The sequence below is a fragment of the Engystomops pustulosus genome, chromosome 1 (assembly GCF_040894005.1).
Source record: "Engystomops pustulosus chromosome 1, aEngPut4.maternal, whole genome shotgun sequence".
In the NCBI taxonomy this organism is placed as follows: domain Eukaryota; kingdom Metazoa; phylum Chordata; class Amphibia; order Anura; family Leptodactylidae; genus Engystomops; species Engystomops pustulosus.
The window spans coordinates 184,055,541-184,343,898 of record NC_092411.1 but is presented as its reverse complement, the minus strand read 5'-3'; the positions used below and the strand labels follow the sequence as shown (position 1 = coordinate 184,343,898).

General features: G+C 41.1%; 2 protein-coding genes across 8 annotated transcripts in view; one reads left to right on the top strand and one right to left on the bottom strand.

Moving 5' to 3' along the window:
• The first annotated feature begins 112,211 nt into the window (after nt 1–112,211).
• On the top strand, nt 112,212–251,175 carry TMEM150C (transmembrane protein 150C). 7 transcript variants are annotated; one of them, XM_072114711.1, is made up of 11 exons: nt 112,217–112,476; nt 196,733–196,850; nt 198,236–198,392; nt 231,363–231,420; nt 235,731–235,812; nt 241,131–241,181; nt 241,859–241,894; nt 243,455–243,522; nt 244,769–244,896; nt 246,156–246,333; nt 247,967–251,175. In XM_072114711.1, the coding sequence occupies exons 5-11, from the start codon at nt 235,733–235,735 to the stop codon at nt 248,182–248,184; spliced, it is 759 nt and encodes a 252-aa protein (XP_071970812.1). In that variant the 5' UTR covers nt 112,217–112,476; nt 196,733–196,850; nt 198,236–198,392; nt 231,363–231,420; nt 235,731–235,732; the 3' UTR covers nt 248,185–251,175. The 7 variants fall into 7 exon arrangements, with proteins under 7 accessions (XP_071970838.1, XP_071970835.1, XP_071970812.1 ...); XM_072114718.1 differs by lacking the exon at nt 198,236–198,392 and adding an exon at nt 158,659–158,745; XM_072114737.1 differs by lacking the exon at nt 198,236–198,392 and having other exon boundaries at nt 112,212–112,476; nt 241,862–241,894.
• A 26,429-nt stretch (nt 251,176–277,604) lies between these two features.
• The window catches only part of ENOPH1 (enolase-phosphatase 1), a 15,715-nt gene continuing 4,961 nt past the window's right edge, over nt 277,605–288,358 (bottom strand). Inside the window, 5 exon segments of the mRNA XM_072114682.1 lie at nt 277,605–277,835; nt 278,819–278,942; nt 281,172–281,304; nt 281,985–282,175; nt 282,403–282,504. Of these exon segments, the coding sequence (XP_071970783.1) occupies nt 277,696–277,835; nt 278,819–278,942; nt 281,172–281,304; nt 281,985–282,175; nt 282,403–282,504 (690 nt within the window). The 3' untranslated portion in view covers nt 277,605–277,695.

The following is a 288,358-nucleotide window of genomic DNA, read 5'->3' as shown; positions in this document are numbered from 1 at the left end:
TTGTGTTTTAATCTATCAAATAAAACTTTACACATGGGGGCAAATTTACTTACCCGGTCCATTCGCGTTCCAGCGGCGGCTTCTCCGCTCTGGATTCGGGTCCGGCCGGGATTTAATAAGGTAGTTCTTCCGCCGTCCACCAGGTGGCGCTGCTGCGCTGAAAGTAAACTCATCGCGCCGGAATGCACCGAGCTGGACCAGGTGAAGGTAAGCGGTCCTTATGCGACACATTTTCGGTTTTTAAATGCGGCGGTTTTTCCGAATACGTCGGGTTTTCGTTCGGCCACGCCCCCCGATTTCCGTCGCGCGCATGCCAGCGCCGATGCGCCACAATCCGATCGCGTGCGCCAAAATCCCGGGGCAATTTAAGTACAAGCGGCGCAAAACGGAAATATTCGGGTAACACGTCGGGAAAACGCGAATCGGGCCCTTAATAAATGACCCCCATGGTTTGCAAAAAAAAAAAGTCTCTAAAAAGAGAAGACTATATATAATGATTTTTGATATTGCCTTTGATATTACCATTGAATGCAGTAAAACTTCTCAATCTTTTGTAAAAAACGTAAATTGTTCTTCTTCAGCAATTTGCAAGTTTAATATGAGTTTTGCAAATAGCAGCAGCTTCTGTCATGAAATGTGTTCTATGTTTTTAGATTTGTGTTCTGCCCTTATCTGCAATATATTTTGATCGAAAACACTTTTTATTACTGAATTAAAAAAAGTAGTCGGTGCCTATATTGAAGGAACAGAAAGCAGCTTTTGATTGCAGAAATGTCTGTGGCAAAATAAAACATCCATTTTATGTCTGCATATAGAAATAATGTTACTTCTCTCATACACACTTCATTTCTGTTTTTTACATTTGGTTAAAAGGTTAGTTATACTTCTAGAGTTCTAGAATAATAATGTCTTGTGCGCCCAATGAACCCCAATATCCAACATCCTAATTAGGGCAAATTCACATCTTTGTTAGATCTTCAGTTACTTTAAACCAAAACCAGGTGATGCAGAACACACGGAATAGGTGCAACTACTTACAGAGGTAAGGTATGATATAAACTTGTTCTGTGGTTTTGGCTTAAAATACCTTAAGAATATAACTGAAGACCTAGCAAAGATATGAATGGACCCTTACTAGTCATGAAATTGGGTGCCAGCCATCTCTTGGCTACTATGAACTAATATGCATTAAAACAAACAAACAAACAAACAAAATAAATTTCTCAGTAGCACAGTGCGAGTAATATAGAGTATGTAATTCAATATTTTGGGATGACCGCCATGTATTTTTTTTGTTGCTGCACCATATTTATTTTATGCCTGCACCACTTTGGGCCAGCTTTTCAATCCCGACACTTTTCCTGCAAAAAATTCACAAATAAACTCCAGTCCTGGGTAGATCTAGGCTATAGAATGGTTTGAGCAGCTCAAAACTTTGCAACTGTTGTGGCACTCAAATGGCAAATATATTACCCTATAAGATAAATTAAACAAGGCCAATACAAAAAAATTAGATAAACACAATTTGGTAATCCCAACACTTTTCTTACGCTTCTAGGTCCCAACACTTTGCAATATTTAGAAAAATAGATGAGCTAAAATCGGGTTTACCAAGTTCTATTTCACCTTAATGGAGACAGTTCAGAACCTTTTGGTCATACTCCAACTCATTTAGCCCTTGTGCCAAAATCTAACATCCCAGTGGAAATTAAAGCATGATTTGTGCACCAAACACAAGAAATCTCCACCACTATTGATGAATGTTCTTCAATGTGTTCAAACCTTAAATAAATAATAGTATCTTCAGGCTAGAAAAGCTCAATATTTATTTTTCTGTGTGAAATATGTAAATGAGAAAGTCTTTGTCTTTTGTTTTGGATTTGTTTTTGTTAGTTAACCCCTTAACGCTCTGCGCCATAATTTAATGAGATTGTTGTTCCCCCGAACGTCATTGGTGGGGCGGCGATCTGTTGCCATGACAGCCTTGGATCTCCGTCAGACCCGAGGCTGCATGGTTTCTGGAGATTCGTTACAATGAGCCAGTGGCTCATTTTAATGAATCCTATGCAAAAACATCATACACTGCAATACAGAAGTATTGCAGTATATGGTAGGAACGATCAGACCATATAGTGTTAATGTACCCTAGATGGTCTAAGAAATAGTAAAAAAAAAAATGTAAAAAATTTATAAAGTATTAAAAATTCAAATCCCCCCACTTTCCATAGAACTGATATAAAACATAATAAACCGTAAAAATCACAAACACATCAGGTATCACCGCGTCCCAAAATGCCTGATCTATCAAAATATAAAACCGTTATTGACGGCGGTGGCCCCCATAATGGAAAATGGCGCCCAAATGTCCAAAATGCGACTTTTACACCATTTTACATCACAAAAAAATTAAAAGTGATCAAAATTTTGCACAGACCTCAAAATTATAGCAATGAAAATGTCGGCTCATTTTGAAAAAAATTACACCTAACACAGCTCCGTACACCGAAGTATGAAAAAAGTTATTAGCATCAGAAGATGGCAAAAATTTTTGTACACATTCGATTAAATTTAGAAAATGTATTAAAACCCAATAAAATGTGTGTAAATTGGGTATCACCGTGATCATCCCGAACAAAAGAATAAAGCAGAGGTGTTGTTTGGAGCGCAGAGTGAAAGTCGTAAAAACTGAGCCCACAAGAACGTAATGGATATGCAGTTTTTTTTCAATTTTTCCACATCTGGAATAATAAATAACATCACTGAAAAGTAAAACTTATTATGCACAAAATAAGCCATCACACAGCTCTTTACACGGAAAATTTTAAATGTTATGGATTTTTGAAGGTGGAGAGTGAGAAAAAACCCTGCATCCTTAATGGGTTAAAAGCAAATATTTCAAAATATTTGTGAAATCCTTGGTCAAAAATTCTTTACGGTAATCAAACATTGTTATACATAATGCTTCAGTAGCATCAAAACCTCTACAAAAATGTTTTACATACTGTAGGTTTGTAGTTTCTTGTTGCCATGCAACAGAGATGAACACATTTTGAAGAGTGATTGTCTTTTCTTCAGAATCATAAAAGCAGTAGTACATTTAAACTTCACAAAAAGAGACATGAATTCTTTTAGGATACACACATTTGGTTTCCATTGGTGCATAAAACACTTCAAGAGAAATTGATGAAATTTTACAACAACTTTTATTTCCCCATTGAGTGGCCTCCAGCTGAAGACATTATGTAGCTTTCTGCTGAAGCAAAACAACAGAATAAATCAGGTTTGTATTCACGGAGACCTCGAATATTTCTGCAGGTGTCGGATGCAAAGCTAAAAATTCATTTACAGACCTAAAATAAATTGATGAAAGCAACATGAACTGTTAATATGCAGTAAGGACATAAGGTCAGGAATGAGATTTAGCCTTTGTAAAGGCTGTGTTCCCTCTTATGATCGCATCACTAGTCCATAGGTTATCCACTGTCTAGCATTATTTCAAGCTGTACCTAGTAAGTGTTGGACAAGAATGCCTATAAACCCAGCCCCCAGGACTTCAGGGGGGGTGTTGGCAGGGAGCCAGGTATTATAGTATAATCCCTATATTATATGATCTATGTATCCCACCAACATGACAAAAGCACATTTACGTTTGTCATGTTATGGTCTTTTGGAACATGTGATAACCATAAAATAGTGCATTGGTGACAGGTTCCCTTTAAGGGTTTAAATAACCCTTATCTACCTGGTCCTTTTTTGTTACAGCTATAGGTGGACACAATCACACGATTAACAGATAAAAATCTGTACAAATATAAGATATCAACTGAAGATACACACCATTAAACACTGTTTTCATCTGTGTGAAAACAAATGTAGTGTGACACAACTCGGAAACCACTGTTCCACGGACACATTCATGTCTACACTTTGCATACTTCTCACAAGCATAGCCCATCATTCACAATCTTACCATGCACATGCATGCACCTCACCACACACACTCTCAACATGAACTCCCACACACAATTTTCCCATGCACAGCTACCTTAGTCAAATACACAAATATCCATACATGACTAAAACACACTCCACAAACACATGGATGTGACCAGTACAAACACAAAGCAAACACGGTTTTAGGCAACACTTATGTGCTGAAATCTCCCTAGCTTACGGAATCTAAGATTAAGTTTTCTAGCCATAGCGACAACTTGGTTTTGGTTGAAACATTACAGAACTGGGAAATACAGCATGAGCAATGTTGTGGTGATGTAATGAGCAGTGATGGCTGGGAGGGACACACTGCAATAGTAGCAGAAAAATCTGCTACTCTTTTAGATTATTCCTCAGAAATCCCTGGCAGCTGCATCGTATAAAACGAAGAGAGCTATAACTCAAAACTGGGGGCTTATGTAAATTGTAGTATTCAGCCTCAGCCATCTTGGAAATTACTCCTTCTAGTTTGGTAAATTCATAAAGTTTTGTGTATCATAAAAACAAACTGAGCATGCCTACCATGCCAGATCCAGCAGGAAAGTTAGGGGTCTGCCCCATTGCCCAGGGCACTGAGAGCTGTGGCCCGAGCTTTTACTTTATAGAGTTTAATGCAATGGTGATGGAGGGAGCCGATTACTCACCATATCAGCATTGAGCTTCTGCTGCAGAGTAATAGGCAGGACTGCTGTTGGCCACAAGACAGGAGGCATTATGCCGTGTGAGCCAGAGGGGAGAATGTATTATGCATGGGAGGGAGGGGGGTCACAGGAAGGAGTCACTACATTTTACATGGTGGGGTGTCACAAAAAGGGAGCATTATACTATGTGAGTCACTATTCTGTGTCGGAATACTAGAGGTGGAGGTGGAACAAGGAGTGTAGTTTAAAAATTTCCATTTTGTCTCCCTCTTTAGTTGGGAGGTATAGGCGGTCCCCTGCTTAAGAACACCAGACCAGTACAAACACAAATGGACCTCTAGTTACAAACAGACCTCTGGATGTTGGTAATTTACTGAAGTTAGGCCTCAGGCTACAATAAACAGCTTTAATAAATGTGTCTACAGTTAAGTTTATTGTTAATCCTGGTTCTTATGACAACCCAACATTTTTAAAATCCAATTGTCACAGAGACCAAAAATAATTTGGTTGGGGTTACAATTATGAAATATACAGTTCTGACTTACATACAAATTCAACTTAAGAACAAACCTACATAACCTATCTTGTAAGTAACCCGGGGACTGTCTGTTTAATCTTTAAGCAACATTTTGTGATTATTGATGTATTAATTTATTTATAGGTTTCATATTCATGTATTTATTAAGGATCCTATGAATAAAATAACAGCATATGAACACTATGAAAGGCAGCTATTGCAGGACAGGATACTGCATATGCCAAACCAGCTCTTCCTGCTCACTGCACAACTGCTGAGGGAGAAGGGGCAGGGTGAAAGGGTGTAACAGTCTGTAAAGCCAGATCACAGATTGGCTAGGCTTCATGCACATTAGCATCATTTTAAAAGTTTACTTTAGAAGGAATGAGGCCATGGATAACAAATATAAGAATATTACCACAGTCACAGAGCCTGCATCTATGAATAAGTGTCCCTAGTGTAATGTGCTTGATTTTGTTGGTAGATTTCCTTTTACAGAACTATGGTAAAATGTAGCCCCATGATCATGGCAAGAAAATAAACTTGGTAAAACATTCCTTGTAATACGTGATTTGTGTGTAAGAAACAAAAATATGTTGGCGCCAGAAGCAAAATTATAGATGGAATTTGAGTGCACAGAAAAAAAAGCTGTCATACAGCAATGCTTACACTTTATGTAAAAAGGAGCAATGTGTGCCATTTAAGAGTCTATACACATTGCAAAGGCAGTGTTATTAAAGTGAACCTGTCACCAGGAATGTCATTTTTAGCTGGTTATAGGTTCCAATAGCCTATGCTATGCTGATTTTGAAAAATGCCTTTTTCAGCATTCTGAATTATTTCACTAATTTAAATAAGTTCAATTCACATTACCTGGCGTGCGATGCTAGCAGCATGAGGTGAGTCCCGGGGGAGGGACGGCTGCAGCCTATGTGCCTGTGTCTCCTCATACATTCTTCATGCATTCCATATCATTTACCTACCCCCTGTCTGCTCAATGTACATGAAAGGAAGTGGGGAGGGGGCAGAGAGCTGCATGAGTGTGGAGGAGAGGAGATTCACACAGGCACACACAGGCTGCAGCTGCACCCTCCGCAGGGACTGCTGGCAGGTAATGTGAATTGAACTCATTAAGTACTGAAATGATTCATAACGCTAACAAAGGCATTTTTAAAATGATCATAGCATAGGTTATTGGAACCTTTCACCAGTAGAGATGAGAGGATCTGATCTTTAAGTTTATCTTTAGGGGGTTCCGGTGCATCCCATGTGAACCAGCCAATCCAGCAAATTGATGCCACTAGCTACTAGCCATGATTGTGATTGGCTAGGAGTGTCTACCTGACCGATTACAGCTATGGCTAGTAGCTAGGGGAGTATGTCACTAGCTAAAAATTACATTCCTGGTGACAGGTTCACTTTAAAGACATTCATTTCCATCCTGACTGATGTCTATGGACTCTCACTTTGCCAATCCCTCTAGCTTCAGTGATGAGGACCAATGACTGGCAATAATTTGGTGTCTTTTGGTTTGGTTATTATTCCAAGTCATTTGATAAAGCCAGTTGATAAAGGCTTGAGGACCGGCTGAAACGCGCCCTGCTTAATAAGATGAAAACTCTATGAATAATGAAAAAAGAGTGATTTATTCATCAGCCGTGAGTGCCGGGAATTATTCTCTGTCTTGTGTTTGACCCTTGGTCTATCCTCGTGCAGCACCTCCATCAGAGTGCCATCCAAGAGCGTTTGTGATTATTGGAAGTCATGTCACAAAGTTTCTGAAATACTATTGTTAATTGAAAACGAAAATGCTCAAAGATGAATTATCCTTGATAATAATATACGATGTAATAAAATTTTTTATGTACATCACATTACATTATATCTCATAATTCCTGTGAACTATACATCTTTTTTTTCTGTAATGTTAATAAAGTGCTCTTCATCAGAGGATGATTATTGGATTTCTGTCTTTCAGCATACTTGTGCTTTCTGGTGACAGCTTTGGGTGTACCTGCAGGAGATCATGGCTTATGGAGCCACAAATCTTACAAAGCAACACTAATGCTATGGATATTCTTAGCTATTGCAAATTCTATGGCATTCCAGATAAATCATAGGATGATATCAGATTATTTTATGATGTTCATCAGTTCTTCTTAATAATTTATGACTCTTCATGTCATGACTCTTTATTTTCTTTCAGTTGCCATGATTTATTTGCTTGCCAGCATCTTGCCATCCTATACTATGAATACCCACTAGGTACATTAATGTTTCTGCACAGCCCAACTAATGTGGCAGAAGTACAACACACGCCAATTAAGGCAAACTTCAGCTCCAACCACATGTTTTTTTACCTCATTCCAACCACGCGGATCCTCATTCCATTTTGAGCAATTCCCTACAGCATTGCAATGAAAGCCTTAGAGTTCCATTTGAATTTATACAGTAAATACACTGAAGATTTAAAGGATTCATTATGCAGGTTACCCACCATCTCATGTCACATAACTATTTCATGTTCTCCAACAAATTCTTTCTCCAAATCCAGGGAGTTCCCATGGGGGCGAAGTATTCGCCCTCATTGGCTAACCTGGTAATGTCCTGGTGGGAGTTGCAGTACATCTATACAGAGGAAAACCCATTTTTACAAAATGTCGAGTGGTATGGCAGATACATCAATGATCTTCTCCTCATTTGGAGGGGAGACTTGTCTGCCATACCCTCGTTCATTCAATGCATTAATCAAAATGACTGTAACTTACAGTTCACAAACTACTCCCACAACTCTGAGGTCACGTTTTTAGACCTGAGATTACGGGGGGTGGCAGGTGAACTTATTAATACCAGCACATTTAGGAAACCGATGGCTGGCAACACCATTCTGCATTTTAAGAGCCAACATCCCAAACACACATTGAAGGCGATACCTGTAGGTGAGATGATTAGAAGCAGGAGGAACTGCAATTCAGATATAGATTTCCAACAGGAAACAAAGGATATCTCCAAACGATTATCACATAGGGGTTATCCCCGATGGACTCTGAATAGAGGAAACAATATTGCTACTCACAAAGATCGCAATTCCCTGCTTTCCAAAACAATCCACCCAGATAACATAATTTTGAAGCCGGAAATTCCCACATTGTCTCTTCAATATAGTTCAGAATTTTATAAGATCAAACGAATAGTTAACAAGCATTTACCCATTTTATGTGAGAATAACAAATTAGAACATATTCTCAGGGATGGATGCAGAGTGGTTGCTAGGAGAGGACGAACATTGGGCAACATGCTGTCCCCTTCCATGGTTAAGGACAGCAATCAATCACCCAGTTGGTTACATCACCAGGGATTTTTTAGATGTGGTTCTAGACAGTGTAGAACATGTTCTTTTATAACACCACTCAAATCATTTAAAAGTACCCTAGGTGATAAAACCTTTCATATCAAATACCATCTTACGTGTAATAGCCACAATGTCATTTATGTTGTTCGATGTACTGCGTGTAGAGATGAGCGAACATGCTCGTCCGAGCTTGATGCTCGGTCGAGCATTAGGGTACTCGAAACTGCTCGTTACTCGGACGAATACTTCGCCCGCTCGAGAAAATGGCAGCTCCCGCCGTTTTGCTTTTTGGCGGCCAGAAACAGAGCCAATCACAAGCCAGGAGACTCTGCACTCCACCCAGCATGACGTGGTACCCTTACACGTCGATAGCAGTGGTTGGCTGGCCAGATCAGGTGACCCTGGGATAGACTAGCCGCTGGCCGCGCTGCTCGGATCATTCTGTCTCTGGATGCCGCTAGGGAGAGAGCTGCTGCTGCTCAGGGAAAGCGTTAGGGTGTTCTATTAGCTTACTGTTAGGCAGGAGTGATTCTCAAAGAACCCAACAGCCCTTCTTAGGGCTACAATAACGTTCTACTTTTTTTATTTTAATTTGCATCTTTTACCATTTTGTGAGGAATTAGCAGGGGGACTTGCTACCGTTGTGTTTAGCTCTTAGTGGCACACATATCCATAGCAAAGACCGAAGTGGGAAAATTCAGTAGGGGTTGGATTTCTATTAGGCAATAACTCAGTGTCATCTCATCTGGCATAGTACTGTGCTTCCTTTGATACTTGGCTAGAAAATAGCCATAGGAGAATACAAACAGCTTCTTGAAGCCTACAGTAGCGTTCTATATATTTGATTTCTGGTTGATCTGCTGGTGACTGTAGTTTCTGCAGTGCATGTACTTGCCAATTCTGAGCAATTTGTAGTGGGACTTGCGACCGCTGTGTTCTGCGCTTAGTGGCGCACATATCCATAGCAAAGGCTGAAGTGGCAAAATTCAGTAGGGGTTGGATTTCTATTAGGCAATAACTCAGTGTCATCTCATCTGGCATAGTACTGTGCTTCCTTTGATACTTGGCTAGAAAATAGCCATAGGAGAATACAAACAGCTTCTTGAAGCCTACAGTAGCGTTCTATATATTTGATTTCTGGTTGATCTGCTGGTGACTGTAGTTTCTGCAGTGCATGTACTTGCCAATTCTGAGCAATTTGTAGTGAGACTTGCGACCGCTGTGTTCTGCGCTTAGTGGCGCACATATCCATAGCAAAGGCTGAAGTGGCAAAATTCAGTAGGGGTTGGATTTCTATTAGGCAATAACTCAGTGTCATCTCATCTGGCATAGTACTGTGCTTCCTTTGATACTTGGCTAGAAAATAGCCATAGGAGAATACAAACAGCTTCTTGAAGCCTACAGTAGCGTTCTATATATTTGATTTCTGGTTGATCTGCTGGTGACTGTAGTTTCTGCAGTGCATGTACTTGCCAATTCTGAGCAATTTGTAGTGGGACTTGCGACCGCTGTGTTCTGCGCTTAGTGGCGCACATATCCATAGCAAAGGCCGAAGTGGCAAAATTCAGTAGGGGTTGGATTTCTATTAGGCAATAACTCAGTGTCATCTCATCCGGCATAGTACTGTGCTTCCTTTGATACTTGGCTAGAAAATAGCCATAGGAGAATACAAACAGCTTCTTGATCTTGAAGCCTACAGTAGCGTTCTATATATTTGATTTCTGGTTGATCTGCTGGTGGCTGTAGTTTCTGCAGTGCATGTATTTGCCAATTCTGAGCAATTTGTAGTGGGACTTGCGACCGCTGTGTTCTGCGCTTAGTGGCGCACATATCCATAGCAAAGGCCGAAGTGGCAAAATTCAGTAGGGGTTGGATTTCTATTAGGCAATAACTCAGTGTCATCTCATCTGGCATAGTACTGTGCTTCCTTTGATACTTGGCTAGAAAATAGCCATAGCAATAGGATAGCATTGTTTGGTTTTAAAAACTCAAAAAAAAACAAAAAACACAAAAAAAAATAAAAAAACACAAAAAAAAACAAAAAAAAGTAAAAAAAAAAATAAAGTTATAACTCTCATTTTAAAAATGTTTAACCCGAGGGCTAGGGGTAGAGGACGAGGGCGGGGACGTGGGCGTCCAACTACTGCAGGGGTCAGAGGCCGTGGTCCTGGGCGGGGTGAGACACCACCTGCTGATGAGGGAGCAGGGGAACGCCGCAGAGCTACACTCCCTAGGTTCATGTCTGAAGTTACTGGGACTCGTGGTAGAGCACTGTTGAGGCCAGAACAGTGCGAACAGGTGATGTCGTGGATTGCTGACAATGCTTCGAGCAATTTGTCCACCACCAGTCAGTCTTCCACGCAGTCCACCCATGTCACCGAAATCGCCACTCCTCCAGCTCCTGCACCTCAGCCTCCTCCCCCCCAGTCTGCCCCCTCCCAGGAAAATTTGGCATTTGAACCGGCATACTCTGAGGAACTGTTTTCTGGACCCTTCCCACAGTCACAAACCACTTGTCCGGTTGCTGCTGAGCAATTTTCCGATGCCCAGGTTTTCCACCAGTCACAGTCTGTGGGTGATGATGACCTTCTTGACGTAGTGGAAGTGTGTAAAGAGGTGTCCGACGATGAGGAGACACGGTTGTCAGACAGTGGGGAAGTTGTTGTCAGGGCAGGAAGTCCGAGGGGGGAGCAGACTGAGGGATCGGAGGATGATGAGGTGACAGACCCAAGCTGGGTTGAGAGGCCGGGTGAACACAGTGCTTCTGAGACGGAGGAGAGTCCTCGACCTGAACAGGTTGGAAGAGGCAGTGGTGGGGCCAGACGGAGAGGCAGGGCCAGAGCTGGTGCATCAGCGCCACTGTCAACTAGTGAAGCTCCCGTGGTGAGGGCTCTTGCGGCGAGGGCTAGATCTTCAGAAGTGTGGAGGTTCTTTAAGGAAACACCGGATGACCGACGGACTGTGGTGTGCAACATTTGCCAAACCAGGCTCAGCAGGGGTTCCACCACTACTAGCTTAACTACCACCAGTATGCGCAGGCATATGAATGCTAAGCACCCCACTCAGTGGCAACAAGCCCGTTCACCTCCGGCCGTGCACACCACTGCTCCTTCCCCTGTGTCAGCTGCTAGTCAGCCCCCTGCCCAGGACCCTGCCACAAAAACCCCATCGTCGCCTCCACGATCCTCCACAGCATCCACCAGCGTTCAGCTCTCCATACCCCAGACGCTGGAGCGGAAACGCAAATATAGTGCAACCCACCCGCACGCCCAAGCCCTTAATGTGCACATCTCCAGATTGCTTAGCCTGGAGATGCTGCCCTATAGGCTAGTAGAGACCGAGGCCTTTCGCAACCTCATGGCGGCGGCCGCCCCTCGGTATTCGGTCCCCAGCCGCCACTACTTTTCCCGATGTGCCGTCCCAGCCCTGCACCAGCACGTGTCAGACAACATCATCCGTGCCCTGACCAACGCCGTTTCTGACAAGGTCCACCTGACCACGGACACGTGGACGAGTGCTGCCGGGCAGGGCCACTATATATCGCTGACGGCACATTGGGTTAACTTGGTGGAGGCTGGGACCGAGTCTGACCCTGGGGCTGCTCATATACTGCCGACGCCGAGGATTGCGGGGCCTACCTCGGTCCAGGTGTTTCAGGCCTACTATGCCTCCTCCTCCTCCCACCCCTCCTCCACCTCCTCCTCCGAACTACCATCCGTGGGCACGGCGCCATCAGTCGGTAGCTCTAGGCACAGCAGCAGTGCCGTCGCTAAGCGACAGCAGGCGGTGCTCAAACTGCTGAGCCTAGGCGACAAAAGGCACACCGCCCAAGAGCTATTACAGGGCATCACGGCGCAGACTGATCTGTGGCTGGCACCGCTGAACCTCAAGCCGGGAATGGTTGTGTGTGACAACGGCCGTAACCTGGTGGCGGCTCTGCAACTCGGCAGACTGACACATGTGCCATGCCTGGCCCATGTGTTAAATCTGATAGTGCAGCGTTTCCTCAAGACATACCCCAATCTGTCTGATTTGCTCACGAAGGTGCGCCGCATCTGTGCGCATTTCAGGAAGTCCAGCCCAGATGCTGCCACTCTCAGGGCAGCGCAGCGCCGCCTCCAACTGCCCGCTCACCGACTGTTGTGCGACGTGCCCACGAGGTGGAATTCAACACTGACCATGTTATCCAGAGTTTACCAGCAGCGCAGAGCGATTGTAGACTGCCAGATGTCAACTTCCACCAGAACTGGTAGTCAGGTCAGTCAGCTTCCTCAAGTCTACAATGAGGAGTGGACGTGGATGTCTGATATCTGTCAGGTGCTGAGTAACTTTGAGGAGTCAACACAGATGGTCAGTGGCGATGCCGCCATCATCAGCCTCACCATCCCGCTGCTTGGCCTGTTGAAAAACTCTCTGGTCAGCATGAAGTCGGAAGCTTTGCGCTCGTCACAAGAGACGGGGGAAGAATATTCCCTTGTTGATAGCCAAAGCACCCTGAGGTCTGTTTCTCAGCGCATATCGGAGGAGGTGGAGGTGGAGGAGGATGAGGAGGAAGAGGAGGAGAATGTTGGCGAGACACAAGAGGGGACCATTGTTGAGTCCTTCACTGTTCAGCGTGTATGGGCAGAAGAAGAGGAGTTGGAGGAGTTGGAGGAGGAGGAAATGGACAGTCAGGCCAGTGAGGGGAGTGAATTCTTACGCGTTGGTACTCTGGCGCATATGGCAGATTTCATGCTAGGCTGCCTATCCCGTGACCCTCGCATTCAAAGAATTTATTCCAGCACCGATTACTGGGTGTTCACTCTCCTGGACCCACGGTACAAGCAAAATCTTCCCACTCTCATCCCTGGAGAGGAAAGGAGTGTGAGAATGCATGAATACCAGCAGGCCCTGGTGCACAAGCTGAAACAGTATTTCCCTTCTGACAGCGCTAGCGGCAGAGTGCGTAGTTCTGCGGGACAAGTAGCGAGGGAGAGTAGGCGAGCAGGCAGCTTGTCCAGCACTGGCAAGGGTACGCTTTACAAGGCTTTTGCCAGCTTTATGTCACCCCAGCAAGACACTGTCACCTGTCCCCAGTCTCGGCAGAGTAGGGCTGATCTTTACAGAAAGATGGTGAGGGAGTACGTAGCTGACCATACCATCGTCCTAAATGATCACACAGCTCCCTACAACTACTGGGTTTCAAAGCTGGACATGTGGCACGAACTGGCGCTCTACGCCTTGGAGGTTCTTGCCTGCCCTGCCGCTAGCGTCTTGTCCGAGCGGGTTTTCAGTGCAGCTGGTGGCATCATCACCGATAAGCGTACACGCCTGTCGACTGACAGCGCTGACAGGCTGACGCTTATTAAAATGAATAAAGGCTGGATTTCTCAGAATTTCCAATCTCCACCAGGTGAAGGAAGCTCAACCTGAATAATTGATCCACTCCTCCTCCTCCTCCTCATTTTCCTCCTTCTCCTCCTCTTTGTACAGTAAAGCAAAGGAAAATGGCTATTTTTTGACAGGGCCCACTGGCTCTTGCTATAGTACTTCATGCATTTAATTTTTCTGGAGGGCCACCTACCCGGTCCTCTGTTTGAAACAATTTTTGTGAGTGCCACATACAGGCACTCAATCTATTCCATTTTTCTGGAGGGCCACCTACCCGGTCCTCTGTTTTAAAAAATTTTTGGGACTGCCACATACAGGCACTCAATCTATTCCATTTTACTGGAGGGCCACCTACCTGCTCCTCTGGTTTGAAACATTTTTGGGACTGCCACATACAGGCACTCAATCTATTCCATTTTACTGGAGGGCCACCTACCTGCTCCTCTGGTTTGAAACATTTTTGGGACTGCCACATACAGGCACTCAATCTATTACATTTTACTGCAGGGCCACCTACCTGCTCCTCTGGTTTGAACAATTTTTGGGACTGCCACATACAGGCACTCAATCTATTCCATTTTACTGGAGGGCCACCTACCTGCTCCTCTGGTTTGAAACATTTTTGGGACCGCCACATACAGGCACTCAATCTATTCCATTTTACTGCAGGGCCACCTACCTGCTCCTCTGGTTTGAACAATTTTTGGGACTGCCACATACAGGCACTCAATCTATTCCATTTTACTGCAGGGCCACCTACCTGCTCCTCTGGTTTGAACAATTTTTGGGACTGCCACATACAGGCACTCAATCTATTCCATTTTACTGCAGGGCCACCTACCTGCTCCTCAGGTTTGAACAATTTTTGGGACTGCCACATACAGGCACTCAATCTATTCCATTTTACTGGAGGGCCACCTACCTGCTCCTCTGGTTTGAAACATTTTTGGGACTGCCACATACAGGCACTCAATCTATCCCATTTTACTGGAGGGCCACCTACCTGCTCCTCTGGTTTGAAAAATGTTTGGGACTGCCACATACAGGCACTATCCAAATTAAATTGTCTCCATAGCAGCCTCCACACGTTGTCTCCATTGCTACCTCCAAAAGTCGTCCATATAGCTGCCTCCATACATCGTCCCTTTATCAAACGAGGTGTGTCAGGCAGAAATTTGGGTTGTTTTCATGGATTCCACATCAAAGTTGTTAACTTTGTCGCCACCCTGCTGTGTAATCCCCAAAATATACTGGCAAACTTTTACCATTTAGGGATATTATTTCAGCGCTTCTTGCGCATCTGTTTACATTCCCCTCACCCGGCATATCCTAAACTTATAAGAACGCTACTACACTTGATCTTATACAAAAGGTTCTTAGAAGTGCTGTTTGGGGAGTAGCCTAGAGACAGGGGCTTGGATTGGCGAAAGCTCGCCTGGCAGCGGAACGCCAGCTCCATGCGCATCATGCGCTTCTTGCGCATCTGTTTACATTCCCCTCACCCGCCATATCCCAAACTTATAAGAACGCTACTACACTTAACTTGGTGCAGGCTGGGACCGAGTCTGACCCTGGGGCTGGTCATATACTGCCGACGCAGAGAATTGCGGGGCCTACCTCGGTCCAGGTCTCAAAGGCCTACTATACCTCCTCCCACCCCTCCTCCACCTCCTCCTCCTCCTCCGAATTACCATCCGTGGGCATGGCGCCATCAGTCGGTAGCTCTAGGCACAGCAGCAGTGCCGTCGCTAAGCGACAGCAGGCGGTGCTGAAACTGCTGAGCCTAGGCGATAAAAGGCACACCGCCCAAGAGCTATTACAGGGCATTCCACATCAAAGTTGTTAACTTTGTCGCCACCCTGCTGTGTAATCCCCAAAATATACTTGCAAACTTTTACCATTTAGGGATATTATTTCAGCGCTTCTTGCGCATCTGTTTACATTCCCCTCACCCGGCATATCCTAAACTTATAAGAACGCTACTACACTTGATCTTATACAAAAGGTTCTTAGAAGTGCTGTTTGGGGAGTAGCCTAGAGACAGGGGCTTGGATTGGCGAAAGCTCGCCTGGCAGCGGAGCGCCAGCTCCATGCCAAGATCCAACTAACATAGTTTTAACTGCAGCACCTTTAATCTACTACTAGTTCACTGCCTCCATACATCGTCCCCTTATCAAACGAGCTGTGTCAGGCAGAATTTTGGGTTGTTTTCATGGCTTCCATGTTAACTTTGTCGCCACCCTGCTGTGTAATCCACAAAATATACTGGCAAACTTTTATCATGTACCGATATTATTTGAGCGCTTCTTGCTCACCTCCTTTGGTTCCTCTCTGCCACCCATTGGTTTGAAGCCTGAGTCCATTTAGGGTATGTCGCCATGACACTCTCTAGCCTGCTGCCGCTGCCTCTGCATGCCGTCCCCTATAGTGTCAGGGTCAATTATTGGATGTTTTAGATGCTATCTAGCTTCATTCTGTCACTCTGTCATGGCCATGCTGTTGCCCATAATTTTGGCATAATGGTGCGATTATGCAGCCTCAGAGGCATCCATGCATGCTGCCCCTGCTGTTTCCTGTCCATTTCCGTGGTGTTTCCATCCTTTTCTGAGGTTCCCAGGTGTTTGGCCAAGCTTCCCTGTGCAGAGCCTTGGTCCCCTTGAAAAATGCTCGAGTCTCCCATTGACTTCAATGGGGTTCGTTATTCGAGACGAGCACTCGAGCATCGGGAAAAGTTCGTCTCGAATAACGAGTACCCGAGCATTTTAGTGTTCGCTCATCTCTAACTGCGTGTAATATGCTATATGTTGGCTGCACTACTCGTAAGTTTAAAACAAGAATACTCGAGCACCTAAATGACATTACAGGTAATGAAACTAGAAGCATTAGCGGAGCAGCCGCTCATTTTCGCAATTTTCATAATAAACAGATTAGTAATTTTACTGCATTTATCATTGAAAAGGTGTTTGTTTCTAAAAGAGGCGGGGACACTAGGAGGCTTCTCTTAGATCGAGAAGCATATTGGATTATGCTATTAGATACCATGACACCATCAGGTATGAATATAAGAAATTAATTGATGCTACATTATCATTAAATTCATTTTCAATATAACTGTCTAAACTACATTGTCCCCCCCTTTCCTCATCTGCATTCATGGCATGTCCTTAAACCCATGGTAATAATGATATTGACGTACACACAGCACAAATTTTTCTTTTAATGTTATTGTTATGTCTTAATTCCTTTTTTCTGCTATGATGTAATCTTTTTAAAATAAGTGAACAGCTTCCCATGTTTTGGGTTACATATTGTCTGTGTATCATACAACTGCGGACATTATTTCTATGCACACTTACCTTGCCAAGATTGCTTCATGTCTATTTAGATGTAAACTTTACTTTTTGCGATCTAATGTCCACAGCATGACACTTTAGCCTGATGTTTACCCACATGATGTGATTTCCATGGAAGCGCTGTGCTCACGTGACGGACCTGGACACTCCTCTTGGGAGGTTTTCCCTAGTAACCTAGGAGACGTTGCTCTCACCATGACGCACACACACCCCCTATGGGGGAGTGCCCAGCCTGTCACGTGTCGTTCACAAATAATTTAAATAGCAAGTTACGTTATAAGAATGTTATCCATGACTAAGGACGCACACAGCATCCGAAACGCGTTGGAACCGCGGAGTGTTCATATGTCTTTTAATGAAGCTTGACTAAAGAAAAAGTTTTTAATCAACTCCTTGATCTGTGGGATTCGAGCTGGAACATATTGTTTGTAGGCCTAAAAGAGAACATTATTAGCACAAAATGGCAGTAATTGATTGAGGAAAGAAGAACCTTTACTGACTAGATGTCATACAGAATATGTTTTTCAGGACTATGATAAATATGTTCTCATAAATTATATTATTAATACATTATATTGGAGTATGTTGTCAATATTAGTCTGATTGCAGTGGTGTAGCTGGGGGTTAAGTATAAGATGGGAAAAACACAGCGAGTGGGCCCCAACCACTGGTATACCAACATTACCACAGTAACCATACAGTGGTAGGTACTGGTTCTACTTAGTGCTCAGTGCATCTTCTACATGATCACATAATAATGTAGAGACTTATGCAACATCCCCCACCGGGGCCTAGCCATCTCTTGGTGGCAGCTGGGAGGCAGCCGGGGCCCAGAATACCCAAGTGGCTGCTTAGTATGGCCTTGGGAACACTGTGGTCATGGTGCTTGGTATGGGGACTGGAGGGCTGTCCTACAGCCTGGCAGGTCTCCAGCAGGTGGTGTGTGCAAGAAATAAGGAGGGAGAGGCTGAAGTACTTGTTTCTCTCTGGGGCAACCCCTAAAGTGTCTGTAGGATGAATCCCTGGGTAAATGATTGGGAAGCCCATCGTGGTAAGCAGCCTGTATCCAGGGAACAGATGCACTGTTGTGCATCAACTTACAGTTCTTTATGGTTAAATGATTAACAGCAGATTCTCAAGCTGGAAGAGTCATGGAGAGCCGGTCCACAGGAAGGTTACATGCAGCCTGGTAGTAGATTCAGGCTGGGCTGGTAGAGAGGGAGCTGAGTTGGGTGGTGGATCTCAGTTCTGGGCTTAAGTCTCTGGACTTGCCCTGGGTGCTAGGCAGGGTCCTGAGGCACCTGTAGTTCCTGGAATTAGGACAGTGGCTGTGGCAGACAGACACTGAGTTCTGGTTCTGTCTGCAGACTCTATGCTCTGATCAAGACTGACAGACTAAGACCCTGTGCTTCCGCACAACAGGGGTATACATAGTCCCCTTGTCAGGTGGGAGCACTCCTCCAAGCTTCCAGCTTGTATTAAAAGAACATAATTGGACAGTCACATATCACTGTGTTAACTGTTGCCTTACCTTACATTTAATTTCAAAAAACAATGGGAAAGGGATATTAATTATTACACTGTTATTCACTGGTCACAAGTATATCGTAAAATCGTTTATTCCTCCTTAAATATGAATTATAGGTTGATACAGTTTAACTTTGATTAGACGCCATCTTACCCCTGGCCGAATGGCTAAGATGGGATATAGTTCCGCATGTCTCAAGTGTAACGAAAGACAGGTCGACTCTTTGCATATGAGTTGGGGGTGTCCAACCCTAGAATGAGGGAATAGTAAAAATCACCAAACAACAAAAAATAACAATCTGTAGGTTATCCCTAATAGCTAAAGTATTAATTGCAAGGACTTGGATGAAGTCCTTACCCCCAACTATTGGGGAATGGAGAGTCCTGATGGGAAAAACGGGAATTACGGAAGAATACATTTCATGAAAATGGGGTCTCTGGACAGGTGGGAACAAATCTGGAAGATGGCTACGTAGTTTTGTAAATCTGTTGATGTTGACAATTATTGAGGGAGGTTTTTTTTTCTCTTTCTTCCCCCTTGGCAAATATGGGGTGGGGTTGGGTTATATAGTACTACTAAGAGATGTGTATGTGAATTAAGAGATATATTTGAGCACACCGCTAACTTGGAAAAGTTGAGAAAAGGGGGAATCCTTGTCATTCTGTGATAAGCTTTTTAATGTGTTGTTTTATTATGTAAAATTTGTAAACTTATTTTGTATGGAAAAGAAAATGTAATAAAAATGTAAAAAAAAAAAAAAAAAAGAAACCGAAAGCCTGCAGTAGCAATTTAACGTCAAATTTAATGTTGAAATCCATGCTGATATATATTCTCTCTGCAGCCAAGTTCCAATAGTGTAATAGTATACTGAGGAAGCCCGCTTGACGGGCGATACGCGTGGGGCATCTGTGATCCCCCCTTTCCCCAGGTCCGACTTCCAGTGGTAATGTAGTTATTTTTTCGTTGATACATAATAGCCTGTCTATTTGTAGGTATTTACCATTTGTAACACTTTGCACTTTATATTGCACTGGGAGCTGCGGTCATTATTATACAGCCTTACCTTTAACCTGTATTCATTATTCCATCTGTTTACATGGGCACAGGGGGATCTTCTTGTTTGTCGCTCCCTTCAATGGGATGTTTTAATTGGTTTTAACTTGTGATTGTATACTTAATAAAGGTTTATATTTTTCCATATCACATCCGCTCTCTTCTTTTTTGTATTTATGGTTTCCAATTGGATGTGTTAAGTTTTCTCTCATTAGTACAACACTTGCTTTTCTTTTGTAGTATACATTTTTGACATGATATAGTAAATAGTTGGAAAAGAAAAAACACTGTTGCTTTACCAGGCAGTGGCTACTGCTGTAATCCCTAAGTTCTCCTGGAGCTAGCATCTGGATGAGTTGCTCAGGTTCACCAGATAGTTCCTGACCAGGAGAGGGTGCTATTAGCAACAACCACCTTGCCTATGCATTAGCAATGGTGTTGCAGTTACATGTGACATCTCAGTCTGTATTTATCTACATTTACTGCCTCTTCCATCAGACCACATCTACCAGCTTCATTGGGGATTTGCGACAATTTATAATTGGTGACATATTTGGATCCACAATACAAAAAGGCAGAAATACATCATGTATACACTGTATATCAGAATTCAAGTGGACCCTCATTTCCCTAGAACACATACAAATAATATATACTCCAAACAATACATTTAAAAAAACAAACACATTATGCCTTCACACAGTGTCAGAATATAGTGATACTATTTTTTTTCTCCAAAAGTTTAAATTAAAAACTAAATATATGGAACTAAACTGATGACTGGAATACAAATTTATGGCTAAAATGTTTTCCAATTTATTTTGAAAAAAAAAAAGCTCACTATTTGTACAGAAGACAGTTTTAATGAGTTTGTTACTACAATGATACAGTGATAATATAGATGAGTATAGAACTTTCTTATGTTATTTCTATTTTTTCTGTAACTTTTCATGGCATAACGAATGTCACGGGTGCTCCCACGACCCATATCTCGGGTCGCAGGGTCACCCGTGCCTCTCAGTGTATGCTGGCGTGGCGCCCGCGCTTCTTACCTGTCCCCAATTCTGATCCCGGTTCTCCGGCTGTGAGCGTGTGCCCAGTCTCCTAGGGCACGTGCATGCCAGCTTCAGAAAATTTAAAGGGCCAGCGCACCATTAATTGGAGCTGACCATTTCCCAGAATTATATATACATATATAAATATATATCTGCCTCTGCCTGCACACCCTGTTGGATCTTTGTGCCAAGTGCCCCTGAGAAAGCTATTTCATGCGATTTGCTGTGTTTCCGAATTCCTGTTGTGACCCTGGTTCCGTTATTGACTCTGATCCCGTGCTGCCTCTCCTGACCACAATGTCCCTGACTCCAATCCTGTGCTGCCTTTTTCGACCTCCTACCTGTCCCAACCACGAGTTTGCCTCATGATTCTGTACTTCGCCTTGGCCGCCACCGTGGACAAAGTCACGCCTGTGGAACGACCTGTTGGTACCACCCTGCAACAAGTCCAACCTGCGGTGGGCTCTGGTGAAAACCGGGTACCACTTAGCCTCCAGTCCCAGGCGTCGGATTTCATCATTACCCACAGTGGTACAGAGGATCCAATACCACTGATCCTCACACAGAACCATTTAATCAATTAGGGATGTGTACTATAAGGGTTGACACACAGGTATTTTACTGGCTTGGTCAGTATATCTACTGTTCGACCCTTTTTTTCCCCGGAACAATTAGGTGCCTGTATTTTTGTGTTTTGCAAACAACTTAATGAAATTACCCCAAAGCATTCCCCTGTAATTTCTTTTAATTTGGAACCCTTTACAGTATTTGATGGCAAATTTATGTGCCAGTTTGGTGTTGGCTTCAAAAGGTGAGCCTACAGAATATATGATTTGTGCCCCATATGTTATACAATAGAAACCCATCTTTAGCTTCTGAGATCAATTTTAACCTTTAAAAGGGTTATTAACTTTAAAGGGGTTTTCCCATGAAAGAAAACTCTCAAATCTGAATCCCCTAGTGATGTTAACACAATAAAGATAATTTTTTATCCCTTTACTTTACAATTTTAATGCTGGTTTAGCTCCTATCACTCCCTAGGCTGGTCAGTGCAAAATTTCAGTGTGGAAGGGGACTTCCTAAGCAGACATATTATGATCCATCTAGTTCTGGGAGCAAAAAAAGTAGTTTTTGAACATTGTACGAGTATTTGAGACATAGAAAGAGAGCTGAGACAGATCAGAGATGATGAGATACATGAGATGCCTATTACACACAGTCAGCTCTCCTACTACATCTCTGCTATTCAACAACACACTAGATCTGCTGTGCCTTCCTGCTGTGTCTCCCCAGATAAACAACTTATCTGTTTGTAGTTTCTAGTTGTCCCCATGCTGCTGCCTCAGGAACTGAGATTCTGGGAAATCAGTGTGCCGCAATAAATGAGGTCTGACCTGCAATGCAGGGGCGGGGCTACAGTGCAGATAGCAGCGAGGTACAGACAAGTCTTACACACCCCTTATGTGTTCCTGTGCCTCTGCAAGGTCCTCCTGCCTTTACTTGCCAAGGGACTACTTTTTTTTTTAATTAAAACTTTATTTCCATTTTTCATATACATAACATAGTCATTAGTACATCATCATTTCATAGTATTTAATTCTTATATACCAAAAAAGATTTTTTTATCCAAATATCATATAGCCACCTCTTTATAGAATACTCCCCCCCCCCCTCCCACATCTGTGAGAGCAGAAAAAAAGAGATTTTTTTTTTTACAACTCCTAAACAATATTATTTTACTATTACAGCTTCTGAAACTGAATATGGCCAGCCTTCCATATTCTAGCCCACTTTCTTGATGCGTCTCTTCCTTTAGCTGAGATTTTTTCAAAACCTTTCACTCAACTCACCAGTCTTAACCAATCTGAGCATTCTGGCATGTCACTACTTCCCCATTTCCTGGCAATTCTCAATCTCAACAAGAATAGTATTTTTTCCAAAACCGACCTCTTGTAAGCTTCCTCATCATTTAGCCTTATCATACCTAATATGCCCACTTCGATGTTCCTATCCAGGACCACTGCCATAGAATCTTCAATGAAAGCAAAGATAGCCTCCCAGTATTTTTTTATTCTGTTACATCCCCAAATATTATGTAAAAAATCTGCCTCTTCAATCGAGCATCTATTACATCTCGAGTCTCCCCTAATCTTCATTCTTTAGAGTAATACCGGAGTGTAATATAGCTGGTTAACCATATTAAATTGCACTATTCTATGATTCCATGAAATTGATGATAAACTGATTCCCTTACAACATTCTTTCCACTTCTCTAGATTCCAATCTTCCACCACCTCTCCCCATTACTGTGGTGCTCTAGAGAACTCGTTTTGGCTCCATGCTTCAATCAGAAATTTGTAAATTCTCAAAGTATTTTTATTAACAGTGCCTGAAAACCTATTTTTGTTAATAGCACAAAACATGTGATAAATCTGAAAAAATCTAAACCCTTCTGACTCCGGAATCCTATAAATCCTCCTCATGTCCTCAAAGTCATATAATTAACTATTACTACATAAGTGGTTAAAGTACTTAACACCCCTAGTCACCCAATATTTATTATCAGGAATACTCCTGAAATCTTCAAAATTAAAATTATTCCTAATTGGTATACAGGAAAAAATTCCTGTTAATCTCAAAATCTGTGTCAGTGAATTCCAACAATTATTCAACAATACACTAACATAAAATATATCCCTTTATTTAATTCCCCACTCTCTATTAACTCACCCATTAATAATAATAATAATAATAATTCTTTGTGTCCCTCTCCCCTAAACCAAGTTTCAACAATCTACTAAAGGCACTACAGTTCCTCCGGGATACTAAAAGGGCTGCCTGGGAAGCAATAAAGTATCCAAACATCCAAGTAATGTTTAGTCCACTGTTATCCAATGGGCAATACAAACGTGTCAATTTCACTCTGGCATTTTTATTCCCCCAGATCAATCTGTCAGCATGCCCTCAATCTTATCAAACTATTTCTTAGGAATCCACACTGGAGATGCAGATACAACAAAAAGAAGTTGGGGAAAGACAACCATTTTCAGTAAGGGGATTCTGTCTGCCCTAGAGAAAGGCATCTTCAACCAATTCTGTTTTTTTTGTCCTGATTTTCTCTAATAAAGGAAATAAATTAAGGTCTAGAAATCGCCTCACATAAGCTGATATAAAAACCTCCAGATTCTTTTCTAAGACCATAAAATATTTTATGCTAATAGCCATATCACTTTTCAGGCTCCCTAATCATCAGTAGAGCGTCATCCGCGTACAGGAATATCTTATCCCCCCCCCACTCCCCCATCCGCGTATCCAATTAGACTCTCTGATCAAAATAGCCAAGGGTTCTATAAATGTAGCAAAGAGTAGGGGGGAAGAGAGGACATCCCTGCTGTGTACCCCTAGACAATGAGAAGGGCTCCAAAAAAACCCCATTCACATTGATCCGTGCCACTGGCGCAGCATATAGAGTCTTCATCCATTTTAGAAATTTTTGTCCAAAGCAAAAACGTTCTATGATCTTGCACAAGAAGTGCCACTCCACCCTGTCAAATGCTTTAGCAGCATCTAATGATAGGATGGAGCGCCCCCCTCTTTCCAGTTGAATATCCATGAACAATCTATGGAGATTAGCTCTCAAATTTCTACCTGGAATAAAGCCGTTCTGATCTGGGTGAATTATTGAAGATATAATACCACTCAATCTCCTTGCTAAAATCTTTGCAATACATTCGTATTCAGTAATGAAATTGGTCTATAAGAACCTATTTCCAAAGGGTCATTCTCTTTCTTCAAAATTAATGCAATTGTGGCTTCTGACATCGATCCTATTATCAGACCACTACTCAACACCTCTCTATGATTTTTCCCCAACCCCATGTTTCACCACAGACTGTCATGATGTTGACTCATGCTTTAATTCTGGTCTGGGAGGAGATCCCTCTGGAGAACATCCGCTTCCTCATCAGGAACATCAGGCATTGTAGGGAGGTTATACAGGTATATGGAGGCCACACACGCTACTAAGCCTCATTTCCATTTCTTGAAGCATTTTCACGGTAAGTTGAAAGTCAGTTGAAAGTCAGCCTGAAATAGCTTTTCCACTTTGGTTTTGAGTATCATTCCAACTACAGATTCAATTAATTTTGATTTAATTGATCATTTTTATGTTTTATTGCTGACAACACATTCCATTACTGCAAAATGCCATTCATTGAGATCTAGGATGAGGTATTTTAGTGCCCCCTTTATTTTTTTTTAGCAGTATCTTTATCTTTCTATATGTACATAATTTTTCCTTATTAGTCATAATCTATATAGGGCCTCTTTTATTCATTATTTTATTTTTATTATTTAATTATTGGAAATAACTTTATGTTGGTACCAGGATTCTAGCCTTTTTGCTTTTTGTGGTGAAAATTGAAAATGCTGCCTCCCCCGATGATCTCACACACATGCAGTTATTTAATGACACAGAAATTAGCTGCATCTAGCATCTAGTAGCTTTCTGGTGATGGTCTGCTGAATCAGGAAGAGGACTTCTTTAGGATTTTTCCTGGCCATGGATTATCTCTGCTGAATTCACAGTCAAAAATGTCTTCAGCTCCATGCAGTACAACTCCACACGGCACCCCTGAAAAACCACAGTCACTTACAGTATAATTGAGCGTAATCCTAAATATACATTATCCTCACAACAGGACTGAACACACTATTCCCCACATAAAACATCCTCTATATAGTCACCCGAATAAATAATAGTATCTACAGCACCCAAAATGTATTATATATACCACACCCCCAGAACTACAGCACCCTGCTCATTTATATACATACCTAATTTATATACAATTCCCCAAATTCACTTACAGCCCCGGATACATACTCCTAAAATAAATTATATACAGTACTCTTCCAGCAGCTCACAGCCTCCTCCAGTGGTACACAGTCTCCTCCAGTATACACAGCCTCTCCCCAAGTATACACAGCCTCCCCCCAGTATACACAGCCTCCCCCCAGTATACACAGCCTCCCCCCAGTATACACATCCTACCCCCAGTATACCCATCCTACCCCCAGTATACCCATCCTACCCCCAGTATACCCATCCTACCCCCAGTATACACTGCCCTCTCTGGTATATAAAGCCAACCCCCAGTATACACAGCCTCCCCCAGTAATACACAGCTTCATCCCTGCCTCCCCAAGTATACACAACCTCCCCAGGAGTATAAATAGCCTAAGGATACATAGGTTTACTGGGGAGCTCAGGAAAAATTGGAGCAAGAAAAAGGCTTAGGATATCCAAGTGGTAAATTAATAAGGTGCAACTGTTTTTTATTTGCCAAATGACAAATTAGCTTTATATAAAAGTGATGAAAATAACACCAGATTTCTTTCTTTCGAAACATCAAACAATAACATACACCTAAGTTTATCTAAAAGTAATTACCTAGGGAGAAGTCAATCTTCTGTTGTCTGAGAAAAGACATCATGCTAATTTTTTCTGTGAAATATTTTAATTACCTCTCTTTCTACTATGCCTAATGTCATTATGAGTGGCACTTTTCATGGAGGATAGTTAACAGAAATGTAAAGAGAAAGCTTTAAAATATAGCAATCATAGAGAAGCAAGGAGACCTGTGGTGCTCAAAGAACCTTCATGAACCATATCAAAGAATGTGTCAACATTTCCCAAAATAGCAGTTTCAATTCAAGATCGACATGTTTCCTTTAATCAAATTTTCAAGCTTTGAACATAGCATTGGTATATATGATACACTTGGATGTACAATTACCATATATTATGCTCATGAGTCAAGCGTTTTCTTTACTTTGACCTAAAACAGTTTGACTTAGATTGTCATAAGAACCAGGATTAACAATAAAGCTTAATTGTAGACACGTTTGATTACTCGTATATCTAGCTGTTTATTGTAGCCTAGGGCTACAGTACAGTAAATTACCAAAATCCAGAGGTCCGATTGTAACTAGGGGTCATCCGTAAGTCGAGTGTTCTTAAGTCGGGGGCTATCTGTAATAACTTTTATGAGGCTTCATATTAATCAGAAATGAATGTAGGTGGAATTTAAAATGTTTAATTTTGTTGGTAATACAAACCCTTACATTTACATATTCACAGATTACAGAGACACCCCTACATGTGCGCCCCACATTTTTATGTATATTTTCTATAATTTATTTCCAAGTGTTGTACTTGGAAATAAATTATAGAAACTATGGGGCAGATTTATCAAGTGTCTGAAATTCAGAATATTTCACAGCTCCCCTTTAAAATATTCATGAGCACCGGTAAAATGAAAGCTGAGCTCTGATTGGTTGCCATGGGCAACTAGAAATATTCTGACTTTCAGACAGCTTGATAAATCTGCCCCTATAGGTCCGACCGATAAGTGGTTTTAGGATTATCTAACTCTTATAGTTTGTTCCACAGTTGTGTGAGCACAAAGTGGGGCTCAGAAGGGAGGGAGGGACATGCAGCAGCCACTTTTGCCCTACAGGATTTTTTGTTTTTTGGTGCACTTTTGTGAGCTATAAAATATTTGTTTATCTATTTATCCCCTTAAGCACCAAGCTCATTTTCACCATTAAGACCAATCTTGCTTTTTTAAAATCTGTCATGTGTCACTATATTTCCTGAAATGATGTACTTCACTTGATTGGAATATTGAGGTTGGTACCTTTTTTAATTTATATACGGAAAAAATGGAAATTTGGTGATATTTTGGAAAAAAAATCCCATTTTCAGAATTATAAATGTTATGCTATTCAGACAGATAGTCAATTAACATATCATGCTATTTTACAGGGGTCCTACTTATTAGAAACCCAGACAAATGACCCCATTTCTAAATCTGCACCACTCGAACTATTCAAAACCGCTGTATTTTTTTTAAGGTTTTTTAACCCTTCAGGCTTCTGACATGTTTTGAAACAAAATGGATGTTCTATTTGGAATGTTTACAATAAAGTGTTTATCTGGTCCTAAAATTTACACATTTATGCTGGATAAAAGTGAGAAACTGCACAACAAATTTTGAGACTATTTTTCTCCAAATATGGCAATGCCCAACATGTGGATTATGTGAATGCTACCTGTTGTATGGGCCTATACCAGGGCAAAGAAGGGAAGGAGCGCTATTAAGATTTTGAAAGGGAGATTTTGATGGAGTTGTTTTATGGTGCCTTAAGGCACCAGCGCAGTTAAACCCCCCACAAATGATGTCATTTTGGATACTATATAAAGAATACACTTTTACTCATATATCTGAAAAATTATTTTTTTTCCAAAGAACGTTGCTTTAGCCCCAAAATGTTAATTTTTTCAAGGAAATAAACAATACACCCTAGTATGAGTCCAAAAGTATGTGTTCTGTAAACTTTATGGGGCTTTGCACCAGTTTGCCCATTATTTTAGGTGCAAACTGCTTGCGCAGGTATTTAACTAGTGCCTGCGCCACTCTGGTTGCGCAGGCAATCCTTTTGTGGCGCCACTGCACTGTTCTTCATACAACTGAAATGCACTGAAATGGGCGTTGCGGTGCTCACTGCCACTTTTATTATGCAAAGTCCGGCACCTATGTTAAAGGTGCACCAAAAATCTGGCGCACCCTGCACACAACACAGGAAAACTGCACGTTGTACAGACTGTACTGTCTTTAGTAAATGTGGGCCTGGAATGTTTATACTGATCGCATTTGTGCTCTGTTCCTACTTATTGCCTGAACAGAAATAAATATCTATTCATTTTTTACAACTCTAACTGGTATATCAATACCAAAAGGACTTGAGCTAAAGAAATTCTAGTACTTCAGTGAGAAATTGTACATTGAATAAGGTTGCTATTAGTCAATTTGCTGCTCTTGCCAAAACACAGACTGGGAATGGTACAAGTGACAGTTAAGTTCTCACTATGCAAAATAATATTGTCTTTAAATGATCCCTAGGCATTAACTAACCACAGGCCTATGTAAAAGCTTATGTAAAAGGTACATACAGTACTACATTAGACTAAAAATGTAATTGTATCATAAAGTTAAAACACAGAGAGACACAGCTTAACAGCATGTTCCTTAAACACACAGCATGCTGGCTTCGTTTTACCTTTTTTTTCACGGCCAGAACAACAATTATCTTCCATTCCTTGAACTTTTAACATTTTGATTTAGAAAGTACAATAACAATGATTACATTTTATATGCATGTTTACCTTCGGAATAATGTTTCCATAAGCATCTAAAAGTAGCTTGACAATAGCTGAAAAGTGTGCTAATCCAGTCTGAATAAGGGAGAAAATGAAAGGTCTAAATATGGATGACAAACTAATAAATTGGATATTTGACTACCTAAGGAACAATCCCCAACATGTCCAGATGGGTAATGAGCACTCTGAAATAGAAGTCAGCAGCAAGGGGTAATCGAAAGGGACCATACTCTCTTTGTTCCTATTTACCCACTACACATCTGACTTTTGGCCCCACTTGGAGAACTGCCACTTGCAAAAATTCTAAATTCTCAGTTGGCCGTATCAACAATGTTGACACAGACGAGGATGGGGAGGTAATCCACAGGTTTGTGTGATTGAGCAAAAATGATGACTTGGTTCTGAATGTGGATAAAACTAAGGAAATGGTGGTTGACATGAGAAGGAAACCAAAAGGGCAAGTTATCAAAGGGAAAGCTGTCGACAATGTCAATACATACATTTAATTATTAATGTTAATGAATTATTCTTTGGATAAACCATAAACAGGTTTAAGCCCAGAAAATCTGTTTAAGGACTATTGCTCTGAATTATAACATGTGTCCATTTTCAGATGTTTGACTTCAGTTAGCTTACAGTCTTGAGTTGAAAAGCAAAACATTACCTTAGTTGACCTGATTCCATTTTATAATTTCCTGATCCTATGTTATGGCTTATTCAGATAAACAATATCCAACATCCATGTCCTTATTATTTAAAAAACACAATTTTCCTCATATTTATATTTTTAGTCTATTTTACTCTAATAACATCAGTTATTTAATTGCTTTACACATCAATCAAAAAATGTGATTTTCATAGTTCCTAATGACCATCCATGAAAAATATATTGCACATGGATGAAGTTTGTGTACTCTCAGTTTTCCTTTTCTGACTCAATTATAAGATTGGATGAGCATATGAAAATTGTTCAAACTGTTATCTGTAATGAACAAACCAAAGGTTTATGAGGAAAACCATTCATGCGATGTTAAAAAACAATTTACCTATACAGGCAGTCCCCGGGTTACATACAAGATAGGGTCTGTAGGTTTGTTCTTAAGTTGAGTTTGTATGTAAGTCGGAACTGTATATTTTATCATTGTAATCCCAGCAAGAACTTTTTTGGTCTCTGTGACAATCAGATTTTAAAAATGTTGGGTTGTCATAAGAATCAATATTAACACTAAAGCTTCATTACAGACACATTTGATAACTGTTACAGCTGATCATTGTAGCCTAGGACTAAAGTACAATAAATTACCAATATATAGAGGTTCGTTTGTAACTAGGGGTCGTATGTAAGTTGAGTGTTCTTAAGTAGGGGACCACCTGTATATGTATTTGCTATTAATACTACAACCCTATCTTTCTTCCACCAACATGACAAATCCTGGCCACATCCTACATAAACTGGACTAATAATAATAATATGGTTGTGATTTTGGCCCTGGAATCCAATGTCCTCATGTATTTGTTCTTAAACAAAACACAATTCACTGAAAAGACATCATTATTATTCATTTATGCTATAATTTATAAGAAAGCCTTTTCATCTAGATTATTTTTTAAAAGAGATTCTGAAGACATTTTCCCTAAAGCAATAAAATAGCTCAGAAAACTAAAAAACTATACTAAAATATCAAACTCCCTCAAGCTAAGGAAATACCCATGACCATTAATGACCTTACTGTATATAATATATGCATAAAACAAAGAATTATCTTTAAGTCAGATCCAGGGTCGCTTTTAAAAGAAACTGTGGTCTTTTAAGTTGGAGAAATAGGAACTCTGCTATGATAAGATATATTACAAAGTTTCTTGTACTATTCATTTATACATACATTTTTAGTTCATTTCTGAAAAGGGAAATTGAAAGTAGACATCAGATACTTGGGAAGATTACATTGTCTTAATGTGTAAGTGAACTGTACTTCTGCTGCAAGCTTGAGCTTGTAAACAAAATAATTCATAAGGGCAGATTTACTAATCCCATTAAGATTTGCACTGTTGATACGATATCAGTGTCTATAACTGCAACATAAAATCCTGGTCATACTAAGGAAGCTCTCAGCTGTCACTATACTGATATAATTACCGTACATGTTTTTTTACATTCACATCTCATTTTTGGCTTACATTGTAATTATACATTCGGATGATTCCTGGTATGTCCTTACAGTGCGTGCACAGATGTAAACATTGCTTGGTGCCTCCTCGGCACATGGGCAGCAGGTAAACCCGGCACAGAGATGAACTGAGGTGTAGTAAGCAGCCGTGCAAGTAAAAATGTAGATAACAGCAGGGATTATACATGTAGGATGGAACAGTATGGGGAATCAAGTTCTGGGAGCAGGAGATTAGAACTAAGTCACAATACTCAGGCAATGTTAGTATCATGGAGTTCAAATAGACCCTGCGAACAAGATGGCCTCCATAACACACACAATCTGCCATTTTACGTAAAGCCACATTCAAGGGCAATCACATCAACCTCCAGTTGTGAGGATCAGAAGTGAGCACAATAAGAATAAGAATAAGCAGCCGCTAGTGGTCAAGAATAAAAAATACATCAGGATCCTGAAAGAGTCTGTGATTAGCTGCTGCTGAAGTTTGGAGGAAACAACCCAAACTTTGTTTTATGGACAGTGAAGTCATTTGTGTCCTGCTGAGTGTTGAATATGCTCTGCGTATACATAAAATGTGGTTTGAACCTAGTCTTGTGGAGAATAAAAGATATTTCACAATTTATATCTTTTGGCTGTAAAGATCACAATAGATATAGTGGCACAGCTAGTCAGGATACGTTCACATGAAGCATTTGCATTGTGTTTAGAAACACAATTCAAGCACAGCAAGGAGGTGTTTATCCAGAACATAGATGCGGTTAGATCTCAACGTATCAGGAACTATCAACACATTTTTTGCATTATTACAAACACAAGTAAGATAATTTGTAATTACTCAGGGTTTAAATGTCTTTGTATTTACTATGATTGTAATATATAACGTTTTTCTTATCTCCTTTTTATAATATCATATGATGCTTTTAATAAAATCATGAGAAATAAATTCTTTCTAACTAAAAACATGTGTTTGAGAAAATCACAAGATATGAGAACAAAACAATAGTGTATATTGAGATGTAATTGGGATGCTTAGAAGTTCTTCCTCTTTCACAAGGCTTGTCTATGTTGCTTGTTTAAAAATAATTCAAGACAAACTAATATATTAGCTTACATTATGTTGATAACAATCGAGAAAAAGATACTAATGTAGGAAAAAATACCTTAGTTGTCTTGGTTATAGCACATATAACTTTGCAGACAGCAATGATAAGGCAGACCGTGAACTGATTCATAGGGGGCACATTTACTAAGAATGTGGGATACTGTACTGTAAGTGCTATGCCTGTGTATAATAATCGGTTATGAACGTGTGCCAGAAATCATGAATCTGGGGCTTCCCTGCACTGACCCAACAGAGTTCACCAACTTTTTTATGATGCAGCTTTAACTTAGGGCGTGGACACTTCTTAAATACCTGTGCAAGAAGTTTGCACTAGAAAGAACATGCAAAGTTCGATGGAAAACTTGTGCAAAGCCCTTAGTAAATGTTTCCCACAATTTTTTCCTGATATAGTGGTATACCTGCTATGAACTTCTAAATACTTCATTAAATAACATCATAATGCTGTAGTGCAGTACCGGATAGTCTACTAGATTTAAGAATTCAGAAAAAGTAAAGTTCTAAAATAAAATAAAAAATATCAATAGTTTACCTTGATCTTTATTCCTAACTAGGTTTAGTGTGCTAACCTGTGGAGAGAGGTTTAAGAGGTATAGTTAGACTTAACAACCTTGATTTGTCTGAAAAGAATATTCAAAAAACGCGGATAGTGACTTTTTTTACTGACATAATAGAAAACCATAAAGATAACATAGGTATTTAAATGAACTGTAAAGTTATCATTATATACTAAGAACAGCGTGTGACAACCGAAAAAATAAGACTGACCTGTAATTCATTACAAACAAGTCCCACCTGTCCCCACATGACTTTAACCCCTTAAGGGCGCAGCCATTTTACAGCTTAAGGCTCAGTCCCATTTTTTAGATTCTGACCTGCGTCTCTTTATATGGTTATAACTTTTGAACACTGTTACTTATCAAAGCGATTCTGATATTGTTTTTTCCCCACACGTTGTACTTCATTTTAGTGGTAAATTTTGGCTGATGAATTTTTAGAAAAATTTGCCATTTTCGAAATTCAAAATCATTGCGTTTTCAGGCAGATCGATTTACCACCTAAATAACTTGCAGAATAACATTTCCCATTTGTCTACTTTACATTTTCATAATTTTTGAAATGTTTGGATAATTTATTTTGACGTCACGCGGCCTACAAATCGAATAGCGATTTTCCGTATTTTCAGAATTGACTATTTTGGGGATAAATACTGTTTGAAATCAAATTTTAGATATTTAGCAACAAAAAACCCCTATATAACCAACCCATTTTCAAATCTGCACCCCTCAAACTATCAGAAACAGCATTTACAAAGATTGTTAACCTCTTGAGATCTTCATAGTAATTGAATCAAAATGGTGGTGAAATTTAGAATGGTCAAATTTTGTCGGTTATACGTTCATTTAGCCTTAAAATTTACACATTTCCAAAATATAAAAAGAGAAAACTCACCATAAAATGTGTTCTACAATTTCTCCTGAGTGCAGAGACCCCCCACATGTGGACATTACTTGTGTTATGGGGGCACAGCGAGGCGCAGAAGGGAAGGAGCACCCTGCAGCTGCCAGGATTTTAGTTTTCTCGTTGCCCCCTTTTGAAGGCTATAACATTTTTGCTTTTCCGTTATTTGGGTCATGTGACGGCATTTTTTTTGCGGGATGAGATGCTTTTTCCAGTGTTACCATTTTGGGGTTGGTATCACCTATTGTTGAAAATTTAGGAACTTTTTTTGAGGTCATGAGTAGAAAAGCATCAATTCTGTACTGGATTTTTTACTTTTTTTTTTTTGTGTTCACCGTATAGCCTAATAATCATGTTATCTTTATTCTATGGGTCGATACGATTACGGGGATACCAGACATGAATATTTTTTCTTATGTTTTACTAAATTTGCCAAATAAAACCCTAATGTGGGGAAAAATCTATCATTTTTGCATCAACGGCTTCCATGTGGCATAACATTGTTACGTTTTTGGCTACAGAGCTGGTTGATGGCTTGTTTTTTGCGGGACATGTTGTTCTTTGCAACAGTATCATTCTGGAGTACATATGTTTTGTTGATCACTTTTTATTGCATTTTTAGTGGGATATAATAGGTAAAAATCATAATTTTTGGCGGGTTTTTAACGTTTTTTTTACGGCGTTCATCGTATGGGTTCAATAGTTATTTAGTTTTATTCTATGGATTGTTACGGACGCGATGATACTATATATGTGGGGTTTGTGTTATGATTTAGACTTTTTTGAGCGTTTTATGTCTCTTTATATGTTTTGGGGCTTATGGGCATTTTTAGTGATTTATAAAGTAATTTTTTATTGAAAAACATTTTTTTTTACATTTTTTTACATGATCCACCATGGGATATGAACAAGCAATCATCTGATTGCTTGTTCTTGATAATACTCTGCAATACTAATGTATTGCAGGGTATTAGTAGTGCCAGCCTATGCAGATGCATAGGCTGACACTTTGCCTTTAAGATGACGTCACAGACGCCATCTTAAAGGCAATCCCTCCAGACTTCTCTGGGGTCCCGATCGGACCCCAGAGGTGCCAAAACAGCGATCGCTCCCCCCCCCGAAAACGGTGCGGGGGGGGGGGGGGGCGATCGTGGGGTAAAGACCCCCAGAAGGCATGTTAAATGCCGCGGTCGCATTGACCGCGGCATTTAACGGGTTAAACACCCGCGATCGGAGCCCACTCCGGCCGCGGGTGTTAGCCGGGGATGTCAGCGGTAGATTACCACTGAAATCCCGCGGCTAACGATGCCGGTTCGGCTGCTGTGCAGCGCTGAACCGGCCTCGTCTCTGCGCCGTAGCTCTACTGCGCTGAGCGCTAATCGTCGGAAGCTGTGCAGTACAGCTACGGCGCAGAGCGCTAAGGGGTTAATTAGCCAACGACTGGATGCTTCCTAGGGGTTCCAATCAGTTTTTAAAGAGGACCTATCCAAGTGGGCATTTTTAGCAGGGGACAGGTTCCCGCAGACATACTAATAATACATAATGCAAACATGTTTTTAAAAATCTCTATGGTTTTTGCAATATACTATATTAAACTTTACCAGGCTCCCCGCCAGTTTTCACAGTGGCGTGTGGGCAAATATATTCATATTCTCCTTTCTTTCCCTGTCAAACCCCCCCCCCCTCTTTTTTCTTTCTCTTGTTTTGTTTCCTAATATGATGCAGTAGTTGGCTATGTGTCAGATAACATTGATTTCTGATGTTCCCCCTGCGAGGGGGTTATGTTTTGCCTGTTCAATTGTAAGGCATTTGCTTGCTTTTCAAACATTGAAATTAGTTAAAACTTAAAAAAAAATAGAATCCTTTTGTGGTGCAGCAGCACTAGCCTACATGCGACACAAATTAGGTAGCGTAACAGTGCTCAGTCGGACCAGGCGCTGTATTTAACATGCAAAGTCTATCGCACGCCCTATGTTAAAGGTGCCCCACAAAAAAGTTAGTCGCACCCAGCATTATACACAGGCAGAGCACTTTTAGTAAAGTTTCTGACTTTCTTAGTAAATGGGTCCCAATATGTCATGTTACTCTACCGATTTAGAAATCATTCTGGTTATTTATTTCTATTTATTTATTCTATGTATCAAGATAGCATGGAAGCTTATTTTACTTGTCCAAGTCCACATAAAACTGTAATGCTTTTAACAGAACATGCCATCAGTCATCCCCTGTCAATACGCATTCTTCATTATGTATAAAAGCATTCAGCTCAGCTGACGAAAAATAAAAGCATTGAATATTTTATCTGTCATTTGACATTCATTGAATAAAAGTACATAATCAAGAGCAAATTCAATATCTTTAATCAGTTTTATGTAGCAGTGAAAATTATGCCTGTTTAGGATATGTTTGCTATAGAGTACCAGGCAGCATATATAAGTAAATTCAGGGCCGATTCTAGCCTTTTTGCTGCCTGAGGCAAAATTTTAAATCATGCCCTTCCCCATCCCCCCAGCTTACTACTTATCGCCTGCTACATTGGTTCACTGAATTTTTAGACAAGTTTTTACAAAACATCTACAACAGTGCCCAGAGTTTCATTAAAATCCTGTCCCTATATACACCACTATCCCCCAAGTTTAATAATATAGTACTGCAACATCCCCCACCGGGACCTAGCCCTTTGAGGTGAGGCCTGGAAATAGCCGGGGCCCGCGGTACCGGAGTGGCTGGCGGTTGCGGCCTAAGCACGCTATTGTCACGGTGCTTGGTACGGGGGAACCGGAGGGCTGTCCTACAGCCTGGCAGGTCTCCAGCAGGGTGGTGTTGGCAAGAAAAGATGAGGGAGAGGCTGCTATAGCGGATCTCCCTGGGGCAACCCCTTAATGTCCCGAGTGTGAGTCTCTGGGTGATGGACAGGGTGCCGGTGATGAAGGCAGCCGTATTAGCAGGGACCAGACGGAGACAGAAGTTGAAGAAAACAACTTACAGTTCTTTATTTGAACCGCAGGAACCGCAGCAAACGTGCCTTTAACAGGTAGGTAGGGTGCTGAGATGTGAGTTGGAGGGAGCCTCAGGAGATAGTTCACCAGCCTGGAAGTAGAGGGCAGGCTGGGAGGCAGCTGTGTCCTGGTAGGAAGCTTCAGCTTGTCCTGTAGGGCTTCAGGTATCACCTTCAAAGGTAAGATGATACCCCTTTTCCTCACTACACTAACTCTAGTCTGCTTCTCCACTCTTCAGAGGCAGGGGCTAGGCTCTTCCTGCTCTGGTATGGGCTAGACAGAGATTACTCACTCACTCACTGATTCTCCTAGGATTCCACACTAGAATAATCATCTCTCTAATTCCTTACTAGAATAATCTCCAGAACATTCCTGGCCAGGGGGTTTTATTACCTCCCTTTGGTCAGGTGGTGGCTGCTCCTCCAATCACATCTCAGCTTACAGAGCACAGGATGTAACACATATCATTGGATAACAGCATCTTGCATTATACAAAATACTTAACCTCTGCCTTGCCAGGCAGTATTCACCACTGCAATATCCCTATGTCCTATCAGAACCATGTTGTGTAATGGGATTACATGCAGGTGGGACGTATTCGCAAACCCTACCTCGCCATTGCATCGGCGAGGGTGTTGCATACCCCGGGGGCAATTGAAAGAGCCGCCCTCGGCTCGACTACAGATGTTTTGGGGCACAGAGGGGGCTAAGGGCACTTCTAGGAAGTGCAGGCTATGTGAGGTGTAGGGACAAACCGCCCATGGTCCTGGAGACAGGCACCTGGGTTGGTGTCGGACTAAGACAAAACATGTAGCTGTATGACAGTTGGTCGCTGACGCCATTAAACCGAACTGTACAGTAGGAAAGGTGTGGTGTCATGTCCTGTAATCCACTCCTTGCACCAAGGCCTGTATATTTGTTTTATCAACACTTCTTCCCTGGCGGCAATTATATAAGGTGTCTATCTGCATTGCGTTAGCATATGCGACACAAGTACCTCCTGACTGGTATCCTTACCCATGTATGGGTGGTATCCAGGTGCTATCTTTGTAACACCCCCGGTCCCCTAAAGACCCGCAGTTTACGGACTACCCCCACGTGCAAACCTCAGTTTGAGGGATCAGGTAGCGGTCAGTGTTTTACACAAAAAGACGGTCCGACACAGCCACACTACAACCTGAAAAGCCTATGAAAGGGTTAATGCAGACTACTGGCAGATATGACAGTGTGCAAATATTTGGCAAAATCACATTGGCTTAGGAGCCCAATGGGTACACATCTTATAACATTGCAAACGTTACAGAGGTGGATAGGCTACTCAGGGTAGCACGGTAGTAAATGTCTCTTTTCCTGCAAAGAAAAGGCATGGAAGTGCAAACATAATGTCCGTACCTAAAAAGGAAGGCATCAAGTGCAATATAATAGTCAATAGACATAGCAACTTTTCCTTGGAGTATCTGGCAAAAGTCTCACAGAAGGTCTCTAATGACAAAGTCCATCTTCTGGGTACAGCCCTTGATGTGGGGAAAAATGCACTGAGAAGCAAAGGGTCTCCTCTATGTGTAGAGGGACAGAGTCCTTTGAAGAAATCTCTGCTGTGGCAGAGGAAGGGTGCTATCATAGCTCATGACAATGTATAATCTCTTGACTGAGATAAATAAGGGTAAGAGTCTCAGGAAGGTCTCTGGCTCTTTGGGGAAAATGGAGATAAATATACACAATATGTACAAAGTACCTGGAGAGGGCTACAGCCCTTCAGGGGTTAGTCTGATGCACCTTCACTGGGTTCAGCAGGGACAGGATCCAAAGTCAGCAGGGAATCCTGTGCATCCTCAGCGGGAGTAGGTGCCGGCTGGGGACACCCGGTGGCAGTAGTGGGTACTGCAGGTGCAGCAACATCCTCCGGACCTTCAGGGGGAGGAGCGCTGTCGCCCGGGGTGTCGGCTGTTCCAGCCGGGGGCTCAACTGAGCCAGGGACCACAGAGGGGTCCATGAAGAAATAGACAGAGCCCAGCGGCCGCGCCGCGGCTCCTTCCAGCTCCGGTTCTTCCGGGGCCGGGTCATCACCCCATTGGTAACCAGCCAGGGGAGATGGGGGCCTAGATGGAACCTCCGGACAAGGTTCGCTAGCCGAGATGTCTTCTCCCACAGAAGAGCCGCGGGACCTGGCAATGCTCCCGGCAGGGGAGCCGGTGGGGGTGGCGCCCTGGATCATGCCCGGCCCATGGATAGCGATGGGACCCGTACTCACGATCACCGTGGATGGGGCATTCACGTGGGTCACCGCCCGGGGACTTGCAGCCGAGGAAGAAGAGGTGTTCGGAGATTCCGGCCACTCGTCGTCCTCATACCAGTCATCCTGCGGGAAGTAACGGTCCTCATCGGAGTCGGGGATCCGGATCACACCAGCCGCCCAGGGTCCTCGAGGTCCTTCCTGCAGGGAGAACTCGATACACTCTCCCGGCTTCAGGTTGCACAGGCTCTCGGGCAGATCAGGCCTCTTGACTGACCGGCGGGGAATAAATACCTCCCGTCCTGTGTAGTCCTGGGTGGCGAAGCCATAGCCCTTCCGCTTGTCGAAGAACCGGACCATGCCGGTGGTGCGGTTCTTCTCGACCCAAGCTCCCGCTGTGGATCTGCCGGCCATATACCGCTGGGCCTCCTTCTCTCGGCGTCGCTGGTCTGAGACAGCGTCTCGGAGTCGCCGGCGGGCGGCCTCACCTCGGCCTTGAGGCTGCGGAGGTTTCGGTGCTGGGGCTCGTGGCTCCGGTTCAGGCTCGGATCTCCTTGGGCGACAGGTAGGTGCCGGAACAGGAGCAGGAACCACCGGAGGATCAGGAACCACCACCGCGGGGCTAGCAGGCCGCGCAGCAGGAGTAGTAGGCCTCGGAGCAGGTGGAGCGGCAACACTAGGCCCAGGCGTTGGCTCGACAGGAGTCGGGGCCTCCCCACGTGGCGCCCCCACGTGGGCCCGCGGTACAGGGATGGTAGCCGGGATAGGGACGAGGAACCGCCCGGGTGGGATTTGGTACTGCGTCACCGTTTGGTAACATGTCCTGGTGACGAAGGCCCGAGTCAATCCTCGGTGCAGCCGATGTCCAGCGGAGGGTCTTCGGACGGGCTGCGCAGAGACCACCACCATAGTCTCTAGGACCTCGTAAAATTCCGGACGCTCCACAGGAGGGAAGGGCGGAGGACCCCACATGGTGTTGTCCTCACTGTCCAAAGTTCACTCCAGTTCTGGCGCTTCTCTGAGGCGGGCAGGAAGTCCGCCTCGAGCCAGTGGGAGGAGTCCAAGTCCTTCCCGCCAAGAGCTGTGGCGGGCTCTAATTTTTCCTGCGCCACAGGAGGCGGGGTTCGCGCCCTTCGCGCGTGGGTGGAGCTTGATGCGTCATCTGGGTTTCCCGCCAGTGAAGGTTTTGGCGGGCTTGAATTATTTGCTGCGCCACAGTTTCTGAGGTAAAAATCTTCAGGCGCGGCAGCGCCGGATGTAGCAGAGCTGGTACAGTTCTTGCCAGGATTAACCTCTGGAGTGCGGGAGCGGCGCTCGACAGCACGTGGCAGCAGTATAACACAGTTCATTCCAGAAGCACACAAGTACTTGGGCCTAAACCCGAATGGCAGCAGGGTTAGGCAGCACAGTCTTTTCAATAAAGGAAAGTCTTTAATGCCGTGATAAGGCACAGAAGTATATATCCTGTTCGTGACGCCACTTGCAACATCCCCCACCGGGACCTAGCCCTTTGAGGTGAGGCCTGGAAATAGCCGGGGCCCGCGGTACCGGAGTGGCTGGCGGTTGCGGCCTAAGCACGCTATTGTCACGGTGCTTGGTACGGGGGAACCGGAGGGCTGTCCTACAGCCTGGCAGGTCTCCAGCAGGGTGGTGTTGGCAAGAAAAGATGAGGGAGAGGCTGCTATAGCGGATCTCCCTGGGGCAACCCCTTAATGTCCCGAGTGTGAGTCTCTGGGTGATGGACAGGGTGCCGGTGATGAAGGCAGCCGTATTAGCAGGGACCAGACGGAGACAGAAGTTGAAGAAAACAACTTACAGTTCTTTATTTGAACCGCAGGAACCGCAGCAAACGTGCCTTTAACAGGTAGGTAGGGTGCTGAGATGTGAGTTGGAGGGAGCCTCAGGAGATAGTTCACCAGCCTGGAAGTAGAGGGCAGGCTGGGAGGCAGCTGTGTCCTGGTAGGAAGCTTCAGCTTGTCCTGTAGGGCTTCAGGTATCACCTTCAAAGGTAAGATGATACCCCTTTTCCTCACTACACTAACTCTAGTCTGCTTCTCCACTCTTCAGAGGCTCTTCCTGCTCTGGTATGGGCTAGACAGAGATTACTCACTCACTCACTGATTCTCCTAGGATTCCACACTAGAATAATCATCTCTCTAATTCCTTACTAGAATAATCTCCAGAACATTCCTGGCCAGGGGGTTTTATTACCTCCCTTTGGTCAGGTGGTGGCTGCTCCTCCAATCACATCTCAGCTTACAGAGCACAGGATGTAACACATATCATTGGATAACAGCATCTTGCATTATACAAAATACTTAACCTCTGCCTTGCCAGGCAGGATTCACCACTGCAATATCCCTATGTCCTATCAGAACCATGTTGTGTAATGGGATTACATGCAGGTGGGACGTATTCGCAAACCCTACCTCGCCATTGCATCGGCGAGGGTGTTGCAGTACCATACATAGACACCCCTAGTTTAACTAAATCTATCCCCTATATACAGCCCCCAACAAGGTTAATTACATACAGTACTCCATATGCAGTGTCAGGAATCGGAATCAGTGGATCCTCTGGACCACTGTGTGAGGTGGTACTAGCCGACATCTGGAAACGGAATCTAAAGGCATCTGGTCTTCGGGTACCATCAGGTCGTTCCACAGGTGCGCCTAGCCCGCGGTGGCAGCCAAGGTCAATGTACCTTATAGGTCTTGTGGTCAGGCTCAGGGTCAGGGCAGGCAGCAGAGATGCAAGGTGAAGTCCAATTCGGTGTCAGCAATGGCAGGTCCAGGCAGATGGGAACGGGAACACAGGAACGGACAGGAACACACAAAAGCACGGGAACAGGAACGCAGGAACATGGGACACCGTGACACAGAAACGCAGGAACACAGGAACTCAGGAGCAGGAAGACACAGGAACGCAGGAATATCGCAGAGGAGCTTTCACTATGGCGTAAGCACAAAGATCTGGCAGGGTTTGCAGGAAGAGGCAGGCTTAAATAGATTTCCTAAAAATGGCCAGCATCAATTAGTGGTGTGCTGGCCCTTTAAATCCTAGAGTGCCAACGCACATGCCCTAGGAAGCGGGATTGCGCACGACCAGAGCAGGAGCGTGGATAGGTTAAGTATTGAGGGGAGCCAGGGGCCGCAAGGAGGCACGGCTGCACCCGCGACCTGGGTTGTGGGTCGCAGGGGCACCCACACACTGAGGGGCAAGTACTAATGCAAGTACAAATACAAAACTACAGTAATAAGGAGACAAGTGGAAGGAGGACCCTACCCCTGAGGGCTCACAATCTATATGGTGGGAAGATGAAGACATGAAGTGAGGGAGCAGTGCAGTTGTAAGCAAACCTGAACAGGTAGGTTTTCAGAATATGGAGGTATGGAAAGTGGGGGGACAGTCTGGCACATTTTGGTAGAGAGTTCCAGAGTATGGGAGATGCACGGGAGAAGTCCTGGATGAGGTTGTGAAAAGAGCAGATGGTAATAGAGTGAAGCTGAAGGTCCTGTGATGAACGGGATTACGTGTGGGGCGGTATTGGCTGATGACTTCAGAGATATATGGAGGGACCAGGCTGTGGATAAAATATATATTTTATTTTAGCTCAGCCAACTGCTTTCAATGAAGATTGGGTGATTCTTAGTCACTAGAGATATATGTAAAGGTCATTAGTCATTACTATAGCATTGGCATTTCACTCTATAAACTGAAGCCTTGCATTTATCCATAAAAGCTGCTTTCAGTAAAAAAAAGGTATATATATCTCCTTTCAAGCTAAATCATAAATGATTTCCGGGCTTCAGAATAGTTTTGTGTATGATCTAAATACAGGCAATTATTTTTGTTCTCGCATGAAGAAGCTTTACAAAACCAATGCAAACAGTAATTTAAACATGTATCTGTGAGATACACACAATCAGTATAATTACCACTCCAATGTAATTGCTACATATTGCTACTTGACAACATCTTGGCTACCAGTCAGCAATTCAAACAAAGTCTGCATTTAATAAAGAATATGGCTAAAATATACAATTTTAAACTAATAAGCAGCAGTTTCACATGTTTATGGCATTTTGATGATATTAGAGAATACGCCATAAAGAGGGGCTCTACGTAGAAAACTCACATTTTCTTGCTTCCTTGTTCTTTACTACAAATATGAGGGTGACACAAGACACAAAGAGCACCAAATAACGTGAGAAAAAGACTCGCTCACAACCCTGAAAGGCTGAGAGTGAAACCAGTTAAACAGTATGCAGCTTGCTGGTCTGCAGTGGGATTCTAGTGGGCCAGCTACGATCCCAGGTACAATATTTAAAGTAAGAGAACAAGGACATGCGGATTTGTTGATCAATAGAAAAAAAAAGCAACCCAGTTTAAATTGAGATATTTAATTGCTTTAAGGGTACACTAACCACAACACTATATACACAAGGAAGTCAGAGACAGTAGATAGAAATGCTAAACACAGCAACACATGCAAATTCAGCAACCGTGATGCTGTACCAACTGTGGAAGGTTAGCCAGCACAATGTGCAACACCCCTGCCAATGCATAAGCAAGGTAATTGTTGTGAATAGCGCCCCCTCCATGTTAGGAACTGTTAGGGAGACTGATCACCTCTCTAGGAGGTCTCAAAATGGTGGAGAACTTTGTAATTGCAGCTGTTGCTGGTAAGGCAGGAGTTAACAATGTGAAATGTTGTTATCCAATAAGAATCTTTATTCTATTGTAAAGCAAAGTGGAAGCTGGTTCGAAGGTGATGCCAACTGACCAGGGAAGTATAAGAATCCCTGCTGGGAGGGAGCACATGATCAGAGGAGAGCATTAGACCTCATGGTCAGAAGTGAGTCAGCACACCAATCAATATACAACACCCCTAATTTATTAATACAACCCCCCCCCCAACATTGGGTTTACATGATGCAAAGTAATCTATTATATGCTATAACTAATATATGCCACCCTGTTATTATGTTACATATGAATTTATATACAGTGCTCCCCTGACCATGTAAATATATAGCACCCCTAATGAATATATACTATGTATATATATATATATACAGGCAGTCCCCGGGTTACATACAAGATAGGGTCTGTAGGTTTGTTCTTAAGTTGAATTTGTATGTAAGTCGGAACTGTATATTTTATCATTGTAATCCCACTCAGGACTTTTTTGGTCTCTGTGACAATTGGATTTTAAAAATGTTGGATTGTCATAAGAATCAGGATTAACAATAAAGCTTCATTACAGACACCTGTGATAACTGTTACAGCTGTTTATTGTAGCCTAGGACTAAAGTACAATAAATTACCAATATCCAGAGGTCCCTTTGTAACTAGGGGTCGTATGTAAGTCGAGTGTTCTTAAGTAGGGGACCGCCTGTATATATAATTTATATTTTTATAAAGCCCTGCACTCATATATTAAAAGGCCTCATTATTCAACCCCATCGAATTATATACAGCTCCCATATACAGATCCCCTCCAGCTTAAATAAAATCTGGCCCCACATATACAGTAATCTTAGTAATATACTGTATCCATATACAGCCCCCCAGCTTAGAAATATACCATATCCCATGATTTTCATGAGTTTCATCTTGCCTCTTGGCAGATGCGGCCCTGATTGTAGCCATAATTTTGCTTGTTGCCTTTGCTTTTTCTGTAATTTGCAGTCAGACATGTGACAAGCCAGTATCCTTTTAGAGACTGAGTACTCAAAAAACAACCAAACCGCAATTTTAGCAGCAATTTATTCCTAACTGCTCTGACACATTTTGAATCATATCTACTTCCTGAGGTTACCAATACAGTGGTATGGGATACAATCAGGGTCGGACTAGGGTAGGCATTGGAGGGGGAAGTAGCAGAATATAATGTAAAATTATGCTTTCTCCTTTCTGCTACTGCACAGCTCTTGGTTTGTAATCTGAGGCTACGGGGATGACACTAAAGGAAATCAACCATTTGATTTGATGCATTATGAGCCAAACATACCTTGGTGTAGCTACACTGATGCAAAAACATATCTTGTTAAATCCCTGAACTGAGTGGTCCCAGTAATCAATCTCTGCACAATCCCCCAGCTGTTTTGTATGAGTCACCCAGTCAGACTTGGCTTACTGACTCTATGGATAAAGCACTACACATGATAAGAGCTTTCTCATGATAAAATGCTAGTCAGTGACTACAGGAATAATCAGAAAGAAGCAGAAGTTTCATCCTTACCTGACAAAATACAGGACTTCTACTTTATGTCCAGAAATGCCATGACTTACTGCTGCTAAATTTTCCAATAGATTTTTACAGATTCTGGTAGCACATCTCCACACTGTGAAACTAAGAATACCACAGTCACTTACAGTATATATAATGTCACCTGGCTAACAGAAATGTCCCACACTGTGCTCCTAGATAATATTTATCCCCATAACCAAATTGACCACACTGCCCCCCCCCATTATCAAATGTACTCCCATAATAAAACCACTCTGTGCCGCCTGCATATATCAAAAATTATATTGCGATCCTGAATTTATTATTACTCTATAGCCCTTAAATAAATGATACTGTACCCCTAATTAAAATGTGGTGCCCTCCAATCACCTACGTATTAATTTATACATAATTTCCTTACATTATTTGATTCTATTATTACATAGAGCCCTCAAAATTATGAAAGGTATTTTGACTTGACATGCTGCAACAACGCACTGCATTAATGAGTACATGTAAGGCATGGGGATTACACTGTACAAGGTAATGAAGCTTGTTTACTATGACACTCCCTGCTGCCAGGTTCCCTTTAACTCCTTAACACTCACTGATGGATATTTCAGCCAGCAAACTTTTAAAGGGAACCTACCACCATGAATCTACCTATAAAGGTAGATCGGGTGGTAGGTGGATCAATAGGACGTGAGGATAGCCCTTTTAAGGGATAATCCTCACTAGAGATGAGCGAACATACTCGTCCGAGCATGATGCTCGTTCGAGCATTAGCGTACTCGAAACTGCTCGTTGCTCGGACGAATACTTCGCCCGCTCGAGAAAATGGCAGCTCCCGCCGTTTTGCTTTTTGGCGGCCAGAAACAGAGCCAATCACAAGCCAGGAGACTCTGCACTCCACCCAGCATGACGTGGTACCCTTACACGTCGATAGCAGTGGTTGGCTGGCCAGATCAGGTGACCCTGGGATAGACTAGCCGCTGCCCGCGCTGCTCGGATCATTCTGTGTCTGGATGCCGCTAGGGAGAGAGCTGCTGCTGGTCAGGGAAAGCGTTAGGGTGTTCTATTAGAATAGTGTTAGGCAGGAGTGATTCAACAAGAACCCAACAGCCCTTCTTAGGGCTACAATAACGTTATACGTTTTTGTTTGTTTGCTTGTGGCTGGGCTTGCTGGCACTAGTAGTGCAGCTAGTACCATATTGTGAGGAATTTGCAGGGGGACTTGCTACCGTTGTGTTTAGCTCTTAGTGACACACATATCCACCAAAGTGGGAAAATTTATTAGGGGTTTGATTTCAATTAGGCACAGTCTGGCAGTTTCTTTTTATTTTACGTTTATTTTTTCATAACTCAGCGTCATCTCATCAGTGTGCTTTCATACTTGGCTAGAAAATAGCCAAAGGAGAATCCAAACGGCTTACTTACGCCTACAATAGCGTTATATATATTTTATTTCTGGTTGATCTGCTGGTGGCTGTCCTTGCTGCAGTGCATATACTAGCCAATTGTCAGGAATTTGAAGTGAGACTTGCGACCGCTGTGTTTAGCGCTTAGTGACGCACATATCCATCGCAAAGACCGAAGTGGGAAAATTTATTAGGGGTTGGATTTCAATTAGGCACAGTCTGGCAGTTTCTTTTTATTTTACGTTTATTTTTTCATAACTCAGCGTCATCTCATCAGTGTGCTTTCATACTTGGCTAGAAAATAGCCAAAGGAGAATCCAAACGGCTTACTTACGCCTACAATAGCGTTATATATATTTTATTTATGGTTGATCTGCTGGTGGCTGTCCTTGCTGCAGTGCATATACTAGCCAATTGTCAGGAATTTGGAGTGAGACTTGCGACCGCTTTGTTTAGCGCTTAGTGACGCACATATCCATCGCAAAGACCGAAGTGGGAAAATTTATTAGGGGTTGGATTTCAATTAGGCACAGTCTGGCAGTTTCTTTTTATTTTACGTTTATTTTTTCATAACTCAGCGTCATCTCATCAGTGTGCTTTCATACTTGGCTAGAAAATAGCCAAAGGAGAATCCAAACGGCTTACTTACGCCTACAATAGCGTTATATATATTTTATTTCTGGTTGATCTGCTGGTGGCTGTCCTTGCTGCAGTGCATATACTAGCCAATTGTCAGGAATTTGGAGTGAGACTTGCGACCGCTGTGTTTAGCGCTTAGTGACGCACATATGCATCGCAAAGACCGAAGTGGGAAAATTTATTAGGGGTTGGATTTCAATTAGGCACAGTCTGGCAGTTTCTTTTTATTTTACGTTTATTTTTTCATAACTCAGCGTCATCTCATCAGTGTGCTTTCATACTTGGCTAGAAAATAGCCAAAGGAGAATCCAAACGGCTTACTTACGCCTACAATAGCGTTATATATATTTTATTTCTGGTTGATCTGCTGGTGGCTGTCCTTGCTGCAGTGCATATACTAGCCAATTGTCAGGAATTTGGAGTGAGACTTGCAACCGCTGTGTTTAGCGCTTAGTGACGCACATATCCAACGCAAAGACCGAAGTGGGAAAATTTATTAGGGGTTGGATTTCAATTAGGCACAGTCTGGCAGTTTCTTTTTATTTTACGTTTATTTTTTCATAACTCAGCGTCATCTCATCAGTGTGCTTTCATAGTTGGCTAGAAAATAGCCAAAGGAGAATCCAAACGGCTTACTTACGCCTACAATAGCGTTATATATATTTTATTTCTGGTTGATCTGCTGGTGGCTGTCCTTGCTGCAGTGCATATACTAGCCAATTGTCAGGAATTTGGAGTGAGACTTGCGACCGCTGTGTTTAGCGCTTAGTGACGCACATATCCATCGCAAAGACCGAAGTGGGAAAATTTATTAGGGGTTGGATTTCAATTAGGCACAGTCTGCCATTTCCTTTTTATTTTACGTTTATTTTTTCATAACTCAGCGTCATCTCATCTGGCATAGCAGTGTGCTTTCATACTTGGCTAGAAAATAGCCATAGCAATAGGATAGCATTGTTTGGTTTTAAAAACTAAAAAACACAAAAAAAAACTAAAAAACACAAAACAAAGTTAAAAAAAAATTAAAGTTATAACTTTCATTTTCAAAATGTTTAACCCGAGGGCTAGGGGTAGAGGACGAGGGCGGGGACGTGGGCGTCCAACTACTGCAGGGGTCAGAGGCCGTGGTCCTGGGCGGGGTGAGACACCACCTGCTGATGAGGGAGCAGGGGAACGCCGCAGAGCTACACTCCCTAGGTTCATGTCTGAAGTTACTGGGACTCGTGGTAGAGCACTGTTGAGGCCAGAACAGTGCGAACAGGTGATGTCGTGGATTGCCGACAATGCTTCGAGCAATTTGTCCACCAGTCAGTCTTCCACGCAGTCCACCCATGTCACCGAAATCGGCACTCCTCCAGCTCCTGCACCTCAGCCTCCTCCCCCCCAGTATGCCCCCTCCCAGGAAAATTTGGCATTTGAACTGGCATACTCTGAGGAACTGTTTTCTGGACCCTTCCCACAGTCACAAACCACTTGTCCGGTTGCTGCTGAGCAATTTTCCGATGCCCAGGTTTTCCACCGGTCGCAGTCTGTGGGTGATGATGACCTTCTTGACGTAGTGGAAGAAGTGTGTAAAGAGGTGTCCGACGATGAGGAGACACGGTTGTCAGACAGTGGTGAAGTTGTTGTCAGGGCAGGAAGTCCGAGGGGGGAGCAGACTGAGAGATCGGAGGATGATGAGGTGACAGACCCAAGCTGGGTTGAGAGGCCGGGTGAACACAGTGCTTCTGAGACGGAGGAGAGTCCTCGACCAGAACAGGTTGGAAGAGGCAGTGGTGGGGCCAGATGGAGAGGCAGGGCCAGAGCAGGTGCATCAGCGCCACGTTTATTTTTTCATAACTCAGCGTCATCTCATCAGTGTGCTTTCATACTTGGCTAGAAAATAGCCAAAGGAGAATCCAAACGGCTTACTTACGCCTACAATAGCGTTATATATATTTTATTTCTGGTTGATCTGCTGGTGGCTGTCCTTGCTGCAGTGCATATACTAGCCAATTGTCAGGAATTTGAAGTGAGACTTGCGACCGCTGTGTTTAGCGCTTAGTGATGCACATATCCATCGCAAAGACCGAAGTAGGAAAATTTATTAGGGGTTGGATTTCAATTAGGCACAGTCTGGCAGTTTCTTTTTATTTTACGTTTATTTTTTCATAACTCAGCGTCATCTCATCAGTGTGCTTTCATACTTGGCTAGAAAATAGCCAAAGGAGAATCCAAACGGCTTATTTACGCCTACAATAGCGTTATATATATTTTATTTATGGTTGATCTGCTGGTGGCTGTCCTTGCTGCAGTGCATATACTAGCCAATTGTCAGGAATTTGGAGTGAGACTTGCGACCGCTGTGTTTAGCGCTTAGTGACGCACATATCCATCGCAAAGACCGAAGTGGGAAAATTTATTAGGGGTTGGATTTCAATTAGGCACAGTCTGGCAGTTTCTTTTTATTTTACGTTTATTTTTTCATAACTCAGCGTCATCTCATCAGTGTGCTTTCATACTTGGCTAGAAAATAGCCAAAGGAGAATCCAAACGGCTTACTTACGCCTACAATAGCGTTATATATATTTTATTTCTGGTTGATCTGCTGGTGGCTGTCCTTGCTGCAGTGCATATACTAGCCAATTGTCAGGAATTTGGAGTGAGACTTGCGACCGCTGTGTTTAGCGCTTAGTGACGCACATATCCATCGCAAAGACCGAAGTGGGAAAATTTATTAGGGGTTGGATTTCAATTAGGCACAGTCTGGCAGTTTCTTTTTATTTTACGTTTATTTTTTCATAACTCAGCGTCATCTCATCAGTGTGCTTTCATAGTTGGCTAGAAAATAGCCAAAGGAGAATCCAAACGGCTTACTTACGCCTACAATAGCGTTATATATATTTTATTTATGGTTGATCTGCTGGTGGCTGTCCTTGCTGCAGTGCATATACTAGCCAATTGTCAAGAATTTGGAGTGAGACTTGCAACCGCTGTGTTTAGCGCTTAGTGACGCACATATCCATCGCAAAGACCGAAGTGGGAAAATTTATTAGGGGTTGGATTTCAATTAGGCACAGTCTGGCAGTTTCTTTTTATTTTACGTTTATTTTTTCATAACTCAGCGTCATCTCATCAGTGTGCTTTCATACTTGGCTAGAAAATAGCCAAAGGAGAATCCAAACGGCTTACTTACGCCTACAATAGCGTTATATATATTTTATTTCTGGTTGATCTGCTGGTGGCTGTCCTTGCTGCAGTGCATATACTAGCCAATTGTCAGGAATTTGGAGTGAGACTTGCGACCGCTGTGTTTAGCGCTTAGTGACGCACATATCCATCGCAAAGACCGAAGTGGGAAAATTTATTAGGGGTTGGATTTCAATTAGGCACAGTCTGGCAGTTTCTTTTTATTTTACGTTTATTTTTTCATAACTCAGCGTCATCTGATCAGTGTGCTTTCATACTTGGCTAGAAAATAGCCAAAGGAGAATCCAAACGGCTTACTTACGCCTACAATAGCGTTATATATATTTTATTTCTGGTTGATCTGCTGGTGGCTGTTCTTGCTGCAGTGCATATACTAGCCAATTGTCAGGAATTTGGAGTGAGACTTGCGACCGCTGTGTTTAGCGCTTAGTGACGCACATATCCATCGCAAAGACCGAAGTGGGAAAATTTATTAGGGGTTGGATTTCAATTAGGCACAGTCTGGCAGTTTCTTTTTATTTTACGTTTATTTTTTCATAACTCAGCGTCATCTCATCAGTGTGCTTTCATAGTTGGCTAGAAAATAGCCAAAGGAGAATCCAAACGGCTTACTTACGCCTACAATAGCGTTATATATATTTTATTTATGGTTGATCTGCTGGTGGCTGTCCTTGCTGCAGTGCATATACTAGCCAATTGTCAGGAATTTGGAGTGAGACTTGCGACCGCTGTGTTTAGCGCTTAGTGACGCACATATCCATCGCAAAGACCGAAGTGGGAAAATTTATTAGGGGTTGGATTTCAATTAGGCACAGTCTGGCAGTTTCTTTTTATTTTACGTTTATTTTTTCATAACTCAGCGTCATCTCATCAGTGTGCTTTCATACTTGGCTAGAAAATAGCCAAAGGAGAATCCAAACGGCTTACTTACGCCTACAATAGCGTTATATATATTTTATTTCTGGTTGATCTGCTGGTGGCTGTCCTTGCTGCAGTGCATATACTAGCCAATTGTCAGGAATTTGGAGTGAGACTTGCGACCGCTGTGTTTAGCGCTTAGTGACGCACATATCCATCGCAAAGACCGAAGTGGGAAAATTTATTAGGGGTTGGATTTCAATTAGGCACAGTCTGCCATTTCCTTTTTATTTTACGTTTATTTTTTCATAACTCAGCGTCATCTCATCTGGCATAGCAGTGTGCTTTCATACTTGGCTAGAAAATAGCCATAGCAATAGGATAGCATTGTTTGGTTTTAAAAACTAAAAAACTCAAAAAAACCTAAAAAACACAAAAAAAAGTTAAAAAAAAATTATAACTTTCATTTTCAAAATGTTTAACCCGAGGGCTAGGGGTAGAGGACGAGGGCGGGGACGTGGGCGTCCAACTACTGCAGGGGTCAGAGGCCGTGGTCCTGGGCGGGGTGAGACACCACCTGCTGATGAGGGAGCAGGGGAACACCGCAGAGCTACACTCCCTAGGTTCATGTCTGAAGTTACTGGGACTCGTGGTAGAGCACTGTTGAGGCCAGAACAGTGCGAACAGGTGATGTCGTGGATTGCCGACAATGCTTCGAGCAATTTGTCCACCAGTCAGTCTTCCACGCAGTCCACCCATGTCACCGAAATCGGCACTCCTCCAGCTCCTGCACCTCAGCCTCCTCCCCCCCAGTATGTCCCCTCCAAGGAAAATTTGGCATTTGAACTGGCATACTCTGAGGAACTGTTTTCTGGACCCTTCCCACAGTCACAAACCACTTGTCCGGTTGCTGCTGAGCAATTTTCCGATGCCCAGGTTTTCCACCGGTCGCAGTCTGTGGGTGATGATGACCTTCTTGACGTAGTGGAAGAAGTGTGTAAAGAGGTGTCCGACGATGAGGAGACACGGTTGTCAGACAGTGGTGAAGTTGTTGTCAGGGCAGGAAGTCCGAGGGGGGAGCAGACTGAGGGATCGGAGGATGATGAGGTGACAGACCCAAGCTGGGTTGAGAGGCCGGGTGAACACAGTGCTTCTGAGACGGAGGAGAGTCCTCGACCAGAACAGGTTGGAAGAGGCAGTGGTGGGGCCAGACGGAGAGGCAGGGCCAGAGCTGGTGCATCAGCGCCAAATGTGTCACGTAGTGAAGCTCCCATGGCGAGGGCTCCCGCGGCGAGGGCTAGATTTTCAGAAGTCTGGAGGTTCTTTAAGGAAACACCGGATGACCGACGGACTGTGGTGTGCAACCTTTGCCAAACCAGGATCAGCAGGGGTTCCACCACTACTAGCTTAACTACCACCAGTATGCGCAGGCATATGAATGCTAAACACCCCACTCAGTGGCACCAAGCCCGTTCACCTCCGGCCGTGCACACCACTGCTCCTTCCCCTGTTTCAGCTGATAGTCAGCCCCCTGCCCAGGACCCTGGCACAAAAACCCCATCGTCGCCTCCACGATCCTCCACAGCATCCACCAGCGTTCAGCTCTCCATACCCCAGACGCTGGAGCGGAAACGGAAATATAGTGCAACCCACCCACACGCCCAAGCCCTTAATGTCCACATCTCCAGATTGCTTAGCCTGGAGATGCTGCCCTATAGGCTAGTAGAGACCGAGGCCTTTCGCAACCTCATGGCGGCGGCCGCCCCTCGGTATTCGGTCCCCAGCCGCCACTACTTTTCCCGATGTGCCGTCCCAGCCCTGCACCAGCACGAGTCAGACAACATCATCCGTGCCCTAACCAACGCCGTTTCTGACAAGGTCCACCTGACCACGGACACGTGGACGAGTGCTGCCGGGCAGGGCCACTATATATCGCTGACGGCACATTGGGTTAACTTGGTGGAGGCTGGGACCGAGTCTGACCCTGCGGCTGGTCATATACTGCCGACGACGAGGATTGCGGGGCCTACCTCGGTCCAGGTCTTTCAGGCCTACTATGCCTCCTCCTCCTCCCACCCCTCCTCCACCTCCTCCTCCGAACTACCATCCGTGGGCATGCCGCCATCAGTCGGTAGCTCTAGGCACAGCAGCAGTGCCGTCGCTAAGCGACAGCAGGCGGTGCTCAAACTGCTGAGCCTAGGCGATAAAAGGCACACCGCCCAAGAGCTATTACAGGGCATCACGGCGCAGACTGATCTGTGGCTGGCACCGCTGAACCTGAAGCCAGGCATGGTTGTGTGTGACAACGGCCGTAACCTGGTGACGGCTCTGCAACTCGGCAGACTGATACATGTGCCATGCCTGGCCCATGTGTTAAATATGATAGTTCAGCGTTTCCTCAAGACATACCCCAATCTGTCTGATTTGCTCACGAAGGTGCGCTGCATCTGTGCGCATTTCAGGAAGTCCAGCACAGATGCTGCCACTCTCAGGGCAGCGCAGCGCCGCCTCCAACTGCCCGCTCACCGACTGTTGTGCGACGTGCCCACGAGGTGGAATTCAACATTAACCATGTTATCCAGAGTTTACCAGCAGCGCAGAGCGATTGTAGACTGCCAGATGTCAACTTCCACCAGAACTGGTAGTCAGGTCAGTCAGCTCCCTCAAGTCTACAATGAGGAGTGGACGTGGATGTCTGATATCTGTCAGGTGCTGAGTAACTTCGAGGAGTCAACACAGATGGTCAGTGGCGATGCCGCCATCATCAGCCTCACCATCCCGCTGCTTGGCCTGTTGAAAAACTCTCTGATCAGCATGAAGTCGGAAGCTTTGCGCTCGTCACAAGAGACGGGGGAAGAAGATTTCCTTGTTGATAGCCAAAGCACCCTTAGGTCTGTTTCTCAGCGCATATCGGAGGAGGTGGAGGTGGAGGAGGATGAGGAGGAAGAGGAGGAGAATGTTGGCGAGACACAAGAGGGGACCATTGTTGAGTCCTTCACTGTTCAGCGTGTATGGGCAGAAGAAGAGGAGTTGGAGGAGTTGGAGGAGGAGGAAATGGACAGTCAGGCCAGTGAGGGGAGTGAATTCTTACACGTTGGTACTCTGGCGCATATGGCAGATTTCATGCTAGGCTGCCTATCCCGTGACCCTCGCGTTCAAAGAATTTATTCCAGCACCGATTACTGGGTATTCACTCTCCTGGACCCACGGTAAAAGCAAAATCTTTCCACTCTCATCCCTGGAGAGGAAATGAGTGTGAGAATGCATGAATACCAGCAGGCCCTGGTGCACAAGCTGAAACACTATTTCCCTTCTGACAGCGCTAGCGGCAGAGTGCGTAGTTCTGCGGGACAAGTAGCGAGGGAGAGTAGGCGAGCAGGCAGCTTGTCCAGCACTGGCAAGGGTACGCTTTACAAGGCTTTTGCCAGCTTTATGTCACCCCAGCAAGACACTGTCACCTGTCCCCAGTCTCGTCAGAGTAGGGCTGATCTTTACAGAAAGATGGTGAGGGAGTACGTAGCTGACCATACCATCGTCCTAAATGATCACACAGCTCCCTACAACTACTGGGTTTCAAAGCTGGACATGTGGCACGAACTGGCGCTGTACGCCTTGGAGGTTCTTGCCTGCCCTGCCGCTAGCGTCTTGTCCGAGCGGGTTTTCAGTGCAGCTGGTGGCATCATCACCGATAAGCGTACACGCCTGTCGACTGACAGCGCTGACAGGCTGACGCTTATTAAGATGAATAAAGCCTGGATTTCTCATAATTTCCAATCTCCACCAGGTGAAGGAAGCTCAACCTGAATAATTTATCCACTCCTCCTCCTCCTCATTTTCCTCCTTCTCCTCCTCTTTGTACACTAAAGCAGAGGAAACTGGCTATTTTTTGACAGGGCCCACTGGCTCTAGCTATAGTACTTTATGCATTTAATTTTTCTGGAGGGCCACCTACCCGGTCCTCTGTTTTAAACAATTTTTGGGAGTGCCACATACAGGCACTCAATCTATTCAATTTTTCTGGAGGGCCACCTACCTGCTCCTCTGGTTTGAAAACTTTTTTGGACTGCCACATACAGGCACTCAATCTATTTCATTTTTCTGGAGGGCCACCTACCTGCTCCTCTGGTTTGAAAACTTTTTTGGACTGCCACATACAGGCACTAGTACTATTATAGTATAGAGTTAGGGGATATGGGCAATACAAATAGTGCAAATATGCATTATCCCCACTCAGGATACCATAAAACACACCATTATCAATAAAGATAAAAGAGAAAAACAAATATAAGCTATATAGAACAATATAGTCTTTATTAATACATATACAAACAGTATAAAATGGCACAACAATGGATGAAAGTTAAAAACAAGAGAGCAGTGCATGAAACCATGAAATAAATATGTAAAGCAATATAGATTAGCAGTGGAGAGGTAGTAATAACAACGGCAGACAGAGAAACAGTAAATAGCACAAAAAAAGTGTGCTCTAATACAGAATATAAGTCCTAAGCCAAATACCATACCACAACTAGGAACATGCACTGCCAGACCCCGACACGTGTTTCGCATAAGGCTTTTTCAAGGGCATAAGGCTTTTTACAGGCACTATCCAAATTAAATTGTCTCCATAGCAGCCTCCACACGTTGTCTCCATTGCTACCTCCAAAAGTCGTCCATATAGCTGCCTCCATACATCGTCCCCTTATCAAACGAGGTGTGTCAGGCAGAAATTTGGGTTGTTTTCATGGATTCCACATCAAAGTTGTTAACTTTGTCGCCACCCTGCTGTGTTATCCACAAAATATACTGGCAAACTTTTATCATTTACCAATATTATTTCAGCGCTTCTTGCGCATCTGTTTACATTCCCCTCACCCGCCATATCCTAAACTTATAAGAACGCTACTACACTTGATCTTATACAAAAGGTTCTCTTAGAAGTGCTGTTTGGGGAGTAGCCTAGAGACAGGGGCTTGGATTGGCGAAAGCTCGCCTGGCAGCGGAGCGCCAGCTCCATGCGCATCATGCGCTTCTTGCGCATCTGTTTACATTCCCCTCACCCGCCATATCCCAAACTTATAAGAACGCTACTACACTTAACTTGGTGCAGGCTGGGACCGAGTCTGACCCTGGGGCTGGTCATATACTGCCGACGCAGAGGATTGCGGGGCCTACCTCGGTCCAGGTCTCAAAGGCCTACTATACCTCCTCCTCCTCCCACCCCTCCTCCACCTCCTCCTCCTCCGAATTACCATCCGTGGCCAAGGCGCCATCAGTCGGTAGCTCTAGGCACAGCAGCAGTGCCGTCGCTAAGCGACAGCAGGCGGTGCTCAAACTGCTGAGCCTAGGCGATAAAAGGCACACCGCCCAAGAGCTATTACAGGGCATTCCACATCAAACTTGTTAACTTTGTCGCCACCCTGCTGTGTAATCCACAAAATATACTGGCAAACTTTTATCATTTACCGATATTATTTCAGCGCTTCTTGCGCATCTGTTTACATTCCCCTCACCCGCCATATCCCAAACTTATAAGAACGCTACTACACTTGATCTTATACAAAAGGTTCTTAGAAGTGCTGTTTGGGGAGTAGCCTAGAGACAGGGGCTTGGATTGGCGAAAGCTCGCCTGGAAGCGGAGCGCCAGCTCCATGCCAAGATCCAACTAACATAGTTTTAACTGCAGCACCTTTAATCTACTACTAGTTCACTGCCTCCATACATGGTCCCCTTATCAAACGAGCTGTGTCAGGCAGAATTTTGGGTTGTTTTCATGGCTTCCATGTTAACTTTGTCGCCACCCTGCTGTGTAATCCACAAAATATACTGGCAAACTTTTATCATGTACCGATATTATTTGAGCGCTTCTTGCTCAACTCCTTTGGTTCCTCTCTGCCACCCATTGGTTTGAAGCCTGAGTCCATTTAGGGTATGTCGCCATGCCACTCTCTAGCCTGCCGCTGCTGCCTCTGCCTCTGCATGCCGTCCCCTATAGTGTCAGGGTCAATTATTGGATGTTTTAGATGCTATCTTGCTTTATTCTGTCACTCTGTCATGGCCATGCTGTTGCCCATAATTTTGGCATAATGGTGCGTTTAAGCAGCCTCAGAGGCATCCATGCATGCTGCCCCTGCTGTTTCCTGTCCATTTCTGTGGTGTTTCCATCCTTTTCTGAGGTTCCCAGGTGTTTGGCCAAGCTTCCCTGTGCAGAGCCTTGGTCCCCTTGAAAAATGCTCGAGTCTCCCATTGACTTCAATGGGGCTCGTTATTCGAGACGAGCACTCGAGCATCGGGAAAAGTTCGTCTCGAATAACGAGTACCCGAGCATTTTAGTGCTCGCTCATCTCTAATCCTCATGTCCCCGCAATGTTTTAAAAAATTTTATTGCCCCAAAATTCAAATTTCCTTATGCGGCTACTGGGGCGTGGAGTAGCCGCATCTGAGGTTACACGGGGCGGCTACTCCACGCCCTGGTAGCCTTTTTTCTCCTCCTACCGAAAATCTTTGGAGCGCAGCTACGAGGAGCTGTGTGCCCTCGTCCGACGAATCTGCTGTCTGCGCATGCGCAGAACAGCAGGCCCGTGCCTGTGCAGCTCTGGCTTCACAGACAGCAGATACGTCGGACGAGGGCGCACAGCTCCTCGTAGCTGTGCGCCGAAGATTTTCGGTAGGAGGAGAAAAGAGGCTACCAGGGCGTGGAGTAGCCGCCCCGTGTAACCTCAGATGCGGCTACTCCACGTCCCAGTAGCCGCATAAGGAAATTTGAATATTGGGGCAATAAAACTTTTCAAAACAATGCGGGGACTTGAGGATTAGCCCTTAAAAGGGCTATCCTCACGTCCTATTGATCCACCTACCACCCGATCTACCTTTATAGGTAGATTCGTGGTGGTAGGTTCCCTTTAAGGATTTATGAAGAGGGCTCACAGGGTGAGCCTTCTTCATAAAGACATGGGATTTGCTGCATATTGCAGCAAACAACCATCGCTATCAACATTAACCCCTTGATTGCTGCCAGCATCTTTGCATGGTCGCTACCATCTTGGTTGAGATTTCCGCTCCCCCTGATGTCATAAGGAAGCGGTGATCGATTGCTCAGGCTGTATGGATTTTAAATGACATAAAAAATGTAAGAACAAGTGATCAAAAGGTCGTACAATCCTCAAAACGATAGCAATGAAAATCAAATGAGCTGATCATCTCACAAAAAAGACGCCTAAAACAGCTCTGTACACCAAAGTAAGAAAACGTTAATAGCATCACATTGGGGTAGATTTACTTACCCGGTCCATTCGCGATCCAGCGGCGCGTTCTCTGCGCTGGATTCAGGTCTGGCCAGGATTCACTAAGGCGGTTCCTCTGACGTCCACCAGGTGTCGCTGCTGCACTGAAGACCATCGGAATGCACTGAAGTTCACCGTCCTATCGTGGGTGAAGGTTAGCGCATGTCGAGCTGCACTTTTTTTTTTTTTTTTTAAGATGCGGCGGTTTTTCCGAATACATCGGGCTTTCGTACGGCAACGCCCCCCGATTTCTGTCGCGTGCATGCCACAATCCGATCGCGTGTGCCAAAATCCGGGGGAAATTCAGGAAAAATAGGCGCAAATCGGAAATATTCGGTAACACGTCGGGAAAACGTGGATCGGGCCCTTAGTAAATGACCCCCATTGTTTGAATTTTTTAAAATGTATTTAAACAAAATAAATCTTATATTTACTTGGTATCACCGTGATCGTACCAAACCAAAGAATAAAGCACATGTGTTATTTGGAGCGCACTGTTAAAGTCGTAAAAATTGAGCCCACAAGAAAGTGACGCAAATGCGTTTTTTTGTCAATTTCACCACATTTGGAATTTTTTTCCAGCTCTCCCGGCCACATCTTACTCACAGACGTTGACTCACAGACGGTGGTTCCCGGCTGCATTGAGTTCTATTACGATCGCCGGCAGGGGCCTCCTATAGAGAGGAACGGAGGCCCTGGACATGATGGCAGGTGTCGGGATCCATCAGGGGATTCACCGGTCCACCTGTGGGCCAGTCCGATGCTGGATACAATACTGAGGAGGGTAAGCGTTCTCTACAGCGGGGAAGAGTTCTCTACAGCGTACAGACTTGGGCTCAATAGAGCAAAGTCAGAGGTTTTGCACTGCAACATGCAGAAGCATACAAGACAGCTGATAGCCCTAAATTTTGGCTTTCCAGATACGCCTGATCCTCTCTCTTATTAAGGGGTTCGCATTCCAGACAATTTAGATAATTTATATGCCCTATAATTATATGCTCTACCTTTTTCATTCTTTCCCCATTCCCATGAAAACCTCGAACCTGTCGGCCCTTCAACGTGATGTGTTTAGATGTACATGGAGGGCAAAGAGGCCAAGAATAGCCAAAAATATTATGTATATACACAAGTCCCATGGGGGTTTGTCGGTGCCTTGTTTTATTAAGTATTATAGGGCAGCTAGGATCTCGTAGCACTTGTCCATACATGGGCTGCACTGAAGTCGGCTCTGGTTACGCCTTACTTAACTTACTTACCTAAAATCACTGATGTGGCCAAGTGTCCCGGTCATTGCTCTGCTACCCAAATCTGCACTAATTACACTCTATGTATTGAAGCTTTGGCGGGCGGTGCTATTTAAATTTCAATCCCCTTGTTCCCCAGCCCTACCTATATGGGCCAGTCCAATGTTCACCCTGGGACTTTTGGTAACTTCCTTTAAATGGTGGATGGACAACGAGCTTTTTTTCCGGGCACACAATTTCTTGGTGGGGAAGAGATTAATGACTTCGACTAGTTTCTATGTCAAGTTTTAACCACCACCATCTGAATCTTTTAGAATTCAACAGGTATTTTCCTTCTTAAAGTCACTTATTCCCATGGGTATAAAATTATCATACACTGCAGTGGAGTTGATAATAATAGTGACAGTAGTTGATAGTGGTGTATTGCTTCTAGACCTGGTACCCTTTCTTGTTTTTTTGGATTGATTTGTAACCCTGGAAAGGTTGTGAATCTACCCTTTATGTTAAATGGGAGGAGAATTAACTGGTCAGATGGTGTGTGGCAAAGGTTGCTCACAGCCTGGTATAGGTAGCTACAGGTTGGAGATGAGTGGCTGCTTTAGCAGCAGGGCTTGAGGCCAGGGCAAAGGCCTGATGGCTGCAGGCCATGTGGTGAGGAGTGCTTTTTATAAAGCTCAGGAGAGAAGACTCCTAGGGAAGACTTGCTCTCTAGAATGCCCTCCAACTTTCCACTCAAAGGGTTTATATAATTCTCCTTTGGGAGTGGTCAGTTCAGGGGTTATCTAACCAGGACCTTTGTAATAGAGGTAATTAACAAGAGATAAACATCACATTCGATTGGTGAACTTAAACGTTTTCTCCCAGGCAGATATTAGCTGCAATTACCACCAATAAAAAGCAGAGGGCACAGAGAAGTAATCAGACTCTATGAGACACATAACATCTAATGGGAGCACTATTTTGTAATGGCCAGGCCATTACACATGGCGCATCCTGGGATGGCTGGAACTGCAGGAGGAGGCTTTGAGTCCTGTCTGGCAAACTCTGTTCTGGGTCAACAGCCTGGGTGCCCACATGCATGGCTCTGAGTGCCACCTCTAGCACCTGTGCCATATGTTAGCCACCACTGCTCTCTGGTAACAGACTCTCAACCGAATTGTGAGGTTTTCTGTGAATGCCAAAAATTACTAAATAATATCACTTAAATGGTGTCAATAGAAGTCAACAAATTTACAAATTGTTTTCTGTATATGCTTCCTGAAATAAAACATTTATGAATGGAAGCAGAGTTATCCTTTAACTGAACTTTTGATAAATAAAAGGACAATTAATAATGAAATAATAACTAATAATTTGAAGCTAAATATTGATAGCAAATTGATGTTTTGAGATTATGGAAGACACTTAGAGACAGTAACACAGATTAAGTTTCCTTGTGACTTAAAAGAAATAATGGGCACTATAAATAGTACCATGGAATGTTTCTGTATATCTAAATGTATTTCTACATTTTCCTAAATATACCCATTAAAAAAGTGCAAAAATTAAATCATCTGGAAAGCTCTGTGAAGCACTGCGTAATCTGTGTTTGCTATATAAATAATGTAATTATTATTATTAATTTAGGTAAGTTTACTTCATATAAAATGAGCCGGACTGTCATTAACGGTTTTGTAAACTGGAGTCTTTAGTATAGGCACCATAACACTCCATGTCATGTTGCACTAAGGAGTAAAGGTTTGTAGTCGTAAGTTGCAGGAGGGTAGGCTGATGCATCCCATTCTCAAATTCCTTCCATCACTCAAATCACTTAGGAACTAGATATTTTTGTTAATGGGGATGTGAATCTTCATAAGCTGCCATGATAACACTGTACACATGGAAACATTTAATAAACTCCTACCAATTATATTGGAAATGGTAACTATTTGTAATAAACATACAGGTGAGTATGGCCACAACCGAATTTTTTAAACCTGTTTGGTTACAGGTACGTACCTAAACCCGACCCCAACCAGTTAACAGTCTAAATGCTGCTGGTAAAATCCGCAGCAGCATTTAAACGACTACGGCTGGGATCACGGCAGCACTAAGTTGCCAACAGGGCATTGTGCTGCCATTTTGGAGAGGGTTGTCGCCCTCGCACCGGCAAATTAGTGCTGTCACGTAAGGCCACTGTGATTTAAATGCCACTTATGACTTTGTTGATGAGGTTCGGGGTTAGGTTCGGTGGATCCAAAACGGCAAAGCTTAGTACAAATCTGAACTTTGCAGTTCGTGTCAGCTTAACACTAGTAACTTAATTTCTCTCCCTTGTACCTGCTTTGGCTGCATGTCTGAGGCTCTACTACTAGCTGCTCTATAGACAACAATCTACAGTCAAGACTAAAAGATAAAAGAACACAGCTTGACAGTATACAGTATCATCCAAAGGCTTATTAAAGCTGTGCTTTTCTCAATAACTAGGCAAAACCAACCCAGTATAAATACTTTTGCAATTGCACCTTCTATTGATTTGTATGATTCAAAAGGACCTTATTCCAGTCTCTTAGAAATGTTTAAATTGTGTGTATACAATTTACATACAGCTAAATTATTAATTCATGTATGATATTTTAAGGAAACTTGAAAGAATTTCATCTCTGACTTGGTTTCATGTTTGTGCTTAGTATATGAAAAATATATTTTCAATAATAATGCGATAATTTTTTTCTTGAAAAATAGTAGCTATTTCTTTCAACTGATATTTCTCTCTCCAGATATAAATTTCTAATGTAATGCTATTTGTCATAATTTTTCCTGAGCAGCACAGAAGAAATCGGTATCTAACTTCTTGCTATCTTTGCCCTTGACTTGAGGCTAATATATGCTGCCCTCACTTGATACCTTCTGTCATGAATGAGCTCAGCAGCTTATCCACTGAGAGTTCAGCAAGTAAATCCCCTGGGCTCTGCAAAGAACATAAAATGGTATATTTATCAAATCCGTCTACCACAACTAGCACTGCATTTATCTACAGTTGCCAGTTACCACTCCTGCCTCTATCTGATCAGTACTATAGTCACTGACTAACATTCTCACATCTGAGACAACATGTGCTTATGGAGGTAATAACAGTGTCTCATTGGTTATAGTAATCATATGTTTGTAAATAGGCAGCTGGGTTATAGAAGCTATGCTGTGTTACATAGGAGCCGTATTATAGTAGTTATATTCTTGAACATTTATAGGTAGTATTTTTGTGTTTATATCCTATTATATAGGAGAAAATATAATAGTAGTTACACTATATTAGTAGTTATGCTATACTATGCTATTCTATGCTGTACTATATATACATGTGCGGCACAGAGAGAAAGTAATAAACTCTGACTACTGCAGCTGTCCACGTCTACTCATACTGACCCCGTCTACAACACAGGGCCATTTTGAGAGTTTTTCCCCAAGCTACTTCAAGATCCAAGTCTGCTCATGTATGGCATGGCTAACACTGTAACAGTCATAGCAGCTGCCATGGGGCTCAAGGTGTAGGGGGGTCAGTACAACAATAGTACTTGCTATTATATATTATAAAGATCTGGTAGGGTACCCAAGAAGACAAAATTGTTGATATCCTGTAACATATTGTATTGCCCCTACATAATTCACGGATGAACACATGTGAATTAAAGGTACTCTGTCACCAGATTTTACCCCATTAAACTACTAGCATTCTCAGGTAGGGTAAGAAATGTCCTGTGAAAATGAGCTTAGAAATTAGTAAAATAAGTTAAGAAGGGAGTGTCACTTCAGACACTCCTATCTTCGGTTATAGTAGCTATAAAACTTGCTTTTGGTGCGCTATTAAAGATAAGAATCTCTTTTTTTCAGGTTTGTGGTTCTGAGAGCTACAGAACTGGAGTTACAGGCAATTACAGACATTTGAGGGAGCAGTCACACATGGCGTTTAAGGCATGTGTTTCAACAGCCGAAGAGAGATTTTCCTAATTTAATAGTTGTTAACATTTTCATTTACATAATAAAAAGTTAACACAATGTTAACACATGCTTTACAGTTTCATCACCACATACATTTGTTAACAAAATGTTTACATTTGCGTTACTGTTTGTGCTAGCGGTTGTATTTTGTAAATGAAAATGTTAACAGCTATTTAATTAGGAAAATCTCTTTTCAACTGTTGCAATTCATTTTGAAATGCATGTGTTAAGCGCCATATGTGACTGCACCATCAGGAAGCTGCTGAAAATGATGCATCTTCCTTTCCTTCCTTTATTCTGGAGCAAGATTCTGCAGATCAGTTTAGTTCTCCTGGCTGAGCTCCACACCGGTGTGTATGGTTCAGTCAAATGCTGTTGATTGACAGATCAACAGCAACTCTGACTTGGGGTGTGTCTCAGGTGCCAATTAAAGTGATAGCCTTATGATCTAATCATCTGATCTCTCCATTTAAAGTTACTAGTTTAAAATACCTGTGCCTGTTATTTACTATATCTTTTTAACTCCTTGGTGATATTCTGAATTATTCTTCTATTATTTGTTGCGATTCTGACCTTGTGCCTGAAGCTTGACAATTCTTCTGACTTAGGATTTTGTACCTCGCTGCCATATTGTTATGCAAGGTAAGCTCTGCTGTCTGTGGTTTAGTGCAGGACTGGCAAGTTGGCAAGGAGATCTGTATATCCTATATTGACATCTGTATCTCCTTTTCTGTAGCTCACAAAACCTGAAGCCTGATGCGATGTGGGAGATGAAATTCCAATCTTTAAAATGATTTAGAAATGAATATAATTTTGATCAGAGCTTCTGAAAGCAGTTATGAAGTTGGTACACAGAGAGCAGACAGGTGAGGATAGAGGTGAATAAATCTTATAAGGGTGTCCTAATACAGACCTGGATTAGAGTTCAAATTTAAAGAAAAATATTGAAAAAGTTAAATATTAACCAGATCTGCAATTAAGTTAGTAGAAATGGTAGCAACTTCCCCTCAGCTGTCTGTCTGTTCTCTGTGAGAAGGCATTGATGAGCGCAGTGATGAACACAGGGAGTAAGGAGAGAATAAATCAAAAAGGCATCTTTTTTAAATAATAGGTATTACAAAGTTTACTATGGACTATTATTTTATGAAATTATTATTTTTTTTAAAGTACACTGTATTATTTCTCTCATTAAATATGTATGTTCTTTTTCTGTATTCAATACAGAAAATGTATTCAAACTAGGTCATCAGTAATGAATAATAATGAATCACGCCACAAAATGTTGACTTAGATTCTGATATCTGGTATTTTTCAAGGGTCAGAAATTGCATTTAATTTATAAATCAAAATCCAAATGCCACCACCATATTAATGCTTCTTCTGTAGGTTGGGAAATAATTTTGTTCTAATGTGCAGCTTCTAGTTTTCTTGTATATGGTATATTCTTAGAACAACCACAAAAGCCAAATGCATGTTTCTGCGAGATAAGTTCATCACAGCAGCAGTAACATAATTTGATGCACAGAGAATTCCTGAAGCCAAACATACAACAATAATATTCAAGGCTTTGAAGTTTATTGCTATAGAAAAGTACAATTTCCATCTTATAATGTTTATTTCAAACATCCCAAGTGATTCCTAGAGAAATATATCAATCTATCTATTGATATTTATTTTTAATAGGATGCAAGCATTGCCCTCTGCCTACTAAAATCATAGAAATTCTAAGTGATCTCCAATTATGTATCATCTACATAAGAAAGTTGATAATAGATATGACTGTAAAATAAGGACTTATTGTGATATGAAATGGGTAGTGACATGTGACAGAGCTACTTCCAATGGTGATCCCCTTGGTTTTTAATTTTTGACCCCTGAGCAAAAAGGATCGGATTTTGACCATCTAACCCTGGTACAGGAGAAACCCCCAAGTCGCTATCTCTTGGAGTAAGCTAGCCTACTATGGTCTCCAAAGGTAATGTGTGTAGGGCCCAGAGACCAAAAAAAATTAGAGGCTGGCCTAAGTCAGGAGAAGCCATGTTCATGTTTATACACAGATTCTAATGACATGCTATGGCAGTGTGCACAGGATCATGGTCAGAAAATGGGCTAAAAGTCAGGGATGGGTAGAAACTATTTTGCAGGAACACAACAAGGCCAGGAAATTGTATTGCTTAGGTAACATCCTATGAGGTAAGGTGCCTTAAGCAATCAGGGGTCATGGGGAATTGGCAGGGACCATATCTTCCTCAAATGCCAAATAGTGCGTGCGCGTGCAATTGCTTTTTGCTAGGAGGAGCAGCAATTGGGTGTCTTACGTGGATGGAAAAGAGGAGGAAAGATATAATGATTTTGAAAAGACAGAGGGAAAAAACAGGACGAACAACAATGAAACAAACAGGATAGAAGACAGTAAAGAAAACTAAAGCAGACACAAGTAAAGAGAACTAAAGATGTACAGTCACAGAACATAGAAGAGTAAGCAGAACCACCGGGTCACACCAGACAGTATGTCAAGGTTAAAAAGCACTAGTCAAGGAATAGTAAAATAACTTGCAAAATACAATACCGAGGAGTACCAAACAATGCTAAGGGAGAACAGGAGACCAGGAATCCAGCTAGGCTGTGAGTTCCAGAGGGACAAACACTGGCACAGGTGGAAGGAGCAGATCCAATTTATGCAGGCTAATTGAGAAAACAGACAGCATTAAATTCATCCTGGATGCCTGCTGCCCCGAGCATGCAGCAGGGATAACTCACTGCAGACAGGAGGCGGAGCTAGAGCTGAGACATGCAGAAACTCAGGGAAGACCGCTAACATTGTCAGCACAGAGGGTGGAAGGACCAGCAGACACGGTGTCCCTTCCAGCGGATCTGACAGGTAGGTACAGATTATGATTAGGGGTAGAGAAGAAGTGGTCCACAGTGCACTTTAGTGATGGCGCAAATTGAATTTATTTGGGTCTGATGGGAAACATTATTAAAGATATCATGTGCCCAATTTACAGTAAGTACTGGTATTACACATTAGTGAGGAGATGGGATTCCAAATACATTGCTGCATGTATCATAGCAGAAGGATATCCAGTAATGTAGGATATGTTGTAACTGGTATATATTGGGTTGGGGTAATATGTAAGCCAAAGTATAACCCACATCTGAATAAAGTGTGAACAGAGGAAACAGAAAGGCAGATGTATATGGGTGAAAAAACATATCAAATGTTATTAGAATAAATGTGAATCGTAAAAACAATTAAAAAACCCTATACAAGACGGTGACATAGCAAAAAATCTCCCCAGCATTGAAGAATCAATTGTATAGTACCAGTAAAACAGGTATGAAAATAATATATATACATACAAACACGGCAACAATATAGTAGAACAAAATAGTCAACAAAAAAGTCAACAAAAAGGGACACCCAAGTGTATGGTAGTAATCTAGTAATAGTATACAATGACAGGAGTGTCCACAATAAATAAAGGTACAAATGAAAAGTATATGGTAGTACTCTAGTAATGGTGTACAATCACAGGAGTGTCCACAATAAATGAAGGTACAAACAAGAGGGATATTACCGTGTGAAGGATGTAGAGCTGGGGAGAGCAGGAATACCCCACGCGTATCGCCCGGTTCATGGGCTTCGTCAGGGGATAACAACATACTGAAGGTACGAGGTTTAAATAACTCACTGCCAGGGGCAGACTGGCCATTGTACCCACCGGGAATTTTCCCGGTGGGCCGGTCGGTCCTGGGCCGGTCCGGCGCTGATCCGGGCCGCCCGCACTCCCTCCCTACAAATTTCCATTTAATGTATAGTACCTGCATTGTACGATCGTACAATGCAGGTACTAGTAATTAGCACACAGATGCAGCGCAGCACCGCTGCTTCTGCGTCTGTGTGTACACGCAGCTGCACAGGTTGCGCAAATAACATCATTGCGCGACCTGTGTAGCATGGAGGAGGCTGACACTTACCATGTCAGCTGTCCGGCCCTCCATGCAGCTCCGCGGCTTGGTGTGGAGGCGCGGAGCAGTGACGTCACTATCCCGCGCCTCTACACCAAGCTACCAAGGACCAGGGACAGGAAGAAACCTGTGCCAAAGAGGTGAGTATTATGATTTTTTTTTTTATTATAGAATTGGGACATTAATTATATGTCTGGGGCAGGGGAGAGGGTACATTATTGAATATCAAGGGCTGTCAGGGGGGGGGCATTATTGTATATCTAGGGCTGGCAGGGGGGGGCATTATTGTATATCTAGGGCTGGCAGGGGGAATTAATTATATGTCTGAGGCGGGGGGGGGGCATTATTCCATATCTGGGGCTGGCAAGGGGCATTCATAGTATGTCTGGGGCGGGGGGGGCATTATTGTATATCTAGGGCTGGCAAGGGGGCATTAATTATATGTCTGGGGCTTGGGGGGGCATTATTCTATATCTGGGGCTGGCAGGGGGGATTAACTATATGTCTGGGGTGGGCATTATTGTATGTCTAGGGCTGGCAAGGGGGCATTAATTATATGTCTGGGGCTTGGGGGGCATTATTCTATATCTGGGGCTGGCAGGGGGGATTAACTATATGTCTGGGGCGGCAGTGGCATTATTGTATATCTAGGGCTGGCAGGGGGGCATTAATTATATGTCTGGGGCTTGGGGGGGCATTATTCTATATCTGGGGCTGGCAGGGGGGAACTATATGTCTGGGGCGGGGGGGGGGGGCATTATTCCACATCTGGGGCTGGCAGGGGGGATTAACTATATGTCTGGGGCGAGGGGGCATTATTGTATATCTAGGGCTGGCAGAGGGGGGCATTATTCTATATCTGGGGCTGGCAGGGGGGCATTATTCTATATCTGGGGCTGGCAGGGGGGCATTATATGTCTGGGGCTGGCAGGGGGCATTATTCTTTATCTGGGGCGGGCAGGGGGAATTAATTATATGTCTGGGGCAGGGGGCATTAATTATATTTCTGCGGCGGTGGCATTATTCTATATCTGGGGCTGGCAGGGGGCATTAATTATATGTCTGAGGCGGCGGTCATTATTCTATATCTGGGGCTGGCAGGGGGCATTAATTCTATGTGTGGGGCAGGGGGGGGCATTATTCCATATCTGGGGCTGGCAAGGGGGATTAACTATATGTCTGGGGCAGGGGGGGGCAATAATTATATGTCTGGGGCTTGGGGGAGCATTATTCTATATCTGGGGCTGGCAGGGGGGATTAACTATATATCTGGGGCGAGGGGGCATTATTGTATATCTAGGGCTGGCAGGGGGGGCATTATTCTATGTCTGGGGCTGGCAGGCGGGCATTATTCTATATCTGGGGGGGGCATTAATTATATGTCTGGGGCTTGGGGGGGCATTATTCTATATCTGGGGCTGGCAGGGGGCATTAATTCTATGTCTGGGGCAGGGGGGGCATTATTCAATGTATGGGGCAGGCAGAGGGCATTAATTATATGTCTTGGCCGGGGGGGGGGGCATCAATTATATGTCTGGGGCGGGCAGGGGGCATTAATTATATGTCTGGGTGTAGAACATAAGATGTCTGTGTGGTAAACTTTGCAGGAAAGCTGTGTACCTGGAGGAAGAGACAAGGTGATGGTGGAACTAAAGGAGAAGATGAGGAACGATTCCAATCCGAGGAGACGTCACCTGATGTCACTGGATGCAATAGGTGAGGATCTCATGTGTTTTCTGTGGCTGTATATGATAAATACTGATTTTTTTCATGTTCGCTTCTGTGTATATATGTAGTATTATAGTAGTTATATTCTTGTACATAGGGGGCAGTATTATAGTAGTTATATTCCTGTACATAGGGGGCAGTATTATAGTAGTTATATTCTTGTACATAGGGGCAGTATTATAGTAGTTATATTCTTGTACATAGGGGCAGTATTATAGTAGTTATATTCTTGTACATATGGGGCAGTATTATAGTAGTTATATTCCTGTACATAGGGGGCAGTATTATAGTAGTTATATTCTTGCACATAGGGGCAGTATTATAGTAGTTATATTCTTGTACATAGGGGGCAGTATTATAGTAGTTATATTCCTGTACATAGGGGGCAGTATTATAGTAGTTATATTCTTGTACATAGGGGGCAGTATTATAGTAGTTATAGTCTTGTACACAGGGGGCAGTATTATAGTAGTTATATTCTTGTACATAGGGGGCAGTATTATAGTAGTTATATTCTTGTACACAGGGGGCAGTATTATAGTAGTTATATTCTTGTACATAGGGGGCAGTATTATAGTAGTTATATTCTTGTACATAGGGGGCAGTATTATAGCAGTTGTATTCTTGTACATAGGGGGCAGTATTATAGTAGTTATAGTCTTGTACATAGGGGGCAGTATTATAGTAGTTATATTCTTGTACATAGGGGGCAGTATTATAGCAGTTGTATTCTTGTACATAGGGGGCAGTATTATAGTAGTTATAGTCTTGTACATAGGGGGCAGTATTATAGTAGTTATAGTCTTGTACATAGGGGGCAGTATTATAGTAGTTACATCCTTGTACATAGGGGGCAGTATTATAGTAGTTGGGTTGTATATGGGAGAAGATATTGTAGTGGTTTTATTTTGTATATAGAAGGCAGGATTGAATGTGTTATTCTAAATGTGTTATTGTAGCATTATTCCTGTACATAGGAGGCAGCATATATTCTCTCTCTGAATTGTACAAGTATGGCACAGGGGAAAGGTATTTAAGGCTTACCGGGTCGTGTGTTTGCAACATTATTTGCACATTAGATTCACTTTATGCAAAACAAGAACATCTTTTGCAAGTAAAGCTATCTACCAACAATGTCTGTTATAACTCCACCCACATAATCTGATCACACCCACTTGTTTTTACTCCGCCCATAAAATGGGGCCACTTTTGTAGTTTTTTCCAGGGCCATTTTAAATTCCCAGTCCGCCCCTGCTCACTGCTCTGACACGGAAAGAACCCGGGTTAAAAAAAGTTTAAAAAAAAATTATAATAAAAAAACCTAAAAGTTCAAATCACCCCCCTTTCCCTAGAACTGACATAAATATAAATAAACAGTAAAAATCATAAACACATTAGGTATCGCAGCGTCCGAAAATGCCCGATCTATCAAAATGTATTAATGGTTTTTCTATGCGTTTAACCCTGTAACGGAAAATAGCGCCCAAAGTCGAAAATGGCACTTTTTTGCCATTTTGAAAAATATAAAAAAATCTATAAAAAGTGATCAGAAGGTCGTACAGTCCTAAAAATGATATCATTGAAAATATTATCAAATTTTGCCAAAAATGACACCACCCACAGCTCCGTACACCAAAGTATAAAAAAGTTATTAGCGCCAGAAGTTGGCAAAATCAAAAAAATTATTTTTGTACAGGAGGTATTAATTTTTGTAAATGTATGAAAACATTATAAGACCTATACAAATTTGATATCCCCTTAATCGTACCAACCCAAAGAATAAAGTAGACATGTCATTTGGGGCGCTCAGTGAAAGACGTAATATCCAAGCCCACAAGAAAATGGCGCAAATGCTTTTTTTCACCATTTTCACTGCATTTGGAATTTTTTTCCCGTTTCTGAGTACATGGCATGGAATATTTAATACCATCACTATGAAGTGCAATTTGTTACGCAGAAAACAAGCTGTCATACAGCTTATAGATTTTTGAAGGTGGGGAGTGAAAAATGGACATGAAAAAACAGGAAGGGGCCGGTTAAGTTACAGTATATATAAACTATATACACATTTTTCTTAACTCGTTCCAATGCAGTAATAGTTGTCTTCTTTTAGAATGTTCTATTCTACCATTATAAAAATTGTTTTCTACATGAAATGATTTTTTAAGAAATATTGAACAGGAGAAGCATGTAAAAGACCGGGTACAGAAAGATACAAATAGACTAAAGTTCAAACATGATAGACAAGTGGTGTGATTGTGCAAAGTTGTTTATGGTATACCTGCAGAGAAGGTGATGAGATTGCAAATAACTCATTTGAAAAACCCTGTCAAAGAATTTTTACACACTGACTCAGAAAGCGATTTCTTGTTCCAACTCCATCATGAAAAACTCTTTAAATATATTTATAGAATAAATGAGGAGAGTGGCACAACCACCATTGATTCGCTTTTCCATTATAAGTGACTAAGGTGCAGTCGGATTTCTAGATAGAGATGTCTTCTGTATGGTGACACCTGGAGCTAAAAGCAGTCAAGAACAAACGTAAAACAAGAAATGGGGTCAAACTGAAGTAATAACTTCCATGTAAAGCATTGCTATTCCAACTTAACATGAGGTAGTTAGCTAAAACCAAAGAGAAAGCAGTGTTTGGGACGGTAGGTATCAACACAGAAGCCAAATGTAAAGCAACAGAATGGCAGGAGAAAATATTTATTGTTAGAGAGAGTAGTACCCTTACTATCACTGCAAAACAGACTGCATCAGTATCAAATCTGTTCTGTTGTGTGTAGCCTGGTGTAGAATTGCCTGGCTACACGCCAGCTGATGGCTATATCAATAGGCCAGAGCTTATGCGCCAATGACAGTAGAAAAGATTGTTCAAAAATTTGCGCCTTAAACAGACAGCTACATGAAAAACACAGCCATATGTGTTAGCCCATTTAAATACATGGTTGCTATGTGCTATTCGTTAAAAAAACAGATAGAACATGGTCCAATCAACCTTAACCCCTTAAGCCACCGTAACATTGGGGAACGTCATGGTAACCTTGTGAGGACAGCCGAGCCTCAGCACAAGCAGCCGGGATTGCGATAGTTGCAATCCTGGCAGTTTAACCCTTTTAACCCTTTAGACACCACAGCATCTAAAGGGGTGTCCTACCACTCCTCCCGGCGATCGCCCCCCCCCCACAATGAGTATGGGGGTGCCAATCATCTTCATGGCAGCCCAAGGGTCCGATGAAGGACCCCAGGGCTACCATGTCTGACCACCTGCTAGGTTGGACCCAGCAGTACAGCTATGCATTTTCAGAGGCTGACTGTCCTAATACACTGCCATACATCAGAATGACAATATATTAATTAGAACAAGTGATCATACTAAAAAGTTTAATAAAATGATTTTTTATACAAAATAAAACACCAATAAACACAATAAAACATCAAATTCACTGAACCCTAACCGTAAACGCCTTAATATAAATAAACCTACCCATCATTTTACCTCACTCCTTCTTCACCACCAGGTGAAGGGCTGCACTCTCCTTTATCTGGAACAAAAAAAGGCCATAGACTAGCATATTCTGTATTAACGCACCTGTGGAAAAATGGAGGTCTAGGTCTTACACATCTAAAACAATTCTACAATGCCATTCAGCTTACCAGAATCCGAGACTGGGCCAAACACCACAACACAAAAACATATGTTCATATTGAGGAGGAAGTTCTGGGCAAATTGCTAACCCAGGTCCTACTAAAACAGGCCACAACCAAAAAATTTACCAATCCTCTTACCCATGCAGTTGTCTCCACATGGCAGAACACCTCCAAAATCACTGATCTTGGAAAAAATCTCTCACAAAATTAAGTGATCTATTGAGCCTCGATGATGTCCAATCATTAAACTGGCTCCCAGCTCAGGATTTCGTAAGGGACAAGCTCATCTGCGATATATTGCAAGAGGGATCCCTACCCTCTTTCACTTATCTCCAACAACAGTTTCGAAGAATCCAATTCCTATGGTATTCCCAAATCCATGCTAACTTCAAAAAACTACAAAAGATAGGAATGTGGTGGGAATGTGGTAATATTAGACCCTTCTGGGAAAAGATAGAGTCGGCGCTAGTGAAAATATGTCGAGGCTCTCCAAATATTGCCCTCAAAATTCTTTTCCAAACCAAGACCCCTTCAATAGGGCAATGGATATGCAAAGTAGCTCAAATAGCAAGATTGGAAGGAATTAGGTGCCTTTGATAAGAGGAATCATACTATCTATAAGCAGATGTGGGCCCCCTGATTCTCCTTCCTGGAAACACAAATGTGTAAAATGTCCAAGCCATAAGAGTTTTGTGGTCCAACAAAGTTAACTTTTATTTATATAATTACATTGAAAAACACATACGTATCTTACATAAAAACAAACTAGGACTCCAAATAGCTATATTGCCATCAAGCTGAAATTAATCCTAGGAGTATGTTATTAGTACATAAGTGCATAGTGCATGTAAACATCATGAAAGGGAACTAAGTGCCAAATATTACATATGCCAGTGCCTCACATATAGCGGTCTAAACAGAACCAATGTCAGTAAGGTGTCACAAGCTATATTTCACATATTCATTCTAAAAGAACTCCCAGGTGTCAGCCGTGGACAATTTGGGGAAATTGGGGCAATTTGTGGGGAGTTTCTAATAAATAGAACTTGGAAAACCCTTACAAAGATGAATTGTCCTCAAATAATATTGAATCTGAAATTTACTTGAAAATTTGGAAAATCACTGTTCAAACTGTAAGCCTCCTAATGTTCTAATAAAATAAATTAACATATAAAAAGTTTTAATGTTATTGTTAGTTAGCAACCAATTTTGGCGGTTAGACTAACTGTATGATAAAAACTGTGCTACCATCTTGTCACCACAATCCAGGGTGTGTGCTACTATGCTGCAGGTGAATCTGGGACAATGGTGGGTGGTGAACCTATGGCAGGGCCTTGCAATTCTTCCAGTGGAAGTGGACACTGAAGGGAAGCTACAATAAAAAAACAAATTTCTCTTCCTTTCTACTGTGTTGATGTCTGCAGGATGCGAATATGATTTAACCCCTTAACCACTTGCCTCTTTTCGGTCCCACAGGTGTACGGCTTATAACCCACAGCTTTGATCACTCTCTGTGCACTTGTGTATCCATGGTCAGCTTTCTGTCCACTGAAAATAAACTTAAAGAGGTTGTCCGAGTTCTTTAAAAAAGCTAAAAGTGGCCGGGACAGGGCTGCTTAAAAAAAATAAAGATGTACTTACCTCCCGGTGCCCTCCCGTATCCAGTTCCGGCCGGACCCGACAACCTTCCGGCCCCCATACACAATGCTGTGTATAGGGACGGATAGGCGTACCCGGCCACGGCCGGCCGGAAGCTGAATCCAGCGCTGCTCCGGCGGCCATGTTTGTTTACATGGCGCCCGGACCGGAGCGACAGCAGCGCTGGATACGGGAGGGCACCGAGAGGTAAGTACATCTTTATTTTTTTTAAGCAGCCCTGTCCCGGCCACTTTTAGCTTTTTTAAAGAACTCGGACAACCCCTTTAAAAGCTTTCTACAGAAGGACAACAAGCAGGTATCTAGAAATAGTGAAGAATTGATACAGAAAGAATATTGAAAAATATTGTCTAACTTTTTGTTATACAAACAATAACATTATTTGATGAAATGGAAATACTCTTTTAACCAATAAAACACACATTCAGTGCTGCTATGCCTCCTACCCTCGGATAAAGTGCTTATCTTGTGTGTAGAACAAGTTTCCTCTGCACTTTCCTGGACAGGAAGTGCATCTGGCTCTAGTGCACTCTGCCTCCTCCCTATCCCTCTAGCATCTGCAATACAGGTTTGTTTTCTGCGTGACAAATTGTACTTCTTAGTGATGGTATTTTATATTCTATGCCATGTACTGTGAAGATGGAAACATTTTTCAAATGTAGATTTCACTCTGCGCTACAAATTACATTTCCCCTTTATTCTTTGGGTCAGTATGATCACAGAGATACCAAATTTATATAGGTTTTATTTTGTTAAAAAAATATAGTTCTTCATTTCGCCATATTCGGAGGCGAATCATTTTTTTCATACTTTGGGGTATGCACCCATGTAAGATGTCATTTTTTTGCTGGATGAGATGACATTTTCAATGCTTTCATTTTGGGGACTGTACATCTTTTTCAGAACTTTTTATTTACATTTTTATATGTTGCAACATGGCAAAACAGTGGCAATTTGGAATTTGGGTTCTATTGATAGCTAGGCCATGGTGGAATTGGTAGCATCAGAGGAAGTGGTATGAAAGAGTTATTAATTTTACAGCCTCCTTCCCCCAGCCACGTAAATGAGATAGTTGCTAGTAAACTGGATGTTATTAACCATTGCATCCAAACCGTACTGTTTAATAGGTAAAAAAAACAGAGTATCACTCAGGCAATGGCCTCAGCAGTGGCCAAAGTCAAATTTAGTTTAGTGAATCTGTTTCTTGAACAAAAGCATGCCATTCTTCGAATCCTTGACAATACTCTTACGAGTCAGCTAATTATGTCTAATGTTTAGGCAGAAATTGGAGCCACTTTGCAATTTTCTAGTGTAATCTACCATTACGTGCTAAGCAGGGTTAAAGGTCCACTAGAAGGCTCTATTTAATACTAGTAAACAGATGTGAAAATCAACAATACTGAAATTAAGTGTGGTTTTCTTTATCTGCTTGAACAACACAAGAACATTATTCCTTGCTAACTGCAACTTCCAGAGTGAATTCATACACTCACTTTGTTGTAGTAAATTACCAAATGTAAGCGGTATTCATTCACTAATGTTGTCTATCAAAGACCAACAGAGTAAACTATTAAAGCAGTCATGTGGGTAGGATTTCCATGGAAACAGTTCCCATAGTTTCCAGTGTCAAAAATAAGACATGCCACGAGGACAAAAGTGATTCTTTTTATCTGAATAGACCAGGCTCTTTTTATTACACAAAATGTGTACATTTATCTGCAATTGCCTTTTGCTAAATTAATTCTGGAAATCTAACAAGTTAATGATTTTAAGCCGGTTTTATGCTATCACATATGTTATTATTGTATAGATGTTTTTTTCTAAAAATATAGGGAATTGAGGACATTCTTTGCACTGTAAAAAGACTAAACAAAAAACATAAAATAAGTACTTGGGGTTCAATAAGTTTATAAAAATGTAATTTAGAGGACAGATATAAAACAACAGATAATCAGATGGGGCAATTGTTAGCTTTTTGAGCCTAAAAGGATTTTTGGACACAGGTTTAAAATATTATAATAGTTTTAAAAATAAAATAAAAATATTGTGTCGTATGAAAAAATATACCTTATAACATGCCTTCATCTTGCAATCAGGAAAGGGCCGGGCCACATCTGCCATGAGGTGGGGGGAAGTCCCCTCTTCAGGCGGCAGATTGCGGACCTTTTTAGAGGCTACATTTCCCCGCCAGAAGTACAGACTTGCCATTGGCTGTCAAGTTTGTACTACCTGAAAAAAAAAATTGCTAATAAGGCGCAGAGGTGCTCTGCAGGACAAAGGCCAGTGTGTGTGATGACATTTTTTTTTGAGACATAGCACTGGATAGTGCTTTTTAATTGCTGTGTGTACATGGGATACTGTGTACACTGGAGGAGGCTGTGTATATACTGGGGGAGAGGCTGTGTATGGGGGGAGAGGCTATGTATATACAGAAGGAGAGGCTGTGTATATACTAGGGGACACTGTGTATATACTGGGGAGAGGCTGTGTATATACTGGGGTAGAGGCTGTGTATATAATGGGGGAGGCTGTGTATATACTGGAGGGAGGCTGTGTATATACTGGAGGGAGGCTGTGTATATACTGGGGGAGTGGCTGTGTATAGTGGGGCAAGGCTGTGTATACACTGAGGGAGAGGCTGTGTATACTGGGGGGACACTGTGTATATACTGGTGGGGAGGCTGTGTATATACTGGGGGAGGCTGTGTATAAACTTGAGGAGAGGCTAGAAATAAACTGGGGGGGGGGTTGTGTATATACTGGGGAGAGGCTGTGCATATACTGGGGGAGAGGCTGTGTATGGGGGGAGAGGCTATGTATATACAGGGGGAGAGGCTGTGTATATACTAGGGGACACTGTGTGTATACTGTGGAGAGGCTGTGTATATACTGGGGGGGCTGCATATATTGGGGGAGGATATGTATGCTGGGGGGAGAGGCTGTGTATACAGGCAGAGAGGATTGTGTACTACTGGTGGAAGCTACATTAGGGTACCTAATAAATTGTGGCTGCTGTATATACTATAATTTATTCAGGTGACTATATAATGCATGTTTTTAATAGTGTGTTCAGTCATGTGAGGATAATATATATTAGGAACATGCTCCATTATACTGTAAGTGACTGTGGTATTTTTAGGGGTGCAGTGTGGAGTTGTGCTGCATAGAGCTGAAGACATTTGACTATGAATTAAGCAGAGAAAAAACAAGGCCAGGAGCAATTGTAAATAAGTCCTCTTCTGAGCAGATCATCACCTGTAAAGTACTAGATACAAGAGGTCACTAATGTCTGTGTCACTGACTGACTACTCGTGTGAGGTAGCATCATCTGGCGCGGGGTTGGGGCAGCAGTTTCAAGTTTCATGTCAGGCAGCAAAAAGGCTGGAATTGGCGCTAGGAAAGGGGTCTACTTTTCTAAAGTATCAGCGCAAAAGTTCAACCCCTAATGAACTTCCATGGTCTATTTTTAGTATAGAACATCAATTTGTGTTTATTGAAGGGATTCTCAGTTTATCTTGGTGCAGAGGTTTGTCCATATATGTGAATGTGCCTGGTACACATCCCCATTTGTGACAATACTCATTATTACCCATAGCAAAACTAACGCACCAGTGAAGTGATACATTATATTGTACATATACGGTATTTAGCTAACAAAAAAAACAAACATTATGTTCTTATAATGGTGCTGGTGATTTTCAATCGCACATCACAAACATAAGCACATCAAAAGAAATAGTACCATAAATAATAGCCGATTCAGTCTCCTGCAGCTCATAGCATTGCAGTGGACTGACTTGAGGTAAAGAAAAGAAGACTTCAAAAAAAGTTAACAGTTGAAAGATTTTACATTCTGCTTTATGTCTACATAATAACTGAGACTCCATTTCACTTCTGTCAGCTTTAAAGTAAATGATGTGTTGTTAGGCTGCCTGGTCACCACTTCTAATGGACCTATTGAATCTATTGCTGTATGTGAACTATGCACATGTTCGAAATATAGAGTTGACATCTATAGTAGTACTGCTCTTTGCCGTATGTAATGCCATAAGGCAAAAAAACAAGCTTGAGGTCCAGGACATGAGGGATAGGTCATTAGCAGGAAAGCACCTAAAATAATACAGTGCTGCAATAATAGCAAACCAGGTTTTAATAGAACAGTAGTTATCAGAAAAAGCATTGAGATATTCTGGCACTGTGGTTTCAAAAATCTATTACTTTATTTGAAAAACAACGACTCCATAACCACCACAAAGGTTTACACTGCCCTTAATCCTGGCCTAGCTAGCAGACTATCCTCAAATATTTTCTGGTTAACTACTGTGTAGGGATCTAGATTTCAATGTTGTGAAACCTCAGGTTGTGTATGCAGAAACTACAGGGCCGGATCAAGGTTGGTGGGGGCCCCTGGGCGTAAAATCTGGTGGAGGCCCCCACTGAGTGTAGCATGCTTACACGTCCTCCTGCCCACTATCCACTATCCCAGTAGTAACACAGCTACTTTAAGCTGCCTAACCCCCAGTAAAACAGCTACATACAGCCACCTTGCCCCCAGTAACACATCTATATACAGTCGCCTCGCCCCCAGTAACACCGCTACATACAGCCACCTAATCCCCAGTAACACAGCTACATACAGCCACCACAACCCCAGTAACACAGCTACATACAGCCGCCTCATCCCCAGTAACACAGCTACATACAGCCGCCTCGCCCCCAGTAACACCACTACATAGAGCCACTTCATCCCCATTCCACTCAACCTTAGGCCCTATTGATATGGCCATGATTGCAGTAGTGATCTGGCTGCACAAATTGTGGCCAGATCACTGCCATATTAGAAGTCTATGACACCCGGTCATGGTGCGACAAGCATTAGAATATGTACATGAGTATATATTAAATGTACGCCAAAATGCTATATGGACAGAATAACATTTATAGGCAGTATATACATTATAGACACAGCAGGAACAAATACATACCGTCACATACTATGACACACAAATACTTGCATACACAGTATAAACTTGTATACACACATACTTGCCTTCCTCTGTCTGTCAAGCAGTTCTTGACTTAACAGATATCTGGTATTGACCTCTACTACCAAGGGCCAGTATTCATAGAACTAGTAATGGTAGGGGTCAGGACTCAGAATCAACCCAAACAGCTGCAGAGGGGGACACAGCACACATGAGCACACAGCTTCCTGATTTCCACCTGCTACTCATCCTCTTGTAGTGCTCCCTCACCTCTCCTCTCTCTACCGACAGATATAACTGTGGACCTGCTTACCATCAGCACATGTCTCATGCTGTGCTAAATTTATCTATTTGACCTAGAGTGACTGTCGAACCCCCCCCCTCCCGGTCATCAAGGAAGGTGAAAGGACAGTGATGGGCAGCCTATAGTCAACACTGTTTCATACAGGGAGATCCCTGACACATTGCTTTACTGATAATGCCGCCATTAAAGTTGGTAGGTGGTATGGGTGGCCATGGGCCCTTCTAAGGCCTGGGCCCCAGGTGACTGCCCATACTGCATATATTATAATCCGCCATTGCCCTCTATGTTATACACCATGGTTCAGCACTGTATTACCCTACATATCTTGCAAAACACAATACTACTCCCATCCTAGATATCTGGACACAGCACAGTACTACTAGTCTTATCCTACTTATCCTACATTTCCATGTATAGCACAGCACTACATATGGTATGTATCTGGGCATAAACTACTACCCCTGTCCTACATATCTGGGCAAAGCTCTGTGCTTCTAACCACATCCTAAATATATCTGGGCACAGGACAGGACCACTCCTCTGTCCTACATATCTGGGACAACACAATAATTATAATCATAGCATTAATTTCTGGGCACAGCACAGGAATAGTCCCCCTGTCCTACATAAGTAACCAACAGAAATCCCGGCACTCATGATTTTCATCAGCTTGCGTCTTTAATGGAAAATGGTAGTTACAGCATGTTAATGCAGGGACAGAACTGTCCCTGCATTAACATGCTGTAACTTCCATTTTCCAGACGCAAGCTGATGAAAATTGTGAGTGCCGGGATTTCTGTTGGTTACTTATCTAAGGCATTGGCCGTACCTGAGCACCGCGTATCTACTGGGTGTCGTCTACCTTTTGTTACTCCCCCTGTCCTATATATCTGGGAACAGTAAACTACTAATCCACTACTAGATATTTGAGTACAAAAACATGCTACTACTAATATCCTACATATCTGAGCACAGCACATTATTATTACTCCCTTTTACAATATATCTTTGCACAGCCCCTTGTATATGCAGAGCAACATGTATCATACTATCCCATTCAGTATTTATATTTTTTAAAAGGTCAACAGGAGAAATTTGATATAAAAGATGGAATGCTATATTGGATATCTTGTATCATCCCTGATGGTGGTGCTGCTTTAGTGGGGTAAACGCTAGTGACAGGTTCCTTTTAAATCCTGCATTGAGCATAACACAGTAAAACATCTAAAGTTTTCTTGACTAAACTATATAATTAAATGTAACTATTGTAAGCTATAGGTTGTAATGTATAAAAGTGAGCTAAACACAACTGATATATTTTGCACAGATACAGCTTTAATTGAGCCACAAATTTTCTGAATGCTTACGGGCATTGACCTCACCCCTAGACCCATCAATTAGTGGTGATGCAAAGGGATAATTTCTTGTTTATGTAAGCTTTAAACCAGTTCCCATATTTGTTTGAAGGAATTTAAAGGAAGGAATCCAATGGCCTTTAAGCATACCAAGACTATAAACATCTGGCCAAAAAATTGGTAATTAGAACCATCACAACAGAACCATCCTGACCTAAGCTCTGCAACGAAACACATGACATTTTTCTAAGTAGAGTATGAACCATGAGACAAACCAAAATGTGACTGATTTCACAGTGTCACTGAATTGTTCCATAGCAATGAGGCTTCAAAATGCTCCAAAAACAATATTTTGGACAGTCTACTGTTTTGCTAGTGGCAACATTTATGTTGGATAACTATATAAAGATTAAGAAGATGAAGAACTAATATATCTGTGCCAACCTACTATTGTGGATCCTGTAAATATATATTTACTAGATATTAGAAATTAGATTAAACTTACTAAGCATAGCATGGTACAATGCTTGGAAACAATATGGGAAGTGGATTAAAAGCTGCATAAGGTACTGGTTTCCGGGTGCAATCTGCTGACAGGTTCTCTTTAATCATCTGTACTCATTATTCTAAAAACATATTATTCAAGAGAGGGAGAGAGATAGATAAAATCTTAGTTTGCACATAAATGTAACATTTTTGCAATCAACACAACCCAGATCTTTAAAAGAAATTTAGCTGTTACTGATTTAAGATGTACACCTGTTCAAAGGGTATTTCCATCTTACTAATATGTATGACCTAGGCATTTACTAGGTCATCAACATCAGGCTATTGGGGGTCTTACATTTGGGAACCCACTCATGTGCTAATAGAAACTGTCTCTGGCATCAAATTGAAGCAGCGCACAGTGTAGCAGCAGTGTAGCAGAAACAACCTGTGTCGTTCCACAACGCTGCCGGCCGCGCTCCATTCATGGAAATAGGTACAATTCTTGGTGTACAAGCTGTGATTTAGTCGCAATTCCAGGCGCAGTGCCGGGAATTGCGACTTCTTGCCCCCATTCATCAGTGAGGTAGGGATGGATCAAGTTGTGCAATGCAGTGGCCTATGCCGGGTCAGGCGCACGCTATGGAACAATTCTTTGCCAGGTCAGAACAGTTGTAGAAGCACAACAGCCCGAGCCTCCTGATAAATACAGAGCTTGCCGAGGAATGGGGGCAGCATCATCATACGTTGGTGCAATAAGTGCCAGTGTATGATAAATGTGACCCATTGCCTTACCATACCATCTTAACAATTACCAAATGCAAGAAGTCCAAAATTAGGTATAATCCTTCATATACAATCCTTGCAGGAACTGTTTTCATACCGTAGCTCTCCATCATTCACATGTCACATATTAGAGTGATGTTAAGCATCTCTTTTTTGCCTGTATGCAAGTTCTCATCATGGCCAGCCAAGATATTCTTGCCTTTTTCTTTCACAAAATACAACTGTATAAATCTTTGTCTAGAATCTGCTCTACAAAAATTATAGGTTACATGTATTAAAAAGGTTTTTGTAATACGTATAAACCCCAAATCATTTTACAGAACAAATTATGGTTCTGCACCAGCTTCAATAAGTGGTTATTACAATAAATATAACATATTACACATTTTACTGCTACTGAACACATTTGTCTGGGTAAATTGCTATATCCTGAAGCTATTTACTTGCAAAACTAGGATCAGTTACTTAGTAAGGTTGAAAATGACAAGGCTTGCCAAATTCAGTTCTTTTAAATCCTTTATTGTCTAGTGAATTAATTTTCCCAAGGGGCCACATGAGCAAGTGGAAAGGCCACACTAACATACTTAGTTATACCCAATACCTAATGCCCCCACTAATTATGTCCCCCTTCTAAATACCCCCTCTTATTATGCTTCATTCATAATGTCCCCTTTTATTATGACCCCTTTTATAATGCCCCCATTCATTATTTCCCCTCCATTATGCCCCCATATATAGATCCCCTTTCCTTATGCCCCATATATAGTGCCTCTTGGCTCATGCATTGCCTCTGACCCGACTATCCCAGAGTGACCGACCGCCACGATTGTGGTCGCAGGAGATGGGATTGTAGTGGCCAACCATGCGGATCGCTCAAAATCAATCAGTGGGCCGCACAGGGAAAACAAAAAAGGTATCAAAGGAAATTACTCATTTGTTTACTCTTGTAGCTGTCTCTAGGCATACACTGCACCTACAGTATTCTAACAATATGCAAAAACATGCATATTTTAATTTTTTTTCTCTATGAACTTCAAAGATTAACACTATTAAATTAACATAAACGATTTACATTAAAATTAATCAATAGTAAATAACTGTGTACAGTAATGTTTAAAAATGTGTACTGGACTATGTAATGGAATATGGGACAAGAACAAGTTCAAGAATAAAAACATTCAAATTGAATAGAAATTCCTAATAATCAATCTCTATAACAAGCTCCAATCCAAATCTTAGTGCATGGTACCAGAACAAGGTTCAGTACATAAACACATAGTCAGAAGAAAGCTGAAGGCATCCTGGCTAAGTATCCGTTAATGTTGGATCAAGCAAGGAGTAAGTATGGGGCAAGAATGTGATAACACAAAGTATACTTTATAGGACCACTTAAATCTCACAGAAACAACTTAGGCCCTTATCCACAGAATAGGGCCTTAATTGCTGATCGGTGGGGGTCTCAGTGATGAGACAACCACAGATGACGAGAATGAGGCGTCAGATGGCTCATCTTGGGAAGTGACGAGTGACCACCGATCAGCTAATTTATAACCTGGAAAAACACCTTTAACATACATTTCTACTATATAGATATGTCATTGTTACTAATAATACTTTCTGTTTCGATTTATTCAGGTTAAAAATTACCAATACAAATTACAATTATCCTGTAATATTAAACAATAAAAAATAGAAGGATCAGTGAATCAATGAAATAAAACAAATCAAAACTTCCAGAGGCAGCTTTTTGCTATTACTGCGTGTATCCATCCACCTATTCAGTGGATCTGCTAAGTCTGAATCTGTCCACTCTTGTCAAGCTTGAAGCATTTTATCAGTTCTTAGTTGAGTTCTAGCAAACATATATTCATATTTGTAATTCCGGTTTATTGATCTTCGAACTTTGAACTTGAGCACATAGCTTAGGCACTTTGAGTGCCAGCAGGGTGTGCCCGATTCATGAAAAATGTGCAATTTGTCTCACTATTAATAAATGTGGGCCATTATGTTTTTTAAATGGTGCCTTGAGTTACATTCATGTCATTTGAGCAGAGTGATGTTGTCCAAGGTCTTTCCCCCCCTATAATTTGCCTACCCCATTTGATCACATGAAATAACAGCTTTCCTGGGATTTGCTGGGATTTCATGTAATCAGATACATAAATCTGGCAGATATGGCAAATTTTCTGGGCGAAAAGAACCTTAAATAACATCACCCTGGTCACATGGCATAAAGTACTGAATAGTGAGAAGGCATAAGGCATGGGGAGCAGATGGGAGGTGCATGGCTGAGCAGGACAAGTCCCCTCTGATACAAGAAAATAAAACTACATAAAGTTGACTTTATGGGGATGTGAGAGAAACTATTTTTACTTAAAGAAGGTTGCCATTTAGTTAATAGGGCTCCATGGGAACCTGTCATTAGATGTATTTGTGAAAATGTGGTTCCCTTTAAGTAAAGTCTGTAAATACATTCCATATGTTACCATAATTTTTAGTGACTTTTAATAAGAACTATGGGGAGAATTCATCATTAAAATTTTTCTTTGATTTGATTGTCTATGTTCAATTCCATTTTTGTTTTATCTGAATTCATCAAGCGAGTCTATGCGTGTTGTTGTATTATTTTTTTATTGGGTTTTTTTTTGTTTGTCTTGCATTGTTTTTTTTACATTTGTTGCAAAATGTTCTTTTTTTGCCTTAATGTCTATATGAATTTGGTAGTGTTTTTTGTCCTATTTCTACACCAGGGGGTGACTGGAGTGTTTTTACACCAAAATGAAATTTTGCTATTCAAGATGAGGCTGGAAAAAATGGGTGACTGGTACAAGCACTGATGAATATAATGCCAGCCTATGTTTATTTGTTACAATGGAAAGACACATACCAGCATTTGTACACAATTGCACAAAAATAACACCAAACATAGACAAAAATACCCAATGATAAATTCCCTGCTGTCTTATAACAAGTCAAACTGCTAAGAAATCTGTGCTGGAAACACTTTAGGTGAACTCAAGAATAATATTTTTTTGTGTTTTACAGCCAACGATACTGTTCAAATCTATAAAGGCTAAATTATCAGATGGGACTTTCCAACAAAATCTAAGGTGTATAATAAGTAACTTGATCACTTCCATTCAGACCAGGTATGAACAAGTCTTTGGAGCCAATAAAAACACACTGTCATGTTGAATTCACACAACTGGTTGGGGTAAGACTAAGACTCACTGGCCCAAATATATGAAAACTAGTGCAAACGGCCTTTGTGCAGTTTTCCTCACTAATGTGCAGTTTGCGGCATACAATCCAATAGTGGTACATGATCATAGTAAATGCACCTTTTTTTCTTGGTGCACTTTGCTTCATGCTGTTGCGACAGAATTGTGTTGAATCGCAGTAGTAAATGTGGCGCAAACTAGGAACACACACCACCACACCCCTCTATGTGCACAGTTTTCTAAAGTGTCGGACAAAATACAACCATGACACAAAAGTGGTGCAAACACTGCATAAACACATGTGCAAGTTTCAAAGACTCTTTTTATAGTGCAAACTTAGACACAAAACTGGCGCAGACACAATAATATATCTGGGCCATCTGGTTTCATTAAAAGAAATAGCTAATGAAGGTAACAAAAAGTAAAATAATACAAATTGTACTCACCTTATAAATTCATTGTCATACATTAATCCCTTAATGACCGCCCTATCGGCTTTTTACGGCGGTCATTAAGGGTACTTCTTCTGACGCGTACACCTTTCTACAGCGGCGCGTCAGAAGAAGATTTCAGGACACCGGGTCTCGCTGGTGCCGGTGTCGGGCTGTGCTCTTACAGCCCAGACCCGGCACTAACACCCGGGAGCAGAAAAACTCCCGTGCTTACCGGGGGATCCGATCCCTCCTGCCGCAGCCCCGGGTTCCGACGAGTGACCCGGGGCTTCCGGCTCCTCTACCCGCCGGGTTCTGCCTTCCTGGCAGGACCCGGCTGTAAGTAACTGAGCATGCGCAGCATACTCAGTTACTTTCACTATACACTGCAATACAAGTGTATTGCAGTGTAAAGGCTTGAATAAGCGATTGGACGATCGCTTGTTCAAGCCAAGAAGTAGAAAATGTAAAAAAGTTAAAAAAAAAAAGATGAAATCATTTTATTATATAATTAAATAAATAAATAAAATAAAAGTCCCATAATCTCCCCAGTTACACATGAAATGCAAATAAAGTATATAAAACACAAAAACACGTACATATTTGGTATCACCGCGTCCGTATCAATCTGTACAATAAATCTAAATCAATATTGAACCCGCTCGGTGAACGACATAAAAAAAAAACTCTAAAAACTTCCCGTAATATACAATTTTTCATCAAACACCATCACAAAAAATGTTCTAAAAAGTGATCAAAAAAAGTTACGTTACCTAATATGATACGACTGAAAAGAACAACTCTTTTCGCAAAAAATAAGTCCTCAACGAGGTCTGACAACAGAAAAATACAGAAGTTATGGCCCTAAAAAGTTGTCAATAGTAAAAACAATGCGATATTCTTCAATATTGGTTTTGCTCAGGAAAATTGAGCAAAGATAAGAAAAACTATATAAATGAGGTATCACCGCAATCGTAGTGAACCAGAGAATAAAGATAAAATATTATATTTATGTTACGGTGAGCAGGGGAAAAAAATGCAAAAATCCAAAATAAAAATTGATGATTTTGTTTGTGTCCCCCTTGAAATAGTTAATAAAATCTCATAAATAAGCTATAGACCCCCAAAATGAATTATCTATACATTGTATTTCATCCAGTAAAAAATAAGCCCTCATATGTTTGCATTACCAAAAAAAATAAAAATTTATAGGTTGTACAATGTGATAATACAAATCTGCTGTGAATGGCGCCTCCATTCATTCTATACTCGGCCGTGCGCCCGTACAGAAGTTTACCACCACATATGGGGTATCAGTACACTCTGGAGGAATTGGGCATCAAGCGTTGCAGTGCGTGTCATCATTTAATTTATTCTGAAACTGTCAGTTTGGACTAAATGAATGTATTTTCCAAAAAAATTCCATAGTTTCTAAATCGCAGGTCCATATTGTTTTAACCCATGTGAAACACTTAAATGGTTAATGGACTTAATAGAAGTTGTTTTACATACGTTGAGGGGTGAAGTTTCTATAGTGGGGTAATTTATGTGGTTTTACTATTATTTAGGCCTTTCAAAGTCACTTGAAAGCTGAGTTGTCCCTCAAAAAGTGAGTTTTGGCAATTTTCATGAAAATGAGAAAAATCGCACCTAAAGTTCTGCACCTTATAACATCCTAGAAAAATGACCGGAAGCATAAAATATCATCCCAACATAAAGCAGACATTCCGTAAATGTTAATTATCAAGCAGAACATTTCAAACTTGGAAAATGAAGAGTTTTTACAAACTTTTGCCAGATTTTCACTTTTTTTCAGAACGAATCACAAAACTTATCACTATGACAAGATAATGGAGAAATATGGATTTTAGCTTCCCTCCAGGGTTCATTGAAGAGGAAAAATCAGGGCTCTGAGAGCAGGAGCACCAACAATAATCTGTCTCTATCTGCACCTTCTTGTTCCTGCTGTAACCCTGGCAGCAAAGGATGTCGCTTTAAAATGGCAAGTCCTGGGCTGTATTGGACCACAGGAGGAAGCCTTGAGTCCTATCTGGCAAACTCTGTGTTTGACCTGGGTGCCCACAGAAAGGGCTCTGAGTGCCACCTCTGGCACCCGTGCCATAGGTTCGCCACCACTGTTCTATACCCTGTGTGTTCCTTACTACACCATCCGCGGTCTCCCTGTATTTTCCATACTGCCCCTCCGCATCTCTTCCCACAGGTAGTTTCCTAACTGGACTAACCCCTCCCTCTCCCAATATTGCTCCCCCACTTTGCATTTTCCATCCTGCCCCCCTTGCATTTTCTATACTGCCCCCCACAGTCCCCCTGTATTTTCCATACTGCCCCCCCCCCGTCACCATGTATTTTTGATACTGCACCCCTTTACTTCCCACCTGTATTACCTTGCTAGAATAATTATGGAATAATCTACCTCCTGCCCCCCCCCTCACCCTTTACATCTTCCATCCTGCATTTTTTATACTTCCCACCCCTTCCCCCTCCCGTGATCCCTCTGTATTTCACATGCTGGACCCACCCCTGTCCCCCTCCCATCTGTACTTCCCATACTGGGCCCCCTCACACTGCATTTAGTATCCTGCCCCCCCCCCCCCTCGGCATTCAAATAAAAAAACAGTTACTTACCAATCGCTAACACGTCCTCTCTCCCATCTTCTTGCTGCTGCTCCTGCAGCCGCCCACGCTGACTAGCCGTGCTGCCGCGCATCCTGGGTCAAAGTAGGGTGTGCGCCGGGAGAGTCTCCCTGCCACGTCTCACTCACACAGACGGCAGCTAACAATGCCAGTCTGTGTTAGCAGCCATAATAGAACTCAAGTGGCCGGTTCCCGGCGCATTGAGTTCTATTATGATGGCCGGCAGGGGCCTCCTATGGATAGGAACGGAGGCCCCAGACATGGTGACAGGTGTTGGGGTCCACCGGGGGATACACCGGTCCACCGGTGGGCCAGTCTGACCCTGCCTGTGGCAGCATCTAAACAAGTTTTTTAGCTTTGTTTGGATGTGTATTCCAACGTTCGATGTGGACCTATGATTGGGGATCTGGTTAAAGAATACCAACATGAGGCAGTCGATCACCCCTGAAGTGGCTCATCGTAATTTTTTATTTTCCCAATTATCCTTTTCTATATTTTTAGGTTTCTTGCCACTAGGAATTACACTGCAGGATTCCTGCACTCAGCACAGTTTCCAAACTGCACTGGGGCACTAGATGGGAGACACGTTCATGTGAAGAAGCCTCTGTGCATCATGTTGATATATGCTGAAAACAGTTCCTGCTTTCCAGATATGCAGCACAGCCAACACTCTTCTGCTGTGCTTTGACTAACTCCACACATTAACCCAACACTAGGTTTATGTTTTATAATTGTCCTTTATCACAGTTAGTACTGTTATGGTTGGCCCCAAGGCAGGGTTAAGATTTGTGGTTATTACTGAAGGTTAACCCCAACCATACTGATGAAGGGCAATGATTTACTAAACTACATACTTTACTATTTAATATTCTTTCAAAACAAAAAGACACTGACAGCTGTTTGTAGAGACAACAATGTTATTTATAGTAAGAAATAGATAAACAACAATACAAAACCTGAAAAGTATAAAATTAATAGTTACAAATGAAATAATTCTATCAAAAATGGACCAGAGACGGAAGCTGAGGTCTGGCTGTGACGGGGCTCAGGATGATGGTAAAGACCTGGTTCATTGTGGTTCTGGTAATAGGTATAGTGGAGTGCAGGTGGAGCAGGAGCAGAGCCAGGGGCAGGCGGGTGGAAGCCATCACCACATTGCCTTGCTATGTATCTACGTGCAGAGCAATTTGGCCATGAGTTAGCCTGGTGTTTTAAAAATTTGCAAATTACCAAGAATTGCAAAGCTGCAAGACAGGGGTAACTCCTCTTGCACTGCCTTCAGGTTCTTAACGGTTGATCACCCAAAAATGTCTTCTGGGGTATCTCCACACCTATTTCCCAGCTTCTAGAATATTTATTGGCTAGAAGTCTGACCTATGTTGGCTGTCATGTTGCATGAGACTCCCTCCACTGGCGTGCCGGCGGTGACAGAGATTCAGGTATTATCTCTACAGCAGGTGTCTTTCTTGGCTTGCGAGCAGTGACACTTGGTTCCGACTCCTCCACCTCAGGCCTTTGAGCCTTTGTATTCTGAAGGCTTTCTTCACAGCCTCCAGACAGGGCAGTTTCTAGGTAATTTGTTGTACAGGGCAAATCTCAAAAAAACAATACCTACAATTTAGAACATATATATCAAGCCTCAAGCCCCAACAAAAGCTATAAATACTTACATGAAGGCTCTACTACTATACTTAGTTAAAAATAACTGGAAACCAACATCACAAATGTTATCCAAAAATGAATCAATTTATTAAATCAAATCAAATGCAAAAGTCACTAGGACCTAAAAACACTTATTAAAACACAGACAGTGGTGGTGGGTTATTACATGGTACACGTCTGTCAGGATCAGTGGATCCTCTGGACCACCGCGGGAGATGGAACTAGCTGACACCTGGGACTGGAGCCCAAGCGGCACCTGGTTTTCACCAGAGCCCGCCGCAAAGCGGGTTGGACTTGCTGCGGCAGGATACCACCTGGTTGTTCCACCGGTGCAACCAGCCCGCAGTGGCAGCCGAGGTCGAGGTACCTTAGCGGATGACAGTCTCGTAGTCAGGTCCAGGCACAGGGTCAGGGCAGGCGGCAGAGATGCAACGTCAAGTCCAAGTCCGAGGTCAGCAACGGGAGGTCCAGGCAGGTGGGAGCGGGAACACACAGGAATACACAGGAACGCAGGAATAATCGCTTGGAAGCTTTCTCTTAGGCTATGAGGCACAAAGATCCGGCAAGGGTTACAGGAAGAGGCAGGCTTATGTAGAATTGGGCAACATGGCCAGCGCCAATTAATGGTGCGCTGGCCCTTTAAATTTGGAGAAGGTGCTGCGCGCGCGCCCTAGCAGTCGGGGACGCGAGCGCACAGTGGAGGGGAGCGAGCCAGGAGCCGGGACGGGTGAGATGTGCTGGTGGCGCGCTGGCGGGGGCAGGGCAGCACGGGTGAGCCCGCGACCGGCGATGTGGGTCGCGGGACCACCCGTGACAACATCCTAGTTCTCAATACATGTTAAATTATTAATTACATATAGAATGATAGTGCAAGTGTATCAAAAATATACAGTCATGGCCTGGCATAGATAGTATAGTAACCAACTGCTTTTAGGGAAGTGAAATTATATCATTATCTCTATACTTGCACTTTCTTGTTGGTCAGTATATTATATAGTATATATACGGTAATATAAATAAATAGAGGGGTGTCATTTTTTATATTAAGGGGACTAGTAATAAAAGTAATTAGAAACAATGGAAACAGACCGCACTATACTCTATTAGTAAGAGCTCAGACGGTATGGTGCAGTAATCTGACCATGTGTCAAACGGTACACAAGGAAAGAAATTGTGGAAATTAAAAATGGATATACTCACTCTATTGTACCAAAATATGATTTAATGAGGAAGGGGTTAGATGGCCCAAAACGTGTCTAGCATTGTGGCATTAGAGCTCCATCAGTAAGATTATAACCACCCACAGCAATTGCTTATGTTTTAAGAATTTATACCTATCTATATCGAGCAGCCGAGGTTCCAAAGACTGCAGCAAGAAGTACACGTTAGAAATGTATACAGAGATACTACAAGCAACAGTCACGCAGAAAATCTCTACAGCCACATTGAATATATGCACAGCATTACGTTGTCACAAAGGATAATGTAAATTTATGTTATAATATAATAATAATGTCAAAGCATCCTCATTTTTGTTAAAGTATATACGTTTCTATAAGTATTAAACAAAGTATAAATATATTTTCAACTGGCTATTACAATTCACTTTGTCCAAAGGTAGTGCCCTATTTATTCTAACACCTGCAAAACCCTGGGTTAAAAGATCACAGAGGAGAAATGGATGACATTTTAATAAACCCATCCACACACTGTGTAAAAAACGGTGACTTTTACAACAGATTGGAAACATATAACATGCCAATTTATGCTGTAGTTTATATCTGTGGATTACATGTTTTTTTTATTGAACAGGTTAAAAACTGAAGGGACGCAGTAAGACCTACAGGTGAGTCACAGTAAAATAAAAAACAAAATGAAAACATCAGATTTTGATAAGAACATGCTGTGTGTGGTGTTGGCATTACACTGGGCAGGGACAACAGGAAAGATCATACTTAACTGCCATGTTCATCATAGATTGTCAGGAGAAGATACTGTAGAAGAACACAATTCAACAGTTCCAAAAACTCCAAATATCTAATGGAGATATTTTAAGGAAATTGAATAAAATTAATTTTGGCTCCAGCAGTGGTTCATCAAAAAAACTATGTAAGAGAGATACCAAGGGAAAGTTCCCTAAATATTTACCCAAGCCTTTACAGAAAAGTAAGAGGCTTGTCCATTCCTGACTTCTTGTGAAACAGCTAGCATCATTTGAAGCGTGTCATTGTAATGTTCCATGACTGATCCTTACAGATAAAGAGATCATAAATCTTCTCACCATTATTGTGTAAGAAACTAAAGCAGGAGACAAATATGTTAGATGATAAGTCAGTTTAAGGAACAGTAAGTGTGACCCTTTGCAGTACATCACAGTAGAATGGGAGTACGGTAGTTTGTTGTGGCCTTTTGAACAGAAAACTGTGATTGTTTTTTTCACTGCTTTCTGCGCCTTAATTTATGAAGTGTTCCATCCACAATCTTGGTGTTTTCTGACAATCTCAACTTGTTCTATTTTTCGGAGCAAAATTGTGGCGCGGCTTGTGAATCCAACAGTTTTTTGGCGCTTCTACTTTTGCAAAAAGAAAGCAGCTATAAATCTGGTCTAGGGAGATCTAAACCATTTAGTCTGTGATTCATTAATCCCAATTAGAACCGTGCCAATTAAAAATATAGCACGGTTCTAGTGCAACCCTGTGCCAAAACTAATAAATGCCCCTCAGAGTGTTTGACCAGCGTGAAAGTGGAAAAAGTGAAGATTGTGTTCAGTTCTTATCAGTGTCTTTACAATGATGACATTAGTGACATATTTCTATACATTTTCATTTTCTCTTTGTGTACTGTATATTAGTTTCATCATGGGACATGGGTAGGACTGTTCACACAGTCCACTTAGGTGGGGGTAAGTGCACCAAAAATGAAAATTTACCTTAAATGGGCGCTGTAACTTTTTTATATTTCCTCTATTATAAACCATGTATGTAACATGTTATATGTTAGCAAGTAAAAATGTGCATTATTATAATGAGCCATCCATATCAGATTGATGGCAGGATCTTAAGATCCTTATGCCCTTGGTTTTTTTTGTTTTTTTTTTAAAACACTTTAAAAATCATGCAAATGAGCCTGAGGGGCTCTGGACTCTAAAGCTTTTAATTGAGCTCAGAGCCTCTCAGGCTCATTTGCATGATTTTTAAAGTGTTTTTTTTTTAAACAAGGGCACAAAGAGTTAAAAGAAAAGTGGATCCTGCCAGAGAGGGCACATGCCTTCATATAAGTGTCCTTGGTTTACAATCCTTCATCCTTGTAGTAGAGTTCCTTTAACTTTTGTATGCTTCAGTAAGATCACCATCAGGGAGGCCCATTAGAAGCCTGATCACAGTTATTACACAGCTCTACAGGGCTGCTACCTAACACTGTCTGCAGCTCTGTATGTTCAGAACTGCTTGTGGCTCAGTGTAAGACAATATGTATATATCATAATGAGCTATTTACCAGATGGCAGTGCCTGAAAGACTTATATGTGTACATATTTAAACAATCGTGGTAGATTAGACTAAAGTTATATTGTGCATCGTCAAATATATAAGTGTAGGGAAAAAATGAACTAGATGTCTTTATCCAATATGACAGATGACATTACAGCTGGTTCCAGAACTTCTTAACTGCTTTCCTTGCTGTCAAGGTTTACACATTATATATTTTCTCCAGTCAGTATCATATATTAGACATAATAAATGTCTAAGGGACAGGCTGTATGTGAAGGTCACGTCTAATGCTGTTAATACAAATAGACAGAAAGCACCAGAGAGGTTGTACATTTGAAGGACAACTTATGTGCGGCTGACTGAAATGAACCAGTGGGAATAAATAATCCGGTAAATTAGATTATAGTGAGGAGGACAGTGTGTGGGTAAACAGCATGCATGAAAGTCGGTATTGTATACTTCATGAACGTAATCTTTTCTCTCTATGTCCTGTGCAAAACCCTTGTTTAATTTCAAAATTAGAAATATGTTTCATACAAACTTGTAAACACACACACATACATATATATATATATATATATATATATAGCTGCATCAATTATATGCCTTAAATTGGCTGTTTTCGTTATTAACAAATCTAAGTTCATCTAATTAATATAATTAAAATTAAAAGAGTTCTGTGGCTGGAGAAAAAAGATATATAGGGGGTCATTTATCTTATTTCCCCCTTCCCTTAACTCTTTTTGTGCCTTTTGTAAGTCTATTTTTTGCACCTGTTTTTTGTACCTATTTTTAGGCACAAATTTAAAAAAAGGCGCAATTTTGTTGCACAAATCATACCATTGGTTTTCCTAAGCATGGCGTGTTATTGTGCAATTATTTGCACCCATATAGGTGCAACTCAATGTTAAATAAGGCGCAAACATCTGGAAACAGGGGAAATACAAAGACAAATTAGGCGTAAACCGGGATTACTGCTTAATGGCGAACTCCAGAAAACTGCTGGAAAAAGGCACAAAAAATTGAGCAAATACTAATGCGCTCGAACTAAAAAAGGCGCATCAGACTAAGATAAATGACCCCCATAATATCAGACCATGCTTCTTATTAAAGAAGATCGAAATAATGTGCTTCCAAATGTAAAGAAAATTATAGTAATAGGCACTGCAGGGTTCTCTTTAAAGAGTACAAAACTGCAGGTTACGCTAAGGTGAGTTGTAATATGTTTTATTTTAAAACAGGAGATTATTTGAACATTTTTTATATGTATTAAAAACATGTGGGCCAAGTTAAATCACAATTTGTTTAATACAAACCTACCGTAACAATACTACATTTACATACCAATAAAAGTAGAAAAACTTATAGGAGAGAAATAATCAACCTGTCTGTGCCAAAATTCTGGAGTAAATCGTACCACAAAACTGTCTGTAGCTGTGACCTAGCCAGGTGCATAACTGGGAGAGGCTGGGCCCCATAGCAGATTTCTATATGGGGCCCCCGTTCCACATAAAAAAATATATACATATTTAGGCTGCATTCACATAAACGTGTGTCTGCCAGGCTATAGCGTGGCAGGCACACATCTGGCGCGCTGGAGAGGAAGAGAGGTGATCGCAGCTCACCCCTCCCCTCTCCATAAAGAATGGAGCTGCATGGTCGTTCTTACGGCCATAGATAGTTCAGGCTCTATCTCTTTTGTGGCCACGGCTCGAAACAGTGAGTACTCGTTGTGCTCACCGTACCAAGCTCAGGCTATAGACGCCTATGAGGGAAGTATATCCGGCAGCAAATTTGCAGCCAGATATATGTCCCTCATACGTTCTTATGAATGTATCTTTATACAGACATGTTTATACAATTACATAAATTTATACACTCCTATATACGTACATTTATATACTTATATACACACACACATACATTTCTACACTCGTATACTGGCACCTTAATACATACAAGTATACACTTATACACACACATTTATGCACTCTGTTACACTGTATATACAAACTCATAAAGTATATACATACATACTGTATATAAACATCACACATACTGCATACACATTATAAACTATATATATTAAACACACATACAGTATACACTGACCATATATACACATACATGCAGTATAAATACGCCATATACAGACATGCTGCATATACATACAGAATATACACACATACAGCAATCACACACACATTCAGTATATACAGCATATACACACGCATACAGGAAATACACACACATTCAGTATATACAGCATATACATACATACCATATGCACAGCATATGCAAAAACACACATACATCATATATGTGCATATATTTAAATGTGCACATACATAAGCTTATATAAATATGTGCGTCTATAAATACAGTAGATGCATATGTACACATATACACAGTATATACATATATACACAGTACGTACACAGTATATACATATATACACAGTACGTACACAGTATATACATATATACACAGTATAAACACAGTATATACATATATACACAGTAGATGCATAAATACACAATATACACATGTATACACAGTAGATGCATATATACACATATACACAGTATATACATATATACAATAATACACAGTATATAAATATATACACAATATATACACAATATATACATATATACACAATATATACACATATACACAGATATACACATATATACAGTAGATGCATATATACACATATACACAGTAGATGCATATATACACAGTATATACACAGTAGATGCATATATACACAGTATATACATATATACACATAGATAAATACATATGTATATAGTATATACTTACCTTTTCAGATGTTTTGGGGCTGTATGGGTGAACACCCGGCCGTGGCTTCAGGCGGGTGTTCTGGTGGGTGATTGGATGGGTGTTTGTTCATCCGGGGGTTTCAGACAGGGGCTTGATCGGCCGGGGGGGGGGGGGGGGGCGTAGACTGGGCCGTAGAGTGGGAAGGAGGGGCATCTGTCCGCTCTTTAAGCGGCCGGCTGTGCCAGCATGCAGGGGGATGGGAGGACGGTCTCCTGTGCAGGAGGCGGAAGGCTCACGGAGGGGGCAGGCGGCTCACGGAGGGGGTAGGGGCCCATGGACACAGAGGTAGGGGCCCGGGGGCACGATCCGGCAGGCACCGACACTGCAGGGACACACGGAGTCCGAGCATCCCGGGCGCCTTAATCTCATGGGCCCTGTAGCAAACGCTGCGGCTGCTACGGCGGTTGTTACGCCACTGGACCTAGCAACAACATGCCACCCTGGCCATGCTTAGGAAAAGCAATGGTATGATTTGGCAAGCTTTGTGTAACGCTGCGTACTCTGTGGGCGCTATATAAATAAGGAATTATTATTGTGTAACCTAGGAAAAGATTTTGCTGCAAAAGTCGGTGAACCAAATAATGTATTAATTGATGCAGTAAACTAGACCAACTAATAGATTGTGAAAGGCAGGACCCAACAGTCTTAATCTACACCAGATTTATTATCCAGCATCAAACTCAGTAATAAATCTGGTGCAGCAGAGACTGGTCTAGTCTTACTCTGTACTAATGTGTGACACTTTGATAAATCTCTGTCACTAGGTTACAGAACAGGCTAAGGCTGTGCTGATTGATTCATAGGTTTGTGGAAAAAAGATCCAGTATAACTTAGAACCAAAATTGTTGTAACATGCCACAAAGGTATTTAAAAAAAGAAAATAATAATAATAATAATTTAAAAACATAGATAAATATATATATATATATATATATATATATATATATATATATATATATATATATATATATAATATAGTACTTTTAAAGAATTGTACTACAGTGAAAAAGCAAAATGGAATTTTTAACTTTCAGGCTTCATCCACTGCAGCTTTGATCATGAGGCTATCACAATTTAATAGACAATCATTTTTACTATTTCCTATAGCTTGTGCTAAGTTATGCATATTATTGCCATCTAGCGCTATTGTTTCTGTTTTGCTTCTAAAAATCTAAATATTAATGATGTTGTTGCACTGCGTGTGTAACAGAGATGGTGTCTCTGTGGCACATAACAGTAGAAACACTCATTTTGGTGCCTAGAAAATGCCCAGGAACTGTTATTAAGTATATTTTGGGTTCTGATTCTAGAAATTACACCCATTTCCACTATAGCTATACTTTTGTAGATCTGGCATTGCCACCAGAACTGATGGGGCATATTTACAAAGCTCCATGCGCCAGTTTTCTCGCGGTTTTTGCACGTTCTTTCAAGTGCAAACTGCTTGCACAGGTAGTTAAAAAGGGTCCGTGCCACAAATTTCTGAACTGGAGGGGACATTCTCATGCTCAGTCAAACAATGCTCCAGATTTCACATACACAGAATTGTGTCGCACACCCCACGTTAAAAACAACAACAAAAAAAAATGGTACAGCAATTCTAAATCTACACAGGGAAGAAATGTAAGCGGAGGAGGATTCTTTCCATCTCATCTTACTCAACTGTTTGCAGCGCAGAGCAAAATCCATAAGAAAGAAATTGGTGTGGAGGAAGTCAATTAGGACAGCTATGGAAGAAATAAAAAGTTCAGACTAATAAGGATAGAAACCAAATCCCACTTGTCAAAGAATCGGCAGACACACTCCACAGACAGTGGACGGTGTTGAAGATTGAAGAGGCACAAAGGTTACGCAGGTTTGCGGAAGAAGCGCAACAACAAGCTTTTTACTGTACAGAAAATATTTTACCCACACTTGACCTGAAGGCCATAGTTTACCCAAAGTCTAGAATAAATAGTGCATGAATTTTAATATGAATCTGTCATGAATTTTGTCTCCCTAAAACCATCACCAGTGTAGAGTACACCATTGGTGTAAGAATATAGGGCAGTGGTGGCGAACCTATTGCACGGGTGCCAGAGGTGGCACTCGGAGCCCTTTCTGTGGGCACCCAGCACAGAATTTACCAGATAGGACTCGAGGCTTCCTCCTGCAGTCCAAGACAGCCCAGGATGTTCCACAATCAGTGCTATTTTAAAGTGACATCTACTTGGCTGCCAGGACTACAGGAGTAGCGAGAAGGTGTGAACGGAGATGGATTATCGTTGGAGTTCCTGCTCTGGGTACCCTGATTCTTCCTCTTCATGGGACCCTGGGAGGAAGCTACAATCCAAATGTCTCCTACTTTCTATTGTATTGGTGTCCTCAGGACGTCAATATGATTGAAACTTGTGGTACAGCAGAGATGAATAGGCTACTGCTTAAATAGTCGTGTTGGCACTTTGCTACATAAAAGTAGGTTTTGGTTGTAGTTTGGGCACTCTGTATCTAAAAGGTTCGCCATCACTGATATAGGGGGTCATTTATCTTCAGTCTAAGATGTTGCACCAGCGCTACATTTTACAAATATACAAAAACAGTATAATCTCCTCCGACAGTAAAATATTTACTAAGCAGATTATAATAACATTATACTGTTTTTGTATATTTGTAAAATGTAGCACCTTATTGTAAATAGAATATCCTTCTTCTAAAAAAAGGAGCCACTCAGTTCTCAAATATAAAATTAATATACAAAAACAGTATAATCTCCTCCGACGGTAAAATATTTACTAAACAGATTATAATTAGATTATACTGTTTTTGTATATTTGTAAAATGTAGCACTTTATTGTAAATAGAATATCCTTCTTCTAATATAAAGTAAGGGAAAGTTCGGAGCAGCACAGCAACCTCGGTGGGTGCAAACCGTAGGTCCCCAGGCCAGGGGACTGAAATATATGAATAGGAAAAGGCAGCACTCCGTATATAGTGTCAAATCAAGATGGGTGTCTTTATTCCATAAGCGACGTTTCAGCTCCTTGCGAGCCTTTATCAAGCATGGTGAATGTGGCCAGCACACAAACATATATAGGCCAACAGTGCATTTCATTGGTTCATACAAATTGTGAATAAATAACAAGTAATTCATATTAATACACGTGTCGATGTAAGATATATATACAAGTGCAGTAAAGAGACTAATATAGTATACAAATAGCCAAAATTCATAGTGTGAAGTGCACAAAAATACATGTGAGTGTCATGCATAAAAACATTAGTCCACCAATCGGCTTACGGATCCTCCCACTTCTCGGCACTCCCATTCATAAAACTTGGTGTGGTAGTATCTCCTGCTAAGTAAAGGCGCGAAGTCTGTCGCACACTGCAGGAAACACATGGTGTTCTACCATAGATGCTCCAGAATACACGGAAGTCTTGTGTGTGCTGTTGTGGTACCGTCATCTGAAACTGGCGCATGCGCCCGGAGGCTCTGTGAGCCGGCAGCCATCTTGGTTATGGGAAAGTGGGAAAATGTAACTCACGACCACGACCGATGCCTATGACACATATGGGGACATCTGGGGTGCCATAGAAACTACAGCAACAGAGGTAAGTAGCATATTGCCTCTCCAGGATCCAGGTATGCCGGTGGACCAAAGTGGTTAATTCACCGCTCGAGTCTCCGTGCGCGGACTCACAAGCTCTGTCGCAGCGCAGTCCATAGGACCGTCGCGCTCATTGCTCGGTGTCCTCCTGTTTCATACGGAGATATGGCTTCGCAAAATTAGACCTCTGCCCGTCCCTGGTCTAGGCTGTCATGTATGGTACTGTAAAACAGGAGTGAGAAACATAATGAGTATAAGAAGCGGACCTACATGTAGCACAATAGAACGTGTGAGTACTGTACAATCAAGTTGTGCACGAGACTTGTGGGAGTTCAGATCCTGGCCGATGGGGTTTGCATATTATTAATGGATCTAAGAGAAAGAAAAAAGAAACATAAATTAAACAAACAATCTTAATGGATGAACTTGTGTAGTGCATCACTTAGTAATAACTTGCCACAGGAGTATTCTCTCCTAACCAGCATCAATCTATTGGTTGGATTAGCAGGGGGGTTATGTAGAGGAGAGCAGAGTTTAACAACTTAATGAACACACATATGCATTATAAACCTTATAGAATACTTCCAAGATTGTATTCAATGTTAAGACCTTTGGGTCTGAATCCAACGCAATTCTCTTCTGCGTAAGATGGCTTCCCTATTACCTCCTCTTCTGAGGGGGGAATGTGGTCGATGATTCTGAATTTCAGATCACCTTCTTTGTGTCCTGCCTCAGAGAAATGTCTGCTCACTGGTAGGTCATTCCTTCTCTTTCGGATGGTATACCTATGTTGTGTGAATCTTGTTCTAAAGTCTAAAGTTGTTTCTCCAACGTATTTAAGGTCACATGGACATGTCAGTAAGTAAATGACGAAATCGCTATTGCAGTCTAAATAGTACCTAATCCTGTACTGTTTCCCATTATGAGTAAAGGTGTCTCCTTTAATAGCATGGGCACAATTAATACAGGAGCGGCAGGGGTAACTCCCTTTGCGAGTGGGTCCAAAGATACCTCTCTGTACGAATGTTTTGGTCGGGCCTATGTCAGTCTTGACCAACCGATCTCTGATATTGCGGGCCCTCTTGTAAGAGAAAATCGGAGGATTACGAAATTCAGGTACCCCTAAGGGGTCACTCGTAAGTATTTGCCAATGTTTCCTGATTATCATGGAAATCTTTTTACTTGTGTCACAATAGGTGGAAATAAAAGGAATTCTCTGCTGTGAGTCAGACCGGGTCTTAGAGACTAATAATTCCTCTCTATTTTTAGTGTCGAGAGTCTGTTTGTTTTTCAAAAGGACTCTTTGTGGGTAGCCTCTTTGTTTAAATTTTGACAGCATCTGGTTCGTGTTTATCTCTAATTTGTTGTGGTCACTTGATATGCGTTTGACTCTGTATAGTTGACTCAATGGGAGAGAATTTATCATTGGGCGTGGGTGATTACTGTTGAAGTGCAGTATGGTATTTCTATCGGTAGCTTTAACAAAGACATCTGTGGATATTCCACTTGTTGTATTCTCAACCAATACATCAAGAAATTGTAAGGTATGTTGAGAGTGTACCATGGTGAACTTGATATCGTTGTCAACTGTATTCAAGTATTTGTGGAAGTCCGTCAATTGTTCAAGGCTACCTGTCCACAAGAGGAAGACATCGTCTATGTATCGCCACCACCTCATTACGTGCAAGAAGTGGTGGGACACATAGACGAAGTCCTCCTCAAGTGTGGTCATCACGATGTTGGCGTATGTGGGGGCCATATTGGCCCCCATTGCCACACCCTTCAGTTGTATAAAGAAATCATTTCCAAACAGAAAGTAATTGTTATATAAAACCAACTCTAAGAGTTCAAGGATGAACATTGTTTCCTGTGTGGTGAAACTTGAGTTCTGTAATTGTTTTTCTACACATTTGAGGCCCATCTGGTGGTTGATGGAGGTATAGAGTGAAACTACGTCGAATGAGACTAATGTCACTTGTGAGGTGTCCGAAAGGTGGATTTGTCGTAATTTGCATAGGACGTCAGTCGTGTCCCGAATATGTGATTGTCCTCTTGTGGAGAGCTCTCGAAGGGCCTGATCTAAAAAGATGGCTATATTTGATGTAATAGAATCCCTGCCTGACACGATTGGTCTCCCGGGTGGGTTCTCCAAATTTTTATGTATCTTGGGCAATGTATATATGATAGGGGTACATGGATTCAAGACTGTGAGATATTTATGCATATTATCACTGATGATCCCTCTGGCTCTTGCCGAGTCAAGAATACTTGAAATGCGGCGTTTCAATTCAAATTTGGGGTCAGTGTGACATGTCTGTAAACCGTGACCTCATTCAGTTGACGTTTAATTTCAGTGATGTAAGTTGATGTGTCCATAACAACGACCGCACCACCCTTGTCAGCGGGCCGTATGGTGAGGCTGTCGTCACGGGCAAGTTGATTAAGTGCAGTAATCTCGTCAGAACTGAGGTTGGCGTGTGTGAGTGTATCTCCACTATTTTGTTTCAATGTCTCGATGTCATGTTTGACAGCATTCATAAAGGCCAAAATGGCTGGACTTTCTGTGTTTGGACAAAAATTGCTCTTGTTGGCTAAATTAAATTGTTTTGGATCAAGGTTCTCATATGTCCTAGGTGTGGTTGGATTTTTATGAAACCAATATTTTAAACCAACATTGCGAAAAAATTTTAATAGATCAACATCAAGCTCAAACCAATCGGTGCCAGAGCACGGACAATATGACAAACCCTTTTGTAAAACAGACAATTCAGTGTTACTTAACTCTTTAGAGGAAATATTTACCACGACTATGTCGGCTTTTTCTTGCTGTTGTTTACAGCTCGCGGTGGTAGAGTCCTGTTCCTTAGCGTTTTGTTTTTTTCTTTCTCGGTGGTGGCGCAGTCCGCCCCTCCGGGTTCGTCTCCGTCTTGACTGTCCACTAAAAAAGACGCCTGTGATGTATCTCTCCCGGTCATTGGAGTGGTGTCATTCTCTGGTGATCTCCTAGGTAGGCCCCGTTTCTTCCTTTTGGTGGGTGTTTCTCTAGCTGTAGTCCCGGCCGTAACAGTATGTGTTCCTTGCCAGTTATATATTCTGCTAACTCTATAATCCTCATTGTCCCTTGACCACTTGGTTCTTTTCGTTAGTTCTTGTTCACTGCGTAAAGAGGAGATCCTGTTGTCTACCATATCAAGGAATTCTTTGAGCTCGCTGGTGGGAATAACATCCTTTAACTTATCCTTTGATTCCATGATGACTGTCTCCAGTTTTTTGATTTCCATTTGTAAATACTCAATGTTCAACATGATAAGGTCCATGGAGTATTTGTTTGAAATATGCATAAACTTTAAACAAAACGATACATCTTGAGAAAAGAGATTGGGGCGGACATTAGACCGCATACCTCTGGGGATTCGTTTGACTTTGAGGTATTCTCCCAGTGTAGCTAGGTGGAGTTGAAGAGAGATAGATTTTTTCATGTTAAATTCATATTGTTTCTTCAATTCGTTGGTTGATGGTGTATTCAGAAAAGTGGTATCACTCTGCAGTTCTCGTACAATCCTTTCCTGGTCTTCCTCAGAATAGGTGAATAGATGGAATGGTTCACCCGAGCAAAAATCCATATTTGTAAAGTCAAAAGTCCAAAAAAATAGTAATAATGTAAACGAATCACTTGCGTGCAGGTAAGCTCCAATGCCTGGTATATAAAGTAAGGGAAAGTTCGGAGCAGCACAGCAACCTCGGTGGGTGCAAACCGTAGGTCCCCAGGCCAGGGGACTGAAATATATGAACAGGAAAAGGCAGCACTCCGTATATAGTGTCAAATCAAGATGGGTGTCTTTATTCCATAAGCGACGTTTCAGCTCCTTGCGAGCCTTTATCAAGCATGGTGAATGTGGCCAGCACACAAACATATATAGGCCAACAGTACATTTCATTGGTTCATACAAATTGTGAATAAATAACAAGTAATTCATATTAATACACGTGTCGATGTAAGATATATATACAAGTGCAGTAAAGAGACTAATATAGTATACAAATAGTCAAAATTCATAGTGTGAAGTGCACAAAAATACATGTGAGTGTCATGCATAAAAACATTAGTCCACCAATCGGCTTACGGATCCTCCCACTTCTCGGCACTCCCATTCATAAAACTTGGTGTGGTAGTATCTCCTGCTAAGTAAAGGCGCGAAGTCTGTCGCACACTGCAGGAAACACATGGTGTTCTACCATAGATGCTCCGGAATACACGGAAGTCTTGTGTGTGCTGTTGTGGTACCGTCATCTGAAACTGGCGCATGCGCCCGGAGGCTCTGTGAGCCTATCTAATATAGATAGAGAATATGAAATCATACAGTGTTATGAGGGGGAAGGTAACATGTTTATGTTTGCACTATTATTAGCACTTTTTCTGTAGAAGATAGGAGGATTATTACCCCTTCTCTTCATGTTAAATATATAATTGAAATATATGTAACATGCACTTTCAACAATTGTTTGTATGATTGTAATATTGCACTTTGCACTTTTTTATTAGCGCTTTATATAAATATTTTTGCACTTTATGTATATAAACTTATATTATATTATATTTTGATAGTACTTATTGGTTTCTTGCACTGTATATGAGATATATATAAATAGCCACAGAAAAATATATTTATAAAAACACAATATTTGTGACTTCACTTTGGGCTACTTATACCTTCTAACATGTTTTACCTTGATATATGTATGTAAAATGCTACTTGTTTCCTCATTATTATTAATTCTTCCGCGGCCCCCTCTTTTCCCCTCCTTATTTCCTTTAATCCCTTTCTTCCCCCGTTTTTCCTTCTTCACTATATCGGCAACCTCCCAGATGAATTGGACCGGAAGTCTGATAGCGCACTAGCTCCCGGGCGCCGGAATTGGGGCATGTCGGCATGCCGGAGAATTGTTTGATGTGCATGCGCCAGTGACATTCATCCGGTTAGGTAAATATATAAGTTCCAGCTCGCCGGCGTGTGTTTCATACCCCCTGAGGAATTGTGGGCGAAACGCGCATTGGGGTGTCCGAGAGCTTCTCCTGCCACACCACATTATGGGTAAGACACTGGTCTTCTACTCTTATTTCCACCAAATGCATTAACTTTAGTTATTAGGTGCATCCCAATTGGGATATATGCACTTTGGAGATTACTTAAAGACAACAATTATGCTAGGTTTTACCCTTTTGGTGGATATACCCCTTTTGTGATAGTGAGATGGGCAGCTAACTCGGACCATTTATATTGGATTTCTTCCATTAACATCCATTGTAATTAATTTTGTATTAATATGTTAACTGAATAAAATTCCTATTTAATTTTATATTTGAGAACTGAGTGGCTCCTTTTTTTCTTATATGGTATTGATTATGTTTGGGAGTAGTTCCGTATTTTGAGGGTGGAGGGCTTGACGCCCGTTGCCATTATGTAGCAAGATGAAGATGTGGTTTCTGACTGTAAAAGAGTAGCAGAAAACTGTGTTGGGCAGGTGTAAAAGTCGCAAACATTCAAATGTGCTAAATTATGGGGAAAATTAGAAAACAAAAAAGAATAAACTAAGATAAATGACCCCTAAAGGGACATAACCAGTGGTAGAGTCTCTTCGAAAAGTCTGCATGAGAGGTTTGAAGAGTTACCAGGTTTTCTTTGGCATTACGCTCAGTTGGCTCTGCATATCACATTCTCAAATTAGAACCTATAGTACAAACATTTTACGCAAAAAATGTACATGCACCATATGTGCATTGCATGGTCGTAAACAGTGGGCAGTAGGGAATGACCAGCCATGCAAAATCGAGGCAGGTTAAGGTCCTGCTCTATAATTTGCCACACAGCTGGTGTGCATGTGCATGCACCATTTCTCACTGCACTGTGAACATGCGCAGTAGATGTCTTTGCGATTGTGAGTTATGTGCAATGTACATATTTACAATTGTGTGCAATTGCATGATTTGATTGCAGAACCATAGAAATACAAACCAGGCTTTTTTGTTTTCTAAAGAAAAATCCGTAGGTTTTTCCTCTGCCTCTACATCATTTGGACATATAACTATCTAGGTAAATGTCAAGGTATAGCCAGTGAAAACAGTACCTTTGGTAAGGTGGGAATGAGGTTAATAAAAGCCCTCACGTTCTCAAGCAGATAACGTGAGAACGTGAGGGCTTTTATTAACCTCATTCCCACCTTACCAAAGGTACTGTTTTCACTGGCTATACCTTGACATTTACCTAGATAGTTATATGTCCAAATGATGTAGAGGCAGAGGAAAAACCTACGGATTTTTCTTTACTAGCAAGGAATATTGGACTGCCTTTCCTTTCTTTTCCTCTTTGCGCCATCATTCGCTGGACAATCATACTGAACCCCGGTTCCAATCACTGTTTAGACTTTTTTGTTTTCTAGCCTGATTTGCAATTTTTAATGATTTGGGCCTGTTCTCCAGTTGATCCTAACTGTCAAGGTGAAAATAATAATAATTTTACATGAGGGTGGTCAACCCTGGAAAAGAATCTAAGGAAACAAAGTGTTCTATAATACAGGCAGCCCCCCCCCCCCTCCTTTAAGGGCACCTGACTTACAGATGACTCCTAGTTACAGTCAGACCTCTATATATAGTTAATTTACTGTACTTTAGCTCCTGGTTTTATTGATCAGCTGTAACAGTTATCAAATGTCTCTGCAATGAAGGTATATTGATAATCCTTGTTCTTTCTGTAATGGCCGACTGGACAGGTCCCTTACGAACTTTTCATACTGCTAACGTCCCTGAGATGTAGGTAAGGCATGACCAACTTAACCCTGTACTCTCAGTGGGTACTTCCTTATATTGCCTTTAATAACCAATCTATTGCCTTTATGTATGTGTTACTTTTTGGTGTAAATTGTAAGTGGTATGTGTGGTGAAAACCAGGTTCTGCTCATCACCTGCCAAATACAATCCTGAATGAGGTAGCCTGGATGAAAACCTCTTCCAGAGAGCTCTAGACCTCAGACTGGGCCTAAAGGTTCATCTTCCAATACCCTGTTTCCCCTAAAATAAGACACCCCCTGAATATAAGACCTAGTACAATTTTATTCAAGGTAAGAAATATAAGGTCTTCCCTAAAAATAAGATCTAGTGGCAGTCATTGCTACAGCTCCCCTCACGCCATACATTAGAATTAGTAGAACTTGTAGATACAGCAGGAGGTTGTGACATAGATGAGAAATTCATGGGATAAAATCACTGACTGTTGTATTGCAAATGTGAGCAGCTACCTGGACAAGAAGGGGTCATTGCAGGAAAGTGCTATTGCTAAAAATGGGGCACATGTATCATAACTATGGCTTTGTCCGTCTGTTTTTTGGGACTTTTCTTGGCTTTGTTGCTGTTCAGATCTCAGCAGTTGTTCCTTATTGATACATGTGGAATTTGGTCTTTAGTGAATTTGTGAAAGTCGCAATCAGCTCTTAGCTATTTTTTATGTCTGGTCAAGGGCAGCCATAAATTTGTGCCAAAATGTGCAACTTTTTAAAAAAGTTTCAACTTTCACATCTGGATTTAGGTGATAACTCATGGAACACTGCAGAAAACTAGGCAATGGAGAACTTTTAAGGGAAACAGGTTTAGGCCCAAAAAAAGTCACAAATAAACACAAGCACCATGAAAAGTTTAAAAAATTAAAGAAAATTGAAAGCAAAAAGTTTGACACATGTACCCTAATAGCACACAGCTAAAATAATATAGTAGTGGCTTCACAAAAACTCTGTGACCATTTTTGCCTGGCCCAATAAGAGCCCTGACTTAAACCCAATTGAACATCTCTGGAGAAACTTGAAAACGTTCACCATCCAATCTGAGGGAACTGGAGAGGATCTGCAAGGAAGAGGCAGAGGATCCCCAAATCCAGATGTGAGAAACTTGTTACATCATTCCCAAGAAGACTTATGGCTGTACTAGCTCAAAAGGTGCTTCTAATCAATACCAAGCAAAGGGTCTGAATACTTATGACCATGTGATGTGATTTCAGTTTTTCTTGTTTGATAAATTTGCAAAAATAACCTACATTTCTATTTTCCCTCAAGATTGGATGCAGAGGAAAAAAAGAACTTTTTTGACCTTGCCATTTGGCTGCAATGAAACAAAGAGAGTCTGAATACTTTCTGTTGAATGAATCAATATGCTAGTGTCACTACAATAACTACATCATAAAGTAGCCTGGGGATTATACAGAAGTGACATCACGTCTACATCTACAGATATGTACATCTTCTAATGTCATTTCAGCAGGGTGATATTATGAAATTTAATTGGAGTAAACAGTTCTGCACCTGAAGAAAAACAAAAGAACATTTTAAATCAGTATAAATTATTTATGCTGAATAATAATGATTCTAACCATGGTGATGTTCATTGCAATGCACCTCCTGCTCATGTCAGAAAGATAAGGCAATCAAAAGGAAGGAAAAAGTCAGGCAGACAGGTAAAAGAGCAGTGGAACAGGAGAAAATGGGACACATTTACTTACCCGGTCCCTACGCGATCCCCGATTCCGGGCTTTCTGGTGAGGATGAACTCTGCCGCAATTCATGAAGATCGTGCGCCCCGCTTTTGGGTTATGTTGTATCTATCACGCCAGATGTTTTGATGGTTCAGTGTCTTTTGTCCTTGTGTACCAATGATGTAAATGTATGTGCTGTCTGAGTGCAACTTAATGTTACAAAATGTAAAACTGTTAATAAAAATGTTTTGATAAAAAAAAAAGATTGTACGCCCGATATCCTGCATGTGTCGCTTCCCTGATCAGGTCTGCCAGAGTTCACCTTCTTCTTCCCGGTTTATGTAAGCGCATGGGTTGCGGCACAATTTTTAAGTTAAATCCCGCGGTTTGTCCGAATCCGTCGGTTCATTCGACTGCCCGGCCCCCGATTTGTGTCACATGAAAGCCGGCGTGATTGCGGCAAAATCCGATCACGTGTGCCAAAAACCCCTTTTAAATCCCTGTCCCAGTGGCGCAAAACGGAAATCGTCGGGATGTCCAACGAAAGTGCGGTACGCAGGGGCCCTTAGTAAATTGAATTCTATTATTAACCATTTGCTTGCATATGGACATCTACTGAAAAGTGAAAATAGAAAAATAAAAGTTTGATTAATATCTTCCTGCAACATGACCATCTGTATAACCAGAGCAGTGGCGTAACTAGGAGAGACAGGGCCCCCTAGCAGGCTACTGCATAGGGCCCCCCTTCCCACTTAAAAAATATACATATTAGTATACGCACACATGCGAGTTACGATCACATGTAAATACACTCATGTGCCCACACAGCATATACACTCACATACAGTGTATACAGACACCATGTATACATCACAGATACTGCATACATACATCACAGTATATGTTATATACATATTATGCTGGACAATGTGCAGTACAATATAGATATAATGGTGCATATCCTCCATTCTTTGTGACAGGTCGGATGACGGGGCCCCCTGAAGCTGCGGGCCCCATACCGGCTGCTATGGCTGGTACCGCTGTAGTTACGCCCCTGAACCAGAGGTATTTTGTGCACCTAGACATAAAGTTAAATCGCAGCAATCAGAGGATGTATGTGTGTGATCACTACCAGTGGCTTTCACTTTAGAGAAACAAGATGTAGGGCCTCTGCAAACCAATAAGGTTCAAGCAAATAGCAACACAGGAATGATAATAAATATGAAAAGTGTAAGTCATTAGATTTAATTACAGTGCACAGCCTTCAGAACATCTGTGTAGCACTTTCATACCACTATACGCTCTCCTGCTGTGGAGCAGTGGAGCATCAATAGCTATAAGTAGCCACAAGGCTACAACTTACAACATAGGCACACAGCAGCGATAGAGACTGGCAGATGAAATGTGATGATGACAGCAGCCTAGAAGAAGAGAGGAGTGCTTCAAAGGAAAGAGGAAAGATAAGTATCAGATATTTTTTTCCCCAATTTGACTGCAAAAGGGCTGCAGAAAAGGTGTCATTTTAAAAAGAGAGGCAAAATAGATGGGGCAATATGCATAGGGGCTACTGCAAATGGGTGGCCAAAAAAATGATGCATTGTAGGGCTAATAAAAGGGGTATAATACTTTGTGGCATCATTGGGGGTGGGGTTAGGACTATAAATAAATACAGCTACTGTGGTCAGGCGGTAAGACTTCTTCTTGCGGAGAGTTTGCCAATAGAGGCCACCGTGCAGGCATGTAAGACTTTAACTTACCTGTAGACATTAACTTACCTGCTGGTCCAGCCCCATTCACACCTAGCATAAACAATAACTTAAAATACACGGAAATGAATAAACACTAAATACCACAACCCCCACCCAACCGATTATCACATCCTAACCCAAACCAATAAACAAAGACAAACATAAATAAATATACATAATAAATAAATACACATAAACCCACCCCACACCCTCTAATAACAAACCACCCCACACAGATCACATCCCACACCCGTTTTTTTTTATACACATAACACTACACTAAATTAGATCCCTTGCCCACAACCTCCCCTTCTCCTCAGACACTGGTTTAATGTCCAATGTCTGTGTTACGTAGGCCAGACCAGTGTCCCAAGGTCAGTTCATAAATCCCACCACCATCACCCCCCCCAATCTAACACTATGTCCCAAACCCCACTATATACAATATATACACTAATTACAACATAACTTAAATAAAACATAATACAAATAAAAGCTGAACAACATCTATACAAACCACATAAAGCCCAGGTTCGGCGCCTCCAAGCCCCTACATCACTATATGCTCAGAACACAAAACAAAAATCTACTGTGCAGCATCAACCCAACACCAGGAGCGGAGATGACAGACTAAGGGACACTAAAGGAGAACACCCTCCAAAGGAGAGAGGCCCTCCCCGTGCCCAGCCACTCATACTCCAGAGAGCGCACCTTCACCAGGTCACCCAGAATTTTCCTAACCTCCTCTGTAATCCCACATCATGTCATTAGGCTTCCTGAAAATCATGCTTGATGGTAAGGGGGCTGTCTTACCAGAGCTGCGGTTTCCTTGTCCCAACATAGGGACTGTGACACTGTGACTGTGGTAATCTTTATATATTTGTTATCCTAAATACATTTTTAGAATTATGCTTATGAGCCAATTCTGGAGTGGAGTGGAGAGAGTGGTCACTGGTGAAGCACATTGATGACTTGCTAGGCAGCATTTTCACACCTAGTGTCTGGGACATGATGGTGGCTGCTATTTTCGAGCCTGCAGTGTCATCCTCAGGGAACTAATGTATGGGAACAGTATAATGACCATAAGCAAATATCATAAAGAAAAGAAGGATTATTCTCGGGTGGCTAATGGGTGATATCTATGTGTAAAGGGACTTTTAAGAAAGCCTCATATTATTTCAATCCTCTATGAATAGGGTGACCAGAAGAAAAAAGAATAATGGAGCCTTAGGAGGGATTAATATTCTAGGAGAAGAGGAGGGGAGGGCCATGAGACTGAACGGGACTGTACAAAGCCTGAAGAATGTAAACACACGCTGAGAAGAAGTGTGAGGCAGCAAGAAGTGAAAGCCAAGGAGAGCAGCTCCATAGGAGGAACCGAGGGAGGGGAGAAGACGCTTCAGCACATTCGCTCTCTCCCTCAGCAGCTCCTTGTTCAGGTAGACACAAGCAGCGGTGGGGGCTCTCGTCTGTGGCTGCAGGTAAGTGGGCACTGTCGTATCTGTGTACTGGTACAGGGCACACTCAGCGGGTGACTACTCTTCTCCCACACTCACAGCAGCATCGTCCTTCATCCTGCTCACTCCATTGCCATTCATTGCCGCCTCCATGGGCATTACTAGCCGGCCTACACTCCGGATCACAGGGCACACATGGCATATATGTAAGTCATGGGGGAATGGACCTACCTAGGCATGTGAGCGGTTCACATGCAGCAGAGCTAAGTTTGTCATTTGTTGCAGATCAGTCTGTGGAAGATACAAAGAATTGTGTTCTGTGGGTAGTAAATGTCTGCTTGTCAGTGAGGGTTATAGGATGGAACATGCTGAAGTTGTCAGAGAGGTCCCATTCAGTAGTCCTATACCAGCAATGATTCTGAAATGTGATATTATATTAAATGATGTGGATTTTCACCCCATTATGTTACAGCACACAGGGGAATGACACATTCAGCTCTGCTACATGGTTTTAGCACATGGCTGTGTTATGTTTCTGCATGGTCATGGTTGCTGGAGGCGATTATTGCAATATAGTCTCTGCTCTCCTATGGGATATTGTATTCTGCAAGAACAAGCTTCTCTGCTCATTTATCCATGATGAGAAGTGTAACAGTATACAGTGAAGCCTCATCTGCCTTGTAGATGCATTATCCTGCACCGCTCTATATAATTCTGCATTGTGCAGATGACATGTAGAATTTCCCATTAATAACTGAGGCGTGTATTTATGAGGTGCTGTACGTCTTGTAATATTATTAGAATGACATCTAGGAGAGTGAACACTGTGCCTCTTATAGGGATAATTCCAAACTCTGGAATAAACCCATCCATAGGACAGAACATCATAGAGTGGAGTCTGGCTGACGGTGGACCTTGGTGACAACAGCTGATCCATAGAGTTCCTCAAAACAAATACCCCTCAGCTGCTTAGTGTAGAGGGGTTATCTTGATGAAAATAACCCCTTTTAATGTATATCTTTGTTGTCTCTCCGTGTTTGTGTGGGTTTCTGTCGGGTCCTCCAGTTTTCTCCCACACTCCAAAACATACTGGTAGTTTTATTAGATTGTGAGCCCCATGAGGACAGGGGCTGCGTAATCTTTGTGCGCTATAAAAATAAAGAATTATTATTGTAAATAGAGCTAGGTCTTCTATTCTGACAAATGTTTTCCAGGTGTTTCTCACAAGACACATAGAGGGGCATTTATTAATTTTGCAGGGTTGCGCTGAAACCATTCTATATTTTTCAGTGGGATGTAAATTGTGGCACAAGGGATTAAGGAATTGGTGAATGGACTAAAAGGTTTAGAACGACCTAGAACAGCTGTTAGATGCTCTTTTTTTGAACCACAAATTGTGCCAAAAAACAAGTTGGAAAAGTGCCAGAAAACTGGTGGATTTCACAAGCGGCGCCAAAATGTTGCGTCCGACAAGCCTAGAGTGCCTGCAAACACCAAAACTGTCGCACCAAGATTTCAGAAATTAAGGAGCAAGAGGCGCAGAATGGAAAAAATACAACACTGCCAGTTTTCCATTTGAAAGGCCATAATAAATGACCCTCATATAGTCATAAAACAGTCAGTGTCCTAGACACTAGACTATTCCTAGAGGAAGCTGTGTCATAAACATGATAAGCTATTTGGTAATATGGGTCGTGCAACATACATATGTCGGATGCATGATAAATGTGTCGCAGGGTCCGACTGTACACCGGACCGCCCCATGTGCAGAAATTTGTGTTGCTTCAGATATAGTGCAGCCGCTACACAAATGAGTAGCGTGCGACACATGTGTCTCGGACCCTTCTTATGTGCAAGCAGTTAGCACGAGAGAAGGGCCTTTGTAAATATGCCCCAATTTACTGCTCTTCACGTCATAGAAGTCAATAGAGAGATCTATAGTTTTGACAAAAGTCACCAAAAATATTTTGCCTATTGACTGCTGTGAATTGAACCCCACTTCTTTACTGATAAGTGCCCCCTCACATATCCTTATAGTATATACGGGGTTTGTATATATGCGGTATCATCATAGGAATAGATCTGTATGGTTACAATAAATTATGACTGAAAATTTGTATGTGACACAGTTATACATTATGACTGCTGCGTGTGATATTTCACTTTCTCTTCTACCACTCACTGTAGAGCAAGACTACTATAAAGCATTCCGGTCTGACTGGTGTTGCTGGAGATCAGACAGCCCGGCCTTGGTCAGGCATGCTGTTCAGTGTAAATAGCTTAGAGTATATAACTTTCTGTAACTTAGAACTTTGTGACATACCCCTCTTTTAGGTAATCTGTGTGTCCACAATACCTGCCCCACATATCTTTACAGTATATACTAAATTTGGTGTTAGTGATACTACTTAGCAATAAAGGGAATTGCAAAAAGATAATAAATACAATCCATTCTCTTTAACCCTATTGAACTGCACCACCTAATTAAGTGTCCGTGATGAAGCCCGTCACACATCCTATTTTCACACAGACCAACGCTTTCACTTTTTTTATTGTTTTGCATCCAAAATGCATTTAGGTTAGTGGGGGTCCAAAACCAATGCACAGACTTTCATGTAATGTCTAGTTTTTGTTTAAGCAAAATGGATACTCTAAATAATATTCAGTAGTTAATCACTTTTTACTTTACATAGAACAATAGTGGTCTTAGACATAGCAATTGCTGTTTAGCAGAGGTGTAGTTTGTAGGGGGCAAGGTGAACAGTGGCCAGTGGTCCAGGTCCACTCACATGTTGGAGCCCAACTATTTACTAGCACCAGAGATCCAGGACACAATAGGGCTCATTTTACTTTCATCTAACTGTTCTCCTTATTGGAGGATCGCACGGCTTGGACAGGTATTTTGCAAATGTCTGCGCTGGGATTGTGTCGCACGCAATCAGATTTTCTGGCTTCCATGCAACACAAATCGGGGGTGGGACGTCGGACAATCTGACTGATTCAGACTGAGGGTGGGATTTAATTTTCAAATTGTGTCGCGAGCCCAAGCACTTACATACACCACTTAAAAGATGGTGAACTCTGTCAGTCCTGAGCGGGGAAGTGACACATGCAGAATATCAGGCGTACAATCTTAGTGAATCACAGCACAGTGCATTATCGTCAGACAATGCAATTTCAATGAACTCCAGCGGTTGGGTTAGTAAATGAGCCCCATTGGCCCAGATTTATCATAAGTAGTGCAAACTGTACTATGTGCCATTTGCCTCATTAATGTGCAGAGTGCGCCAGATTGTTGAATACTGGTCTAAGATCTTCATTAATTTAATACACCATGCACCCTGTCTCCTTACAATAGCTATTCAAGTATTGTTACAAGTATGGATTGAGAACTCAGTTTTCATTATTTTGAGTCATAAAGGTATCTCTGCTCTATATAGAAGTAGGCTGCTTTATACTGACATAGTTCAGCAATAGTACTAAACACTTTTGCAACAGAGCTCTATCGCTGAGGTCATGTTGATGGGGTGTTGCCTATATTAGACAGTTTCCACAATTGTAGACTTCATCTCCATTGAGCTTCTGGTCAATCAGAGAGGAAGAGACAGAGACATCAAAGCAGGCACCCAATTGAAACATAGAATGCAAAACTGTAAGAGTTTCTTTATTAGATTACAAGAACAATATTTGGCAACTACTGTCTAAAGCGGTGCTGGTAGGTGATCTAGGTGCTGTGTTTTACAGTGTAAGGACCTTTGGAAAATCTTCAAAAGTCCTGGAAAGGCTGTGTTATATATAAGAACCATTTCAAGAACCGGCTTTTATGTAAGAATTTTGGGCTGGAGGTTCCTCTTTGTATTATCTCTTTATGCCATTGCTTGGGTGGCCATGAGCACCCAGAAGCCTTGGGTCCCAGGCTACAGCCCAGATTACCCATATTATAATCCACTGCTGAGTATTACTAGAAAACATTTCAGAGTGTAAAGCATATTAGGGGGGAATGAAGGGAGCAAAAGTAAGTTGAGAAAGAAGCACTTTTCTCTGTTATGATATACTACAAAGTTTCTTGTACTTTTGATTCATACACAGTTTGCTGAAAAGTTACTGACCATTTAATCTTTAGACACAGCTGCCTGATATTTATTGACAAGTCTTGACAGAAAGTAAAGGTAGTGTATGGCAGGATACCTAGAGAACTGTAAAAGGATCTGTGTTTCATTAAATTGGACGACCCAAGCTTTTATTTTTAGTTCTTACTTAACCCACAAATGCATTTCCTATTTTTTTTTTTTGTATAATATTTTCATAATCTACCTGGGGATTTAAACTGCTGCCAGATATTAGGGAATGACATAAGAGTTAATACCTGTAAATTTTCACTTACAAGTTCTAGCAATGGTATCCTTTATGTGAGGAGTGATATTTTGTGCTGTAAGTAAAGTGGTATGTGTGCTTTGCCCTAATCTTTTGTTTTTAGCAAGCTCAGGATTCCTATTTCCTTTCTTGTACTACTTGTTCTAAAAAAAGAGGAGGCTTTAAAGTATTATCCAAATTATAATGCCAAATAAAACTTCTTATATAATGTTATTAAAAATAACTTTTTTGTTGAAAAGAAGTGTCTCTGATACAGCCATGAATGTTCCCCTTCCTTGTGATATTTCTAAGCACTCACTCCTGAGATGCCTCTAAATGTTTAATTGTAATTATGTGTTTTAGACATGATCTGAATTTAGGACCGTGGTATCACAGGCAGCAACATGTGTAGAGTAGGGATTTGTTTGGCCTAAAATAACAATTTTAATCAACAAAACTGGTATATGGTCTATGGCCTAGCCTGATATATCTAATTATCCAAATAAAGGTCTTGATCTGCCTGTTGAAACTCACATATTCATATCCAGATCTTCACATCTTGTGTAATTATATTCAAAATTGTTTTCGTAAACAATATTGTAGTTAGAAAACACTTATTAAACATCAGTCTCGATTAGTTGATCTTCTAAAGCAGCCCCATTTCTATATGACTAAATAACCCTCTGAGTCTCATAAAAGTCACTTACTGATAGCAGTCTTGGTAATGGTCCACGACTATAGATAGGCTAGGTGTTCGTCTGGCATCCCAGAGGTGTTCAGCAGGCTCATGCAACACCAAAAGTTGTCATGCGCATTCTTAATGGGTACAATCGGCATACTACAAGTATAAGGCAAACCTTGTTTTTGCCCAATATTCAACGTTTCTGACACCTGGTTGTGGCGAGTGCCGAATAATGTCTGTCCTCATGTCAGGTTCCTGGGTCTTCTGCGGTATTCGAAAAAAGATAGGATTGTCCGATCCAAAGTTGTATAAAGTAGTTAATGTACTTCTTAATGCCACTTCAATGCAATAAATAGTTCTTACTAGTATGCTTCTTCAGTAGCAAATGAGAATATGACTGCTATCTTTCACAACTTTGTAGGTTGTATTGGCTATGTCCTGGGTTGTGCAAAGATATGTACTGGATTGAATAGAAAACTTCCCGAAAATCTGATGTGGCTATCGTATTATATAATGATTGAAGTCCAGAATAGTATTTATGACTAACATAGACAAAAAACACATATACATATAATAAAATAACATAGTTATTGGTCCTGTGGTTTGTACTCTAAAGATATATACAGGCAGTCCCCAGGTTACGTACAAGATAGGGTCCGGAGTTTTGTTCTTAAGTTGAATTTGTTTGTAAGTTGAAACTGTATATTTTATAATTGAAGTTCTAGACAATTTTTATTTGCCCCAGCAACAATTGGAGTTTCAAATTTTTTTGCTGTAATGGGACAAAGGATTATCAATAAAGCTTCATTACAGACACCTTATAGCTAATCAATGCAGCCTGCGACTATAGTAACATCCAGAGAGCTTCACCAGTGGTCACAGTGGTCAGAGAGGTCTGTCTGTAACTAGTGGTCTTCTGTAAGTCGGGTGTCCTTAAATAGGGGACCGCCTGTATATACTAACTATTAGTTTGGTTTAATACTCTTGATTCACTAGTGTACCGATGAAATGTACCAAACACTTTACTCATAGTATACTGCTGTGTCCTAAAACTGAAAAATAAAACAAAATATACAATATGTAATATTTAATATGCAGTACAGTACATCACATATTGTAAAATATTTGAAAAAAGTAAATGGGGAACCAAAGAAACAGAGAAAGGGAGATGGGTTGGCTGAAGACAACCGCTGGTAAACGGCCTGACAAAATGGCAGTCCTTTTAAGCCATGGCTCTTTACAAAAAACAAAAACCTTCATTTCTGAATTTAATCCCTTGGGGGTTCCAAACTAAAAAATATTTCTGGATTCTGTGCGGGACATGCTAGAAATACAATAACCTCCATGTCAGTGTTTGGATGCATAAAACCGGACCTTAATGGTCCGGTTTATAGGAATCGGTAGTAGAAGTTACTTTTTTAGAAAAGTTTTTTTTAGGAAAAGACGTGTTCCTACAACATATACATGTCCCGCATCTAAAGAAACCTCTCATGTTCAACCAAGTGCCATATTATCTTTATGTTTTAAGAGATAAATTTGGAGCTTTTGTATAAATAATTGGCAGCTTGTTAGGTAGTAGTATAGGGTTTAAATGTTTGTCATACAGTAATATCAAATGTTTTGATATAATCCTCTCAGTCCGTTTATAATGGACATTAAAAGGAAGTATCATCTTAATGTTATCTGTGTGGTTAGGAGTAACTGTATCCAACTGTTTGAGTAGTGGTTTAATCACTTCTTTTCTATCAAAGTTTATTGCTTTATTATATGCTGTTTCTAATATAGACTTAGGGTATCATTTGTGCCAAAATTTCTGTGTAAGTTCAATGGCTTCTTCCCTAATTGTATCTACATTTCTGCAATTGCGTCTAACACTCCTAAATTGTCCATAAGGGCATTGACAAAGCAAGAAAGAGCAGGACATCACCTTAGGCCTCCTCCGCATGACAAGTGCAGTCTCACAGCGGTACTGCAGACCCATGTGTCATCTATGGTTGTGTGTCACCCGTCAATAACAATTGAGAAAGACTACGCATCAGTTATCTCATGCACTGGGCAGTGAAAGCCACATGATACTATAGAAGAGAATGGGTAAGTGAGCTAGCACTTCAAAGAATTAGATTAGTCAGATGGCCCTGCCAAAATATGTGGGTTTGTCAGATATGCATCTAACAGGTATGACCATGGTGTTGATAGAGATTTTTATCTGGGACTCAAACCTCCCCACTGCAAGGTGTCTTTCATATTAACTCTTTCATGGCTCCCCAGTACTGAGACGGGAGCACAAACTAAGACACACCAGTCCCTTAGAGGATGCAGAATCTCTCTCCAGACTCCAGTCTAGTCCGCAGCCGCATATATCAAACACAGAAGATCAGTTTCATAGGGGGTGTGAACAGGTGATAAGATACTGCTATGCTATTGGCCATAATGAATATACCCCCATAAATTCACTTTCACAAAACATGTAGGTGAACTTTACATATTATTTCTCCCACCAAGTACCGTTTCCAAGGAGACAAAATGTTTATACTAATTGCCCTCGTGTTAGCTCTGTATAAGTCACAACATGGCCTTCATGCAGAGAAACTGAAAAGATAAGGTAGCTAATGAAGACACAGTAATTTCTAAACACTTTCACACAAAATGAAGTCTGATCCTTACATGTCTGTACACAGGTCAATAGCCCTGGCTGAAACTAAAATGTCTGCTTGATCTCCAAAATGGCATCTGTTTGGTTCGGTTGGTCCAAAATGGCCGCTGTAGAGGAATCTATCACTAATAGTGTCATGTAATATGATATTCCCCTTTACGGGAAGTGGCTAGCAAGCTACAACTACCATGTTTTCAGTGGGTATGAAAAGCTGGACCCAGGTTGATCATTTACACCAGGGGTGACAACTCTTATTATGTTCCATTGAGGAATAAGGCTTTAAGGATATGGTTCTCCTGGTCATTACAAAGAATTGTATAAAATCTTCATTGTGCTTAAAGTGCATGATAAAACTCCCAAGTTGCTTTCATAGCATCATAAAACGTGTTTTATAAGGTGAGATGTCAGTTTCTTCCCATGTGGTTTGCAGGCAACATACTTACATGTTTCCTTGGATTCAGTACAGTATCATTGTTCTCATACTACAATACAGAGGACTAAGTTGTTTATCAATGAAAAATAGTGAACCTTCCGGGCAATTGTTCAACTCTTCAATTAAGCTTCATCCAGATTTACAGCACATGTGCATTAGAGCCTTGCTTTGTGGTGCATTTCCTTAATGCTCTGCAATCCCAATTCATTGGTTTATCTCTAAGTACAAAGAAGCATTTTGTTAATTCATATAATATCTTTTCAGCTAATAACCTAGCAGAATTGATTCCCTCTCTGTCATTGTAAGAACAACACTAAAAACTGAATAAACAGATCTGAAAACAAAATAAAGAACTATTGCTATAGATGAATTATAGGTGTCTGTAGCATCATAGGAGTTGTCTCAGCAATAGATAATTCTTAACACTGTGGTAGGACATGGAACATTTTGTAATTGAAATCATTTTTTAAAACTTCTCCGCTATTGAGATATTGCTCTTATATGTTTATCTGATTGCCTTCCAGAATGTTCTGTGCAGTCATTTTGTCTATATCTTCTTGTTCATGTTTTTGGAGTTGTTCTTGCTATTGTATGGAGAAGGTAATAAGAAATGTCTTCTTCTCACCAGCACTGAACACATTGGGGCAGATTTATCAAGCTGTCTGAAAGTCAGAACATTTCCAGTTGCCCATGGCAACCAATCACAGCACCTCTTTAAAATATTCATGAGCACTGGTAAAATGAAAGCTGAGCTGTGATTGGTTGCCATGGGAAACTAGAAATATTCTGACTTTCAGACAGCTTGATAAATCTGCCCCATTGTGGGAGATTCATTATGCCTTCTCTTCTATTTGTCCGCTGGAAAAGGCACATGAATATCCCCCTCCCTGACAGATTTTGTCTTTCTCAGACCCGCTCGCCAGTATGGGCTTGTTGGGGCGGAGAGTGGCGGAAAGGGCGCAAACACCTGGCCTGCCAGGTTTACTGTAGTCTCCATCGAGATTAGCAGAAACTATAGCAAAAAACTCAGACCTGGTCTACAGGTACAAATTGGCGGAGTATGCTCCTGTTATACGAAAAAAAAGTGGCGACCTCATTTGTTCTGAAGTTTATGTTTGCTTGGGAGAAGAGAAGTACTCTCATAGGATCGTGCACCTGGAGTTTTGAGCAGGTTTGTTTGGTGTGTATTCACACACAACAGTGACTTCTTGCGCATGAGCAATGTGTTTTTCTAGCGCAGCGGGCTCTTACAATGCCAAACTCTGTTGTCTGTACAGTCGTTTCTGGGTTCTTGCGCAGCCGCAGTGAGGAAAAGCTGCACGTGCACAAGTAGTAGGGATGATGTTATCGGCTCTCGGAGGTGGAGAAGCGAAGGGAGAGGAGGAGGGAAATCGATAAAGAAGAGGCCTGCATAATTATAAGCTAAAGGGGAACTGTGACATAGCCAGAGTACCAGAAGTTGATTTTTGCAGAAGGTAAAGGTTTTCATGCCTATTTAAGATATGTTTCAGGTTCTCCAGCACAGCGCTCACCAGTATATATATTTGCTACCCTGGTGGTAGATTTTCTTTAAAGGGGTTTTCCTACGAAATAAAATTCTCACATTTCAATCCCCGGTGATGTTAACACAATAAATAATTTTACCCCTTACTTTACAATTTTACTCAGTTTTATTGCTGTTTTAGCTCCTCTCACTCTCTAAGCTGCTCAGTGCAAAATCCCAGGGTGTGGTTGGGGCCTCTCTAAGCAGACACATTGGGGCTCATTTATTAAGGGCACTGCGGACCGTACTTTCGTTGGACAACCCAACAATTTCCATTTTGTGCTGCTGGGACACGGATTTAAAAGCGGTATTTGGCGCACCGGATCGGATTTTGGTGCAATTGCGCCAGCTTTCATGCAACACTAATCAGGGGGTCTGGCTGTCGGATGATCCGATGGATTCCGACAAACCGCGGGATTTAACTTCAAAGTTGTGTTGCAAGCCAAGCACTTACATGCACTGGGAGGAAGATGGTGAACTCTGGCGGACCTGCGCGGGGGGGGGGGGGGGCAAGGGGGAGTCCCATGCAAGATTATCATCCATCGCCCCGTTCTGTGGAGTGACAATGTCAGGGTACAGGTGTATATACACTTTTATCTGGTTTTTGACATTGTACTAGTATCTTACACATAGAAAGAGATGAGACAGATCGGAGATGCATGAGAGGCCTGCCTCCCCTTTCCCCCAGATCACTTATCTCTTCATAACTTGCAGCCTCTCTCTCTGCTCATGATCTCCTGGCAGGATGTGAGTGTCTCTGAGCTCCGTGCAGGGGACGTGGCTATAGACACACAGCATAGAGAAACAGAAATCTCAGCTCCACGATCTTACACAGAAATCCAAGATGGTTTCCCAGACCCTAAATCAGAAGTTACAGGGTCGTGTCTATGGGCAACTGAAATTGTGTACACCAGGGCTGATAGAGATAGGTTGGACTTATATCTGTGAAATGCACATTTTTGTTAATAACAGTGAATTAGAGAATGTGTTAATTTGTTATCCTTAGTACATATAAGAAACTTGTCTTCATGGGATTATCCCTTTAAGTCAGTGGTTCTCAACCTTTCTAATGCTGTGACCCCGCAATACAGTTCCTCATGCTGTGGTGACCCCAAACCATGCAACTCACAGTAAAAACACAGTAAAATTGCAGCTCCGATGGCTTTAGGCGACCCTTGGTTTTGGTCGTTCGACCCCCGCTGGGGTCCCGACCCACAGGTTGAGAACCACTGCTTTAAGTGGACATTCAATATTGAAGTTGCTCATTTGCATTATTTTGATAAATAAACTAACCCCTTCCCCCACATGGACTTTTTTCCATTTCTGTTTTTCGCTTCTCACCTTCAAATTCCATATTTGTCCATGTACACAGCTGTATGTGCAATTATTTTCTGCATAATACATTGTATTTCCTAGTGGCAGCAATTTCAGTGTGTCTGCATTTATAGGTATAAGGGGTATATGAATTAGTAGTATGGCACCTATAAAAAGATTCTTACTTTCATAGTTGGTGGCAGAGGTAAAAGCACCTCTTTAAATTTAGCATGGTCACACTATCCAAGTGTAGAAAAGCTTATGATTGAAATGACTTTTTAATGATCGACACTATGTTGCATCATAACTAAAATGGAGCTTGTGATGTTAATATATCCTTATTTTTGTAGCGTGGTGCTCAAACAGCTTGCTAAACAAGAGTTCAATGTCTAGACTTGTAGGTATGCTTTTCTTGGGATCTTTTACAAGCTACTGAGGTCTAAAGAATGCACTTTCTCATAGTGAAGGTTGATATGGGGACACATGATGAATCAATATGTTAACTTAGGCATTAGTGTTGTTTGTGTATGCTCTTCTTCACAACTTTGAGAAAGGAACATTCCAGCCAACCCTTGGGGATATGAACATGTATCCTTTTTGGTTTCCACACTTTCAGATTTCTTCTCACTAAGCATGACGTCCCCAGTGGTCCAATTACCCAGGGTGGGAATCCTTTTTTAAAGTTCGTGATAACATTTGTACAATATTTGTTTTCTTTTGTTTGTTTAGCTTATGGTTACGGATATTGTCATTAAAGTCATTTCCTATAAAAGGCAGTTAATCGAGGAAACATCCTTCTATAGCGGGTGACTTAGAAAAACTAATTTCATGTGATGTATCACAATTTAGAAAAATGTATAGTGTTTTTACATAAAACTAGCTTATTGGTATACTATTTGCAGTAGTTTTATAATATTATTTATTTATTTTGCTTATATGGTACCAATATTTTGCAACACTGTACAATGATGTCTCAATTTACATGTCCTTTCTCACACCTTATGCCAGTTTTATAGTCAATTAAAGGAAACCTTCCATCGGGCATCTTGCTGATCAGATGTAATGGGAGGTGCCTCCTCTTGGACCTAAACTATTTTATTAAATCCTTGTATGTTTCCAAAGCTGATATAAACTTTAACAAATATGCATATTATTGTCAGAGGCTATTGGGGCATGGAGTAGAATTTTAGGGCTACGGGAGCAAAGTTTACTCCCCCAACCTGTAGCCTCTAATGTCCCACGTCCTTTTGTGTTCTTATTGCGGTCCTGGTCTTGCTTGTGCTTGCGCACAAGCTGTAGCCTCACTCCCGGCTTCTTTGGAGCTCTGTGCATACACAGTAACTCCGGCTTCAGACTAAGAAGCCTAAGGCAAGACTACAGCTTGTGCATGATCACAAGTAAGATCAGGAATGTGCCGAGGATGCACGGGACAGTAGAGGCTAATAGATTGTGGTCCGGCCTTTGCTCCCACAACCCCGACAGACTACTTCACATCCCAATAGCCTTTGCCGCTAATATTTGCTATATAAACTTTATATCAGCTGTGGGCACATTCAAAGATGCCATTGGATCTACTTTAATAGCTACATTCCTGATGGTTGTTTCCTTTAAATAATTATATTTTAGGAACATTGAAGGAAAACCCAGCTGCATAAAGGAAAATCCTGCAAACATGAGGAGCATATACAAACTTTTAATGTTTTTATGGATTTGGCTCTAGTCCAAGGAAGCTGTGATAACCACTAGGCCACAGTTATTTCTTAGGAAACTAATGGCAGTAAGTGTTTAGTCACATTATTGTAGACAGCTGTGTTAGCCATATAAAGCTCAAAAACTAGTACAACTTCAAAAGATTGCTATACAATGTTATCAATATAAAAATGGCAGCTCATGAAGCTAAAACAAGTGAACTGAGTGTATGTTAATGTATGTTGTACAAAGTGGAGATATACTCAGGTTCATGTTACTTGCACCAAATTGTAACCCTACTGTTGGTATTAAGCAACACAAATTTTGATTAGTCTTATCAGGCAATGTTTTTACTATGCCAAAAGATTATTATTTTTTTTCTTTTCTGACTCTAGAGTTTTTGTTTCTTTTCCTTACACACCAATGGCACTGGTTGAAGGCTGCCATAGCCTATCCATGTTAAGAAACAAGTTGTGCATTTTGATCTATTAGTTGGACCACCATCTATTTGTCACAACAAATTTTGTCAACAAATTGTTTACATTCATAGCATCCACTGTTTTTGCTGTTTGTCCACATTTACACCATTTTCGGTATACTCTCAACACAGCTCCGTGTAAAGGCCTATAAGTTTAGCTGTTTGGGAAATACTGACTCCAGCTAGTCTAGCACCAATGAACATGCAACTAGTAACTAAGATCAACTCATTCTAATAGAGATTCACGCTTCAATAAAGTATTTCTGCCAATAAGTTTTTCTTGATGGGAAAAAGGAAAACTGTTTCAGTAGAATCTTTGAAAGGTAGATTCCTTATAGTCAATGCTCAACTTATAAGAAACCTTGTAACATGGGATAAGAGCCAAGCCAATAAATTCCTTTCAAAACACAGCCAGCTGTTTTAGGTTATGCTATCCGTACAGAGATATATAGAAAAGGCAATATTCACACAAGAAGGAAAGTACTTTTCATGAACCACTAAAATTGATTCAATGGAGACCTCGGGTAGGGTTCCCCTTTTATATGTTGAATCTCCCCATTTACCTAAACAAACATTACCTCCAAAGGCAAAAAGTTAATCTTCTCAGCTGAATTACATATAGCTTTGATGAAATTAACACAAAAAATGGAATTCCTGATGGTGTTGGTAGTTTAGTGGAATAAAAGCTGGTGGTAGTCTGGGGTCATGTGGTTAGTTTCTGTGTACTGCTCCAGTTGTAATAGACAATGGGGGACATTTACTATGGTGTTTCCGCCAGTTTTGTGGCACTTTCACCGCATCTTCTGCTCTCCTACCTATTTATTAGCTGTCAGGGACAGAAAAAATTACTTTTTCCGTCTGCTCCGACTCTTCTCTGAAAAGGGGCGTGGCTTTGGCGGAGTGGAAACTCAGACACAATTAATATGTGTCACAGCCATTTTTGGACGCTGTAAACTGGCATAAAGTAGACCAAAATAAATTTGGTCTAGCAGGGACACAAAACAGTGCTATTGCACTGTTGCCTGTTCTCTGACTGTTGGACACATTTCTGGTTCTCGGGACAGATTTTGGTCCCAGGGACAGAAAATGGTCTCGGCGCCAGAAATGTATCTGCACAGCTACACAATATTAAATGTGTGTCTTCTTACCGAGAGCAGGTCAGTAACAAAGCCAATGCAGACACCGGCACTTTATGCAAATGTCCCCCAATGTATCTGTAATAAATGAGGTATGTTTCAGTGTATGTTTCTTTTAAAAATGTCATTGTGGAATCCTTACTCTTTCTATCATTTCTGCCATCAGTCAGCAGCGCTGTATCATTTAACCAACAACTACATTTTTTGAATTCTACAGATATGCGGACTATGAACTTTGCCTATAGTATTGATAAATGAGCACATCTGGTTAAAACATTTGTAATTCGACTCTGTGTACATATATTGCTACAGCTATCAAATGTGTTAACACCAGATGTGCAGGCAGTCTAACCCTAACGTAAAATCTAGTGAAAATAAATCATGACAGCTTTGTTTACATAGTGCTAACTGGTCATCCAGGGCCTGGATTTGTAACCTGAAGGTCTAGCAGTTTTTATTTGATGATATACTACATTTAGATTTCTGCTTTGAAAAAGGTTTTTACAGGAGCCTTCTAACTAAGTGCTGTGTACAATGTCATATGCTGCAGTGTTCAGGTTTTACAGATCTTTTTACAGATTTGGGATTAACACAATAATGATAAATATTCACTAGTCATAATCCTTTTAGGTCTCACGTGAAATGAAAATGTGCAACTTATTAGGCTGGGGAGATTTCGGTTAAATTACAGGTACAAACATAACACATCAAAATACCTGCTGCAAAAACTTTGAAAAATAGGCTGCTTTTTTTATCTGGTTTCTCTTTAAACCCCTTATCGACATGTGACGTAATAGTACGTCATATTCCGGGTGCAGGTACATGGAGAGGGCTCACGGGCTGATCCCTCTCCATAATCGGTAAGTCTTTGCTGAATATTGCATGGTCGAGGATCGTCACTCCCCGTGACGTCATCAGGGAGCGGCGATCCGTCGCAATGACAGCCTTGGGTCTTCCGAAGACCCGAGGCTGTCTCGTTTTAAACCTTTCGTTACAACGTGCGATCAGCATATTGTAATGAATGAGGAGGAAGATGCCTGTATACTGCCATACTGTAGTATGGCAGTATATAATAGGATCAATTAGACAACCTAGGGTTAAAGTACCCTGGGGAGTCGGAAAAATAGTAAAAATAAAAAAAGTTTAAAAAAAATTATAATAAAAAACCAAAAAATTCTAATTACCACCCTTCCCCTAGAACTTATATAAATATAGATAAACTGTAAAAATCATAAACACATTAGGTATCACTGCTTCTGAAAATGCCAATCTATCAAAATATAATAACAGTTTTTCACTGCGTTTAACCCTGTAACAGAAAATAGTGCCCAAAGTCGAAAATGCCACTTTTTGGCATTTTAAAAAATATTAAAAATTCTATAAATTGTAGCATTGAAAACAGCATCAAAAGTCACATAAAATTACACCACCCACAGCTCCGTACACCAAAGTATAAAAAACTTATGGCTAAATAAATTTATTTGTACAGGAGGTTTAAATTCTTGTAAATGTATGAAAACATTATAAAACCTATACAAATTTGGTATCCCCATAATTGTATCGACCCAAAGATTAAAATAGTCATGTCATTTGGGATGCACAGAAAAGCCGTAAAATCCAAGCCCACAAGAAAACGTCGCAAATGCGTTTTTTCACAATTTTCACTGCATTTGGAACTTTTTTCCTGCTTCCGAGTACACGCCATAGAATATTATATTAATTACCACCATATTATATATATAATTATATATTAAATACCACCATTTTAAAGTGTAATTTGTTACGCAGAAAGCAAGCCATCACAAAGCTCAGTACATGGAAAGGTAAAAAGGTTATAGATTTTTGAAGGTGGGGAGTGAAAGATGAAAACTCAAAAACGAAAAAGGGCTGCAGCAAGAAGAGGTTAAGCATTGCATTATGAAGGTCAAAAATTGCAGGTAAAACTTGCAACAAAAATTGACATGTTGCAGTTTTTTTCCTTCATATGTATTCCATTCACAAAGCTTCTATGTGATTTCACTGTAGCTAACCTGTGGTGATTCCAACCTGCTTGACCCCATAGCTGACTTTAATTCTTATGGGTAATGGGTTAAAGTAGCAATAACTCCACTCCTATGTTGGTCTCCAAATTAAACATTGAACCTATGGTATGGGCAATGAAATCATAGTACAATACTCTTAAATTACTTTATAACTTCAGTGTGTACTTTGGTTTCTAATGAAATTTGGTTAGAATTTGTTTTTCTAATTATCTAAGCATGCACTGATGTTTTTATTTAAAAAATTCTGTATTGGTATACTTGTATCTCTGAAAATGTTTAACATGCTTTACTATAATTATAATTATAATCTATAGATACATAGCCATGTCTCTTTCATGGTACTGTGTATATAACATGAAATCTTAGAAAGCATTTCTCCCCCTTTTTTCTGATACTTTGTCTGTGTTTAAAGAACTTTTACTTTATAGTCTGATTTTATATTACAGTGTCGCATATGTTACTATTTTTTGGCTTTTCTCCATTGGTTATGGAAAAACTGTGTGCTGGCAAAGTGTTACGATGTTACAGAAGATCTGTTAAATGTTATTGGCAAACAGTTAAAATATGGCTTTGGTTTATTTTATGTTATGTAAAAGAGGAATATAATCCCACAAATTATTTTCATACCAAATGTCATAGAAGTTTGGCAGTGTTTGTTACAAAAACACCCTATTCATAATTTTTTGTCTTTGAACTGCTGCTTTATTGGATGTTTGCATCATACTTTGAACACCTGCCGGTGTTTCAAATAATAAAATATAAATTTTATTATTTAACTCTAAGTAATTATCATGGGGAACTTAAACTATCCAGATAAATCCTGGAGGGCATAAAACTGTCGGGTTGCCATTTTTCGACAATCATTAAAGAAAATGACATGTCACAACTAGTCCAGGTCCCAACGAGAAGGGGGACATGAATTTACCTAATCTTAACAAATACACCTCACCAGAAAGTACAGATGTCACCTGGGTATTAGTAGCCACAAGATAATCCATTTTATGAGATGTTTTGTACAGTTTATTTTTGGTCCATAGTTAAGTAGCTAAAAGACTTCAGTTGCATTATCTGGGACAAAGGCCACAAGCATAAAAGCAAACACATCCTAAATAGGTCCGGTGAGAGATACCTTGGAAATAACATATTAGAAACAGGAAAAGGTAATTTCATTGACTAATGTAGAATTACAATAAACAATTGAGAAAAGCATTCTTAATAAGTCACAAGAAACTCAAAAATAAAAGTTTTGCCACTCGTTTGAATATTTGCTACTACCACCAAGATCTGCAATAATGTGGGTGTAATAGTGGAGGGTAAAGGGAAAAGGCCAATCTATTAAATGCTGTCTTTTCAACTGTCTTTACCCAGGAAAACCCTAATGTAGATCACTTTATTGTAAAAGTTCTTTTAAATGTTACCTGTTCAAACTACGAAGGAGTACAACGCTGCCTTAAAACCACAAAAATAGACAACCATGCAGGAATTCATTACAGTAGTCGACATACTCTTAGCTGGAGAAATAGATAATGAAGCTTAAAGGGAACATGTCAGAAGAAATGAACATATTATCCACTACCAGTATGTTGTAAAGCAGATTGGCGCCTTAGAAGTGAGATGTAAACTGGTTGTATAAAGTCAAGGAGGCGGAAAGTATAGAATCCAAGGAAAGTTCTCACGTCAGAAAGCCCTCTCTGCTACCAGAGTCCCAATATGGCAGTCATTAAGGCAACTTCTTCTGATACGCCGCCTTTCTATGGTGGCATGTTAGAAGAATATTGCAGGACATTGGATCCTGCAAGTGCCAGGCAGAGGATTGTAAAAGTTCAGATCCCTGGTGTTTAACCTTGTGGACACAGAGGTCCCTCTGCCTCCCATCGGCACCCTTCAACTGTAATCGCAGAGAGTTGGTGGTGTTGCACTGCAGCCCAGGATCCCAGCTGCCTGTGATAAGAATCTTATACATGCCTGTATGGAGAGATGTAATGCACTGAACTACACTATAAGAAGAATAGGAAACAAGAACCAATGAAGCCCTTTGAATACAAAAGTTTGGTTTTGTAGAATTGCAGAGGATGGTTATGTGTTTTCTTTTTTAATGATTATGGTATGTGTTGTTGTTTTACCATGAAACTAAGTGCCATCACTGTTTCTAAAAGACAAGGTAGCCTGAACTATGTCCAAAGACATTTCAGAGACCTGGCCATCAATAACTGTTCCAGATGATATCTTTGCCTACTGTGAAGCACAATCATATTGCCCATTATAAAACTGTTGGATATGCAGTTTTTTTGGTCCTTACATGTTGTAACCAGTTACATCTGAACACAAGCGTATCTCGTGTCATCTCAAATACAACTGTTCTTTACTAATGCTCATCAGCTCATATTTCGCCCAACATTAGCAAACAATTTTTATGTAATGATAAATTCTGTTTTGTGTGTTTATGTGGTATTTTTTTCTGAAAACTTTTTTGGTCTCCAGTGTATCCCAAAAATTGTTAGCACTGGACGCACTTCTTCGTTATGCAAATTAACTCTCCTCCAGAAAAAAAGAGAAACACCTCTCTAATGCTACCTACAGTCTGCCATAATGTGGTTCAAGTTCTTTTGAAATCCTTGAAATGTCACGTCACTTCTCAACTCCTTGCGTTATGGGCCAAAGTACTTAGACCTGGTGAGGAGGTATCTGTAGAATCCACTGCAACATCTGTGTCAGAGTCTTCCTCTGTCCGTGGTTAGGGAGGTTGCTGATTGTATCTTGTGCCTTTATGGAACGACGAACCGTGCGAACACGGGTTTTAGCTGGCTATAGTATTTGGATTGGTTAGCACTACACCCATCTCTTTCTTGCAGCTTAGGTCTGGCTCATCATTTGTTAACCTGTTGTTATAGACAGCTCCTCGCACTATTCACTTGCTCTGTGTGTTGTCCAGATCTCTGAGGTATGGCCCAATTAATATTGAGGCAAGGGCTCAGGATATCACATAAGAGTTGGTATGGTGAGATTGATGGAGTTTCAGAATTAGGGCTCCACCATGTCTTCTTTCTGGTGAATTCCACTGAGAAGGTTATTTTATTATCTTGGAAAATTGCACTTATCAAGGTAGTCTTAGTAAAAAAGATAAGAAAAAAGATACGGGTGCCACATGTGTAAATTCTGGATAGATTGTTTTCACTTATTTTAAAGGCAATTTTGGTTTCAGCAGTAGCCCGAGCGGTTAAGGCAGGCTCTCCTGCATTTCCTGGCAGGAAATCACTCAAAGTAGCATTTTTGTATCGATCAAACTTCTTTATTGGTTTGCTCAGTAAAACGTGTTTCAAGCCCAGTCCGGGTTCTTCTTCAGTTACATGCTTTATGTATGTTGTTACTTTGAGTGATTGGCACTTAACAAGGTAAATACTCAAATGTTTTTAAAAATTTAAAGCAATTCAGACTGACCAATTCATAGCACTTGGCACTGAGAACATAATCTTTTTCCAGGAAGCAATGTGTTATAAACAGCATGGTTGGAAGTAGTAAAATATATGCTTGAGACATTGAAAGCCATGACATCATGGTGTTTTATACTCTCAGTCCCCACTGGGAAGTGTGTTTTCAGATTGACATCTAAGTTACATTAATATGATGCGTGAGCTACATTAGACAGCTATAGAGTGTCTTTATAGTCATTTTTTTTCTCCACAATTTGCCTGGGTCTCTGAGGTATAGAACAGTGAGAGTAAATCTATATAAAATGCAGCTTGTGTGTAATCTAATAATTTAACATGACTGATTTGGCAGCAGAGACTGAACTGTGTGACCTTGAATGTAGCAGATATTGTTTCTGACTAGGACGGCCATGGATGGTCATGCAGGAGATGCAGTGACTAGGGTTACACCAATAACAGATATCTGGAAAAGTATCACAATACTCTATACCAATGGCCCAAGTGGCCCCTTGTTTGTGGCCCACATACTGCACATGGTCGTGTCCATGAGACCTAACAGTTCATACAGTTTCATTGTTTTGGACAGCTGAGCCACAATCTCTTTATGTTTATAGCAGACTTAATTCTAGCTGGAATAAAAAAAAATTCAATGGACAATGCAAGCAGGGGAGGCATTGAAAAGGAAAAGGGCCAATATAAGTGTGGGGAAGGGGGGGCGGTTCTTCGGACAATATAAGCCATACATTTTAGGCTAGACACCAGACATGCCTGGAAAAAATGTATGCTCACTGCCGGTCCCTGGCCAAAAAAACGTTGGGGACCACTGCTCTACAGTATGCATTGGTTGATTCATTTGTGTCTCCATACTCTTTGAACATTTCACTGACTTTAATGGTGGCACTTGTGGCAAAAAGTTAAAACCTAACCTTTATTAGTGGTACTTAAAATATGAGCTCATAATAAAAATGCACAATTGGCAAGACAACAAGCAAATAATGATAAATAGCTCAGTGTGGAGGACTTTGATTTATCACTGTAGCAATATATCAATATACACTGAGTACATATACTCTATAAACTAGATGTCTGAGGGAAAAGTAGCTATATTGATCGGTGATTAACAAAAACATCACATTTTATCCATATCTCTAAATAATAATATGATTAAGATCGCTACTGTGAACGCTGGACAAAAATGCCCACTCTCAGCAGCCATGTGTCCTATCGTGTCTGCTGCCTTACTAGGGTCTTCTAAGCTGGCTTTAGCTAGATGAAACTATGGCTGGTTCTGCTATTCTAACATTATACAAATCTGATTGTCCACTCCGATTAACCCTAAAAAATTATGATCCTACGTATTTCCCCTCTGCCTAGATTCATCAGGGGTCACATTGGCAGTAAAGGTGCTATCTCTGAATATTAACAATGCCATCACACCTGTGAAGGTAAACATGTCTTTCCCTTACCTCCCCCACCACCATTAGCAAATAAAAAATTAGAAAAGATGAACATATGACAAGTACATCTAGTAGCAATAAATCAGCATCAGCCATAGTGGTAATGTTAGCTCCTTCAGTTTCTTTGGTGTAGAATGGGTTAGGCCCCCAGTTATAGGTGGAGATTGGCGGATACACCTTCTCAGAAGGGAGGAGTGAAACTGAACATGAGAGCTCCACATGGTGCAAATCTTAGAAATGTATTAATATATTTTTATTACTGATAATGTCTGTATTTTTTCTTACCATATCAATGTCTTCATAATGATGTTTTGTGTTGTACATGTTGTAATTCAATATTCTATATTGACCCTGCAAATGATGATAGGTTAGGTTCTGTTTTCAATCAGTATCACATGTAACTATGCTGTGCCGTGTCTGAGCAAAGTTTTGTTCATAGGCTGCTGTGCATGTGGATTATAATGGATACATAAATAAAAGTTTGAGAATTTTACCCTCGAGGTACCACAGCATTTCTTTGTCTAAGCTTAGTATTATCTGGCCAGTGTCAGTTTAGAAAACCCCAGTAATGAGTGTGGATCAGAGCACAACCAAAGGTCAGTTGTTAAACATTTCTGTTGCCTGTACATATTGTCAGGACCGGGAGTCTGTGGACCCTCTGGACCACCACGGGAGGTGGTACTAGCTGACCTGGGACCGGAGTCTAAGTGGAAACCCGGTGTTCACCAGAGCCCGCCGCAAAGCGGGATGGACTTGCTGCGGCGGGATACCACCAGGTCGTTCCACAGGTGCGACTAGCCCGCAGTGGCTGCCAAGGTAGTAATACAGGAGACACCACTAAGGTCAGGAATCGCAGGAGCTGGCACACAGGAACGCAGGACCACAGGGACGGACTGGCACACAGGAACGCAGGACCACAGAAACGGACTGGCATACAGGAACGAAGGACCACAGGAACGGACTTGCACACAGGAAACACATATCATGAACAAAAAAGAATATATGGCTGTATACATGCTTGTAGGGGCCATTCTGCTTTCTTTCTTGTTTGAGCACTTGTCGGGGTTCTCCTCTGTTTGGCGCTCCAAATATATCCTGACACACGTAAAGAATGTCTGGCAAATTTGGCCTAAAAATGCAAACATCCCTTTTTCCCTTCTAAGCCAACATTTTATATGCACATGTGGGGCATTTCTGTGGGTTGTTTTTGCTTTTATCATATTTTTAACAATTATTTTTCCTAATTGGATCATACACCTGTAGGTAGGTAGGGGAAATGCACATATTACACCTTGCTAAATTCTCCAAAGGTCGTCCTTTCCAAAATGACATCACTTATTGGGGTTCTCTTGGTGTTTCTGTCAAATTTGGTTTCTAAAAGGCAAACATCCCTCTTTCCCTTCTGAGCCTTTCTGCTTCAAGGAGTATACTTTCCAAAATGGCATCACATGTTGGGGTTCTCCTCTGTTTTAGTACCACTAGGGCTCTCCATAGTTATCCTCCAAAAACTGAACAGCACCCTTTCCCTTCCAAGTGCCAACCTCTGCATGTACAGCAATATACAGTGAAAAAAACAGATATGTACATACTCAGGAGGAATTGCACCATTGTACAACATTGTGAGATCTTTTTTAATGATTTGTGGAGGTGTAAATTTTAACCCCTTACCGACATGTGACGTAATACTACGTCACACGACGGGTGCGGGTGCATTGAGAGGGCTCACTGGCTGAGCCCTCTACATAACCAGTAAGTCTTTGCTGCATATTGCAGCATCCACGATTAATGTGTGAGGTGGCTGGCTGTCAAAAATCAGGACGCATTGGGGGGGGGGGGTTTAGATTTGTCCTGTGCAACAAACGACCTAGAAAATGCCCTGGCCTTATGGTCAGTGTTAAATTCCAGAGAGTGGACGGGGGCTCTCTAAGCAGACACATTATTATCTCTCTAGTGAGATGCTATGTGTTGACAATGTGGTTAGTTTATCAGGGTACATGGTGTACTTCCATTTAGCATCTAAACATTGTCCTATTATCTGACACATTGAAAGAGAGATGAGACAGATCAGAGATGAGATCCATGAGATGCATATAACATACAATTAAATTCTCAGGTCTGCTACATCTCAGCCACAACATACTGTCAGGTATGTTGTGCCTCCCCTGGATAAAGACCTTATCTGTCTGTAGCTTTCCTCACGCTGTTGTTTGCTGGCAGGAAGTGTCTGGGTGTGAGCTCATCTTGGAATGCAAGGGTGGGGGCCACTGCAGAGAGCAGCTCAGCTCAGTGCAGCAGTCAGACAGGAGAACAATATGGCTTCCCGACCCTAAAGTCAGAAGATTCATGGTAGGGTTCTGAGGCAGCCGAAATTGTATACACCAGGACTGATTTAGGTTGGAATTATATCTGTGAAATGCTGTATTTTTTATTAATAACAGTGAATTAGAGAATGTTGTATTTTGTATATTTAAGAATCCTGTCTTCGTGAGAATACTCCTTTAACCTCTTGGCCGACCTACAAGTACTATGCATACAAGTGCATAACCCCAATACTAGAGGTAGAAAGAGCAATAATACAAAAATATGGTTATATTTTAAAAAATATATGACAAGCAACGGCAGAACTTTTGACCAATTAGCTATTTTGTATAAAACTGCTTGTACAACACCTCATTGTTCAGTTCATTACTAGAGTCAAGTCAATGCAAGCAGAAAGAATATAATTCTCAAGGTGAAGTACTAATTGCCTAGTTATCTAAATGACTCGTGGCTAAAGGCCAAAGTGTTTAGTTGTAAATAATACAGCAGTTGGCTCTGTTAGATGTGAGGCGTGGGAATCTAATAAACTGATCTTATATCTCTGCTTGTAGATATATAATTGTTTTCATATGGATCCTCTGAAAATTCAAGCATTCACAGACCACATCTATCCCCAAATAGCTGTTTTTAACAGCTCACACATGCTATCTCGCTGTCGATTAGATTTTGGCAGCACGCAGCAATGAAATGATAATATGCTTTCTTTATTGCTTAAAATGTAATTAGAAAAAAAAAGCCTTCTAACACATTTTCAACAGCACACGGCAATTTAATGAGCCACAAGAAGCTACTTTATTCTCAACAATGAAAACAATTTTAGAGCTGGTCTCTGTGTTATGTATATATTGGTCACTGTAGTGTGCATCTGTTATGGCAGATAAAGGTGTACTTTGCTTAGAAACTTAATTTACCATTACAAATGTGTTGTAAGCGGACTCTAACTAATCCTCCATATTCACTACCGGTTTATTTCTAGCGTCTAGTAGAGAGAAGCTGGAGGTGCTCCATGTATTGACAGCTCATAGGCATATAGCCATTGGGCTAAGGACTGGAGCCAGGGTAAGGTAGTAGGGCACGTCGCCTTTAAGGTGGTGAGTCAATGTTAAGGCTGGACATGGGGTACGTGACTGGGGGCAAGGGCTTGGGGGTAGTCACGCCTAGGGTTAGGGCTTACGGCATAAAAGGGGGCTGGTGATGTCACTTACCCTCTTTCTGGACTTCTTCCCAACACTCCTTCCCTCTTTTGTATACAATAATCCTGCTTGTAATATCACAGCTGGCGGTTGTGGAAGAGGGTTTGTACCTACATGTCCTCTAAGTAGGCTGGCATTCAGGTGCCCATAATCATTTCTTTAATGTTACAAAAGAGTTAAAAAATTGGTACTTTATGAGTAGGAGTTTAAATGTTAATTATTTTAATAAAAGCTGTGGCCGACTCCCTGTTGTCATACCTCATGTGGCAGTGTCCGTCGTTTTTTACTTGAAGGGGAAACAATGGGTGAAAAGTAGAGATGAGCGAGCACTAAAATGCTCGGGTACTCGTTATTCGAGACGAACTTTTCCCGATGCTCGAGTGCTCGTTTCGAGTAACGAGCCCCATTGAAGTCAATGGGAGACTCGAGCATTTTTCAAGGGGACCAAGGCTCTGCACAGGGAAGCTTGGCCAAACACCTGGGAACCTCAGAAAAGGATGGAAACACCACGGAAATGGACAGGAAACAGCAGGGGCAGCATGCATGGATGCCTCTGAGGCTGCTTAAATGCACCATTATGCCAAAATTATGGGCAACAGCATGGCCATGACAGAGTGACAGAATGAAGCTAGATAGCATCTAAAACATCCAATAATTGACCCTGACACTATAGGGGACGGCATGCAGAGGCAGCGGCAGCAGCGGAAGGCTAGAGAGTGGCATGGCGACATACCCTAAATGGACTCAGGCTTCAAACCAATGGGTAGCAGAGAGGAACCAAAGGAGGTGAGCAAGAAGCGCTCAAATAATATCGGTACATGATAAAAGTTTGCCAGTATATTTTGTGGATTACACAGCAGGGTGGCGACAAAGTTAACATGGAAGCCATGAAAACAATCCAAAATTCTGCCTGACACAGCTCGTTTGATAAGGGGACGATGTATGGAGGCAGTGAACTAGTAGTAGATTAAAGGTGCTGCAGTTAAAACTATGTTAGTTGTTTCTTGGCATGGAGCTGGCGCTCCGCTGCCAGGCGAGCTTTCGCCAATCCAAGCCCCTGTCTCTAGGCTACTCCCCAAACAGCACTTCTAAGAACCTTTTGTATAAGATCAAGTGTAGTAGCGTTCTTATAAGTTTGGGATATGGCGGGTGAGGGGAATGTAAACATCTGCGCAAGAAGCGCTGAAATAATATCCGTAAATGAAAAAAGTTTTCCAGTATATTTTGTGGCTTACACAGCAGGGTGGCGACAAAGTTAACAAGTTTGATGTGGAATGCCCTGCAATAGCTCTTGGGCGGTGTGCCTTTTATCACCTAGGCTCAGCAGTTTGAGCACCGCCTGCTGTCGCTTAGCGACGGCGCTGCTGCTGTGCCTAGAGCTACCGACTGATGGCGCCATGCCCACGGATGGTAATTCGGAGGAGGAGGAGGTGGAGGAGGGGTGGGAGGATTTGGAGGTATAGTAGGCCTTTGAGACCTGGACCGAGGTAGGCCCCGCAATCCTCTGCGTCGGCAGTATATGACCAGCCCCAGGGTCAGACTCGGTCCCAGCCTGCACCAAGTTAAGTGTAGTAGCGTTCTTATAAGTTTGGGATATGGCGGGTGAGGGGGATGTAAACAGATGCGCAAGAAGCGCTGAAATAATTTCCGTAAATGGTAAAAGTTTGCCAGTATATTTTGTGGATTACACAGCAGGGTGGCGACAAAGTTAACAAGTTTGTTGTGGAAGCCATGAAAACAACCCAAAATTCTGCCTGACACAGCACGTTTGATAAGGCGGGCATGTATGGAGTGAACTAGTAGTAGATTAAAGGTGCTGCAGTTAAAACTATGTTAGTTGGTTCTTGGCATGGAGCTGCCGCTCCGCTGCCAGGCGAGCTTTCGCCAATCCAAGCCCCTGTCTCTAGGCTACTCCCCAAACAGCACTTCTAAGAACCTTTTGTATAAGATCAAGTGTAGTAGCGTTCTTATAAGTTTGGGATATGGCGGGTGAGGGGAATGTAAACAGATGCGCAAGAAGCGCTGAAATAATATCCGTAAATGGTAAAAGTTTGCCAGTGTATTTTGTGGATAACACAGCAGGGTGGCGACAAAGTTAACAACTTTGATGTGGAATCCATGAAAACAACCCAAATTTCGGCCTGACAAACCTCGTTTGATAAAGGGACGATGTATGGAGGCAGCCATATGGACGACTTTTGGAGGTACCAATGGAGACAACGTGTGGAGGCTGCTATGGAGACAATTCAATTTGGATAGTGCCTGTATGTGGCAGTCCAAAAAAATTTTCAAACCAGAGGAGCAGGTAGGTGGCCCTCCAGAAAAATGGAATAGATTGAGTGCCTGTATGTGGCAGTCCAAAAAAGTTTTTAAACCAGAGGAGCAGGTAGGTGGCCCTCCAGAAAAATGGAATAGATTGAGTGCCTGTATGTGGCAGTCCAAAAAAGTTTTTAAACCAGAGGAGCAGGTAGGTGGCCCTCCAGAAAAATGGAATAGATTGAGTGCCTGTATGTGGCAGTCCAAAAAAGTTTTTAAACCAGAGGAGCAGGTAGGTGGCCCTCCAGAAAAATGGAATAGATTGAGTGCCTGTATGTGGCAGTCCAAAAAAGTTTTTAAACCAGAGGAGCAGGTAGGTGGCCCTCCAGAAAAATTGAATAGATTGAGTGCCTGTATGTGGCAGTCCAAAAAAGTTTTTAAACCAGAGGAGCAGGTAGGTGGCCCTCCAGAAAAATGGAATAGATTGAGTGCCTGTATGTGGCAGTCCAAAAAAGTTTTTAAACCAGAGGAGCAGGTAGGTGGCCCTCCAGAAAAATGGAATAGATTGAGTGCCTGTATGTGGCAGTCCAAAAAAGTTTTTAAACCAGAGGAGCAGGTAGGTGGCCCTCCAGAAAAATTGAATAGATTGAGTGCCTGTATGTGGCAGTCCAAAAAAGTTTTCAAACCAGAGGAGCAGGTAGGTGGAGCTCCAGAAAAATTGAATAGATTGAGTGCCTGTATGTGGCACTCCCAAAAATTGTTTAAAACAGAGGACCGGGTCGGTGGCCCTCCATAAAAATTAAATGCATAAAGTACTATAGGTAGAGCCAGTGGGCCCTGTCAAAAAATAGCCAGTTTCCTCTGCTTTACTGTACAAAGAGCAGGAGAAGGAGGAAAATGAGGAGGAGGAGGAGGAGGAGTGGATAAATTATTCAGGTTGAGCTTCCTTCACCTGCTGGAGATTGGAAATTAGGAGAAATCCATGCTTTATTCATCTTGATAAGCGTCAGCCTGTCAGCGCTGTCAGTCGACAGGCGTGTACGCTTATCGGTGATGATGCCACCAGCTGCACTGAAAACCCGCTCGGACAAGACGCTAGCGGCAGGGCAGGCAAGAACCTCCAAGGCGTACAGCGCCAGTTCGTGCCACATGTCCAGCTTTGAAACCCAGTAGTTGTAGGGAGCTGTGTGATCATTTAGGACGATGGTATGGTCAGCTACGTACTCCCTCACCATCTTTCTGTAAAGATCAGCCCTACTCTGCCGAGACTGGGGACAGGTGACAGTGTCTTGCTGGGGTGACATAAAGCTGGCAAAAGCCTTGTAAAGCGTACCCTTGCCAGTGCTGGACAAGCTGCCTGCTCGCCTACTCTCCCTCGCTACTTGTCCCGCAGAACTACGCACTCTGCCGCTAGCGCTGTCAGAAGGGAAATACTGTTTCAGCTTGTGCACCAGGGCCTGCTGGTATTCATGCATTCTCACACTCCTTTCCTCTCCAGGGATGAGAGTGGAAAGATTTTGCTTGTACCGTGGGTCCAGGAGAGTGAACACCCAGTAATCGGTGCTGGAATAAATTCTTTGAACGCGAGGGTCACGGGATAGGCAGCCTAGCATGAAATCTGCCATATGCGCCAGAGTACCAACGCGTAAGAATTCGCTCCCCTCACTGGCCTGACTGTCCATTTCCTCCTCCTCCAACTCCTCCAATTCCTCTTCTTCTGCCCATACACGCTCAACAGTGAAGGACTCAACAATGGTCCCCTCTTGTGTCTCGCCAACATTCTCCTCCTCTTCCTCCTCCACCTCCACCTCCTCCGATATGCGCTGAGAAACAGACCTAAGGGTGCTTTGGCTATCAACAAGGGAATCTTCTTCCCCCGTCTCTTGTGAGGAGCGCAAAGCTTCCGACTTCATGCTGACCAGAGAGTTTTTCAACAGGCCAAGCAGCGGGATGGTGAGGCTGATGATGGCGGCATCGCCACTGACCATCTGTGTTGACTCCTCAAAGTTACTCAGCACCTGACAGATATCAGACATCCACGTCCACTCCTCATTGTAGACTTGAGGAAGCTGACTGACCTGACTACCAGTTCTGGTGGAAGTTGACATCTGGCAGTCTACATTCGCTCGGCGCTGCTGGTAAACTCTGGATAACATGGTCAGTGTTGAATTCCACCTCGTGGGCACGTCGCACAACAGTCGGTGAGCGGGCAGTTGGAGGCGGCGCTGCGCTGCCCTGAGAGTGGCAGCATCTGTGCTGGACTTCCTGAAATGCGCACAGATGCGGCGCACCTTCGTGAGCAAATCAGACAGATTGGGGTATGTCTTGAGGAAACGCTGAACTATCAGATTTAACACATGGGCCAGGCATGGCACATGTGTCAGTCTGCCGAGTTGCAGAGCCGCCACCAGGTTACGGCCGTTGTCACAAACAACCATGCCTGGCTTCAGGTTCAGCGGTGCCAGCCACAGATCAGTCTGCGCCGTGATGCCCTGTAATAGTTCTTGGGCGGTGTGCCTTTTATCGCCTAGGCTCAGCAGTTTGAGCACCGCCTGCTGTCGCTTAGCGACGGCACTGCTGCTGTGCCTAGAGCTACCGACTGATGGCGCCATGCCCACGGATGGTCGTTCGGAGGAGGAGGGGTGGGAGGAGGAGGAGGCATAGTAGGCCTCAAACACCTGGACCGAGGTAGGCCCCGCAATCCTCGGCGTCAGCAGTATATGACCAGCCGCAGGGTCACACTCGGTCCCAGCCTCCACCAAGTTAACCCAATGTGCCGTCAGAGATATATAGTGGCCCTGCCCGGCAGCACTCGTCCACGTGTCCGTGGTCAGGTGGACCTTGTCAGAAACGGCGTTGGTCAGGGCACGGATTATGTTGTCTGACACGTGCTGGTGCAGGGCTGGGACGGCACATCGGGAAAAGTAGTGGCGGCTGGGGACCGAATACCGAGGGGCGGCCGCCGCCATGAGGCTGCGAAAGGCCTCGGTCTCTACTAGCCTATAGGGCAGCATCTCCAGGCTTAGCAATCTGGAGATGTGCACATTAAGGGCTTGGGCGTGCGGGTGGGTTGCACTATATTTGCGTTTCCGCTCCAGCGTCTGGGGTATGGAGAGCTGAACGCTGGTGGATGCTGTGGAGGATCGTGGAGGCGACGATGGGGTTTTTGTGGCAGGGTCCTGGGCAGGGGGCTGACTATCAGCTGACACAGGGGAAGGAGCAGTGGTGTGCACGGCCGGAGGTGAACGCGCTTGTTGCCACTGAGTGGGGTGTTTAGCATTCATATGCCTGCGCATACTGGTGGTAGTTAAGCTAGTAGTGGTGGAACCCCTGCTGATCCTGGTTTGGCAAATGTGGCACACCACAGTCCGTCGGTCATCCGGTGTTTCCTTAAAGAACCTCCAGACTTCTGAAAATCTAGCCCTCGACGCAGGAGCCCTTGCCACGGGAGCTTCACTAGTTGACACATTTGGCGCTGATGCACCAGCTCTGGCCCTGCCTCTCCGTCTGGCCCCACCACTGCCTCTTCCAACCTGTTCTGGTCGAGGACTCTCCTCCGTCTCAGAAGCACTGTGTTCACCCGGCCTCTCAACCCAGCTTGGGTCTGTCACCTCATCATCCTCCGATCCCTCAGTCTGCTCCCCCCTCGGACTTCCTGCCCTGACAACAACTTCCCCACTGTCTGACAACCGTGTCTCCTCATCGTCGGACACCTCTTTACACACTTCTTCCAGTACGTCAACAAGGTCATCATCACCCACAGACTGCGACTGGTGGAAAACCTGGGCATCGGAAAATTGCTCATCAGCAACCGGACAAGTGGTTTGTGACTGTGGGAATGGTCCAGAAAACAGTTCCTCAGAGTATGCCGGTTCAAATGGCAAATTTTGCTGGGAGGGGGCAGACTGGGGGGGAGGAGGCTGAGGTGCAGGAGCTGGAGGAGTGCCGATTTCGGTGACATGGGTGGACTGCGTGGAAGACTGACTGGTGGACAAATTGCTCGAAGCATTGTCGGCAATCCACGACATCACCTGTTCGCACTGTTCTGGCCTCAACAGTGCTCTACCACGATTCCCAGTAACTTCAGACATGAACCTAGGGAGTGTAGCTCTGCGGCATTCCCCTGCTCCCTCATAAGCAGGTGGTGTCTCACCCCGCCCAGGACCACGGCCTCTGACCCCTGCAGTAGGTGTTTTTTAGTTTTTAAAACCAAACGATGCTATCCTATTGCTATGGCTATTTTATAGCCAAGTATGAAAGCACACTGCTATGCCAGATGAGATGACGCTGAGTTATGAAAAAAATAAACGTAAAATAAAAAAGGAAATGGCAGACTGTGCCTAATTGAAATACAACCCCGGGCCCTAATAAATTTTCCCACTTCGGTCTTTGCGATGGATATGTGCGTCACTAAAACACAGTGGTCGCAAGTCTGACTCCAAATTGCTCACAATTTACTAGTAGATGCACTGCAACAACTACAGCCACCAGCAGATCAACCAGAAATCAAATATATATAACGCTACTGTAGGCGTAATTAAGCCGTTTGTATTCTCCTATGGCTATTTTCTAGCCAAGTATTACAGCACACTACTATGCCAGATGAGATGACGCTGAGTTATGAAAAAAATAAACGTAAAATAAAAAAGGAAATGGCAGACTGTGCCTAATTGAAATACAACCCCGGGCCCTAATAAATTTTCCCACTTCGGTCTTTGCGATGGATATGTGCGTCACTAAAACACAGTGGTCGCAAGTCTGACTCCAAATTGCTCACAATTTACTAGTAGATGCACTGCAACAACTACAGCCACCAGCAGATCAACCAGAAAACAAATATATATAACGCTACTGTAGGCGTAATTAAGCCGTTTGTATTCTCCTATGGCTATTTTCTAGCCAAGTATTACAGCACACTACTATGCAAGATGAGATGACACTGAGTTATTAAAACAATAAACGTAAAATAAAAAGAAACTGGCAGACTGCGCCTAATTCTACTCAAACCCCTAATAAATTTTCCCACTTTGGTGTTTGAGGTGGATATGTGTGTCACTAAGAGCTAAACACAACGGTAGCAAGTCCCCCTGCTAATTCCTCACAATATGGTACTAGCTGCAAATAAAAAAAAAAAAATTATAACGTTATTGTAGCCCTAAGAAGGGCTGTTGGGTTCTTTTAGAATCACTCCTGCCTAACAGTAAGCTAATAGAACACCCTAACGCTTTCCCTGACCAGCAGCAGCTCTCTCCCTAGCGGCATCCAGACAGAGAATGATCCGAGCAGCGCGGGCAGCGGCTAGTCTATCCCAGGGTCACCTGATCTGGCCAGCCAACCACTGCTATCTACGTGTAAGGGTACCACGTCATGCTGGGTGGAGTGCAGAGTCTCCTGGCTTGTGATTGGCTCTGTTTCTGGCCGCCAAAAAGCAAAACGGCGGGAGCTGCCATTTTCTCGAGCGGGCGAAATACTCGTCCGAGCAACGAGCAGTTACGAGTACACTAATGCTCGATCGAGCATCAAGCTCGGACGAGTATGTTCGCTCATCTCTAGTGAAAAGGTATGGGTAGGTGGTATGCATGCAGTCTTTGTATTCCCATATGAGATCAATAGGCTCTTTTTAGCTTTTGTTTTATTGGGAAAAATTTGGATTTAGCTATAAAGTTAAAATATTTTAGTAAAAGTGCAGCCAATTTACTAATTCTTTTTTTTTTTTTTTTACATTTTACCAGCAGGAAACATACAGTCAATAAGATCAGGGCCACAGGGATGAGTTCGCAACAAGTTAGGCAAAATGCAGATTTCCATATACACTCACCGGCCACTTTATTAGGTACACCATGCTAGTAACGGGTTGGACCCCCTTTTGCCTTCAGAACTGCCTCAATTCTTCGTGGCATAGATTCAACAAGGTGCTGGAAGCATTCCTCAGAGATTTTGGTCCATATTGACATAATGGCATCACACAGTTGCCGCAGATTTGTCGGCTGCACATCCATGATGCGAATCTCCCGTTCCACCACATCCCAAAGATGCTCTATTGGATTGAGATCTGGTGACTGTGGAGGCCATTTGAGTACAGTGAACTCATTGTCATGTTCAAGAAACCAGTCTGAGATGATTCCAGCTTTATGACATGGCGCATTATCCTGCTGAAAGTAGCCATCAGATGTTGGGTACATTGTGGTCATAAAGGGATGGACATGGTCAGCAACAATACTCAGGTAGGTTGCACAATTGGTAACAAGGGGCCCAAAGAGTGCCAAGAAAATATTCCCCACACCATCACCAGCCTGAACCGTTGATACAAGGCAGGATGGATCCATGCTTTCATGTTGTTGACGCCAAATTCTGACCCTACCATCCGAATGTAGCAGCAGAAATCGAGACTCATCAGACCAGACAACGTTTTTCCAATCTTCTACTGTCCAATTTCGTTGAGCTTGTGCAAACTGTAGCCTCAGTTTCCTGTTCTTAGCTGAAAGGAGTGGCACCCGGTGTGGTCTTCTGCTGCTGTAGCCCATCTTCCTCAAAGTTCGACGTACTGTGCGTTCAGAGATGCTCTTCTGCCTACCTTGGTTGTAACGGGTGGCGATTTGAGTCACTGTTGCCTTTCTATCAGCTCGAACCAGTCTGCCCATTCTCCTCTGACCTCTGGCATCAACAAGGCATTTCCGCCCACAGAACTGCCGCTTACTGGATGTTTTTTTCTTTTTCGGACCATTCTCTGTAAACCCTAGAGATGGTTGTGCGTGAAAATCCCAGTAGATCAGCAGTTTCTGAAATACTCAGACCAGCCCTTCTGGCACCAACAACCATGCCACGTTCAAAGGCATTCAAATCACCTTTCTTCCCCATACTGATGCTCGGGTTGAACTGGAGGAGATTGTCTTGACCATGTCTACATGCCTAAATGCACTGAGTTGCCGCCATGTGATTGGCTCATTAAAAATTAAGTGTTAACGAGCAGTTGGACTGGTGTACCTAATAAAGTGGCCAGTGAGTGTATCTTGGCTGTTTGTGTTCTTGATGGACAGCTTATAATCCTGTTGATGTTATGAACATGCTTTTTATATACATCCATGCTTCTTATATACATATCAGTCTGTGACAACCCTTTAAGAAGATCAGTGAATAAATTAGGTAAAACATTTTTGAGGCTAAATGAGTATATTTGTTGATGAGAATACTAGTTATTTTCATCAGATATGCTGTTATACATGAAAATTCACAGCTATTTATATAGACTCGACAGCAAACATTTTATGATCTTTCAAAAAAATGTAAACAAAAGAATCTTTAATATATAAATAGACATTTTGTTTACAACTGGTCAGGTAATAAACAGACTAAAAACTTTTGAAGCGTGTGGAGGCTTATAACCATTGATGCTCCAGTAGGGGATTCTGAGTTTTCCAGGAAGGAACAAGGAGAACAATGCCTCTTTTGCTACCTTCTGGAATAGATATACTGGTTTGGGTTTAAACCCACATCTTGTCATAAGGCTTTGTGAAAGTCATGTTTGATGTTAAGGGGACTGCCTTACAAAGTAGAAACTGTTTTCCTTGCCCCATTAAATATTTCCTTAACCCCTTAAGGACACAGGTTTGTTCGCTCATTTCTTGCTCTCCACCTTCAAAAATCCATAACTTTTTTCATGTACAGAGCTTTGTGAGGGCTTATTTTGTGCGTAACAAATTTTACTTCTCCGTCACATTATTTATTATTCCATGCCGTGTACTGGAAAGCTGGAAAAAAAAATCCAAATGTGGAAAAATTGGAAAAATGTTTTCATCACATTCTTGTGGGCTCAGTTTTTACGACTGCGCTCATAATAACACCATTACTTTATTCTTTGGTTCGGTACGATCACAGTGGTATCAAATTTATACGGGTTTTATTGCGTTTTAACACATTTTCAAAAGTTAAACGATTGTGTATGAAAAAGAAAAAAAACATTTTTGCCATCTTCTGACACTAATACCTTTTTCATACTTTGGTGTACGGAGCCATTTTGAGGACTGTGCGACATTTTGGTCACTTTTTATTCCATTTTTCATGTTATGTAAAATGGTGTAAAGGTCCCGTTTGGGACATTTAGGTGCTTTTTTCCATTATGTGGTTCACCGCCCGCAATAACCGTTATTATATTTTGATAGATCGGCCATTTTGGGACGCTGCGATACCTATTGTGTCTGTGATTTTTACTGTTAATTATGTTTTATATCAGTCCTGGGGAAAGGGGGGGTTATTTGAACTTTTAGGTTTTTTACTTTTTTAAATTATTTTTGGAACTTTTTTTTACTATTAACCCTAGATGGTCTGATTGTTCCTATAATATACTGCAATACTACTTATTACAGTATATGCCATTTTTGCAGACTATTTATTACAATGAGCCATTTGCTCATTGTAACGAATCTTCAGAAACCAGGCAGCCTCGGGTCTGAAGAAGTCATTCCACAGGTGCGACTTGTCCGCCGTGGCAGCCAAGGTCGAGGTACAAAGTCAGCATGGCAATCTCATGGTCAGGAACAGGCAGTAGGTCAATACAGGCGGCAATGGTGCAAAGTCAGGGACGGGGCAGGAGGTCAGGGCTGGCAGCGGAGGAGCGGAATTGGGAACAGGTCCTGGGTCACAAAACATGGAACTAGTCGCAGGGAACAGCTTTTTCTGAGGCATATGAGCGCAAAGATCCGCCGGGGGATGCTGGAAGGAGCTGGCTTTTAAGGAATCCCAGGAAGTGGCCAGCGGCAATCAGTGGTGCGTTGGCCCTTTAAATTTCTGAGTGTCTGCTCATTTTCCCTAGAGAACGGGTATATGTGCGTTGGGAAGCGGGGATGTGAGCAGGAACGTCGAGAGGTAAACAAGGATAAATGGTATAAAAGACCAAACGATAAACACCTCAATTTTGGATTACTGGAGTGGTCACGGAGAGGGGACCGCAGGAATAGTGCACCAGCCTGATGGTAGATGCAGGCTCGGATAGTTGAGGTGGAGCTGTGTCCAAATTGTGGAACCTGCAGCTCTAGACTAGAGTCTCCTGACTCGCCCTGTGTGTCAGGCAGTGGGCCTGAGGCACTATCAGTTCCTAGGATTAGAATCTGTGTCAGCACTGAAGGTGTGCTGCACACACTGGGGCAGATTTATCATGTGTCTGAAAATCAGAATATTTCTAGTTGCCCATGGCAACCAATCACAGCTCCACCTTAAAATATTCATGAGCACTGGAAAAATGAAAGCTCAGCTGTGATTGGTTGCCATGGGCAACTAGACATATTCTGACTTTCAGTCAACTTGATAAATCTCCCCCACTGGCTCTCTCCTCACTCTCCTCAGACAGACCATATGCTCCCACTGTACAGGGGTTTTATACTCCCCCTGTTCAGGTGGTAGCAGCTCTCCAATCATACTCGAGCTATCAATACAGCCACATCATTGGATAATTACTTACACATAGTTAACTGTTGCCTTTCCAGGCAGCATCCTCAAGCTGCAATTACTAAGTTTATCATGTTACAGCTTGTGAAGGTGCAGTCACACGTTGCAGTTAAAACTGCATCGCAATCCATTTTGAGGTGGCTTTAGGTGCAGTTTTGTCAATTTCACAGGTGAAAGACATGAACTGAACATGAACTAAAACCAACCCAAAACTAATTGTGATGCCGTTTTAACTGCAACGTGTGACCGCACCCTTAGGGACACTTTCCCAACACCAACCTAACCCTTTGAATCTGCACAGTTGTTGCACATGTGATGGATTTTCTGATAATACCAGAGAACTGGTATGCTGGAAAGCTCATCATGAAATTAATTGAAATAGTCTCAAAAAGGTATCGTCTGATTTCTTCCTGCTGCTCTCTATGGCTAACACAATATAAATCTACACAACTGACAACCCTTTAAGTAAAGTCTAAACACTTTATATATTCAGTTTAATGGGTTAATGTCATTAATCTATGGGTCCCTGTTCATTTAAATGAATCCTTCATTGTTTAAAATACAATTTACAGCCAGAAAAAGGGCTCCTGATGACAGGTTCCCTTTAATTCCTTCTAGCTGATGGACAGATATAAAGAGTGGGATAATAATAAACTTTATATACATATATATTATTGTAGATCTATTTTGAAATGAATTTTTTTACTTGTTTTACCGCTAAATGTAACATCTGAGTTTTTGCAAAGGTTTGTGCACATAATACACAAATTAGCAGTCAAGATCAATGCACATAAAATGCATTGTTCTTTTTTAGCCAACTGGAACTTCTGTGAGATAGTTCACATCTTTGGCATTGTATTTGCTCATAAACCGTATTTTTGTAGTGAATCTTATTACACTGATTTCATTGTTACTGTAAAGAGGTTATAATCTTAAGAAGTCTTAACCAGTGTGAATATGCCTATTGCTCACACTTCCTAATAAACATAATTAAAATGTGTCCTCTGTCAACCCTGTCCTTTAGCTGTTCTATAAAAGGCTTTTAGAGACTTATCTATATGCAAGATCTTTTGCTGTTTTTACCCTATTCTTAGGCCCCTTTCCTACAACGTATGCTACGACTGGGCTGGGAAATGGGCTTGGATATGTTGGGCTGATGAATGGGAGGGGTAAGTGCTGTCCACCTCTCTCCTCTCCATACGGAGTAGTGCAGCCTGGCCATACATACAGGGAAAGATACAGCAAGCTCTATCATTTTCCCATCTACGGAAAACAGGTTGTGTGAAAGAGGCCTTAGCCCCACAGCACACAACCAAAAATGAAAAATGCACTATGGGGCTTATTTAATAAGGGTCGCAGATCGCAATTTCGTCAGACTGTGCACTGTTTTCGTGATTTGCGCGGCTTTGATAGGTATTTAACAGGTGTCTGCACTGGGATTGTGTCGCACGCAAACGGTTTTTGGTGCAGCTGCGCTGGCTCCCATGTGACACAAAAGGGGTTGGGGGGGGGTTAAATATTTCAACTTGAAGAGAACCAGTCATGAGGATTTTTGCCCATATATTATCACCAACCTGACAAGATCAAAATGATTTCCTTCTATATTCTAGGGGTTGCAGCATTATACATAAAACAATCTGCTGTGCTTTATAGCTAAAAAATTGCTGTTCTGTAACCTAAATCTTTTGCAAATTCACCAAGTGGCTCTGGGAGTGTCCATCCAGACTTCTGTAATATGACCAGTCATAGAGATATAAGTGATCTGAAATACTGGTGCTGCCTCAATAATACAATTTTAATTATTATTCAAAATATTGTTGAGTTTATTAGGTCAGACTACGCATTTCTTGGGCAGACCCTACTCTTCATTAGGTCCAAATCAAATTATAAACAAGACACAGTGGGATGAAAGAGATATTCTAGGTCAACCAGGTCCTGGTTCATGTATTCAGCTTGGACCTGATAAAAGGGTCCGCCCCAACAATGCATAGTCTGACCTAATAAACTGAACAAATACACAAAGACATCTCCAAAATCGTATTAATGAGGCAGCACTTCCGGTACCTGTATTTCTGACTAGCTATCAGCTATACCCAGTTACTAATTATGGCTAGGGATCTCAGAATCAGGCTGCAGCCTATATATACGCTACAACAAGGTTTCTAACTAATTTATCTCATCACTATCCACTAGTTGTTTGACCACACTACTTTATGGAGCGTTGTGTGTTCTTTTACCCACCACTGTCACACAGTAGACCTGAAAGGAAGGTCATAGGTCAAGTTAAAGCATACATTTGAACATTTCACTTAAAGTGGATGCAAACTGTCCAAAAAAATACAAAAGCTCTTGGGAACATTTAAAACATTTATTATCAAAACATTCCACAAAAACCAATGCTTAATTCCTGGCTAGCTGTAATACTCCCAAGTGATGAGGGTTGTTTTTATCTGAAGAGCATTGAACTATGATGTCCGAATGTTAAAACTTCAAAGCTGTCAATGCCACTGACAGTAAATGGGAGATGTGTCACTTCAATACACATTGTGAACATTTCACCGCAAGCACTTGGACACTGCATGACTTATGAAATTGCTCTGGGGCATGATCCGCTAAACTGTTCACTCAATACCATGAGAAAAAAAGAAAATTGAAAAAAACAACAAACAGACTTGAGATGAGATAGCTGGTCAAGACAGAAATACCAGCATGTGCTTATAGCTGTAAATTGTATTTTAAACAATGAAGGAGTCATTTAAATGATTAATGACATTAACCCATTGAACTGAATATATAAAGTGTATTTTTTAGACTTTACTTAAAGAGAACCCGTCATGCAAAATAACCCCCCTAAACTAAATATATTTTCATAAACTGCCATTAGAGAGCATTGCCTCTATCCCTTCATTGTCCCTCTACATGCCTGTAAACCTAAGCAATGAGGTCCTAAAGCTGTATGCAAATGACCTGTGAAATGTCCAATGAAGTATTAGCATATTCAAGCTGTCCACTCTATTCATGAGTGGGAGGCACAGCCACACCCCCAGTGCATGACTGACAGCCTGTATAATGATGTGAGGCTGTATAATGATGTGCTTCCTGGTGCTGGTGGCCACGCCCCCTGCAGCCTGTGTGTGTTTAGGAGAAATACAACAGCTCCAGGCAGCCATGATACAGCAGAACATGTCAGATTCATGTGTAGCTGATGTCTGTGTCTCTGTATATTAGGAGGATGCAGCATGTCAGCAGATGCAGCACAGATACCAGCAATACTTTACTATATATTACACACAGACTTGAGCAGGGGGAGGAGAGGGGAGGGGTAACAGGGGTGACATCACTGCCTCTGACCATGTGACCAGCCTCATTTACATGATAAAAAATAGATGATTTTACAATGAATAATATATGAAATAACTAGATAAAGGCTGGGATGGGATCCTTGTGAGCTGCTCCAACAGGTAGAGGTGACAGGACTAGTGGCAGAGACCTGATGACAGGTGTCCTTTAAAGGGTTGTCAGTTGTGTAGATTTATATTGTGTTAGCCTATTTCAATACTATTTCAATAAATTTCATGATGAGCTTTCCAGCATACCAGTTCTCTGGTATTATCAGAAAATCCATCACATGTGCAACACCCTTGCAGATTCAAAGGGTTAGGTTGGTAAGGGTTAGGTTGGTGTTGCGAAAGTGTCCCTAAGGGTGCGGTCACACGTTGCAGTTAAAACTGCATCACAATTAGTTTTGGGTTGGTTTTAGTTCATGTTCAGTTCATGTTTTTCACCTGTGAAATTGACAAAACTGCACCTAAAGCCACCTCAAAACTGATTGCGATGCAGTTTTAACTGCAACGTGTGACTGCACCTTCACAAGCTAGGCTCCTGCCTCACCTAAGCCTCACATGCCTCCACTATATAAATAGATCATACTTGACAAAGGTCGAGATGACCGAAACGTCGTATATTTTGATCAATTTATGTATTATGTAATATGTCATGATACAAAGCTATTTCAAGGTGAAGGCCGAATATTATGAATTTTTCACTATAAATAAAAATTGATTAAGCAAAGAAAACTTATTGTGTGTGCCAAAAATTCATGTGACATAAAGGGAATCTGTCATCAGGCGCCCTTTTTCTTGCTCCCCCGTGTCCTCATAGCTATTAGTGTACACATTTGCAGAGAGTTTATATAGTAAAACGAAAAAAAAAAGATAAGTTAGATCAAAGTTTACCTTTCTCTCTACAGAGGAGTGTCCCTAGTCCCATGAGAGTGGCCAGCAAAGAGCGGTTCCCCACCCCCACTCTCGGAAAACGGCTCCCTCATGCATCGATTTCAAATTTAAAAAACCCTCCCCACGTCTCTCTTACTCCCTTTACTCCTCAGAATGTCATAAAACTCTTTGGCAATGTTTACACTATTCTTTATGGGGTCATGGGGAAGCCAGAAAAAGGGTTCTTGATTACAGGTTCCCTTTAATGTCCTACTAGTTTTTTTTATCCCATAAATGGTATTTCATATATTTGTTGGTCAATTAAAGGGATTGAGTCAGTAAGTGTATAAAAAGAATGTGGATGTCATGTAGGGTGACCCTCATCAGTAGAGTTCTAGCGGTAGGATATTTTATCAATTGTAGCTCTTCATGAGTCAGACAAATAGGAGACACACCGATCCCATATGAGTGCAGCTCCTGCTATTGTTAACATTTTGGAGGCTGTATTGCTCACTCGCCATGCTGTTTGTGGGGGCCAATTTAGGTTCTTTCACAGTGTTCCATTCTATTTAATAGCCTGCAGGTGATCCCTCATGGCAACTCTCATTTGTAACTCTCATTTGTAAACCCAACGCTAGCTCCCGGGCGCGGTCCACAGCCCGATTGCAGTTGCTTTTCCAGTGAAATGCATGCGTTCGTTAAGTAGCACCTGGTGTTGTGCATTGTTTAAAAGGTGCCGGTTACTGATCGCATGTGGTTCACTGAACATGCATATGCGATCAGGCCAAAGCCCACATAAGGGCATTAGCATTACGTTTGAAAATGCAACATTGGCGCCACATGTGACTGCACCATCAAATTTTATCAGGTTGCTAATAATTGTAGAATACCTGTGATACTGTTCTAGAAGTAAAAGTACAATTAAGACTGTCCATTGAATGGGCTATTTTCTCTCAGAATACAGAAAGATCTTTTTAACTGACAGCCAGATTTTTAGATGCGGTAATTTAACATTCTTAAATAGCATTTATATTATGTTGACACCTATCATATTACAGATTGACGTACCTAAATCAAAACACCAAGGATCCGTCTTTCACAAAGTGAAAATACATTGCCATACTTCAATTTACTGCTGAAATTGCTTTGGCTCGTGAAGCAGAACTCTTCATTTATCTTGATTTTCCAAGGGACAACTGAAACCACTTATATTGAATTCCCCATTTTTTCACATGGGACTGGATACTTTGTAATAAATTTAATAGATTACTATAAATAAGCCAAAAGAGACACTTATGATTAGGTGCTCACCTTATAATTCTGCTCTTTCCTTACACCCTGTACTGTACATTTAAAGTCAACATTTGCTGTACATTTACAATCAAAAAACAGTATCTAGACAGTAGTAAAATAAATAGAGATGACATTGGATAGATTAGTGTAAACCTGGCCATACTCTTGGTCTTCATATAGCCGTCGCCTAATGAGGTTATGTGGCCTACAGCTATTCCTCCTTTGTGTGAGCTGACACTTGGTGGCAGCCTATCCCACTTAAGAAGAAAAAAAATGGCACATGTTGAAATTTAGTTGTCATTAGATAAAAGATGGGACAGTGCTATAGGAGCCTCCCAACATCAGTTGTCCTTGGTATGAGAGTGCAAAGAGGCAAATGTAAGTCCTTTACTTACCTCTACCTAAAAAATTACTTCAAAAGTAATATGCAAATGAGCTGACAAGAGTCTCTTTCTGCCTGAGATGAGTCACTTTTTAGGCTAAAGAAATAGGTTAATTTTCTGTATTCTGTATTTAATTTTAATTTGAATCAGAAGCATGGAATACTGTAGCGCCCAAGATAGTGGTGTCCAGATGTAACTCTCCTGTGCTACGCTCTAAGAGGACTCATCTCAGGCAATGAGTGACTCTTCTCAGGTCACTTGCACATGACTATGAAGGCAATTTTTTATTGGTAAACGGGTGAATTTTAACATTATATTTCACAGCATTCTTCAGGGTACTGTTAGTTTAGTTGGGAATACCTGGTCTCTATTAATTCTCACTGGACTAAAACTAACTTGAGCGCAGGTTAAGTTTTGACATGGCAGAAAATATAACCACCTAAAGAACACGATAAACAAAGTAAAATAATATAAGTATATATAAGTATATTGAATATACATAATAAAATAAAACTTTGTATGAATTTAAATTTATCAGATAATGGGGCACATTTACTTACCCGGTCCTGTCGCGATCCCGCAGTGCATTGTCCAACGAGGATTCGGGTCCGGCGCGATTCACTAAAGTCATGCGTCCAATTTCCTGCAGGTGTCGCTTCCATGCCGAGGTCCGCCGGAGTTCACCTTCTTCTTCCCGGTGCATGCGAGTGTGTGATCTTGCAACACATTTAGTTTTTTAAATTCCACCGTTTTTCCGAATCCGTCAGGTTGTCCGATGGCCACGCCCCCCCATTTCTGTCGCGTGCAAGCCGGCGCCAATGCGCCACAATCCGATTGTGTGCGCCAAAAACCCGGGGCAATTCGGCGCAAAATGGGGGCCAGAAGTTCAGACAATTGAGAACTAATCTTTTTTTCATGAGCTCTTTGGTAGTTGAAGAGGGTGGGACAATTTATGTTCTATGAAATTGATGAAGCTGGTGTACATATATTTTTTTATTTTATATATTTCATGCGTAGGTGTACTGCAGCTTAAGCCATTTCATCTCAGTAGAGCTAAAATTTCCCAGCCCTGCCCTACTGCGCAACTTTCAGAAAATCTCCTAGCAAATAAGTACAGGCAGTCCCTCCAACTTAAAGGGTTATTCTTATCTGAACATTCACATTCAATTTTACCGCACTCTGGTAACAATGGGCAGACATTGAGGGGCCCGACCAACTGGATACAGTGTTCATTTATACAGGACGGCCGTGGGACATGTAGTTACTCCAAGCCATAAGCAACACTTATTTTTTGATTTGTGCTATCTCTCCAGTAGAGGTGGTCTTATGCAAGGACAACAATCTTGATATTAAGGGACCATGTTACTTAATTAATTGAAAATGATCATCACACACATACTTTATTTTAATAACATCCTATTTAAGAAATATATGTACATGGCATGATGTCCAGATGAGAATACCCCTTTAAGGACCCATGACTTACAGATGAGTCCTAGTTACAGCCGAACCTCTGGATGCTAATAATAATTCATTTTAAGAACAAATGTACAGAAAATAACATGTATGTAACCCAGGGACTGGCTGCAGCCCAATAAACCCAGTACGCTCATATGGTGTGTGGCATACAGCATTTGAGTGGGAAGCTGACCATGGCACAATATATTATTATTATTCTGACACTTATAACCCAATCAAACTAGGTTTTATATATACTTGAGTGTAAACCTAGTTTTTCAGCACAAAAAATGTGCTGAAAAACCCAAACTCAGCTTATACTCAAGTCCATAAAAAAAAAAAAAAAACTCACCTCCCCCCAGGTCTTCTGTTCAATCCGTCCACAGCAGGTCCGTGCAACGTCACAGGCTCGGATGTCAGCCGTCGCTGCAATAGTATTGCGTGTGCCTGCAGCCGGCGCACACTCTGATGTCAGTGCACGGACCTGCTGTTGCCGGACGGATCGCACAGAAGACAGAGGGTGCCAGAAAGGTGAGTTATTGGGGGTCATTTACTAAGGGCCCGATTCGCGTTTTCCCGACGTGTTACCCGAATATTTCCGATTTGCGTCGATTTTCCCTGTATTGCCCCGGGTTTTTGGCGCACGCTATCGGGTTGTGGCGCATCCGCGGCGGCATGCACGCAACGGAAATCGGGGGGCGTGACCCAACGATAACCCCACGGATTCGGAGAAACCGCCGCATTTTTTAAAAAAAAAGTGTCGCGGGACACGCGCTTACCTTCACTCAGCCCGGCTCGGCGTTCCGATGCTCTTCAGCGCAGCAGCGACACCTGGTGGACATCGGAGGAACTTCCTTAGTGAATTGCCAAAAGACCCGAATCCACCGCAGAGAACGTGCTGCTGGATCGGGAATGGGCCGGGTAAGTAAATCTGCCCCATTAACTTTCTTTTTTTATGGGGTTGGCTGTATACTGAACTAACTAAAATAAAAGTGCTGTTATCTGTGTTGTCTCTATATTTTTCAGAAAATACCACTTCAAACTACTTTACTTCCTTTAGCCTACAAGCCTTATCACAGAGACATAATGCAGAACGCTTCTGTCTCACAAAATCATTAATCCCTCTAGCTTTATCTGAAGAAGACCTTCTACCACTTAAACATGCCGCAGTATATATGTACTGAAATCATTTGTCCTGTTCTTTTAACTTAAAGGAGTCCTATTACAATGGAATTTACTCCTAAATTTTCAGAGTAATGTTAATTGAAAGGGTGAACAGTGAATATTTTTGTGATGATGTACCTCTTTCACCTCTATTCGGCTATTTACATCCTTACTATCCAAAGCCTAACAGTGGAGTAAATGGGAGGGATCCAGTGGCTTGACACTTGATGAGTACAACTTAACAGTATATATATATATATATATATATATATATATATATATATAACTCCCTGCTCAGCAGTCAATCTCACCTTAGTATAAGGTGTGTAAATACTTAACAGCTAGCTTCTAACTAAAACCAGTGGTTCATTGCTGATGTTGGACCCCTATAATTCCCTGTATATGTGCACAATAGAGTTGCTGCTCTTTCCTTTCAGAGCTCCAAAGCATTGTTACAGTTGCAAGGCCATGTAATGTATTAATGGGTTTTCTCTGTGTATGCTCCAGAGGGGCTATATACTAATAAAATGCTGTGCCTGATGGATGAAATCTATGCCGGCTTCTCCATCAGGACAAAGTTCTCAAATTCGTCCAGCTTCTCATAACTGAGTATACTGGGCTTTCAGAACAATCCGAACATTCAGCTTACAACACTGTATATCACTAAGTTAAGAATGCAGAGGTCTCCAATATCAGAGCCATGACCCAATCGTGGGCCATAGAGCACTTAGGCATTAACAGCAGAGTGACCAGGCCTAGAGAAAGTAGCGCTGCCCACAGCTGGCACCTCCAGTTTGAATGCTATGTAGCCCATGTACAATATATATCAGTACATGGCTATATAGTGACAAACATTCTGATGGAAAATGAATGTTTCTATTTTTTTATAGAATAATTTTATATTCAACATGAATCCATGGTTGCAACAACCTGATGAATTTAATGAGTTGTACAGATTTAGTCTTTACTAACTGACATACCACTTCTAAATGCTAATATATGTGTTGACCTTTTTGTAGACTACTAACTGTGATTGCAGACAATCAACATTATTGGAGCATCATGAAGTGTTCATAGAAAAAGCATATTAGCCTATAACTCCTTCAGCAAACAAAATTGAGGTGTTTATGATGATTCTTAAAGGTTGGGCTTGATGGACTTGCGTCTTTTTCCAAGCTTATATACTATGATACTATTATAAATATAGAAACTGAAAGCTGTATTTGTAGGTAGTGCCAGTTTTTCTTTATTTTACAACTTGCACTTTGTTGTTGTAGGTTGACAACCCACCATTAAAGCTAGACAACCGCTACAATATCTTCCTTGTGTTAGTGCTCCTCACAGTGCACCATCCGTGAGGCAAGGTGAGAATTTTTTGTTTGGCGGCACTTCTTCCAGCCTGTAGGGCGGTTTGCAGGGGGATGCAGCCATCTCCGGCGTAGTATTCAAGACTAAAACTGGCTATAGCAGCATTTGGAGGCACAAAAACTATTGCACAAAAACTATTAGAAGAAGCAAAGATTAGATGAAGGACAAAGGTTTGCCTACTGTGCTGGTGAACTTTATAACAGATCATATGCAGTGGTCTTCATTCTTATAGTAGGAGCTTGACTGCTTCCCTTCTGTCCTTCTTCCTCCCTGTTTCCTGCTTCAGAGAACAAACATGTGCAAGGTTTTGCAGGTTTATTTTTTACTGTGGTGCATGACAGTCGAGTTATTGAAAAAGATGGGGATGATAAGGTCTTCTGCAGCTTCGGTGCTCAGGACACTGTTGGTGGGAAGAATGCAAATAACTTTTCCAAGGTGTTACATGGAAAACAATACCTCCTTTTCATACCTTGAAAGGCTGCCCCCTTAACTCTAAGTATGACCTACAAGAAGTCTAAAAACATGATGTGGAATTAAGCCAAACCAGTATATCTATTCCATAAGGAACAGACTCCCAACTGTAGACAGCACTGTTTCGACCGGTTGGGTCTCCTCAGTACAGCGTAGGTCACTGATTTGGCTGTGTGAGAGGCTATTGACTAGGGTCAGACAGTAGGTGCTCTCCTTTAGGTTGCAGATTAAGGCCACCTTAAAGGCGTGTGGAGACTTAAAGCCATAGATGCTCCACGAGGGAATTTTGGGAAGAATGCAAATAAGCAATCTCTCCTTAAGGAGAACACCTACTGTCTGACCCCTGGACAGGAAGGGGCAAGTCCTTTTAGGCCGAAGCTCCTGACAGAGGAGCAGCTCTTGGAATCTAGCTCCTGACACAGGAGCATCTCTTGGAACCCAGCTCTCCTAGAGAGTGTCTGTGCACCTCTAGCACAAGACACACTGAGAGAAGGAGAGTTAGTGTGTAGTACACCTTAGAACTAGAGTGCTACACCTTAGAGAGTGCTACACATAGAACTAACACCCTGTACAAAGCTGCAGCTTCCAGTATTGGACACAGCTACCTCTCAGCCTGCATCTACTCCCAGGCTGGTGAATTAACTCCTGAGGATCACTCTCCATGACCACTGCAGTAATCCAGAATATCCAACAATCCAGCATCTGTAACAAGACCGTTTGGCCCGTTGCCTACAGTTGTTCCAATAAAGAACCCCAAGTTATTTTTCACAATGTTGCCTCCGTTTAATCCCTGGATACGGCTGTTTCACCATCACAGGCTCCCCATCCATTACCCAGGGACATATCTTACAGACACTAAGGGGCTGCCCCAGGGAGAACCAGTACATCAGCCTCTCCCTCCATATTTCTTGCACACACCACCTGCTGGAGACCTGCCAGGCTGTAGGACAGCCCTCCGGTCCCCATACCAAGCACCGTGACACTAGCGTGGCTAGGCCGCAACCGCCAGCCACTCCATTATTCTGGGCCCCAGCTGCCTCCAGGCCCCAGGAAAAGGCTAGGCCCCTTTGGGGGATGTTGCAGAAGTATTATTTAACAACTATATTTGGATAGTAATATTTGTGTTCTTTAAAGGGGTATTCTTTTCTGGGCATTCACATTCAGTTTCATTAATCTGCCATATATAAACATTTCTTCAATTAGATGTTATTAAAAAAAATGTTATTGTGTGAAGATAATTTCTCATAAATGTATTCATATGGCCCCTTAGAAACCATACTGTGTCCTTGGATACGGCCACCTCATATACAAAAAACAAAAAGTTTATTACATAGGAACATCCAATTGAAGAAATGTTTACAGATGGCAAATGAATTCAATTAAATGTGAATGCCCAGATGGGAAAACCCCTTTAAGTAGTGGGACATCTCTATTGTTGTCTGCAAAGTCTCTAGTGCTGAGAGAAAAATGCTTTGCTATTTTTCCATCCATGAATATTTGAATAAAAATAATAAAAAAGTCATATAGGTCCCAAATTGATATAAATTAAAATGTTAGCGCATACCTTAAAAAATGACACCTTACATAGGTTCGTAACCCCAAAGTGTGAAAAATGTATTGGCCTCTAAGTCATCTGTCACACAACCCATAACTGAAAACACCCAGTCCAAAAGCCAAATGAAATCACACAGCTTTCCGCAGAACACAGACCCAGCTCAGCTAAGGGAATCAACTTCGCAAGACGGCTGTCAGATACCCTGTTTCCCTGAATTTCATGCTGTATTTCTTGTGACTCCATTTCTATTAGAATCATTGGCCCCAATCTTCCTTAAATGACCCCTTCTTATCCTGGTAGCTCCTGGTATCACATTTGAAGCACAACAGCAAGTGATTTACTTCCATGAATTCTTCTCCATGGCACAACCTTCTACAGCATCTAAAAGATTTCCTAATACTAATGTATGATGTGGGGGGAGCTGCTGCAATGACTGCCGCTAGGTCTTATTTTCAGGGGAGACCTTATATTTATAAGCCTGAACAAAATTGTACTAGGTCTTATTTTAGGGGGATGTCTTATTTTAGGGGAAACAGGGTAGCTGCAGCAGAGAAACGCTGGGCATGCTTAACAAGTTCAGAACTCTGCAGCCACAAGCTATTTAGAGGGTTCTGACATATTAACATATATTTGTCAGAGAAAGATGCCCATGATTTAAAAGATGTACAGCACACAAAATATTTCTTCTGACCAGATACAATTGCATGGAAAAGAGCTGCCTACTTTACTGTTCCATACAGGCAAAAAAAACAAACCCTGACAAATCTCACACATGGCTCTTTTAACTTCCATCAGGTGAATGAAAATAAAGTAAAGCAATTAAAATATTTATTTAAAAATGAACAGGTGAAGTGGGAGTGTAGGAGTGGCCGCTGCTCCCCGCTCCATAGAGTGGCTGAGCTGCAAAAACGGCAAGAAATAGGACCTGTTTTTTTCTGCACGGTGCCCATGCATGATGGACCTATAAACAGCCACCATATACAGTTGTGTGCATAAGGCCTAAAGTTGGTGGAAAGATAGACACAGAAAAGCTAACAGCCATAGAAGGAGAAGCAGTCACAGACTGTGATGACAAAGCAGAGAATCCTGGGCGACAGAGCCGCAGTGGGCCCCTTTGCATTGAACTTACGTGGCAGTATTTGATAAATGTGCCCCATTCTCTTAAAAGTGATACTTTGCTCTGGCTGACAACTTGCAAGCAGCTCACTATAAGTTCTAGTATGTGAATGGGTTGTTTTTTGGCCGCAAGCTTCTTTTATGATATTTTTGAAATAATGGAGAAACTTGCTGTCAATACTTTTCAGACGTCCCAAATTTGTAAAGCTTGTCCATAAAAGACATTGCTAGCAAAATAAGCTTGTTTCAGCCCAAAAGGGAATGGGTCTTGATCAAGTGGGTGTTCTTGAGAAGTCACAGGACCTGGGCTTTAATCTCCAGATTTTTGCCTACATAGAGTTATTATACGGCTGTGGACATCATGAAAATAATGTCATGACAGTTTTCATTGGAGAGTAGTGGAGATTTTCTCCCTCACTGTATTCTAAAGTAAATGGGAAGTTAAGAATCTTAAGACAAAGATGCACATTTACTAAAATATTAAAACCGTTGTTTTGCTTCATTATGTACTCTGAATTTCAATTACCCTTTGCTTCAGGATGAAACCTAGATTTCAAACATTTTTTACCATGAATTATTCTTTCTCTTGTGTTCACTGTCAACCCTGCTGAGTAATGCACTTTGTATGAGCGGCAAGGAGCAGTGGAGGAAGGGTAACTCTTCTGTCTAGCTCAAAGAAGCAATCGTCACCTCCATTATTCAATTTGTATGTTTAAAAAACAGGTCTTCAACCTATCAAATAGAACATAGTTCTGAATATGCTAAACATATGGTTGCTATAAGTTGTCATAGGTTGCCATGTCAATAGGAATATGCAATTTAACACTTGCCTACTCCTTTACTTGCTGCAAATGCATCACTCTTCTAATTGTTGCATGATAATAACATTAATTATGCCTGAAAATCACTTATGTTGGACAACACCAGGGCAGGCATAGCAAGGGCCTATCACCAAGTAAAAGTCCTTTGGATGAAGCCTGAAGCTGTCCAGCCTCTGGGTGTTTCTGTTCAGCAGAGGTCCCCAAACTTTTTACATAGGGGGCCATTCACTGTCCCTCTCAGACCGCTGGAGGGCCGGATAAATAGCGGTACATGTAACCGCATCCGTAATACACTTGGCCCCCCTCAATTAATTATTTAATATACTGCACCCCCTTGTGAACTATTTTATATGTTGGCCCAATAAATTAACTGGGTCAGTTAATTATTAAATATATTGGGACCCCTCTCTATTAATTGTTGAATATCCTGCCCCCCAATAATTACTAGACTGTCCCTCATAATTAATTATTTCCTATGCCCCCACCATTAATTATTTCCTATGCTGCTCCCCACCATTAATTATTTCCTATGCTGCCCCCCACCATTCAGTATTTCCTATGCTGCTCCCCACCATTAAGTATTTCCTATGCTGCCCCCCGCACCATTAATTATTTCATATGCTGCCCCCCACCATTAATTATTTCCTATGCTGCCCCCCCACCATTAATTATTTCCTATGCTCCCCCCACCATTGGTTATTTTTTATGCCCCCACCCCCCACCATTAGTTACTTTCTATGATAAAGCAGTGACATTTATTCTTACACTGTGCCTGTGACTTATATTTGTTGTCTATGGCCTTCTTTCTTCTAAAATCAACTTTTAAAATGATTTTTATGAACCAGAAGAATTCTAGGATGTTCCCATAGCCCCTCCGTGTTGCAGCTTCACAGGCTGTTACACTGTGTCCCCTCCCCCTGCTCCCTCAGCATTTCCCCCCTTGTTCTGCCTGATGTAATCTCACTGCAGCAGAGGAGTTTCAGCACATGGTGGGAGGGAAAGTTCTCCTTGCACAGTGTAAACTACAGCATAGAGGGGCTCTGATAACGCCCCCAGAGTTGTTCTGGTTCATTAATATATTTGTAAAAGTGGATAACAAATAAAAGAAGATTACCACAGTAACAGTGCCTGGATCTACGAGTAAGTGTCCCTGGTTTATCATGATGGATAATACAACCATGGCCTTACCTTGTTAAGTTCGGTATGAAACATCACTTCTATTCATTTCTCTACAGGGATGCCAATTGACTGGTATCTTTCAACACAGTTGATATGTTCCCTAGTCACAGCGCTTAGGGCTTTGGTTAAGACAATATTTGAAATCCAATGTTGTTTTTGTAACTAGTCTTGTAGCTTGATAGACTTAAAGAGGCTGCCTGCTGGGTTGCACAGCTTGCCGCAGATGTTTTCTAGCTCTGATGAGAAATAATCATATCATTAAAATATTCATCTGCTCTGTTAACTTCTTAAAAATTCTTATTTATTTATTTCTACGTTAAAAAATGATGTGCTGTGTATTTCCATAAATAGAAAGAAAAACATTTAGTGTTTATGTCTCAGGGTTTACAATAAAAATGTTATATTTGTTTGCTAAGCTTTTGGGATTTAACCATGCTTCTCCAAAAATAAGAAAGGGACTTATTTTTAGGGGATGTCTTATTTTTTATCAACATTAATTCAAACATAAACATTTCATCTTGTCCTGGAACATCAGAATAATTCTCCAAACCTTGAATTCCACTTTGAATGTTTGTAAATTATTGCTTTTAAAATAATTGGCCACAATTTCTCTTGTCTAGCAATAGCACTTTTCTTAAATATGCACCTCTTCCATTTAGCCTGCTTGTGGTACAGTGTGTCTGTCAGCCCCCTCTTCCCTGAAGCTCCCTCCTCTTCCTTTTCCATGCTGCCTTCAGCAGATAAGCTGGAGGGGGCACATTTCAAACACCTATAACTTTCACACACTGTAACTTTAACAGTGCATATCTCTTGTTCTGTGGCACCTAGAAACACAGTCATTGTGAGAAATTTAAGTAAAACCATCAAAACTGTGTTTCTAAGCCATACAGATATAGCTGTTTGAAGTGTACCATCCTGTAACTAGGCATTATTTTTTGAGGTAGGTCTTATTTTGGAGGAAAATAGGTAATAACACCTTGTATTTCGGCACATTTACTTACAGGGACACTGGAGTTCACTGAAAGTTCATTGTCCGTGCATAATGCTGAGTGCAACTATTCACTAAGGACGTGCACCTTAAATCATGAATGTGTTGTTTTCCCGCTCAGATCCATCTTTTTTGTGGTGGCATTTTAAACATAGGGCTTGCGACACAATTTAAAAGTTAAATACCAGTCTCGGTCTGAATCAGTTGGACCGTCCAACGGAACACACCATAATTTGTGTTGCATGGAAGCCAGCCAGCTACGCCAAAAAAAGGGCCGGGGGCGCCACAATCCCAGTACAGACACTTATTAAATACCTTTAGCCCAAAAAAAACTACTGTCCAACAAAAGTGATAACCAGTGCTACATCTGTATGTCTCAGTATGCCAGCTACATTGATTTATTCTGAAACCTTATTAGGAGGAAAAGCTACTTCTTTGATCACAAATACATCATGGGTAGAGATGGGTGAATGGATTCGAACAAGTGGAATTCGTATCAAATTTCAGGGAAAATTCGATTCGTCACGAAACAGAAGTTTACGGTGATTTGTGGGAACAAAGTCCCCCCCCCCCTATTTTAGCTAAATGGGCGTGAGCACAACGTGTTACATGGGGCAGAGAACTCTGGGAAGGAGAAAGGAACACCCTAGATGACAAGTGCAGACCTGTAAGTCAGCGACCGGCAGACTTATGTCATGTCACACAGACCTATAAAAACAGGTAGCCATTTGCAATCTCATTTCACACTGCATGTGTTGGCTGTAGCATCCAGCTGCTTGTACTGTACTGTGCTGTAGCAAATTCTGCTCCAATCCCAGGGTGTCCATTATGGGGGATCTGTATACCCCAAATAGCAGTACTTTTTTGTTGCTGAAGTGAATAGGAAGAAATCTGTGTAAAATCCACATTGTTTATGGAGTGATTTCTGCTCCAATCCCAGGGTGTCCATTTTGGGGGATCTGTATACCGCAAATTTTAATATTTTTTGTTGCTAAAGTTGCGAGCAAGAAATACGTGTCAAATCCAAATAGTTTATAGAGTGCTTTCTGCTCCTGTCCCAGGGTGACCGTTTTGGGGAATCTGTTTATCCCAAACAGCAGGTTTTTTTTGTGGCTGAAGTGAATAGGAAGAAATTTGTGTAAAATCCACATAGTTTCTGGAGATATTCCTGCTCCTATCCCAGGGTGTCTGTTTTGGGGATCTGTATATCCCAAATTGCTGTTCTGTGTTCTTGCTGAAGTGAATAGGAAGAAATTTGTGTAAAATCCACATAGTTTCTGTAGTGATTTCTGCTCCTATCCCAGGGTGTCCGTTTTTGGGGATCTGTTTACCCCAAATTTAAATATTTTTTGTTGCTAAAGTTGAGAGAAAGAAATCTGTGTCAAATGCATGCAGTTTCTGGAGTGCTTTCTGCTCCTATCCCAGGGTGTCCATTTTGGGGGATCTGTATACCCCAAATAGCAGTTCTTTTTTGTTGCTGAAGTGAATAGGAAGAAATCTGTGTAAAATCCACATAGTTTATGGAGGGATTTCTGCTCTTACCAGCGCTCCCTGGAGCCAGCACCTCATAGCTCCCACACTCTTCTCTTTGACCCAGGCTTAGACGATGGCGGCAATGGCACCTGGGTCGTACAAAGGACGTAGGCAGCAGTAACATCGCTGCCTGTGTCCAGTGATCAGTCTAAGGGACACTCAGCAGCTATCACTGAAATACCTGTTTTTTAACGTGATTCGTCATGATTCGATTACGGTCGGATTACATTTTTTTCAAAAACAAATCGCGTCGAACCGAATTTCAATAAATTTGCCCATCTCTAGTCATGGGTAAAGGTATGCAAATAAATTGTATTCTACAAGGAAGAAAGCCACTAGCAATAGGTGGAACTAGTGAGACAATTTTCTTCTGGTAGAGACCAAGTTTGCATGACTGACTTTCTAAAATAGATGAGAGGAAGGATTTGAGAGATACATTTGCCCCATGAGATCTAATGATAGCTGGTAGACCGCTACTTCTTGCCATTTAATCCAGGCATGAAAAGCCAACAGCCCAAATGGCTTAGTTTACAAGAAAAACACTGAACATAGTAACTGCGATAAGATTGAAGAGCGCAGTCAAGCTTTAATTTTTCCTTGAAGGTACACTTTAATAATGAGCCATTATATTTCTATGCAACACTTATCATTGATCTTGTGAGTCTAGGATCTTTATTCCTCTTTTATACGATGAATAATAGAATAAACAGTCAGGTCTGATAGAGCATGAGATAGGAGGAACAACCACTGTGCTAAAAGTCAGCATTGTATTAAAAAGTCAATATCTAATAGCTGATTAGACAATGTTTGTTTGAAAACAGAAAACAATAATTATAACAAAACATTTTAGAAATTACCTCTATGGAATTGTTATTATATTGTGAAGAATTAGAAATGTATCTGATCTTTATTAATGGTTTTCATTATTTTTGCAGCAACATGTTAATTTGACTTTTAAAGGGGTATTCCCACAAAGACAGGATTTTTAAATATACAGTACTCAGGATAACAAAATAACACATTCTCTAATTCACTGTTATTAACAAAAATACAGCAATTCCAACCTGTTTCTAGACTTGACCGTAAATCTTATGATTTTTATGGTCGGGTAAGACAGAGTTCTTCATGAATTTCTTCTGCTGTCTGCTGGATGCAGTGTGCTCTCTGCCCCTCATCCTCCATCACAAGATGAGCTCATACATTCACAGACACTTCCTGCCAGGAAGCAGCGTGCACAGACTTACTCTACAAGCTACAAATAAGATATATTTTTATAGCAGGGGAAGGAGAAATGTAGCAGGGCTACATGTCATGGATCTCACCATCTCTGATCTCCCATCTGTTTATGTGTAGATAACCTTGCACCCTGATAATCTAACCACATTTTCAGCAGAGAGGAGTCATGAAATTGTCTGCTTAGAGAGTTCCTGCTCACAATCTGGAATCGTACACTTGGTGGTCAGTGGTGGTTCCAAATTAATATAGATTAAAACGTTGTCTTGTTCCTCAAAATATTACACCTTAGACAGGTTCGTTTACTGAAGTATGAAAAAGTTATTACCTTCAGCAAAGATTTTTTTGTACAAAACATGTACATTTTTTAAAATCTAGTAAAACTTAAAAAACCTAAATAAATAAACCGACCTGAAGAATTAACTAAGGTTGTCATTTGGCCCGCACAGTGAAGGACATAAAAACAGAATTCACAATAAAATGCTGCAAATCTGTCCATTTCATTTCATTTGGGATTCTTTTCCCAGCTTTACACAAATAAACAAGACGGCCTGCTACAATTTCGTGGGGGGAAATGCTGCGGGTGTAAACAAAAACTAGGTTGCACCTTACAAAGTACTAAGTTAGCACCTCTGAGGACGCATCCTAAGATGAAACCAGGGATGCGTTAGGTGCGAAGTAAATTATTACAGCATATAGGTTACTGCCCATCACCAGTGCCGCTTATGTTATGTTTTGTCTAAAGCAACAAACAAATTGTGTTGCATGTTAGACCATTTGTGGCTCGCACACAGGGACAGTGTATTAATAAAACACTATCAAATACTGCACCGCTGTAGGACCAGAATACTAGTCCAACTTGCTGGCCAACGCCTGAACAAAGTATATGTTGAACAAGACTAGTCTGATATAATTTTAAATTAATTCTAATAAAGATTAATCACATTTTAAACGTTCTAGTCAGGCAGAAATTTGATTTACACAAATAAACAAGTTATGGCTTTTTAAAGGTGAGGAATAAAAGACAGAAATACAAAATTAGAAAAAAAGTCGCTTAACGGTTAAATCAGTCACAGTTTCTGCTTTCTCACTCTTCTTGGCCCTGGCCTTCATCGATCCTCACAAGTGACAATTCTCCATCAGGTACAAAATCTTATGACAACTTCTTCCAGTCATGCTGAAGACAATAATTTTAACCAAGAAATGACTTAAGAAAGGATTGAACCAGTAGATAATCTAATGTAAATATGGCATTCAATAAAAATATGACAAAATTACAAAGGGTATCTAAAAAAACTTTCTATTGTCACATAATCTAGAAGTAAAGGGCAATAACAAAGGAGCTCATAAGAAATCTGCATACTTATTTAATGAAGCCAAAGGAATAAATCCCAGTATTGGATTTTCTGGATTCTCCTTTCTGGTGGACACAAAACCATTGCGCATATTGTCACTCTTTCATCTGGGAGAGATAGAAACTCTTTTTCTAGATCCTTATAAGAATCAGTTATAATTAAAAAGTGACTTTCATTCTGATTTTCAGATATTCTTTATGACATCCGGAATACCATTGTTTTGATTTTTTTTTAGCTGATGAGCACCATTGTGGTGGGAGTTTCTATCACATTGGACTACTACTGTACATTGTAATTTTCACTTCAGCTCCAGTTCCAACACGTTGCCGGTGCAAATTTTAAATGGACAGTAATATAAGAGTTTTAAGTCATGGGAGATAGAGAAGATTCTTGGAGACCGTGCTTGGAGATCAACAAACTCCAACTTCAGGCATGACGAAGGCTCGATTCCCGAGCCGAAACGCATTGCAATACACCACTAAAAATGTCTTCAAATGAGCGTTTTTGGAGAAGTTTTCGTATACGAGCTCTGGTGAGATCCATCACTTCAGATACAACTTTTGGGTTTTTCTACTGCAAGTGATGGGAGTAATTTAGACATAATGCTGACCCTTGAACAGAACTATTAACTTGAGCTTCCTATTAAACAATTGTAGAGAGGAGTGGACTTGAGTTCCAGTAAATGAAACTTTTTATGGAAAATCTTTATATCCTACAGAAAATTATGTGGTTTGCATATCTACAGCATGGGTTTTACCAGGTCCACTATTTCATCAATCATTGCCTCAGCAGAAGCCACCTACAGTTTCATACTGCAGTGTTTTCTGTTCTAGTTAATATTCAGTTATGTTTATCATAAGTGTCAGGATTAAGAAATATGTTTATCATAAGTGTCAGGATTAAGAAATAAATGTGTATGGTATACTATTGGGAACATGTAATTTCATTTTCCACACGACTGGAAAAAATTGAAGGCATGTATAATACACAGTGAGACAGTTAAACTAGTCCTATCCATACCTACTTTGGCAGGGTAGCTGCCTAAATTGTCTATCCCACACCAGAAAATGCTGGGTGGAAAAGTGAAGTTTGGGAATGTTGTGTCTTACTGATCCTTAAACGGGCATATCCATGAACACAAAATTCTTAAATATACTCTGGATAACAAAATAACAAATTCTCTAATTTACTGTTGGTGTTTATATTTTGGTTGTCTCTGGATACAACCAAAAGGGGATGGCCCAGAGGCACAAAATAACTACAGACAGAGGCACTTCTTTTGGGAAGCATGACAAGAGCAGGTCTACAAATTATAGACAAGATAAGGTCTTGACCTGAAGGGAGGGGGAGGCATAGCAAAGCTGAGTGTGTCATTGTGTCTTTTATCCATCTCATGACTCTGAGTCTAATCTCTTGATTAATATGTGTCCGATATTAATAGAGCTGATATCAAAAGCTAATTGAAATGTAGCTAAACCCTGTACCATAATAATCTAATTATATTGTCAGCACACAGCATCTCATAGCACAGAGTAATCAAGAAGCGTCTGCTTTTCTGGGCTAAAAATTATCTTCATTGTGTAAACATCATGAGGGGATTAAAATTTGAGAACTTTCCTTCATGGGCAAACCCCTTTAAATCCTCAAAGGGGTTTTCCTGCGAAAAAAAATTCTCAATTACGTAGTGATGTTTGCACAAAAAAGATCATTTTAACCCCTTAATTTACAATTTTACTCAGTTTTATTGCTGTTTTAGCTCCTATCACTCCCTAGGCTGGTCAGTGCAAAATCCCAGGGTGTGGGTGGGGACTCATTATATCCATCTAGTTCTCTGGGATGACAATGTGGTTAGATTATCAGGTGTGGGGAATTGCTCTGGTAGTTGACAGGTAGCAGTGCAGGAAGCAGTGACACACGCAGGTTTAAAAGTCCAACTAAAGTGTTTATTCACACTTGCAAAACAGAACACAAATTCAGCCTTGGCTTAGGCACATGCAAAAACATTATAAAAGTAATTCCTGCCCGGCTAGGCGCTGTCTAATACATTTTGAGGACCCTAGCTATCCGGGTACCAGGCTGCCTGGCACACGCTCTTGGCCAGCAGCAAGACAGGAGACCCTCAGTTACCTTTGCTGTGAGAATGCAATCTCGCTTTCAGCTCTCCAGGTAGGGCCTCTCCTACTGCTTCTGGCCTGCAGACTAAATCAGACCCTAACGAGGCCTGTGACCTGCACCTGTGGGCTATACAAAAGCCCAGGACCGAAGCCCGGGTGGAGTAGGAGTCCCACTACCAGCCTACCCCTACTCCATAATAAGCAGGCCCAGTACGGACATTTCAAATGTGTCTGTGTTAGCTAGGCCACCACAGACAAAACAGACTATTCCTGCTTATCATGTCTGCATTAACCCTTGGGTTACTGCAGACAAACCCAGGGCTTTTACCACCAGCATTTCACCCACCGGGACGAACTCCTGACATTAGGCAATGCGTTCGGGACAAGGCATCCGCATTGCCCTGTAGCTTCCCGGCTCTGTGCTCCACCATGAAACTGAAATTTTGGAGGGACAAGAACCACCTAGTGACCCTGGCATTCTTCTCCTTAGTTCTACTCATCCACGTGAGAGGAGAGTGGTCAGTTATGAGACGGAACTGTCGTCCCAGCAAGTAGTACCGTAGGGACTCTAATGCCCACTTTATCGCCAGACATTCCTTCTCTACAATACTGTAATTTTTCTCTGCTGGCGTGAGCTTCCTGCTCAGGTAAGTAATGGGGTATTCCTCGCCATTCACCTCCTGAGACAGGACAGCTCCCAGTCCTATATCTGACGCATCCGTCTGCACAATAAACTGTTTCTTGAAGTTTGGCGTAATGAGGATGGGAGATCCACACAACGCAGACTTCAATGCCTGAAAAGCCCCTTCTGCTTGTTCATTCCACCGCACCATGACAGGCCTTTTACCCTTCAGCAGGTCTGTCAGGGGAGCGGACACGGTGGCAAAGTTTGGTATAAACCGTCTGTAGTACCCTACAATGCCCAGGAATGCCCTGACTTGCTTTGTGCTCACTGGTTGAGGCCAACCCTGTATAGCGTCAATCTTGTTGATCTGAGGTTTAATTATACCTCGACCGATCACATACCCCAAATAGTGTGTCTCCTCCATTCCTAGCGCACACTTCTTGGGGTTTGCGGTCAGGCCCGCTGCCCTTAGCGAGTTCACTACGGCCTGTACCTTGGCCAAGTGACTCGCCCAGTCTTGGCTGTAGATGATAATGTCATCTAGATAGGCGGAGGCGTATCTCCTATGTGGCTTTAACACTATGTCCATTAACCGTTGAAAGGTAGCGGGGGCCCCATGAAGCCCAAACGGTAATACAACATAGTGAAAAAGGCCCTCAGGGGTGATAAAGGCTGTCTTTTCTTTAGCCCTATCTGTCAGGGGTACTTGCCAATATCCTTTAGTTAGATCCAGGGTGGTGAAGTACCGAGCACCCCCTAGTCCAGGGGTAGGGAACCTATGGCTCGGGAGCCAGATGTGGCTCTTTTGTTGGCTGCATCTGGCTCTCAGACAGATCTTTAATAAATAGTGATGGCTGTTGTGTGTCTTAGACTGATCACAGGACACAGGCAGCGATGTTACCGTTGCCTAAATCTTTTGACCAACCCAGGTGCCATCGCCACCATTGTCTAAGCCTAGGGCTACCTATCTACTGGGAGGCGTGTGCTGGGGCGACCTATCTACTGGGAGGCGTGTGCTGGGGCGACCTATCTACTGGGAGGCGTGTGCTGGGGCGACCTATCTACTGGGAGGCGTGTGCTGGGGCGACCTATCTACTGGGAGGCGTGTGCTGGGGCGACCTATCTACTGGGAGGCGTGTGCTGGGGCTACCTATATACTGGGAGGCGTGTGCTGGGGCGACCTATCTACTGGGAGGCGTGTGCTGGGGCGACCTATCTACTGGGAGGCGTGTGCTGGGGCTACCTATCTACTGAGAGGCGTGTGCTGGGGCTACCTATCTACTGAGAGGCGTGTGCTGGGGCTACCTATCTACTGGGAGGCGTGTGCTGGGGCTACCTATCTACTGGGAGGCGTGTGCTGGGGATACTTATTTACTGGGAGGCGTGTGCTGTGGCAAGCTATGTACTGGAGGGGCGTGTGCTGGGGCTACCTATCTACTGGAAGCGTGTGCTGGGGCTACCTATCTACTGGGAGGCACGTGCTGGGGCTAAATATCTACTGGGAGGCACGTGCTGTGGCTACCTATCTACTGGGGGGCGTGTGCTGGGGCTACCTATCTACTGGGAGATGTACGCTGGGGCTAGCTATCTACTGGAAGCGTGTGCTGGGGCTAAATATCTACTGGGAGGCATGTGCTGTGGCTACCTATCTACTGAGAGGCATGTGCTGTGGCTACCTATCTACTGAGAGGCATGTGCTGGGGCTACCTATCTACTGGGAGGCATGTGCATATTGTACGGCTCTTACGGAATAACAATTCAAAATATGTGGCGTTCATGGCTCTCTCAGCCAAAAAGGTTCCTGACCCCTGCCCTAGTCTCTCAATAAGCTCGTCCACCCGGGGCATGGGATAGGCATCAAACTTAGACACCTCATTCAATTTTCTAAAATCGTTGCAAAATCGCAACGTCCCATCCGGTTTGGGAATTAGAACAATTGGACTGGCCCACTCACTTTTGGACTCCTCAATAACCCCTAGCTTCAGCATCTTCTGAACTTCTTCTGATATGGCTTGTCTACAAGCTTCAGGGACTCGGTACGGCCTTAATCTTACCTTTATCCCTGGCTCAGTGACAATATCATGTTTAATTACAGATGTGTAGCCTGGCAACTCTGAGAACACATCTGTATTTCTTGCTACAAACTCTCGAGCCTCTCGCTGTTGCTCTTTGGTAAGGGTATCGGCTATTCGCACTTCTGCCTCCGGCACAGGCTTATCTGCGGCCGGTGAGGGTATCGCAGGAGGTGGACTAGCCAGGACCATCTCTGTATGCAGACTCTCTCTGTCTTTCCAGGCCTTCAACAGATTTACATGATAAGTCTGCTCGGGTTTTCTCCGTCCGGGCTGACGTATACTGTAGTTCACCTCTCCTATTTTCTCTATAACCTCATACGGTCCTTGCCATTTAGCGAGAAACTTACTTTCTACAGTGGGGACTAGCACCAACACACGATCACCGGGACTAAAGCTCCTTACTTTTGCTGACCTGTTATAAACCCGGCTTTGAGTCCTTTGTGCCTCCTCCATATGCTCTTTGACAATGGGCATGACGGCTGCCACCCTGTCCTGCATATCTGCGATATGGTCTATTACACTTTTGTGGGGGGTGGGCTCTTGTTCCCATGTCTCCTTGGCTATGTCCAGGAGACCCCTGGGATGTCTGCCATACACTAACTCAAACGGTGAGACCCCAGTAGAGGCTTGTGGGACCTCTCGGATGGCGAACATTAAATATGGCAATAGTACATCCCAGTCCTTCCCATCCTTGTTTACCACCTTTTTTAGCATACTCTTTAAAGTTTTGTTGAACCGTTCTACCAATCCATCCGTCTGAGGATGGTACACAGAGGTGCGTAACTGTTTAATATTAAAGAGCCGACATAGCTCCTTGGTGACTTTTGACATAAAAGGAGTCCCCTGATCTGTGAGGATCTCCTTGGGAAGTCCCACCCGGCAGAACATGGCAAACAACTCTTTAGCAATTAGTTTCGCAGAGGTGTGCCGCAGTGGGATGGCCTCAGGATATCGGGTAGCATAGTCCATAACTACCAGGATATGCTGATGCCCCCGAGCAGATTTAACTAAAGGACCGACCAAATCCATGGCGACCCTTTCAAAGGGTACCTCAATAATGGGCAGAGGTACCAACGGACTTCGAAAGTGTACCATGGGAGCATGCAATTGACAATCAGGGCAAGTTTCACAATACCTTTTTACCCTATCATACACTCCTGGCCAGTAAAAACGCTGCAAGATGCGTTCCAGAGTTTTTGTGGTACCTAGGTGCCCTCCCATCACATGCTTATGTGCAAGGTCTAACACCATCTGACGATATGGCTGAGGCACCAATAACTGCTCCCGGGTTTCACCGTGGACCTTATCAATGCGGTACAATAACTCCTGATTTACCACCACACGAGGGAACAACTTATCCGCACCTGGGTGCTGAGGTACACCATTAATTTCTACCACATTTTCTCTGGCGCGGACCAGAGTGGGGTCCTGGAGTTGGGCAGTACCAAAGTTGTCACGGGATACCTCCAAATCAGACAACTGCGGTCCTGTCACTACCTCCTCAGTTTCGCCTGCCATAACATCTAGGGGAAACATTACACTTCCATCTTCTGTGGCGGTCACCCCTACGGCAGGAACTCCAGAGTCTGGGTCATCAGGCTCGGCTTCAGAGATCTGACCAGACAACACAGGAGAACAACCCCCCAACTCTTGGTTTCCCCGCCATAGAGTCCAGAACATGGGGAAGTCCCGTCCCAAGATAAGGTCATGGGGCAAGTTCTTGACAACTGCTGCCTCATGTAGTGTCTCTCCACAAGAGGTCTGGAAGTTAATAACTGTGGTGGGGTAGTCCTTTACGTCCCCATGGATGCACAGGACACCAATTGTGCGCCCTGTAACTGTCTTGGGGTCTATGAGGGTCCCATTAATCAAGGTTACCCGACTGCCTGAGTCCAGCAAGGCCAACGCTGGATGCCCTGCCACTGTCACCCGGCACAGGTGGCGCTCATCAGCAGAGTCGGGGCTAGTAGCTGTGTAGACAGGGGCAGCATAGAGAGAAACCCTTCTGGCGGAACTGCAGTCCATGGGCTCTGAGGAATTGGGGCAATGGGCTGCAATATGACCTGGATCATGGCAGGTCCAACAGGTGGGAGCCCCCCCCTCCTCCTCCCCTGGGGTACTTCCCGGACATTGGGCGTTGTCCTGCGCCAAGTATTTGTGGGTGACACGACCTTCCGTGCCTTAGGGCCCACCTGGGTATAAGGGGCTTTCTTTGTTAGGGCCTGGGTGGCACAAAACCTCTCCACCAACCCCACCAGTGCCTCGGCATCAGACGGGTCCCCGTGTCCCACCCATTGTTGGATCTCACCCGGCAAGGCCCTCAGGAAACGGTCCAAAACAACCTTCTCGACCATCTGGGCTGGGGTTGATGTCTCCGGCTGAAGCCACTTGCGGACCAAGTGAACAAGTTGGTGCATCTGCCCCCTCGGCGGTAGCGCCTCCTGGTATCTCCAGCTATTCACTCTTTGAGCGCGTAGATGCTGATCCACTACTAGTCGGGCCAAGATCTCTGCCTTTACCTTGGTGCAGTCCTGGGCAGTCCTGGGCATCCTCCGTAGTATGCCTGCTGGGGATCAGCGACGAGGAAGGGGGCCAACACCTCTGCCCAGTGTTGCTGTGGCAACCTCTCTCGGGTGGCCACCCTCTCAAAGCCTGTCAGATAGGCCTCCACATCATCCTCGGCGGTCATCTTGGTCATAGCTTTGCGGACCTCTTTCCTGGCGTCCTTCACTGTCATTGCTGGGACAGTCCTTTGCTGAGCAGCGTTCAGGGCTGTTATCTGCTGGAGCAGCAATCTGTTTGTCTCTTGCTGCTGCACGTTGGACTGGACAAGCTGCTTGATTAACTCCTCCATGGCTGTGGCTTGCAGCTTCAGTGCTGTCAACTTCCAGGACATGCACTAGTGTATACTTCACTGCACTTTTGCCCGCTCCAATCCAGTTGACAGGTAGCAGTGCAGGAAGCAGTGACACACGCAGGTTTAAAAGTCCAACTTAAGTGTTTATTCACACTTGCAAAACAGAACACAAATTCAGCCTTGGCTTAGGCACATGCAAAAACATTATAAAAGTAATTCCTGCCCGGCTAGGCGCTGTCTAATACATTTTGAGGACCCTAGCTATCCGGGTACCAGGCTGCCTGGCACACGCTCTTGGCCAGCAGCAAGACAGGAGACCCTCAGTTACCTTTGCTGTGAGAATGCAATCTCGCTTTCAGCTCTCCAGGTAGGGCCTCTCCTACTGCTTCTGGCCTGCAGACTAAATCAGACCCTAACGAGGCCTGTGACCTGCACCTGTGGGCTATACAAAAGCCCAGGACCGAAGCCCGGGTGGAGTAGGAGTCCCACTACCAGCCTACCCCTACTCCATAATAAGCAGGCCCAGTACGGACATTACAAATGTGTCTGTGTTAGCTAGGCCAACACAGACAAAACAGACTATTCCTGCTTATCATGTCTGCATTAACCCTTGGGTTACTGCAGACAAACCCAGGGCTTTTACCACCAGCATTTCATCTGCCTGTAAGACAGATAGCAGTTTTCCCACACAACACCTCTCACTTTCTCACACAGGGTACAGGTGTATATACACTTTCATCTGGCTTCTAACATTGTACTAACACACTGACACATAGAAAGAGAGATGAGACCGATCAGAGATGATGAGATGCATGAGATACCTATTACACAAAGGCGTGACAGACAGAGGCTAACAGACTTTTACATTGTCAGCCCTGCTACATCTCTGTTCTCACAGATATGTGCCTCCTCCCACTTCCCCCGGATCACTTATCAGTCTGTAGTTTGCAGCTTCTCTATGCTCACGATGTGGTGCTGGCAGGAAGTGAATCAGTGTGTCTCTCTGAGCTCCATGCTAGACTGCACAGGGGTGGGGCTACAGGCACAGAGCAGAGAGAGACAGAAACTCAGCAGCACAGAGTTACACAGGGATCCAAGATGGCGGGCACCCGACCCTAAGTCAGAATTACAGGGTCGTGTCCAGGAGCAACTGAAATTCTGTACACCAGGACTAAGAGAAAGGTTGGACTTATATCTTTGAAATGCTGTATTTTTGTTAATAACAGTGAATAGGAGAATGTGTGTTATTTTGTCATCCTGAGTACATATAAGAAACGTGTCTTTGTGGAAATACCCCTGTCACCATATTTGCACACATACAGCTAATGAAAGGTTCCTATAGAGCTCTAGTAGGTGACTGACACCCTTCTTTCAGCTAAAAATTGTTTCACTTACATCCACATAAATCACCTTTTATCTAATATTATCTGCTCAGCCGGCCCCTCCCATCTAATCCTCCCCATGCCTTATGCCTCCTTACTGGTCACAGTTCATGTCATGTGACCAGAGTGACATCATCTCAGGTCCTTTAGCTTCTTAACAATAGCAAACTGTACCCATGCATGTATCTGACCACATGAAGTCACAGCAGCCTCCATGGACTTCTACTTCTCCTCATCCTCCATGAAGGCTGCTGTGATTTCATGCAATCACTTACATGGTGTACAGTGTGCTATTCTTAGAAGGCTGAAAGACCTGCAATGGTCACATGTCATGAATGTAACACAAGGCACCATGTAAAAAGATTGACATAATATTTCCCATCTGTACATAGAGCTTTAAAATTAAAACTCCTTTATTTATATAGCACACACAGATTATGCATCGCTGCACAGAGCTGTCCAAATCAGTCCCTGTCCCCATGGGACTCACAATCTATTCAACCTACCAGTATGTTTTTGGAGTGTGGGAAGAAACCGGAGAACCTGGAAGAAACACATGCAAACAGAGAGAACATACAAACTCTTTATATGTCTGTAGTTAAATATTAGCAGTCAGTCCCTAAGCACAAGGAGGCAGAGCAGTGATTTGAAGAGACACAGAGATATCAGTCAGAATAAGGGGATCACTGCCAGCCTGAGAGAGGAGAAGAGTCAGAGATACCAGAGATGAGTCAGAAAAGCTATTTTGCATATCAGAAAAACGTCTGTAATTAAGGTACAGTGCCCCACTGGCAGCTAATTTTAGGTGACATGGGGAGGACTTGTAACCCTTTAGCAGGCATTGTTAGTCAGGGGGGTTGAAATCTGGTGACAGGTCCTCTTTGAGGACCAGGCCCTTTTCTGTTTTTTTGTTTCCATTTTTCCAAATAAAATGAAGTTGGTGAAAAATCTAATTTGCACGACTTTCTTGTGGGTTTAGTTTTTACGACTTTCACTGTGGGCACCAAATGACACATATCCTATATTCTTTGGGTTTGTACAATCATGGGTATGCTAAATTTATATAGGTTTTATTGTGTTTTAGTACATTTTAAAGAAGTAAAACCTTTGCAAAACAAATTTCTTTGTTTTTGTCTTTTTCTGAAGCTAACATCTTTTTCATACTTTGGTGTACACACCTGTGTGAGGTTTTATTTTTTGTGGGATGAGTTGACTTCCTTTGCTACCATTTTGGGGGCTACAACTTTTTGACCACTTTTTTATTTGTTACAAAACGGTGAAAAAGTGACATTTGGGCATTATTTACAGTTACAGGTTTGAACATCAGGAATAACTGTTATAATGTTTTGGTTAATTGGATATTTTGGGCCAATTTTCGGCATTACTTATAATTTTTATGTTTCTATATCAGTTTTAGGGAAAGGGGTTGATTTGAATTTTTAGTTTGTCTAGGGTACTTTATCCCTAAGTTGTCTGACTGATCTTACTAAATACTGCTACTCTATAGTATATACGTTATCCATAAAGTAGGTTCTAAATATCATACCTGGGGGTTTTTCACACCCAGTCCTTCATCCCCAACTGCAGATCAGCTGTTCTCAGCTAAAAATAAACAGAGAATGAAACAGCTAAAAGACAGCTCTGTTCTCTGTGTAGTGGCCAGAACTGGTTACTGCAGATCAGCTCACTTGATCTCTACTGCATTGACTCTGTTTATCCACTATAGTGGGAAAAGAGTTAAATGTTTCCTATTCATATCTCTGTTTACCATTTGTTGAAAACAGGTGATCTGTGTGGGTACTGGAAGTTGAATCCACAAAACTTTGATATTGACAGTTTACCTTTAACCCCTTAAGGACGGAGGGTTTTTCGGCTAATTTCTCGCTCTCCAACTTCAAAAATCCATAACTTTTTCATTTTTCCGTGTACAGACTTGTGTGAGGGCTTATTTTGTGCGTAACAAATTTTACTTTCCCGTAATGTTATTTATTTTAACATGCCGTGTACTGCGAAGCTGAAAAAAAATTCCAAATGTGGAAAAATTGAAAAAAAACAGCACGTGCGTCACGTTCTTGTGGGCTCAGTTTTTACGACTTTCACTCTTCGCTCCAAATAACATGCCTACTTTATTCTTTGGTTCGGTGCGATCGCGGTGATACCAAATTTATATAGGTTTTATTGTGTTTTAATACATTTTCAAAAATTAAACGAATGTGTACAAAAAAGAAAAAAAATTTTTTGCCATCTTCTGACGCTAATAACTTTTTCATACTTTGGCGCACGGAAATGTGTGAGGGGTCATTTTTTGCGAAATGAGCCGACGTGTTCATTGCTACCATTTTGAGGTCTGTGCGACATTTTGATCATTTTTTATTTCATTTTTTATGTTATGTAAAAAGGTGTAAAAGTCGCATTTCGGACATTTGGGCGCCATTTCCCGCCTCGGAGGTCACCGCCGGCCGTAACCGTTTTTATATTTTGATAGATCGGGCATTTTGGGACGCGGCGATACCTAATATGTCTGTGATTTTTACTGTTTGTTATGTTTTATATCCGTTCTAGGGAAAGGGGGGTGATTTGAACTTTTAATATTTTATTAATTTTTTTTATTTTTTAAACTTTTTTTTTTATTTTTTTTTTCACTATTTTTTAGACCATCTAGGGTACATTAACCCTAGATGGTCAGATCGCTCCTACCATATACTGCAATACTACAGTATTGCAATATATGGCATTTTTGCAGGTCATACATTACAATGAGCCACTGGCTCATTGTAACGAACCTGCATAAACCATGTAGCCTCGTGTCACAAGAAGACCCGAGGCTACCATGGTAACCGATCGCCGCCCCCCGATGACGTTCGGGGGCGTGGCGATCAAAAAAAAGATGGCGGCGCCCGCGCGCCGCCGTCTTTTAAACGCCGCCCGCGACTTTGCGGGCGGCGTTTACAGGGTTAATAGCCGCGATCGGTGCAAGCACCGACCGCGGTTATTAGCGGTGGGGGTTTTGTGCAAAATGCAAAAACCCCCACCTCTGTATGAAGAGGACTCAGCCCGTGAGCCCTCTTCATACATCCCTTATACCTCTGCGCCGTAGAGCTACGGCGCAGAGCGTTAAGGGGTTAAAGAACGTTTACCATCAAAATCAAGCATGACAAACCAGGCTCTCTAACTATGATAATCTGCTTATATTTGTTATCCGTTACCTCCTTCCTTCTAAAATCATCTTTTAAATTTATTCTATCGAGGTGGAGGGGTTAATGTAGACCCTCTGTGATATGGTTTTACAGACTGTTACACTGTCTCACCCTCCCCCATGCTCTGTCAGCACTGAGAATACAGCAGGAAATGCTCACTGCACAAGTGCTGAGGGTAGCCCTTCAGGCTCATTATTATCATTTTAAAAATTGATTTTAGAAGGAAGGAGCCCGTGGATAACAAATACAAAAAGATTACCACAGTTACGGTGCCTATGAATCTATCTATGAATAAGTGTCGCTGGTTTGTTATGCTTGATTTTGATGGTAGATTTCCTTTAAGATAGGTCATCAATATTTTAGCCCATAAAACCTGTTTTAAGGTACATTTCGAATGGGGCAAAGGTGAATTACAAATGTCTTGTACAAGAGTAGCGCTGTTTCCGAAAAACTGGTATTTTTCTAATCTCACACAACATATTTAATAACAATTTGGGGCATATGTTCTTGATTCGTGTAGGGATTTCTTTGTATGGAATCATTTGAAGAAAACAGAAACCAGACACAGATGTTAATGCTCTAATTTTAATGGGAGGAGGATGTGTGGTCAGGCAATCATGAATGAATGTGTTGAATGCGAATAATATCAAACATGTGCTGTGAGAGGCCATATCTGTGCCCAACAGAGAGTGATGAGAACATATAGCTTCTTATTGTAAGACTGCACATACACAGGCCAAAGCTACCCAACACATATTACACTTTAAATACCACAATTTGGGGTTTCTTATATCCCACTAGTGAACTTTTATTGTGCAACAACAGCGGCACCTCGTCATTATTGCTGCGGGGTGCTAATGGGTGACAATCTCCTTCTGCACCTGCTTAGACACCGCGGTTCAGACAAGTAGACAAAAGTCTATACAGAGGTCATTAAGGGGTTAAATATTGTGGGAAAAGATTGTTTTAAAAACAAAATAGCACATATAGTGGCAGTGTCGGACTGGGTTTCCGTAGGCCCACCACAGAAAATCAATCTAGGGACCCACTCTTCATTATCTCCCAGGAAATACACTCTAGCAGCCTTCAAATTGTGTTGTTTTCTAATGGACCTCTGGTGTTCAGTATTGGGTTGATCGAGGACCCACCGGAGGATCCTCTGTTACTCCGGTGGGCCAGTACGACACTGTATAGGGGAATACATAATCCTTTCCCTTCCTGATAACAGGAGGAGGAGTGAACATCGGCAGTAGCCAGTGATTGCGTGTTTTCCACAATGACGTTACTGTCCTTAAATAGACAGTTACATCACTGTGGACCTCCCTGATTGTACACTTAGCAGAGCTGGTGGTAGGATGCAGTACTTGATCTCCCCCCTCCCCCTTCCCCATGGGCTATTATGGCCTCAGCTGAGCATATACATCGCTCAGCAGGAGGCAGCAGGATGTTGTGTTTTCTATTCTACGTTTCCCACTGTATGCGACATACAGGCAGTCCCCATGTTACGTACAAGATAGGTTCTTGGGTTTGTACTTAAGTTGAATTTATAATTGTAGCTCCAGATAAAAAAAAAATTGTCCCAGGGATAATTGGATTTTCAAAATTCTTTGTTGTAATGGGAGCAAGAATTATCAATAAAACTTCAGTACAGACTCCTTACAGCTGATCATTGCAGTCTGGGACTATAGTAAAGCATCCAGGTGTCTTTAAGAAGTATACTGTGTATACTGTGCAGATAGAAACAGAAAGGATACCTCTGTCTGCCAATATATATATAATGATACGCTCAGGCATAAAACCTTTGGCCAGGTGTAATTGATTTATATGCACTTATAAAAGAATGTGCAACATTTCCCACCAGGGCCTAGCTTTTATTGGGGCCTGGAGGCAGCCGGGGCCTAGAATACAGGAGTGGCTGGCTAGTGCGGCCTTGGGTACGCTGATGTCAGGGTGCTTGGTATAAGGACCGGAGGGCTGTCCTAGAGGCTGTCCTGGCAGGTCTCCACCAGGTGGTGTATGCAAGAAATATGGAGGAAGAGGCTGAAGTACTTGTTTCTCCCTGGGGAAACTCCTGAGTAGCTTTAAGATAGGTCCCTGGGTAATGGATCAGAAAGCCCGTGGTGGTAAGCAGCCATATCCAGGGGTCAGGAGGCAACGTTATGCAAATCAACTTACAGTTCTTTATTGAACAGCAGACAACGGCCAGAAACGGTTAACAGCAGATTCTTTGTTACTGGAGTGGTCATGGAGAGGGGTCCGCAGGAATAGTGCACGCAGCCCTATAGTAGATGCAGGCTGGGGAGGTTCAGATGGAACTGTGTCCAAGTTGTGAAAGCTGTAGTTCTGGGCTTGAGTCTCCAGACTCACCCTGTGTGCGAGGCAGTAGGCCTGGGGCACTAGAAGTTCCTGGGATAGATATCTGTGGCAGCACTGGCATGTGCTACTCACTCTGTCTCTCTCTGACTGACACTGACACACAGTCTGTTAAGCCAGAATCATGTGCTCAGGACTGAACCATGTGCTCTCACCCAGCAGGGGTTTTTATACTTCCCCTGGTCAGGTGGTAGCACCTCTCCAATCACACTCCAGGTTTCATAGAAGAGGGATCATTGGTCAATTACATACACCAGTTAACTGTTGCCTTTCCAGGCTGTATCTACAGCTGCAATTACACAATACCCAGAACCTTCCTAGAGGGTTCACGACTCCCTCTAACAGCTCCTGACCTCAAGTGCGCGCTATTCACAACTACCTGCCTGCTTATGCATTGGCAGGGGTGTTGCATATGTACAACTGGGAATTCTTTTGTGCTTTTTTATTTGAAATTGAGACAATCCATACTTCTTTACAACATATACTGGGCAGAAGGAGGCAAAAATGATATCTTTGGATATGCTCATGCGTATGCGCCAGGAGCTTTCAAGGCATGTGCGTTATGACATAAAACCATTGGCCAGATGTCACTGGTGTATGTACTAAGCAACTTATTAAATAAAATACATGATGTGAAGTCCTATAAAATAATACAATATTCATTTGTCTCATAAAAATATTTCTCACGCTGATACACTTTACAAGAAATCATCATTTCTTGCTCAGGAAATCATTCTTTCCCAATTTATAATAACCAACACATGTTCTGGCTTAAAATGTTGATATTGTTTTATTGGATCCTTTAATTCATTTTCTGGAAGAATAATTTTGAAATACTTACGCAATATCACAAATCTGAAAGAGAATGTGAAGAATTAGATGTTAACCATAAATGGCTCTTGTCTAGCCTGTAGGAAAGTAGAAAAGTGTAGTCAATAACTTACTTTGACAGATGCTGACTACATCATTAATAGTAGATGGACACCTAAATGTATATAGCCATCAGAATAAACATATTTTAATGAGAGGGGATGTTGGTAGAAGTGCAGGAGTGACACCATAGGGGACATTTATCATACGCTGGCGCTAGTGCAATATACAGCAAAACCCACCTCTGTATGACAAGGGCTCACCCGTGGTAGCAGCTCTGCTCCGTACATGAACAGCAAAGTGTGAAGTGGTTATATAAGAAACTGGAATACCCTTTCCTGGACTATCAGACTAATACCGAACCTCCAAAGTTACAAACGTGCTCTTAAAACCTATAGCACTCCCTAACTGCATATAACTTTAACTCTCCCTTTACTTACTCATCCTGTGCTCTCCCCCAGTCTGTTATCTGGCAGACTGTAGAAACTAAGCTCCAGGCTTCGCTGCAGCTCTACTGACCTTGGACTCTGCATATAAGATGGTGGCTGATGACTGATTCAAGCAGCAGTGTTTTTATTTATTAAATTATTTTTATTTTGTTCTCTTGGAAAGAATGGCTGGGCCATTATACAAGTTCTTTTACCTGTTGTGTCACCCCTCTCACCCTTACATTACAGTAAGGGTGAGAGGGGTGACACAACAGGTAAAAGAACTTGTAAAAGCGTGTGCGCAAGCGAAATGGCAGTCACCTTGGCGAGGCAGCTTCTCATTCTGCTCTGTACCTCTACAATATATAAAATATGAGTGCATCACAAGAAGAGATACATAATGCATGCCAGGTAATAGGTACTGAATAAGTAAAGTATAAAGAGAGTAATACAGATAATAGATAATACATAATCACAGGGACAGATATAATGTGGCAAAAGGTAGCAAAACATAAGAGCTAGAATACATATACATGCTACACAGGCAGTAAAATAAGAAGTGTGCAATAGCTACCAAACAATATGGGCCCTGAGTCACAGAAGTGCAGCACAGCCAGTGATGAACGAATAAACGCCAAAAGACCTGCTGCGATTGAAACGCGCGTCGGGGTTGCACGCCAGGTAATAGTTTGTCCTCCTTCCTGTCACCTTAGCACCATTTTCGCCACCTTTTGGCGTTTAATCGTTCATCACTGGCTGTGTTGCACTTCTGTGACTCAGGGCCCATATTGTTTGGTAGCTATTGCACACTTCTTACTTTACTGCTTGTTTAGCATGTATATGTATACTAGCTCTTATGTTTTGCTCTTACATTTTATGCTTTCTATGTGTAATAAAGATTACTATTTTTCATAAATTTTTGTGTAGCCTTGTTTTCTAACTCTTTTCTTTGTTCTTTTTTTGGTATTTCTTGAGATTTCTTAAAGACGTTTTTGGCTTCTCTGGTATATACTACTGTTAGATTACCTTTAGTACTAATTAATGTATGACTTATTGTTTTTGGTTTATATATTTCATTATATTTGATTTGTAAATATGATGGCGCTAAATATATAAAGATTAATATTGGTATTTATAATTAAAGTATTGCTCATTTGAGAACAGCAATGTTAAATGGGCAATACATTTACAATAAATAAAAGCAAATAAAGTTTTCTTATTTGTCATAAAGGTTAAGTCTTACAGCACTCACTCTCTCCTGCACTTCTACCCCATCTCTATCATTCAACTCTGTTCATTATGGTGGTGTACACCTGTGGGTGCTAGAATCGAATAGGGTTAACCCTGTCTTGCATCATTGCATCACATAATCTTTTACACCAAATACCTTCACAGATTTTATTGAGTGTTTTGATAATACAAACAGGATGCTTTTCAAACTCTTACTTTTTTAATACCTTTAGACATGATTTTAAATCAAGGTATTAAACCAACATACTGAATATTTCTGCCATTTTTTAAGTCTTAGGCCTGCACACTACTAGGATTTTGGGACATGTGGTAGCAATTTTTCTAAAGCAAGCACACATCCATATTCATTTCTGTGGGCTCATGCACAAGGCTGTGATTTCCTCAGCCCCATCCATGAGCCAACGCATGCTGTTTTTTCTTACTGTGATCAGCATGTGAGTGTCGCTCGCCTGCTTATGACACACACACTGCAAACAATGTGCATGGGACCATGTTGTATGTGGGTAGCCATACAGAAGCATTAGGCTACATTCACATAGATGTGTGCTGCACCAAACCACTCCCGTACGGCGCCGTGCGCCCATTGCCGGCTATGGGGGGGGGGGTTATATATATATGTCAGCCGTTTATACGCCCCCCCCATACGTGTGTGTGAATGTTGCCTTATATGGATAAAATAAGGGGAAAATACCTTAGGAAGTTACTAAATTTTAATTCACTTAAAGGGCAGTATTATTTGCTAACATTATTACATTCACATATTTATAAATCAAGGTTTTAAAGCGCACCTGTCCCCAGGAATGTAATTATTAGCTGGTGACAGGTTCCAATAGCCCCCTATGCTATTGGGTGTGGGGGTTCAGAGGCAGCCTGTGTCAGTCTCTTCTCCTCCACACTCATACTACTCCCCTCCCCACTTGCTGTCATATGCATTGAGCAGTCGGGGAGGGAGAAGAATGGTGTGGCGGAGAGGAAGAATGTATGAGGAGACACAGGTACATACAGGCTGCAGCTACCTCCCTTCCCCAGGACTCACCACATGCTGCTGACAGGGAGCCTGGTAATGTAAATCAAACTATTTAAAAAGTACTGAAATTATTCAGAAAGCTGAAAAAGGCATTTTTAAACTCAGCATAACATAGGCAATTGTAACCTGTCACCAGCTAAAAATCACACTCCTGGTGACAGGTTCCCTTTAAACTGTTTGAGACTAGCATGACAAAGGAGTGGGATAAAGGTATAGCAAGGCATGGCATAGATTTAATGCACCAACATCTAGTGTAAACTAAGACATCTAATAAGAGGAACAAAGTTATACTAGACAGCTTTAAACTACATTAGATGTTTTATTTAGCATTGTACACTTTTGATAAAGCTATTTTTGTGTTTTATGAAGCTTTTTATATATTTTTTAAAAATAATAACAAGTCAAGTTTTTGATCAGTGATATCTGGGCTCTTGACCATACCAAATGAACTCTAAAATGATTAGTTAAAAGGCAACAGCTAAGTACTTGATTTTGACTGGCTTTGCTCTGTTAGTGGTGTACGGATTTCTATTTTATTCTGTATACATACTTGACTCAACGATTAGCGCTGAAAGCTGGTGCTAAGACCCCAACTGATATAAACATCTTATTGTCAAGGCAGGAAAGCAGTACAAGCTCTATGCTTCCCACAACCTCTGTCACTAAACTGCAGATGACAACTGGGTGGCAGTCCCTACCTTCTGGATAAGTGCAGAGAACAGCAATGCCAACAAACCGAAACAACAAACCAACTATGATTTTTAGTATTGAAACCTTCTTCCAGTAATTCTAAGTCTTTTAGAACATTATAATGTCATTTTCCCAGAACTTTTTGTGGTTGTCTCATTTATTTAATTATCCCTGCATGCATGGAATTTGCTAGAAACATATGCAGAAAATCAGTTTTGTTTAAGCTTCAAAAACCTCTTTAGACCTTGGACACTATTTTTAATGTGATCAATTACAAAATGTTGAGATGTACCATTCTCTTCTCTTCATTTGTTAACAAATTAAAATCCTTAATACTGTATTCATTTTGTAATGTAAAGGAAATAAATGTAATGTAAATTATTTTGACCAAAGATACCGTAACCACATTCAAATCAATAGAAGTAAAAAATAACAAAGAAATGTAAAAAATAATTCAAATCTATAGAAGTAAAAAATAACAAAGAAATGTAACAAATAATTCAAATCTATAGAAGTAAAAGATAACAAAGAAATGTAACAGATAATAATTTTTGCTTCAAACAGATGATGACATATCCTCCATTTCCATCTATTATTTACTTTATGTGTCATAATAAAAATGATCTCCTGGCATCTTTCAATTTTTACATGTGTATGGTAATAATCTGGCTTAACAAGTGACATGGAATTTACACATAGTTATCTAATTACATATCCTATGATTCTATTATATGGAATTAATTTAATATGGAACCAGATATATGAATTTTACGTTTTTAGACAGTTGGCGCAAAATTTGACAGAATTCTGATGCAAACATTTTGAACAATCTCCCAAATTATATTAACTCTGTCCAGCATTGTGTCATGTTTTTCTGTAATTTATATTCATAAACTCTGTAATTTATATTCATAAATGTATACACTGAAGTTAATGGTAACAGGAAGACACTAAAGTAAAACTTTCCAATATGCAAATCAGTACTCATTTTTGTAGCCTCTTTGACAAGAGATAAATGATAAAATAATGTTTGAACGGGTTACATGTGAGTTTAGCCAAAATGCTTTACAAACTTGTCCTAAATAGCTGGAAATTACCTACATTTTCCACTAGAGTTATAGTAGAGTAAAAGTTACTTGCTGTGATTGTGTAAGGTTAGTATTATGCAGGTTCTGTGATGTTTGCCTGGTTTGCAGCCCTCAAAAATGTAAAGGGGCATTCCGGAAATTTATTTTAATGACCTATCCACAGAGGGCTACACTCACTGTGTAGTTATGTGCAGGATATTGGACTTCTACAGATCAGACATTAATGATCAGTTGAAATGGTGTAAATATTAGTGTACATATGTAAAGTGTCTACCTCTGTGTAGTCATAATATATCTACACATGAAGTGGAATAGCTGTGGAATTTACCCAGTGGTAAATCTGCAGTTACTCCAAAACTAACATAAACCTGCCATATTTGCCATCTATGCTACATCAGGGTGACGCAGGGTTACCCTTTAAAAAAGTGACATTGTGTGCCATTGACCCGTGTGGAAATCCGTGACTGAATATATAGTGCACAGGATGGGGTTCCTTGCAGCATACAGAAAGGGAGTTTCCCTGTGCATTTTCCACACAGAAAATGTGTGCATAATGTATAGATTACATTAGAATGCCTGCACATACCCTGTTTCCCCGAAAATAAGACCTAGTACAATTTTGTTCAGGCTTAGGAATATAAGGCCTCCCCTGAAAATAAGACCTAGCGGCCACGATTGCAGCAGCTCCTCCCACCCCATACATTAGTATTAGTAGATCTTTAAGATGCTGCAGAAGGTTGTGACATGATGAACAATTCATGGAAGTAAATCACTAATTGTTGTGCTGCAACTGTGATCCCAGCAGCTACCAGGATAAGAAGGGTCATTTATGGAAAGTGCTTTTACTAAACATGAGAGATCGGGGCCAATGATTCTAATAGAAATGGAGTCACACGAAATTCTGCACGAAATTCAGAGTTTGTAGTCATAAGGATATTAGAGAAGTTGATTTTTTTGTTCAACAATAAATGTAAATTCTTGTTCATGGAAAAATAAGACGTCCCCTGAAAATAAGACCTAGTGCCACTTTAGGAGCAAAAATTAATATAAGACACTGTCTTATTTTCGGGGAAACAGGGTAGTATGGCTCTTTATGAGCATTTTCAGAATGAATTATTGACCAAAAGAAAATCTGGATACAGCTAAAATGGACTGATGGAAAAAATCAGAACTGCATGTGAATTATGCTCAGAAAAAAAATATCCAGCATCTTCATGAGATTTGAAAAAAAATCTGTATGTAATAGAGCCTGTGTTCTTTTACTGTATTTAGCATGGCCGGCGCCAGCACTGGGTATACCTGGGCAAGTGCTGGGCCCAGAGCTGCTTGAGGGGTCCACATAAGGCTTTACATAATCCATCGGGGTGAGGGGGCTGGATCTAATGAATCCATAGGGGGTTTTCTATAAAATAAACGTGAGTTCAAAGGGACCTACTAAGGCTGTGTCACCCAGGGGCCTACTGAAACCTGGAGCCGACCCTGGCATGTAGGATAAATTAAAAGGGTATTATTTTGGCAAATTAATGTTATTGTTTGTATGATGAAAAATTAGACATTTTTCCAATTTACTTTTTGTATCAATTCCTCAGTTTACTAGATCTCTGCTTTCTATAGAAAGCTTCTATGTTTACTTCCAGCAGACAGAAATCTGACTGTGGTCACACAGGTGCACGTCTCGTTAGTATCAGAGGGAGTAATCAGAGCTGTGTGATATAACGAGCTGTGCACCTGTGTGACTATGGTCAGATTTCTGTCCACTAGAAGTAAACATAGAAGCTTTCTATGGAAGGACAGCAAGCAGAGATCTAGAAAACCATGAGGAATTAATACAGAATGTATATTGGAATATTGTATAACTTTTCATAATCCAAGCAATAACATTTATTTGCTGAAATGGGAGTACCCCTTTGGATACATTCAGGGAAGATAGAGTGCTGTTCATCTGAATGCTACATTCAGAAATCCATGTGCTGACCAGGAATAAATTTATTTAGACACATGAGTTTCGGCCATAGAAATTAGTGTACCAGCCCTGAGGTGAGTAAATATTTCCTGATAATGCTATATCAGGACCTCTCTAATTGAATGCAAATTTACCAATACAGCTGATAACTGTTTCAAAGTTACTGCAACCATATGACTCTTAAGTTCAAGAGAGAAATCTGTTATCTGAGGGGAGGGTACTATGGGGTGGCGGGGATTTATCATTAAGCGGCTACTTACAGAAAACTGACATAACTACAATGATGAATTTCCCTCGCTGCTATATGGCCTGACGTCTGCATTCCGCTGAGGGAGGGGCTTCTATAATCTGATGTACATTCTGTTGTCAGGTGGGGACGAGGCTGTGTTATATAGTCTAAAGGCAGCATACATGTGGGAGCATATCTAATGTGGGGTCTGTTTTTTAGGCAAGGAAGGCTCTCTGTTACAGGACTTGGAATCTTTTTTACAGGAGGGGGAAGGGGAGTTATTGAGGTCTTGTTTGATTGAAAACATTGTGAATTTTGGCCTTTTTTTATGCATTTTATGTTTTGGCAACCATCATATATTGGAACATTAAAAAAGAAAGTGAAATAAATAACTAGTCACTCTCTTTGCGGGAGAGAGACATGTGTTTCTTGTTATGTGGGAAGCATGACTTGTGCTTACTAAGCCTGAATCCATTCAGTGGAGAGTTTGTCAATTATAGTATTCATTAAGTCTCCAAGTACACAGATTTGGAATAAATACAGACTTTATTTTCTTTATACAAAAAAACTGTTTAGTTTCTGGAGAGACGTCTACAATGCTTCCCTGCGGATTATCATAAATCTGATGTTTATTTTAGACTTTACTTGATCAGAACTGAAATTCAGCAGATCTGATATAGAAGAAAAATTAATTTTCTTACAATTGGTGCGGATGGTAAACTGGATGTTATAAAGCAGTGATGGCAAACCTTTTAGACACCAAGTGCCCAAACTACAACCAAAACCCGCATATTTTTCCGCAAAGTGCCAATGCGACAATTTAAGCAGTAACTTATTACTCCCTGCTCTTTCACAGGTTCAAATTGTATAGGCACCTGAGGACACCAATACAGTAGAAAGAAGGAGAAGAAGTTTGGATTAACATTGTAGCTTCCTCCTAGGGTCCTGGGCTGCCTGGGACTGCAAGAGGCCTTAAGTCCTGTTTGGCAAACTCTACCCTGGGGTGATGGCAAGGGTGCCCATATAGAAGGCTCTGAGTGCCACCTCTGGCACCCGTGCCATAGGTTCGCCACCACTGTTATAAGGTGACAGTAATCCAGGATAAGCATTTTTTACAATTTCTTTCTTTCCTTCAAAAACGTATGCTAAATATTTAACATTTCGAAAGTGACAATTTACAGTGTATCTGGGAAGTCACTAGCTGCCGGAGTGTGTGTATCCCACGTCAATTGTACGACATATAGCTTTGTATGACTTAAAGGGTTTGTTAGGTTTCAATTAATAAATGTTATCATTCGTATAATGAAGTTATACAATTTGTCAATATACAGTGGATACTGAAAGTATTCAGAGCCCTTTAAATTTTTCACTCTTGGATTTATTACAGCCAATTGGTAAGATCACAAAGGTTATTTTTTAATAAATGAACACTCTGCACCTTATCTTGACAGAAAAAAAGATATTTTTGCTATTTTATTAAACAGCAATAACTGAAATTGCACATGGCCATAAGTATTCAGACCTTTTACTCAGTATTGAGTAGAAGCACTTTTTGAGCTAGTACAGCCATGATTCTTCTTGGGAATGATCCAACAAGTTTTACACAAATGGATTTGGGGATCCTCTGCCTTTCTTCCTTGCAGATCCTCTCCAGTTCCCCCAGGTTGGATGGAGTACGTTGATGGACAGCCATTTTCATGTCTCTCCAGAGATGCTCAATTGGGTTTAGGTCAGGGCTCTGGGCCCAGTCTGAGGTCCATAGCAATCTGGAAGAGGTTTTCATCCAGGCCATCTCTGTACTTGGCCGCATTCATCTTTCTTTCAATTGCAACCAGTCGTCCTGTCCCTGCTGCTGAAAAACACCTCCATAGCATGATGGTACCACCAGCATGTTTCACTATTAGGATTGTATTTGGCAGATGATGATGCCTGAAGAGCAGTTTTCTCCACACATGCCACTTAGAAATAACACCAAAAAGTTCAATCTTTGTCTCATCAGACCAGAGAATTTTATTTGCCATAGTCTGGGAGTACTTCATGTGTTTTTTTGCAAACTGCGTGCAGGCTTTTGTATGTCTTGCACTCAGGAGAGGCTTCCACTGGCACACTCTGCCATAAAAACAAACAAAAAAAACGGAGAAACAAAGCGTTGTTCCAAGACCAGCTCACATTAAAATTTAAACTCACATGTTACTTCTTCCTTAGGTGCACAGAACTAGTCTGAAGCCTGACTGAATGGAGAAAAACGTTCCAGCACTACATAGGCTTACAGTAAAAATAAATATATCTTCTTTATTAGTCCATTATAAAATGATAACACACCATCGAACAAGCAGCCATAGACATGACAGACTGACACGTTTCAACAGAATGGGGCAGATTTACTTACCCGGATCTGCCGCGGTTCACTAAGATCGTGCTCCCGAGTTCCTGCGCAGTAGGGAGAATAGCAACCACTGCTTATTTTGCACAGTATTGTTTGGCTGCTATAGATACCAGTGCTTATTTATGCATTGATATTTCTAGTTGCTCTGTAGAGTTGAGTGCTTTTAAATGTTTTTAAAATGCTTGGCAAACATTGTTGTATGAACTACTAATAAAGATAAATACATTTTTTATTCATTCTTGTATTGCTTCAGTACCTATTTCATGTCACAGTATTCTGACTACATAAGGTAAGTGGTCTCTGCCACTGGTAGTGGGCTGCAGTGATAGTTGACCTTGTGGAAATTTTTCCCATCTCCCTAATGTGGAATTCAGCCACAGTAATCTTGGGGCTCTTTTTTAACTCTTTAACTCTTCTTAATCTGTTCCTTGCCACAATTCTGTTTCTGAACTCCTTGGGCACTTCATTAGACCTCATGATTCTCGTTCTGTCATGCACTATGAGCTGTGAGGTCTTCTATAGACCTGTGTGCCTTTCCTAATGAAGTCCGATCAGTTTAATTAAACACAGCTGGATTCCAATGAATGACTAGAACAATCTTAAAGAGGATCAGAAGGAAATGAACAGAATGTGAGCTAAATATGAGTATAATAGCAAAGCGTCTGAATATTTATGACCATGTAATATTTCAGTTTTTCTTGTTTTATAAATTAGAAAAATCTCTACATTCTTGTTCTTTCTGTCAAGATGGGGTGCAGAGTGTACATTAATGAACAAAAGAACAAACTGTTTTGATCTTACCAATTGGCTGCAATACTTTCCGTACCCACTGTAATTTCTGTAACAATTCCTCCCCGTATTCTAGATCTTTGCTTGATATATTTCTATAGAAAGCTTTATTGTTAACTTTGGATAACAATGTGTCATTGGTCATGTGATGTCACACAGTTGTAAACCTCGTTTTCATCACAATGCAGTTCTCAAAGCTTTGTGTTATAACGAGCCGCGCACCTGTGTGACATGACCAGACCATGGACCAGTATTAATCCCCTGTTAGTAAATAATTAAGCTTCCTATATAATGACTGAAAGCAGAGATCCAGGAAATAGTGAGGTATTGATACAGAAAGTATATTTAAAAAATGTATATATTTTCATTATAGAAACAAAACCATTTATTTGTTGAAAAAGGATAACCACTTTGATGTGGTAGTGCTTAATGTTTATCATTTAAGGGGGATGGCTCATATTATTTGGTTATGATTGGGGGGATCTACTGTCATCCATATAGCAGGAGTGGATTAGAATGGCCAACATGTAGTATTTCATTATCTCACATGAAGAGTCAAAAGCACAGAAGTGGCTGTAAATTGGACTTTAAGCAGTAGCATTCAAACCCCAAGCAGAAATTATCTAGAATCTCCAAACAGGAAGTGAAATGGAGTCAATTTAGTGTCCAGAAATAGTTCTTATGGCTTTATAACTTTATGAATGTCAACTTATGATTTCCTGGGCCACTTTTGTGTAAAGCATGAAGTTATAAAGCATTCTCCAACTCTTTGATCCGTTTCTGTTAAATGTAACAATTCAAATGGTGACAGCAAATGGCAGACGGGCTCAGAGATCCAACATCTGAAAGGTCCCACCAGGAGCACCTCTTGTAAATTAATGGTGAGGATAACAAACGGCACTTGTCAAGAGACATCCTGTTACCAGTTCTTTTTAATAATCTGTTTTACAACACAGTAGTATTAGTGGTTCTTCTTGTCTTCTTTACATGTTCTCGGTAAAGTAGTCTGCTATCTCTGTGCTGCAAGGAGGTTATGTTTGTGCTTGGATGATATAACAAATCTATCAGTCTTTGATCTTCTGGTCTATGAACTTCCATTTTGACCTTTACATTACTCCCCCCAGGCATACTCATGATTAACCTTTGTCAAGTATACCAGTCATGAGATTAGGCTTTTAATTTTTGTTACTTTATCTTCCAAGTGAATGAAAATAGAGAAATAAAGCTGTCTTGTCTGGATTTAACTAATGGGTATGAACAAATGAGCGACACTCATGTGAATGGTTTTTCTAGTCTCACTTTATGAAATATAAGGCTTTAATGTATTACAGATACAGTACATAAGTGTTCCCAGTGTTTTTAATAAACCTCTATTTTAATTTGTAATCCCAAATTTTTCCTAGTCTACTCATTATCGGTCAGGGAGCAGAGTATTGTTTGAGTACCCTGTGGTACAGTGTACCTATTTGAATCTTCCTTCAGGTGGCTTCTACCTGTTGGTGGTGTGGTGATGATCTGGAAACCCTGTTGAAGACCCTATTTTACTGTATTTCTTTGTCCTTGCTGCGTTCGGGAGGGATATTGCCTAGGTCTAATGTTGAATTGCTAAAAGTTCTAGTGCACTGGGTGAAGTTGATGACTTTTCTTTACAATTGTTATGAGACACTTCATAATATGTGGCATCACTGGCGTTAGTTTCAGCACACACTTAAATAGTGTGGCCTCCATACTAACTCCACCACTTTCTTTCAAACTCCCTTTCGGTTTACGCTTAATCTTGATATCTGCATTCACACTCCTGTTAACTGTTCTTTTAAAAATGAAATATTTAAAAAACAAAATAATAGGCTCTTCAAATAAATTTATCATACATATATATACTCATACAGGTCAGGGGGATCTTTTTGCCAACCTGCAGACTAAATGCACACCATGTACCCCCAATACATGCATACCAGCATATTCCTGGGTCTCGTTTACATAATCAAATTTTCAAAATTTCAAAATTGGATTGAAACAACAACATACAAAGCGCTTGAATCTCTAAAAGATTTTAGCTATTAATAAAAGGGTAAGCACCACTACCACATTATAGGAACAGTCAGTAGAATATAAAATAGGCTTTTTACTATTCTCCTAAGAAGCACCTTCTCAGCAAAATAAATTAATGACACCAATTCCGTTGACATTCCTAAAGATATAACACTGATGTCCAATTACCAGCTGAAGATTTGTGATATTATAACATAAAGATTCAACAAGGGGATAATAAGCTAAAGTATTTCTCTTAGGAATACAGTGTAATATAAATCATGAGTGACTAACACAAGAATGTAGTACTCTTTCAATGTTTTCTTATTTCCTTCATTTGTTTTTCTTTCTTTTAAGGTGATTACATCTGTGATAATCAAGAAAATTTATTTATCTACTTCAAATTCAAGAATAAAGTGTTCCTCTTCTTCACTGATCTGTATTGAAATCCTGTAAGTCAGCTACTCACCAAAAGGTATGTGATCACCATATATCTCTGTTATTTTAAAGGCTGGACTAATGTTCATGAAAACAAGACAATAAGGTTTTACTATATTATTTGCAAAATGTATATCTGTGAGATAACTATGCACACCTTAAAATGATTTGTAGCTGTAATATTTTTCATGTAATTGATGTTATAATAATATTGGCTTTGAATAGAATAGGTTGGTTCGGGTATGAATGTGTAAAATGCAAACAGAATCTCTCAGTTGTAAAAAAAATAACTTTATTACAAAACACTATATAAGAAACAGAATCTTACTTGACTAAGTTTTAATATCATTAAAAATTGCACAATCATAGACCATCAAAAATAGTATTTCATCCGCTGGGGATGTACTTGTTTATTGCCATTCGGACACAATGGGGCACATTTACTTACCCGGTCCTGTCGCGATCCCCGGTGCGTTGTCCTAGGAGGATGAAGTCCGGCGCGATTCACTAAGATCGTGCTCCCGATATCCTGCATGTGTCGCTTCCCCGCTGAGCTCCGCCTGAGTTCACCTTCTTCTTCCCGGTGTATGTGAGTGCATGTCTTGCGATACTATTTGAATTTTAAATCCTGTGCTTAGTCTGAATCAGTCGGGTTGTCGGATGGCCACGCCCCCCAATTTGCGGCGCAAATTGGAAATAGATGGGAAACCCGACAGAATTGCGATGTGCGGACCCCTAGTGAATGTGCCCCAATGTATTGTATATTTTACATACTTTTGTAAATCAATAAAAAACCTTTTAACAATTTAAACTGCACCAAAAAGTGCACAAACCTAGACCAGACAATGATGCCGCTTACCTGGCATGGATAATGTAGGACATTCCACAGGTGCAAAGAACTATATATTTAAGCAAGTCAGTATGGTGTGCAATAATACCTACATATATAGCAAAATATATCAATGCAAAATAATGCTTAAAAGTAACCAGTGTGCCCCCCTTCCCTTAATGTGTACCTTTTACACACATTAAACTGATGCCTCTATCCATGGGATTAGAGCCACCCTTCTTCTAAAACTGACTTTTATTGGTGTCTTGTGTTACCCCACACAGATACTGCTAATGGGGGTCACAACCCCCCCTTCCTTAGGGAGTGGTTAGACATGTAGCCAAGCCAAGTCACAAATAGCCACCACTGTCTCTCTTACCTCCTCCTCACCCCAACCAATTCTTTTCAGCCAGGTTAGCAGTATCAGAGTTAATGAGGAGGCGTGTTAGCTGGACTGTATTCTGCAGCTCCCCACTGCCATCACCAATTTTTTAGAAGAATAGTGACTCTAAACACATGGAAATAGACATCATTGGAACATGTATGAAGACATCTAAACCCCTCCGTGTTCCTGCGTGTTCCTGTGTTACCAGAGTTCCTCCGTGTTGCTGTGTTCCTGTCTCCCGTGTGCCTGAGTTCCCTTTCCCATCTGCCTGATCTCCCGTTGCTGACCTTGGATTGAACTTGACCATGCATCTCTGCCACCTGCCCTGACCCTGTGCCTGTACCCGACAACGAGGCTGCCTTCCGGTAAGGTACCTCGATCTTGGCTGGCTAGTCGCACCTGTGGAACGACCTGGTGGTACCCTGCCGCAGCAGGTCCATCGCCCTTTGCAGTGGGCTCTGGTAAAGAACAGGTGCCACTTAGAATCCGGTCCCTGGTGTCGGCTAGTACCACCTCCCGTGGTGGTCCAGTGGATCCACACATCCCGAATCTTGACATGTGTGTTCACTTTAACTCCTCGTTCTTAGAAGCCATGAAAATTATTTCCCTTTTACAACTCATCACCTGCCTGCATCCTTTTGACATTTACCAAGCCCAGTTTATGAAAAGCGTTAAAATCAAGGCAGAAATGTATGGTGGTAGATAGAAAGAAAAAACGTAATTATATTTTTGTGACATAAGAAAACCCTTCTGTGATATATTTGCAGTTTGGCATTTTGATTCATATTGTAGAAAAATGTCCCGCTTCTGCCACAGGGAAATAAAGGGATTAGCTATACAGTAGTTGGTAGTAGAAGCAGCTGCCCACTGTCTCCTGCTGTGCATGTAGAAATAGTCAGGAATTATATAAATCCCCATGGCTGCTCATGGCAAGTGTAGCTATAATATCAGTCCAGAACAAACACAAAAGCAGATTTTCCCAGATGGCGAATAAAATTAGAATTTTATTGTGTCCATTAAAATACTGGCAGATACGATCACAGCTATGCGCTCTCCAAATCACCAGACCCCATTTCTAGTCTACCCAGTAGTATTGAATCAAAGCTCACAAAAAGTTGCATAAAGACCCACTAATTTTTCAGCAAAACAAACTAATTATGAAATATGAAGCCAATTATGTCTAAAGCTTCAGAGTATATAACATATTCATTTTTTAGAGCTGGAGCCAAGTATCTATTGACAGCCCCGTACGTGCCACAATGTCTTTGGTCCATGGTAACATAGATTGAGTTAATTTAAACCTTTAGATGCTGCTGTCAGTATTGCTGTCAAGTGTTCTTGCGGCAGTCTCAGGCTGCATCAATCATATACTGGGTATTATGGGGATTCTATATGGTTCCAGTTGCTTTACACTTGTCACCGTGTATAGCCAAACAAAAGATTGAAAAGAACATATAGACGTCTGCCATTTCAGAAGGTGATTTTTACCTATATTATCCCACATAAAATGCAATAAAAAGTAATAAAAATACTGTATCAATACACAAATGGTACTGTTGTACAACATGTCCCACAATAAACAAGCTCTCATATTCTATATAGACCAAAAATTAAAAGAGTTATGTTACTTGGAAAATGATGATGCAAAAATTATAGATTTTTTCCCCTAATGAGGTTTTAGTATACAAAATTAGTAAATCGTAAGCAAAAATATAGACATTTGTCATCACAGTAATTTTACTTAATCTAAATGATTAATTAGAGTATATGGTGAACATAACCCCCCCCCCCACCTACCAAAAAAGTTAATATATTTTTACAAATAGGGCATAGCCACCGCAAATAATGATCCATAACAGAGCAACATTAACAGAAACAAATATTTTATAGCGCAAAAAAGAGCACCATGAACCAACTAAAAACCACAAAATTCTATGGCTAATGCAGGGCCCTCCTTCCCTTCTGCACCCCGCTGTGCGCCCCTAAAACATGTAACGTTCATATGTGGGGCGTCTCCGTACTCGTTTTATCTTTTGTGAATGTGTAAATTTTAGAGCTAAATGAAGGTATTACTGACAAAAATCAAACCATTCTAAATTTGACCTCCATTTTGATTTAATTACTATGAAGATCTCAAGGGGTTAACAATCTTCCTAAAAGCTGTTTCTGATAGTTTGAGGGTTGCAGATTTGAGAATGGGGTGATATATAGGAGGTTTCTAATACTGTATATTTCAAATTTCAAAATAAATTATCCACACATTTCCAAAATTATGTTAATGTTAAGAAAACATATGGGAAATGTTATTCCACAACTAATTTAGGTGGTAAAACGATCTGCCTGAAAAATTAGAATTTTGAAAATGGCAAATCTGGCAAAATCTGGCAAAATGGCAAATCTGTAAAAATTCATCATCTTTATTTATTTTAGATAAACACAAAACTTATCATTCAAAATTTACCACTAAAATGAATTATATATATATGTGTGTGTGTGTATATATATATATATATTTTTTTTTTCAGAAGATGTCGGAGAATTGCTACAAACAAAAATAGCGAATACGAAAATCACGTGATTACGCTTCTGATCATAGCATAAATCCAATTTAGAACATGAAGCTGTCACTGTATATTAAAATATTCTAATTTTATTGGCAATCTCCAGAAATACATGTGTACTGTGGTTTATGAAATTGTGTAGATACCTTGTGTTGAACATGAATGTAGATTAAATGTACTGATGGTCTCTACAGTGTACCCATAGTATCTGATCGTTCACTTGCAGTATTTTTTGTTTTAGATGTAATTTTGGAGATTGTCAATAAAATGTGAATATTTTAATATACAGTGGCAGATTCATGTTCTAATTTGGATTTATGCAGATTAGACTTTTGTTTTATGTAATTACATGATGCATTCCCTAATATATTTTTTTCAATATTGATGGAAAAATGTTCAAATTTAGGGGAAAATATATATATTTCTATTTTATATTTATAAGAGGTTAAAAAAAAAAAGATTTTGAGAAGAATGTTTTGGGAACCTTTATGTTATACTATGTAAATTTGCTAGTTTAGCTCGGCAAAAGATGTGAAATGAATGGAGCACATTATGGATTTTGAAGGCATTTTTTCCTAATGCCAGTTTTCTGGCATCTCAAGGCCATTACAAATAGTTTTTTCAATCTTTATATGTGCTCTAGGGAAAAATTTACCGGTAGTTCCCATACATCTGCCATTTTTAGGGATGCCCTATATGGGCTTGACTCAAGACATGAAATGACTGGAATGTATTATGGATTTTGGAGGACTTTTTCATATTGCTGATTTTACTGGCACTATATTTTTATTACACATGTTGTAGTTCATCAAAACATTACAAACCTTGATTCCTGCAATTGAATGTGCAGCATTTAAAAAACTTGCTGTGGATCATAAATCTATATTTTTACCACTGTGTGTGTATAGGATTTGGATAAATCACATCAACTTCATTTCTACGGTTAAAACCCATCTCTGAGGTTAATCTGTGAATCACAGACCGTGCAGTCACAGTCCAATACCTGTGCTGTGAACAGGACTCCAAGAATCTGATGCAAAGAGTCCCTGCTTATCCTTAGAACAGCAGCAGTGAATTGTAATCATGATTACAGATTGGAGCTCCTGTTTTGAGTGAAAACAGAGAGTACATGAATCTGTTATAACTGTGATACATGGGGTCACAGTGATCGTTTTCCTGTAGACCACTTTGAATGTAGAGCATCGATACGAGAATTTAGAATTCAATACCAAAACTTAGTAAAGTACCGAGATTCTCAATCCGAAAATGATAATTTGCCATGAAATTTTTTTTTAGATATTTGTACACACTGGTAGAGTGGCTGCAGGACCAATATTCCACTAGCTTCTGAAACCAGCTAGGTTAGTTTCGGATATATAAAATGCAGCGAATGTGATGTGCCACAATGGAATAAATGACATGTTATTTATAAGCTAGTAGGAGCTATGCTGCACACCAAATAAATATGCTTCATGTGCTCTGGATAGGATCCCAATCCCATTAGACAGTATGGGTTATATTTATCAGAAGTGTCTGAGAGCACAACTGTTCTAGTTGCCCATGGCAACCAATCAGAGCTCAGTTTTCTCTTTCCCACAGCGGTTTAGAAAATTAAAGCTGAGCTCTGGTTCATTTCCATGGCCAACTAGAACAGTTTTACCTCAGACATTTCTGATAAATCTCCCCCTATTAATGTAATTCAGTCACACTGACAATGATTTCTGATTAAACAAATATACAGACCGTGTGACATTTATTGTCATAACCTGACCTTCATCAGACATGGTTTGCTGATTAATATTAGCTCGAGACACTCTCAATGGTATAGGAAAGTCCTTTCCTATACTAGAGTGGGTGTCTCCCGCCATTACTTACAGTATGCACGAAACCAAAAGGTCCAGAGTCTGCAGCAACGTATCTAGATGTTGCTGCAGTTTTCTTCTGGAGAAGGCAGGAACTTTTTTTTTTCTGCTTCTGCTTTCTCCGTTCCTCAAAACATTGCGCTAAAGTAGCTCGATGTGGAGAGGAGCTGAGCCATCTGTCACGACCTAATGGACATAAAAAGTATATACATACACAGTAGTTTGCCCGAGACTATACATATATCAAAATGCTCAAAACAAAATAGGGAATTCATTTATTGATTAATAATGTTGATTATTTATTTCCTTCAAATAAAACTAAAATTGAAAAAAAAAAAAATTTTCCCGGAAAAAACAGCACAAAAATCTTAGGGTAGCAAGCAAAATATACTAGGAATGCACGGGTTCTGGAAGGTGCAGGAAGTGATTTAGAGTTGTCCACACAACCTCCAGATATGGCACAACAATGAATCACACCCACGAATGGCTGAAAGTCCCCTTTCACTACCCTCAGTTAAACAGAACCTTATCAACCCAAATAAGCCACCACCAGCACTCCTTTAATATAAGCCCGGTCCATAACGGGATTATATAGAGTGAGGAACCAACCGTGTAGCATGTATTAAACTGAGACACTGACGTGGGGATTCGTGGATCGAAATAAAGAGTAACACAGGTTAAATTTTATATATATATAAAATTATATATATATATATAATTGCCTTAAGGGCACACTAGACAAACAGTACATACAATAGATAAATATTTATATACAGTTAAGCAAAGTACAACGTACACGGGTAGGACTACAAGTATCAGTATGGAATATGTTAGTTATCTTGTGTATGGGCCTAATGGAATGGATAGTCCACACCTTAAAATCCTTTGTGCTCTTGATGGTAAATGATTTCCCAGAAAAAAGACGGTGGGAAGCAAAGCTACCCTCCTCTTTGGTATCTGATCCAGAACCTTGGAGTAGTTCTAGCTTCTCAAGGTGAAGGCATAGCGTCAGGGTTCTGGTCTTTTTGGGGTGAATTCCTGGATCACATTGATACCAAACCTGCCCCTTTTGTTGTGGTTCCATTCAGAGATATTTGTATCTTGGTGTATAAGAGTGCTAGAATCCAGTGAGTCAGAGCTATGCAATTTCCTGGCTATACTGATGTCAAAAATGAATTTTCCCTTGGTTTGAGACGGACCATAACTCCATAATTGACCATAACCAACATATTGGATGGGGATTGTTATGACACTTTGTTGTCATAAAGGTTCCTTGGAGCCGCTGCAGCTGGGGTAGTCCTTTGAAGCTCTGCCACCTGGAGATTTGATGACAATCTCAAGCTCAGAGGCTGGTGGGAAGTGGGGGATATGTACCAACACAGATGACCTGGCCATATTTATCACATTTGTACATTAGAAGGGACCCCAGCAGCCCAATGTCAGAACAGTAGATTCCCTAGAACATGGAGAGCTGTGCCGTGTGATCTCAGCTGTCTAGAGACAGCATGACAACAGGTCATTGCTGTGCATTTTTCCTTCCTTGGGCATGTATGCTGCTCTGTATATAGTTAATACATATATACAGTTATCTGCCTACCACTTTTAAAAAAGTCGTACTTTGGTACGGGTATCCTAAGAACTGTGGCATGTGGTGTAGGTTATGGGAGATGTTGACAATTACATTACCAAAATTTTTTTTTAAAAAATTATGGCCTCTGTTATAAGTTTATTTAGTTACACAATGGACTTGTGACACTCATAGGTTTTATTATGAATGGAAACCATGATCCTTGTATGAATAGAGACTAAGTAATATGTGCTCTGTTGCTTTAAACAGTTCTTGGCTTAAAAATAAAACACAGGAAACAGGTCAGAACAGTAAACAGGTTGGTCACAAAATGTGAAATGCAGTCCTGCCTCAGTTGTAGATAGCATAGCAGCTGGATGTTTGCCCATAAACCTTTTATATTTCCCTGTAGTCTGCTTTTACAGAATAAAATCTTATATCATTGCTGTAGGACACTGAGGAGACTTAAACATGTATTTTATACCCAAGGAAACAGTAGCATATGTAGGCAAAAATGGTAGTGATCTCCTTCATTTATTATGACCAGGTTGTAAAAAAGTACATTGTTTGCTATTAATGTTACCTACAAAGAAATAATACATTTTATATTCTCTTTATTTTATACATTTATCTGGATGTGAGTATATGAGATGAAAGTCCAAGTTTGTATTCACACTAAAAAGTTATATGAAAAAGGATAGTAAAAGAAATTATATTCATTAAGTACATTTATGATGGTCAATGCTGCTAAGAATGAGCCTATTAGTCTACAAGACCATTTCTTTTTATATACGAACATGGAACAGATGTGTGCGTGAAAATATATGCTCTCACTTACAAAAACAAATGAAAGACATTGACCCAGATTTATTAAAGCGTTTGCAGCAGGTTTCTGTCAGACTTTGCACTAAAAAGAACGTGCAAACTGCTTGAAATGTATTTATAAAGTATTTATAAAGTCTCTACAGGATTGTGTTGCACACTCTGGGGCACATTTACTTACTTGTCCCTGCGCGATCACCGAGGTGCGATCCTCGACGAGAACGCACAGCTGCCGCGATTCACTTACAGCGTGCACCTGATATCCTGCATGTGTCACTTCCACGATCAGGTCCGTCGGAGTTCACCTTCTTCTGCCCGATGTATGTAAGTGCATTATATGCAACACAATTTTAAAGTTAAATCCCGCGGTTTGTCCTAATCCGTCAGATCGTCCGATGGCCCGCCCCTTGATTTGTGTCACATGAAAGCCAGCGCAATTGCGACACAATCTGATCACGTGCAACAAAAACCCCTGTTAAATGCGCCCCAAACGGAAATTGTCGGGAAACCCGACGGAAATGTGGTCTGCGGACCCTTAGTAAATGTGCCCCACTGTGTTAAAAAAAAAAATTTGCACCTAAATGAGCATGTGTCTCCTTAGTCAAAGTTTGCTCCACATTTATTACTGGCGTGCGCCACAATTCTGCAGCATAAACGAAGTGCACCAAAAAAAGAATGGTGCACACTTCCAGCTGTGCAGGGGGCGACAGATTCACACGCCACATTCCACAGATAAACTCCACCTAGACAATGGGCCACATTTATCAAAACTAGTGCAGTCTGTACCATGTGCAATTTGACTGTGGAGTGTGGCGGGTGCACCAGATTCATGAAATGTGTCACAAGTACTTAATGAATCTGGCGCCCCCTGCACTTCTCTGGCAGAGTGCAACAATTTTATTTTGATTCATCAAAACTTGTACACTGTCTTCATTAAACTGGCGTCCCCTGCACTGCTCTGGAAGGGTGCACTTTGTTCATGCTACAGAATTGTGGTGCAGACAGAATTGTGGCGAACGTAATCAATAAATATGGCACAAACTCCGACTAAGCATTATCACACCCCTCTAAAGTGTAACTGTTATTCTGAGCAAAAAAAAACTAAAAAAAGATAACTCTGCTCCAGCTGTTCCTGGGAATCATTCTTCAAAGTATTTTGCCTCTCGGTCCTCATTTAGTACCTTTTTTAGGCCCGTAGCAACCAGGGTTTCCAGCACTCAAAAAAACTACAGCAAGATGGAGGGACGGGACCTGCCTCCTGTCACCGCCTGCTGCTGACCAATGAGATATTTATCTATCTAATATCTATCTCATATCTATCTATCTATGATCTAATATATTTCTATCTATGTATATCCTATCTATATCATATCTATCTATCTCTCTATCTATCCCATATCTATCTATCCATATTTATCTATCTATATTGTATCTATGTATATCCTATCTATCTATCTTTCTACATATGTACCTACCTAAGTAAAACTCCAGCACAGCAAATGAGGGGACAGCTTGAAGCCTTGGAGAGTCTCTCCTGCCACTTCCTGCTGTGGAGTGTGAGGTGATGGGGGGGGGAAGTGATCTATCTGAAGTTTCTGTCTGTGTGGATTATTTGTTTACATACAAGTGTAGGGAAAGCTGAGGGAGAGATAAGAGTGTAGGTATTTTGTTTCTACATTAGTTAGGGCTTCTCTCTGCACATGACTGACTTCTGGATCTGTGAGACATGAGGTAAATCAGCTGTGAGCAGAGGACAGGTGGGCATGTCTCTAGCTTGTAGTCAACTCCTCTGTGAAAATGGAATGTGCCTAGCAACCCCTTTAATAAATGTGGCCCTATATGTATATATATACCATATGAAGGTCTGTGTTTTAGTTGTATATACAAGTTTAAATGTAGTTTAAATGTAATTGATCAAATATTCTTAGCAGGGGCATTGGAGGAATTGGCAGCATATTAGCTATACAAATATTGTCTGACCAAAGACAAATTCTTTACTGAATATTAATATATGAAATAATATTGAAAAGGAACCTGTCTCCTACCGGATCACACATAAGCACATGGCTTTGTAAGTAAAGTACCTGCATTATAACCATGTCTTCTATGACCTTATTTCAGAGAATTTAATTTGTATTTATATTGAAATTATATAATGGACTCTCTCTTTTACCTAGTTTCACCACCCTAGTCTGCTCGTTGTGTACAGAAATGTTAATTTGCATGTTCAGGCGGTCCCCTACTTAAGAACACCCGACTTACAGACGAACAGGCGAACCCTAGTTACAAATGGCCCTCTGGATTTTGGTAATTTACTATACTTTAGCCCTAGGCTATTATGATCAGCTGTAGGAGTTATCAAATGTGTCTGCAAATAAGCTTTATTGTTAATCCTGGTGACATTTTAAAAACCTAACCTGTACGTAACCTGGGACTGCCTGTAAATATAAATTAAATGACGGGGTCTTTGCATTTAGGTGATGTTATTAAATTATATAAAAGGAGGGAGGAGTGAGTAGAAGCAGCCATTTGTCCACATACCAGCTTAGAGTGGATTACAAATTTGCTGTTGAGGATTACAGGTCACATAATACTTAAAAACAGTGTAACCCATGTACACACACTAAACTCTTGATATCTACAAAATTTGCTGCATGGTAAGGTACACTTCTAAGCTTATTGCCAGCCTTGAATACAATCACCTTATTTGCAAAATCTGAAATTTCAAGGCTCTGTTTAGACTCAGAATTAATCCTTAGATGCGTAACAAAGATACATGATAAGAAATGCTGACTGACAACTTTAATGTGATGGATTCTTATTTTGTTTCATTAGATTCTCCAAGGCTAAATCAACTGTATTAATCCTTAATTATGCTGTCTCCAGCATTTTAATGGTAATGGAAAATTAGACTCCATTTTTTTATATTTAGTTATTTAAACTAAAACTAACTAACAGTAACATGAAAATAAAGGTTTTAGACAGCTCAACTTAGTGCAAAGAATGCTAAATGTTTTTTTAGTTGTCAGTTAGTTCCCATTCCGTGCAAGTTCACGTTTGCACTTTTTGTTTAAAAACCAGTATCACATCTAGACATGTGTAGTAAGTCATAAAAAAAAAACATGACAAAATATGAGAATGAATAAATGGATGTGACCTGACAAGTCAAAAGCTTACATTTGGACTGCAGTGCCAAGAAACTTTCCCTAAACAACAAGAACTTCCCTTATCGACTTCGAAATCTCTGTCAGCTCCATAGAGATGAATGGAGCAGAACGGACATGCACAGCCGTCTGTTCTACTCATCTCAAAGGGTGATGAGAGGTTAGGAGGTACCTTGGACCCCATCAGACACCTTGTTCTAGTGATCTGTAGGGGTCTCATCACTGAGACCCTCACCAATCAGCAAGTTAGGCCCTATCCTGTGGATAAGGCCTAACTTGTTTGGTGAAAAAAACCCTTTAACCTGTTCACGACCCGTGACGTAATAGCACGTCACGGGTCGGCCGCTGGTGCATGGAGAGGGCTCACGCGCTGAGCCCTCTCCATAGCCGGTAAGTTTTGGCTGCATATTGCAGCAAAGGCTTACCGATAACACCCGCGATCGGTGCCAGCACGGGCATGGGCACCGCCATCTTTTCGAGGATCGCCGCTCCCCATGACGTCATCGGGGAGCGGCGATCCATCGCCATGGTAGCCTCGGGTCTCACGAAGACCCGAGGCTACTTCCGGTTAACCCATGCATTACAATGTGCTATCAGCACATTGTAATGTATGAGTAGTAAAATACACATATACTGCCATACTGTAGTATGGCAGTATATGATAGGATCGTGCAGACACCCTAGGGTTAAAGTACCCTAGGGAGTCTGAAAAATACTAAAAATAAAAATTAAAAAAAGTTTAAAAAAAAATTATAATAAAAAACCCTAAAAACTCAAATCACCCCCCTTTCCCTAGAACTGATATAAATATAAATAAACAGTAAAAATCATAAACACATTAGGTATCGCCGCGTCCGAAAATGCCCGATCTATCAAAATACGATAACGGTTTTTCACTGCGTTTAATCCCGTAACGGAAAATCGCGCCCAAAGTCAAAAATTCCACTTTTTTTGTCATTTAAAAAAAATAAAAAATTCTATAAAAAGTGATCACAAGGTCGAACAGTCCTAAAATTGATAACATTGTAAACTTCATCAAAATCCACAAAAAACTACACCACCCACAGCTCCGTACACCAAAGTATAAAAAAGTTATTAGCGTCAGAAGATGGCAAAATCCCCCAAAAAATTTTTGTACAGGAGGTTTTAATTTTTTTAAATGTATGAAAACATTATAAAACCTATACAAATTTGGTATCCCCGTAATCGCACTGACCCAAAGAATAAAGTAGACCTATCATTTGGGGCGCACAGTGAAATCCGTAAGATCCAAGCCCACAAGAAGACGGCACAAATGCGGTTTTTTAACAATTTCACTGCATTTGGAATTTTTTTCCTGCTTCCTAGTACACGGCATGGAATATTCAATACCATCTCTATGAAGTGCAATTTGTTACGCAGAAAATAAGCCATCACACAGCTCTGTACATGGAAAAATAAAAAAGTTATGGATTTTTGATCATGGGGAGTGAATAATGAAAATGAAAAAACAAAAAAGGGCCAGGTCCTGAAAGGGTTAAGGCTGCTTATCAAAATGAGATTGGTGCATTTGGTGGGCATCAGTTTTGTGTCACTGACTGTTAATCAGCAGAAGTCAGTTAATGGTGAGACAATATAAATAAATCATTATAATATCTATTACACCAGAGTCTTAGCTAAGGGATCAGCATAGGTGGGGGGCAAATATCAGCCAAGTGGGCCCCCAACCCAGGTGTACCAGTATTCCACTATACAGTGATCATATAGCGGTAGATAGTGGTTATCCTCAGCCCTCCTTATTAGTAAATCACAGGATATAACAATGCGGTAACTTGCAGGAGACATCTCTGTACTCACACTCATATCCTGTGTTTTCCATAAGACCAGGACCACTCTGACTTCTACCAGTGGCATGTTGGATCTTTTAAAGAGAGCCTGTCAGGTGGATTTGGGACACTGAACCGCCCACAGGTAATTATAGGGCATGTATACTGTACATATAACTCCAATCTAAAGAGGTTCACTTTGTTGGTTACTGCATTTTTGCTCAAAAGTTTCTTTTTTTGTATTTGATCAAACATTCTATTTGCAAGTGGCGGTGGCTCCAATATATATCATCTTCTCAGACGCAAACCAACATGGGGAGTTGATAGTCTGGTTTGGCCATTATATCTACAATCTGGTGTGGGTTTGGAAAAGTTCAGAGGAATCTTTTCTGTCATTTGTTGAATTTTTAAATGAATGAATCTAAAGTTTCTTGGAGGAAATGTCATCACTTTCTTAGATGTGTGATTAATGGACGTGGACGATAGATTAATCATCAATCCATATAGAGCAAAGGTTTCTGGAACTACAACTCTCTTGGCCACATCATGTCATCCCAGACATGTGGTCAAGAATGTACCATATGGTGAGTTAGTGCATTTATGATGCAATTGCACACTTGATGTGGATTTTGAGAGTGAAAGATCATTGGTTGAGACAACGACACTAAAATGACCATGACATTGCAAAAGCCAGATACAAACTTAAAACAAGGCAAGCTGCATTATTGAGTCGGAATAGGGTAGACAAAACAAAGAATAAATGGAATGGTCTCGTATTCACTACAACATTCAGTAGTTAGTATACACAATAGCAAATATTGTTAAGAAATTCATACCTATTTTGATTCAAGAACCCATATTTGGTAATAGCCCATTTTGGGTAATAGCCTATCACCAAGCATTTTCTCTAATCAGGAAACTTCTAAACCTACATGGCTCAGACATGCTGGCAGTTACAAAGTGTGTCAGTACATTAAAAGAGGTGATACAGTTACTTTATCAGTAACGGGGAAAACATATATCATCAAATCACATAGCAATTGTAACACATCTAATGCTATATAAAGGTGGTTTCTTATGACATTTTTAATAGAGAATATGTGGGACATATGACTGGTCCCCTGAAAATCAGAATCTGTCAGCATTTATCTGATATTGGAAGGAATTTGGTGAATGTTGTAAAATGTCTAAACATTTTAGGGATGTACATGATGAGCAAATGGCGGATTTTGCTGGATATATTAAATATTCAATATTGAATATATATCCATGAAATATGCATTATCAATATTAACATATTGATAATATCATATAGGATGGGATTTCTATATATTATTTTTTTATGTGTATGATCATGTGTATCTCCATGTATGTGGATGATGATTTTTTCAACACATAGCACTTAATACACCTTGATAATACTTGATATTGGGTTCAATAGGTAGTGTTCTATTGCCATGATTGATTTGCTAGGAATGGGCTATTTGATATATTTGGTGAAGAATGCTCCGTTCACACTATACTTGTAAAGTGTTTATGATTTGGTTGTCATGTGATAATATAGTTGTATATGATGTATGTATTCATGCAAAATGGTAGAGAGTTAGTCAGAATCACAGTGAATCATAGTATATAGAAATTGTCTCTTACATATATATGGTTTTCATCTCTATGTGTAATTATTGTTTTTATTATTACTACCCGTGTCCTTGCGTTACATTTTGTCTGCCCTGTTAGTTGTTACCTGAGTTTCATGTGATTTCGGGATCACCTGTCTGGGGTCACATATCTTTATATCTTACTAGGTGAATTTTTTCTTTGGGGCCGCCTATTTTGTAATGTAATAGGGCACGTATTTTAAATTAGATTGTTACCACAGAGTAGGTAGATCATGAATAAGAAATTCTCTGTCGAAACGTGTTGATCTGGACACACTTGCACTTCTGTCAGTATGTTTTTTAATTGAATAAAGATTCAGGTTTGCACGATTCATCACAGCATGGTTCAGGGTGCTGGAATTTCTACACGTTTATGCCATTGTTAGTCCATGGACTTCGAATGATTTTTTCTTGCACCTGCTGCAATTTGGATTGTGTCCTGATCGCCAACATAAGGAAGGGGTTGGTCTATTACTGCTCCATGAAAGTACAGTACTGTACAGTATGAAATTAGCTCCTTCTCCCACAAATGAAAGAGAAAGAAAAAAACCTGGTATCTTTGCATAAATAGACCACTTTTATTTGCAAACATTAATGCACAAATCTTATTCTATGATGATACAAATAAGTCACAAGCAAGTAGAAAAATGACAAATTGTAAACAATTTGCCAAAATAGGCAACTCCTTGCAGTTCTTCATTCTGCCCACCTACCTTCAAATATTAAACAATTTAATCCAGATAAATAGCACCCAAAAACCCTGGACATTTTATGTACAGTGCAAAAGTTTTTGTCATAGCCAGCACACTCAAAATGTAAAAACAAATGCAAGTGTTAGTACAGGTAACAACAGGGAGACTTATCAAACTGTCAGTGAAAGAATTCTTTGGAAATTTGTCTTAAATACATTCCACCATATTTATTAAAGATTTTAAACCGTTTTTAGACACATTCAAAGTGAGTGGAATAAAAGAGCCCTAGCCTTGGTTAGCAATGATTCACAGAGAAACAGTTCTTCCCCTCACATGTGTGGAAGATATGCACTGTTATAACATATTATGCAGTATAACATTTATATATAACAGTACACACACTCCATTTCTTAGTGTGAAAGGTCATGTGACCGGGCCCTTGACATTACAGGCCCCATAGCAGCTGCTGTGGCTGCTACCACAGTAGTTACTCCCCTGATCAACTAAGATCATGATGTTATACCATGATGTTGCATGATATAACTCCAAAGTTGTAAACTACACCAGATTTTTCAAGTCTAACTCTGCAATGGTTTACTTTGAAGTACTTTTTAATAAATCTTTCCCATTCACTTAAAAAAGATGTTACCAGTTTCTCATAAATGAATGACTTGTAAGCCAAGGATTTGCTTTTAGAATTTGTCAGTATAGCCCAAGTATATATTGGTCATTGTAGTTACAGATGTTTTATTTCTTCTCCTTTGGAATGAAGCTCTATTAAGGCAAAAACTCATGATTCATTTCCTCATCATGGTCCCAAGATAAAAGTTTAGTGAACAGTTGTATTTATACAATCCATTATTGTTTAAGGACAATGCCTGGTTGTTATCTGCTTTATACCCGACAATTAGTGAGTGCAATAGTTTTCAGAATCTAAAATAATAAGGTGACTAAACAAGCTTGAAATTATTATAAGAATGTAGTGAGCTGCAATTTAGTACTGAAGTAAGTCCTTACTTTTTTAGGCGTTCCTTTCTGGTATGTACTAATCCAATGCCTTTAAATCAGGGTTCCCCAAACTACGGGCCGCGGGGCACATGCGGCCCGCGGACCGTTTCGATCCGGCCCCCGATGCTTGGCGCGCCGGGCCCCCACGGCCTTTTACCATCGGGCAGGAGCCTCTGTCCGTCCGGACAGGAAGCTCCTGCCCGTCACTGTATAGTGCTCGGTGCGGCCGGAAAAAAGGGCAGTAAAAAGATTGTGGCGACTGGGGTACAATAGTTAGTTATGAGGGGCAGCTTAGGAAATAATTAATTATGAGGGGCAGAATAGGAAATAATTAACTATGAGGGGCAGTATAGGAAATAATTAATTATGAGGGGCAGTATAGGAAATAATTAATTATGAGGGGCAGTATAGGAAATAATTAATTATGAGGGGCAGAATAGGAAATAATTAATTATGAGGGGCAGAATAGGAAATAATTAATCATGAGGGGCAGCTTAGGAGATAATTAATCATGAGGGGCAGTTTAGGAAATAATTAATCATGAGGGGAAGCTTAGGTAATAATTAATTATGAGGGGCAGCTTAGGAAATAATTAATTATGACGGGCAGAATAGGAAATAATTAATAATGAGGGGCAGCATAGGAAATAATGAATTATAAAGGGCAGTATAGGAAATAATGAATGGTGGGGTCAACATAGGAAATAATTAATTATGAGGGGCAGCATAGGAAATAATTAATTATGAGGGGCAGCATAGGAAATAATTAATGGGAGGGGCAGCATAAAAAATAATTAATGGGGGAGGGGCAGCATAGGAAATAATTAATGGTGGGGGGCAGCATAGGAAATAATTAATGGTGGGGAAAGCATAGGAAATAATTAATGGGAGGGGCAGCATAGGAAATAATTAATGGGGGAGGGGCAGCATAGGAAATAATTAATGGGGGAGGGGCAGAATAGGAAATAATTAATGGTGGGGGTATAGTAATTAATGGAGGGAGAGGCATATTCAATAATTAATGGAGAGGGGTCCCTGTATATTTAATAATTATTTGGCCAATTAATTAATTAATTGGGCCAATATATAAATTAGTTCACAAGGGGGTGCAGTATATTAAATAATTAATTGAGGGGGGTCCCAGTGTATTACGGATGCTGTCACATGTACCGCTATTTATTGTGAAACTTTAGTCCGGCCCTCCAACGGTCTGAGAGGGACAGTGAACGGCCCCCTATGTAAAAAGTTTGGGGACTCCTGCTTTAAATCATGTTTGAATTGCGAAAATAGTGATCATTATTCAACTATATTGTTTCCTGTAGTTATATGAATTCCCAAGTAGGACAATGTATTATAAGGGGCGTCTCAAATTGTATATACTCATAGAGAGTGATGGGTTTACATTGCAAACTCTGTTTACCTCCCAAAACAGAGTAGTGCAGCTATTCATGTTCCTCCACACCACACTCCATCCAAAAATTAGAATTAGCATTTTTTGCTAAATCATTCATGTTAACACCATTGCACATTTGCTTTTGTTATCTGGAGAGATTAGTGACAATGCCCTCCTCTAAATGGGATGGGTTGTACAGTGCAGTTATTATTTTATTTTTTTTAAATGATATAAACCACAACAATAAAGCATAGGGCGAAATAAAATAAAAAGCTGTTAGAGGTACTATAACCACTTACACTGATGATAAAACAAGGAAAGTGTTGTCGGTAGATATCATGACTTCCTAGTAAATTCTTCTAGCATTTGTTTTAAATTTAGAGTTGGAGAAGTTACAGCAGAATTATGAGTTGTATCTGTGACACTTCTGGAAGAGGATTACTAAATCCCAGCCAGAAATATGATGTTAGTGTGCAGAAATGTATTTTCAGCATTTACAGTGTGTTGGTTTCAGTGGATTCTTAATTATTTATATGGATAGAAGGCACTTGCGTCACTGGCTACGCATTTGCTGTGTCAGTGTGTGCTTCTTTTAAGTTGCTTCTTGTTATTCCCAGTTCATTTAATATTTATGGTCGAGTGCTAACATAATAAAAGTGAGAAGCTCTCATATTGTAGAAGCAGGTTGTGTTTGTATATTGTGACTGTGATGTGTAGTTAATAACTGGGGGCTTGCAGACCCTATCGTGGCTCACCATCCTCATACTGTATATTCATTCATGACTTGTCCTTGGAGGAGATAATCTATATACTCTGCTAGATTTCATAATGTTTCAAATCTTTCCAATAAAAGCTTAACGTAAAATACTCTGTGGAAATACTTGAAGAACACAGATTTAATGAATGTAGTAGCAGAAGTGTGCGCATAGGAAACACTGAATACATTTTTTTATTAAAATAAATACGTTCATGCAGTTTGTACATAAATAAGGTAGCCAGGTGGACAGAGAGATATGCATCCATAAAGGGATCGGCTGAAGTTTTTGTATTAACCCCTAATCTCAGGTCAGATAGTAATTTGTGTGAATCCGAGTACTGGGACCCTCACTGATCATAAAAAGGGAGCGCCATCTGAATGGAGCTGCAGACTGAGCATGTTTATGGTCTCTCTATTCACCTTATTCGAAACTGCTGGATATAGCAAAATACAGTACCCATCTAGGGATGATTGTAGCATTTTTGCTGTCTGAGGTGAAAATTTAAAATGCTGCTACTTCCTCCCCCCCCCCCCCTTCCCCGATGTTACCTCGAACACTAGTAGTCAGTCATTAGACCCAGACATTAGTGACCTCTAGTACCTTACAGGTGATCTGCTCTATCAGGAAGAGGACTTCTTTACGATTTCTCCCGGCCATGGTTTATCTCTGCTGAATTCACAGTCAAATGACTTCAGCTCCATGCAGCACATCTTCACACTGCGCCCATAAAAAAACACAGTTACTTACAATATAATGAAGCATGTTCCTAATATATATTATCCTTATAACACGACTGAACACACTATTTCCCACATAAAGTATCCTTTATACTCTCTCAAATAATTTATAGTATCTACAGTTCCCACAATATGTACCACACCCCCTGAACTACAGCACCCTTCTAATTTATATACACACCTGATTTATATACAGATTCCCTAATTTATTTATAACAGCCCCCATATACATACTCCCAAATTAAATGGTATACAGTACTCCATACAAGGCAACAAGTTTAATTAAAATCCATCCCCTATATACAGATTCCCCCATAGACAGTATATAGAGCTACGCCAACCTCAGTGTTACACAGCCCTATTACACCATTGGGCCTTTGGCTGTGAACTAGCTATGACCAATAGGTTACTTTGCAATTCTATGGCAGGTTTTTGCCAGTGTATGATAAGTCCACCCCCACATTGAAAGCATCTTCATCACTTCCAGTCCAAAAGAATCAAATTCCCTGATGACCCCTTGACCACCACTGGGACAAAGAGTTGAGTATAGTTTTTCATCTTGGACATTATTTTCAGACAATGGGTAACTTTTATTAAGACATTTTTTGTATTCTATGTTTTCTCTCTAAAATGAACATGTTCATGTATTGACTGATTTAGCCTTCCATTGAACCTTAATTTTTAACAAAACTATTTTCTTGAGTAAAATGTTTAAAACACATGGGCTTAAAATTAGCAAATTGCTTTCTTTTCTCTGTTTAGACCAGCGGTCAGGAACCTTTTTTGCTGAGAGAGCCATGAACGCCACATATTTTAAAATGTTATTCCGGAAGAGCCGTACAATATGCACATGCCCCCGAGGAGATAGGTAGTCCCAGTGTCATGGGTGCCCCTGCGATCTACGTCTCAGATCGCAGGCACACCCGTGCCCCTCTCTGTGGCGACGCCCCTTTCAGAGCTCACGTCTCCATGTGACTGCTCCCATCCTGGCTGCGCGTGCGCAGATTTAACTGGCCAGCGCACTGCTGATTAGCGTTACCCACTTTCTTGGTTCCCCGCTGGATCTTAGTTCTTCATGGATATGAAGAAGCTTCTGTTAACCCCGGACCTGTTCTTGATCTGCCAGCCCTGACCTCTTGCTCCGTCCCCTACCTCGCATCATTGCCACCTGCCTTGACCGACTGCCTGTTCCTGAACACAAGACTTTCTAGTGATCCTGTACCTCAACCTTGGCTGCCACCGCAGACAAGTCGTGCCTGTGGAACGACCAGGTGGTACCTTACTGCAGCAAGACCATCCTACTTTGCGGCGGGCTCTGGTGAAGACCAGGTGCCACTTAGATTCCGGTCCAAGGTGTCTGCTTACATCATCGTCCATGGGGGTTCAGGGGGTTCACTACTCCAAATCCTGACACTCACCACATGCCTCGCAGTAGATAGGTAGTCCCAGCACTTGCCTCCAAGTAGATAGGTAGCCCCAGCACATACCCCCAGTAAATAGGTAGCCCCACAGCACATGCCCCGAAGTAAATAGGTAGCCACAGCACATGCCTCCCAGTAGATAGCTAGCCCCAGGATATACTCCCAGTAGATAGGTAATAAAAAATGAATATTCACTTCCCAGCTCTCCCTGCAGCCAGCTCCCCATTGCTCCCACGCTCTTATCTTTGACCCAGGCTTAGACGATAGCGGCGATGGCACCTGGGCCGTACAAAGGATGTAGGCAGCGGTAACATCGCTGCCTGTGTCCAGTAATAAGTCTAAGAGACACACATCACCCATCAATATTTATTAAAGTTCTGCCTGAGAGCCAGATGCAGCCAACAAAAGAGCCATATCTGGCTCCCGAGCCATAGGTTCCCTACCCCTGGTTTAGACCAACATGCAAATACTGAAAATTTATAGGTAGTTAAATGTAATAACTTTGGTTCCATGCTTTCTGTTTTAATACAGACTCCTAGGGAATATTTTCATAGTGGCATACTTCCCAGACAGGTTATTTGCTGTAAATGCTCATCAGACACACGGGTGCCAAAGGCGAATATTGAATTGTAGCCTCTTTTCTATACAAGGAGTAAATACAGAATATATACAGTTTTCTTCTACCATCAGGATCTAATACAGTGGTCTCAAATATTTGACTCATTAGTTGTTGCAAAACTACAATTCTCATCATGCCCTTGAGAAACAAAGGTTGGGGATCACCAAGATCAAAGCTAGCTTCATGATATTTAAGGAATTTTGTCACCCCATAAGCACATTTGTGATCATACAACTGTGAGACAGTAACAGGGAAAATAATTTGTGTTTCCCCTTATCTTTCACCACTATGTGGTGGACTTGGAAAGAAAACCACAGTTGCACCATTTTTTGACAGGCTATGTTGTCCCGATGACTCATACTTTTTTGATTTTGCCATCTTCTGGCTCCAATAACTTTTTAATACTTCATTGTACGGAGCTGTGGGTGGTGTCATTTTGTGCGGCTTTTGATGACATTTTCAATGCTATCATTTTAGGACTGTAAGAGCTTTTGATCCCTTTTTGATTTTTTTTTTATTTTTCAAAATGGCAAACAAGTGCCATATTCGACTTTGGGCGCTATTTTCCGTTACGGGGTAAAACGGTTACAGGGTAAAACCCTTATTATATTTTGATAGATCGGGCATTTTTTGGGACGCGGTGATACCTAATGTGTTTATGATTTTTACTGTTATATTTATATGACTTCTAGGGAAAGGGGGTGATTCGGTATGGCAGTATATGGGGATTTTCCTCCTTATTCATTAGCACATTGTAATGAATGGGTTAAAATGAGACAGCCTCAGGTCTTCGGAAGAGCAACAATCTTCGGCAAGATGGCGGCGCCTGGCGGATTGAGATTTGAGGCCGACAAGAAAAAGGCACAGAGGCCTTTTTTCACCATCTTCACTGCATTTTGGAATATCTTTCCCGCTTCCCATGGACTATTAAATACCATCACTATGAAGTGCAATTTGTTACACAGAAAAAAAGCCGTCACAGATCTTTTCACATGTAAAAATAAAAAAGTTATAGAAGGTGGGGAGTGAAAAATGGAAATAAAAAAACAAAAAAGGGCCAGGTCATTAAGGGGTTAAAAGCAGAGCCAAATGGGAAAGAGATATAGGGCCTATCTCCAATGAGCAGTGCTCAGATTGTCTAGAAATTATACCTACTTTATCTCCTAGCAAGGTCCCACCTCTCGCACAGGGCATATAGATTACCGGAGGGGTTAGGGGTTCAGGGAGACTCAAACTGTACTAGATGTGAGTGTAAAGCAGCGGGTGTTCTGCACGTGAAATGGGAATGTGGAGAACTGGAACGCCTTTGGAAGGAGGTGCTGGAAATTTTAGGGAAAGTGTTCTCAATCATAATACGAATGACATCTCTCTCCTGCATGTTGGGGGTTTTAGACATAGACAACTTATCCACTGCTCACACTGTAGGGATCCAGCGGTCTCCTTATCAGGTTAGTAAGCTAATTGCAGCACATTAGATAAGGCCTAGGCCTCTACCAGTGAGGGAATACAAAAATAGGATAAACAGTGTACTCAGCCTGGAATATGGCTCCTACTTGAAAAGGAACTCTATAGCCAAATTAGAGAAAATTTGGGGGAAATGGATGAACACACCAGCCACAACGGCCATTCTACGCTGAATGTGACTGCTCTCGTCAGATCGCAGCAGCTTAAGGCTTGGCAAGTACCAGCATGGGAGATTGGCTGGGAATCCCAGGTTCCATTGACCCACTATACAAAAAATATGGTGGTAAATTGTTTCAGATTAAATCAAATCAAAAGACAAGGGGGCACTGTCTCTGTCTGGAGAAATCAAGGTTTAATCACCGAAAGGGCTTTTTTACTATGAGAACTGTCAATCTGTGCAATAGCCTGCCTCAGGCGCTGGTCACAGCAGGGACAGCAGAGAGCTTCTAGAAGGGTTATGTTATATAGAATTGTTTCCCATAAATCTCTTCCTCTTCCAATCCCTTCCTTGGTTGAACTTGATGGACATTTGTCTTTTTTCAACCTTATAAACTATGATACTATGACTATCCTCACAATCATTGTTGCAAATAAGAGCGAGTTTGCAGTCTCTACTCTCCCTAGCTTCTTAGGAATGTATATGAGGTCAGGGGACACATTGAATAAATTAAACAGTATTCATTAGGGCGTTCAAGCCCTACCCTTGGGAGCTGACTCGGGGTTTGGGGATAAGGGTGGGGGGATTATATTACTGTATTTCACTTCTCTGGTGTCTTATGTTGCAGACATTTTTCTAATGGTTTGTAGTGCTACAGGTATGGGTTCATACAGGCCATTAATGGACAAACCTGTATTTGTCTTCTCATTTAAGTACATACAACCAAATGTAATGCAATGATGCAATGTACGTTTATTTTTATGTTAATGTTTTTGAAAAATTCAATAAATATTAACATGATTAAAAAAAACTAAGCATATGCTAAATAGGTGTCCCATTTATGCATTAGATAGCCAAGATGAAGTTTTTAAAATGATGGTAGTCTCATAAATTGTGAGAAAGTCAAAAGTTCAAAACACTGTTACCTTTTATCTGTAAATAATGACTATGATCCAACTTATTATGAACACTGTCCTGACTCCCTGAACCCTTATGGGGACAATTATTATTGACTTTCAAATGGAAAACTGGCAGATTCTTTTCCCCTTTACTGTGCCTGTTACACCTTATTTATGAAGTGTCTGTGTCACAATATTTGTGATTTTCCAACACACTTTTTTTTTTGGACCCTTTTTTTTTTAAGCCAACAATTATCTGGCGCTTCAAGTTTACACTCACGTTTTTTTGGCACAATTTTGGCCGCAAACGTAGAGTAGCAAATATCTAATCTAGCGAATTCTTTTTCACCTTAATGACTGGGGAGTTAGGTCAAACCATTATCAGTCATGCACTGATTCATTAATCCCTTACGCAGCAAACTTACATCCCATTAAAAAGTATAGGGTGGTTCCTGCGCCACAATTAATGTATGCCCGCCTTAGTCTTTTTCATAATTTAGTACGAATATGTTTTTCTTTGCTTTGGTAAATTAGCCTCCAAAACTAAATATTTCATAAACTGCCATTAGAAAGCATTGTCTCCCATTGTTCCCTTACATCCCTGTAAACTTAAACAATCAGGTTCTAAAGCTGCATGGAAATAACCTGAGATGGGATGTTTTCATCCTGGTGCAGGCTGCTTGTGTGTGTATGAGATACTTCTATACACATGACTGACAGCCTGTATAATGATGTGACACTCCTGGTACTGGCTCCTCTATGTGCTTCCTGGTGCCGCCCCCGCCTGCAGCCAGTGTGTATGAGATACTCCAATACACATGACTGACAGCCTGTATGATGATGTAACACTTCTGGTGGTGGCTCCTCTATGTGCTTCCTGATGCTGGCAGCTACACCCCCTGCAGCCTGTGTGTATATGAGATACTCCTATGCACATGACTGACAGCCTGTATAATGATGTGACACTCCTTGTGCTGGCTGCCTCTATGGACTTCCTGTTGCTGGGGTCCTCTTCAGCCTGTGTGTGTATGAGATACTTCTATACACATGACTGACAGCCTGTATAATGAAGTGACACTCCTAGTACTGGCTGCCTCTATGGACTTCTTGGTTCTGGCTCCCCCTGCAGCCTGTATGTGTAGGAGAGATACAACTGCTACAGGATGCAGCCATGTGTATGGGAGGAGAGAGTATGTCAGGTACTTGTGTAGCGGATGTTTGTGTCTCACACATGTGTATAGCAGAACAGAGCATGTCAGCAGATAAAGAACAAGCACTAGCAATGTTTTACTTATATTACACACAGACGTGAGCAGGGGGAGGAGAGGGGAGGAGTAACATCACTGCATCTGACCATGTGGCCAGCCTCATTTACATAATAAAATAAATATGATTTCAGAATGATTAACCCCTTAACGCTCTGCGCCGTACCTTTACGGCGCAGCGGTATAAGGGATGTATGAAGAGGGCTCACGGGCTGAGTCCTCTTCATACAGAGGTGGGGGTTTTTGCATTTTGCACAAAACCCCCACCGCTAATAACCGCGGTCGCCGCCATCTTTTTTCCGATCGCCACGCCCCCGAACGTCATCGGGGGGCGGCGATCGGTTACCATGGTAGCCTCGGGTCTTCTTTTGACACGAGGCTACATGGCTTATGCAGGTTCGTTACAATGAGCCAGTGGCTCATTGTAATGTAGGACCTGCAAAAATGCCATATATTGCAATACTGTAGTATTGCAGTATATGGTGGAAGCGATCTGACCATCTAGGGTTAATGTACCCTAGATGGTCTAAAAAATAGTGAAAAAAAAAAGAAAAAAAAAAGTTTAAAAAATAAAAAAAATTAATAAAATATTAAAAGTTCAAATCACCCCCCCTTTCCCTAGAACGGATATAAAACATAACAAACAGGAAAAATCACAGACACATTAGGTATCGCCGCGTCCCAAAATGCCCGATCTATCAAAATATAAAAAACGGTTACGGCCGGGGGTGACCTCCGGGCGGGAAATGGCACCCAAATGTCCGAAATGCGACTTTTACACCTTTTTACATAACATAAAAAATGAAATAAAAAATGATCAAAATGTCGCACAGACCTCAAAATGGTAGCAATGAAAACGTCGCCTCATTTCGCAAAAAATGACCCCTCACACATCTCTGTGCGCCAAAGTATGAAAAAGTTATTAGCGTCAGAAGATGGCAAAATTTTTTTTTTCTTTTTTGTACACATTTGTTTAATTTTTGAAAATGTATTAAAACACAATAAAACCTGTATAAATTTGGTATCACCGCGATCGCACCGAACCAAAGAATAAAGTAGGCATGTTATTTGGAGTGAAGAGTGAAAGTCGTAAAAACTGAGCCCACAAGAACGTGACGGTTTTTTGAAAATTTTTCCACATTTGGAATTTTTTTTCAGCTTCGCAGTACACGGCATGTTAAAATAAATAACATCACGGGAAAGTAAAATTTGTTACGCACAAAATAAGCCCTCACACAGGTCTGTACACGTAAAAATGAAAAATTTATGGATTTTTGAAGTTGGAGAGCGAGAAATGAGCCGAAAAACCCTGCGTCCTTAAGGGGTTAATGTATGAATTGACTAGATAAAGGTTGGGATGGAATCCTTGTGATCTGCTCCAACAGGTAGTGGTGACAGAAATAGTTACAGAGACCTTATGACAGGTGTCCTTTAAAGAAAAATAATAAAAAAGAAATGTTACAAGTTGTTGTTACCAAACCTCCATGAGCTTAACATTTTATTCATGAAAACTATTATGAGGTGCTGAAAGTACAATTGGGCATGATTGTTAGATATCACATGACCCTCTATTTACAGCCACTTTTTATACAGGAATGGCAGCGGCTGCACATTACAGAAAATGTGAAGGAAGAGGGCCAATCCCTTTAAATAAATATAAGCTCAACATTTCAGAATAATTAAGTCTTTTTAAAATAACAATATATGTTCCATCCAATAAATTTGTCTCTTCTATGTACTTATGTCATAGCTGTTAATAGCATTGTACAAAACCTTAGTTTTAATTATTTCTAAATAGTGATTCAGTGCAATAGACAAGCATAACCAGGGCATAGCGATTGTCCAGGCCTGGGGATGGAATGGCCTTGCAGACGTTAGAAAATCAATTGTATATGCCTTTTTTAAGATGCACATTCAATTGATTATGAAAGCTGCGCAGGAAGAGGCGCGTCTGTGTGCTTTCCATGCGCACACTCCTCCAGGTGGGCATAAAGTTATTACACCTGTATACAGTAGCTCAGATGGAGATGGAGGATTGCACCAGGAATTGTGACTAAGCCACAACTTTTATTTCAGTACTCACATGTAGAAGCCGTGATAAATCCCCCATGTGTTAACTGCAAAACTGAAAATGATTGGTAAATATGCAGCCCAACTTGACATGCTGACCCATGTGTTGCGGGTCTAAAAGAACTAGCAGTCTAGTGGGTCTGGATTCCACTTCTTCTTTAGGGACAACTGGCTCCATTGCTGTGCATGGACTCTGTGATGCATGGCGTTGCTTTAAGAGCAAATCCAGCTCTATACTTCCTTGCAACACACACAAACAAAATTAACTGATTTTCTTTCTGAACCATTACCCAAATTCCATCTTGTAGAGCAAGAGCGACAGAGGGTCAGAGAGCTGACAAATAACAGCTCACACCAGTAGTCCTTGGAGAGTAGGGAGGAAAAGTGAGAAGGAGATAAGTGTGAGAGGAAAAACACAGCTGCAGATAACAGTAAGCTTTGTGTTTCTCCCTTTATTCACATCATTACAGGTCAGTACTTCTCAATAATGTCTTATATGATAGTCCTGGTGCTTCTGAGGGAGTGTGTTAGATACTCCTCTACTTTTTGTGTGTAGTTTATGAGAGACATTATAGTGTTCACATACCAGCCAAGGAAGAGGTGAGAATTGGAGATGGAGTCTGCCAAAAGTCATAAAATGGTGAGAAATTGTTATACCTCGCTTTGTAAAATTTGTTGAAAGGCTAGGTACACTTTATCATTTCTACAAAGCACAGCTTAAATAGAACAGTGATTTTAAGGTTGATGATTACAAGTTCAACATTAGGTTTTCCTGCCTTGATGTAATTATATTGAAAAAGGAAAAAAATAACTGCATAGTTACAGAAGAAACAGAGAATCCTCTGGTGGGCCCCCATTTGTATATTATTAGACTTAAATGAACAGTGGGCCCACAATCACCGGAACTCTTGTCTGACATTGGCTTGGACCCTTGGCAAGCAGCTTTAATTTGAAACGTAATGTAGGAGAATGTGTTTGTTTATATTCTCAGCAGCGCAATAACAGACAAAATTTAACAGACAAAGCAATAACAGACAAAATTTAGCATTGCATAGGGCTAAATTTTTCAAAACTAGTTCAGTGTGTAGTATGTGAAGTTTGCCTGTGGATATGCAAAACCTATATACGATTTGCAAGCAACGTGACATCAAAATAAATTATCCCGACATTTAAAAAATTATGAAAATGTAAAGAAGACATATGGGAAATGTTATTCAGCAATTTATTTTGGTGGTACAGGCGGACCCCTACTTAAGAACACTCGACTTACATACGACCCCTAGTTACAAACGGACCTCTGGATATTGGTAATTTATTGTACTTTAGTCCTAGGCTACAATAAACAACTATAACAGTTGTAAAATGTGTCTGTAATGAAGCTTTAGTGTTAATATTGATTGTTATGACAACCCAACATTTTTAAAACCCAATTGTCACAGAGACCAAAAAAAGTTCTGTCTGGGATTACAATGATAAAATATACAGTTATTTTTGGCAAATAAATGCAAAACTTATCAGCCAAAATTTACCAATAAATTGCAAATTTACAAATAAAGTGTGAGGAATGTGAGGAAAAAACAATCTCAGAAACAGTGTTCAAAAGTTATAACCATATAAAGCGACGCCAGTAAGAATACAAAATATGGGTCTGAGCTTTAAGCTACAAAATGGCTGTGTCCTTAAGGGGTTAATAGATGGGGCCCATAATGTTTACTTGTAGTCATTCTTATTAATAATAATAATAATAATAATATATAGCGCACGCAGCACTACACAGAGCTTGCTAGATCTCACATTCTTCAGTTTGGTGCCTTGAAGGAAACCTACCATCAATCTACCTGTTAAAATAGATCTGATGGTAGATTCCCACTGACATTCTAAACCCTAATCTATTTTTAGATAATCCTACAATATTTTCTACACTAAACTACAGACAATCTAACTAATATACTAATTTGTGGTAAAGGCTACTGGGGTGTGGAATAGCCTCTCCGGGGAGCGGGAAAAAAAGGGTACTCCACGCCCCAGTAGCCTCTGATGTCCCTGCCTACTTGCTCTTCCCCCGGCTCTGCCACCTTAATTCTGCGCCCTCAGCTCCTCCAGGCGCCGCATCCTCAGCTCCTTCAGGGGCCGCTATGTGCATGCACAGACTGATTTATTGCCACCCTGTTGAAGTCTGTGCACAGCGCAAACACAAAGCGGCACTTGAAGTAGCCGCAGAATCAAGGAGCTCCCGTGGATGAGCAGGGATATCAGAGGCTACTGGGGGCTGGGAGTAGCCTTTGCTCCCGCTGCCCAGAGAAGCTACTTTATGCCCCAGTAGCCTTTGCCAGATATGCAATATTAGTTAAATAAACTGTAGTTTATTTATTATATATTCCCTAAAAAGAGATATAGAAATTAGTTTTGTAAACTAGAAACTACCTTTCCATTAACACTATAAATAATAATTTTGTCCTCTTACTGTTTCATTGTTTGCCCTAATGCAAGATACAACCTTATGATTCTATTCACAGTACCCTGTCCTTGATATAAAGGCAATGCCAGTAGTTGGCTTTCTATTGGGCTCCCCACAGCAGTATTGGCAATAGGCGATTTGCAGGTTATTGTGTTGTTCTGCTAGACCATCTGTCTCCTCTTATAAAGCTAAGAGCAGGATGACTTTCAGCTTTAACACCAAAAAATAAAAAATACTGTGGCACACTTTTTTTTTCATTTTGAGATTGCTAACATTATTATGGTCACATGTTGGTTTTATGAATAACTTGTGTAATTCTTGCATTTCTGCAGCTTTCAGTTAATGTGATATTTCCAGCAACTGGTATTTTGTAGTGTTCAGGAGAATCTACTATAAAGAACTGAGCAGCCCCTGCCCTCAGAATATAGCCAGAAGCCCCTTCCCTTAGTATATTGCCAGCAGCACATGCCCCTATTATATAGTCATCAGCCCCTTCCCCCAGTATATAGTTAGACCACTGCCCCAGTATATAGCCAGCAGCACCTGCCCCCAATATATAGTTAGACCAATGCCCCCAGTATATAGCCAGAAGCGCCTGTCCCCAGTATATAGCCAGCTGGCCTTTGTCCCCAGTATATAGCCAGCCAGTCTGTCCACTACTATATAGCCAGTCAGGAGCCAGCTAGTCCCTGCTCCTAGTATATAGCCAGCAGCCGTGCTCGAGTATATACTGTAATAAAGTTGTTAAAGCCTGTTTTTCTGCTGTTCATGATTATACTTGATCTTAGGCTATTGTACTTGTTTTTCCCTCTTCAAGAGGGAAGTTGAAGGTTAATAAGAGGTTATTTAACATGTTTCCTGTCATCCAGACATGTTTCAACAGTGTTAGATGAAAAAGAATTAAGTACTGTGTACCTTTGGTAAACTCTGTCTGGTTAATCTGCACAGATTTATGCTTGTACAGATTAAAATCTTTACATTTTCATATATAATGTAAAGTTTTTCTGAATGAGATTCTGTTATCATATATGACTATGCATCACTGATAGGACCACCTCCTTGTGTAAGTGACTGCTAAATCTAAAATACTAATCATGTTGTTATCATAAGAGGATTTAGTGTGCTTCTATCTTCACAACTGCTTAGGAGGTTTATGTTTGTTTTATAGGAATTGATTCCCTCTTATTGTTTTATAAATTTACATATTGGTCACTTATGCTTTGCTACATCTTGTTTGGTGCTAAGGTGCTTACATAGCATAGTAGAGAGTGGGGGAGGTGTATAAATCTGTCTACATCAGAATACTAAAGTAATTTGCAACTCAAATGCCAAGCGCCACATTTATTCAGGGTTTTACCCCATTTTTAGGAAGTTTGTGGACTTGTCTTAAAAAGGGGTGTGGTGTTTGTAAAAGGAGACGTGGCCTTGCTGTAAATGAAATTCAGTCTGTGTGCCAAAAAATTAAATATTGTAGTTTAACAAAGTAAAACAACTAATAGGAGGTGCAATATACAACTTGGCAGTCTTATACTGCAGCAAATGAATCAGCCATCATTAGACATATTTCCTCCTACTCAGTGGCGTAGCTAGCATTTTAGCACAGGTAGGGGGGGGGGGCGGACACATCTTAGTGGGCCCCCAACCAAAGGTTTTTAAATGCAAAGGCACATACTACTGTCTGAGTGCTGCTAGTAGTCGTCAGGTACTTTTCTGTAGCAGAAGAACGCTGTAAAATTGTAAAAATAAATGCTACAGAATCAGGATGAAGCTTGAAGGGAAAAATGATATATCAAACACATAGATACCAATGACTATGGCAACGAATAAACAACACATAATAATATCCTGCACATATATATATACCATAAATGAATATACTGCAAGCATAAATTTACATCAGCAGTAAACAACCACATAATTTTATACCAGCATTAAATATACTGCACATCTGGGCTGTACTCGCGCACCTAAATAACTTACCGTTAGGACACTGCTGTTCCATCTATGTCTGTGAGGGCCTGGTCCATCTGGCTTTTCTTTCTGTAGTCTCCTCCTCCATCAGGGAGAGAACGTCATGAAAACTTCTCCCGGCCATGACTTATCACTGCAGAATTTACCACCTGGTTGACTTCGGCCTCTGGAGAACATCTCCACACTCTGTCCCTAAAAAAATCAGTCAATATAATTTCCCCTAGGTAAGAGCTAAGTGGTCCACAATGTGCCCCTGCATATACAGATACAGCACTGTGACCCCTCAATATATTATAATATATACTACCGTATACTTCCCCCTTTATTAACCCCTTAACGCTCTGCGCCGTAGCTCTACGGCGCAGAGGTATAAGGAGTGTGTGAAGAGGGCTCACGGGCTGAGTCCTCTTCATACAAAGGTGGGGGTTTTTGCATATAACACAAAACCTTGCACCGATCGCGGCTATTAACCCCCTCGTTGCCGCCTGCAAAGTTGCCGGCGGCATTTAAAAGACATCTTTTTTTCGTCATCGGGGGGCGGCGATCGGTTGCCATGGTAGCCTCGGGTCTTTGTTTGACCCGAGACTATCTGGCATCTGCAGATTCGTTACAATGAGGCAGTGGCTCATTGTAACGAATGTGCTGCAAAAATGCCATATATTGCAATACAGAAGTATTGCAGTATATGGTAGGAGCCATCTGACCATCTAGGGTTAATGTACCCTAGATGGTCTAAAAAATAGTGAGAAAAAAAAAGTTTAAAAAATAAAAAAAATTAATAAAATATTAAAAATTCAAATCACCCCCCTTTCCCTAGAACGGATATAAAACATAATAAACAGTAAAAATCACAAACATATTAGGTATCGCCGCGTCCCAAAATGCCCGATCTATCAAAATATAAAAACGGTTACAGGCGGCGGTGACCTCTGAGGCGGGAAATGGCGCCCAAATGTCCGAAATGCGACTTTTGCACCTTTTTACATAACATAAAAAATGAAATAAAAAATGATCAAAATGTCGCACAGACCTCAAAATGGTAGCAATGAAAACGTCGCCTCATTTCACAAAAAATGACCCCTCACACATTTCCGTGCACCAAAGTATGAAAAAGTTATTCGCGTCAGAAGATGGCAAAAAAATTTTTTCTTTTTTGTACACATTCGTTTAATTTTTGAAAATGTATTAAAACACAATAAAACCTATATAAATTTGGTATCACCACGATCGCACCGAACCAAAGAATAAAGTAGGCGTGTTATTTGGAACGAAGAGTGAAAGTCATAAAAACTGAGCCCACAAGAACGTGCGTTTTTTTTTCAATTTTTCCACATTTGGAATTTTTTTTCAGCTTCGCAGTACACGGCATGTTAAAATAAATAACATTACGGGAAAGTAAAATTTGTTACGCACAAAATAAGCCCTCCCACAGGTCTGTACACGTAAAAATGAAAAAGTTATGGATTTTTGAAGTTGGAGAGCGAGAAATGAGCCGAAAAACCCTCGGTCCTTAAGGGGTTAATTCATATTTAACATCAGCAAATCCTAATTAATTTAGATAGCAGAGCACTCCCAGTATATATATAGTCCTGCACATTCCCCAAGTATATAGGTAGCCCTAGAACATGCCCCCCAGTATATATGTAGCCGAACATGCCCCCAGTTTATAGGTGGCCCCATCACGTGCCCCCCATTATATATGTAGTCTCATTTAGAACATGCCCAGCAGTATACAGGTAGCTCCCACATATGCCCCAGCAGTACATAGGTAGCCCCCACACATGCCCCAGGAGTATATAGCTAGCCCACACACATGACACAGAAGTATATAGTAGCCACCACATGTGCCCCAGCAGTATACAGTATACAGTAGTATATATAATAATATATTGAGGGGTCACAGTATAGTATTTGTATATGCAGGGGGCACATGTGGAGCACTTAACAGTTACCTAGGGGACATTATATTGACTGCAATTTTTTTAGGGATGGAGTATGGAGATATTCTCCAGAGGCAACAGTATCGCTGCCTGCGTCCAGTGATCAGCGGTGTGCATTTAAAGACACAAAGCGCCAGCTCCCCTTGCCCCCCCTGGTAGCTGCGCCACTGCTCCTACTTTATGGGATTTACACTGCAGTTAGGTCTAGTCTGTTATTAGTGAAATAGTCTGCTCTTTCTAGCTATCTAAATGTCTACAAATTGCAAAGGGTGATACCACAAACATATCTTATCTTACTGTAACAAGCCTGATTAATCTGCCAAACACATGGCTGGGCAGGGCATGAAAATGTTTGTGTATCTGAAATAACTTTTTCCTCACATTGTATGCAGTTATGAAAGTATATACAAAGTTCCATCTGGAACATATGGAATTGTGGAGTATAGAAGCCATCAAGTACAAATTAGGTCACAAATGTTTCAGGATAAGGGTTTGTCTTACAGGGCTTGTCATCACCTTTGAGAAATGTTATGGAAAAAAAAAATACTTATTATATCTCCTGAGGACTGGCAGAAACTAGAAATGGCAGTAGAAAGCCATACAAACACTTTTAAAGGTGGTGAATCGGACAATTGGAATCTCATAAGTTAGATGTGACTGAAAGTCATATGAACATTGAAATACCAAATATGAAATACTTTCAGAAGGTAGGAAGAGCAAAGTACAGAGTTTTTCCACAACCTCTGACTTAGCGATTCTATCAAGACATTTTATTGACTTTACATTCTATGAATGTATGCTAATGCATAATGCATCACTTGTGTCTAATTTTAGATATGATAAATCACTTATCCTATTGTATATTTGCTGCATCATGGTGATTCCTCTCCCTTTACTACACTTATCTCTTTTTTTTCTGGCAGCTTTAATTCTTATCCTGGGTGTCTGAGTATAATCGACTTTTTGGTATCACTCGTGTACAGTTCTGTTCTAATTTTTTTTAAAATATTTTTTTCACATGTGCCTCTTCTTTCATTGTTTAAAGGAAATTTACCATCAAAATCGACCATAGAGAAACCAGGGAGAGTTACTCATAGATCCAGGTACTGTGACTGTGGTAATCTTCTTATATTTGTTATACATGGCGTTGTTCCTTCTAAAATCAACTCTTAAAATTATGTTAATGAGGATTCTGAAGGATTCTGGGGGTTGTTACCAGTTTCTTTCCATGCTGCAGCTTCACAGACTGTTAGACTGTCTGTGACACAGACTGTTAGACTGTGACATTTTCACCACACAGTGGGGGGATGGGGGGAAGTGCTCCTTGCACACTGTAACCTCCTGTAAAGCTACAGCATGGAGAGCCTCTAGTAACACCCCCCTAAAGCACTTCAGAGACATTAAGGTCAACTGTAACATTTATTTTTCCACAAATCAATAACTCTTGGGATGTAGAACAACCTTGCCTATTATCTTTGGTACCTACACTCACCGGCCACTTTATTAGGTAAACCATGCTAGTAACGGGTTGGACCCCCTTTTGCCTTCAGAACTGCCTCAATTCTTCGTGGCATAGATTCAACAAGGTGCTGGAAGCATTCCTCAGAGATTTTGGTCCATATTGACATGATGGCATCACACAGTTGTCGCAGATTTGTTGGCTGCATATCCATGATGTGAATCTCCCGTTCCACCACATCCCAAAGATGCTCTATTGGATTGAGATCTGGTGACTGTGGAGGCCATTTGAGTACAGTGAACTCATTGTCATGTTCAAGAAACCAGTCTGAGATGATTCCAGCTTTATGACATGGCGCATTATCCTGCTGAAAGTAGCCATCAGATGTTGGGTACATTGTGGTCATAAAGGGATGGACATGGTCAGCAACAATACTCAGGTAGGCTGTGGCTTTGCAACGATGCTCAATTGGTACCAAGGGGCCCAAAAAGTGCCAAGAAAATATTCCCCACACCATGACACCACCTGAACCGTTGATACAAGGCAGGATGGATCCATGCTTTCATGTTGTTGACGCCAAATTCTGACCCTACCATCCGAATGTCGCAGCAGAAATCGAGACTCATCAGACCAGGCAACGTTTTTCCAATCTTCTACTGTCCAATTTCGATGAGCTTGTGCAAATTGTAGCCTCAGTTTCCTGTTCTTAGCTGAAAGGAGTGGCACCCGGTGTGGTCTTCTGCTGCTGTAGCCCATCTGCCTCAAAGTTCGACGTACTGTGCGTTCAGAGATGCTCTTCTGCCTACCTTGGTTGTAACGGGTGGCGATTTGAGTCACTGTTGCCTTTCTATCAGCTCGAACCAGTCTGCCCATTCTCCTCTGACCTCTGGCATCAACAAGGCATTTCCGCCCACAGAACTGCCGCTCACTGGATGTTTTTTCTTTTTCGGACCATTCTCTGTAAACCCTAGAGATGGTTGTGCATGAAAATCCCAGTAGATCAGCAGTTTCTGAAATACTCAGACCAGCCCTTCTGGCACCAACAACCATGCCACGTTCAAAGGCACTCAAATCACCTTTCTTCCCCATACTGATGCTCGGTTTGAACTGCAGGAGATTGTCTTGACCATGTCTACATGCCTAAATGCACTGAGTTGCCGCCATGTGATTGGCTGATTAGAAATTAAGTGTTAACGAGCAGTTGGACAGGTGTACCTAATAAAGTGGCCGGTGAGTGTATATCCAATAGTTTCTTTGCTATCATCCTGGTTTTTGCACTAGGTCCTCTCCTGGCTATTCTTGTTACCCTTATGAATAATACATTTGTAAACAAGATACAGAGTGACTTTTAACTTTTTTTATTGTAGTGGCAATTTGTCATAAAGTATAGCATCCATTTATTATTCCGGATGTGTTTGGGCTCTCTTGAGCCTTTTTCAACAGCTGTTGAAAAAGGCTCAGCAGAGCCAAAACGCGTCCGGAAGAGCCAGGACCATTTCTTTCATTTGGATACACTGTTAATATCCACGAGCACAAGGTAAGAAGCATTTTGGGAGGACTTTTGTTCCCTGTTCCCAGAGCACTCTATGTGTATAGTAGAGCTGAATGTGTTCAGTTCTGTGGATACAGATGTTTTCTTCACAGAAGAGTGAGTTAAAAGATCTCCCCTGTTCTTGATCAGTCCCTCCATCGCAGTCATTCTACAGTACATTCTACTATTTTCACCTCATGCTGCAGATAAGCTATTAGGCCTTAGTGCTCACACAGCACAGAATATACACTTCATGTAACTATTTTACTTTTGATTTCTACCACTTAATACATGTTTCATACTCTCCATGTGATAAAAGTTGCCAGGCTAGTCACTATATACATCCTCTTTGTACACTATGCAGTGAATACACTTGTAGGAATCTCAGATCTCAGAATCTCAGATTTGCTGATAGTTTACTGAAAAAGAGAACACATGGTATCATGGGAACTTGGGGCACAGTGAATTGAACTCAGCTTCAGGGCACTTGGGGCACAGTGAATTGAACTCAGATTCACATATGAGAATTTGGTTAAATCATTATAACTTCTGAGTTTTAGCATAATTTAAAAAGTAGATTTTTAGAAGAAAGGAGGCCATGGATAACAAATATAAGAAGTTTACCACAGTCACAGCATAGATTTATCAGTAAGTGTCTCTGGTTCTCATGCTTGATTTTGATGGTAGATGTCCTTTATATTGACCTTTTGGTTTACAAAAATTGGTCACATTTTTAGTGAACTTTTTGTGGTGATTTTTTTATTATACTCTTGTACTTGCATTTTAGTTTCTATATAGTCTTCTTAATTTATTTTTCCAGTAGCAATTACTGCATAGTATGTAGCTTTGTTCTTTAAAACTAATCTCTTATTTGATCATCTAAGAAATTTAGTAACTGTAACATACTGTATAATGTTACACTAAAAAAAAGCATCTGGGCTATTGGTGAATTCACCTTGACATCTTCCTATAAGAGAGAGTTACAATATCTCAGTACAGTACATTTAAACAATGCCCCAACACTGTTAGCTACAAATAGATCCTTTTATTGAGCTTTGCTAGGTCACCCCTTTAAACTAAATGGGGTAATAATGTAATAATGCGCTTTTTTTTTTTTTTACATTTAAAAAAAGACAGTTTTCATGCTGTGACTGCAATAAAAGAGATCATTTTAGTTCCTTTTTATCGTGATGGATCCACTAATTTACTTTGCTCATATATATAATGATTTCTACTAATCAGTCCATTTTCTTCTGTAGTATGCAGAATGGAACTGCAGGGGAACTCCATTCTATGAATATCTAAGTATTCCCTGCTATCAGGAATACATGACCTACCTAGTATGTTTATTATCCATAACAGTCTCAAATGTCTTTTATTCTCATAGATCAATTAATGATTTGAAAATATAGCATTTCTAAAATAAATTGTAACAAGTCAACAAGTATTCCCCATCTAACATACTGTAAATGTATTCTAGAAATAGATGGCTTCTTGTTTGGAAGCCTATTGATACTAACTGTAAAACACAATATTATAATACATTGTATAGCAGTATTACTCAATACCGATACTTTTTGAACTTTATACTTTGTTAGTACTATGTACTAAATGTTATTTGTACACTGCATGATATGGTTATTTGTACACTATATAATGTATACTACATGAGGGACGTTAGCAAAAATTATTTCACGGGGCTTGTTCAAACTAAAAGGTAGCCATAAGCCTCTACTCTTCCCAGGAGAAAATAACTACCAAAAACTGTTAAAAATTTATTAATACAACAATTTATTTTTAATTTAGTTATATATACTATTTTAGAGGAAAGGCTCTTTGATAAAGGGGGGTTGGGGATTGGAGTGTGTATATATTAGTGTAACTACATGTACAACCTGTAGCCGTATCCCATTCACACTATATGTAATATATATATTATAATAGAGCAGAGGGTCCAGTTATGAATAATGTCCCCTGTAACACTCTTCAACCAATATTTTATCATAGCCTTTATTCAATGTGGTTTATATTATCACACACCCAAAAGAAAATGTCAAGGATATCACACATTTCAAAGATGTAATTTAGAAGTGCAGTAAACTCATAAAATATTACTGCATGGTATAGCAGATCTTAATGCACCAATGTTTTCCATTTACAAGTATTACCATGCATTGCTGCAGAGATATTGTATCGGCTATTAGAGCTCAATATTTAATTCCCACAACTGTACATATAACATCTGTTACTCATATATGATGATACAGAAGAGCAATAATTGTTGTCCTTCTCCAGTGAGTTATCAATGCGATGTTAACAGACAATCACCAAATTTTGCACAGCCGCTCTCTGTGACTATCAATTAAACTGGGTTAAATACATTTGAAAATTATTCTAACATTTTTATTTGTTTCTCCCTACAGTTATGGATGCCAAGCATTGCAGTCTATGGATGTTTCTACCTCTTGTTATGTCTCTTTTCACCACAGTTGGATTATGGATTGTGTAAGTATATATACACAAGCTACTCATCTGGCATTAGATCTGATAAGTTAGTAATTCCATGAATACAAGCATCCTCCCTTCTAAAATGGTTTTGAAACCTTCCTTCCTTCCTTACTTTGTAAGCACCAACAACTGTAGACAGGTTTCAGTGTTACAGTGTTCTGCCAGCCATATACACTGTTCTGCTACTATGTAAAAGTATGATTAAACAATGCACAAGGGCTGATCCCTAAAGCTGTGTCAGCTTTTTATTTCAAAGCTGCTGACAGAATCATTTCAAGTATGGTACTTTTTACAAATAACCAATACTCTGCAAATTGAAATACTGTGATGTTTTGATTAGTGCATATACAGGCGGTCCCCTACTTAAGGACACCCGACTTACAGACAACCCATAGTTACAGACGGACCCCTCTGCCCCATGTGACCTCTGGTGAAGCTCTCTGGATGCTTTACTATAGTCCCAGACTGCAATGATCAGCTGTAAGGTGTCTGTAATGAAGCTTTATTGATAATTCTTGGTCCAATTACACCAAAAATTTTGAAACTCCAATTGTCACTGGGGCAAAAGAAAAAAAATTGTCTAGAACTTCCATTATAAAATATACAGTTTCGACTTACATACAAATTCAACTTAAGAACAAACCTCCAGACCCTATCTTGTATGTAACCCGGGGACTGCCTGTAAATAATAATATTACAAAGCTTGGTGCAGGAAATTATTACAAAACCAAACTTACTCAATGTATACAGTGCCAGAACCAGACTAAGTATAGAGATACAGTACAGGCAGTCCCCGGGTTACGTACAAGATAGGGTCTGGAGGTTTGTTCTTAAGTTGAATTTGTATGTAAGTCGAAACTGTATATTTTATAATTATAGATCCAAACGAAAAAACTTTTGGCCCCAGTGACAATTGGAGTTTAAACATTTTTTGCTGGAATGGGACCGAGGATTATCAATAAAGCTTCATTACAGACACCTTACCGCTGATTATTGCAATCTGGGACTATAGTAAAGCATTCAGAAAGCTTCACCAGAGGTCAGAGGGGTCTGTCTGTAACTATGGGTTGTCTGTAAGTCGGGTGTCCTTAAGTAGGGGACCGCCTGTACTAGAACCAAGCTTACTACATATATACAGTACCAGAAGCAAGCATACTACATAGATACAGTAGCAGACCCCAGATTACTACATAGATACAGGACAAGGACCAAGCTTGCTATATAGATATGGCACCAGTTTTAAGCTTACTAAGTAGACAAAGTACTAAAACCAAACTTACTACACAGTAACTGTACCAGAACAAAGGATATATTAAAAGTGTGAGCTATAATACAAAGACAAAAAAACAGAACCAAACTCAGTTCATAAAAATTAAAGAAAAAAGCTCTTATGATCTGTGACTCATCTGACGCAGAAAAACAGGCATAATGCTGCAGACATGATGAAGCACCCCCATCTTATAATGGTATAGAACATAACAACCACTTCCCTCAATACATATATATAATATAATATACCAAGACCCTTAACCACTTGCCGACCTGTGAGGTATTATTATGTCATGCTTCTGGCACTGGCTCTGGCAAGGAGCTAGTGCCAGAAGCTGCGGGTGTCAGCTGTATATTACATCTGACACTCGCCTGTATTCCTCCAATCGTGGGTGTTAACCCCTAACACACGAATGACCACACCATGTAAGGGGCTATTGATGAGGATAGAACCCCTGCGCAGCTTAACAGGGGATCCAATCCTCCAATGGCAATCCCGGAGTCCAGCAAGTGACCCGGAGCTGCATGATCTCTTCACCAGACTGAGCCCTACTTCCAGGCAGGACCTGGTTGCAACACACCGCATGCTCAGTGCACATAACACAGTGCAATACACCTGTATTAGATGAACAACAGCTTGAACAAGTGACCAGAGGATTTATAGTTCATGCAAACCTGTAAAAAAAATATCTTAATACAATTAATAAAAATAAATAAAAATAATTAATAAAATAATGTCCCAATAAACACCAATACACAAGTAAAATTCCCTATACACAAGTAAAATTACAAAATCACCAAAAAAAAACACATATTTGGTATGGCCAAGTTTGTAACAATCTGCACAATAAATTGGAAACATTATTGGATCCTTGCGTTGAACACTGTTAAAAAAAATGAGCCCTAAACCAGCTCTGTCATCCAAAAAATAATAAAGATTTGTCTATGAAAAGATCGTGATAGCAAAAGAAATCATTTTTATTTCTATATTAGTAAAATTGTAAAAATATATTTAAACTATATAAATGAGGTATCACCGTAATTGTAGTAATCCATATGTTCTAGATTTAATAAAATCTCATCAATAAGCTAAGGACCCATTTAAATGAAGTATTTGTAAAGTGCATCTAAACTCACAGAAAATAAGCCCTTTTATGTTCCAATTGCCAAAAAATAAAGACTGTACAGCCTTCAAGACGTGACAATGCATAATCTGCACTGAATAGCGCTCCTTCCCTTCAAAGCCATGACGTGTGCCCATACAGCAGTTTACCACTTATAGTGACACATGTCAGATTTAAAAAAAAATGGGCCATGAAAGGAAGGTGAAAAATGGCCTGGTCATTAAGGGGTAAAAGGGAACAAACGAAGGTAACAGAGTTACAGACCTTTGTGGATCATTGAGCCGGCAACTGTTAAAAGCAGGCAATTTAACTTAAAGGGGTTATCCGGGTGTAAAAAAATACTGAGGGCCGGGCTGGGGTGGGCTAGTTAAACATAATAAATGTGTACTTACCTCGTCCGGCGCCGCCAATGTCCCGCGCCGTAGTCCGTCTCCTATGTGTGCCGGTTTGTATACACGGACGCACAGGGAGCTTCCGGACGGCCGGAAGCTCCCATCCGACACCATCTCCCAGACCGGAATTTCCCTGTGCACGGCTGCTGTGCCCCTGTAAACAAACAGCGGCACGGATCAAACGGACCGTGGCGCGGGACATTGGCGGCGCCGGAGGAGGTAAGTACATGTTTATTATGTTTAACTTCCCCACCCCAGCCCGGCCCTAAGTATTTTTTAACAGCCGGATAACCCCTTTAAGGATGTCAGGTTCAGTGTTGAACATAAATGGCTATTTCATGGTGTGGGTGGCTGTGTGGGTTATTTTATACTGCAAGGTGCTGGGAAACATACAGAATTCTTTAAAGGGAACCTGTCAGCAGGGACCTCATTTTCACTAAGGGATATAAAAGCCTATTACACCTGCATTCCAAATATGCCTTTGTCCCTTCTCTAAACATGTTCATTTCATTGTATTGTGTATTTTAACTTACTTAACTCTCTGCCAGAATCCTGTGCTGAGTCATGGGGGTGACCTTGGTTTGGATGCATTTCAACTCTAAAAAATTGTCTTGCTCTTCTCAATCCCTCTTCCCTCATCCATACTCCTCAGCTCTCAGCCCCCTCCCTCCTCAGGTAAGGTAAAATACACAATTAAAATGAAATGAAAATGCTCAAAGAAGGGACAAAGGCATATATGGAATGCAGGTGTATTAGGCTTTTGTAATCTGTCTTTAGTGAAAATGATGTCCTTGGGGCAGGTTCCCTTTAAAGAATCCTGTATGCTTCCCAGCACCTTGCAATATAAAAGAACCCCCCCCAGCCACTCACACCATGCAATAGCCATTTAAGTGCAACACTGACCCTCACATTTTTCTGTAAAATTGCCTGCTTTTAACAACTGCTGGCTTAATGATCTACAAAGGTCTATAACACTGTTGCCAGCTTTCACACCTGTAATGATGATCAGAAGGACTTGGAGCAGTCAGAAGGCTCCAAGCTGCCATGGAATGTTTCCACAATCTCCTCACTGGAGAGCCATTGCATTACTTTCAATTAAAGTGACCTCTCAAAGGTCATATTCTCAACAGACCACAGCATATGAGGGGTCGATTGTTGTTCCCTGCTCCAAAATATCTGCTTTGTAATGCATATGATAAGAAACCTATAAGTTTGACATTCGCTCAAGACCACAGAAATAAATGTGCATTAGTTCCTGAAAGGAAATCTACCAGTACCTGTAAGGCAAACTACACTGAACTCACCTACACTCCTCTTAATCATGATCCCAGCAATTGTCTTCTCTAATCTTGACATGCCAGGATCACCTGACAAAAAGACTTATAAAGATGCAACCCGAAGTGCAGGGACGCAATGTCCAGCACTCCGGGCTGCTAATTGTTCAGCGTGACGTCACCTCTCTCCAACATGAATTCGCGTCTCTCGCATGACATCACCTCTTTCTTCCAGCATGGGAGAGGAAGGTGGCAAGGACGTGAACAATGCGTCCCCACGCTCCGGGCTGCTTTTTAGAAGTATTTTTTTCAGGTGATCATGGCGTGTCAAGATTGGAGAAGACAGGCGCCATGATCAAGATGTTGAAGAGAGTAGGTGAGTATGTTCAGTGTAATTTGCCTTACAGGTACTGATAGATTTCCTTTAAGTGTCTGTGATCGGACATATTCATGAATTCTGCAATACAAACAAAGAGCAGTAAATTGTTGCAGTCGCATTGAAGGGAACCACTCACATGTTGAAGTTTGTAGTAAAGGACATTTACCATCAGTTTAACTAATGATAGACGTTTATAACTTACATGCTCGTCTCCTTTAGCGGGTACCTGAACTGTTATGAACTTATGTTCAGGTATGGCGTAATATTCAAGAAAAAGAGGTTTATAAAAATATGCAGATTAGCCAAAGGCTTATGTCACATGCGTGCTGCAAATCTGTATATTTTTACAAACCCTTTTTTTCTTAAATATTTCACAGTTTCTGAACACAATAAGAACAGTTCAGATACCTGCTAATGAAGACGAGCATGTAAGTTCTACACATCCACCATCAGTCAAAATTATGGTAGATGTCCTTTAAATATTTGCTCTTTCTAGGTGTAAAAATGGTCTTATACTGTATCCTTCATACTTTACTTCTATTTCCTTTCTCCCATTTCCCTTTTTCCAGTCATACAATAAATAATCTTCACTTCCACTTCATAACGGATATTCCCATAAACATCTTCTTCAGATTTACCTCTCAAAATCTCACTAATTCTTCCCCATGTCTCTCTTATAGTTCTTCATTTCTCATGTATCCCCTTTTTCATCTATTTTCTGTGAATCTATTTACTGATTCTCTTGCATTCATTACTATTAGGTACACATCATATTCTTATTCATCTCCCTCTTCCTTTCTTTAGACCTGCGCATGTGCACTTTTTTATCTTTATTTTTATCAGTTTATCTGAATTTAAATTTGTGTTTTTGTAACAGGTACTTCATTGCCATAGAAGATGATAAAATCTTTCCCTTGACCCTAGACAGGTAAGTGCGTTAGTTCAAGGTACCTTGTCAGACTAAAGCTATGTACGTATGTCAAAAGTATAGAAAAAAAATCTTGTCTGAAATATAGATATCATCATTCTCTTGAATAAATATGTGAGAATAGAAAATGTACATACATTTCTGTAAATTAACTATAGCACACAGTTGTAAGAACCTTACTAGGGCTATTACAGATACCCTCTATTATGCTGGAATCCATGAAAATGATGTGAATCACCTTGGTCACTTGGATCTTTCAGTTGAATTTATAGTGAATTTCAAGCAATTATTTACTGTATTTTAAGAGATTGTCCTGCAATAACAAATAAAAGTTATATATGGCTAGTTGGCTACAAAAGACAGCCAATGACCTGTCAGGGATGGCTGTGACATGGATGAATGGGACGCCACAAGAGGTGAGTAAAGGAGGTTTATTGTTCTTATAACCCCTACCAGCCATATATAACATTGATCTGGACTTCATTAATTTTGGTAATACATTCCTTGCTAAAATTGCCAATTTACCAGAACAAAAAGTAATGTGAAAGTGATGATTGTGATTCAGTTATATGACATAGAACATATTTAAAAACAGGAAGCAGTTTATGGTCATCAAGTGAACTCAACCATTTTAAATTCAGTTTTCCCTTATCCTGTTTTATTTTTATTTTTTTAAGAAGACCAGATCCACCGAAACGACCTCCATATATAAGGTAAATATTATCAAGTGTTTATCATGGGAACCCAGTGGCATAAATGACATGGGAGATCCGTTGTATTTATAACTTGTGTTGTCATGATATTTATAACTTTTGTAAGAAAAACCATGGTATATATCACATGTTAAATATAATGTTTCCTTGTAGAAATGGCTGTTCATCTGGTTTTAGTTATTACTGTTCCTGAAGAACAGTTTTCAGATACTGTGCCTCCTCATGAAGGTCTCTCTAAGACTTTGCCTATGTAGTCTCCAGACCAATCTCCAACTATCTGATGTCCTTGACACAAGCAGGACTCATCACTTGAGAAGACAAACCTCCATTCCATTGTCCATTTCGGTATTGCTCTACATTATGATAGAATTTGAGTAGGTGGCTTCAGGTTAATGGAACACGCATAGCCCAATCCAATGGGAGCACCTGCTGATGATTTGTGTAGACAATTTTTGGAACCTTGGTTTTGTATGTGATGTGAACATATTGGCAACACTTGCTACTACCCAATTTGCATACATTTAGGGTTGTCTGTGATAGAAGTCTATGGGGGTCATTTATCTTTATTTTTCTTCCTTTTTTTCTGTCTTTTTAAAATATTTTTGGCACGTTGCAATTTTTGTGACCTTTTTGAAGACTTTTTGAAATGTCAGCAAGACACATTTATCTTCTATTCCAGATGTTCTAAATGTTGCAAATGACATGTATCTAATGATCTAATAAATTAGCAAAATTTTTAGGCACAAAAAGCTTCAGACAAACAATAGTAAAGGAAAATTTAGAAAATGGAAAGAAATGTTTGTGCTATTCCATTTCCATTTAACATAAGGAAAAAAGTGAGATTGATAAATTACCAAAGTAATAGACGAAAAAAAGACAGAGATACAAACAGAAATAAGATAAATGACCCACAATGGTTCCGTAATAAAAAAAAACAGACAAAATTGGGATGCAGAATAGTGCTGTTTTTGAAAATCGCAGGTGGTTTCTAGGATTCACTATTGAACGTCACAATGTTTACTGTAAAAATCAAATCCAATCAGTGATTTTGGTAACATCCATGTGCAGGTAGCCTTACAGCTTGGCCTTCTGGTGTTGTACTTTTCGTGTTATAGAGTTTTTTTTTTCACTGGCCGAATGCCTACGCTGCTCTCAAAATCTACTAACTATAAGTGGTCAGTTCCGCTTTTTTGACTCATCTCCCCCTGCAATCTGTGTCTGATGAAGGTCTTGGATATACCAAAACGTTACATTTATTTATTTTGGATTGCTTTTTCTCCAATTAAATTTTCTCATATTGCATTCAACATTAGGAGTGCCAAGTTTTCTTTAATGTTATGATTCTTATTACTTATGATAATGGATTGGTTGACTTGGGCAAGTTGGAATTATTTTGTGGATAATTCATGGTATATATGATTAGTATTAGAAATATTTACTGAAGTGACACATCTTAGTATATATCTATCTATTTCCTACAGAAATTATATTTATTGCATTCAATAATAGTAGTAGGTATGAATAGCATTCATTAATAAGATCTGTTTTTTTTTTAATAAGTGTTGCAGGTGATGTCCCGCCTGCAAGTTGTGTGTTTAGTCAAGTCATGAATATGGCAGCCTTCCTAGGTAGGCTCTATTTATATAAATTAAGACTAGAAATTCTGTTTAAAAGTTTTGAGCAACCTGTTTTGAAGACCTAGAAATTCCATGTTTGAAAGTAAAATATGAATCTTTGGATTTTAGGTGTTAAAGGGGATTTTCTATTAAATATTTCGGATATTAAACAACTTACCAATATATAGTCATATAAAGTACTGCATCATTTTTATTAATTCAGAAGCCACAACCCACCTTCAGAAAACCTTATGCTCAGTAGCCTTCTGCTCCCATCCATAAGAACGCGGGAGATGGAAGGTCATGTGACCATACACTCTCATGAGCTCTCATTCCCCTACAGTGTCCAGTGAGCTATCTCTGCAGTGATCTCCTTTCCCTGTTATACAATCAGTCACTGTCATGTCACAGGGGGCTGTTATGAGAAGCTGTGTGCCTGGACAGAGGAGACTGCATTGCTTCAGCTTTGATAAGCAGGGGAAGTATTAACAGCCTAAACAGTGAGGGAAGGAGAACATCCCATGGTTAGAAGACAGATCAAACAATAAGCTAAAGCAGTTCAGTGTCTGTTCCCTGCACACAGCTTCTCATCATATTAGTCCCCTGTAACATGGCAGTGACATGATGTGCAAAAGGGAAAGTAGATGGCTGTACAGTTAGCTCACAGGATGCTGTAGAGGAGTGAGTGCTCATTGGAGTGGATGGTCACATGACCATCCATTTCTAGCTGTTATCAGCAGGCTGCTGAGCAGGAAAGGATTTCTGAAGGAGGGTTGTGGCTTCTGATTTCATGAAAATTATGCAGAATGTTATCTAAATATGTTTATTGGTAAGTTGCTTAATATTATGTCCCCAATATATAAGAAATAATTAAAATATTGGCCAACCACTTTGATGGTAGGATTTGCAAAGCACTAAAATTGTATTAAAACACTAGCAATATCCCTCATAAAATTACATTTCACATGATAACTATTTCCATACCGTGTTTTCTAGGATAAAGCATAGTACTAAACATGCAGGAGCATCATGGCTTTTGCTATAGTCAGATCTGCACATATTCAGTTAACCCTAGTTACACTTCTTTACTACATGTCACCTGTACAGATCAAAGCGTGTGCATGAATGTGCATGATATTATTTTACAATTAACAAGACACTTGATAATAGTGATGGTTTTGGTCGCCAGGCAGCAAGATGCTGATTATCCACTACGGGTCCAGAGAACAAGAAAATAACAAAATATCTTATCTTTTAGCCTTAATCATTGCCGTCCTGCGTTTTATACAGCTGAAACCAAAGACAATCAGCCCTTGGCTAAGCATTAGTGGACTTATTGCCTTATGCCTGACGTCGTTTGGAATGACTTTGCTGGGCAACTTTCAGGTAATTTCTTGCCAACTTCCCAATTTAATTTCCTGGAAATAATGTTTGGAAATCAAAAACATATTCAAACTATTAACTTCATTTTCTGCAACAAAATCTCTTGTAACATTATTTAAATAGGAAAAAAACTAAATTACTGTCTATTGAAATACATAAAAAATTAGGAGAGCAACGTTCTCTAAGTATACAAGGATTATAGCTCGTTGATTGATTAAATGGGTTTTCCCACGAAAGTTATGATTCTGTACTTTGCCTAGGCCGCCACCATAAGATAAAATATTTATCTTATAGTTATCTTATCTGCTTTGACGGAATTCATTGTTTACTCACTATGGGGACAAGAATTGGAGCAGCAACCTACCATCAGATCCGTGATGGCAGGTTTCATTAAATGACATTTATCCCCATCTCTCAGGATAAGAGATAAATGCCTTGCCTTGGGGATTGAATATCTCACAATATACACATAAGTTCGAAAAAACTAAAAATATACCTGTCAAATTTTGCCAAAAATAAAAATCTCGAGAAATACACATAAAATCAAAAAACAAAAAAAGTCTGCAGGCAGTTTCCGGGTTACATACAAGATAGGTTCTGTAGGTTTGTTCTTACGTGAATTTGTATGTATTTTTTTTATTGTAACCCCAGCCAACATTTTTTGGTCTCTATGACAATTTGGGTTTTAAAAATTTTGGGTTGTCATAGGAACCAGGATTAACAATAAATCTAAATCTGAAGACACCTGTGATAACTGTTACAGTTGTTCATTGTAGCCTAGGGCTAAAGTACAGTAAATTACCAACATCCAGAGGTCCGTTTGTAAGTAGGGGTCGTCTGTAAGTCAGGTGTTCTTAAATTCTTAATTCGGGGACCGCCTGCAGGCGGTCCCTAAATATAGACTGAAAACCCTCTGACAGGCTCTGTCTTCAGCTCACCACGCAGTTCCGTTGCATACACCATGATGTCAGCCACTTGCCGACATCATAGTGTGTGCACCGACATGTATGCAAAGGGAACGTGCGGCGAGCCAGAGATGGAGCCAGAGCTGGAGCTAAAGACAGAAGAGGATCTGCGGGGGTAGATGTCTTACAAAGTTTTTTTTAAGTAGATTATGTCTAGATTATGTGTTTGCAATGTGCATTATATACTCCATGTAGACTGTGATTCAAGATATGTGACTTTTAGCCTCTATTTCTTTGTATTTCTAAAAAATAATTACTAAAGTTTAATAATCAGATGCTTTTCCTTCCTGTTACCAGCTAAAAAGCAATGAACTTATCCATAATGTTGGCACCTCCATGACCTTTGGATTTGGGACAATAGCATGCTGGATTCAGTCCATTCTGACCTTTAAAATAAACATCAAGAATGAAGGGAAAAAAACTGGAATACCCAGAGTTATATTATCTGCAACAATAACACTCTGTGTTATCATATGTATCCTTTTTTTAAAAAATAGTCAAGGTATTGTGTGCAATGTATGTATGTGTTTATGTATAGCTGATATTACCATGCTTAGGTAGCAAGTAAGATGTTTAGAGAATTCAGATGTATGAATTATGTAACAAAGCATTAAGTTGTCCTCGCAGGGTTACTTAAAAGAGAATTACTAAGAGACTGTCATAGACAGTCAATAGATGCCCGTATCCGGACACTTAAAACAAAACATAACTTTTATTAAATTGTCATAGAAGTAAGTAGTGAAAGTGACTGAGTGAGTGACAGAGAGACAGGCAGAGAGAGTGAGCAAGAGACAGACAGACAGGGAGAGTGAGTCAGAGACAGGCAGAGAGAGTGAGAGACAGAGAGAAAGGCAGGGAGAGTGAAAGACCGGCAAAGGGAGTGAGTGAGAGACAGGCAAGGGAGTCCCAAAATAAAGCTGTTTTATGAACAGTCACATTCCCTGCCTTTAGCTGTGATTGACAATAGGTAGAATGTGTAGACAATCTTTTGGTGGAAATCGCAACCTCTACTAACTCTTGTCAAACACAAGTTGGATGCCCTGGGATGCTCATCTGTGACTAACAAGTAGAACAGTAATAAGCGAAGCTCCATCTACTGTCCCTTTTTGGTTGCTGCATGTCAGTGCTACCCCAAATATTCACCTTTGTTTCAAATTATATTATTATATACTTGTCTCTGTATCTAAGTGTGTTGTACACTATACTTGCACACCGACTCTCTTTATTTTTGATATTATTTCCTTTGGCACATCATTTACTGATTGTGCATCTATAAACAACACTAAAATTGCACTATGATCCTACCTGTGTTGATACTACTGGTATGAAGTGTATGTAGGATGATTCCAGGTTAATATCCTACATAATACCTCAAATAGATGTAACCACTATATGAGGGACCCTTGTGTTTTTAGAATTTGATTTGCTACTTATTTTTTTGACAATTTAATAAAAGTTATGTTTTAAGTGTACGGATATTGGTATCTAATGATTGTCTGTGACAGATGTATGAACTACGCTCAATTTCAATTCATATAAAATAACAACTGTCTCAAGGGAAATAAATACCTATGACCTAGGGATCAACAGCTTATTTGTGCCTGCTGATCTGAGAAAGCCAGCAATGTCAAGTAGCCTGGGTTTAGAGATTTGAACAACATTATGTAAAATTGGCATCAATAGATCCTGTAGGGTTTGTTTGGTTATTAACCCAACTGCGGCATTATGGACTTTAGGCGAAGTATGACTGGGAGGCCTGTATACATGTGCTCCATTGTCTTATATTTCCCACACTTCTCACTGTTGCAGTTACCATAGCTACATAGCTGGCAGTAGTTGGAAAACTTTGGAGTTTATAATTTACCTATTATGTTACCCAGATAATAGTACCAAAGGTTCTTAATTTCAAACTTTTCATAGGGTTAACACAAGAAGTAGTAAAGTGTTACAAATAAAAAAAAAACTAAACACTGGAATACAGTCAACTTTTTAATATTTTAGAATTCACAGTTAAATTAGTCCTGATGTTATGTTCTCAAAATCAATAGTATTTTTTAATAATTGTGTACTTTGGATTTTCTGATTTTCTTTACATCCATTTTGTTCAGATTTTATCTTTGAGTGGAAGAAACTTAATATCTACGCACCAAGAGTTCAGTGGGTCCTAGTCATGTGCTTTATAACATTTTTTGGAACCTTAGCCGTGGAGTTCAGACACTGCAGGTTTGAAATAATTTGTGTTGAGAACCAACAGCACCAAGAGATCCTAAACAGCATGTCTGAAAACATGTCTGATGTCTCTGAGTATCAAACAGATCAGTTGTAATAAGATTGTGAAGCACATAGACTATAGTGATGTTTCTCAAACTGATATAAAATGTGAAATAACTAAAGACTATAAAAAACAATTTACATGGTTCTAAAACAGTGTTACCCACAAGGACATTTTTGCTAGAGTTCTAAAGGGTGTTGGAAAATGTCTTCAATTGTTTGGAAATTGGAGTCCACTGGCAACATTGGATGAAGAATTATTGGTGACCTTCCAAAAAGACTTTATACATGAAACTTGTAAGAGTTTTGGGGCATGGTGCCAAATTTATCTTTACCTTTGGCTTTTCCTGGAATCCCAATGGTCGCTGAGATCATTCAGCTTTGTGATTGGTTTACAACACAATGATACATCACAGCACTGGTGCATCTATTTTTCCCTCTATGAACAACAGTAGTGTTAATCAATTCATAAACTGTAGTTGTAAGAGTAAATCTGGCTGGCAATTATGTGTATATGTCTTATCAACACTATCCCAGCAAGGAGGCTCACCAAAACCATTAGTGACCAGCTTGTATTGGGTCAAAATGTTCAATCACTTTTTGTCTTGTTATTTACCTATCAGCAGGAGCGGATTATCACTGCCATGGGCCCTGGTCTGTATGAATATTATAGCCCCTACAGGTCTGGAGTCAATTATTACATGTGGTACTAAAATCAAGTTTCTTGGTTCTGGTGGCCATGAAGGCTTGGGCCCCGGGCTACCACCCAAACCGCCTATAATATAATACACTTCCATCAAAATCGACAACTTTTCAATTATATCTTAGCTTGTATTAAACTTTTATTTCTTAAGTGTTTACCATGTGGTATAAATGATTTAAAACTTTATTCTCCAGGTCATTACAAAATTACAAAAGACATTTCAAAAAGAGAGATTTTTTTTACTTTTACTTAAGTTTTCATGTCACCACATTTCAAGACTCACATTAATATAATGTTTCTACCTTTGGGCTATGTTTGGGCTTGTTTTACAGGACAATTTAATAGTTTTTATTCATACTATTTTGAGGTTACTTTTTTATTAAAAAATTTTTTAGGACTTTAGGACTTTTACTGTGAGGATGAAATTTTGAGCTACATATTGTTATTACCACAGCATCTTAATGTTACTTTTCAGCTTTAAGCACAATAATTAGGATGTAAAAGGGCACTGCATTAGATGCAATTGGTTAATTAAATATCAGTTTATTTCCTTTACATAACATACTATAGCCTAATATTTAGTTTTTACCTATGTGAAAAGCTTCTTGAACATAAATTCTTGGGTAGTTACACAAAAGGTGGATTTTTCAAATCCACAAAAAATTCCACTTGTGTTACTTTCAGATCGTGGTGCAGGTTTACAGAGGATTTCACCTCTTCTATATTGAAGTTGGTGAAATTTATGCTGAAATCTGTAATGGCTCATTATCATTTCATTTCTGCACCACAGGTCATGTTTGCCACTGCTGTATGCTACCAAAGCCACAGCATTTCTGTCCCAGTCTCCTTACTCATAAAACTAGACACATAGGGTGACATTTATCAAAAACAGTGGCCTATTGAGTGTGCAGAGTACACCAGATTCATGAAATGTGGTGCACGTTCTTCATAAATCTGGCTACCCCTGCACTGCAGAAACTTTTTTTTGGTGCACCTTAAACATAGATTGTACAACACAATTCTGTCAGGGCATGGTAGTAAATGTGGCGCACGGTCTGACTGTGCCCGGAATGCCCCTTTATGTGCAGAATCCTGTGTCGTGGCGGACATAGTGCAGCCGCAACACAAATGCTAATAGATAATGGGCCTTCTTACACACACTTCCCCTATTAAAAGGAAATTGGATGAATATCTAACTGCTGGAGTAAGGGATGGCTGTATATAATGGGAAAATCGTATAACATACATGTTACAGAAAATCCTTGAATTTTAATACCATTGCATTCCACTTAATAATCTAGACATTGTTAAAAATAACCTGGATTTAGGACTACAAACCACCATCAACCTGTTATCCTGGACAGGGACAGGTTCACAATGATGTTTTTCTGTATTCTGGAAGATACACCATTATGCAAAAAAATTGAAAATTGAATTCTGTATAAGAACTAGGAAGAGTCCTCCTCCTGGCTTGATTTACTGTCTCCTAGCCAAGATACATCACCACAAGCCTATCGGACAGCTGTTGAACGTAACATATGATAATGTACTTCTCCTGTGGGACATTATTTAAGCCAGGAAGGGACACACTATTAAAATTGTATGCAGTTTAATGGTGAATATCCAAGAGGTTAGAAGCACATCATTTTAACATAGCAGGTTGGTAAAGGCTTAGGGGCCTAAATTCTCATGACAGGTTCCTTAAAGTATTATGACAGTATAAAATTGCTATATTTGATGGAGCCATGTGAGGTTTCTGTTTTTACTGTCCTTTTTGTGAGTAGATATATTCTTGATAGGCTTAAACTGTACATGTAATTTTTTAGTTATGTTAAAAAAAAACATTTATTGGAAAAATAAGCCACTTCATGCAGTATTGCAAGAAGAGTCCATTGGCACCATTGTTATCTGTACAACGCAAAGGGAAGTGGATTGTCAAAATGGCCCAAGCCATTTACTAGAATTATTACAATACTCACTGGAGATTTTTGCTCTTGGTTTCCCCCTTGAAGGAAATTTCGTCAAATTCAAGCATGATAAACCAGGGACACTTACTCATAGATCCAGGCACCCTGACTGTGGTAATCTTCTAATATTTGTTATCCATGGCCTTCTTCTTTTTAAAATCAACTTTTACAATTATTCTAATTAGCCTGGAGGGCTATGGGCTTGTTTAAGAAGCTCTCTGTGCTATGAATTCAAAAGCTGTTGTTACATCATACAAGCATATTTCCCACCTTTCCCCCTGCTCCCTCGGCACGTTCAGAATGTAACAGCTTGTGTGGATAAAGCACAGAGGGGCTCTGATAACACACACCAGAGCCCTTCAGTTTCAATTGTTCATTTAAAGGAAACCTACCATTTAGAATGGTAGGTGTAAGCTGTAAGTACCGAGCACCAGCTCAGGGTGAGCTGGTGCCGGTACTTAGTTTCGTTAGTGTTATAAACCGCGTTATCGCGGTTTTAACACTTTTTAAACTTTAGAGCAGGAGAGGCTTCGGCGCCTACATAGGAAATAGCGGAGATGTTGCGCGCGCACGGTCGCGCGCAGCGCCGAAGCCTCTCCTGCTCTAAAGTTTAAAAAGTGTTAAAACCGCGATACCGCGGTTTATAACACTAACGAAAGTAAGTACCGGCACCAGCTCACCCTGAGCTGTTGCTCGGTACTTACAGCTTACCCCTGCCATTCTAAGTGGTAGGTTTCCTTTAAATCAGAGAGACGACCTGGTCTAAGCAGCATGTTTGCAGAAATGTCAATGTTTACTTGCCAAAAATAGCTCTCAAAACAGGTTTTCTATTACAGGAAGTCCCCTACTTAAGAACACCCGACTTACATACGACCCCTAGTTACAAACGGACCTCTGGATATTGGTAATTTATTGTACTTTAGTCCTAGACTACAATTAACGGCTGTAACAGTTATCAGAGGTGTCTTTAATGAAGCTTTATTGTTAATCATGCTTCTTATGACAACCCAACATTTTTAAAATCCAATTGTCAGACACCAAAAAAGTTCTGGCTGGGATTACAATGATAAAATATACAGTTCCGACTTGCATACAAACTCAACTTAAGAACAAACCTACAGACCCTATCTTGTATGTAACCCGGGGACTGCCTGTATATGCTACTAAAATTACAAGTACAGCATAGGTATTATGTTCTTGCACACTAAATATTTATATGGCAGCTTTAACAAAACTATTTTTTATTAATATACTGTATATTTGCATAAAATATATAAAAGAGCTAAAAGAATATATTCTGTGAAACATTAAGAGTTATACTACATATACCCAGGCAGCTAAATGTTACATATTACTGTTACCTGTATTTTCATTCTTCTGGAAGAACATTTGCTTAACTATATATTCTATAACTATTCTATAACTATAAAATCTTATCTAGCCTGAGGACACATGGAACAAAATAAGTGTAAGTTCTGTAGTGATAATCGCAGTGTTTTTCTATTGCAGACTAGCTACAAGAAAAAAGCTGTGACACTTTTTTGCTGCAAAAATCTGCAAAAATCCTTTTGCGTCCTACCTGTGAATTTTAATATTTGCATTTCAGTGGTTTAAATGTACATTTTTTGCAGAATAAATTTCCTTGATGGATTTAAAATCAGCATTATAAGTCACTTTGCGCTGTGGATTTCTATGGAGTTTCTTCATGAGATTTGTTAATTGCTCTGGGCTGGCCCCAAGTGAATTTGCAACATGTTGCGATAATCTCCCTTCCTTAAAAGTAGCCATAGATTGTAATGTTTGTTTAGTAGTGAATGTTATATTTTCCCTATTCAATAATCATGCTATAATTTAGCTAGGCCTTTTTTTTAAATGAATTTTATAAATAAAATTTAGCTTAAAGAGGACCTGTCACCCTTAAAAAAGGCACTAGGAGCTGCTTACTAAAGATAAAGCTAGCAGACACTGCCACGCAGTGGGGACGGGACTAGGGGGTGGGATTAGAAACTAGTCACCGCCTCCCTATGGAGTGGGTGGGGCGAATACGGTCCGGCGTTCCTATTGTACAGCACGGCAGTGTCTGCTAGCTTTATCTGAGGGTACAGATAAAGCTAGCAGTTTATCGCTGTTCAAAATGGGAAAGAGCTAGAAGATGCTTACCTTAGTAAGCAGCTCCTAGTGCCTTTTTTATGGGTGAGAGGACCTCTTTAAAGGAAATCTACCATTTGTTTTTATGTATTATGAACCAAACATACCTTGAGAATTCTGTAGCTACACTGATGCAAACAATAACTATTATAAAATTATGATAATGGGGCTCTGTTGCTCTTTTGGCTGCCCGTTGCTCTCCTCACCCTAATTATGCACTGTACCAGCCTGTGTTGTCCCTGAAAGGCAGAAGTAATCAATCGCTGCACCATCCCCCAGCTTCTGTGTATGAGTCATTCAGCTCAGCTTGATTAGTCCTGTCTGGAAGTAATGTGTTTCTGTAAGGCAGCCAGCCCGCACCCAGCTTTCTGAAGGTCGTGAATTTTATAATAGTTTTTTCAGCAAAACCACTCAGTTCAGGGATTAAACAAGATATGTTTCTGAATCAGTGTCAAGGTATTTTTGGCTCACAATACATAAAACAAATGGTAGATTTCCTTTAATTTGTTTCCAAAGCTCAAGCTTATTTGTACTAAAGTTTAAATTAAATCACTGGCATAGTTTCATCACAGATTAGGCTGAATAAGGGCTCTTTCACATTGGTGTCTGTTTTCACATCAGTAATATATCACTGACGCCATTTTGGCTTATGGACACATACAGATTTGTTTTCTATTCCTGGCTTTGGGGATTTTCCAAGAATCTAATTCCCAAAATGTGCAATATGAAAAAAGGCATATGGACATAATAAAAGAATGTCCCCCATTTAGGAACCAGAATGCAACGTCACTATGTAAAGCTACATGCACACAAACGTTTTCGTGCTTCACTAATGGCACACTGACACATTCATTTCAATGGACCCATGGACGTATTTAAATATGACAAACTTTAACATAAACAGGACAAAGAACTTCTTTTAATTTGTAGTAGTGAATGCTCCTAGGCCAGTTCCATATGGTGGTATTCTGGTTAGTATTTTGCATCAGAAGCCAAATCCAGCAGTATAATCAGATTATAACCAGACAACAAGTATAATGGAAATATTTGCACATGGTTTATGCTTTGGACTTATTCCTGGTTTTGACTTACAAATGTTGATGCGATTATTGACCAGAATTAGACTATTGAAACTTGCTTTAACAACACCAATTCCAAACCAATTTTTATTATTATTATGTCAATGACGTGTACAGATCAATTGTCACTGAATACAGGTGTGGCTATGGAACTCTGCATAGTATTTTATATACATTATATTATACCGATATATAAAAACATGGAAAAGTATATCATTGGAAGCACATTTATTTAACTTTTCTTTTGTTATAACATTAAATTGTGAACAAATTTCAGTTCAGAACATTGACTTCTGGTGCTGACATATTTTCATGTTATTTTTTTTTATACGATTGTTGTAATTGTTTTACTTTGCAAACATGTTTCCATTTCTGAGTATAATATATAGAATATGCTATTTCAATATACCACTACTAAGCTAACTACACACAAATCAGGCAAAAAATCACTCAAAAGCAAAGTTGCTCTAGGAATTCATAGCAACCAGTCAGAGCTTAGGCTGGTGACACGTGGCGTTTCTGTTGCGTTGCAGATCACGTCAGAGTTTGATCAGGGTGCGATCAGGGTTTGGTCAGTGAAAAACGCTCATTTTGCATCAGAGTTCAATCAGTTTTCAGTCAGAGTTTGTTCAGTGTCTCAGTTTTTCACACGCGTTTTCAATGCATTTTTAATGCAATTTCAATGCGTTTTTCATACGCAGAAAATGCGCGTGAAATGTACTCAGGACTGAGCTCTACCTTTTCTATGGCAATTGATGCATGAAAAACGCATTGCACTTACATTGCACTTGCAAGTGTCTCAGAGTGCAATGCGTTTTTGATGCATCTCCATAGACTTGTATGGTGTGTTTTTCACGCGCGTGACTTGCAAAAGTAGAGCATGCCAAGATTTAAACGCGCGTTAATAAAAACGTGCGTGTGTGCGTGAAAAAAAATGCAAGTCTGAAAAGACCCATTGGTTACAATGGGTCAGAGTGCAATGCAAGTTCTGCGCGTCAAAAGCACACGTGAAAAACGCAAGTGTGAAAGGGGCCTTAGTTTCCATTGTTCTTCTCCATAATAGAAGACAACAGTGAAAACAATGGGGCACATTTAGTAAGGGTCGCGTGCTGCACTTTTGTCGGACCGTGCACGTTCTTCATTGCTAAAATGGCTGCACAGGTATTTAAGAAGTATTTACACTGAGATTGTGCCGCACGTGGCCCTTTTGTGTCTGCGCTAGCTTCCATGTGACAGACATTAGAGGGCATGCCGTCATAGGGTCCTATATTTAATTTTCAAATTGTGTGTTGCACGCCCTATGTTAAAGGTGCACCACAAAAAGATAGTGAACTCTGTCGGACCAGTGTGGGGAAGCGACACATTCATGATTTCTGGCGCACAATCTTTGCAGCATTATAGACGGACAATGCACTTTTAGTGAACTCCAGTGACCTTATATTTAAATGTGCCCCTATGTCTTAAACCAAAAGAAACAGGTAAAATACTGATGTAAGAAATAGCCGTATCTGCAGTTTCAGAATTGGTAGACCCAAGCAAATAGTGAGGCCGCGGTCACACGTACCGCTTGGCGTCCGTCATAACGCGACGCTAGCGCACAGGGGGAGGTCCACGGCCGAACGCACATGCGTTTCCAGGGAAACGCATGTGATTGATAAGCTGAACGCATCGCATAGTTTTACATGTGGTTCCTAAAACTCTCCAAACATTCTTCCTAAGTGATTGATTCTTGTATGTAAGTTGAGTTAGGTTACCTCTACACGTCCAGTTTTTCAGATGCTGTTTTTGATGTCCAAATCAGGAGGAAGTGAAAACAGAAGAGTAGTATCACCTCAAAATTATATGTTGCCACTCGTTATGATCCACACCTGCTTTTGGCTTCAAAAACTGCATCTGAAAACTTAGGGTGCGTTCACACGTGGTATTAACGCATGCGTTTTCAAACGCATCACAACAGCTGAGAAAAGGGGATTTGCTTAATTACATTGCTGTCAACATTGCATTTACATGTGTTAACATGTCATTAAAACATTTGTTACCACTGTGTTAACACATGAGTTTATTAACGCTATGTTGACAGCAATGTAATTAGGCAAATCTCCACTTCCTAGCCGTTGTGAAATGCATGTGTTAACGCCACGTGTGAACACACCCTTAATGTATGGACGCACCCTAATTTTCATACTTTCTGAGGTTCTCTTGCTTTCCTTTGCATGTAAAACTCAAAAAAGTTTGAAGATGTACAAGGAGTAGTTGTTGCTTTATTTAGAACACAAGGTTTTGTTCCAAAGCCAAGTGTAGATCCACAAAAAAATGTTGAATCCCCCCCCCCTCAAAAAAAAAGAAACCCTAGAAAAATCTGCATAAAAAACAACTCCATATTGGTCATAGGCAGAAAATATTTTGACATTTCTGGATCTTGGAATATAATTTATGTCCAGGTGTGTTTACTTTGGCCCAGTAGTTTGATTACATGAAAGCTATTGCAAACTTAGACGCCATTTGCTTACGCTGTTATTGGTGAATGCATTTTGAGTTGTATAAGAGAAACCTTAGCGCCACCAAGTGGTCACATTTATTCTGGAAGAATTTAGTGAAGAAGCTGTGAAATATTCTGGTCTCTATGATTAACATGATATTTTAATGTAGCAGTAAAATAAATATGTGTATGACCATCACTGAGTGAAACCAAGTCATTAGTAGCTACCTAGGGGCATAACTAGGAGAGTCTGGCTCCCATAGCATATACATAGAAAGCATATAGCCTAGAATAGCATAGCATATACATATTTGTACACTAACATGTTTATACAATCACACACACTTATACACTCATATATACATAAATTTATGTACTTATATACACACACATAAAGTTATACATTCATAATTGCATGGTGACAAAAGGGGTCACGTGCGACACAATTGTGGTGCGGACATTTCTTAAATACCTGTGCAAGCAGTTTACAATAGAAAGAACGTGCATGGTCCGTCAGAAAACCGGTGCAAAGCCCTAAGTAAAAGTCCCCCAATATGTAACTAACAGTGCACCTCCTCCCATGGCTATGGCAGCAGCAACCATGCTGTAAGTGGCACAAATCCTTCCAACAAAAACAATTTTAGGCCAGGGTTGTCAAGAATGTCAGCAACATGTGAATATGCATACACCTGTATTATGAAGTGGGTATATGTATGGTTTATTATGTGGAGCTGGTGTAAATAAATTGTCAATAAAGAGGAAGTAAACAGTCTACAAGATGATAAAACTCATGCAGAAAAATGTTATATTTAAGAAAAATGTGCATAAAATCTTGTACATGGCGGATCTTATGTGTCTGAGAGGGAGAAAGCCTAAAGCAACCAATTTTTTTTTTTTGCACATTAAAAAACTCATAGTCTATAGTTTATAATGATCTGTGAAAAACTATGCTAGACTGATACAAATCTTCAGTAAAAAAAACAACAACAAACATTTTAATGCATGTTAAACATACGTGAAGGCCGATTTTGGGCATGCTTGTGTGCTGGTAGTCAATGTTGGATGCCTTCATTACCAGATAATTCTTATTACACAAAGTTACATAACAATTTTGCCACTTTTTATTATTCATGGTAAATATATGATTTTTATTTTTTGTCAATTTTTTTGTTGTAAATATTTCAAATAATTTGTTTCCTATATTTTTCTAGTTCACAGCATTAATGTAACATGTTATCATTTTTATAATCTCATGCAATGGATTTTAATTCTGAATGTCATATTAAAGTGTAAAGTATTATTCAGTTATGAAATAAAATCTCCTTCCTTGACTGTTTGGCTAAGTATAAGAATAATATATGTTATCAAAGAAAAGTGCTTCTTTCTTCACTTAGATTCTTTCATACTTCCTTGCATCTTAATAAAATGAAAATGGAAGCATCTCACTCAGGTTTTGAGGTTACTAATAAGTTCTAAGGAGAAAGAAGGAGAAGCAGTGAATCACAGCCGCCGGATCTCTACCCAGCAGCTCAGATACTACTGAGAGAACCTACAGAGGAGACAAGAGCCAAAGACCTCGTGAACTTGATTCTATGCAATTTGCAGTCCCATTTTTTTACTTTTTTATTAGTCCTTAGTCCTCTAATGGGACTTGAACTTGAAGTGGCATCTAAAGGTTCAACAGCACAGATTGGAACTTAATCCAATCCAGACTGTTAGAGCAGGTGTCCGCTTTCATAAAACAACCAAGCAAATGCTCCTCTCTACATACTGGTCATGGCAATGGTGGTGGATTGGCTGCTCAACACCCAGCTCATAACCCAGCTTTTTGTGTCACTACACAGTGATAGAGTCCCCTCTGCTGCGTTCATACAAAGTAATAGTGCCCCCTCAGTTGTGTCACTACACAGTACTAATGCCCCATCTGTTGTGTCCCTACACAGTAGTAGTGTCCCCTCTGTTCTGTCCCTACACAGTAGTAGTGTCCCCTCTGTTCTGTCCCTACACAGTAATTGTGCCCACTCTGTTATGTCCATACAAAGTAGTAGTGTCCTTTCTGTTGTATCCCTATAGTGCCCCTTTTTGCTTCCCTACACAGTAATAATGCCTCCTCTGTTATGTCCGTACACAGTAACAGTGACCCCTGTGGTCTTCCTTCACACTAATAGTGCCCCATCTGTTGTCTCCCTACACATTAGTAGTGTTCCCTCTGTTGTGTCCCTAAACAGTAATAGTGCCCACTCTGTTGTGTGCCTAAACAGTAATAGTCCTCCTCTGTTGTGTCAGTACACAGTGATAGTGCCCGATCTGTTGTGTCCCTACACAGTAATAATGCCCCCTTTGTTATGTCACTATACAGTAATAGTGCCCCCTCTGTTTTGTCCTTAAAGAGCAATAGTGCCCCCTCTTTTGTGTCCCTACATAGTATTAGTGCCCACCGTGTTGTGTCCCTAAACAGTAATAGTGCCCCCTACACATTATTAGTGCCCCATAAACAATAAAAGTACTCATTTGCTTGGACAATGTATTTGTTAGGGGACATGCACATGTCAATGTAATCTAAATATTGTATGAGGAAACTAATGTACAGAGTAGCCACCCTGGAAAACAGGTTTAATCTTCAGAGGTGGACATGCCTTTCTATGTGCTATTGATCAGTTTGCACATCTCTCTTTGTTACAGTTTCTGAACCTAATATTCTTCTTCTTTCCTTGATAATTTTTCTTTGGGTTCTCCTGAACTTTTCACCTCCCAGTGTTTCCATAGAAATGAATCACATTTGGTTTCCATGACAACCGTTCACTGCTCGGCAAGGGCTCCCCACCAGATAATCTGTGCCAGCGCTGATAAAGTATTTTAAATCTTTTCCATTTTTACCACCAATACATCAACGACAGGAACCTTGCCATTTATCTTCAAAGTGAAAACTACTGGGTCAAAAGTGCAAAATATACATTTATCAGAGTGTAATTACATTTTTTCTTCTTTTTGTTAAAATATCTGAAACTTTACAATTAGTGATGAGCGAGTATACTCGTCCGAGCTTGATGCTCGGTCGAGTATTAGCATACTCGGACCGGCTCGTTGCTCGGACGAGTATTTGCCCTGCTCGATAACGAGCATTTAATTAAAAAAAAAGAAGTGAAGAACAATAAAAAAATACAATTAAAACATTTAATTTAATCGTTTAATGGCAACATCTGCAAGTTGTTCTCTACACATATTGTTCTTCAAATACTATTGCGGAGAACACCGTTCTGCACGGGTGTCTCCGGAACAGATCGCAGATGTTCCCGAACATCTGCAATCTGTTCTGCACTGTGTTATTTCACTGTGCTCGGTCAGTTTGTAATTTTACTGAAAAATGCTCGGGTCTCCCATTGATTTCAATGGGGCTCGTTACTCGAAACGAGCACTCGAGCATTGGGAAATGTTCGGTTCGAGTAACGAGCACCCGAGCATTTTAGTGCTCGCTCATCTCTATTTACAATCCATTTATGTCCTGAACATGAGAATTAAAGTGGCAAATCATAGATAGTGCCAGTAAAACATTAGCACATTCTATGGGAGTAAAGAGGATTGAAACATAGAATTTCCAACAAATCATATGGATTAACCCCTTACAATGGCACCTAATTTGATGGGACTTTTGTGGGATACATGTGTTTCATCTGATTTTTATTCTTTCTTATTAAATGGCTTTGCCTATGAAAGATAATGATCAAATTTCAATCGTCTAGTGATGTTTACACAACAATGATAATTTATAACCCCCTTACTTTACCATTTGCTGTTTTAGCTCCTATCAGTGTGGGTGTTGTCTCTCTAGTATCTGACACATAGAGTGTAGACTGGTCAGAGATGATGATTCATGAGATGCATAATACACATGACTTTCTCATAAAAAAATATGAAATAACTAGGGGCCGCTATTGTGGTAAGGTATATGTTATGGTGTGTATTACATATGGGCGTCAGACCTACAGACAGCGATTATATAGGCTATAAAGTCTCATAAAAGTCACTATATATGTCCCTATCTCAGATAGTAACTAAGATAGATGTTGCCGCTGCCTGCTAGGACTCTACCACACTGCTATTAAAATTAGACAAACATTAGCCCCCCGACATGTTTCGCCAGTACAACTGGCTTCATCAGGGGTTTGGGCTAATACTGATCGTGGCGCGGACACGCCGAGAATTTAACAGTGAAGCCACTCCTCGCTGGACCAGATGCAGCCTATAGCGGAGGATCAGGACGATCCACTCACCACAAAACGCATCCCGATAGGACCATTCCTGATGCCACTACATCGTAAGTAGCCAATAGAGTGTGCGACTAGAATGTCAGATTCTAACCTCAGCCAATGACAAGGGGCATATAGTATATACCGTTCTCCAATAGTGGCTGCCTCGGCCGTCAGGTCCTCCGATCAGCTGATTCGAGAGGTCAGCTGACTGTTTGCTCGGAGAAGCTCCGCGCATGACAGTGGACTTAGTGCCGAACGCACCACACAACCTTCAGATGCGCATGTGAACATGAGATACAGTAAGTTGTGAGACACTGAAGGGGTTAACTGTGGATGGGCGGTATGTTTCCCCTAGGTTTTGCTATTATGCAAGGCCTTAGTGCTGAGGTTGGGTGTCCAGCACCTTGGACACAGGTGATGGTAGCAGCCCAATCAGTCTTTTTTTTAAACCGCTCAGCAGAGCTGGAAGTGTTGTCTCTCTCTGGAAGGAGGCTGAGAGGACACAGCCCTGACCTCTGTGCCTGGAGCAGCCAAGTGATTTTGTTAGTGGTGAGTTAGTGAACACCTGTATAGTTAGCACCCTGACGGGTAGGATTTTGTTTGTTTAATGCCTGAATGTAAAGGCTGTTTTATTTTGCTGCTACAATAAACGCAGGCGAGACCTGTTTTGGACTGTACTTTGGTGTCACTGTCTTGAACTGCATCACAGCACCCCGCTACCACGGTCTCTACTGGGCCAAATCTCCCACATATGGTGCTTTGGATTGCGGGCAGTTCAAAAAGACACACACCTGAAAGGCTCGCTACATCCTGCAACATTGCATGGCCTGGGTGAAAGCAGCAGGCAAATTGCAGGATAAAGCCAAGATGGAGGACTTTATTAAAGCCATGCTCCAGCAGCAGGAGGAGAGATCCCGCCAGCAGCAGGAGGAGGCCAGAGCTTATCGGCAGCAGCAGCAGGAAGAGTCCCAGGCTAATCGACAGCTGCAGCAAGCCATGCTCCAGCAGCAGCAGGCAGAGTCCCGAGCCATGCTACAGCAACAGCAGGCAGAGTCCCGAGCCATGTTCCAGCTGATGATGGAAAAGTTTTCTGGCGTTATGGCAGCACCGCAAGCGACGACTACTGAGGGGTCCCATACTGGTTTGCAAGGGTACCCGGTTGTCCAGTGCTCCGCACGGGCTGCAGTGCAGAAGGCTTTACAAAAGATGACGGCGACCGACGACGTGGAGGCTTATCTCACTGTGTTCGAGCGAGTAGCTGAGCGAGAGGAGTTACCAGCTGAGCAGTGGGCAGATGTCCTGGCACCGTTCCTGACCGGCGAATCGCAGAAGGCCTACTACGACCTGAGTGAAACGGAGGCCCGTGAGTACCCCCAGCTAAAGGCGGAGATTCTGGCTCGTCTTGGGGTCACCGTTCAAGTTCGTTCCAGCCGGGTCCACCAGTGGGCATACTCTGAAAAACTACCCCCGCGCTCCCAAATGCATGACCTGATCCATCTTGTCCGGAAGTGGCTACAACCCGATGACTGCACCCCAGCACAGATGGTCGAGAGAGTGGTTCTTGACAAGTTCACCCGTTCTCTGCCCCGGTGTCCCACTTCAGGAGTCCTTTGGTCCCGCTACCAATCATAGAGGTGCCATTTGAGCGGATTGCAATGGATCTGGTTGGCCCGATAGTCAAATCCTCAAGGGGGCACCAATACATCCTGGTTATCCTGGACTACGCTACGCGGTATCCCGAGGCAATTCCATTAAGGAACACCTCCTCCAAAAATATTGCTAGGGAGCTGTTCCAGGTATTCTCACGCACAGGCCTCCCCAAGGAAATCTTGACTGACCAGGGTACCCCATTCATGTCTAGGGTAATGAAGGAGATGTGTAAGTTACTGCAGGTTAAACAGCTCCGCACCTCTGTGTATCATCCTCAGACAGATGGCCTAGTCGAGAGGTTTAACAAGACCTTGAAGGGGATGCTAAAGAGGGTGGTCAGCAAGGATGGGAAGGACTGGGATTGTTTGTTGCCCTATTTGATGTTTGCCATACGTGAAGTTCCCCAGTCCTCCACGGGTTTCTCACCCTTTGAGCTGTTATATGGCCGTTCCCCACGTGGGCTTTTGGATATAGCCAAGGAGACCTGGGAACAGGAGAGGACCCCCCACCGTAGTGTGATAGAACACGTCTCCCTTATGCAGGACCGCATAGCGGCGGTAATGCCCCTTGTAAAGGAGCACATGACAAGGGCACAAGAGGCCCAGTCTAGGGTCTACAATAGGTCAGCCAGACTCAGGACCTTTAACCCAGGTGACAGAGTGCTAGTTCTGGTGCCCACCGTTGAGAGCAAGTTCTTGGCAAAATGGCAAGGACCATATGAGGTCATGGAGAAAGTGGGGGAGGTTAACTACAAGGTATCTCAGCCGGGGAGGAGGAAACCCGAACAGATATACCACGTGAACCTCCTAAAGCCATGGAGGGAAAGAGAGTCCCTGATAGCCGTGGGAGTAGAAAAAGCGTCTGTCCCCAAGAAGGTGACACCGAAGGTAGGTGTACCCGATGCCAAGGTGCCTGAAGTACAGATCCCGGAGTCCCTCTCCAGGGCCCAGATTCAGGAAGCGAAGGAGTTTGTGCTCCGAAATGTGGATGTGTTCTCTAAGTTACCGGGACGTACTTCAGTCATCAAGCATGACATCGTAACCGAACCCCACATCCGGGTACACCAAAAACCCTACCGGGTCCCGGAAGCGCGCCGGAAAGCCATATCCGAAGAAGTCAGGCAGATGTTAGACCTGGGGGTTATCGAGGAGTCTAAAAGTGACTGGTCGAGTCCTATTGTGTTGATTCCCAAACCTGATGGTTCCCTACGGTTCTGCAATGACTTTAGGAAGTTGAACGAGGTGTCCAAATTTGATTCTTATCCCATGCCCAGGGTTGACGAGTTGATAGAACGACTTGGACATGCTAGGTTCTTCTCCACCCTTGACCTGACGAAAGGGTATTGGCAGGTACCCCTTACTGACAGGGCCAAAGAGAAGACCGCTTTTGTTACCCCTGATGGGCTTATTCAGTACGTGGTACTCCCCTTTGGGCTACATGGGGCTCCCGCCACATTCCAGAGGTTAATGGATCTCGTGCTTAAACCTCACCGGAGATATGCCTCGGCCTATCTGGATGACATCATAGTTTATAGTAACGATTGGGAGAGTCACCTGGCCAAGGTGCAAGCAGTGGTAGACTCCCTGAGGGCAGCAGGGTTGACAGCGAACCCCCAGAAATGTGCTCTGGGTCTGGAAGAGGCCCGTTACCTGGGGTACCGTATTGGGCGAGGTGTCATCAAACCCCAAGTAAATAAAGTGGAGGCGATCCAGCAGTGGCCACGACCTATGAGCAAGAAGCAAGTGAGGGCTTTCCTAGGCATAGTGGGCTATTATCGCCGATTTATCCCCGATTTTGCTACCATAGCGGCACCCCTGACTGACCTGACCAAGGGTAGCAGGGCGGTGATGGTAAAGTGGAGTGAAGAGGCTGAGGGGGCGTTTCAGCGACTTAAGATGGTTTTGTGCAAGGGACCGGTACTGATCACCCCTGACTTCACCAAGACCTTTATTGTGCAGACTGACGCTTCTGACGTGGGCTTAGGGGCTGTCCTGTCCCAAGTAGTTAAGGGTGAGGAACATCCCGTGACATTCCTGAGCCGCAAGCTCACACCCCCTGAGAAGAACTACAGTATAGTTGAGAGGGAGTGCTTGGCGATCAAATGGGCTCTGGAATCCCTGAGGTATTACTTGATAGGGCGACAGTTTACACTGGTGACCGATCACTCTCCCCTCACCTGGATGAGTCAGGCCAAAGAGAGGAACGCCAGGGTCACAAGGTGGTTCCTAATGTTGCAGAATTTCAAATTCACGGTAGAACATCGAGCGGGAAAGCTGCATGGGAATGCCGATGCCCTGTCTCGTACCCACTGCCTGATGGCCAAAAGTGTTCGCCCCCACAGGGTCAAACAGAGGGGGAGGGTATGTGAGACACTGAAGGGGTTAACTGTGGATGGGCGGTATGTTTCCCCTAGGTCAGTGATGGCTAACCTATGGCACTGGTGCCAGAGGTGGCACTCAGAGCCCTTTCTGTGGGCACTCAGGCCATCACCAGAGATGACTCCAGGTATCTTCCTGCAGTCCCAGACAGCCCAGGACTTGCTGTGCACAGAGCTATTTTAAAGTGACAGCTCTACCTGGGACTATTTTCTGCTTTATTGGCGTCCTCAGGGTGATGGTATCAATGAAAACTGTGACAGAGAAGGAAGTATAAATCACAAATTAAATTTCTGTGTTGGCACTTTGCGATAAATAAGCGGGTCTTTGTTGTAGTTTGGGCACTCGGTCTCTAAAAGGTTCGCCATCACTGCCCTAGGTTTTGCTATTATGCAAGGCCTTAGTGCTGAGGTTGGGTGTCCAGCACCTTGGACACAGGTGATGGTAGCAGCCCAATCAGTCTTTTTTTTAAACCGCTCAGCAGAGCTGGAAGTGTTGTCTCTCTCTGGAAGGAGGCTGAGAGGACACAGCCCTGACCTCTGTGCCTGGAGCAGCCAAGTGATTTTGTTAGTGGTGAGTTAGTGAACACCTGTATAGTTAGCACCCTGACGGGTAGGATTTTGTTTGTTTAATGCCTGAATGTAAAGGCTGTTTTATTTTGCTGCTACAATAAACGCAGGCGAGACCTGTTTTGGACTGTACTTTGGTGTCACTGTCTTGAACTGCATCACAGCACCCCGCTACCACGGTCTCTACTGGGCCAAATCTCCCACATAGTATATAGCGGATCCTATGTGGGGGTGATCGAAATTAGTCTACAGCTGCTATATACTGTTGACTAAATATGGCATAAAGAGTGTATAGCAATCTAGTATATGATCGCTATTGAATTAGTTATTAGCTATAAGCCATATTATAATGGTTGCAGTGGCAGCGAACGTATGTAAATACATTAAAGTCACTTTAAGTGTTATGCTAATTACGGTAAGGGAGCCCAAGGGGGAAGCCATGTATGCATATACATGCAAACATAACTATCCTAAATGGACTCATCAGGGTATATAATCCACTAAGCCTAAAAGGTGCATAACTCAAGTGTGGCTATAGTCCGTGTAGAAGAAGATAAAGAGGTGGCACAAGGGCAAGTGGCACAATAACGAAGGGACAGGGGATGCGCTAAGAGTCTAAAATCTTGTGGCTATCATACTGGTCATGAAGATCACTATGCGGACTTAGAGGAGAGGCTGACAAGTCCACTCACAACAAGGTGAAATGCCAAATAGGTTTGACAGATGACCATGAAAATGTTAAAGATAAAAAGAGATATTTGCCTACGTCTACAGTAGTATGTACATATTAACATAGGGCTCATAGGTATGCAGTAAAAGTAAACCCTTCATTGAGACCGTGAGGGCTCAAGGATTTTAGGCGATGGATCCACCTTGATTCAAGTTGTAATAATTCACGGTCAATGTTGCCTTTGCGAGGTCCAGTTTTTACTTGATCAATCGCCCAGAATTTAAGGGAACTTATGTTACCTCCATGGTGGAGTCTCACATGTCTCGAAATTGGAGTGTCTTTATTGGTCGTAATTGAGCTGACGTGGCTGGAAATTCTTCTCCGTAGTTGTTGTATGGTTTTACCCACATATAGCCATGGGCACGTACACTGTGCCACATAGACCACCGCTGTGCTTTTGTAGTTCAGAAAATGTCTTATGGAGATATGTTCTCCATTCACTGGGTTGGTGAAGGTTTTTGTTCTAGGCATAAGTGGACAGAAGGAGCATGAGCTGCACGGAAAGGATCCCGGAGTGGGACTTCTCACACTCCGAGTGGATGTTGCATCCTCCGTAAAATGACTATGTACCAGATGATTTATCAAGTTGGGACCACTACGATAGGTGATGGTAGGTCTCTCAGTCAATATTTCTTTCAGATCTGGATCCGCTGTAAGGATTGGCCCGTATCTGGAGAGAATATTCTTGATGGCTGAGGGTGCCAGCTTTGCCAGTCTAGCAGGTTATTAGTGGAGGTGGGTTTTAGAAAGATATCTGTTTTTAGGTGGCCCTGGGGGTCTATACGGATGGTCAGATCTAAAAAGTTAATTTGAGTCTGGTGAATCTCGGATGTAAATTTCATCCCAATGTTGTTGTTATTGAGTTTCTTGACGAACTCATTGAATTGTGCTTTACCACCTTCCCACAGGATCAGCACATCATCTATATATCTGCCCCAATAGGCAATGTGACAGTTGTAATCAGAGAATTCATCAGTAAAAACCAAGGAAGAGGTTCGCATATGAGGGCGCACAAGTCGCCCCCATTGCGGTACCCCTAAACTGGTGGTAGAAGGACCCCCTGAAAAGAAAATAATTCCTGGTAAGTACAAAGTTTAAAAGTTTCAACAAAAATGTATTATGCTCTCTAAACTGGGTACCTTTGGTGTTTAAAAAGTATTCAACAGCTTTTAGGCCCAAGGAGTGTTCAATATTACTGTATAAAGATTCTACATCCAGACTAGCTATCATTGTGTCCGGTGTGAGCGTTAGGTCAACTGGGTATTGGCAACGGGAACAGCAGACCTGCAGGCTTGAGGCGTGATGACCAGCTACGGGCACAGGAAGCACAGGAACCCACAAAATCTCTAACGTCCTTGACCAGATCTGGCTATCAGTAGTAAGGAGAGGGCAACTGATCTCTGCACCCCAGGGTGCCCAGCCACACCTCTTTCGAAGACCTGGTCGGACATAGATCTTTCCAGGAAGGAGCTGCCGTAGGTCCACAGGAGCCGCAGTGACCAGTCGTTCTGGAGGAACGATATGATGAGGAGCAGTATGGAGATACAGGAGATTCTCGTGGTCAGCATAGATATAGACTGGATGATGAGCTCCTTCCAGAAGATAGGGCCATTCCTCCAAAGCAAGCAATGTGGCCAGAAGTTCCCGATCACCAATGGAATAATTCCTCTCGGCAGCTGAGAATGTCTTTGAGAAGAAGCCACAGGTGAGGGTGAGACCTTTGGGCCCTTTCTGGGTGAGGACGGCCCCAGCACCAACAGATGAGGCGTCAACCTCCAACTGGAATGGCTTTTCTGTATCAGGCCGTGTGAAAACTGGTGCAGAGGCAAAGGCAGTCTTCAGCTTGGTGAGAACCCAGGACCCCAGCGCTGCAAGGCCGAGGTGCTGCCCACTCAGCCACCCTGCCCGCCCACTTCTTACAGAGTTTATTTTCAGAAAGTTTTTTTATAACATAATGTACTTCACTTTAATGCTATATTTTACTTGAAATGTTTTGCACTTGTTTGTAAAAAAAATGGGAATTTAGTGAAAATTTTGTAAACTTTTGTGATTTCTAATCTCATCATACAGTTAGTCTAACCGCCCAAATTAATTGCTAACTAACATTAACCATATGTCTGCTTTATGCTAACATATTATTTTATATGTTATTTTATTAGGATGTAAAGTTCAAACAGCGATTTTCCAAATTTTTAAGTACATTTCAGATCAAAATTTTTTAGAGGATAATTCAACTTCATAAGGGTTTTTAAAGTTCTGTTTATTAGTAACTTCCCACAAATGCCCTATTTTGAAAACCACACCCTAAAAGTATTCAAAACATGCTTTAAGTATCTCATAAGAATTTAAACAATTCTTATTGTTTAAAAAACATGATTTTGTTATGCAGTTTTTTATGAGTATACCCTACATGTGAATGTAAACTACTTTAGGGGCCTACAGCTGAGCAGAGAACGGAAGGAGCCATTGAGTTTTAAGAGGGCAAATTTTGATGACGTTGGTTTTAGCTGCCATTACACATTTGAAAAGTTCCTGATCTACGAGAACAGTGAACTCCCCTCTCCCCCACAAATTATTCTGTTTTGGAAACTACACCACCCAGAGAATTTGGTTTATATTGAGGTTTTTACCACCACAAAGTATTTACATTGGCTTGTGTAAGTTTTTTTCCAAACAACCTTGCCTTGGCCCATTAATTTTTATTTTTAGAAGGGGTTAAAGAAGTGAATGCATCCCATAGTTTGTTACCCAGTTTCTCTAGTATGCAATAATATCCCACACATGATCACAAACTGTGGATATGCAGAGAAAAAGGGAGGGGGACAGAGAGAAACAGCGCTACCTAGTGCGAGATTATCCTTGGTTAGTTCCAGGGTGCTCTTGAGTAAGAGGTGCTCTTGGGTGAGATTGGGTACTCACATTTGCTGGTTGTGCTAGAGACAGGCACAATGCTGGGTCAGGCATATGTGACCCAAGGTTGGGTAACAAGAGTGTATAGCAAATGGGCTGGTTGTGCCACCCTATCTGTAAAAATGGGACATCGAAAGGCGCTGGTCATCAGGGGTAAAAGGTTTCCATTTATTCAGAGATATTTTGGACAACGCGTTTCGCACTCCAACGAGTGCTTCCTCAGGTCTAATACAATACACAAATAAATTAATTTTAATATTGATGATAAGTAAAAAAGAGAATAGCATGCAGAGGATCGGTATACCAAAAGGAATAAAACATAGGCTTTAAAAAGTTCATATAAGTTAGAAAATGATACATTCGAGGAAAATACAATAAATAAACAGATACTCCTATGGCCTCCTCTGAGGTAATTGGTGATCACATTGGAAGTGGAGGAGACAGAAAATACATGATAAAATTAAAAAAAAAAAAAATTATACATATACATACACTCACCGGCCACTTTATTAGGTATACCTTTCCAACTGCTCATTAACACTTAATTTCTAATCAGCCAATCACATGGCGGCAACTCAGTGCATTTAGGCATGTAGACATGGTCAAGACAATCTCCTGCAGTTCAAACCGAGCATCAGTATGGGGAAGAAAGGTGATTTGAGTGCCTTTGATTTTGGCATAGTTGTTGGTGCCAGAAGGGCTGGTCTGAGTATTTCAGAAACTGCTGATCTACTGGGATTTTCACGCACAACCATCTCTAGGGTTTACAGAGAATGGTCCGAAAAAGAAAAAACATCCAGTGAGCGGCAGTTCTGTGGGCGGAAATGCCTTGTTGATGCCAGAGGTCAGAGGAGAATGGGCAGACTGGTTCGAGCTGATAGAAAGGCAACAGTGACTCAAATCGCCACCCGTCACAACCAAGGTAGGCAGAAGAGCATCTCTGAACGCACTGTACGTCAAACTTTGAGGCAGATGGGCTACAGCAGCAGAAGACCACACCGGGTGCCACTCCTTTCAGCTAAGAACAGGAAACTGAGGCTACAATTTGCACAAGCTCATCGAATTTAGACAGTAGAAGATTGGAAAAACGTTGCCTGGTCTGATGAGTCTCGATTTCTGCTGCGACATTCAGATGGTAGGGTCAGAATTTGGTGTCAACAACATGAAAGCATGGATCCATCCTGCCTTGTATCAACAGTTCAGGCTGGTGGTGGTGGTGTCATGGTGTGGGGAATATTTTCTCGGCACTCTTTGGGCCCCTTGGTACCAATTGAGCATCGTTGCAACGCCACAGCCTAGCTGAGTATTGTTGCTGTCCATATCCATCCCTTTATTACCACAATGTACCCAACATCTGATGGCTACTTTCAGCAGGATAATGCGCCATGTCATAAAGCTGGAATCATCTCAGACTGGTTTCTTGAACATGACAATGAGGTCACTGTACTCAAATGGCCTCCACAGTCACCAGATCTCAATCCAATAGAGCATCTTTGGGATGTGGTGGAGCGGGAGATTCGTATCATGGATGTGCAGCCGACAAATCTGCGGCAACTGTGTGATGCCATTATGTCAATATGGACCAAAATCTCTGAGGAATGCTTCCAGCTCCTTGTTGAATCTATGCCACGAAGAATTGAGGCAGTTCTGAAGGCCAAAGGGGGTCCAACCAGTTACTAGCATGGTGTACCTAATAAAGTGGCCGGTGAGTGTATATATATATATATATATATATATATATATATATATATATATATATATATATATATATATATAAATATATACACATATATATGATACACACATATGATCTTGGTTCCCCGGTTTTGGCGGGAATTTATTGGAAAGACGCTCACACCAATAATTCCCGCCAAAACAGGGGAACCAAGATCATTGCACCACTCCAGCACAACAAGCCTAGGTGAGTCTCTCCAGCCCTCTATACAGACATCCATCACAACCAGCTACATAGACTATTGGGCCTAACCTAAACACGGCTCCAGGGCCCCACATATTTAAGCCATCCGATGCATACTCTTTGTCACAGGTCATTATATTTATTATTATGTTGTACTATTTAATATTCTATGATTTTAAAGCACAGATATTGGTTTATTTATTTATTTATTTATCTATTTGGTCATTACCTTAAATGTTGTTTTCTGCCTATAGGTTTGTTCATCTATATATATGTGTATATATTTGTATGTATATATATAAATATATATATATATATGTATAATTTTTTTTTTTTAATTTTAAATTTTATCATGTATTATCTGTCTCCTCCACTTCCAATGTGATCACCAATTACCTCAGAGGAGGCCATAGGAGTATCTGTTTATTTATTGTATTTTCCTCGAATGTATCATTTTCTAACTTATAGGAACTTTTTAAAGCCTATGTTTTATTCCTTTTGGTATACCGATCCTCTGCATGCTATTCTCTTTTTTAACTTATCATCAATATTAAAATTAATTTATTTGTGTATTGTATTAGACCTGAGGAAGCACTCGTTGGAGTGCGAAACGCGTTGTCCAAAATATCTCTAAATAAAAGTAAACCTTTTACCCCTGATGACCAGCGCCTTTCTGACGTCCCATTTTTACACATAGGGTGGCACAACCAGTGACCTACCCTCCAGCCCATATGATCACAAACTGCTGTATGGTCACACAGTGCGGCTAGGAAGGGAAAGAGCATGTATTGGCGGATTTTTCTGGAACAGATTTCAGGTTCAATGTCACATTGGCTGAGCCCCTAATATAGTAGGGCAGTAAAAACCTCCAAAGAGTGGAGCCATTTTAAAAACCAGACCGCTCTAGGATTGCAGTAATATATTTGGCGGTGTAATATATCGTTACTAGCTTTACTAGCTTTTTTGGGAGGGGTGCATCTATTCTTTTAACATAGCTAACATGTTACCTTTGTTCTATGGGTCAGTACAGGTACGGCGATATCCCATTTATATAGCTTTTATATGTTTGACTTTTCTACAGAATAAAAACTCATTTGGAAAAAAAATCCCTTGATTTTGCGTTGATGTCTACAAAGCAGTGATTTTAGTTTATTGTACGGGGTGTTACGGACGTGGCAATGCCCAATATGTGCCGTTTGTGTGGTGATTTTAACATTTTATTGTGTTTGGGAGTTTTACACTATATGGCAGTGATGGCGAACCTTTTGGAGTGCGAGTGCCCAAGCTACAACCAAACCCACATATATGTTGCAAAGTGCCAATGTGACAATATAAACAGTAACTTATTGATCTCTGCTGTATCACAGGTTTTAATTGTATTGGCCTCCTGAGTTCACCTATACAATAGAAAGATGATGGAGAAAATTGGATTGTAGCTTTTCTCCAGGGTCCCATGAAGAGGAAGAATCAGGGGACCCAGAGCAGGAGCTCCAATGACAATCCATCCCTATCCACACCTTCTCGTTCCTCCTGTAGTTCTGGCAGCCAAGGATGTTGCTTTAAAATAGCGCTGAGCTTGGCCCTTGCTGGGCTGTATTGGATCACAGGAGAAAGCCTTGAGTCCTAGCTGGCAAACTCTGTGTTGGGGTGAAGGCCTGGGTGCCCACAGAAAGGGCTCTGAGTGCCACCTCTGGCACTCGTGCCATAGGTTCGCCACCGGTGCTATATGGGGTATTTTATTATGTATTAAATTTTATTTTTGTTAAACTTTTTTTTAACCCTTTTTTTTCAAAGTAATACACTGGCATACTGACGTATGACGTATGGCAGTGTATGTAACCAGTCAGCCTATGCAAATGCATAGGGTGAGCCCTGCACTGCTGGGTCCAACCCAGCAGGCATTTAGACATGGCAGCCCTGGGGTCGTTCACCCTATCCCAGGGTTGCCATGGAGATGATTGGCATCCCCTTATTCGGTGCGGGGAGGCGGAGGATCGCCCACTGGAAAGGTGGGTGACCCCTTTAGGTGCTGTGTTCATGTTTGACCGCTGCGCCTAAAGGGTTAAACAGCAGGTACGGCGACTATCAAGATCCCTGCTGTTCATCCAAAGGCTCGGCGGTCACATATAGCCGGACTCCTCCACGGATCGCATGGGCTCTGCTTCTGAGCCTGTCCAGATATACAACATCCACAGCCTCCCTCAGCTCGAGTCTGAGACTTACCTCCTCATAGAAGCCAATCAGATTAGTCTGACAGGACCGATTTGTCATAAACCCATGCTGATACTGTGTTATAAGGTTATGTACAGTGAGATACTCCAGGATAGCATCTCTAACAAACCCCTCAAATATTTTCTCCACAACAGAAGTTAGACTCACAGGTCCACAGTTAATTACCCTAAGGGCAATGTTTCCTAAGGGTTAATGTTTTTCCGCTTGACAAACTCCTCCCACCAGAAATCATTACCAACCAAGAAGGAATTATTAAACTGTGATATCGCAATGATACCTTCAGATCAAAACTAAGGCTCACTGACGAAATGCGTCAATCAGTTGTTTGCGTTATTTGCACATGTGAGTGTGCCTTTTAAAGAATAAACTAAGAGAAGATTCTGAATAAATAGTGCTAAAGTGACCTTTATAACTCATAACAACTTTTTTACTATGATGTACTGCCGCAACATTCCAACTGTTAAAGAACATAGGGGCTTATTTACTAAGGGTTCGCGGACCGCACTATTGCCGGATATTCTTACGATTTCCGTTTTGCTCCGCATTTAGCAGGGGTTTTTGGCGATCAGATTTCGGTTCCGGCTTTCATGCAACACAAATCAGGCGGCTGTGGCCGTCAGTCAATCAACTGAATCGGACTAAGAGTAGGATTTAACATTTAAATTGTGTCACAATCAATGCACTTACATACACTGGGAAGAAGATGGTGAACTCCGGTGGACCTGAGCGGGGAAGCGACACATGCAGGATATCTGGCGCACGCTCTTAGTGAATCGCGGCATAATCCATGATCGGCGGACATTCGGGATGTGGGATCGCGAAGTGGACAGGTAAGTAAATGTGCCCCATAGTGTTAAAGCCTCACAGGAGATGCATCTGAGTGATAACTCCATCTTCAGCCATGATTGTGAGAGGCACTTGGCCAATGTTTAGGCCATAATAAACTCCCTAAGGGCCTGACCACAAAACCCAACGAAGTGCACTTTATCTTATCGGTCAAGGCATATTTAACCCTTAAAGAACCCTTTCTGGTTTTTGCGTTTCTGTTTTTTACTTTCCTCATTCCAGAAGTTTTTATTAGGTTTTATTAGGTCTTAGTCGATTTAAAAAAATTTTTAATCTTTTGTACAAAAAAATATTTGCTATGTTGCCAAATTCTGAGGCCAATTACTTTTTTATACAGACCTATTTAAGGTGTTATTTTTTTGTGGTTCGCTGAATTTGCTGAATTTGTTTTCGACCTGAATCAAATCAAAACGAATCACGTTAAAAAACATGTATTTCCTGGCTGCAGAGAGCCTGTAGGGTGTTGTAGAATGTTGTGCCATGATCAAATATGCATAGGAAGCATGGTTTGGTCTTTGAACAATGCTGTGTTTTAGTATTACACACACATGACAGCCGCCACTCTTAGAATCGCTTTAATTCCATGTGTACTTACAGAGGCCAACTTCAACCAAATAAGCGAAGCAGGAATGCAGCCTGACAAGGTAACGTTTTTGCCAGCTCGAAAGGACCGAGCTGAGGGCCAAGATCCCACTATAACATCAAAGAGTGCACTCTTTTTACACTGACATCAGATGATTCCATAGATTACAACAGAACCTGCAGGATTAGTCTGCTTTTACTATGTTGGCCTACCCTGCATTGACATTTTAGTAAAGTCTGTACTGGACCCGCTACTATGGAGTAGGAGTAGACTGGTAGTGGGACGCCTACTCCACCAGGGTATCAGGTCACTCATATAGAGAGGCATCTGAAACTGTATTAGTTATTTCTCAGCTGAGCAGGGTTTGTTTTGCGTATGTCTTTGCTAAGGCTGAATTTATGTGATTTCCCACGGCTGTGTTTAAACAGAAACCTCTGTACACTCTCCAAAGTTTTTATCCAAGGTTCCAAATGTTTGTAAAAAATGATCTATTTTTCCTGAATGTTTAAAATGTAACATATCTTATCATATATGTCATATATAGTCATATTTGATACCCAATCTTTCACGAATAGGCCGTTAAGAGCAACCTTTCTTAAAATGTTGTGCATTAGACGAATCGAGTCTGAAACCAGCTGGTCAGAAGTCATCACAAAATTTATACTTACCTCACTCCGGTCCTGCACAGAACCCGCTGTCACCACTAGCCTCTGTTTATATACTACACATCAATAATTTACATCCCTGTTATTTCTTACATTGTTTTATATTTAGTCATGCATTGTACAAACCCTTTTGCACCGCAGGGATTTTTTGTTTTTCTTTGCTTCAGCCATTGTGGTCAAAAACTGGGCGTGGATATGTTTTCTGTTGGCCACAAAAATCTACAAAATCCAATTTTGATGCCTCACTTACTAAATACACCCCTGAATTTTATGGAGGCTGTGACACAATATAACAACCAGGTGGCTTGACAGAAAACAGGCATTTATGGCAGGTGCACAAGAATTATCATTAATACTTTCCATTCCTCTTTAACTCCTTAACAACCAGGCCCTTTTTTGATTTTGCTATTTAATTTTCACTCCCCACATTCAAAAATCTATCACTTTTTATTTTTCAGTTTAAAGTGATGTATGAAAACTTGTCTGCATAACAAATTGCACTTCGCAGTGATGATTCTGTTTCTTTTTTTTTTTTTCCCTTTTTTTATTTGGGATTTTACTAATCATTTATTACAATGTTCCACTGTTACATTGTAACAAATGGCTAGAAAACATACAGCCACGGGTCTTGTAAAGACCCAAGGATGTCATTGCGCCGCCATCAGTTTTGCTGCAAATGTAGCAATATGCAGCAAACACACACCTTGTATGGAGAGGGCTCAACCCTTTGGAGTGCCACATGAGTGTGTTGCATAACAACTGATCCACAAATAAGTATGGCACACGGTTTTTCACATTCCCATAGACTTCCATGGCAGGTGATAGCAAGAAATATGGCAAAGTTTTTTTTCCCTCAGGGGCATGAGCTAGTAGCAAAAATAATGACTAGCATACATGAGAGAAATATGTGTGTGTGCTAAGGTATGGTTACGCAGATCTCCAGGGCTGCCCCTATCATGTATATAGTCAAAATTGCTGATACACTTGCTGATAATTACAAAACCAATACACACAACTGCTGATGGTGACATTATGGGGACATTTGTGGTAAGGGTTGTTGAAAGGATTTTCCATCACAGTGGGGGAGGGGGAATCAAAAGATTTGCCATTAACGTTTGAGATAACACATAAATATTACATGGTACCCACTGAAATAACTGCTTGGTCCTGCAGGCAAGGGATACACATTGGGGCGTGCAACAGACTTTGCATGTTAAATCTGGTACACAGTCCGACTGAGCACTGGAACGCCCTGTAATTTGTGCTGCATGTTGCCTAGTGCAGCTGAGCCACAAAACAGTCACGTACGAGACAATAGAGGTGCGGACACTTCTTAAATACCTGTGCAAAAATATCTGTTTACACCTAAAAGAACGTCCAAAGTCTGTCAAAAACCAGGAACAAATCCCTTAGTAAACGTGCCCCATTGTATGTAAATGAATATGCATCTAAAATCTGGAGGAGGTAATTATTATCATTATCCAGCCCCAGGTGAAAATTACTAATGCTATACTGTACAACTGTTATGTGGATATCCTGTGTACAACTGGCCAGATTTTGGAGAAGCTGTATTCTGTGGCAGCACTGCTCTTGGCTTGTGAATAGTCTCTCTTCGGCTGTATGCAGAACAACCCTTCTGCTTTATGTACCCTGAATTGTCTTTAATAGGGAAATCAGAGGCTTTCTCAAACCATTGACCTACTTTCTAATCATTTACATGGTGATGTACGAGCGCCTTTCTGGGATTTTAATGCACTGCACGCATTGTTTTTTGTCTGGTCTTCTACACTGAATCTAATCTCGTCTTGATGGTTATTCTGGAAATACAATCTAGTATTATGTTTATGAAGATGCATCAATTCAGTCAGAAATATGTGATTGAACTGATTGGTTACACTGCAGGAGCAATGACTAGTATTATAAATAAATATAGGGTCACAAACTTATGTATAGCATGTTAAACTGAACCCACACTACATGTACTGTTCTATATATCACCTTCACATACACAAGAACAGAGATTTTTTTGGACTCATGTAAACAACTTTCTTTAGTAGTCTTGGAACATTTTATAGTATTACAAATTGAAGTAAATTGAAATAACACTAGCTAAGTTCAGAATGTCAAGGATTCCTATTGGGATGCATGCTGTAAGTCAGGCAGGGCTACATGACAGGTGGTATATAGCATCGATGTTTATATTACTGTTAATATAAACATCCCTCCACACATAACAGTAGTTGGATTGGCCTAGATAAGACAGAAGAGACATGGCCAGGCACACAGCTTCCTAAGTATCTGGTGGTGAATGGAGCACAGGTTTCCTATCTGGCTACCCCAGATGAGTGCACTAATAATGAAAAACAACACATTTTTATAATGAAGCAATGTACATGTTTATTTCTATAATTACAGTTGAAATAAAAAAAAGCAAACACTCATTCTAATAAGTCATCCTAAATTCAGTGTGTGGACTGCAGTGGCAGCTGGTCAAATGATGTTATAAGATGGTATTCTGACTTCTCTTCATCTGTCAGAGCAGCATTACCAGGCCGTACTGCTATAGCCACATGGACACCTGCTTCCCGCGCAGCCTCTGCCTCTATTGAAAATATAGAAAAGAACAATAAGCAAAATAATCATTACCTTCACATGGAATGGAATAGAATAAAATAAATGTCTCTGTATATTTCCAATGTCGATCTCCAATAGTAAATACAAGACACTGGAGGGTTATGTGGGCCTATACAGTCGCAGCATTGCACTGCCATTAATAGGTGACTGAATCAGATCCACCTGCTACAAAATCTGTCAAGAGAAGGAACTGTCCATGGGGTTATGAGCTCATCTATCCACTGGCCATGGACCAAAACTTATGGCATATAGCTAGAAGCAGTTTTGCCTGTGTTATTGAAGGTAAATTTTTTGTTGGTCTATCTTCAGGATGCCTCATCAATATTTGATGGGTAGGAAGCCAATACCCTGCGGTAAAAGGTAATAGATGGAGCCTTCTGGTCTGGTTTCTGCTGAGTAGAGGAGGGTGGTATCTGACCGGTGCCTGCGATGGGGGTCGACCCCCCCCCATTAGATACTGATTTCCTAAACTAAGGATCCTGTTTTTCACCTCATCTCCCTGCAATACCTTCACAATTAGAACATGTTACACACAGTGTGGCTATATACTTAAAGGGTTTGTCCACTTTCAGCAAATAACTGATATTGTTTGTGTAAAAAAAGTTATAAAATTTTCCATTATATTTTCTACATCTTTCCTAGATCTCTGCTTGCTGTCATTCTACACGAGGCTCCATTGAGATGTCACCCAGGTGATTGTCTCATTATAACACACCCCTCTGATTACTGAGCAGTAATATAATGAGCCGTGCACACCACATCACATGACCAGGGACTGGTTTTTATCCACAGGAAGTAAATGATGACCCTCCCTATAGTGTGACAGCAAGCAGAGATCTAGAAAACAGTGAGGAATTGATACAGAAAGTATATTGGAAAATTACAACAACAGTAACAATTATGTGCTGAAAGTGGGAAACCCCTTTAATATTGGACAGACATTTTGCTTACCCTTAATGATGTCAGTAAGAAAAAGAATATTCTCAGTAGAGCAGCAAATTTTATCAGCAATTCTTCTATAGCTATCACTTTCCACTTTAGATCCAACTGTGGTATCGAAATGGCCATGAAATAACTGAAAAAAAAATGTATACATATATATAAGTGAATAATGGAAGGCTAACTGTCAATAATAGGGTTTGTCAAATAATATACAGTATTCTGAAAAGCTATAAAAACAAATCTGCTCATACTTCATGCACATGGGCACATGGGGGGAATTTATCATACGCCAGCGTGTCATGGAGGCATAGGCCTCTTGATGTATCCCTCAGACGGACGCGCTGCATGGGCGCAGGGCAGGAGGTGGTGTAGCCGCTGATTTTTTTTTTCAGTGCTTTTTCAGAAACTGGCCTCACTGAACCTCAGCATTACTAAAAATATGGTAATTATATGCAAAATAAATACATTTATTACAAGAGATAGTAACAGACTCTGAGCCAATATACAAAAAAACGGGAGAACAACTTATAACCAGTCGCCTGAAAGCTTCCATTATAACCGCAATTTACAATCAGATTTAATAAATTCTACCTATTATTGGAAAACATGCAGGGATCCAGCCTCGCTTCTAGTGCAGTTTGTGGACCCTGGGAATTAGTATTTGCTACATATCAGATGTATTGTGGGGGAAGCTTTATCTCCTTTGTGGGATTTAAGCAGTAAAGAGAATGGTCACCTTTTCAGTCATAGCATAGTGAAATTGATTAGTTAAAAGGCTACATATATATAATGCAATGCTGTGGTGGCAATGAATAACCAGTCATGTGTAAATCATCAGGCCACACCTTTTACTATATAAATAGCCCCCCTTTGTGTGCATATCCTGATGTTCAATGCTTTGTCTAATCACATTAGCATGTTACACTAAAATAGCCTGCTGTCCCTCATTTATAGTCTTGTATGCAATGGAAATAGAAGTATTTCATCACTCATCAAAGAATTGTTTAGTAAAGTCAGACTGTCTACGTTACTGGAAGAATAATAATGTAAATAGAGAAAGTTACAGGTAAAATTTTCACTCTCCGCCTTTCAACAACCAAAATGTTTTTTATTTTCTCCAATTACAAAGCAGTTCAAGGGCTTGTACTTGTACATTGTACCGATGTCAGCATTTGAAGGACATCTACCGTCAGGATGAAGGATTGCAAACATAGCACACTGACATACTGGTGTCTGCTCCCTCTGGCAGGATCCACTCTTTTTTTAAGCTTCTTATGCCTTTGTTTTTATATAAAAAGGCTGTAAAAATTATACAATTGAGTCTGGGGGGCTCCAGGCTCCATAGATGTCAATGTTGCCTGGAGCCCCTTGGGCTCATCAGCATAATTTATAAAGCCTTTTTCCATAAAAACAAGAGCATAAGAAACTAAAAGAAGAGCAGATCCTGCCAGAGGGGACCCACACCAGCATGTAAATGTGCTTGGTTTACAATCCTTCATCCTGTGGGTAAATATCCTTTAATATCATTGCTGTTTATCTAAGTACCTGAACTTCCAAAAAGTTCAAGAGGTTGAAATTACAGTTCAGTGAAAAGTCAGGCTTTGGGATGGATGCTTTTTTTTGTGATGTCATTGTGCCAACGATTAAATATTTTTTTCCACTTGCTCTCTTAGGTACAGGTTTCAGCGATCAGTGGCCTGGCAACTTATGATACCAGTTCATAGAATAAAAGTGCTTTGACAATCAATATCCACAAACTTAAAATAGTGACTAGTCAGAATCTTATTCTTTTAACCCCTTAACGACCTGGCCTTTTTTTGTTTTTTTTCATTTCCCACCTTTAACAATCTATAACTTTTTTATTTTTCCATGTACAGAGCTGTATGAGGTCTTATTTTCTGCATAACAAATTACACTTCATAGTGATTGTATTTAATATTCCATGCCGTGTACTGGGAAGCGGGAAAAAAAATCCAAATGCACTGAAAATGGTGAAAAAACACATTTGCGCCATTTTCTTGTGGGCTTGGATTTTACGGCTTTCACTGTGCGCCCCAAATGACATGTCTACTTTATTCTTTGGAAGACCCGAGGCTGTCAAGGAGACGGATCGCCATTCCCCAATGACGTCATGGGGAGCGACGATACGCGGCAAAATGGTGGCACCCATGCAGCATTGTCGGCGGCGATCGGCGGGAAAAAAACCCCACAATCGGTGCTAGCACTGATCACGGGTGTTACCGGTAAGTCTTTGCTGCAATATGCGAGCCCTCTTCATGCAGCGGGGCGCGCGTCAGTAAGGAGTTAAAGCACTATATAGGCTAAATATCCCAACTAAAGTAGCATATGGCAGTATATGTACCTCAAGAAGATCACCTTCAATTGAGTAACCAAATAGGAGTTTCTGTGCCTCAACACTCCCTGAGGAAAATATATACAGCTTCATGCCCGCTTCTTTCCATTTCTTTAGAGCTGGTACCACATCATCATACACCCTACAATAAAATGGAAGATTGTTTAATACCACTCTGCATTATAACAAACTCTTCTGAATGCCTAAAAATAAATGTCTATCTTCAATGTTTTTTCCAGATAATCTTTTCAGTCTCCATTTCTCCAGTAAAAGGGTATGCACAATGGCTGCTTACATGCAGGTTGTTAAAAAAATATTGATAATTGTATAATTGATATCAGTGATCGGAAATATTTACAAATGTTGAAAAAAAAACAGATCCGATTATGACCACCAGGTAGTTGAAAAGTACAAACGATGGCGATCTCCGTCAGCTCCATAGAGATGACTGGCTCAGAATGATCATGCTGCTCCACGTCTGCTCCATTAATTAATTACCTGGGACCCCATCGGACCACTCGTTCTTATGATCAGTGGGGGTCTCCGTGAAGAAAGTTGTGGATAGCGCCTAACTTGGTCTGTGGGAAAACCCCTTTAAAAAGACCTATATAATTTTGGTGATCATATTCATTCAAAGAATAAAGGTGATGTGTTATTTTGACTACAAAGTAAATGCGATAAAAGCAAAATGCATAAGAAAACGATGCAGCTATGTTTTGACCCTCCCCCAGCAGCTTCTAAGCTTGACTCATCTCAGGCAAATATGACTGTTATCTGCTTAATAAGACTTTTCACTATATTTACGGAAAAAAAGCAACTTACTCTCCCTTAACCTTTCCAGAAGCATAAGCAGATCTCCACATGTGACCCTGGAGCTGTTTCAGAGCCGTTGTCTTCCTGTCCAGGGACATCTGCCAGAGAACATTGGCAACCACGCCCTTGATAACCTGTAATTCAGCTTCTGTATTGCTGGGGATCGGCACAAATCCTTTCTGTCCACTGTCTTTTTCTGCCTTACAAAGAGAAAGACAAACAGCTAATTTGTTGAAATGAGACTTGTGTGGATACAACAAAATTCTAAATATGACCACATTACATTGTAGATCCCATGCTTTACTTTCTGTGAGACCAGGGAGACAACCCTATAGGATAACACAGGTGGGAAAAAATATAGAATTTCTAGGATTTGCATTTAATATTTGAATTGGCAGCCACATACAACATTTAATAAGGTTGGAACCTGTAGCTTCAGCTGGCGGACATCATCCTGACATTCTTCCTCATGCTAGTGCTTCTGCAGGTATTCTTCAACATTGTCTTGTATATAAGGGAACAAGATGTCCTAAGGGGCAAGAAAAATAGCACTGGTCATACATCACACATTGTCCTTTTTCCTATAGACCAGTGATGGCGAACCTATGGCACGGGTGCCAGAGGTGGCACTCAGAGCCCTTTCTTTGGGCAACCCAGGCTGCCTCCCCAGAACAGAGTTTATCAGATAGGACTCAAATCTTTCTGCAGTCCCAGACAACTTGAGATGCTGCTCTCAACGCTCTTTTAAGATCTCACATCTTTGATGGATTAGAACTTCAGGAGGAGTGAGAAGGTGTGAACAGGGCTGGATTATCTTTGGAGGTCCCCTCCCCTCAACTGTATTGGTATCCTCATGGGGTCGATTCAATTGAATGTTGTGGAAGAACAGGGAGCAAAATGTTACTGTTTAAATTGTCATGTTTGCACTTGATGGAAAATAAGTGGATTTTGGTTGTAGTTTGGGCACTCGGTCTCTAAAAGGTTCGCCATCACTGCTATAGACTATCTGTTGTTTAATGCAGAGGTAAATAGAATTCCTGCAATCATAGCGTGTGCTGCTATATAGGATCTCTACCAGTGCTACTATAATAGATGCATCCAATAAGATGCAATTGTACTAGACGGTCAGAACATCCTGCTGCAATGTAATGGCCATATTATTATACGACACATAGAGCCAAAATATTATACACATGAAATGAATAGGTGTCCATTGCTTTACAACTTCCCTAACTTCCACCACAGACTATGACATTTAGCATTACATTTGTAAAACTTACGTAAAATTAATCATATAGGTTCTAACAGCCCACCATTAGTTACCTGCCTTTGTAACTGTAGACCATGTGTTATGTTAGCATCACAGACTTGAGGGCATTCTCTTGTCATATAAGAGCCATGCTGTTTGGGCTTTTTAGCACTGCATTTTTGCTTTAAAAACGGATGGATAACTCAGACTTTCAACAGTGTCCGTGAGTATCTGTTTTTACATCTTCCTGTTAGGCCTTCCGTTATTTGAGTGGATAGTTGGAGGCAAACCGCTGAGTAGTTTTTACTTCAGAAGTGATAGAAGGCTAACACAAGACTCTGGTCCTTTAAAATTGTTACATTGTTTTCTATGTTAAATGGATGGTCTCTATTTGGATCAGTTTGTTCCATCAGTTAATCCATCCACTTTTTCATACTGAGCATGATCTAATTTTATATTTCAGAGTTTCAATGTGACATCTAGTGGCCAAAGCAAAGAAATAAAAAAAAATGCAAAACAGAAACTTGGACCTATCTTTCTCCGGAATACGGTGCGGTGGAGAGGGGCGGGGGTGAGCGGCGCTCTACCCCTCCTCCTCTCCCCTGGCTGTACCATGTGCCTGCCGTGCTACGGTACGGCGGGCAACGGCAGTGTGAATGTAGCTTTACAATTAGAAGCAAGGCATCCAAGAAGATGATTTGCTCTTAATGTATCTAAAAAAACAAACTGCAAAATGGACGCAGATGGTAACTGGCCCTTAGAAATAAGTAAGGTGACACTCACTTTGGCTACTTTAGGCACCACATAGACCAATTACATATATAATTTGTTGTTTAGCGGCAAATTATTCAGGTGAAATATTCCTACCAAAGAATTCCCACAGTCTATGAGGGCTCTTACACTTAGACCACTGTGAGCTCATACCCTTTGTGCTTTCAATCTTGGCAAGTGGCATAGCTCTTGCTTATATAACCAGCCTAACCTCTTATACCCTCTCTTCACCCTATTTGTCAGTCATTTCCATCCTCACTGGAGCTATGGTATCTCCCTTGTATTCTTACCACAGTATTCTTTGGAAAGTTGCTGCCCACAGCAGGGAAAATACTGGGTAAGAATGGGCCAAGAATGGATGGCATCTGTAGAAGATTTAAGAGTTGGCCATTGCCTAGAGTACTTGATGTGAATAGGTCCACCTTCATGGGATTTAGGTTATATATTAATATTTATTGTATCTGCTTTCAAAACATAAGGATCAGCTACTAGGCTTTGGATTCTTAGTGCCCCTCATAGTTTACAAAGTTGTTTGCTTAGCCCACCTGGGGGTGGATCGGGGAACCCCCATTTTAATTGAAGATTTGGATGTCCAAGCTGAAAATATCTTGTTTGACCTAGGTCAATTTTGGTGACTTTAATCGCAAAAAAATAGATATTTTGATAAATTCACTTTGGATCCAAAATCTGAAAATAGATGTATGCAATATTTTTCTAAAAGGTATATCCAATGTTACCAAATTCAAACACTTATTGCAGAGCATTTGATGTCTGAAAACTTTTTAGGCAATGAGAAGTGTCTTGAGGTAAAATAAATATATAATAAGAAATGAGGGTATTAAAGGGGTGGACCGACTTCCAGAGCTCATTTTCAGATACCTCACCAGAGAAGTCCTATCACAACCAACCATGTTCAAGTGGGAATGGACCCCGCTGAGTATATGTAGCAATCCATTGTATTTAAATTAATGTAAGGCCGGCACTGCTACAAATAATCATGGTCATGTGTCAAACAATAGCAGCAAAACTTGAAAAGAAATGGTGATGCATCAAATGACCAATATCAAAACACTTTTATTCAATAATAAAGATATAAAGCAACAACACAAAATATAAAAACCCTTAAAAAAGTGCCCAATCAGCACCTAAAGAGTGGACAGGATGAGTACAAAGCCATGTCCCTCATTTGCTCTCCCTGTTTCCTGCCATGAGAAATTCCAAACAATAAAGTGTTGAATCCTATCCATGCAGTAAAGCACACATCAAAGCAATAAAGGCAACAAATAAGTCATAAAAAATCAGCACACTGGTCCTCAGTGGGTACAAAGTGCTCTGGTAGGTAATCTCAATAACCACCCAATGAGACCTGATGTAAACAAATGTACAAAGGTGCAAGTTTGAAATCCATTGCCACCATTCAGTAAGGTTTCGTTCACACATGGCATTTAGGCCTCATGTACATGAACGTATATAAAAAGATTATATATATATATATATATATATATATATATATATATATATATATATATACACCTATTTTCGCATGTATTTTCGTTCTGTATGGGCCATAGAACTCTATGGGAAAGTACAAAATGAATGTTGCTTACATGCTTCATACGCGTGTAGTATCCAGGAAGACCAGAACCAGTCGGTGGAGATTTCAATTAGATAGCCAGTAGTCATCCAGCCCACCGCATTTTATACAGTTACAGTGCCTTAGATGTGAAAAACATCCAGTATTTATGGCCATAATACAGCTGTATATACGGGAGAAAACATATGGTCGCTTGCATGAGGCCTTACATTTTGCTTTGAAGCGCTGTACAACAGATTAGCCTAATTACATTGCTGTTACAAAATGCAATGTTAGCACAATTCATTTACATTAACATCACCGGAGACAGGTCGCGTGGCTGCCGTACTTTTTTGCGGATACCGCTCATTGGTTACCTATGGGTGACACGGTCCATATTTGCGTCCAGAAAATAGCCACAAAAACGGGACGCAAATCTACTCTCCTTAGGGTGATGGCACATGTGGCGCTTTGAACGCGTTTTTGGCCTGTTTTTAAGCAGTCTGTCAAAAAACGCATGTGTTTTGGAAAAACGCATGCATTTTTTGAAAACGCATCCATTTTTGACAGGTTTGACCAATTATCTTAATTCAAACCTGTCAAAAATGAATGCATTTTCAAAAACGCATGCGTTTTTTGACAGACTGGTTAAAAATGGGCCAAAAACGCGTTCAAAATGCCACGTGTGCCATCATCCTAAGCTGTTGTATTGGGTTTCAAAATGCAATGTAAATGCCGTGTGAATGCAGCCTCAGGCAGCTCTGCTGGAGCCTGTGTTACCCGATATACTTCTGAATTTATCAAGCCTCACACAAAGTTTCACACGCTTGGTTCTGGCCATGTTCAAGTGTAGTGAAACGCCTTTCAAGCACCTCAAGCCAAAAAGCATCCTATGAAAGCAAATGTGTTTCAAAACTTAACGAAAAAGCGTGACAGAAACAATGAAAATAAGCAACGTGCCAATGAAACCTCAGGATTCTGATTCCCCAGGTTCTTTTATTTTTTTACTTCCATGCTGTCTGCATAGGAGCAGCTGTGCAGGGAATTAAAGCTTTGTCCAATTCGCTTGAACAAATGTCTCCCCACCCCCATGTAAAACAGAGGACCTTTCCTGATTATATCCTGACTGGAAGACCTGTTTAGGTCAAACGTTTCTGTCCTAAAATAATACTTCCCAATGTATGCTAAGCAAACCATATGTACTGAATCTATTAGAAAATATAGAGGTATTTCTCTAAACACCAATCTGTAGTTAGTCTTTCTTCCATCACTGCCACATTATAAGCTTACAGTGCAAGCATCACGGGAATTGATAGGGAAAATCCTCCTGAAATATCATTCTTTCTGGCCTGGGACCTCATCAGCTTAAACCCTATCATTTCACAAAGTGAACATGCCGATTAAAATGATTCCTAAGGGACAGTAAATATTCCACAGTGACAACGAAATGTAACACACAGTTCTGACGTGTTTGTAAATATAACTAGGATTGTGCCAATAGGTATGACACCCGGGAAAACACCTGGATTCTACAGACTACAGAGGGGATGACACTTATTACTCATTGTTTCTGGGTATCATGTTCCATTGAACTCATCTCTCAATTAACTTTAGTTGGGGCATGAACCTTCATCAATATTCATGGGCATATTGTCTAACACTCAAACACACTGACAGATCTCCAATCTCCGGGTCCAGCTCTGTTAATGGACAATAAGGGGGAGATTTATCACCAAGTTTCTGAGGTAAAATTGTTCAAGTTGCTCATGGAAACCAATCAGAGCTCATCTTTGTGGGAAAATGATAGCCGAGTTCTGATTGGTTGCCATGGGCAACTTGAACAGTTCTTCTCTAAGAGACTTTTGATAAATCTCCCCTTAAGATTCTGAATTTTATAAAGACCTTGTGTGACTTTTATTATAGTTCAAAACCACAGAGGGTAGAAGTTGTTTAGAAGCCATATTACATATTCCTATGCTGGATCATCTAACATATTCTAGGTCACTGGTGACAAATCTATGGTATTGACACCCTGGCATTCCCAGCACAGAGACTGCTCAGCTAGAATTGTAGGAAGAGTGAAACTGTGAGCAGAGGGCCGGATTATTATTGGAGCTCTTGTTTTGAGTCAGGGACTCTAGACAATTGAAGGTCACACAGAGGAGCTCCAATCAGTTGGTGGGCACAGATAACAATTTTGTAGGGCAGTGGATCCCTAAGAAGTTCCCCATCACAGTTCTAAATAATGTTTTTACTAAAGGCTTCTCTATGGGACTTTAACGACTCTAGAAAAATGCATATATAAAACATTACAAAACAGGAAATACTCCACCAAAGACCACATGCACACAAAAGTGTGCTGCTTGCAGGCCGTAAACTGTAGTAAAAGATTACCTAAACCGCAAACTTGAGCAGGAATAGGACCTGCATTATTATTTGCATCTCAGGTAGTCAGCTCATGCCCACCGCATCAGCCATGGGCATGAGAAGAGAAATGTGGATGTGTGCTAGCCCTTGAACAAACAGCAACCACACGTCCCCATTTCACTTTAGTGAACAAGAGTTTTGGCCCCATTCACACGGGTCGTGTGTGGACGTATATCCGGGTGCAAGCATCCATATTACGTACCCATAGACTTCTATGGAGTGGCTGCAAAAAAAGATAGAGCTTGCTTTATCTGCGGCTGTAAGGCGCCATTTCCTATGGAGAGGGGAGGAGTGAGCAGCACTCAACACTCCTCCTCTCCAGCGCACTGACATGTGCTCCCCCGGAGAGAACACATCGATGTA

Coding starts and splice junctions, on each gene's coding strand:
- TMEM150C (XM_072114734.1), top strand. CDS start 235,733: ATGGATGCCAAGCATTGCAGTCTATGGATGTTTCTACCTCTTGTTATG. Junction 235,813..241,130: donor ACAGTTGGATTATGGATTGT/GTAAGTATATAT, acceptor TTTTTGTAACAG/GTACTTCATTGCCATAGAAG. Junction 241,895..243,454: donor AAACGACCTCCATATATAAG/GTAAATATTATC, acceptor TTTTTTAATAAG/TGTTGCAGGTGATGTCCCGC.